Here is a 242,191-nt window from a genome sequence, read left to right as displayed (position 1 = left end):
AGGAAAGAGGAGAGCTGAAGGCAAACAGTTACAAAGAATGAGGCAAAGGAGCAGAGGGTGGAAACAAAGAGAGGAAAGCTAGGTGGGGCATGGAAAGGAGATGGACACTGGAAAACCTCCACTGTTAAAGGCCCTGTGAAGGGCCTTTTGTGGGAAGAGGCTGTGACACGGTTCTCAACTGGAAGGAGAAGACTGGAGCTTTGACAATGGGTTTGGATAAGAGATGGTTTGGAAGAACCAATTGCCCATGGCCAGATGACCCTCCAGCCAGGGCCAAATGTAGGTCTCAAGCTGGCACCCTTCCTCCTTCACGGTGATGTTTCAGAGCAGAGGCATGTAGGAGGAGAAGTCAACTTCTGAACTGCCCTGGTCATTGAGGCTCCTGGCAGCTCAGGGGTCTCAGCCTTCCCCACGTCACCAAGAGGGCACACAGACTGGGCAGGGCTGTCCACTGGCTTATGGCTCATGATTGATGACCCAAATGTCCCAAGGAAAGGATGTCCAAGTGGATGAGACCATTAAACATGAGTCAGAGTGCCTGCTCTGCCTTCTCATGAGATCAGGAGAGCTTCCCACCTTCTCTCTGCCAGGCTCCCAGGAGCCTGAGGGCCTGGGCTAGCCCCATACTCTGTCTCCTTTACCTTCTCAGAAGGCCGGGGCAGATGGTGCCTGAGGCTGAGGCAGCTGCTGTGGACTGAGCTCTCTCCTTCTCAATGAGAACAGCTTTGGCCTGAAGAGACCATGGGCCCAAGAGAGAAGCAGCTGAGGGCCCCTGACCTGAGAAGCCTCTTTTAACTGTGTAGGAAGGAAGTGCTCCATAGGCCTCCTGTGTGCTGGTTAGAAGGAAAGAAGGCGAGAGTGGAGGGGCAGGGTAGAGACCTGCTGGCTGGAAGCAAGGGCCTTCATTGGTGGCGACCCGGCAGCCTCCCCAGCTTCATTTGCCAAACCCAGGGGAAACCTGGAAAGCTAGGGCCAGGAGCCACGCAGCGGGTATTTCCAGCCACAGAGGAGTCCGGGGTTTAGGGCAGCCTCCACGGCAACTTTCCCAGAGCCCCTGGCTTCCCCTTCCCTAGCTCCTTCCTGTCCCCACCCTAGCAAGTGAGGAGGGAGGCCCAGGGGAAGGGAGAGAAGGCTCAGGGAGGCCTCTGTGCGGAGACCCTCAGGCTGCAGGCCTTGCCCAGCCTGCCCTTGCCTCCTGCCCCGGTCTCTCAGGACAGAGGGGACTCTGAGAGGGCTTACAGGGCTAGAGAACAGAGGGCACAGGGCAAAGGCATTGCTGAGAGCGATGGGGCCAAAAGAGAACCTTCTGCCAGCCATACTGAAGGACAGGGTGGGATGGGGGAGCGGAGCCTGAGTTGAAAGTAAAGGTTCAGGCACCCCCTCAGTCCTCCATCTTGGACTAGTTTCTCTACCCCAAGGATTTTCTTCCTTCTCATCCACTCATCCTCTGCCCTGACTGTGCTAGCCTCCACTGTCCTCTGTTCTTGTCCCCTCCCCAGCATACAGCTCACCTGTCCCTGAAACCTCTCTTCTCTGTAAACTCTGACAGGTGGGAAGCTCTCTCCAGCCCCACCTGCCTGCTCAGCCTTCACTCCCCTCTTCTGGCTCTGGCCTCCCTTTAGCATCCAGGCCCAGCACTGCACCTGGCCCCTCCATGTCTCTGGGTCCTTGCGTGCACTTCACCTTCCTCCGCTGAACAACCCATCTCCTGGAAGAAACTCTGACCTGTCCTCATTTCTCCACACAACCTCTGATCTCTGATCCCAGCTGCCACCCAGGACTTGAAGCAAGTAAGAGATAGCGGATGGGGTCACACTTCTCCCTCTCTGCGGCCCCAGAACCTGGGAGTGGGGATTACTCAGATGGGCCATGGTCCCCTGCAGCCTCCCTGGGAGGAAGGGTCAGGGCAGAACCAGGAAGTGCTGTGCTTCAGTACTCTCATGCACAGAGAAAGAAACCGGGGACACGTGCCAGTTCTGTGAATAGCTAGCTGCCTGAGCAGGCAGGTTACTGTTCCCTGAGGAAGGCTGAGGAGGAATCTGACTGCCATGGTCAAGTAGGTGATGGGTCTTAAGCAGAGAATGGTGACCAGCTGTCTCCTTCTTCCACCACAGTCAGAATGAGAGGAAATGGGCTTCAGTTGTGGCAGGAAGGATTTAGGTTAGACATATGGGAGAACTTCCTGTGACAGTGTCTACACTATGTATTCCATTTGTTAATCCAAGTTGAACTCTCCCCTGGAGTTGATTAGAATTGCATGTTGATGCTTGCTAATGAGTAACTTGCCTTGCCTGTGATTAGCAAAGAACCTCCCACCCAGAGGATTCTCCTTAGGTCTAGACCGTCCCCAAGGAAGAAATCCAGAGAGGCCTGAGAGGCACCAGGACCTGGGCCTCCTCTCAGCCCCGAGGGGTTTTTGGGCAGTGTTAGGCCACTGTGAGTCCTGATCACTTTGCCTCTCCTGCCCCCAGCCCTCTGGTTACTGCTCTCAGAACAAGCCCTGCGGAGCTGTCAAGCCAACGCTAACTTTGCAGCAAAGGGACAGGCTTAATTTAAGGTCTGGGAGCTCACAGAGAATTTCCAGAGCAAAAATGAATACTCAGGGTTTCCAACACCAGGGGCTTCAGCAACAGCCCCAGCTGTCTCTGTAAGTTTAGAAACAGACAGGCTTCAACCCGGTTTTGTGCCCATTCACCCCACTCTCATGAGTGCTGTTCGGGCATCATGAACATTCCCATTGCTGGTGTCATTCTGCCACTGAGATCCCTGTGTTGCCCTGTGGCCGTGGCCAACTCCCCCGTCTCTTGCTTCCCCTCCTCTCCTAAGAGGTTTGATCCCTTACCCCCATTACCAGAACCCTTCTCCAGGTAAGAAGGAAGCTGGGGAGACCTGGGGTGAGTCTATCAAACTGCCATCAGAAGAAGAGAATACAGTCAAAAGATGCATTCCATTTGGGGCATGGCTCTGTGCACCCCCATGGTTAGTTTTCCTGGGTCAGGGCCTGTGTGTGTGGCCACATGCATATCCAGAGTTTGATCCCTTAGTCAACCAGTTGTGAATGAGGTCGACCATGTGCCTAGCACTGGGCTAAGGTCAGTGAGGCCAAAAGGAACATCCGATTCAGCTCCTAATGGGACATGGAGGTAAAATCGAGGGTCATGAAAAGGAATGTGATGATCTGCAGAGCCCGGGTTCAGAGAGGGATGCGGGAGGCTTTGTGGGGAGTGAGGGGAAGGCACTGGACCTGGAGGAAAGAGCAGAACTTAGAAAAAGAGAAGAGACGGCATTCCTGCCAGGCGGAATGGAGAGAGGAAAAGGATCAGAGTGGAAATGAAGTAGGTATAGCTGGAGCAGACTTTGCATGTGCAGGGCTGGACGTGAGGTTAGACAGGTAGGGTATGGAGACCCATCAGACAGATGAATTCGGACTTGATCGATGGGCTTTAGGGAACCTGTGGGTTCTTGAGCCGAGGAGGGTGTTCAGCCGCCATCTGGCAGTGGGGTGCAGGGTGGTCTGGAGCAGAGAGGTACAGAGGGAGGGCCAGAGGCAACTAGGAGCCTTCTGCATCTGTGGCTGGTGGCCAGGTATACACCAAAGCCTGGGTCCTGTCCTTGAGATGGCTGGGCACCTGAGAATGCCAGACCCCTGAGGACCTGCTGGGACAGGCCCCACATTTTCCTTGCCAGCAGCCACTCTCTTCTTCCACCCCTGGCTTTCCAGATAGAGCCCTGCAAACACGACCAGCCTCAGGGCTTCCCTGGCTCCTATACTGAGAGTGGGGGCTGCTTTGGCCATACCTCTCTCCACACCCCTCCCCCCCGCCCCGCCACGTTCCTACTCTTTCCCTCAGAGTCTTGGGGCCCTGCCTAGCAGCCTGGCTGGAAGAGGATAAAGGATTGCATCAGGCCTAGGTTCATCCAACCTCGGGCCTGAAGCCCACAAAGGGAATCCAGAGGTGTCTCAAGGGAATGAGCTGGGGTCTTAACACCTAGAAACTCAGGGTGAGGTGAGCGCTCAAGGGCACCTAGACCAACCCCATATTCTATAGCCAAGGGCTTGAATACCTCCGGAGATAGGACCCTCCCTCCCTCTTCTGGCTGTTGCCTGCTCTTTAGATGGTTCTGGGTGTGAAAAGTGCATTCACTTCTTGATCCAAAAGTCCTGCTGTGGCCAGTGTGGGCTGGTGGTGTGGGAGAGCTCTGTTTGGGCCTTGCCGAGGGGCTTCTGAATTGGCACCGCTAGAGGGAGGGTCCACCAGCCTCTCGGGTCTGGGGTGGCTTGCTGGGTCCTGCGGGCCCCCCTGCTACGCCTGTTGGGTGCCCTCGGCGGGGGCAGTTTAAGCGTGAGAAGCGCCGGTCAGTTCCCAGCTCAGCCCAGGGGGTGGGGCAGCAAGGGCGAGGCCAGCCCCGTCATCCCTTCTCAGCCTCACCGGGGCGGCCAGGCCAGGGTCAGCCTGTCTCACAGGCCGGCCCTCCCCAGGCTGAGATCATCGCCCTCCGGCCTCCATGGCAGCCCCCACCCCCAGCTGAGCTCACTGCCCTGGCCCGCTGGGGGACATTGTTGTCTCCTGCGCCCCTCCCCCGGGCTCAATGAGCTGTTTGTTGGCATGTCCGGCGCGGGCAAGGGGAGGGCGGGCACAGGGCGCCCGCACACAATGGGGATTCCGTCCATTCTGAGGTGGCTGCGGGAACCAGGCTGGCTTTGTCCCTGGGACCCTCATTCCCACCATTTAGCGGAGCCGGAACTCCAGGCGGAAGGCCCCGTATAAGAACAACAATGTTGTCACCCCGTCTGTGGGGGAGGGCGCTGCAGGCCCGGCCTCCTGGGGCCCAGGGGACCCACAGTTCGGGGCAGCCTGAGGGGCACCTAGGACAGGTCCTAGAGCCTAGGCTGTGACTCACATCTAAGGGAGACTCAGGAGGCAGACGCCCCCCACCCACACCGGCCCCACTGGTCCGTCTGCAGCCCCCGGCAAGTGTGGAAGGGGGTTCCCTGGCATCCCTAGCTGTTCTCAGCTCCTTCACGTGCAAAGATGAGCCCTAAGGTGCAGAGGGGGTGAATGCACCCGGTAAGCCCCGTTTGGGTGGTGTGCTGTAGAGGGGCTGAGTTCGGGGCAGCCTGACCCACAGGCCTTTCTGCATGCATCTTGGGCAAAGGCCTTTGCTCAAAGCTGGGCTCAGGCCCGTTTCTGAGCCTCTAGCCCGGCCAGCCTGCCCCTTCGGAAGTGGCGCTGGCCACTCAGACAACAAGTGTTTATTTTCCAGGGTGAGGGGGGAACAGGACGTCACGGCGTTTCCCTCCTGCCTGGTGCTGCAGTGGTTCTCACAGTCTGGGCACTGGTGACATCACCAGCCTTTCTTCCTCAGCCCTGGCCTCCTTGCCTCCCCCTCCCCCCAATCACATGCTCTGGCGGGGCTACACAGTTCTGAAGCTCCTGCTTCCGCTGCGGGCACTTCTGAGCAGGTCCTCTTGGAGGGCATGAGTGCGGCCGGGAAGTACTGGACCAGCCCCTCTCACTGCCCTTGGCATTCAGGCCAAGCCTAGGGATAGCCCCTCTGTGCTCGCCCTCACCAGAGCGCTTGGTGTCCCACCCGGCACGCTCCTAGAGCGATGCTGGCCCTTTAAGGGTCTTGGGAAGCCAGAACAACAGGAAATCCAAACGGCCTCATTAGGCAGCTCGGAGCTCAGCACAGTAATTAGTGCCCTGAAAACAAAACAAGGAAAAGCAGGTGGTGGTGCTCCCCCCCAATCTCGGCTGCCCCCAGCGTGGCCTGTTAGTACCCAAAGCCAGGCAGCTGGGACTGGAGCCCCTCCCTTCTAAGTCCCCTCACCCCAAGCTCCTGAAGCCTGCTGCCCACTGCCCAGGCCAGGGGTCAGATCCTTAGCTTCTGGGGAGCAGGCAGTGGCTTCTCGGCCAACCGTTTCCCCCTGGGGAGAATGAAGCCCCAGGGACAAGCAATGGGGCTTCCCCTCTCGCGTAGCCAGGTGGCCACTTGTCCACAGCATCCTCCACCTGTTTGGAAAATGCTGTGATGAAGGCTGGGAGCTGGGATGGTCTCTTCCAGAGGGAAAGGGGAGACCCCTGGGAATCCCAGGCCAAGAAGGCCCCCTTAGGAGAAGGGAGAAGCCTGCTCTGTGGTCCTACCTCTCAGGATCTCTGGTGATTCTCCAGGTGGGCAAGACACCTTGCGCAGAGGGACTGGTAACCCACTGGCCCTCTGGACAGACCTTGGGGACCTGCGAGCCCCTCAGTTGGTAAAAACCTGGCCAGGAACAAACAAGAACCCTAGTGAGTTCTCTTCAGCCAGGCCACAGGCCCCAGCTCATTCTACCCTCCACTGTCCCCCATTTTATGCAACTGGAATGCCATCTTATCCCTGACCCCTGAGATATCTCCTTTTATGTGTACTGCCAGGGGAGGGACATACTGTGCTCCACTTAAGAAACAAATATTCATTCAACAGACATTTCTGGAGTGTCCAAAATACTCCGTGCACTGTGCTGGTGGGGAATTCCTGAGAAAGTTTCAAGGAATTCAAATGGCACTACCTTGTGATAGCTCATTACAGTCCTTCCCTCTGTATTGAGAAGGCCTTTGAGGGGAGGGACTGTGGCTCCTGCGTGTACGTATCCCCCTATAGACACAGCACGTAGGAGACTGGAACATGCTTATGAACAATCAAAAATGAACCAGGAAAATTAAAAAAAAAAAGAACCAGGAATAGTCTGACTTCAGAGTAAGCCTGTGTAAGCTCAGTATGTGGCATGGCACAGCAGCAGCACTCTGGCGGGGCGCCCCCAGCCTTTGGGGAAAGCCACAAAGGCTCAGAGCCTAGATCTCCCTGAGGACCCTAAGTTTTGTACAGAGCAAGGGCTAAGGGCATTGTGGGGGAAGGAATCTCGTGTCCTGCTGAGAACAAAGCTGGAGATGACCCTGGGATGTGGGGAGGAGCTGCACTGGGCTTGCCTGGGCTACCGGCTGTGCGGAGTGGGGGATGCTGAGCGGGAGAGCTGGGCAGGTTGAGTGTGGACCGTGGCCAGCCTATGGCCAGTGAATGGAGCTGTAATTAAGCTGTGGGTAGGTTTCTGGTCACACACTTATTGGCTGAGAACAAAGGCCCCAAGCGTCATTGCCCAGGGGGAAGAAGAAGGAGCAGAGGGAGGGGGTGGGCTAACCCAGAACCTGCTATTGGGCTGGGCAGCTGGCCTCCAGCTGGTCAGGGAACTCTGCAGGCACCTCTGGACGCCACTGGCTAGGTGGTAAATTCTGAGGGGCTCCAATCTGAAACTGAGAGGCCAGTGCTGTTGCTAGAGGCGAAGGGGACCAGCCAGCAAGTGACCAAAGGGTCACAGGTTCATGGAGCGGGGGGTTCTCAAGAATCCCCCGCTCCATGAAGCACACAAGAATCACTTGAGCAGGGACTTCCCTGGTGATCCAGTGGGTAAGACTCCGCGCTCCCAATGCAGGGGGCCCGGGTTCGATCCCTGGTCAGGGAACTAGATCCCACAGGCCACAACTAAGGGTTCGTATGCCGCAACTAAAAAATGATCCCACATGCCACAACGAAGATCCCACGTGCTGCAACTAAGACCCGGCGCAGCCAAAATAAATAAATAAATATTAAAAAAAACAAACAAACAGAGAATCACCTGAGCAGCTCCCTAGAGATTCTGATATAATTGGTCTGGGATCAGGCCTAGGAGGCACTGGTATTTTCCAAAAGCCTCTAAGTGACCCAGTGTGCAGTCAGAGTCAGAACTACTGCTCGCTGGGAGCACGCCCCTCCCCAGAGCCCATAGTGCTCAGAGGCCACACCCACTGGATCAAGTGGTGCAGGTGCCCTGGGCCGAGAGGGAAATGGGCAACAGAGTCCCCTAGGCCTGGGGATGGGGCCTTCGGAGAAGTCCTCCCCTTCTTGAAACCCCCCACCCCCAATGGAAAGTTACCCAGGGAAGCAGCTGTGGGCAGACAAGGCAAGAATACTGGGAGAGGCGCACCCATGGGGTGCCCGTGGCCTCTCCAGGCGCCCAGGAAGGGACCCTCCTGCCTCATCCCAAGCCCCCCAGATGGGAGGGACAGCACCCAGGAGAACAGGCTGGGGACTGGGAGGGAAGAGGGGTAGACTCAGATCACCTGAGCTGATGGGGCCTGATCCCATTTAGGGACGTGCAGCGGTCCTGAATCATTTCCCGGATATAGCTCAACAGCCCAGACTTCAAGGTTTTGGGGGGGAAATCTTTTTTCCAAGTTCCTCGATCTGTCATCCCCCTCCCCCGCCGGCCGGATAGGCCTGGACCAGTGTCCTCTCTCAGCTCCCCCTCAGCCTCCCAGCTCAGGCTTCTCCACTGAGCTCCCTGGACATTGTTTCCCGCCTCAGGAAGTCTCTGATGCCCTGCGCTGGATTTTGTTTTCCTTGTTATCGGGACAACTAATATTTTTTCCTGTGCGGAAAAAAAAGAGATTTTCCCAAGCAGATTACAGCTGTCAGTGAGGGGGGAGGGGGCTGGAGGTTGAGCCCTCCCTTCACCCTCCCTCTCTGCCACCCTTACAGGGCTGGGCTTTTGAATGAAGGAGGAAGCGCTGGCCCCAGAGCCACCCAGGCCAGTTGGAGCCAGTGACAACTCTGGCCTTGGCAGAAAAGTCAGGCCCCTATCCTCTGCCTGAGGGGCCCCTGCTCCCTGCTAAGAGGGCTGATCCACATATGTGGCTGGGCCACATATCCAAGGGCAGGGAGAGGGTCCTGGGCTTGCCTTCCCTCTAGTGGGGTAGAAAGGGCAGGCCACCCCTCAACTGCAAGGGGGCAGGTTCTGTCTGAATGGCACAGCCCAGGCGCACATGCACGTGTATGCACACACAACACACACACACACACACACACACATCCTGGGTCTCTGCATTCTTCCTTGATAAACACTCACTTTCTACATCAGGTGCTGTGGTTCTAGGGACAGGCTGCCTGGGCCTTTGGGGTGGGGAGCTGCAGCATAACCACGGCTGCAGCAATAGGGTCTTACCTAAGATGACCAAGTTTCTTTTCTTTCTTTCTTTCTTTCTTTCCTTTCTTTCTTTCTTTTTTTTTTTTTTTTAATTTTTTTGAAGCCAGTCAATTGCTTCTTTTATTTATTTATTTATTATTTGGCTGTACCGGGTCTTCGTTGCAACATACGGGGTCTTCGTCACCCCGTGAAGGATCTTCAGTTGCAGCAGGCAGGATCTCTACTTGCAGCATGCAAACTCTTAGTTATGGCATGTGGGATCGATCTAGTTCCCTGAACAGGGATCGAACCCAGACCCCCTGCACTGGGAGCGCAGGGTCTTAGCCACTGGACCACCAGGGAAGTCCCCAAGTTTCTTTTAAAGTTCACAACAGCAGCAAATAGAAGGGCTTCGGCTGTGAGTTACTCTATTGTCTGTGGTTTGCAAATGTATTAAGAAAACTAGCCCCCCTGCCCTGTACCCTCCTGCAAAGTGGATGGTGAGCTCTGAGAGGGACTCTCCTACCTTCACCTCTCAGTGTGGTGGGCTCTTCAGTGGGCTGCCTGCAGGAGTGAGCAAGGCCATCTGTCTGGGGGCTGGAGGAAATAGGAGAATTTCAATTTAGATTCATTGTTTATCTAAAAGGTAAACTGAACTTTAATAATATTTGATATGTGTTTTGACTATAGTGTCTAATCTATACATAAATATTCATATTCAAAAAAGTTTGGAGACCACCACCCCGGGAGATCAGTGAGGGCTTTATAACCTATCAGAAGCCTGTTTCAGATTGGGTGCTGGGCGAGGGAAGGGAGCTATGGAGGAGGGGCTGGTGAGCTCTGGATGCAGAACCACTTGGGCCCGGTCAGACTCCCAGATGTCACCAGCAGCGTGGACTTTCTGGGCCATCACTACCCCTGTGGCCTCCCTTCTCCCTGCCCACCCTCTCGGGCCTGCCTATGTCCCAGTTGGGTTCTAGGACCTTTGGCTGCCATGCTTCCCACAAGGGAGAGGGTGGTCCTGTGTGCTGCTCCCCTCACCCCAGGCTGGCTGAAGTGCGGCTGGGGTCCCTGCAGCTGCCCTGTATGCTGTGTCACCCCCAGGAGAAAAGTCCCTGGCGGGAGGCGGCCCTCTGCCGGGAGGCTGTTTCCTCAACCGGCCAAGGTAAGAAGTGGGGGATTTCCAGCCCTGTCCACGGGGCTGACTTAGTGCTGGGGGCTCCTCTCCTTTCTCATGCAGCCCATGCCCGGGTGAGGACAGAAACTCCAGAGTTAGGCCCAGTTGTAGCGAAAGGGGTGTGAGGGTAGCAGAGTCAGCTAAGCCCACAAGCCTCCCCAGCTGCTACTCCCTGATCCGGAAGGAGCCAAGCCCAAGGCGGAACCCCAGGACAGCACCTGGGACCAACAGAGACCCAGTCTTGGAAGACCCCGACAGGCATCTTGGTGGGGAGTAGGGCCTGGAAATCCAGAGCCACTCTTACTCATGGGCCTGTGGGGAATGACTCAAATCAATGAATGCCCCTGCCTAACCCTAGCCTTTCCTGGTTCTGGTGGTAAGGGGAGTGGCAGGTCTGAATCTCACCCTCTAAGGCTCCGCTAACTGGCCGGTACTTCCAGAGGTGCTAGAGAGTCGAAGGACCCAATGTGAGCCCCTCGGGAGCTGGGAGCCAGGAGCCTCATGTCCCGGACAGCTTGCCCTGAAAGCTTGATCCCCAGGAAAGGGGAGCCATACCCTAACAGCATTCCCTGTCTTCCTGCACTGTGGTCAGCTGGGCAAGGAGGGTGGGTGTGATCCTGGGGGCTGTTTGGAGAGAGAATTAAGACAGTTGTGGCGACCTGGTGATGGTGGTACACACAGATGCCCCAACTCCAGTGTTGGCTCACTTAGGCCCAAGTAATGGCTTAGGAAACAGCTAGACTCTTCCTCCACTTTCATGAAGATTCTCCTGTGCCTCAGACACTTGTGAGTTTCATTTCATTACCTGGTTTGTATGTGTTTGCTGTGTGCATACATTCACATGCTTGCAGGCTAGCGTGATTGAGGCGTGTGAGGCGGCGGACTCACGCAAGGTCCCTGAGCATGAGAGCATCTGAGAGGTGAAATAATAAATCCAGCCACCATCAGTGCAGGGCAGCAACATGCCATGATAAGGTACATGCATTATCACCAATCTACACAGCAACCAATCCTCTGAGGAAGGTGTTATAATCTCCAGTTTACAAATCGATAAACGGAGTGAAATTTAGAGACGTTAAATGACCAGCCTGAAGTCACACAGTGAGCAAATCCAGGCAAGGATTTGAACCCAGGTCAGTCCAAGGCCAAGCCAGAGGTCTCTCTACCAGGCTCTCTCAGCATGGTCCTCCTCAATTACGCTTTATCTGCTCCTCGTCTCTGAGGCTCTGGCTGCCCTAGTCTGAGGCGACAGGCTCTTCCCCTCCCTCCCTCCCCTCCAGTCAAGGTGGCAAAGCAGAGCCTGTTGAAGGCTGTATGGAGCCCAGACGCTGTGCCCAGACCTTCACACATCAAACCAGTGCCCAGTTCAGAGAGGGTCCGGCTGGCCCTGGGCGGGATCAGCTAGGGCAGAGCTGGGACAGCTGTTTACAGTAAACAGAAAGCTCCCGAGGAAGGAAGGAGGGGAGGGGCTGGGGTTGCCATGGAGACAGGGAAGAGCAGCAGGGCCTCGGCCCTGATCCACAGCTACTGGTAACACATCCCTGCCCCTTCTAGAGCTGGAGGAGGCCCGAGGAAGGTCCAGACAGGCAGCCTAAGCAGGAGAGGCAGGGGCAGATTGGGCCTCAGAGCAGTGCCTGCTGAGAACACATTCCCATCTCATTATGTATGTCTACTTATTGTTAACAATAACAACTACTGTTTATTGAGCTTTTTGTTTACAGCATGCCTGACACTAGGCCCTTGAGAGTATGTTTTCTTATTTAACTCTAAAACCGGGAGATAGGCAGAATAATCATCTCTAATTTATAGATGAGGAAATTGAGGTTCAGAAAGATTAAGCCATTTGTCAAGGTCACACAGCTTGTAAGTGACAGAGCAAAATTTTTGGATCAAAAACTCTTTTACCAAGGCAGATAGGAGATGAGCTAGCAGGTGAAGGTCTGAGCCGCTCAGCTCGTGGGGAAACTGAGTCCCCTGGGTACCAAGGGGACTTTCCCAGGCTTCTAGCGTTAGTCAAAGAGATTGCTGGGGACAGAACCCGTGTGTTCCAGCCATAACCACTAGACCACACGGCTTCTCCATGGCTTGAGCTGGGAAGGTCCAAAGAGAAACTCCCTTTCCAGCCCCAGCCTGGATCCTAGACTCTCCCGCAGCTAACAGGCTGCCCCTGAGGAGGTCAGGACGAGCCAGGGTGCTGCGGGGGATGCTGGGGGCTTTCTGCCCACACATATGGTTTCCAGATTCCAGGGGATGAAAAGGAGGCCATTGGGGGCGGAAATGGGGGATGTGCGATGACAAATTTAGACTGATTGCTTAAAAAAAAAAAAAAAAAGGCCGAGAAACACTAAAAAATAAAAGCAAAAAGTCCACTAGAAAAACTAAAGGGAATTATTTGATTGCGCAGCCGAGAGCCGTGAGGCGCAGCATGGTTTAATGGGGAACAGTATCAAGGGCTCTTCTGACTTTGCTCAGAGGATGGCGGCAGAGGAGGGGCTCTGTCTGCTGTTGCTGGCTTCACCCCCTGGACTTTGGGACAGGGATAAAGTTGGGCACGGCACCTGGGTGGATGTCTGGAGTTCAGGAGCACCTGTTGGGGGGCTCTCCTATAAGGCTTGGGCCCTTTGGACTCCAAGGATCCTGCTGGCTTGTGGCCAAGGGTCCCCACGGGCTCACAGAGGGAGCTGCCCTAGGGGAGGCTCCAGCTGGTCTGTACTGAGAGCATGTGAAAAGATGAGCTGTAAGGTGGGGGACTGGGGTGTCTCTGAGTTCCAGCCTTAAAGGGAAATGGCCAGGAACAGAAGGTAAAAGGGAGGACAGCTGCCTGGAATTCTGGCCTGCAGCAGGCCCAAAGGGTCAAAGGTCAAGGGGGGGACAAGGGGGACTTCCTGAGGCTCTCAGGGGAGTGCCAGCCAGCCAGGCTGTTGTGCAAGCTCTGGGCTGGACCATAAGGGCAGGCTGGCAGAGGAGCCACGCCTGGCCCAGTCCCCTCAGCCTCTCCTAACTGTCCCCTGGAGCTGGAGTAGTGCCCTCTCTCCTCCAGGAAACCAGGACCCTGTCCCCCAAGGTAGCACCCCTGTCCCACCTCAGTGGCCTCATTCTATATGCCTGAGTGCTTCCTCTCTCATACTCATCCTGAACCTCTCTTCCCCAGAACGACCATCTTTTGAGAAACCAGAAAAACCTTCTCAAGTAAGCCTCTTTCTTTCAATTCCACTCTGATTTCCCACGAGGAGATCAGACGGGTTTGTGAGGAGAGAACCGTGATAGGGCTCACAGGGTCCCAGCCCTAAAGGAACAGTCACAGAGTAAAGTGGAGGAGAAGCAAGCCATCAGGGATGTGTGGGTGCCAGGCCCCGGGCTAACCACAGATGTGCTGCACTGCTCTCCCTAGACTTCATGCGAGCCTCTCAAGGTCTGCTGTGTTTATTCACATTTTACAGATGAAGAAATGGAGGTTCTGAGGGTGTGATTAAACTGACAGCTGGTAAATGACAGAGCAGAGACTGCTCTTTCCAGATCACCTCCCTGTCCCTCAGCTCAACCCACTTGACTGGAGATGGAAAGCAAGCACAACGAAGGGTCTAGGACCGTGTCTGGCTCCCAGGGGACGTGGGATCATTGCTGACCGATGCTGAATCTCATGGAGAAGGGACCGGATCCTGGATGGAGCCTCACGTCAGCCACAAATTTCTCTTCAGCATCTGTAAAATCAGGAGGTAGGATCAGCAGCTCAGTGGTTTTCAAACTTGGTTCGTGGGCATCCTGGCATCTCATAGAAATTGGGATGGAGGAGGAAATGACAGTGAATAAGGTGATCCCCGCCCCCTGCCAGCCCAGCTCCCACCAGGGATGCTCAGCATATCAATTTCAGGTATCAGACATCCACAAGGGATGTTTTTATTTGAATAAAGGTCCCACAGCACTCTATGGCCTCGATCTGAGGTCTCTGCAGCTCTGACCTTCTGGGAGCTGTGATCTAGGCAGTTTCAGGTCCTGGGCTGGGGAGAGAAGCCAGAGGATCTGGTGAGAGAAATGGAGCAGACCATGTCTGGGGTCCTAACCCTGCGGAAGGAAGCAGGTCAAGGTCAGAGCCATGAGACCACGCCTCGGCAGAGGAGGTGAGCTGGAGATACACAGCACCTGCCTCTCCACCTGGGAAACACAAATAGACCTTTGGCCACGGCAGCCTGGAAACCAGAAGTAGCACCCACCTTCCTGGGGGCCAAACCAATGCCCCTTTCTCCTTTTCTGCCAGGCCTGCCCGGGCTTGTTCTCAGTGGACATCGGTTGCTGGTCACCGACCTAGGGCCACCCTAACCTCCCGTGACCTCATGGCTCCTACTGCTCAGCTCAAGGGCTACTTCAAGTTGAAAGCTGAGAAAAGGCAAAGCTGCTCAGGGAGAGGAAAGCACCCAATAGGGGGCATTCAGCGAGCAGGGGCTAATCCCCTTGAAAGAAGAACCCTACTTTGTGCCCCTTTTATGGCCCATCCCTAGCCAAAGTTTGTCCCTCTGCCTCACTTTGCCCTTTTGGAAGCTGGGCATAAGAATGGTGTCCCTCTCCTGGTGGCTTCAGCATGTATAGCTCCCTGAATATCGTCATCTCCATGGTCCAGGTGGAGGAGAAAGCTGAAGGTGGCCCAAGGACTAGAACCATCTAGCATCCTCCTTCTGTCCTACTGCCCATCCCGGGCCTGCCTCTGACCACCATTCACCCTCAACCTGCTGCAGGGCCCAGCCTTGCTCCACGTAAGCAAAGCTGCCAGCAGGGTCCTTTGTGGGGCTGCTCCCCCTGTGGCACTCCCTAGGGGCCCCACCATGGGGCAACAGATGGACCTATGGTCTCTACAGAACAATGGTGGGGGAGGGGCCCTGGCATCGCCTGCCCCAAACAGGAAGTGCTGCATGAGCTTCAAAGAACTGGCAGGGCCAAGGGGCTGAGTGGCTGGAGCCACTGCCAGGACTGGCGGCTGCCTGAAGAGATGCCTGCCAGCCTCGGGATGCCCAGCCTTCAGTGGGGGTGGGGCTGCAGTGGCAAGGGCAGCTGGGTTTTGGGCAGAGGATGCTTTGCGCCCTCAGTGCAGCAGCCTCTGACCTGGAAGCAGGCTGAGGGAAGGGGGCTCCGACACAAGGCTGTTTCCCGGCTCTGCTGCCACCCGCCAGCGGGACTGCAGGTTCTTTCCCAGGCCACAGTGGGTCTGGCCCTCCAGCAAGTAACCGTGAGGGGCAGGGCTGGCAACAAGCCTGCCGCCCACTCCCTGCCTCCTGCTCCCAGCTGCTCTGCTCAGAGCCTTTTCCTCTCCACTTCCTGTTCACACAGGGGGGGGCGGGAAGTGGAGGGAGGAAGTTGGGGGGAGGCGTGTAGGGGGGACCCATTGAATAAAAGGAATTAACCGTTTCCCTCCTCTGACCTCTGGGAATTTCCGCCTGTGAAAGTGTCTCGAAGAATCTGCAGAGCTGGGGCAGTGGGGAGGAGGTGCGCCCCTCGTGGCCCCCTCCCCTTCTCCCTCCCCCGGTGGTAGTGGCGGGCCTGATAACTCCCTCTCGGCCCCCTAACCTTTTGTTTCCCTGGCGCCAGGGGGGCCAGCGCCAAGGGCAGCCTGGAGCCTGGAGGCCCCCTCCCAACCAATGGGGTTGGGGTGCCCGGCCTGTGACCCGAGGTCGGGGCAGGGGGACGCTGCGCAGGAGCTGCGGGAGTTGGTGGTCCTGGGGGAATGAGCTCACACCCGGGCTGGCCAGGCTCTGAGCCCCGCGCCCTCCCTGCCAGGGTTGGTGCCTTTGGCCAGTCTGCCTTGGGGACAGGAGAAGGGCGGCGAGCGGGTCACTCGGGCCTCAGACGTAGGGCGGGCACACCCTCCGGGGGCCACTCCCCCCTGGAGCGGAGGAAAGGAGACTGTGAGTTCAGGAAACCAGTAGACAGCGCCCCCTAGTGCCCACCGCTGACTCGGCCAGGCGGCCCCCCAGGGCCCTCTCAAGGGCGGGCCTCAGGAAGCACCTGCTCTCCAGGACCAGTGGCCGCCCTGCATCTCCCCCAGGTGGCTTCCTTGTTTACAGGCCTCCTGCCCTGATCCCAGCGTCACTGCCTGTGGCCACTCCTCCTATTTCCAGTGACCGCTCCAGGAGCAGCTCATTCATCTTGGCCCCTACCCATGTAGCTGCTCCCCCACCCCACCCCCTCCTGGCCCTCCCCCAGGCTTAGGGCCAAGGCCCAGAGGGCCGTCTCTCTCCCCTCCACTCCAGGCCTTGCTTGGTTTCCAGGGATCTAAGAGCTGTGGCTTCCCGTTGCCCTGACTCAACGGAACCCCATTCTGTCAGTGCCAGAGAAGACTGGGGCCTTTTTCCAGGAAAGAGGAAGCAGCCTAGGACCAGATGGGCAGGCTTAAGAGAGGACAGAAGGGGCAGGGGTGTCCCAAGCTGTCTTAGCCAAGTCCTCTGGGAGGAGGGAGCAATAGGGCAGTGTCTGTTTAACTAACATGTATTAGGCACCCATTATGTGCAAAGACAGAAGCCCCAAGCTGTTTCAAGTAAGCAAGTGACCATGCCAGTGGTGGGCCAAGGTTTATACCTAGTTCTCACTGACAGTGAGGAATACGACCCTGAGCCCACTACTGGGCATGTCTAGGTGTGAGGGGAGCCTTAGGCCACATGGGGAGCAGGAGCCCTCCAAATCTTCCTGGAACGGGGGAAATGGAACAGGATTAGGATGCCCTCTACTCACCCAGCGGGACCCTACCCCCCATTTGCTTCCACTCTGGCTTCTGGGGCAAGATGGGGAGTCTGAGGCTCATCAAAGATGGGCAGCTTCTGGCCCTATCCCTTGGCAGGGGCCATGAAGAGACCCCGTTGTTCTAGTGGCTGGAAAAGAATAAGCAGGGCAAGATTCTCCCAGGGCTGCAGGAGATAAAAGTCTTGGAAGAGGATTAGGCTGCAGGGGCAAGAGAGACGCCTGCAGTCACTAGCTAGGTGACCTGACCCCAGCCTGATTCCAGGAACACTCACTTTTTATTTTGTTTCAGTCTGGGCGGCTGATAGACCACACCCATAAACCTGGGCAGTGGACTGTGAACACCAGTCCATGGAGCAAAGGGTGCTCAGCTGATATCACGGGAAGGCCCTGCTTCAGGACTCCCTAGGGCTTAGCCTCGAGCCACAACTAAAGAACTGTAAGCTGGGGGGATGGGCAGGTCAAAGGAGATAGATGGGGAGAAAACATATCTGCCAAATGCCATGGATGGTGGCAGTGGTAGTCTCGCCTCCATGTTGGACCTCAACATTATGGTTAAGGGACTTCCCTGGCGGTCCAGTGATTAAGACTATGTGCTTCCAATGCAGGGGGCACAGGTTTGATTCCTGGTGGAGGAACTAAGATCCCGCATGCCACGCAGCTTGGCCAAAAAAAAATCATGGTTTAATGCCAGACAGTCGTAGGGCAGTATCAAAACTGGGCAGAAGTTGAGAAGGCAGGGATGCAGGCTGGCAAAGGGAGGGGCAAGCAAAATCTAGCATGCGTAAGGGCCAGTGGAGGGAGGAAGAACGAGGGGCTTAGATTTATGGTTAGGCAGTGGAGATTACCAGAAAACTCTTGGGAACAACTACGGAGGGAATAGACCTAGGAAGCACCAGTGGAGAAAGTGACTTGAGAAATCAGCGCCCCCTGCTGCCTGAGTGTGGAGGGTTCTGTGGGGAGCAACACCACCTGCTGGCCAAAGGGAAGAACAGTCCCTGCTCCTAGGTGGGCCCTAATTACCAACAGAAGCCTGGAGTCAGAACGGATACAGTGGAAGGCAAAGAAGTGAGCAGAAAATGGCAAAATCATCCTGTCACATCTCCAGGAAAAGGAGCAAGGGCCAAGGCTTGAACATGCAGGGCCCTGGCAGCTTCCCCGTGACACCCTAGCCCCTCTTGGAGATCACTCACACACCACTCTGCCCAGCATCAACACAAAGCCATCAACTCCACAGTCACCAGTGCAGACAGTTTAATGCTCTCCACCCCATCAGCAACTCCCACTGTCCTCCGTGAGGCCCTCTGCCCCAGGGTACCCCTCACACTGGAGCCCCAGACAGTGTGCACAAGAGCATGCCCACCATCAGCACCACCTTTCCCCCCACCCCATGCCCAGGACTTGGAGGGGTTGTCTTTTCACCTGTGGGACCTAGAAGCCGACAGAAGAGAGGGCTTCTGAGGGAGAAGAGCCACAGAGTGAAAAGGAATAATGGTAGGTAGTGCTCCAGAAAGAGAACATGATGTGTGTGAGGAGGGAAAAGGAAGAAAGAGCTGTTAGGCGCAGGGGGAATGGTAATGGGGTCAGAATTCTGACTTCTCCAGGCTAAGGCCCTCCGTTGGGAAGCAGGCTGACGGCCTAGCAAAACAGCAGCTCTAAGGCAGCCCTGAAGAACAGCACGGGCAGCTGGCAGAATGCACTCGTAGCTCACCCCTCGAGGACAACAGCTATGATTCTGCTCCCCCCACCACAGTCCCAGCCCAGCAGCCTCCAGGAGACCAAGGACAGATGATGCTGTGGCCTTCCCAAGAAGGGACAGCCCCCAACCGCCTGCCCGCCTATCGGGGTTGACACATTCCTACAACCAACTGAGGTGCTCCTCCTCGTAGCGCTGGGGGTCGATGAAGGGCCGGTCAATAGAGCGGATCATCAGCTCCCCACAGTACACGCACTCAGCGGCCACCAGTTCATCCAGGTCAGCCTTGAGCTGTTCCCGGCTGGGCCCCCCGGTGGCAGCGCCCCCCTCGGCCTCCTTAGCCCGGGCAGAGCCCTTGGCAGGGGGTGGAGCAGCGCCCAGCTTTCGCTGTAGCTCCTCGAGCCGAGCCTGCTTGTAGGCCGGCAGGCCAGGCCGCACGGCCTGCAGCAGGCAGTCAGCGTGGAACATGTGGCCACAGAGGAAGAGGTAAAAAGGGCGGTTGAGCAGGGGGAAGTCGCAGGTGGCACATTTGTCCTGGGGCTCCACGGTGCCATAGCGGCCCCGCAGCTCCTGCAGGTCTCGCCGGATGCGCTGGGCGCTGGCTGTGGCCTCTTCCATCTCCCGCTGCAGCTCTTGGATGTGGTGGTTGTAAGCCTTCAGCGAGCTGCAGATCGCCTCCTTGAAGTGGTCGATGGTGACGAAGTCAGGGAAGAAAGGCAGCACGTCCTCGATCTTGAGCAGGGGGCAGCTGGCCAGGCAGGCCATGGCCGTCTGCACATCCTCCTCCTCCTGCACCACATGCCGAGCAATCTTCAGCCACAGCTTCTTGCGTAGCTCCTCATCTTCCTCGGGCAGGTCAGCACACTGCTTGGCCAGGTCCACGTCCACCTGTGGGGAGGCTGAGAGCGTTAGGGTCAGGTCCCACTCAGGACAGGGTCTGTGGGAAAGACAGAGGCCCAGCACTCCAGGCAACAAGTGAGACGGGGCTCCTCGGGGCTGGGAAGGAACCTGTCTCAGTAATGGGCCTGCCTCTGTCAGAGCTACACAAACGCTACTTATGATGGTGGGCCTGCAATTTTAGTGAATTTACAAATCACCTGGGGAGCACATCCAAAATACAGATTTCTGGGCCCCCCCCCACAGACATTTTGATTCAGTAAGTCCTGGGTTCAGACCCAGGAATTCCTATTTTTTTTTGGCCTCGTTGCGTGGCTTGCGGGATCTTAGTTCCCCAACCAGGGATCAAACCCACGCCCTTCGTAGTGAAAGTGCAGAGTTCTAACCACTGGACCACCAGGGAATTCCCTCGAATTTTATTTATTTATTTTTTGCGGTACGCGGGCCTCTCACTGTTGTGGCCTCTCCCACTGTGGAGCACAGGCTCCGGACGCGCAGGCTCAGCGGCCATGGCTCACGGGCCCAGCCGCTCCGCGGCATGTGGGATCTTCCCAGACCGGGGCATGAACCCATGTCCCCTGCATCGGCAGGCAGACTCTCAACCACTGCGCCACCAGGGAAGCACCCCCTCGAATTTTAAATAGCACTTCACACGATCCTACGCAGGTGACAATTCATGATTTGAGCAATGCAACTCAGCACTTTCCCCTTCTGCAATTGTGGCTAGCAGGTATGCAGAATTTACCTGTGAGGGAAGTACTATAACATCATCCCCATTTTGTGTCTGAATAATCTGACGCAAAGAGAGGTTCAGAAACCAGCCTGAGGTCACACAGCTTAGTAAGAGGCAGAACCAGAATTCAAACCCTGACTTGAGTCTGTGTTCTTAACCTCTATACTACAGTTGCTATCTGGGAGAGAAGCCAGCACCCCCTAGCCACAGTGTCCCTCTGACCCTGCAGCACCTGAAGCTACTGCTCTCCAGGCCCCTCTCCTGGACAGGGTCAAGGCTCATTGGCTCACCTGCAGGGCCAGGTCCACAGCCTCCTCATACAGCTCCAGGACCTTGTAGACATGGACGCAAGCATGGTGGTGGCCATGCTCAGCACAGAGCCGCAGCGCGTACTTGAGGTCATAATGTACCCGGTGTGGGCTGGCCCCAGCCTGCTCGAGGTAGGCCAGCAGCGAGGCTGGCTGGCCTCGGGCATAGAGCGACAGCAGGTAATTGTGAATGGCCTGCTCAGTCTCGCCCAGTACATTCACGCAGAACTCCATGTAGCGGATGGCCTGGCTCACCTGCTGGGCCTCGCCACCCTGGCTATAGTTCACCAGGGCAGGGATGAGCTGCCGGGCATCCAGCCGGCTGCCCAGCTCAATCCAGGCGTCCACCAGCTGGCGAGGGATGTGACGGATGAGGATGGGTGAGAACTTGTAGAAGAGCTGGGGGTCACGGTGGCGGGCCAGCACAGCCAGGGCCTCCTCGTAGGCCTCATGCTGGCAGTGGTATGCCACCACGCGCTCGTAGTCCTGCATGATCACAGCGAAGTATACCATGTGCTCTGTGTCCCCGTGGCTGGCAAGCAGCTCGTGGATGGAGGCCCGGCTGGCGAAGAGCCACTCCTTGTGGCGGGGGCTGCTTAGGAAGGCGCGGAAACGCTCCCGGGTTTCCCGGTAGAGGTTCAGGGCCTCAGGGTCACCCTGCAGGGCCCCGAGTCGGCTCAGGTAGAGCTCCGTCAGCCAGGCGGTAAGCAGCGTGGCCTGGGTGCGCTCAGCAGGCTTCAAACTGGCCAGTTTTCGCTGCAGGAACTCGGCCAGCGCCTCCTCCTGGTGGGCCTCCAAGAACTTGAGGGCAATCTCCTCAAAGTAGCTCTGAGTCAGGGCGTAGCAGCGGGCACTCTCCAGGTAACGATGCTGGCGGAAGCAGAAGTCGGCCTCCCGGGCCAGGACCGTGTCCAGGCAGTCAGGCCGCTCTCGACAATACTCTTTGGCCAGGTCGAAGCGGTTCATGTCCAGGTAGGTGCGCCAGACATCCCGGGCCTCCCGCTGTACCTGGTAGCGGAAGACGGCCCGCTCGGTGTGGGCCCACAGGTGGCCTGTGGAGGAGTCCTTCACCATGTGCTTCAGCGGCCCAAACTTCTCCAGGAAGTGGTCCCGCAGCACCACCTGCCCCGTCAGCGTGCACACCGCCTCCACCCGGTCCGCCAGCAGCAGCAGGAAGTGGAACTGGGTCAGGACGATGGCCAGGGGTGGGCTGGCCCCAGGACCCACCCCCTCTGGGTACTCCCAGACCCGCTCCTCGCTCAGCAGGGAGTCGGGACGCCCGCAGTCCAACGAGCCATACAACACGCCATCCCCCATCATCCAAGCGAAGGCCCGGGGCGCAGAGCGCAACTTGGGGGTGTAGAAGGCCAACTCACTGTAGCCCAGACTGCTGGGGAACTCACGGAATGGGGGTGGGTGGTCAGTGTAGGCAGCAAAGAGCCCTGAGAAGCCCTGGGCCTCAGCTCCCTCGGCTGCTCGGCCTATGAACTGGAAGAGGCGCTGCCGAGTGGTGGCGATGACAAACCCACGCCCTTCAGGGCCCCGCTCCGCCTCGAGGGAGCACACAGGTGCTGGGCCCCCTTCTTCGTTTAGCACATACAACGGACGGAAGTAGAGATCCGGGGCAGGGCCGAAAAGCCCACCCTCGCTGGCCGAGAGCTCTGCTTCAAAGATCTGACCTTGGGCAGTGCCGACCAGGATGGGGCCTGTGCTGCTCTCAGTACCCAGGGCCTTGTTCCAGCCCACACTCTCCACCAGCTGCCCCTTCCAGCGTGCCAGGGGCCGAACTTTCTGTCCATTACGGTTCACGTAGAGGACCTCAGTGCTGCTCAGAGCAATCAGCAGGTGAGAGCCTGGAGTGGGGGAGAGCATGGCACCCTAGAGGATGCTATTCCCACCCTCAGATCCCACCCACCCAGGCAGTGACCTACCCTCAACATCCCCCACCCCCTACTCCCCATCTCAGAACTCTACCACCACTTACCAGTAGGGTCCAGGAACATCTTGTGAACTTTGGCATCATCCTTGCGCCCCAGCTCCATGTGGTTGGGTTCATTTGCTTTGCCTAAGTCAATGCTGTTGGGACAAGAGTCACAGCCTCACTCCAGAGAAGGGCAGATCCTTCTGTTGAATCACAGACCTCTTTATAATCTGATGAAAGGCACAGCCTTTCTTCCCTGAAATCTACATAGACACACAAAATTCTGACTACAATCCCAAGGGAACTCTGAAACACATGTGGGGTCCTCCTTAAGAACGCTCAGCTCTGAGAACACCCCCACTTCATTCTGAGAAGTCACTAAGCAGAAGTCTTTTCCTTCTGCTCAACATACCTCCAGTGCATCTAGGAAGATAGGCAGGGGTATCCCAGAATGCCGGGGTAAAAAGGGAACAACAAATAGTAGCTAATGGTTACTGAGCACTTTCTATATACCAAGCACCATGCCAAGAGCTTGAGCTAGTATGACCTCAATTAACCTTCACAATAACCTTGAGGAGTGCTCCCTTAAGATTATTTCCTATTTAAGGTATTTCCTTATGAAATTCTTTTCAAATTATATGCTCATTCTAACTAAAGAATCAATACAACAGTGTATGAAGAAAAAGTTAATGATTTTCTTCCCAAACTCCTATTACTCCCAATGGAAAAAACTGATGTTAACATCTTTCTCCATGTTCATAATATAAACAAGCTTATTTTATCAGTTTTTACAAAAATGTTTTCACATTGTATATATGTGTGTGTATGCATATTAATTTATAATTTGCTTTTCTCACTTAATGATATTTCATGAACATCCCACTGGGTCAACAGATACAGCTAACTCATTGTTTTAATAACTGCATAATATTCCCTTTTATGGGTGAACTATAACTTAATCGTTTTCCTATTGATGGATATGCAGCTTGGGTCCAGTTTTTCCTACCACAAATACTGCTGGAATCAACATCCTTGTATCTATACCTTTGTAAACTGGTACTTTTCTTTCTGTGGTATGTATTCCCCAAAGTGGGACTGCCAGGTCAAAGTTATAGATATTTCAGTGTTTAACAGACATTGCCAGATTATTTTTCCAAAAGACTGTGGCAATTTATACTCTTTCCAGTAATGTATGAGAGTCCATCTCTGTGTATCTTCACCAGCATCATATATTACTGTTTAAAATTTTTGCTTATCTGATAGGTTGAAAAAAATGGTCTCTTACTGTGATTTTGATTTGCATTTCCCACAGGCTGAAAATTATTTTCAGGTGTTTACTGGAAAATTTGTAGTTCCTCTTCTGTGAACTGCTTGTTTATCTTGTTTACCCTCCCTTTTCTATTGAACCGTCTTTTTTCATTTTTTTTTTTTTTTTTGGCTGCACCTCACAGCTTGCGGGATCTTAGTTCCCCAACCAGGGACTGAACCTGGGCCCCAGCAGTGAAAGCGCCAAGTCCTAACCACTGGACCACAAGGGAATTCCCTGGACTGTCTTTTTCTTATTAATTTCTAAGGGCTTTTTAAGGAACAGGAATGTAAATCTTCAGTCATATGTGGAAAAACATTATTTTCCCACCATCTTTTGTCCTGACCTGCTTCATATGTTTTATTTTTATTCTGTCATAACAGCAATCACTATGTGGTCAAATCTATCTACCTTTTCCCTTGTGGATTCTGGATTTTCTAGCTTGAGTAAGAAGGTCTCTCTTCAGCCCAAGAACATTGAAATTTATTAAATATTCTTTTAACATTCACACTATTTTTTATATTCAAATAATTATTCCACTTAGAATTCATTTTTATGATACAGAGGTTTAGCTCTGTTTCATCCCAGATGGTTATTCTGGATAGATAAACAATTTTGCTGACACCTTTGTCATATATTAGTTCCATTTACTTATACTATTTATTTCCAGTTTTATTGAGATATTTTATTTCCATTTATAGTGGATTTATTTCAGGACTCTAGACTGTTTCGCTTATCTACATGACTAACTTGTGGGTTGGTACTATCTTTAACAGATGAAGGGACGTGTTCAGAAAGACTGGGTGACTTTCCATCCCTGTTAAGTGGGAGAGCTGAGCTCAGAGTCCGGGTCTACTATGCTACTGGTTCTCTTTAGGAAGGGATAGGATATTTCCTGAACATTCCAAATCCACTGTTTAACCTGCCCAGAGTGGAAAAAAGGCCCGGTCAGTCAGTAGTTCCAAAATACCAACAATCCACTCCCTACTCCTAAACCTTTTGGGTCCTCACTTACCGGAGTAGTGTATCCTTGCCCAGGCTCATGCAGAGCTGATTGCAGGAGACGACAAGACTGGTGATACGCTCAGAAGGGGTAAAGTCAATGCGCTGCCTCGTGAAAATGGGCACTTCCTTCTCTAGCTGGGCATTCACATATCCTAGGTGAGGAGCCAAGGAAAGGTTAGCTATGGAACAGAGGGAGGAAGGGCAACATATTCCTCTCCACCTTCCCAACATATTGCTACCCCGGGACCTTGGTTAGCCAGCACTTGAATACCAATATATCAAGCAGTTTGCTAATCACCTCTACATTAGTCCTAGGCTACATTAGGGGTTCTGGGCTCTTCCCACATCTCTGAAAGCAGTGAGGGGTTGATTCTTCGAACCCTTGGGATGCTGTTACACCATGATATACCTGCTCCCAGTGGTAATGTGGTGGGCGGGGAAGGGTTGGGTGTTCTCCCTTATCAATCTTTGGCCAAGCAATCCCAGCTCAACTAAAGTAGTCTAGTTCCGCTCTCTCCCCTCCTCCTTGCCCATGCAGTAATACTCTCAGTGAGTCTCCAGAAGAATGAGGGCGGAGGGATCCTTGGGGAATCCTTCCAATCAGTTGGTTAACAAACTGCTGCAAAAACTTCCCCTCAACGCCCAGATGCACACAGCTCTAGCAAAAGCCTAAAGTACTTCATTTTCCCCTGTTCAGTGACAAAGTTCCCTCTAGGACCATCCCTCCTTCCCCTACAACATTCCCATTTCACCAGTTCTTTGCCCACTCTTTTCCTCCCACCTCCAGAAGGGGCCTGGTGGGAAAAACACTGAATCAGATGAAGCCTATTCTCATCTGAGCCTATTCTCATCTGAGCCTATTCTCAGTTTTCCCAACTGCGGCCCTGTAAGCAAGACACTTCCTTATCTGAGTTCCAGTTCCCTCTTAGAAGGACCCTAGTGGCAGGGCCTAGATCACGCGGCTGCTCTTGCTGCTCTTTCAATCTTCGATCAGCTGGGGGCCATAAGTGCCTGAGGAGAATCAAGGGCCTAGACCCAGACTGCACGTCCAGGAGGTGAACCCGAGCTCCTGGAGCCAACCCCTCCGCTCCTCTCTTGCAGATGCCAGGAGAGCTAAGAGGTGCAGCGGCGCCCTCACTTCCCTTACCCGAGTGGGGGATGCCGACGCTGGGGCAGCCGGGCTGCAAGACGGCCGAGCGGGAGAGGGAGTCCTCGTATTCATCCAGGATAGACGCCATGGTGCCCGGCCTGTGGGTCCTCCGTCTTGGGCCCAGGGATTACAACAGGGCTCCCCCCAGGGATCCCCGTCTCCCCGGATTGGAAGCTGCGACTCCCCAGCCTCGACAGGGATCTGACAGATCCTGGCAATCCGCCGCCGCCGCCGCCGACTCCTCCTCTTTAAAATCCTGAGGATCTTCTCACTCTCGCCTTATAGAGCGAGAAGACCAGGGAGCTCTCCCCCTTGAATCTGGCGCAGTACTGCACCCAACTCCCGCCCCCAGGAGACCACCGGCTCCCCCTAGCCGATCTCAGGTGATCCCAACCTCCCCCGAGCAGCTCAGCTGACTCCCGCCCCCGGGACGCGCGCCTTTAACGTCACTTCCGGGTTCTCAGAAGCCCGCGTTTGCTCCCGCAGAGAAGTCGCGAGCCCGGCCCCTGGGAGATGAGGTGAGGACTGCGGCGGGAGGGCGGGGCTGGGGTGGTGGTGGTGTGGGGGGGCTGGGCAAGGCCTATCCCGCTCTCGAGGGAAGTCGGGTGGGGGAGCGTTGCACATGTCCGAGCTGTAGACCAGCTGGGTGGTGGGCGGGCCCCGCTGAACACAGGCCCCTCTGGACCCTGCTGCAGTTCCAGGCTTTGACACCAGGAGGCAATCCCAGCTTTCTCAAACCCCCTTCCCCCACCCGCCCAGCGCAATCTACCCCCAGACAAGGAGCGGGTCCCCAGCACCTTTCAGGCCCAGGCTTCCCTCCCTCAGAAGACTGCTCAGCCTCTGTCCAGCTCCCGCTCCCACCTTTTAAAACAGCCCGTTGGGGACATCCCTGGTTGCGCAGTGGTTAAGAATCTGCCTGCCAACGCAGGGGACACAGGTTCGAGCCCTGGTCCGGCAAGATCCCACATGCCACAGAGCAACTAAGCTCATGCGCCACAACTACTGAGCCTGCGCTCTAGAGCCCGTGCTCTGCAACAAGGGAAGCCACCACAATAAGAAGCCTGCGCACTGCAGGAAGAGTAGCCCCCAATTGCGGCAACTAGAGAAAGCCTGTGCACAGCAACAAAGACCCAGTGCTGCCAAAATTTTTTAAAAATAAAATAAATAACTTTTTAAAATAAATAAATAAACAGCCCGTTGCCCTAGGTCCCCAAGAGAACCTCCCGTTCTTCAATCTAATCGCCATCATAATCCTACCTTCACAAGGCACTGGCCTCTCTTCTCCCACATCCAGGGGCCCACCAGGTCCAGAAAGTGGCAGAGCTGGTGGCTTGGCCAGCAGGAAGCCATGCTCGTGACGTGTACCCAGGAACATGGCCACAGCGCTGTGGGAGCACGCAGGAGCGGGTAAGAAATGCCTGAAAAGCCTGGCAGGAACGAGAGACAAGAGATGTTGGAGGCGGGTGGGGAATCCAGAGAGGCGGAACTGCGAGAGTTTGGGTGCAACTGCTGTTGGGTTTCTCTCTTCCACCGGCCTAGGCGACCCAGACAGCGTCTGTTCCTTTCTGGGGCCCATGGGCCTTGCTACCTTGCTAAAGTGAAGGCTCTAGGCCAGGGTCACCGGTGTCCTGGCTTTAACTGGTAGCCTGAGAGTAATGACTAAGCGCGCCTCCTGTATTCTCAAAAGCGTCCAGGTGTGCACCGTACATTGTGTGGTTATGCTTTTCTTGCCGAACTTTCCTGGTAGGCGCAGAGGACTGGACCCTCACCAGCCCTCAGAGAAGGCTCTCTGGGCCTGCAGTGGCCCCGGCCTGGTTCGTGGGCCAAAATAACTTCTCGCTGCTCCCGGGTCGGCTTCTCCTGCCCGAAACCTGCGGCCACGACGCGGCTGTACCGCCAGAGGCGCTGCGCGGCAGGCTAGGTCCCAAGAGGGAGGGTGCCCGAGCTGGGAGGTAGGGAGTTTTCCGCCTTGGGAATAGTGATCCCAGGTTGGGGGCTGCTAGTTTGTAAGGCTCCACCCCAGATCACCTGCCGGCTGCATTTAGGGAAATACAGATAGGTCCAGACAGAGGTCAAATAACCAGAAATACCTTTTCTGAGTAACCCACGATGTGCCAAGCACCACACTAAGTTCCTAATATTCATTGTTATTTCATCTTCACACTAATGCTGTGAAATAGGCACTGCCCTTTTCCACACATTATGAAACCGGCAACTGAAATTCAACATGGTGGAGCAATTTGTCCAAGGTCATGTGGCCAGGAAGTGGGGAAGCCAGGAGGCAATATTCAAATCCAAGCAGATGCTGAAGGGTTCACCACCACACTCTCCATGATGCCAGTACAAGCTGAGGGAAGGGGTATACAACGGGATCCTCAGGTCTGGACTGTGCAGAGAGAATGTCCCCCCTGCATGGAGTGGTTAGCATAGGAGGGGTGTCTCAGGGACACAGAATCCTTCCAGCCACCTCCTCACTGTCCCCAGAGTCTCCCTCTTGGTTCCACTGCTCTCTGGAATGTATGGGGTGGTGCCTAAGTGGGCCTTGCTTGCTACAGATTCAGTACATACTCTCTGTTGAGTTGATTACAGCAGTTTCCCCCCACATACTCATTATTTAATGTTAGGCTGGACTTTGGAGTAAGAGTCAGAGACCAGCCTTCTTGTTCCTGCCCAGTCACTCAGTAGCTGTGACATTGTGTGCATTTGATGCTCTTAGCTTTGGTCTCCTCATCTACAGAAATAGATATAATGATACCTAGTAGGTCTGTGTTGAAGAGTAAATGAGGTGATCTAGGTGAAAGTTCCTTGCGATAGCACAATCCAACGTAGAGCATGCGCTCGATAAACTCTAAATGTGGCTTTAATCTGACAGTGGACTCTCAAGTCCACCATCTCCATGAAGCCTCTCTGGACCACAACTTCTCCCTCATAACTGCTATGGCTTTCCTTGCATCGATCTCTACTGGCACCTAATTATGAAACATGGGCATTTTGCTTTTACATAACAGAAGCTGACTGAGGGGAATAACTCAGACATTCCTGAGCACCAGAATACAGAGATGCCTTAGGGAACTCACAGCTGGAGATACAGATCCACCAGCTCTGACCCCTCAAAACCCATGTGGTAGTTGCTATGAGACAGGTAAGGGCTGACTGCTGGGCCAGGGAGGGAGAACACTGGTGTATGAAAGCTGATGAATTTGAGTTAAGACTTGAAGTGCGTGTATGATGTCCAAGGGTAAAAAAGGGAAAGCATTAAGCAAGCCTCAAGAAAACCAAGAGCAGAGACCTGCAGATAGTGTGATGTTGCAGGTGGGTGTGGGGGGAGCTGGAGCACTGGGAGTAGGGCAGTGGGAGAAATGGGACTGGTTGAGCTACATTGTGAAAGCTATTGAATGGCCATCAGAAGGTTTTGGCTGGGGATGAAACCATCTGATGTGGGTTCTGGAAAGATGGGTGGAGGCTTGGGTGGAGTCCACATCAGAGAGGATGAGCTCTGAGGAGACATTTCTGAGGAAGGGTCACTGAGCTCAGTGTCAAGTTAAACACTGGGGGGAGGGAGGCCAGGGAGGAGGCCAGTGCAGGACTGCTCTTGAGACACCTGGCAGATGGTACAGTAACAACTTTGGGAGGAGGAGGAGCTGGGGGTGGGGTTGGGGGGGGGCAGAGGTCATATGCTTGAGCTCAGTCTGGATGGTTGCACTTGAGGCCCCTGCAGGTATTTACTCCAAGAGACCCAGCACCTGTAAGGCATTCACTAACTGTTTATTAAACAACTGCATGAATGAGCTTTCTCATGCTTCAGTTTCTAATCTGTAAAAGGAGAAAAATCTACCTTGTAGCATTGTATTATAGGATACTATGTAAGTCACTCTGTGCCTGCCTAAAGCTAGATAATGCTCAATACAAGTTAACTATAGTAGTAATTGTTGACTGAATGAAGACTTGGACCGAAAGAAATGATTTAATTGACTTAAGAGAGTAATTAGTTTGTTTTTTCTTTTCATTGAAAAACAGTCTACATTCTTTTTTTTTTTTTTTTTTTGGCTGTGCGGCATGTGGGATCTTAGTTCCCTGACCAGGGATTGAACCTGTGCCCCCGGAGTCCTAATCACTGGACCACCAGGGAATTCCCCAAAAATAGTCTACATTCTTTATTCTACTTCAGAGTATCTGAGACTGTTTCTGACTAGGAAGCCTTAGGCTGATAGTAGATCTGTTTTTTTTTATTATTATTATTGAAGTATAGTCAGTTTACAATGTTGTGTTAGTTTCAGGTTGTACAACAAAGTGATTCAGTTATACATATTTTTTTCTCAGATTCTTTTCCCATATATTGAGTAGAGTTCCCTGTGCTATATAGTAGGTCCTTGTTGTTTATCTATTTAGTACATAGTAGTGTGTATATGTTAATCCCAAATTCCTAATTTTTCCCTCCCCCCTACATTTCCCCTTTGGTAACCATATATTTGTTTTCTATGCCTGTGAATCTGTTTCTGTTTTGTAAGTAAGTTCATTTGTATCATTTTTTTAGATTCCACATATAACTGGTATCATGTGATACTTGTCTTTCTCTGATTTACGTCAACTTAGTATGATAATCTCTAGGTCCATCCATGTTGCTGCAAAGTAGTTCTTTTGTTTTTGTTTTCTTAAAAATTTATTTCTGGTTGCGTTGGGTCTTCGTTGCTATGTAGGGGCTTCCTCTAGTTGCGGCGATAGGGAGCTACACTTGGTTGCGGTGCGTGGTCTTCTCATTGCAGTGGCTTCTCTTGTTGTGGAGCACGGGCTCTAGAGCTCAGCCTCAGTAGTTGTGGCACACAGGCTTAGTTGCTCCACGGCATGTGGGATCCTCCCGGACCAGGGCTCGAACCCGTGTCCCCTGCATCGGCAGGTGGATTCTTAACCACTGCGCCACCAGGGAAGCCCAGTAATTAGTTTTTTTAAAAGAGATTTTGTTGTTGTCGTTGTTGTTGTTGAGACTTTGTTTTTTTGGAACGTTTTTACATTTATAGAAAAAGTGAGAAGATAATGGAGAGTTTCCATAAACTTCACATCGTTTCCCTTATAAACATCTTCCATTAGTATGGTACATTTGTTAAAATTCGTGAACCAAAATTGATACATTATTTTTAACTAAAGTCCATACTTCAGATTTCCTTAGTTTTTACTTAATATCTTCTTTCTGTTCCAGTATCCCATCCAGGATATGACCTTGTATTTAGTCATCATTGTCTCCTTAGGCTCCTCTTGACTGTGGCAGTTTTTCAGACTTTTCCTTGTTTTAGGTGACCTTGACCATTTTGAGGAAACTGGGTAGGTAGGATGCTCTCTATTGGAATTTGTCTGATATCTTTTTTTCATGATTAGACTGGGGTTATGGGGTTTTTGAGAGGTAAAGTACCGTTATCATCACATCATATCAAGGGTACATATCATCAACATGACTTATCACTGTTGATGTTGACCTTGATCCCCTGACTGAGGTTTGTCAGGTTTCTCCACTGTGAAGTTACTCTTCCCCTCCTTTCCAGACTGTACTCTTTGGAAGGAAGTTACTATGCACAGACGAGACTTAAGGAGTGGAGATTTACGCTCACTTGAGGGTAAAGTACAAATCATTGGGAATTCTTCTGTGTGGGAGATTTATGGATTTGTTTATAAATTTAATTTTTTATTTTAATCATATATATGATTAAATATATGTGTGTGTGTATATATATATATATAGAGAGAGAGAGAGAGAGAGAGGGAGAGCTGTAAGACTTATTAAGGAAACAGAGCAGTCCTTTGCCTCATACCCAGTTAAACTCCTCATCAGGTCTGTTCTTATCTCTCAGTGCTGATCTAAGGATATTCCCTAAATGCACCCCACCCCTCCAGACACCTGAGTATTTGGTTTTAGGTGTTTGCTCCCTCCAGACTGGCTTCTTCCCTGGTACCCCTCCCCTTGCCAGGATCAGGGCCCCTCCTGATCAGGGCCCCTCCCTCCTGATCAGGGCCCCTCCCTCAGCCCTCTGTGCTGATCACCCCACATTATGATCTCCCTGCATTACAACTACCTAGAACAACTCTCTCTCTTTCTTTCTCTCTCCCTCTCTTCTCCCCCACAACCTCTCTCTCCTCTTCCTCAATCCCCTCCTTCCCCTCCCCCCTCTTCTTCCTCCCCCTCCCACTCTTTTCCCTTCCCTCCCCCTCCCTGGGCCAACTGTGTACAGTATAAGCTCGCTGAAGGCAGTGACAGGTGACTTGCAGACCTCCTCCTGCCACAGGGCTGGCACATTGTTGGCTTCTGCTAAAATATGCTGAAAGAAAGAAGGTCCTTGGCTCACTCAGAACACCTCTTTACAACCCTTTGTAAGAGGTAAATTTCTTCTTCTTCCTGTTTGATTCCCTTCCAGATGTTTCCAAATCTACCTAAAATAGTCCCATTTCTCAAAAAGCCTTCTCCCCTCCCTGTTACTGTCATTCCTTCTCTCACTGAGTGACAAAGCCCTGCCCAAGGCATGTATAGACTCAGCCTGCCCTCTTTCTTCCCACCACCTTCCAGGGTTGTGAAGACCCCAGAGAAGCCACTGGGTGAGAGGGGATAGGACACTTTTTTCACCTCTCTAGGTGGGAAATGAAGGCATCCTCAGGTCAGTGGTCCTAAACTGGAGTTCACAGGTCCTTAGGGGTATGGAAGGCATCCTCAGGTCAGCGGTCCTCACACTGGGGTTCACAGGTCCCAAGGAGAGCACACCAAATAGTTTTAAGGGAATAAGTGTCCAGAGTTTCCCTGGGCCAAAAGTGACCATCAGGAGACGGCCCCTGGGAGCAAGGTCTTATCCACTTGGAAACCACTCCACCCCATGGTACATTGCTTCAGGGCATAAAAATCTTCCAGGAGCCCAGCAAAGAGACTACTGGAATTATTGTTGGTGTTCCCACAAAGAGAATAAAGACCAAGTGACAAGAAAACATCGAACGGTTTCTAATTCGCTAATTCGAATACGATTTGAGAACCTAATCAAACTTTAGTTAATTGAAAAAAAATTGCTAACAGGGACTTCCCTGGTGGTACAGTGGTTAAGAATCCGCCTGCCAATGCAGGGGACACGGGTTTGAGCCCTGGTCTGGGAAGATCCCACATGCCGCGGAGCAACTAAGCCCGTGTGCTACAACTGAGCCTGCACTCTAGAGCCCGCGAGCCACAACTACCGAGCCTGCGCTCTGGAGCCCGCAAGCCACAGCTACTGAAGCCCGCGAACCACAACTGCTGAAGCAGGCGCACCTAGAGTCGGTGCTCTGTAACAAGAGAAGCCACTGCAACAAGAAGCCCACGCACCGCAATGAAGAGTAGCACCCGCTAGCCACAACTAGAGAAAGCCCTGCGCGCAGCAACGAAGACCCAACACAGCCAAAATAAATAAATAAATAAAACATCACTAAAAATAATTGCTAATATTTTTGGCATATAATTTGGAAGGGAGTCAAATAATCAAGTAATATTGCTATACCAAACCTCCTTCCATTCCCGTCTAAAGATGTTTGTGAACAAGATTTCTCTGCACTTACATTAAACAAAACAAAAACGTAAGAGAATTGATGCTGAACTTTGTCGCATTCAAGCATTCTATCCATGAATGCATAAACTGATTGAAAACAAAACCAAAAGAGCCTGATGCATCTCATCAAAAAATGTATTTCTTGGGCTTCCCTGGTAGCGCAGTGGTTGAGAGTCTGCCTGCCGATGCAGGGGATGCGGGTTCGTGCCCCGGTCCGGGAAGATCCCACATGCCGCAGAGCGGCTGGGCCCGTGAGCCATGGCCGCTGAGCCTGCGCGTCTGGAGCCTGTGCTCCGCAACGGGAGAGGCCACAACAGTGAGAGGCCAGCATACGGCAAAAAAAAAAAAAAAAATGTATTTCTTGTATAATTTTACTTTATATGTGTAACTATATCAAAATGTGTAATATATTTATGTTTTGATGAGTTGAATAATTATAATGATAATTTAATTCAAAGGAAAACAATGTTAAGACTTAGAGCCTCAAAGTCACCAGATATATAACATTATAACGTTAAAAAATGTATATACTAATTATACCCAATTAGGATAAGGTACCAATAAAACTTTCAGTCATAACATACGTTACAGTAAGATTGGGAGCACTGAAAGAGAAAATAAATAACATAAACTTTCCAACTGTTAAAGGAGAGCTTGTTCACATTATTTTAAATGGATGTGTTAGAATATCAAACTCCTTTGGTATTTTAGATTCCAATGTGTATATGTAAAAGAATGAGGTCATAGTTTTATTTAAGCATTACTATTCACAGTATGCTACAAGTGGCGTTCTCTGCAGCTATGTGGTCTTAAGATGAAAAGTTTTAGTTGTCAGTACCTACAGTTTTATACACTTCTAGGGAGTCTGGGTGGGGTGCATGCTTTGGACCAGCACCACCTTTCCAGGAGCCCCTCCCAGGCTGGCAGTTGCCCTCCCCACCACCCTCCCGGGCTGTTTCTCCAGACCCCCTTCTTCTCAGGATATGGAAGCTAACTCAGCCAGATGCTGCTGAACAAGTCACCTGGCCCCTCTGAACTCCTTGTATTTCCTCAACTGTAACTGGTGAGGGTAGAACTAGACCATCTCTAACAGTCTGTAGTTCTCTGAAAGCCAAACCCTTCTCACAGTCCATTTAGAGACACCTGGGGACAGCACCCAGGGAATAATGGTTTTCAGGGCACTGCCTCCAAGCCAGTTTCTATGCTCCTTATCTATCCCTTAGTCTAGGATACATTTCAAAAGATGCCTCAGCCAGGAAGCCTTCTCTGATTATGCGAAACCCAATAAAATCTAACAACCAGCCCTCATCCTGTCTCCAACCTTTTAGATCATAAGACCTGACACTGTAAGTACTTGGGAAGTGCCTGCTGAGTTAATGCATGACTTGACACGTTAATGTGCATTTACATCATGCCATCACACTGCATATGTCTGAATAAAACTTGCCTCTGTACTCATCCACGTGGCCTCTTGCAGAAACTGTTTTCAGACTTTTAAAAGTAATGAGATTTTTACATTAAGAACAAGAGTAACAACACAACAACAACAGTAAAATCCAAACTGTTCAAAAAGACCACTAATATGTAGTGTTGTGAAGCTGTGAAGCAACTGGAACCCATTGCTGGTGGGAATATAAAGTGGTGTGATGACTCACAGCCACTTAACATGCACTGACTTTATGACCCAGCAGTTCCATACCTGGGTATTTACCTGAGAGAAAGAAAACATAGTCCACACGAAGATTTGGACACGAATGTCTATAGCAGCTTTATTCATAATAGCCCCAAACTGGAAACAACTCAAATGTCTATCAATAAGAGGGACTTCCCTGGTGGTGCAGTGGTTAAGAATCCGCCTGCCAATGCAGGGGACATGGGTTTGATCCCTGATCTGGGAAGATCCCACATGCCGCAGAGCAACTAAGCCTGTGTGCCACAACTACTGAAGCCCTCGTGCCTAGAACCCATGTCCTGCAACAAGAAAAGCCACTGCAATGAGAAGCCTGCGCACAGCAATGAAGACCCAACGCAGCCAAAAATAAATAAATAAAATAAATTTATTTTAAAAATGTCTATCAATAAGAGAATAAACAAATAGTGGTACATCCATACACTGGAATACTATTCAGCAATAAAAAAAAGAACAAACTAGCCTTACATACAAAAGCATGAATGAAACTCAAAAACGGGCTGAGTGTAAGAAGTGAGACATAAGAGAGTACACAGAGCACGTTTCTGTTTATTTGAAATTCTAAAACGCAAAAACTAAACCTTAGCAACAGAAAGCTGATCAGTGTTTGCCTAGGACCTGGCATGGGGGTGGAGGATTGGCTAGAAAGGAGCAAGAAGGAACTTTTTAGGGGAGATGGAAATGTTTTGTATATTGATTGTGGTGGTGTTGATTATGTAGGTGGATACATTGGTCAAAACTCATTAAATTATACGCTTAAAATGGGTGCATTTTAGATGTAAATGAGTTGATTGCGATATCAAATTTTAAAAAGATCTCTGCCCACGGGACTTCCCTGGTGGTCCAGTGGGTAAGACTCTGCGTTTGCAATGCAGGGGTCCTGGGTTCGATCCCTGGCTGGGGAGCTAGATCCCACATGCATGCTGCACCTAAGAGAGTCTGCATGCCGCAACTAAGAGGAATTCCACATGCCCCAACTAAGAGTCCACACACCGCAACTAAAGATCCCGCATGCCACAACTAAGACCTGGTGCAACCAAGATAGACAGAAAAATAAATAAATAAATATTTTTCAAAAAATAAAAATTAAAAAAATCAAAAAATCTCTGCCCAAATGTCAGAATGGATATTAGAGTTTATAAGACAAAAGATAATAAAACAATAGATAGCATGCTTTGTAGCCCATAATTATTCTTTTTTTTTTTTTGTATTTTTAAAAATTGAAGTATAGTTGGTTTACAATATTGGGTTAGTTTCAGGTGTACAGCAAAGTGATTCAGTTATATATTTTTTTCTTCAGATTATTTTCCATTATAGGTTATTATAAGATATTGAATATATTTCCCTGTGCTATACAGTAAACCCTTGTTGCTTATCTATTTTATGTGTAGTAGTTTGTATCTGCTAATCCCATACTCATAATTTATCCCTGCCCCCCTTCCTTTTTGGTAACTGTAAGTTTGTTTTCTGTGTCCATAAGTCTGTTTCTGTTTTGTATATAGATTCATTTGTACTATTTTTTAGATTCCACATATAAGTGATTTCATAATAATATTTGTCTTTGTCTGACTTACTTCACCAAGTATAATATTCTCTAGGTCCATCCATTTGCTGCTGCAAATGGCAATATTTCATTCTTTTTTATGGCTGAGTAATATTCCATTGTGTGTGTGTGTGCACGCGTGCGTGTGTGTGTATACATATATCATGTCTTCCTAAACCATGTCCATTGATGGTGTAGCCCATGACTCTTTTATTTTTTTCAAGATTTATTTATTTATTTATTTAGGCTGCGCTGGGTCTTAGTTGTGGCACACTTGATTTTCGTCTCGGCATGTGAACTCTTAGTTGTGGCATGCATGCAGGATCTAGTTCCCCGACCAGGGATCAAACCTGGGCCCCCTGCATTGGGAGCACAGAGTCTTACCCGCTGGACCACCAGGGAAGTCCCCATAGCCCACCATTCTTAAGGGGAGGACTGAAACGGGGGTGATGGTGGGGCGACAGACGGGGTTCTGCGATCCTGGCTCAGTCTTAGCCGTGAGGCCTTGGGCAAGTCACTTAACTTCAATGGAGACTCAGTTTCCTCACCTATAAAGATAATAACAATACCAGTGTATTAGAATGATGACTTTTTGTGTTCCCTATCTGGGTCACAGAAGAAGAAATTCCGAATCTACCTTATCTGACAAATTTGTATTGTTCAGTCTCAGGTGGAGCCATGACTTCATCTGAAAAAACTTGCCCTGTCCCAGAGGAAGATAATTATAACACTAGTGCACCCTTGCAGAGCATTCTCTCTGTACCGGCACTATTCTGAGCATTCTCCATAATTCATTTAATCCTCACAACATTCTATGAAGCAGGTACTATTTTAATCAATCCCATTTTACAGACAAGGAAACTGGGGCCCAGAAAAGACAACAGTTATTAAGGGACACAACCCGGATACCAACCCAGGTGCTTTGGCCCAGAGCCCACGCTCTTAGCCATCAAGCTATCTTGTCTCTTGTTAACAAAAGCGTAATTTGCAATAAAGGCAGGGAAAGGAAGTTGATTGAGAAATACTAGCTTTATACAAACTTAAATGTGAACAAAACCCGGTACCTTTCTATCAGCACTTTTACAAAAAATAGTGAAAGGTGATTTCATGGTGGTTTGGAAAATCCTGCTCTGTTTCTAGTTTCAATTGCTGTGGTCTTTCTGAAGAGCAGGTTGGACCTACTAACAGGAGGAAAAAGAGATCTAGTTAGGGAGACCAGCCCTCCTGGGTTTAGCACTGAAAGTTCTGTGTCCCAGGATACCCCCTAGTCCTGGTCACCCTAGGCTAGCTGTTCCCCAGTGAAATAACCCCGAAGGAAAAGAAAAGCTGTGATGTGACCTGGATTGGGCTCCTGCCTCCCTCTCCAGCTCATTTCTCACCACTCTCTTCCTTGGCCAGGCTGAGATAGTTTTAGTTCCAAAATGGACCAGACTCTTTCCCTTCTGGGCGTGATTCCTGCTGTTTCTTCAGGCTGTTTCCAAGCCCTCTTTGCCTGGTTCACACTCACTCCAAACCCAACCAGACTGATGAAGTTCAGCAGGTACACACCGATGTGGCCACACCAGTTGTTAAAATATCCACTTCCAGGACTTCCCTGGTGGTCCAGTGGTTAAGAATCTGCCTTCCAATGCAGGGGACGCAGGTTCGATCCCTGGTCGGGGAACAAAGATCCCACATGCATGTCGCAGCTAAGTTCACGTGCTCTAGAGCCCATGTGCCGCAATGATGTGGCCAAAAAAAAAAAAAAAACCACTTCCCTGAGTGTACCCCTCCCCATCACTCTTCCCCAGGAGCCAGCCACTAAAGGGTTAATATCAGGCACACTAAAGATCTTCTAAAAAGCTGCTCCAGCACAAGGACTAGCATCTCTCTGCAGCCATACCAGTTGTTAAACAATGTAAATATCATCCCTGATTAAAACTATGTAAAATGTGAATTTATATAAGCAATGCCAAGAAGAGAATTTGGATGTCATTATTAATTGAATGCTTGTTTATTGGGTCCTCTTTTTGTAAAGTTGCTAATGTTCATAATGATCATCCTCATCATCAAAGGAAAACACACACTCTAGCGTTAACCCCAGGGAGTTGAGTGGACCTCGGTGGTCTCAGGCCCCAACTTCTATTCAAGAGGAGGCTTTGGGCCAGTGGAGCCAGTCTTTGAGGAGAAGTAACTGAGGATTTGGCTGAACCCAGGGCTTGGCCATTTGGACAAGTGCTTGTGACATCAGGGAAGGTGGGGCTGCCTGCTTATCAGTCTCTTTATCATTTGGCAAATCATGCCTCCCCATTCATTTATTCATTCCACAAAGAGTTAATAAGTACTCCTAAGTGGGATGCCACTGGACTGGGGCAGTAAGAGCCAGAAGTTGTATGAGACCCTCCCTGTTCCCAGCTGCTTGAAGTATATGATATGCACACAGGAAACACATAACGTTCTCAAAGTGAGAGAAACAGACAATGAGTTTAGAGAAGGGAGGTTAATGTAGGGTAGAGCGAGGTGGGGAAAGAGGTGAGGCCTGTTTTGTTCATCCACGTGCACTCAGCACTTTCCACAGTGACTGCCCCACAGTGGGTTCGAAAAGAACCTCATGGAATGAAGGAATGAATGAGAACAAACTATTCATAATTCTGCCATTCAGAGGTAGTCATTGACATGTTGGTGCATTTCCTCTTTTTTTTCTAAATATACGACAAATATATTTTTTAATTTCAGTAACTTTGTAAAATTTATTTATTTTTGGCTGCGTTGGGTCTTCATTGCTGTGCGTGGGCTTTCTCTAGTTGTGGTGAGCAGGGACTACTCTTCGTTGCAGTGCACGGGCTTCCCATTGCCGTGGCTTCTCTTGTTGTGGAGCATGGGCTCTAGGTGCACGGGCTTCAGTAGTTGTGGCTCATGGGTTCTAGAGCGCAGGCTCAGTAGTTGTGGCACACGGGCTTAGTTGCTCCGCGGCATGTGGAATCTTCCCGGACCAGGGATTGAACCCGTGTCCCCTGCATTGGCAGGTGGATTCTTAACCACTGCACTACCAGGAAAGCCCAGTAACTTTTTTTTGGTGTAAAATAACATGTTCATTGTAGAAAAAGGAGAGAAAATGATGATAAAGCAACATAATATTAATTGCTAACATGTGTTTAGTGTTCATTATATATCAGGCTTCCCACCCAATGGCAATGACTCTCCACATTTTGGTCTATGTCCTTCATATAGGACTCTCTTTTATTCTAACTATACACTTTAAAAAAAAAATACCTGGGCTCAAACTGTTTATATAATTCTGTATCATTTAACTTTTTTTTTTTTTTTTTTGCGGTACACGGACCTCTCAGTGTTGTGGCCTCTCTCGTTGCTGAGCACAGGCTCAGCGGCCGTGGCTCACGGGCCTAGCCGCTGCTCCGCGGCATGTGGGATCTTCCCAGACCGGGGCACAAACCCGTGTCCCCTGCATCAGCAGGCGGACTCTCAACCACTGCACCACCAGGGAAGCCCTAACACTATTTTTAACATTTCCCTACATCATTGGAAGTTCTCTTAAGGATTATTTCAGTGGCTATTTATCCCATCCTGGGGGTATACTGTAATTAGAGGCTGTGGGATGCCAGCAGGGACTTGTACAGTCTATCCAATGGCAAACAGGGATTCACTATAGGTTTTTTAGTGGGAGGGTGACAGAATAAACTTGTCTTAGGAAGATTGAGTGCACTAGAAATGAGCAAAACAAAGCCAGGGAGGCAGGCAGGAGGTGATTTTTTGGGCAAGGGATGCTAAAAGGAAGAGGGGTGTCAAGTACTTCACGAAAAGGACTGAGGACAGAGGAGGATGGAGAGGAGGGAGTCCAAGTGCATTGGAAGGTTTGGAGAGTATTCGGCTCCAACTCCTTCCAATTCATTAGCTTGAGAGAATTGTGCTACGTGGTCAGAAATAAGGAAGTTAGAAGGGGAACTCTGTTAATGAAAGGAGAGGGGAGTTCTTTTACATGAACGTTTTTAGCTGGCAACTCCTGAAGGCAGTTAAAAAAAAGAAAAGAAAAAGAAAAAAATACTGGCCAGGGCTTGAGTGCAGAGTCTGGGCAGGAAAGAGTTGTCTGAGGGGGGCAGTAGCAGTTGGGATCAGGTAGATGGAGACGGGGTGGAGAGAAAGACAGGGAGAAGCAAAGGCTAAGCAAGGCTGGATGCGGGACAGTGGGCAGGGCAGGGCCAAAGCCCCAGAGGCAGCCTGATCCTAGAGACAGATGGCATGGAGGGGCTGGAGGGCTGACTAGCAAGATCCTGTTCCCCTGGCACCAGGAGGCTGACTCAGCCCAGGCCGCTGACTTTGCCGCCAACTCTCTCCCAGGACACAAGTACACCGAGTAGAGAAAAACCCAATTAATTAACTGGAAAGCCTGGTGAGTGTGCAGCCTAATTATTGTATTATCATCAGTATGTTGGTAAATAAGTAGTGTTCTTCCCAGGTTTATTGAAGTATGATGGACAAAGAAATTAAGTGTTAGATATAAAATTCTTTTTCTTGCATCCTCTTTTTATTTCAAAGCTTTCTGACCTGCCCATTGAGTCTCTGGGCTCCTTCTGAGTAGCAAGCCTGATTCGGAGGCTTTGGAGTGGAGTATGCAGAAGAAATAGAAAAAGACTACATGAGGTGCATTTCACTCACAAAGAGCCTGTGCACTGAACTTTTTGAGTAAACTCTTTCTTTTTTGTTAATCCCTTTTTCAGCAATAGGAAAATCACGGTGGTGGGGTACGGGTAGATTTCTTTTGGTTTATTCTTACTGAATTGAGGTTTTGCTGTAGGTATTCCAATGTATGCAGTAATTTTAAATAAGATATGGGCTTAACAGAAATGCCTAAGAATTTGACCATACCTGAGTGTGAACCTGTGGATTGCTGGTTCTGGGACTGTCTGCCACTTACTAGCTTCTTTGATCTTGAGGCTAGTCCCCTAACTTCTCTGGGCCCCTGTATACTCCCCCAACACCCCTCACAGACCCCAGCAATTGCACTTGGGTACCATGTGAGATAGGGCAAACTAAAGCACTTTTACAAGTCTAAAGCTCCTTACACCTTGTGTTGGACACTTTGGAAACAAAATGTTATGACTGCCGTGATTCAATGTCAGGGCCACGTTTTAGTTTAGTTTTGTTTTTCTGCTAATTAAAACTATTTTATTAATCTTACACTCTCCCTAAGCTAGCTAATTCTTTTTAACTTAGGGCTTAGGTTTTTGGGGTTTTTTTGATGCAGTTGACATACAATATTACATCAGTTTCAGATGTACTACATAGTGATTTGACATTTGCATATGTTATGAAATGATCACCATAAGTCTAGTAACCATCTGTTGCCACACAGTTATTCCAATATTATTGACCATATTCCTTTTACATCCTCATGGCTTATTTATTTTATAACTGGAGGTTCGTACCTCTTAATCCCCTCAGTATTTCACTCCCTGCCACCCTCCTCCCTTCTGGCATCTACCTGTTTGTTCTCTGTAATTACGACTCTCTTTTTATTTTATTGTTGTTATTTTTTTAAATATTTATTTATGTATTTATTTATTTGCTGCACTGGGTCTTAGCTGCGGCATGTGGGATCTAGTTCCCTGACCAGGGATCGAACCCCGGCCCCCTGCATTGGGAGTGTGGAGTCTTAGCCACTGGACCACCAGGGAAGTCCCTATTTCGTTTTGTTTTGTTTTTTAGATTCTACATATAAGTGAGGTCATACGGCATTTGTCTTTCTCTGACTTATTTCACTTAGCATAATACCCTGTAGATCCATCCATGTTGTGACAAATGGCAAGGTTTCATTTTTTTATGGCTGAGTAATATTCCTTTGTACATATATACCATATCTTTATCCATTCATCTATCATGGACACTTAGGTGGTTTCCATATCTTGGCTACTGTAAATAATGCTGCAATGAACATTGGAGTGCATGTATCTTTTCGAGTTATTGTTTTTGTTTTCTTCAGGTAAATACCCAGAAGTGAAATTGCTGGATATGGTAGTTCTATTTTTAATTTTGGGGGGAACCTCCATACTGTTTTCCATAGCGGCTGCATCAATTTACAATCCAATTGATAATTCACAAGTGTTCCCTTTTCTCCACATTCTCACCAACATTTGTTATTTGTTGTCTTTTGATGATAGCCATTCTGACAACTGTGCTTTTAATTTGTATCTCCCTTATGATGAGTGATGTTGAGCATCTTTTCTTGTGCCTGTTGGCCATCCACATGTCTTCTTCAGAAAAATGTCTATTCAGGTCCTCTGCCCATTTTTTAGTCGGGTTGTTTTGTTTTGGTTTTTTTCTTCATTGAATTGTATGAGTTCTTTGTATATTTTGGATATTAACCCCTTATCGAATATATTGTTTGCAAATATCTTCTCCCATTCAATAGGCAGTCTTTGTTTTGTTGATAGTTTCTTGCCATGAGCAAAAGCTTTTTAGTTCGATGTAGTCCCATTTGTTTATTTTTACTTTTGTTTCCCTTTCCAGGAGACAGATCCAAAAAAATATTACTAAGACCTATGTCAAGGAGCATACTGCCCATGTTTTCTTCTAGGAGTTTTATGGTTTTAGGTCTTATATTTAAGTCTTAATCCATTGTGAGTTTATTTTGTATATGGTGTGAGAAAGTAGTCCAGTTTGATTCTTTTGCGTGTAGCTGTCCAGTGTTCCCAGCAGCATTTTTGAAAAGCTTGTCTTTTCCCCATTGTATATTCTTGCCTCCTTTGTTGTAGATTGATTGTATAAGCAAGGGTTTATTTCTGGGCTCTATATACTCTTCCATTGATCTATGTGTCTGTTTTTGTTCCAGTACCATACTTTTCTTTATTAGTTTTTTTTTAATTTTTAAAATTTATTTATCATTTATTTTTGGCTGTGTTGGGTCTTTGTTGCTGCGTGTGGGCTTTCTCTAGTTGCGGCGAGTGGGGCTACTCTTTGTTGCGGTGCGCGTGCTTCTCATTGCAGTGGCTTCTCTTGTTGCGGACCACAGGCTCCAGGCACGTGGGCCTCAGTAGTTGTGGCACAGGGTCTCAGTAGTTGTGGCTCACAGGCTCCAGAGCGCAGGCTTAGTAGTTGTGGTGCACAGGCTTAGTTGCTCTACAGCATGTGGGATCTTCCTGGACCAGGGCTCCAACCCGTGTCTCCTGCATTGGCAGGTGGATTCTTAACCACTGCACCACCAGGGAAGCTCAGTTTTTTTGTTTTTTAATACACTTTATTTTGGAACAGTTTAGATTTAAAGAAAAATTGAGAAGATAGCACAGGGTTTCCCTGTATCTCACACCCAGTTTCCCCCATTATAAATATCTTACATTGTATGGTATACATTTGTCACAATTAATGAACCAGCATTGGTATATTATTATTAACTAAAGTTCATATTTTATTCAGAATTCCTTGGTTTTTACCTAATGTCCTCTTTTTCTCCCAGGATCCCACCCAGGATCCCACATTACATTTAATTGTCATGTCTCCTTAGGCTCCTCTTGGCTGTGGCAGTTTTTCAGACTTTCCTTGTCTTTGATGATCTTGACAGTTTTCAGGAGTACTGGGCCAGCATTTTGTAGAATGTCTCTCAGTTGGAACTTTTCCGATGTTTTTCTCATGATTAGGCTGGAGTTCTTCAGAGGTAAAATGTCATTCTCATCACATCACATCAAGGGTACATACTATCAACTTGACTTATCAATGTTGATCTTAATCTTGATCACCTGCTTGAGGGAGCGTTTGTCAGGATTCTCCACTGTAAAGTTATTTATTTCCCCACCCTTTTCAGACTGTCCTCTTTGCAAGGAAGTCACTATACACAGCCCACAAGATTGCTGGTTTACACTCCTCCTTGAGGGTGGAATATCTACATACATTATTTGGAATTCTTCACAGGAGATTTGGCTATTATCTTCCATTTATTTATGTATTCAATCATTTATATCAGAATAGACTAGCAGCTATTTATTTTATACTTTGGGTTATAATCCAATACTGGTTTATTTTGTTGCTCCAATTGTCCCAGATTTGGCCTTTGGAAGCTCTTTCAGTTGGCCCCTGTGTCCTCTAATTTATCTCCACCTTCCTGTTGTTTTGTTTGTTTGTTTAGCACTTCCTTACTTTCTGTGCTACAAAATGTTCCCAGGCTCCTCTTGTATATTTCCTACTCCAATCCTAAAATCAATCATTTCTCCAAGGAGAAAGTCAAGGCGTCGTTTTAGTCTTAGCAAATGTGTGTCTGACTGGAAGTTGGGACAGACAATCCGTCAGGTGGGCAGGAATAAGACTCAAGCCACTCTCGGGAGGGGACTCTCCCAGCAGCAACAGCCAGAATTACAAGCCCTTAGCTGAGAAATAGATGACTCACCAGCTCCCCAGGTTGTCTCCTCCCTCCCCCTCTTGCTGACAAGACTGTCCCTAAACCAGCTCTGACAGAACGACCTAGGTTCGAAAGTGTCCCCACCCAAGGGGCCAGTGAAGAATGGCCTGTTGCAGGCCAAGTTAGGGCTTTAACCATAGCCAGCTGATACCTCCCCCCATTTGTGTATTTGTGTATTATTTATACCCCTTCTACCTGCAGAAAGAATTAAACAGGATTACCCTCAAATTCAGGTACAATAAAACTGTTAAAGCTTGAGTAAAAGGACAAGAGTGCTGTGAAGAAGAGAGAGAGAGAGAGAGGGAGGGAGGGAGGGAGGGAGGGAGGGAGGGAGGGAGGGAGGGGGGAGGGAGGGAGGGGGGGAGAGAGAGAGAGAGAGAGAGAGAGAGAGGGAGTGTGTGTGTGTGTGTGTGTGTGTGTGTGTGTGTGTGTGTGTGTGTGTGGTGTTGGGGGGGGGGTGTGTGTTAATTTTGTCCCAGACACCTGGGCTGAGGCAACTTCCCCAGGTTCCCTGAATAACAGATTGCTAGCACCAGAAGGACTTTAAGAAATAAATATGCTTCACCTGGCATTTTATAGCTGAGATGGAGCAAGTGATTTCTCAGGAATCACACAGCTAATGAGCTGAAGAAGTAGGAATACTGGGGCACGTCTCTTGATGTCTAAGTCTTTTCAAATCCCCATTCTTGCCTCCCTTTCCAGGAGAGCAAAAAGAATAGCTTTTAGACCTCCTGGGTTATACAATGGCAAGACAACACTTTGAGGCTTCTTTCACTTGCCAGATGAATAAACTTATGTGGATGTGTCTGAGAAGTCACTGGGGGCTATAGTTAGGGGTTATTAGCATCCCCAGACACTCGGACATAGGGAATGCAGGATGTAGACATTGGGATGCAGAAGTGGATACTGGGGATCCTACCATTTCCCCACAGTCAAGCTTTAAATGGTTAAATCAGCAATGTTCTAGTTGTCCTCAACTTTTGACCAACAGTGGGGGGAAAAAAAGAAAAATAAATAAAAACCAGGGGTCCTGAGACTTTTTTCAAGAGATTTAGAGATTTTGACTTAGGGATTTTTATACTACCAACTGTTTAAGAAATTGGATTATCTCTTTTCTTTAATATTCACTGCCCTATCTGCCTCCAACACTCTCCCTTCAACAACTCATGAATGAGGTGTTTTCAATGATCTTTGTGTAGGCTGAGATCTTTGTACAGGCTTGGAATTCAGAGAAAGGATTCTGGGCCTGGTGTCACTTGGTGTGGCTGCAATAAAGAGATGAAATTAGCATCAGGCTATTTTTCACTTGCTCTCTTGGTGACCTTCTTAGGGCTACCTGGGATATCTTGTCTCTGTCTGTAAACTCCTAAGGCAAGGACAGTGGGCGGCCCAGAACAGCGTCAGCAAATAGTTAATTACTATGTGCTTTTGATGATGATGATGATGAAGATAATATTAGGAACTTTGGGGATTTAGAAAATATTCAATTGGAGGACTGTCCTTGAAGATCCTCCCCAGCTAGCTTCTCCAGCACCCTGAGTTCCTTTAGAGGAGCAGAGTGAAGGTGTTTAAAGCCTGCCTTCAGGCTGAGTCTAGAGGATGCTCTTCGGTGGAAGGGGGTCGTTACATTCCTGCCTGCTGAGTTCACGCCTGAGTTTATCTTCGGCCTCTTCATGATCTCTATATTTTAAAAAAATAATTCATTAATTAATAAACTTATTACCCAGACTTTTTTATACTCGTACAAACATGTCTAGTTTCTTGTTTTAATTTGAACAAAGGTTTAAGTTGAACATGCTGCATTATGTGTTCTGCAATTTGCTTCTTCCTCCTAACAATAAATCCTGGATATCTTTCTCTGCCAAGATACCTAGATCTGCCTCATTTGGGCGAGTCTTTGTCCTCGTACCTGTGTGATTCTCCGAGCGTCATTTTTTGGCCTGCGTCTCTTTCTCGGGGTGTGAGATTGCCTGACCTCTTGCGGTACGCTGCAGTGGGAGGTCCTAGAGGAGGCCTGGGGGGTGGGCGGGGCCCGAGGCACGCATGGGATATGCAGATGAGGTAGGCGGGGCCCCACATATACCCACGGTTAGCTGCTGGCGTGTGAGCCGGGTCTCGGCAGATTCAGTCAGAGGCAACCTACGGACCGTGCTTCACCGAGCACAGCGGAGCCTGGTACCCGGCTGTCCCGGGAGCGGGCCATGCCCCCGCGGGAGCTAAGCGAGGCCGAGTCGTCCCCGCTCCGGGCCCCGACCCCTCCGTCGCGGCGGGGCAGCGCGTCCCCAGAGCTGGGCATCAAGTGCGTGCTTGTGGGCGACGGCGCCGTGGGCAAGAGCAGCCTCATCGTCAGCTATACCTGCAATGGGTACCCCGCGCGCTACCGGCCCACAGCGCTGGACACCTTCTCCGGTAATTTCAACGGCCCCGGCGGCCGCGTGGCCGGGGGTGGGGTTGTGCACCCGGGGCTGGGGCTGGCGCTGAGGCGCCGACTGCACTGAAACCGCCGGGGAGGCTGACGGGAGCAGGCCCCGAGGTGGCGCTGGTGAGGCCTGGTGGGATCCTGGACGCTGTAACTCAGACTTTCCCCTGCTCCTCCTCTGCAGTGCAAGTCCTGGTTGACGGAGCCCCGGTGCGCATTGAGCTCTGGGACACAGCGGGACAGGTGAGAGGAGTCGGGAGCGGCCTCTGCTGGTCTGGGGTGAGGTGGGCTGGAGGCTGGGAGGACCCCAGATCCATCAGGAATGGAGAAGGCCTTGGGCCCTTAGTTACGAGGCTCAGTCTCCAACCTCAGGTGACAAGCGGATTCCCGCGTCCAGGGGCAGGGAATAAGCCTACTAATGGCCTGGCCTTTCCATCCCAGGAAGACTTTGATCGCCTTCGCTCCCTCTGCTACCCGGATACGGATGTCTTCCTGGTCTGCTTCAGCGTGGTGCAGCCCAGCTCCTTCCAAAACATCACAGAGAAATGGCTGCCAGAGATCCGCACTCACAACCCCCAGGCGCCCGTGCTGCTGGTGGGCACGCAGGCCGACCTGAGGGACGATGTCAATGTACTGATTCAGCTGGACCAGGGAGGCCGGAAAGGCCCCGTGCCTCAACCCCAGGCTCAGGGTCTGGCCGAGAAGATCCGGGCCTGCTGCTACCTGGAATGCTCTGCCTTGACGCAGAAGAACTTGAAGGAGGTGTTTGACTTGGCCATTCTCAGTGCCATTGAGCACAAAGCCCGGCTGGAGAAGAAACTGAACGCCAAAGGTGTGCGCACCCTCTCCCGCTGCCGCTGGAAGAAGTTCTTCTGCTTTGTTTGAAGAGCTGTGGCAGCAAAATGATCAGTAGGCCAATGGCCACAGACTTCTAGAACCTGGAGCACGGAGCCTTTGAGGGACCTGCTGGCAGGGCCACGTCACCCCCGTGGGACTCAGTTCCCATCTGAACACTGTGGCAACACAGCCTCCAACTGCCCACTCTTATGTGCCAGGGTGAGCCTAGGGCCTGGAGGAGGGAAGGCTCTGACTTGGATTTCTGTGGATTTCTCTGACTTGGATTTCTCAAGTACAGAGAAATCCCGGTACTTTGATTTTCATGGGATGATCCTAACAGTGTCAGCTCCCTCCAAGCAGTTTGGGATCCAATACCCAGTCTCTTCTCATGGGCCCTCAGGTCAATCTGGCTGAATTAGGACCACTCCTGGTGGTCCCCACCTGCTCCTTGGCACAGGGATGAGGAAGAGCCTGGGGAACAGCTGGGCATCTAGGAGGGCTGGAAGGCATCCGGCCCTGAACTGGAGAGAAGTTTAGGATGGATTGGGTAAGACGGAGGTCAGTGAGAGATTGAGAGGGTTCCGAAAGTAAAGGCTTGGAGCCTTGGGACTGGAGGCAGGCTGGGGAGGAGGAGGCAGACGAGAGGGCTAGGCTTGGAAGGAAGAAGAGAAAGAAGGAGAGCAGAGAAGTGGGGCAGCTGAGGAGCAAGGCTGCCACCTGGGCTGTCCTCAGCCCCCAAGGCCAGGGAGGGTAGGGCTGGTCCCTGGGAAGAGCTGGGTCTCAGTGCTCCCTAGGCACTGCCCAAACTGGCTAGGCCAGGAGTGGGGCAGGAAGTGAGAGACAAGGCCCAGCAAGAGGAGGGGGAGGAGCTGCAAATTGGAGCCTGAAGAAAGAAGGGGCTTTCTCCAAGGTCACAACCTAGAAGATAAGGCAGTGCAGAGTCTGCAAATAAAGCCTTAAGTTTCTGAAGCTGCTGTCTGTGTCATTTCCTGCAGGAGTCAGCACACTGGTCCCTCAAGGCCCAACAGTTTGGATGGAGGCAGGTTGAGTACCAAAGGAATGAGGCTAGATCGAAAGGTGCGGGCTGGACTAGATGGGACAGTGTGATGGGAACTGGACTGGGGGGGTGGGTTGGGGGCTCCCCGCTTGGGGCTTAGCTGGTTCCCAGGAAAGCTAGCGTGGGAAGCAGCCTGGAAACGGGTTTCCCCAGGTGTCAGCGCCAGAGCTGCTTTCCCATGACCTCACCAGGCGGGTGGTGCCCCTCCCCTCTCCTCCTTCCTTCTAGAGCACAGTGTTCAGCGCTGGGCTCTGGGGCAATCCTGAGCCTTCTAACCTTCCTGCTCTGATCCTTCCAACAGTCCACAGGGCCCAGGGTCTCAGGTTGGAGTGGCCCTCTGGTTCAGACCCTGAGCATGAAAGGACCCCCATATACAGCTTAAACCTCAACCACTGGCCAAACTTCTTGGACTTGAGTTGGTTGGACCCAGTCTTCAGCCTTAGCACTCAAAGTCCACATAAGGACCCAGTGAAGGTCAGGATGCCAGTTGTCAACAACTTAAATAGAAGATTGGTCCCAGAAATCCTTTGAGAGTGAGCATTCATTGGTTGAGGACTTGGAGAGGAGCAGGGATCCAGAGAACATTCCCTGGAACTGGAGCTGGAAGGAACTTTAATGGGCACATTTGTGGGGGGCGGGGCACCACTTTATTTTACCCATCAGGAAAGAGGCTCAGAGAAAAACGGTAATATCGCAAGTGAGATATTGTTACTAAGTGGCTACAAGAGCACTTTGCAAACTCCAGAGTAGGTACATGGTAAGTGTTATTCGTGTGGAGAGGTATTTCCTGGGACACCTGGAACACCTGCTAGGCAACTAATGGGCCAGGTGAGCACTCTGTCCCTGCGCAGCTCCCTCTGCAGGAAGTTGTGTATGTGAGAAACAGCATATGGTTGAGGGACAGAAACCCTAGCCAAGTGAAACCTCAAATAATCCCCAAGTTTAGTTTTACCCAAGACTGTCCAACTTCTGTCCCACCTGGGCCCACCCCCCAGAACTCCAGCCACCTGTCTCCTTTTGTCCCCTTGCCCCCTCAGGTGGAGGTGCTGAGCTGCACCATTGCAGACAGGTCTTGATGGGGGTCTCACACCCCTGCTCCGTGGCCTGCCGTTACCTCAACCCAGCCTGACACACTCCCTTCCTGGTTCAAGTTCAGGCTCTAGCATCAACCATGACCTTAGGCATTTTTTTTTCCTTCTCTGTGCCTCAGTTTCCTCATTTGCAAAATGAAACACTCAAGGCTCTGGATTAGAGGTTTTCAAACTGCTCCAAGGGGACTTAGAGGTGCCATGGGTCAGGGGAGGAAGCCTCATTAGGTGATCTTTGGGCCGCCCCACCTCCAACTACTTCCCTAATTCTCTAATGGTACCAGCACATCCATGTCATTATGTCTCCTCTCCTGCTGGGTCACTGAGCTTTATCAGCCTCGCTCCTACATCTCTGCCACTGCCACTTCCCACTCCAGTCCCCCTAGCGCTGCTTCCTTATCCTCTGGCACCTCCCTGACTCAAGACTGTTAGTACCTCTCATTGCCTGCAGTGAACTCCCAGCTTCTCATTTAAGCACTCAGGACCTCAAATCTGACACCAACCCGGACAAGGCCAGCTTGTCCCAGTGATCCCCACTCCCTGATCCCCAATAATTTTTTACTTCTGACTCCAAGTCTTTGCTTTTGCCAAATCCTCTAGAAAGTGCCCCCACCTCCCCCCACCCCCGCAATCCCCCAGATGCGCTGTTTCTCCTTTAACCATCTTCCAATCAATACTCCCCTTCTCCAGGACCTGTATTACTGTCCGCACTGCTCTCTTGGCACATTGAAGGGACACCGAATTTGGTCACTTGCTCAGGCTACATCTCTCCAGCTAAACAGAGAAAAAGTCCTACTCATGCCCATGTGCTCCCATAGGGTCTTGAGCTCAGGCAATGTTTGCTGCTGGCCATTAAGTGCCTAAGATAAAAAAGCCAAGCAGTGTGCCCTGTAGGGGATCCTGAGGATAAAGTCCATCTCCAGGTTTGTGTCACTGAGGCCTGAAGACAGCCCTAAAGAGCAATGGCTTGCTGGAAAGGCCCTCTGAGGCACGGGGGCCCAAGCCCGTGCAGAGCAAAAGGGATTTACCTCTGGTTCCAAAACCATTGTCTCATTCTGCTTCTGTTTCTCTCTATAATGTGTCCTCTCTCTACTTTTCTGGGACTGTTTTTACCTCTTTATCTCTCTTTCATTTGCCTCTTTTGCCCTGCTTTCTCTGCTCTTGAATCTAAATTTAAAGGAACATTGATTATGGTAAATGGATAAGTGTATGTTTCTTACATATTCAGTCTTACATTAGTGCTTATTAATGTAAATTATTTTTAATATCTCTGTAACCAACTCTTAGCTGATTTTTTAAAATGTCTGTTTTCTTTTTCCATAATAAATGCTTATAGAAAAATTGGAAAATCTGAAGAACTAGAAGATTGAAAATGTACTAATAGTCTTTTTTTAAATTTTATTTACTTATTTTTGGCTGCATTGGGTCTTCGTTGCTGCACGCGGGCGCAAGCTACTCTTCGTTGCAGTGCGCGGGCTTCTCATTGTGGTGGCTTCTTTTGTTGCGGAGCACGGGCTCTAGAGCGCAGTCTCGGTAGTTGTGGTGCACGGGCTTAGTTGCTCCGCAGCATGTGGGATCTTCCTGGACCAGGGCTTGAACCTGTGTCCCCTGCATTAGCAGGTGGATTATTAACCACTGCGCCACCAGGGAAGCCCAGTAATAATATTTTGATGTACTTCCTTTCAGTCTTCTCTTCTATGCATATTTTTGAAATATTTCTTGTGATTATGCTGTATATACAATTCTGTATTTGGGTTTTTTTTTTTTAAACTTTAACCGTTTTTTCATGTCATTATTAACTCTGACCAGAATCTATAACCATATATGTATGTTTGTTTCCTATTTCACCCTGACCATAATTTCTTCAATTAGATCCCCAACTGGGGGCATTTAGGTTGTTTTCCTTTAAATAGTTTTTTTCTTTTATAAATGAGACTATATCCACAGTTGATTATTTTTTCCACCATGAGTTGGTGACCATCTACAGAAAAAAATGTCCTTCATCTTTGGCCTGGAGACAGGGCCCCCATATAATCCCAAGTGGCACTTATGAGGGAACTTGAGTTTCTGTGTCTGTGTGACTCGTGGGGGGCTCTTTCTGTTGGTGCATGACTAGCAGATTGTGGGTGTTCAATAAATACTAACTGATGACAAGGTGTGTATATATGACATATTGGTTTTCATGTACATTCCTCTGTGTCCCTGTTTTTGCTCTTGTGTATTTCAAGTGGGTTTTACCTTTGTGCAAACCTCTAGATCATTCCATATATGTGCAAGTCTGTGTATCCGTGTCTGTAAATGTGGGTGTCTAGGTGAGATGTGTATAGCTCTGAACGTGTATGTCTGTGTAGCCACACAATGTCTGCCCTTAGGAGTGTGTATTGTACACAACACTATGTGTGTGTCCGGGTGTGTGAGTTGGTCTCTGTGCCTGTGGGTGCACATCTGGGTTGGACCTCGTTTCTTGGGGGCTGTATGTCTATGTGTCTGTGTGTGCCCAGATTCAGTTCTGTGTGGGTCTGTGTGAGGGGTCTCTCTCCACGTGCATCTTTGTTCTGGGCATGCGTGCTAGGCCGGTGTGTAAGTGTGTGCACACCTGAGGGAGCTGGGCCTGGCTTGCTTTCCCCCTGGGAGCAGAGTGGTGCCCAGGGCAGAGGTGACACACCCTCTGAGCTCTTCATTTTCCTGGGAACCAGCCTGGGAGAGTGAGTGAGACCGAGAGTAATCTGCGTCAGGAGCACCGGCCCCTTTTGTAACCAGCCCAGGCCCCAGGCGGGAACCAGGCTCTCACAGGTCAGACCTGCCCACTGTGCCTGACTGCCGGGAAACCCAGCTCCCAGCAGGGCTGCACTGTCAGCGCCCTCCTTGGGCCTGGGCCAAATCCTCCGGGGAGCGGAACTCAGCCGGCCGAGGAGCCACATTAGTCACGCTATGGCAACAGTAGGGAGTGACTTCCCAGGCCTGGGCAGTGCTGGCTGTCCCAGGAAACCACCGCTTTCTGTCCCTGTACGTGGCAATGCTTAGGCAGCCTGGTCTCCTCCATTATCGCCTTCCATTCTTACAACGGAACTTCAAGATGGGCCAGACAGCTCTTATTAGCTCCAAGTTTCAGATGAGGAGACTGAAGCACAGAGCCACACGACCAAGGTGAAGCAGACGGGGCTTGCACCTGGGTCCTGACCCTGGGTCCAGGCTTCTTTCTGCTGTGTCACCTGGGGGGTTCTGCCCCCTAGAAATGGATCTCTCAGAGGGCAGGGCTGGGAGGCATAGTTTACGGGACAGATTAGGTTTTCCTAGGCTTGGGAGCAGGGCAGAGGGAGACAGGGCTGGAAGTGAGGAGAGATGTTAGCATTGAACCAGGCCTGCCTTCCTAGTGGAATGTTCTCAAGGCTTCCTCCACTGAACAGATTTGTTCCCTAATTGGGATGACAATGGAATTCATTGTCAGACTCAGGATGGTTTTAAGATTGTATGCGAACTCTATTAATAACCTGGGTTTATGGTCACCCCACACATAACCCCTCTGGAAGGCAGAGCCAGTCACTGGCCTCCTTGACTGGCCAGCTCTGTGGCTTCCTTGACCCCTGCCTGCACCAATCTGCTTCTGTCCCCAGGTGTCCAGATGACTCCCTGGCCCCTTGGCAGTGAGGGGCAGCAGGGGAGCCTTGGGCGCTGTGCTGCATAGGGATTCCCTGAGGCCCCTTGAATCTGGCAGAAAAGCAAGTAGCCTGACCCAAGATTAGTTTCCCCCTCAGATCTGTATTCTCTGTGACCATGTTCCGCTGCCTCTGCCCATCTTCCATTCCCCACCCCCAGGACCCCGCACCAGTCGGGGAGCGAGCAGAGCCTGTCCTCAGAGGTCTCCCTCCTGGGATGGCGAGATCACTGTCCTGGTGAGACAGGGGACCCTCGATTCCTGAGGCTGTGTGCATTTTTCTCCCTACGGCACCATTCCACCCCTGCCCAACAGGCCGTTTGCTCTGCTGACCACCCCACCTCCCATGGGTTCTCCTTTTTTAAAAAAATATTTATTTATTTATTGGGCTGCCCCGGGTCTTAGTTGCAGCACATGGGATCTCTGTTGCCAGATGCAGGATCTTTTAGCTGCGGCACGCAGGGTCTTAGTCTTGGCATGCGGGATCTAGTCCTCTGACCAGGGATGGGACCCAGGCCCCCTGCATTGGGAGCACGGAGTCTTAACCACTGGACCATCCCTCCCACAGGTTCTCCTATTCCAGTCCTATCCCTGACTCGCAGGGCGACTTTGGGCAAATTACTGCCTTCTTCCTTGTCTGAGTTTCTCCCGGTTCTGAAGTAGGGCTAGTACTCTCTGCCCCTCCCTGGCTCCCAGGGGGCCAGCAGGGATAAGCAAGATAATAGTGGGGAACTGATTTGGAGGAAACTATCAAGAGCCAAGTGAGAGGTATCAGCGCTGACCTGTGTTTACCTGGGTGTGGACCTCGGGATCCCAGCCTCCTGAGGTTTGGGAACAGCCCTGACAGCTTCTTGGCCTGGCTCCTGGCTCCTTTGTCCCACTTCCAGACAAAAGGCAGAAACTGAACCCAAGAGTCTGGTTGTTTGGAGAAGATGAGACGTCAGAGCAAAAAGTTTGGGGCTCAGGCCTCCCAATCCACTCTGTCCCCAACCGCTGGCTGTGTGACTGTGGGCAAGTCATTGCCCCTCTCTGGGCCTCAACAGCTTGGCTCTGACAGCCTCCCCGAGCTGTGCATTCAGGGGATCCTAGAGCCTGTAACCTGTAACCATAGTTTTGGGATAGAAAGGATCTCGCCTTCTAGTCCAAGTCCTTTGCTTTTCATAGACCACTATGGGGTTTCTGGAGGCCTGGTTAACCTGAGATCATAAAGTGGTTGCAAAGAGGATCAAGCAAGAGAGGGTACGTGGGTCAGAAAAAATCCACTGGGAAGGCAACCCCAAGTGAGCTGGTGGGGCAGCAATGTACTCCTTTGTACTCCATCAGTGTTCCATTGTCACTGTACCTTCAGCCTCTCCCTCCAGGCCTGAAATGCAGCACGGGCCTCTCCTTACCCACAGCTCTCCTTCCCTTCCCCACTTCTGCAACAGTCTCCAACCCGACTCTGCCCCCTGCCCCGCTAGGTTCCTACCTGGCTCCTCAACCGTTCATGATGGTCAGCTGGCTCCTCATTCCCAGCATCCTCCTTTCCTGACCCTGGCAGGCTTTGAAACCCCTCGCCTTTGAGCCTCTCTCTTCCTGGGTCTCCCACCGCCCCTCCGACTAATCCTCTTCTGCTTCCTCTTCCTCCAAGAAGAGCCTCTGTCCTCACTTTCTGCTCTCCTCTCTGGGTCCGCTCTCTCCCTCTTCCAGTAATCTCCCCACTCCTCCGTTTCACCCTCACATGGCTCGTTCCCTTCACCAGGCCCACATGCTCACCTCCAGAGTGTCGGGGGCCTCACCAGGATGCACCCACAGCTGGGACACAGAGCTAAGTGTGTGGCCCAAAGACTACAAGACACGTGTGTTTTTGCCCTGTTCCTAGCCCTATTTTATGTTCCTTCTTTTTTTTTTAAATCTTTGTCCTACTTTATACTCAGGTTATCTCATAGTTTATAGATGCTTTTAAACTGCCTTTAAATCCCTCCCCAGTAAGGCTAGGCAAAAGCAAACAAAAACTAAGTAACCTGCAATAAAATCAATAAAACTAGCCTCCATCTGGTACCTGATGATCCCTCACCTTCTGCCTGGTTCTCCTGAAGCCACCCCCCTCCCGTCAGCCCTGTTTCTATTGGTGGCACTGCCAGGCTCCCAGGACAGAAAACCTGAAGGCCCCACTGACTCAGCTTCTCCCTCTGCATGAGCCAGTCAGTCACCAGGTCTCAGAGCTTCTCCCTTCCCCTGAGCTTAGGATGCTATCTCTCCTTTTCCAGCTCCATGGTCTCTATCCCACCTGGGAGCCTCCTCATCCGATGATCTGTTTCTTTCTGAAATAGATCTCAATACCTCTTCAAAAAACACCTTTTTCATATTACAAAAGCAATAAATATTTATTGTAGAAAATTTTTAAAATGCAGATCAGCAAAAAGAAGACAGTAAAAACCACCTGTAATTTTTTATTTTTGTTGCGGTATGTGGGCCTCTCACTGTTGTGCCCTCTCCCATTGCAGAGCACAGGCTCCAGACGGGCAGGCTCAGCGGCCATGGCTCACGGGCCCAGCCGCTCCGTGGCATGTGGGATCCTCCCGGACCGGGGCACGAACCCATATCCCCTGCATGGGCAGGCGGACTCTCAGCCACTTGCGCCACCAGAGAAGCCCAACCACCTGTAATTTTATCAACGACAAGAGAACACTGTGGACATTTGGGTAAATATCTTTCTCCAGTTTTGTGTAAAAAAAGTGGTTGTTTTTTAGCTTTGTGACAGGGGGCTTCTCAGTTTCCTTCCCAGTCTATTTTCTTGTTCTTCTTTGTTCTGGGCTCAGCTGATGGAACCCCAGGAGCTACTGCAGGTGGGGAAGGAGAGCCTGCGGGGGAGTCTGGGCCACTCCCAGGGCTGAAGCAGGCTTCCGGGTTTGGGGTTTCTAGGTGGTGCCATTGACCACAACCCTTGGAGTGGGGTGTGGGGGGAGCTGAGCAGTGCCTTCCCAGGCTTCAGTCTAGCTGCGGTGGCTGGCGGGGAAGGAAGCGGTCTTGTGCTATAGGGCAAACCACTCCTCATTCAGGGCTTTTTGTTTAAGTGGGCAGGGGTGGGTTTGGGAGAAACAACCCAGTTTTTGTCCGTGTTTGTTTGAACTGTTGGGACCAATAGGTTTTGAATAAAACTGCCTGGAGGGCCCAGGCAAGCACCTAACCTTGGGAGTGGCAGGGTGGATGGGGAGAGTTAGAGCCTGAGGCGCTCAAGAGGACCTAAGACCTAAATTGCTGCAGGAATGTGGGCCCCCATTGCCAGTCTCCCAAATTTTCACAAGAAGCTAGAGATACGGGATTTAAAAAAAATAAACTTTCCTGACTCTTTAACTGTTAGTAACTAATTAAAGAAATTAAACTACTGTTTGGGTCACAGCCCAACTGGCTGCCAGCATGCAACCTTGCCAACTAGCCTTTACTGCACATCTACTGTGTACTTCACACAGGTTACTCTCCCTGATTTACTTGGTATGGAATCCTCTTCCTTCCCCTCTCCCTGTGTTGTGACCTCTATACTCCTTAAAGCCGAGTTTGGATTACCCCTTCCCCTGTCCCTCTGTTCAAATCCCCAAGTGCCCACCAATGTGACCTCTACCCACCAGCCTCCCAGCTTTTCCTCTCAAGGCCTGAGACAAACTGAGCAGCTTGCTGGACCCCAGTCACAACAAGACCCATGATCTCCCCTGCCCAGCTTTTGCTCACTATGATTTTGCTATGCCTGGAACACCCACACCCACCTGCTCATCTCATTTTATACCTCCTTCATGAAGCTCTTTCTTAATCTCCACGGCTTGATCAGCCTCTGTTTTATTCAACAGCCATTTGTGGGATACCTTGTATGCACAAGCAGATCCTAGCACGGTTGATACTGAGATAAATAAGACCCAGTCCCCATTCCTGCCCCCGAGGAGCCTTGTCCCTATGAGGGTAGGCTTATGCTAACATGGGCCATATGTATGCAGCAGAGCTGTGAGAGAATGGAGAGGGCAGCTGTAGAAACAGCGAAGGTCACGAGGTAAGTAGGAGCCTTCCAGGGGGTACAGAGGCATTTGAGGTGGAGGCAACTGCCTGTGCAAAGAAAGGAGGCATGACAGTTCTATTTATTTAGGTTGTGCCGGGTCTTTTTTTTTTTTTAATATTTATTTATTTGGCTGCATCGGGTCTTAGTTGCAGCACGCTGGGTCTTCGTTGCCGCGCATGGGCTTCTTTCTAGTTGTGGTGCGCAGGCTCTAGAGCACTCGGGCTCAGTAGTTGCAGCACGTGGGCTCTGGAGTTGTGGCGTGCGGGGCTCTCTAGTTGTGACATGGAGGCTCCAGAGCACGCAGGCTCAGTAGTGTGGCAGGCGGGCTCTCTAGGTGTGGCATGCGGGCTCTAGAGCATGCAGGCTTAGTTGCCCCACGCATGTGGGATCTTATTTCCCCGACCAGGGATCGAACCCGGGCCCCCTGCATTGGCAGCGCGGAGTCTCACCCACTGGACCACCAGGGAAGTCCTGGGAGGCATCAAAGTTCTGAGAAAGGGAGTCATTTGGCTGGGGATGGAGCAGAGAACAGCTGGGGACATCTCAGTAGTTTGGGGACCATATTGTTTTGTTACAGTATTTGCATTCCTTCCGCCTGCACTCCAGAGTGTAAGCTGCAGAAGAACAGGCACTGCGTCTCAGCTTTTATTGCTCCACACCTGACACCTGCCTGGGACTGTGTACTCTGGACCCAACCCTTGCAGCAAAGACAGCGCCCGGCAGTGGTGAGCGCGCCTCCTAGCGGCTCCTCCGCGCTCCCACCTCCTGTCACCCAGCTGACTCAGCCCTGCCCTCCTCCCTCCCAGCAGCTCTTTCTAGGGAAGGCGCTTTGTCTGCCATCATCTCACTACATCTCCACCTCTCCCTAAGAGGAGGATGCTCCCTTTGGTCCAACAAACACTTATTAAGCTTTTATTATGTGTTGATTACTCTTCTAGGCATTGGGATACAGAATTGACCTCAGCCCGGAAGTGCTCATAGAGAACCAAGGGATAATGAAGGTTGTTCCCAGTGCTGGGGAGACCAGAAGAGGAATAGAGCCCATTTCGAGCTTTGAAGGATGGATGAGTGGCTGGCAAGGTAGGAAGCAAAAATACTGTGTCTGGGAATTCCCCGGAAGTCCAGTGGTTAGGACTCTGTGCTCTCAGTGCCAAGGGCCTAAGTCCAATCCCTAGCTGGGGAACTAAAATCCCACAAGCTGCGTGTCTCGGCCAAAAAAAAAAATACAGTGCCTGATGAAATAGGAATAGCCACAGCACCGTAACAGGACCCACCCCCTGCCATCTACTCAGTTTATTGACCTACTACCATTTACTAACGTCGTAGAGGGGGTGTGGGGTGCTGGAGACCCAGAGGTGACTTAAGATACCATCTGTGTCTCCAGGAGCCCACAACCCAGTGGGAAGACAGATAAGTAAATGGAAAGGAAAAGGGGGTGCTCTGTGCTGGGGTGCTCTGTGCTGAAGGTCCTGTTAGCAGACACAGGGATGTAGAGTAGGGAGTGCCCCCCAGCCGTGTGTATGCAGGAGGATTTCAGGAATGAGAACTCGAGTTTAGGTTGAAAGATGAGAAAGGGGGAGGTGGTCCAGGCTGAGTACAACAGGTACTAGAACACAAAGGTGTGAGAAAGTTACCCATCCAAAGGAGGACCATCGTGGCTGCTAATAAGGTTCTGCTTCTTGATCTGAGTGCTTGGCTCCTGGGTGTGTTCAGTTACAGAAATTCATTGAGGCGTGCACTTAGGACTCAAATATGGACATTCACCTAGGTTGCCCTTCAATCCTTTAAAAGTAGCTCCCAACCTCTCACACTGCCGTTTGATTTTTCTGTATAGCATTTATCACAATTTAAAAGTGTCTCTTTTGTAAGGCTAGACTCTGGAGCCATAATGTAAGGGTTTAAATCAGTCCTCCGGCACCAGCTCTAGGACCTTAGGAACTGAACTTTGCTGAGTCAGTTTCCTCACCTGTAAAATGAGGATAATAGTACCTTCATCCCAGGGTTGTGTGCTGAGGCAATCACTTGAGATATGTAAAGCACTTACATAGTACTTCCTATGTGCTTAACTTACAAAACCAAATTTCTAATGACTGGCGGTGCCTGGTACATAGGAGCTCAATAATTTGTTGAAGAAATGGGGGCTTCCCGGCCGGTCCAGCAGTTAAGACTCTGTGCCTTGACTGTAGAGGGTGCAGGTTAGATCCCCGGTCGGGGAACTAAGATTCCCACATGTCCTGTGACGCGGCCAAAAAAAAAAAAAAAAAATTTTTTTTAAAAAGAAAATGAAGAAATGCATTAAAGGGATGATTTTTTTTGGGGGGGGCACCAAGAGGCAGGTAGCTCAAACAAATGCAGGCGTGTGTGTTGGAGAGAAGCACCTCAGCTAAAGGCTCCTTCCTCCTCTGCTCCTCAGAGACTGGGGAGCAACTATACTCCGGTAAAGAAGCAGAGGCTTCTGTGGGTGGCCACATGGGACCCCTGCACCCACACCAAAGGGAGCAGAGATAAGAACCAGGGTTCAGGGGACTTCCCTGGCGGTCCAGTGTTTAGGGCTCTGTGCTTCCACTGCAGGGGGCCTGGGTTCCATACCTGGTCAGGGAACTAAGATTCCCAAATGCCGCAGAAAAAAAAGAACCAGGGTTCAAGCCTATGCACCCCCCCACCCCCCTCCCCCGTCCTCAACTACACACTGCAGGCTCAAACCCGGAAGAAACGGTGCTCTGTGGCCTCCCTAGGCCCCCTATTCCCACGGCCCTTTCTCCCCTCCCCACCCCCTGGCGGTCAGACTTGGCACATCTCCTCACCCTCAGGGGCTGGGGCTAGGACAGTTTCGGGAAGGGCGGGAAAACCTGCTAAACAGGGTGACCAAAGCCTGAACCGGTAAGACGGGGCAGTCCCATCTCCCCCTGCAGCTCTGTCCCTCTCCTGGCCCACACAGCAGAGGCAGGAGACTCACAGGACAAATCACTTTATTACACTGTGGGTGGACTGGGGCCGGTGGGAAGTAGGGGAGCAGCAGGGCCCTGGGGGGCGCCGAGGATCTGGCTGTGTGTGCCAGGCCAGGCCAGGTTGGGGCTCACTCCGTGGGGAAGGGGAAGAGGCGGCAGCGGCCAGAGAGCCACTTTCCACTCCTCCCACCCACCCGGCACGGCATTAAATAAACAGAAAGCAGCTCTGTACAACACAGAATATACAGGGACGTCCTCCCCTGCACCCCAGCCCTGGACTTTGCAGGGTGGGAGGGGCAGCTCTGGAGGACGGGAGTTGGGGCCTCCAGCCTCTGATGCGACCCCAGGCCTCTTCTCAAGGTCGTGGGATGGGGGCAGGCAGCTCTGAACAGGAAGCAAAATTCCAACTTCCTCTGAAGTCCTAGGCAGACGGGTCCAACCATGCGTGGGACTCCTGGCTCAAAGGTTTTCTGCTCCTTGCAGACCCTTGAGCTTTCTCAGGAACAAGTAGCCTGAGCTTAGCTGAGACACCTCCAAGAGGGTCTGGAGCCCTGGCCCTGGAGGCAGATAGGCCTGGGAAACAGGCTGGAGGACTCTGGTCCCAAAGTCTTCCTCAGCCCAGGCCTCTACCTTGGCAAGGAGGAAGCAGGGCCAGGTGAGAACTGGCTAGAGCCCTCTAGAGCCCCAGGCTCAGAGGGGTCGGGTTGTTTGGTAGTAGACCAGATGCTCCGTGTCCTCGGTGGTGGATACCTTGGAGCTGGTGGGGGTAGAGGGTGGGGGGTGGTGGTGGCGGTGTCTGTGGAAGCCCTTCCTCTGGTTCCTGAAGCAGCAGTAACCCAGGATGGCTACCACCACCACGATGCAGGTTCCCAGGAGCACTGCAATGGCCACCTCCACGGAGTCTGGAGGAAGAAGGAGCCGAATGAGGTGCTCCCAGGACCTGCTCAGTTCTGACGCCCACCCCAACTCTGTAAGGAAGGGTCAAGGCAAATGGATGCCGGGTGTGGACGGCCCTCGGGCATGTGAGCAGCTCGATCAGCTCTGTTGGGAGCTCGGTGAGAGGGATTCTGATGGGCTTCAGGTCTCGGCTCCAGGTTGCTCTACTTGCAGGTAGTGTGGGGGAAGGCCCGGGGTGCTGACGGCACACACACCTGGCATTCATTTTTATGCTTCTCTCCCTCGCCCCTGGCAGATACCACAATTGATCGTGGCACTCTGTCCCTTCAGCCAACCTCAGGATCCTTCTCAGCACTGGCTTAGGCCGTCACAACCAATTGTGTGAGTTGATCCTTGAGTTGATACCTACTCAGTGGTGACAGGGCAGATGGCGGCTTACCTGTGTTGGGAATGGGGCTTTCCCGCCGCAGACCAAACACATCCTTCTCTACAAAATGATCAGGGCAGGGGTCGCGGAGAGACAAGTCAATATGAAGGGTTCAAAGACACAGCTGCTCTTCAGCAGTGCCCCAGACCCAGTGCCATCCTTTCCCACCCCTACTCCGGGTGCTCTGAGGACGAGGTGTGACCAGCCCAGGCCTTGGGACAGAGCCAAATGCTCTAGCTAAGCCTTTCCCCTCCCCATCTTCCGCCCCCCACTGCCCTGCTCACTGGAGATGCCACGACAGGACTCAAGGCACTGCTCCTCCTCCTCAAAGTTGTTCTTGTTGCCATAGCAACCACCATAGGTAAAGCGGGCGCAGCGTTCAGTGAACGGGTTGTAGTACCAGCGGGGGATGCTCTCCAAGCAGAGGCCCGTGTCTGGCAGGTCCACGCAGTGGCCTGGGGGGTAAGAAGCAGGCAAAGGGGTGAGTGTCCACGTGGCCTCCCTGCCACCACCAGGCTCCACATCGTTGCTGCCCACCACCTCCTGACCCTCCTCCTCATGTTGAGGATGGCTGTGACTCAATGAGGGCCTGGGGCCCCAGAAATATCTGGCTCATCTAAAGTGTTGCAAGGAAGATAGAGGAGAGTAAGCTTAGGCCCAGAATCACCCTAGACTTGACTCATATATTTTTCAATTTTCTTTCAGCATTCCCAATTCTATCAAGGTCTTGGTTTTCTCTCTAGCACTGGATAGTCTACCTTTTAACAAAGAAGGCTAAGGGTCTGAGCCTTGGCAGACAACAATGTCCAGCTAAAATTTATTACCACGTTTTATTATACTTATTTATTTATTCTTTTAAAATAAATTTATTTATTTTTATTTTTGGCTGCGTTGGGTCTTCGTTGTTGTGCGTGGGCTTTCTCTAGTTGCGGTGAGCAGGGGCTACTCTTCGTTGCGGTGTGTGGGCTTCTCATTGCGGTGGCTTCTCTTGTTGTGGAGCATGGGCTCTAGGCGCATGGGCTCTAGAGCGCAGGCTCAGTAGTTGTGGCGCACGGGCTTAGTTGCTCCACAGCATGTGGGATCTTCCCAGACCAGGGATCGAACCCATGTCCCCTGCATTGGCAGGCAGATTCTTAACCACTGTGCCACCAGGGAAGTCCCTATTATACTTATTTTAATAGTCAGTCTCAGATCGTGGCATATAATAGTGGCTTTTCATTTACGGTAGTGATATGAAATTTCCTTTTTAATACATTAAGTTAAATCAATAACATCTCAGTGATATGTAGGCATGGCTAAATTTCTGAACGTGTTAAGAGGATGTATGATGCTTGGGAAACATAGAAGGCAAGTCCAGGACACCCCCCACCCAGCTTTCTGCCCACAGCCTGGTACACACAGCAGGCCTTTGGCCCATTGATGGGATGAGTGAGGATAGCAGTGCCAGCCCTGACCCAGGGGACCTGGGCAGGAGCTCACCTTTGTCCCTGGGGAAATGGATCTTCTGGAGTTTATCGAAGCCTCTGGTATCTGCAAAGATGAAAGATCAGAGGCGCAGACCTGACAAGGGTCTCCCAGGTGTGGGGTGAGTGGTCTGGACCTCCCCTGCTGCGCCCACCGCCCTCCATCCCCCGGGCCTCACATTTTTCACAGGTGGCCTCATCGGAGGCGTCGGGGCAGTCGGGAGTGTCATCACACTCCAGGAAGCTGTCGATGCAGCAGCCATCACTGCAGCGGAACTCGCTGGAGTGACAGGTGCCAGAGCACACTGGGTGGGGGCGGGACAGGGTGGACAGTGAGGTCAGGCTCAAGCAGCGGCCAACAGATACCAAGAGTCCATCATCTACTTGGCCCTCTCTACCCCAAGGTGGCATCATGACACAACCCCGGTTCCCTTTCCACCCCTGTCCCTTATACCCTCCTAACATAAAACGGGCAGAAGCTGATAGGAGGATCCTGGGCTACAAGGGCTGGGGCACTTGTGGGCCTTCATTCTGATGGTAGGAATGGGTTGTTGGGCCAGGGCAGTGTGGTCAGGGGCCTGGACTTGACAGAGGCTGGGGAGCTGGCAGGGGTGAGGGGAATAGGGACAGAAGCAAAGCCCACCTGGATGATGCCTTTCCACTGAGGGGCCTGGGAGAGAAAAACAGAGAAGTGAGAGGAGGCAGGGCCAGGCCCCAGCAGGGATGAGCTGATAGGGGGGCCCGGGGACGGGGGATTCCCACGCCTACCTCCCTGACCCGTGACGAGAGAACACCTACCCTGGGGGAATGTCACCTGAGCCCCAACACTGCTTCACAAAGGCCCACCTTGCACATTGCGGCAGGCGAGCTTGCACTCTTCTTCCCGAAGGTAGTTGTTCTTGTTGCCCAGACAACCTCCATAAACAAAACTCTTGCAGATCTGTTCTGTGGTGTCGTAGTACCAGCGGGGGAAGGAACCACGGCAGCGGCCCACCTTGCTGGATGCAAGGCAGTATTCTGGGGGAAGGAAAGCTGGTGAGGGAGCTCCGAGAGCCAATCAGCAGAGCCGGAGCAGGGTGCAGGGTGTGGGTGAGTCCTGGGTCTGCCTCCCCACCCCCTTCCTCACCTTCTGTCTGCTTGGGGGACAGCACAGTGACTGTGATGTTGGACGTGCTCTCTCGCTGGTCTGAACCAGCCACCGTCAGCTGGAACAGGTAGCTGCCTTCCTTGAGTCCCCACAGCTCCACCTGGTCTGGATCATTCCTCTAAACACAGGAGTGGCCATCAGGCTGGGACCGCTTGATGCCCCTGGTTGGCCCCAGGTCCTCCCAGTCAGCCCCCCTACCCCACTGCGGGGAGCCGAGGGACTTGGTATTAAATGGATCCTCAGCTTCTATCCACCCCACCCCGTCTGGAGCCGCAGTTCGGCCTACAGCCCCAGAAAGGGGGCCCTGGAGAGCTGAGGTGGGGGTCAGGGAGCCAGCCCAGCATCGCACCTCTACCCTGACGTCTGTGTCACCCTGCAGTAGGCGCCAGTCTGTGTTCTCCACACCCTTCAGCACCAGGGGTTCCTGTGGCTGTACCTTCAAGTCTGTGCCTTCCCAGGCCTTGGGGATCCGGGACCCTGGGAGGAAGGTGAGATAAGGTCAACTCTCAATGAATGGACAGGATCTCTCCTAGAGTGGGGGGCTGGTGCCTTATGGGTCACAACTAGACCAACCTAGGACTTGGCAGCCTGCCTGAGACACAGATGCGATTTCACAACTAAACCATCTTCTTGCCCTCTGTTTAGATATATCATACTTAAGACATTTTTATGTTATAAAACCAACTTTCTGAAGCAAATAACTAAACAGCATTGCCATCTGATCCCATTTAGGAAAAAAATTAAAAAATATATAGATATATATATCTATATATATCAATATACATATACAATATATATATACACTATATATATCAATATATGCACGTATATTCGGAAGGGGGACTTTTCTTGTTTTCTACAATAAGCAGGTACTTGTGCTAATTGCTTTAAAAAGCTAAGAGTAACGATACTTTTGAAAAGCCAAATAAGTCAATGAGTAAATAACACCATCACCCCTCGCCCTGCAGCCCACATCACTGCTAAGAAGCCCATCCGGACAGAGACCTTGAGCAGAGCCCTGGGCAGCACCACGTCAAGCCTTGGTGTCCCATGATGATTGGCACAGGAGCAGGATGCCTCTGCCACCTCAGACAGACTCTGCCTCCAGTTACAAGGGGGCACAAGGCAACCATACCCTCCCCCAACCAGGGTCTTCAGAGCGGGTGTGGCCCTGCTGACACCTTGAGTTTGGACTTCTGGCCTCCAGAACTGTGAGACAGTACATTTCTAGTGTCTTCAGTCACCCAGGGTGTATAACATGGCACAGCAGCCTTAGGAAATGGACACACTGCCCTTGAGGGTACTACGGTCCAGTTAGGCAGGTAAGACCCAACAACAGGAAGCAAAATGGGAGAAAGACCCAACAAGATGAAGGGCTGTGTGATACATGTACAAAAGGAGGTGGATGTTTACAGAAGGGAAAGCCCACAGCAAGCTAGAGGAAAAAGGCAAGGCTTTGTGAAGAAGGGAGAAAGGATTTTTGGATCCTTTTGTTTTTATTTGTTTGGTTGTGGGGAAGAATGTTGGTGGTGTTGATGACAGCAGAAAACATGATGAGCCAAAGCAAGGAGTCGGGAATTTGTAAGACTGGTTAGGTGGACATTGAGGAGACCAGCTGGGCTGGATAGATCCTGCCACAACTGCATTCTCGTCCCTCTTTCCAGATGAGCAAATTGACACCAGAGAGGTTAAATGACTTGCCCAGGGTCGCTCAGTTTCAAAACGGCAGAGCTGGGGTTTGAACCCTGGTCTGATTCATGCTCTCTCCAAAACATCAAAACACCATGCTGCAGGCCATATGTGCTTAGAAGTGTGATTCTTTAAATAATCTTTATAGTCTTTGGGTTTTGTTTTTGTTTTTAGCTTAGGTAATACATGTACATGATGAAATATGCAAAAAATACAAAAGGGTAGTGAGAATTAAGTCCCTGATTCTTAAACCCCCAGGTTCCTCTCTCCAGAGGCATTCTCAATTACTAGTTTGGGTGTGTGTGTATGTGTGAGTATCAAGAGAGAGTGTATAGAATATTCACAAGCATGCTAGTTCTTCATCTTGCTTTTCCCTTAATATATACTGGAAATCAGTCATAGCAATATATAAAGAACTACTTCTTCCTTTTTTTTGTTGTTGCATAGTACTTATTGTATGAATGCACCAAAATTTACAACACATTAACCAGTCCATCAGTCTAGTCTCTCTTGATGTAGGTCCTTCTTTCCTCCCTCCCTCCCTCCCTACTAAGAACTAACCCTTGCTACCTCAGGGTTTATTATTATGATTAAAACAGCACCACAGTATCCAATTATAGGATGTGTTGACAGACACTGAGCTTGTTTCCAATTCTTTGCTCTTATAAACAATGGTACAGTGACTGATTGCCTGGTAAGTTGTTTTACACAAGTTTAAGCATAGCTGCAAGATGAGTTCCTGCAAGTGGAGTCATGTTGAGGGTTATATGCATTTACATTTTGGGTGGGTATTGCCCAACTGCCCTCCACAGAGGCTCTGCAGAGGGTGACATCAAGTTTAAGAGTTCAAAGAAGAGAAGGTAGAGATAAGAACAGCTGGTAGGAGGCTGAGTCACAGAGATTCCTCTTTGATGAGGCAGAGCAAGCAGAGCCAACAGGGAACTCTCAGAGGGTGGTCCCAGAGGTGAGAAGACCAGGACACACAGTGACAGCAAAGGGATGGGAGGGGAGAACTTCCACAGAGGAACACATCCAATGGTGCAGAGGGCTACGGGAATGAGGAAAGGGAACCTCGGTTGAGGGGAAGTAAGAGACCAGGAGAGCAGGAAAGTACCTGTTTGGAACCAAGCCCCAGCCCAGTGGCTTAAGGGCCCAACAGGGGCCATCCCCAGGCCCTGAGGTGAGAGGCCAAGCCAAGGGGGCAGTGAGCTGGGAGGAGCCCATTCCTCCCTCCTTGCGTTTTTCAGAAAGTAATCAACAGTCAAAGGGGAAAGGAGACAGACTACTTGGCAGTCTACTAGCAGAAAGATAGGCTAGCCCCACTGGCCCCTAGGGTGGAAGTGGCAAGCTGAGTGGCACGGCAGATCTTGGGCCAAATCAGCAATGTCCACTCACACACAGCTGGCCCTCTCCAAGCCCCAGCCCCCAGGAGCAAGGGGCAGATGCCCTGCCCTACCACTACTCCCTTTTTCCCACCCCCAAGAGAGCAAAGGGCCAGAGTAGCAATAAAGCCAGCCCCTCCCCCAGCTGCCAGGCCTCAGGACTCTCAAGGGAAACACAGACTCCACCTTCTAAGCCACTCCTCCAACGGAAAGAGGGGGAAGGGGAGAGGAGGAAAGAGCAGGGTGCTCAGGAGGCCCCAGCAATCTGGACTGGCCTGGCCTGGCCTGGCCATAGGCAGGGAAAGGGGGAACAGATCAACCCACCCTGGGGAGGATTCTCCCCAGTAAATCAAAGGTTTTAGAAGCCCTGAGCACTTGCCCACTTTGCCTGCCTAGATCTACCCTAGCCTAGCCTCCAGGATGCCACAGTGGCTTGACCCTCTTTGTACCCTCTTTGTACTTCCAACCTCTCTAATAGGACTCAGCTGAGAATGGACTCCTTGACATGCACATGGCATCCCCCACTCCCCAAAACGCTGCGTTGCCCTGAAATGGCCTGGGGCCCATACTAAGTCCAAGGTCTACCCAGCTCCCCACAGGTCCCAGGAAATCCCCACTCCATCCTGTCTTGTGCCAACCAGGCCAGTCAGGGGGTGGGGAGGTTTCCAGATGAGGAAGGCCCCATCCAGCTCAGCTTCCTGACCAGATCCCAGAGTTTCAGGTGCTAGCCCTACAGTGAGGGGTCCTGGCAGAACAGGGAGGGCAGGCAGCTCAGGTCAATTAGAGTCATCACCACCTACACTCTGCTGCTTCCTTGTGGAACAGGCTCAGGCCCTGGCCCAGTGGGACTCAGTGGCCCAGAGACAGTGTCCCCCTCCCGGAATCTCCACCCTACCTCTCCTCAGAGATCCAGAGCTATTGGAAGAATAGGGAGAAGAGGAAAGGCTGGAGAGGAAAGTCCCTTTTCTACTTTCCAGGACTGAGATCACCCAGCTCCACTCCAATCCTGGCGCCTGGGCTCCCCAGTCTCTGGTTCTGTTGTCCACTGAGCTGTCCTGGATCAGAGACAGGTTTACCAGAAAGGTGGTCTTGTGTGAGGAACAGCACAGGACTTTTGGAGGTCCTGCCTGGGGTTGAGTCCCAGGTCTCCCATTTGTGGGCAGTGTTATCCTGGGCAAATTATTATTATTATTTTTAATCATTGTTTGTATTTACGTCATATTGATTGTAACTTTTCCTCTTTCATTTTAATTGTACTTATTTGGGCCCCCTCTCTTTTTTTTCTTGACGAGTCTGGCTAAAGATTTATCAATTTTGTTTATCTTTTCAACAAACCAGCTCTTAGTTTCATTGATCTTTTCTATTGTTTTTTGGTCTCTATTTTATTTATTTCTGCTCTGATCTTTATTATTTCCTTCCTTCTGCTAATTTTTGCCTCTGCTCTTCTTTTTCTAATTCCTTTAGGTGGAAAGTTAGACTTTCCATTTGAGACTTCTCTTGCTTCATTAGGTAGGCCTGTATTGCTATAAACTTCCTTCTTAGAACTACTTTTGCTGTGTCCCACAGATTTGGGAAAGTTGTATTCCTATTTTCATTCATCTCAAGGTATTTTTTTGATATCCTCTTTGATTTCTTCATTGACCCATTACTTTTTTTTTCGCATGTTTATTGGAGTATAATTGCTTTACAATGGTGTGTTAGTTTCTGCTTTATAACAAACTGAATCAGTTATACATATGTTCCCATACCTCTTCCCTCTTGCGTCTCCCTCCCTCCCTATCCCATCCCTCCAGGCGGTCACAAAGCACCGAGCTGATCTCCCTGTGCTATGCGGCTGCTTCCCACTAGCTATCTACCTTACATTTGGTAGTGTATATATGTCCATGCCTCTGTCCCACTTTGTCACAGCTTACCCTTCCCCCTCCCCATATCCTCAAGTCCGTTCTCTAGTAGGTCTGTGTCTTTATTCCTGTCTCACCCCTAGGTTCTTCATGACATTTTTTTTCTCTTAAATTCCATATATATGTGTTAGCATACGGTATTTGTCTTTCTCTTTCTGACATACTTCACTCTGTATGACAGACTCTAGGTCTATCCACCTCATTACAAATAGCTCAATTTCGTTTCTTTTTATGGCTGAGTAATATTCCATTGTATATATGTGCCACATCTTCTTCATCCATTTAACATGGGAGTCAGTTTCCTAATCTAAAAGTGGGATGACTACTAACACCCTTTTCAGAGGTGGTTGTCATGATGCCTAAGTGAGAGGCTGAGTGGCATAGCAATCAGCAAACTGTAGAGAGCTAACAGAGGTTATCAGAGTGACCCATCCCTGCCCCGGAGCCCCACCTGGCCAGAACAGCAGGTGGAGAGAATGGGGACTGAAGGTCTCTGGAGGGGCCCTGATCCTAGCTAACTGCTCAGTCCCAGGAGGAAAGAGAAGGAGCCTTGGGCCCGACTTTGCCCTTATTCTGGAAGTAAACAAGGTGAGCAGACAGCTTGGTTACCAGATCCTGAGCAGGGAGAGCCCTGCCTGACACACACACACACACACACACACACACACACACACACACACACACACACACACACACACACACACACACACACACACACACACACACTTCCCTACCAGATATACATACCAGTGGGCTGACTCACCCAGCAACCCTCCTCACCCCCACCCCAGAGGCTCTAGGCTACTGCGCCCTCAATACCGCCCCCTCCCCAGTTGGGTCACCCCCAGACTGCGCTTGTTCTTTAGACTCTGGGGGCCTGACAGTTTCCCCCAGACCACCAAAAAATCAGCTCGTGGGGGGAGGAGTGCAGAGAGATGCTATAACCAATCCCAAGCCCAGCAGTGGAGAAGGAACCTATCCTTCACCAGGTTCATTTGACAGGGCACCAAGGTGCCTAGGACAGTGCTCCGCCAAGGCGCCAGGCGTATCTTCTATCTATCTAGTCACCAGGTGGCCTCCAGACAGCTAACTCCCTGACTTGGCCTATTGGGGCCAGAAGTGAGAATCCGGAGAAGCTGCGTCCTCTCTCCTGTACACACATCCCAGAGCACCAACCCACTCAACATCCTCAATTCAGGAGCCAGTCTGTGCTCTAGGGTGTCAGCTCTCCCCACTCCTGTAGGCTGTCCCTTATTTACTGTTTGTACCGCCTACTTCTAAGGAGGAGTTGGGGTCGAATGGGACTCTCCTCCTAACTGCGTTCTGATGCCTCGCGCAGGACTCCATAACCAGTCCCTTCTCTGAGTTTCCCCGAATCCTGGCACCCTCGTCCTTACCTACGAAGCCCTGGGTCCGCAGCTCGAGGTAGGAGCGGTAAACCTCCCGCGTGAGGTAGTTGATGAAGCCCTTCCTGGGCGCGAACTTGCACACGAAGTTCTGCTCGTAGAGGCAGTTGATGAGGAAGCAGGAGGCGATGGCGTCCTCCCCGCCGTCGGGCTGCAACTCCACCAGCGCCAGATTGCAGTCGTTGGAGCTGCAGCAGGCGTGCACGCAGTCCCGGCCGCGGCGCACGGTGAGGGAGCGCAGGAAGGTGGCGCCGTTTCTCACCGAGGCGTCGGTGTCGAGTACGAAGGCAGGCACCCCGGGGGTAAAGCGGTCCAGGCAGTTGTCGGCCGTGAGCTGACTGGGGGGCACGGGCGGCGGCCCGGCCTCGGTGCCCAGGAGGCCGAGCGAGCAAAGGAGCCACACGGCGACCGCTGGGATGCGGGCCTGGGAGAGGCGGGCCCCGGCCATCATCCCCCCAGGGACCGTCGCCCTCCTCCCCACGGCGGTCACCTTCACAGTGTGGGCCCCTGACCTCCGAGGGTGATAGCGACCTGAGAGAGGGGAGGGGACGGAGGAGGAGACACCGGATCAGCCGGGAGACTTCAAGGTAGGCGGGCGGGCCGGGAGGAAGTTAAGGGGAGGACCGGGAAGCACCGAGCACCCCGGGAGTGGAGAGGGGCACGCGGGCCCGGTCCTCCCACGCACACTCCGGTGACCCGACAGCCCGACGGACGGCCAGACGGACGTCTAAGGAACTCACGTACCCGGACACACGCACGAGCAGAGAACAAAGGGCCAAACATGCTCAGAACCTGCTTCACCTCCTCGCTCGCTCACCTCGGCCCTGGTTACCTGCTCAGGTGAGTGGGGTGGGGCCGGGCCAGCCGATGTTCCGGTCCCGGCTTCCTGCGCGGCTCAGGCCGCAGCTTCCGCCCCGGTGCCCGGTGCGCTGGCGATCGGCCACCTCCTCCCCCTAGTTTCTGGTGAAACTGAGTCAGCGCAGCAGGGGCGGGGCGGACATTAACCCCAGCGCCGCCGGCTCCGCCCACGCCCGGTGCGCCTGTCCAGCCCCAGCTTCCGGACCGCCTATCCGCATCCACGGGATCCCCGACCCTTCTCCCTCAGCCTGGTGCCCAAAGGGGCTCAGAGGCCGGGGCGCCCTGCCCCGGGCCGCTGGATCCACCGAGTCCAGCCTCACGTGGTTCCCCGCACCCCAGAAGTACACCCGTATTCCCGGAGGCCCGGACAGGTCAGGAGGACGCTTCAGCGAAGTCAGGCACCCGAGGGTGGGTCGGGCGCTCGGGGGCGGCTACCTCCGGCCTCCCTTTCCGGTCCGGGCCGGCATTCCCAGACCGAGGCCTGAGGCGCTTGGGAAGGGGCTGGCGGAGAAGAAATGGGGGAAAGCCCTATGCAAAAGATCTCGCTGTCGTCGTCAGCCCTCGGGAAATCATTTCCATCTGTGGCAGGAAGAGATCCCAGAAACTGCGTGGCTGCACCTTTGGTAACTGGAATCCAGGATGCCTGCTCCATCGTCACCACCTTTGCCAGCTCCGAAAGCCCTCCTTTCTGTCAGAGTGAGAAACAGGAGATTTCCAGTGTCCAGGCTTCCCTGCTTGATCTGCAGTGGTTCCTTTTGGTTTGAGGCCCTTCCTCAACGTGTACTAACGTTTACATTCGGGTCACTGTCGGAGCTGAGTCCCTGTTAGCCTCCTTGGTGAGTTGATCCCTTCTCTGCAGAATTCCTTTCCTCTCTCACCAGGTGGGATGATCCTGGTCAGGAGCTGGATGCTTTCTTCCAGTGAAATAACATCCTTGGAAGCTAGAAATTCCAGCTTTCCAAAGTAGCTGAGTTAATGACCTTCACAGAGCCATGTACTCCTTGAAGCCAGGCTCATTGCATTTCCTGAGAGAAGAACTCCTCCTGAAGTCTATTCTTTAATTTTTTTATTTTTGGCTGTGTTGGGTCTTCGTTGCTGCACGCGGGCTTTCTCTAGTTGCGGCAAGCAGGGGCTACTCTTCCTTGCGTTGCGCGGGCTTCTCATTGTGGTGGCCTCTCCTGTTGCGGAGCATGGGCTCTAGGTGCGCGGGCTTCAGTAGTTGTGGCTCGCAGGCTCAGTAGTTGTGGCTCGCGGGCTTAGTTGCTCCGTGGCATGTGGGATCTTCCCAGACCAGGGCTCGAACCCGTGTCCCCTGCATTGGCAGGCGGATTCTTAACCACTGCACCACCAGGGAAGCCCCTAAAGTCCATTCTTTACAGAGCAAGATTGGTCCTATTAATGCTTTCCCCCCAAAGAGATTCCACACCTTCTCATGATGACTTAACAAACCCCAGCCCAATGGGAACGGTCTTCCTACTTTCTTATCTAGAGCAGCTTTACCTACTAGGTCCTGTAGCCAACCCTTCAATCATTTTCCTGGCTAAACTGCAACATTCCCTAGCTGCCCACATTATGAGTGTTGGGGGTGGGAATCTGAGGTCTGTCTCCCCTTCTCTGGATTTTCTGGGTTTTTCCACTGCCCCAGGCACAGTGGGGAACATTAGAGCAATGATGGTACACCAGGAATGAAGCATACGATTGTGCAGTTACTGGAAAGAAAGGATTTTGTTGAGATTTCATTCCTACCTCCTTCAATACCTTATGCATACAAGAATCCTAACACAGGAGACTGTTACCTTATGGTAATATTACTACAGATTAATCATTACTTCCATTACACCATTACACATTACTTCCATTCCATCATATACACCATTACAAAAACCTACATCCGTCAAGCCCTGACAATGCCCAAACCCTATGTATTTCCCACGCATTGCCCCATATACTCAAAACAAACCAAGAAAATAGGTACTAATTTTATTCCCCTTTTACAGATGAGCAAACAGGCTCAGACAGGTGAATGAACTTGTCAGGTCACGTGGCAGTTAGGTGGCAGAGCAGGGATTGGAGTCCAGGAAGGCCACGTCTGTTGCTTCAGCACCTAAACACTGCTTTACTGCACTTACAGTCTGACTTCAGCTGGAAATTCCACCCTCACCTCAGATTCAACTTGCCTGAAACACAAACTTTCAAGTGATGATCAGCCCCCATTTGAGATGCTTGCTGTGTGCCAGACACTCGACATCTGTGATCTCTGATTCCCACAACAGCTCTGAGAATAGTTTCTGCTTTGCAGAGAGGCTCACTAAACTCCATCAAGGTCACGCAGTGAAGAGTGGGAGGCAAGACTGTGTAGGGGTTCAGCTTGTGGGCTTCAGACTCAAGACTACTGGGTTTAACTCTTTCATCTGTCACTATCAGTTGTAGACTTTGGCAACTTATTTAGCCCCTCTGTGCCTTAGCCTCCTTGTATATGAAGTGGGGCTTCACAGGGTTAGTATGAGGGTTAAATGAGTTAATAGATACATCTGACACCTGAAAAAAGTGACAGAGCCAGAATTTTAACTCAAGTCTCTCTGACATCAAAAACTACACTTTTCTCACAACCTTATGCTGCTTCTTACGTCCAGAAGACAAAACCTACACACGAGGGGAAAAAAGACTGAGATAGTCCACCAAAGTGGTGAAAGTGATGGCATTTGAATGATGGGAATTCGAAGTGACATTTTCTTCTTCCTAGCTTAAAAATTACTTCCGACGCTTCCCTGGTGGCGCAGTGGTTGAGAGTCCGCCTGCCGATGCAGGGGACACGGGTTCGTGCCCCGGTCCGGGAGGATCCCACATGCTGCGGAGCGGCTGGGCCCGTGAGCCATGGCTGCTGATCCTGCGCGTCCGGAGCCTGTGCTCCACAACGGGAGAGGCCACAACAGTGAGAGGCCCGCGTACCGCAAAAAAAATAAATAAATAAAATAAAATTATTTCCGAGGTTTCCTTTAGTGAGCATGGAATGCTTCCTTGGTGAAGAGAAAACTACATCATCATAACCTCCACATTGATCATATTTAGCCCCAAAATGCTTCTGTCTCCATATTCTCTCCTGATCTCACTGTCCCAGTCACTTTGGAGTCCTGCCTTTTCTTTTTTAAAAAAAAATTATTTATTTTTGGCTGCGTTGAGTCTTCATTGGTGCGCGTGGGCCTTCTCTAGTTGTGGAGAGTGTGGGCTACTCTTCGTTGTGGTGCACATGCTTATTGTGGTGGCTTCTCTTGTTGCGAGTAGTTGTGGCATGTGGGCTCAGTAGTCGTGGCAGACGGGCTTAGTTGCTCTGTGGCATGTGGGATCGTCCCAGACCAGGGCTTGAACCCGTGTCTCCTGCATTAGCAGGCAGATTCTTAACCACTGTGCCACCAGGGAAGCCCCAGGGAAGAGCCAATTTTGACTCCATGTTGGATTTGTTTCTTTGAATTTAACCTTTGCTTTTCATTGTTTTTGTTATTATAATCATACATAATGGCCTGCCTTAGGGAACCCTGCCCCTGTGCCTGAATGTTAAACTAAAGTGCCTTCGTTCAGCTCACAGGGAGACAATCTGACCCTGCCCACCTGTGAATGGCTGCAAAAAAGAAATTAACACATCTCCTCCCTGATGCAGGCCACAGGAGGAGATGTTTTGCAAGATAAATGGCCTTTTTACTTTACTTCCTCACCTCCTCCCCCTCTCTGTTCTATAAAAGAAACAGGCATCCAGACCCAGATGCGATGGTTTTTTGGGGACCCTAGTCTGCCTGTTTTCCAAATAAAGTCGTATTCCTTGCCTCAACAGCTTGTCTCCTGCTTTATTGGCCTGTTGTTTGGCGAGCAGAGTGAGCTTGGACTCGGTAACACTCCAGCCCTGCCTTCATCTGTCCTTCACCTGTTCAGATCCTCAGTGACCCCCAAGACCCTCTTTAGCAGTGTGTACAGAACCAGCTGTCCTCTGGATGGATTCATAAAGTTTGGTTTGTGGAGAGGTAGAGAGCGTCAGAGGTACTGGGGACCTTAGTTAAAGCCCTTCACCTTACATATAGGAAACTGAGGTCCAGAGATTTGTCCTTGATTTGTTCAGAGACACAGAGATAGTATGTGGCAGAGGCCACCTCCAGACTTCAGGTCTCTTGAATGCCAATCTTAGGTTCTTTCTGTGATTCTGACCTGACTTTCTGCAAAGCATTTCCAGATGATATTGTTTTCTAATTGTACATTGCAGGCCCAAGGAGAGCTGTCTGGGTAAGTTATCTCTTTTGTTAGACCACGTGGCTCACTCCCTGTCTATGAACTTGGGAAAGAGAAAGCCAGGGTTTATGCTACAGGTTTCCTTCATATTTGCCATACCACCAGTACCAACCACTGACCTTAGGAGTGGGTGTTTTGGTGAGAACATTCAGTCCTTAACACCACTACTAGAAAAGAAACACTGAGTGCCTTGTCTTGGATGGTGGTCTGGTGGTTTCTGTAAGTAGGTATAATGGATTGTCTACAAAGATGGCTATCAAAGATGGTAGACAGGACCTCACCTTCCCTGTAAGTACATGCTACTCCTCCCACCAAGAGGTGACATCTATCTTTCCCCTCCCTTTGAATCCACAATTTGCTTTGACCAGTAGGACGGAGCAGAAGTGGTGCCACATGACTTTCAGGCCTCAGCCTTGTGGCTTACATTTTCCCCTCTTAGAACCAGTTGTGATGTAAAGTTTGACTACCCTGAGGAAGAGAGAGGCCACCGGAAGAGAGCAAGACCCTGGAGGATGAGAGACTGTGAAGGGAGAGAGAGGGATCTGGCTATCTCACAGTCACCTCAGCTGACTAGCTTCGTGAAGCTATCCTGCATCCTTAGCCCCAGTCGACTCGTCCCAACAGAGATTAGCTACACCTGTGAAGCCCTGCTCACGTTGCAGAATTGTGAGCAAATGTGTTTGTTTTAAGCCTTTAAATTTTGGTGTGATTTCATAAGCAGTTAGTTTAGCGGGTCCCTGGAGAAAGAGAATCAGGAATGGCATTCTTGACATAAGAGAAGCCATTTTGGGGCAAATCCCTGGCAGTGCAGTGGTTAGGATTCCGGGCTTTCACTGCCGGGGACCTCAGTTCGATCCCTGGTCGGGGAACTAAGATCCCACAAGCCGCGCTACGAGGATAAATTTTTAAAAAAAGAGAGAAGCCATTTTGTGATCTAAGCCTGGCCGCAATGCTTGCCCTCAAACAGGTCTCAGTAACAAGGATCTTGAGGGAACAAAGGAATGTCAGAACAGAGAAGGCAGTCAAACAATAGTGCAGTGATAAAGCAGAGTCCTAGTTCCTCCTCAAGGGATATATTCAATACATGATTATACGTCTTTGAGTTCAGCAGGAACTAAGGCCCCCACCCAGGTGGAGGACGGAATGATGATGTTGACCCTCCTGACTTCAATCCACCAAGACTTGGACTCTGTCAACCTTTGCCATAATTCTATGCTGAATGCTCCTCTGCTCAAGCCTCTTCATGAATATGCATGTACCCTTAGCTCAGAACTTCCAGTTTTGCTGTTCGGTGAGAGACTGCTTTGGGAAAGATCCCTGGTGTTCTCCTTACTTGCTGCAAGTAATAATGAATCCTTCCTTTTCCCAGTCTCTGGCTGGATCGTATCTGTTGGCTCAACACCCACCAAGAGGCCAACCCAGTTTTTGGGTAACTGTTTTGCGGCAATAATAACTGAAACAGAAGGATAATATATTTACAGAACAAATTTTAGTTGTAATTATCTGATGATTATAAATAAATACATTTTATAAATTTTAGTTGTAATGATCTAAATAAAAGCCTTCTAATTCCCTTGATAATGCAGAGTCAAGGATTTTTTTTTTTTAATTTATTTTTGGCTGCACTGGGCCTTCATTGCTGCGCGCTGTGCGCGGGCTTTCTCTAGTTGTGGGGAGCAGGGGCCACTCTTCGTTCCGGTGCGCAGGCTTCTCATTGCAGTGGCTTCTCTTGTTGCAGAGCACAGGCTCTAGGCGCGTGGGCTTCAGTAGTTGTGGCAGGTGGGCTCAGTAGTTGTGCCTTGTGGGCTCTAGAGCACAGGCTCAGTAGTTGTGGCGCACAGGCTTTGTTGCTCCGTGGCACGTGGGACCTTCCCGGACCAGGGCTCGAACTCGTGTCCCCTGCATTGACAGGCAGATTCCCAACCACTGTGCCACCAGGGAATCCCAAGGATTTTTGATAAGGAATTTTGGGGAAAGTAATGACCCTTGAAATACTTTTCCAGGCGAGGCTGCTGTCACCTGTTCAATCTTTATGTAAAGGAGAAAAGGCCCCTCAGATACTGTTGCAGCCCTAAAAGGGGAATTTTTTTGTTTGTTTTTGGCCACTCCTTGAGGCTTGTGGGATCTTAGTTCCCCGACCAGGGATCAAACCCAGGCTCTTGGTAGTGAAAGCACAGAGTCCTAACCACTGAACTGCCAGGGAATTCCCTCAAAAGGGAATTCTTGAAGAATTTTGCTAATGTCCAAAATGCTCATGGGACTTCCCTGGTGGTCCAGCGGTTAAGACTACTTGCTCCCAAGGCAGGGGGCCCGGGTTCGATCCCTGGTCGTGGAACTAAAATCGCACATACCGCAACTAAGCCCATGCACCACAACTAGAGAAGCCCGAGTGCTGCAACTAGCGAAGCCCATGTGCTGCAATGAAGACCCAGAGCATCAAATAAATAAATAAATTTTTAGAAAGTGAAATAGCTGCTTGGGAAATTTTTTTAAAAAATGCTCACAATATTTCAGCGTGTTTGATAGCCTCTAAATGGTCACTAATGGTCCACACCTGCTGGTATTCATGCTGTTTTGTGTGTAATCTCCTCCCCTTCAGCATGGCTGGACCTAGTGATTGGCTTCTGATGAATAGAATACAGCAAAAGTCATGGGATGTCATGTCCTAGATTAGGTTACAAAAAGACTGTGACTTGCTTTTGGCTTTCGGGTCAGAGGAGGCCAAGGTGCAACTTTCTTCAGTCGTCCCGAATCCGGGTTCATCCGACACCAGCTGCCTCCACTATGCCGCCTAAGTTCGACCCCAACGAGATCAAAGTCGTGTACCTGAGGTGCACCGGTGGGGCAGTCGGTGCCATGTCTGCCCTGGCCCCCAAGATCGGCCCCCTGGATCTGTCTCCAAAAAAAGTTGGTGATGACATCGCCAAGGCAACTGGTGATTGGAAGGGTCTGAGGATTACAGTGAAGCTGACCATTCAGAACCGACAGGCCCAGATTGAGGTGGTACCTTCTGCCTCTGCCCTGATGACCAAAGCCCTCAAGGAATCACCAAGTGAAAGGAAGAAGCAGAAAAACATTAAGTACAGTGGAAACATGACTTTTGATGAAATTGTCAACATTGCCCGACAGATGCGGCATCAGTCTTTAGCTAGAGAACTCTCTGGAACCGTTAAAGAGATCCTGGGGGCCACCCAGTCTGTGGGCTGCAGTGTTGATGGCTGCCACCCTCACGACATCATAGATGACATCACAGTGGCGTGGTGGAATGCCCAGCTAGTTAAGCACTGCAAAGAAATAATAAAGGGTTATTTGACAACCAAAAAAAAAAAAGACTGTGACTTCCATCTTGCCTACCCCCCCCCCGCCCCGCCCCTCAGTGCCCTGGCTCTTGTGGAAACCAGCTGCCATGTGGTGAGTAGCCCTCTAGAGAGCTTGCACCCTTCTGAGAATCCCTGAGCCAGAAGAGCCAGCTAAGCCACCAACTAAAACAGTGATATAATAAATGCCTACTGTTTTAAGCTGATCAATTTGGGGATAATTTGTTATGCAGCAATATAAAACTAAGATATTCGTTAACTAAAAAAATTAGGATATCAAACTATAAACAGTTTATTTGGTACAACCTTTCAGGGAGCTAATATGGCCATAACATCAAATTCCCCTACAAGTTCACACTTCCTTTGTCCTTGTAGTTCTGCCTCTAGAAAATCCGCTAAAGTGTGGGAGGGGGGAGTGGGGGTGGGAAGCATGTGTTGCTAAAAAAAGGAATAGTTACAAGGATGTTCAGAGCAGCAATATTTATAATGGCAAAAAAATTGGTAGCAATCTATATATCTAGTAGCAGGGGCTTGAGTAACTAGATCATGGAATTGCCTCTAACAGAACAGGTTGGAAACTATTAGTGAGTCTTGAAAGCAAAGTGACTTGCCGTCAGCACTTGAAAAAATAAAGGTAAGTTTTGCTTCATAAGACATTTTCACTTCGTGTTTGTATGCGTGTGTGTCATGAGGTTAAATGAATTTCTTACTCTGAGTCATGGTCTAAATTTTGAGAAACTCTACAGTGTTGAAAAAAGATGTGTATAAAATTACTTAATGACACAAAAAGTATTCAAAATATAAGTTACAAAATAGCACACATATGTTACAAAATGATCCAATTTCGTGAAAATCCAAAATAAGTAAATCTATATAAAAAGTGGAAAATACACCAAACATATCGTTTATACTTCTTATATCTATATTTTAGAATTTTCTACAATGAACATGTCTTTTTAAAAACTTTTTATTGAAGTATTGATAGTTTTTTTTTTTTAACATTTTATTTATTTGGTTGGTTGGGCTGGGTCTTAGTTGTGGCAAGGGAGCTCCTTAGTTGCGGCTCGCCAGCTTCTTAGTTATGGCATGCAAACTCTTAGTTGCGGCATGCACGTGGGAGCTATTTCCCTGACCAGGGATTGAACCTGGGCCTCCTGCACTGGGAGCATGGAGCCTTAACCAATGTGCCACCAGGGAAGTCCCGATAGGTTTTTGTTTTTTTAAAAATATTTATTTGGGGCTTCCCTGGTCGCACAATGGTTGAGAATCCGCCTGCCAATGCAGGGAACATGGGTTAGATCCCTGGTCGGGGAAGATACCACATGCTGCGGAACAACTAAGCCTGTACGCCACAACTACTGAGCCTGCATGCCGCAACTCCTGAAACCCGCGTGCCTAGAGCCCATGCTCTGCAACAAGAGAAGCCACCTCAATGAGAAGCCCGCGCACCACAACAGAGTAGCCCCTGCTCACCGCAACTAGAGAAAGCCTGCGTGCAGCAACAAAGACCCAACTCAGCCAAAAATAAATAAATAAATTAAAAAATATATATATTTATTTGGCTGCAGTAGGGTCTTCATTGTGGTGCATCGGTTCTTTGTTGTGGTGCACAGGCTTCTCTAGTTGTGGCACATGGACTCTCTAGTTGTGGCAAGTGGGTTCTAGAGTACACAGGCTTAGTTGACCCGCAGCATGTGGGATCTTAGTTGCCCGACCAGGTATTGAACCCGCAGTGTCCCCTGCATTGGAAGGTGGATTCTTAACCACTGGACCACTAGGGAAGTCCCTAAAGTATAGTTGATAGTTGATTTACAATGTTGTGTTAATTTCTGCTGTACAGCAAAGTGACTCAGTTATACACATATATACATTCTTTTTTATATTCTTTTCCATTATGGTTTATCCCAGGATATTGAATATAGTTCCCTGTGCTATACAGTGGGATCTTGTTGTTTATCCATTCTATATGTAATAGTTTGCATCTACTAACCCCAAACTCCCAGTCCATCCCTCTCCCACCCCCGCTTCCCCTTGGCAACCACAAGTCTGTTATATCTGTGAGTCTGTTTCTGTTCAACTTATTTCTTGAATAATAATGATAGTAGTTTTTAAAGTTTTCTAAATAATTATGTATTATATATCATTTTCTCAACTATGTTAAATATATATACATAGCCTGGTGGTGCAGTGGTTAAGAATCCGCCTGCCAATGCAGGGGACATGGGTTCGAGCCCTGGTCTGGGAAGATCCCACATGCCGCGGAGCAACTAAGCCCGTGAGCCACAACTACTGAGCCTGCACTCTAGAGCTCACGAGCCACAACTACTGAAGCCCGCATGCTGCAACTACTGAAGCCCGTGCTCTTAGAGCCTGTGCTCCGCAACAAGAGAAGCCACCGCAATGAGAAGCCTGTGCACCCCTGCTCACTGCAACTAGAGAAAGCCCACATGTAGCAACAAAGACCCAAAGCAGCCAAAAATAAATAAAATTGTTTTAAAAATCATTAAAAAAAAAAAGAGAGAATAGAAACTTGCCAGAATGCTAGCAGTGGTTTTGTGTGGCAGGATTATGGGAATTTTTAAATGTTTTAGAAAATTTAGAAATGTTTCTAAAATGAACATGCTTTTCTTTTATTATAAAAATTTTTAAGGACTTACCTGGTGGTCCAGTCGTTAAGACTTCTGCTGCAGGGGGCACGGGTTTGATACCTGGTGGGGGAACTAAGATCTCACATGCTGCGTGACGTGGCTGAAAAATTAAAAAACAAAAATCCTGTCTAGTTCTGATGGGGTCTGCCTGCTGCTTATTTTATCCCACCACTGGACCCAGGCCAGGCCAGGAGAGCAGGGCAGACACCCTTGCCTCTGCCCAGGCCTGCACCCTCTTTATTTCCCCACCCTGATATGACCCTGTGGTCCTGGTGGTTTTTCTTCACATCTTATCTTGAAACTTGAGTTCCCTTATCTTGGGCAAACTTACTGATGAATAGTGACACTCCGCAGGTCAATGCTGAGATGGAAGAATGCAAATAAGGAGGGTTACACTATAAATAATGAGCATAACTCATTTGTGTACCATCAAGCTTCACTGGGGCCATGTTGTGTGCTCATGCAGAATCTCACCAACCCCCAGTTTACAGATGAGGAAATATGCTCAGAGAGCCCCCATGCATGAACCTGTCTGTGTTCCTGTGTAGGCATTCATGAAGTTTGCATATTCCAATCCATTGCCAAGTTCTGTTAAATATTACCGCCTAAATAGCTCTCCAATGTGTCCACTTCTCACTATCACCAGCGCTACCTCCCCCCCGTCAAGCCCTACAGCAATGGCCTCCCAACTGACCTCCAGGACTTCTGTGCCCTCTGATCCTCTCTGTATTCAATAGCTAAGGCGATATTTTGGAAATTTAAATCTGAACTCGTCAGTCTACCCAACCACCCTTGCTTAAGATTTTGCAGTTATTCCCAACGCTCTTAGGATAGAGACAAAACTCTTTAACATGGTTGACAGGGCCCTATGTAGATACCTCCACCCTGTCTGCCTCATGGCTCGCTTTTGCTTCCCTCATCTCTTTGTTCCATCTCCATTGACCTTCTCTAGTCCCTTGTATTCACCCTCTTCCTCCTGTCACAGGGCCTTTGCATATGCTGTGCCTTCTGCCATTTCCACTCTTGCTGGCTCCTGTACCTAGTTAACTCCTACTATATCTCCTCTTACCTTTTCTTCAGATCATTAAATACAGTTGTAGTTTTACATTTATTTGATTAGTTGGTTAATGTTTGTTTATTTTTACACTAGACTGTAAGTTCCATGAAAACAGAGACTGTGTCTTTTTTGGATCACCAGTTCCCAGTACTGAGTATAATACTTGACCTACAAGAAGAGCTCATTAAATCTTTGTTAAATGAATGAGTTAATGAATGAACAAAACCCATAGACTCTTCTGATCTGGTTCCTTTTCTTGAAAGGGCTCCCAAACGCTTCAGAAGACAGAAACAGAAGAGGGAGGGAACAGCCATAACAGCCTATCACAGAATGTAACAGGTCATCAAGGTAAGAGCTGAGTCTACAGGCTGTATTTTAGAGGCCTCCCTACCCCCTTCTTATTGCCACCTTCTTCCAAAGAGGACCAGGAAGGAAGCCACTGCAGAGAAATTCCAGGGCCAGCCTTTGACGGACAGAGCCTCACCAGGAAGGCAGGGAGGATGAGAAGGCAAAGAAAGGAAGGGAAGGGATGTCTATTGAGAAGGGACTCTGTTTTGGATATCAGGCTGAATGTTTACATACATCATCTCATTTAATCCTCTCCAAAACCCCATTTTGCAGATGAGAAAACAGACTCAGGTTGTGAAACTTGAGGGTTATTAAACCAATGCAGGGCAAAGCTGGGTTTGAACTGGGGTCTGTCAGCCTTCCTCTGAAGCCTGGGCTTTTCCAGGCTACCATCTTGGCCTCCAGCCTTCAAACATCTCCCTCACCCTGTTAACTTAGGGCCTAAAATTTCATCATTAAAGACTCATCCGTTGGCCTGTGTCTAACACTGTCTTTTAGGAGTCAGTGTATGAAGTTGATACTTTGGAAACAGAAACTCAGCATCATAAAGGCAACCACTACAAGACCTAAAAAGAAATACATAAAAGAAAAAAAAATACATAAACAAAAATTAGAATGTGCAAAGGAAAGGTGATGAGAGAGCATGAGTGAGGGAGTTAAATCTCTCATCGTTCATACTGAGGAGAGAAGAGATACTGTCTAAAATGGACAAATTTATGATATTACACAAAGGGATAATGGTGATCTCAGGAGAACTAAAAGCAGAAGCTGTTGGTTGGGTTCCCTCTAGGGAGTGGAACTGGGGGGAAGAGAGACACTTTCATTTTTCATTTGTCCTGAGCTGTTCATTAAAAAAAAAAATTATAGTAGTATTCTGTTGTTGTAACCTTTCTAAAAAGTTTTGAAATTTTTGTTACAAAAGACTAAACAAACAAAAACACTCTTCCTTTATTTATTTATTTTGTAATTTATTTATTTTTGACTGCATTGTGTCTTCATTGCTGTGCGCGGGCTTCCTCTAGTTGCGGCGAGCAGCAGCTACTCTTTGTTGCAGTGTGTGGACTTATTGCAGTGGCTTCTCTTGTTGCGGAGCATGGGCTCTAGGCAAGCGAGCTTCAGTAGTTGTGACACACGGGCTCAGTAGTTGTGACATGTGGGCTTAGTTGCTCCGCGGCATGTGGGATCTTCCCAGACCAGGACTCAAACCCGTGTCCCCTGCCTTGGCAGGCGGATTCTTAACCACTGCACCACCAGGGAAGTCCAAAAACACCCTTCCTTTAGAATGCAAGTAGGCCTAGAAGTAATAGTCCTTGACACCTGGGTAAATGTTAGGTCTGCAGGGTTCCTCTGCATCAGGAAGGATGTGAGTCGGGGGAGGGTCATGTGATGATAAACATGGCTTCCTAAGCAGTTGCCCCTGGGGAATGGGCTTGGGAGACAAGCTCGCCTTTGCAAACACAGGGCCAGGGTAGTGCCTCTTCCCTCACATTCCTAAAGGCAGCTCATACTCAGACACAAGAGGATACTGACCCCATTAGGGCCAGAGATAACCACCCCTCTAATTATCCCTGAGGTGACTCTGCCATCAGCAGCACAACTCTCTGAGCAGGAGCCCTTGCCAGCCAGGGACCCCACTGTAGCAGGATCCATGTGACCGCAGCTTCTGGGGGCCCAGGTGGATCTAGGCCAGGAAAGTGGGATGCTGAGGGCTCTCAGGTGAGTATGACTCAGGTCAGAGCCCCGCACGCCTCAGGACCCAAGGGCCTCTTCCTCCTCTGGAGGCATGGCATCCTCTTGACCTTTGCTTGGTATATCACTCTGTCCCAGCAGCTGCAGAAAGGGAGCCCGGGGCACGGCTCAGGAGTGCCACTCACCAGCAGCCAGGAGCCAAAAGACTGGCATTCCCAGCACTAGACAAAGGCCTATTGATCTTTGACCCCCACCACTCCAGGAGCCTTGGCCCTCCCTCCTGCCTGCCTTCCTTTCTTCCCTGCTGGCCTCGCCCTCTGTTCTGTCTCCTCGTTCCCTGGCTCTCTTGCTCTGACTGGCAGTTTTTCCCAGCTCCTTGACCAAACCAATCCTTCCATGCTGTCTTCAAGCCCTGCCTCCTGCACATCTCCCAACCCGAACGAGGAGAATCCAAGAAAGAAGGTCCAGTGGGCTTCTGGGAGGAGGAGGACGTCATCCACAGACTCAAAGTCCCAGTCCGACCCCTCCAAAGCGTCCAGGTCCCGGAAACTCAGCCGGCTGACGGTGAAGTATGACCGGGGGCAGCTCCAGAGCTGGCTGGAGATGGAGCAGTGGGTGGACGCCCAGGTTCAGGATCTCTTCCAGGTGAGTAAGACACCACGGGCTGGGGGACCGGGAGAGAGCCTGCTCTGAGGCCTCAGGAGGAGCTGGAGGGCAGATGAGAGATGCTCCCATGGAGACAAAGTTTTTCCCCACAGGTGAATCATGGGTTTGCAGTCCTGAAATCTGCCTCCCTCTGGTCTGGGCTCTGCCTCTCACTCTCTACGTAATCTGGAGCAGGTCTTTTAACATCCCTGAGACTTAGTTTCCTAATCTATAAAACGGGGCTATCAATGCCTGTCGTATACCTTTCGTAGGACTTTTTGAGGCTCAGATGAGATAGTAGAGGAGTTATTTTTCTTTATTTTATGTCTTTATTTACTTTCAACCTCAACACACATACACGACTAGAGCAACATTGTTCATTCCTGTAGCTGTCAGCCATGTGTAGCTATTTAACTTTAAACTGATGAAAATTAAAAGTTCAGTTCCTCAGTCACACTAGCCACATTTCAAGTGCCCCATACATCCAGGTGGCTAGTGGCTACCAAGTTGCCAGCACAGATACAGAAAATTTCCATCATCTCAGAACAGATAGTGCTGGACTAGAACGTCAAAGTTATCAATAGTGAACGCTAATACCAGCGCCTGACTTAGCCTTGGCCCTGGCTCTGACTGACTCCCCTCAACCCCACCCTGGGAGAGTAGCCCTTTTTTTTTTTTACCTAGATACCTACTAATCGGGATCCTAATGTAGTAACAAATGCTGTTCCAACAACAAGAATAACATTTTGAGCACTTAACTCAGCAGTAGGCACAGTACCCAGCACCTAACTTGTGTTATTTCATTCAGCCCTCCCCACAAGTCCATTAGGTCGGTATGGTTTACCGTGGAGGAAATGGAGGCTTAGAAATGTTGAGTAACTAGCCCAAGGTCACACCACTAGGGAGCCCAGGGACCAGGAGCTGCAGCTGGGGCTCTGCCTGTAGCGCCTGAGCGTTTATTCAAGCTGCTAGTGGTTCTCCACACCTGAAGTACTTCAGTAATAATCCGATGCCCCAGCTGCATTTCAACTGAATTTCAATCTACTAGGGTGGGGCCCAGGCACTGGTCTTTTTCATAAGCTCCACTGCTGATTGTAGCGTGTGGCTGGCGAGAACCACGCATCAAGCCGGAGACCAGAGTCCTCCTTGTCCACATGCCATGGTCCTTGTTTCTCTCCTTCCTTACTCAGGTCCTGTCTTTTCTTTTGGGGGCAGCAAGGGCTTGTGATTCTTCCAGGTAAGGGCTGTGTCAGTGGTCCTGTGGTTGGGGGAGGGGAAGAGTGATGCATGTGGCCCAGGCTGTCTTCTGAGTCTCACTGTGTCATGTGTTGGTTTGGTCCAGGTGTTGACGGTGTCCCTGGCAGCATCCTGGGCCACTCGCAGAGGGGAGAGAGATGCCCTAGAACTGGGAACAGGAGAGGCAAACTTTCTTTGCCTATATGTACTCTCACCTTGCAGGACATCTCTGCTGCCCTTCAGTCCTGCCAGCACCCTCCCTCTCTGGATCAGTTTCAATTTCAGACTGTTGTGCCCTTACATAAAAAGTCTCATATCTCAGACACCTCAGGGCAAAGATCAAGGCAGGGGAAAAGCTGTAAAATAATGAACTCATAACATTGGAAAACAGGACATATGGGAGGACCGCTCCCAGGCAATGATTGTAATAAAATAACCTGGTCTACAGTTGTCATGACAATTGTCCAAAGGTGCCAGGTGGCAGTTCCTCTTCTAATCTCTGTCCTTTTCAGCAGGAAGCAGGCAAGTGGCTGGGGAAGCCTCAGGTGGCTGGTCATCTTGGGCAGAGGTTGAGGCAACCCAGTCTCCAGGCTTACCCTGCCTCAGTTATTCCTGCATAGAGCCCCTCTCCACCCACTGGGACTCCCCACCACATGCCCACCTTGGGTAGCACCACTGGGAATGGTTCCAGGAGTGGGTTGCGTCACTATTTGTTTACTTTAGTTTAGTGGAACCCAACCTTCCTTTGTTGGAGGACCCCACCTCTTCTCACTGGGTGTGCAGCCTGCTTTAGGGTCTTGTGAAAAGCCAGATCTGTGTTCAACAAAACAAACTGACTTGGGGGCCTGGAGCTCCTGTTGTCCAGAAATGGAGTGTGGATTTGGCTTCTAAGCAGGGACTTAAACACTCATGAGTTTCTCCTATTTTAAGGAGACTCTTGTTTAACAATATGCCCCCCTTTTGTTACCATCCCCTACTTCCTGTCTCCTTTACAAGGCTCCTTAAAGGATTTGTACCAACTCAGAGCCTTTACTTACTTTTTCCTTTCCTATCAGCATTCAAACCACTGGATTCTGACTTCTGTTCCCACCACTCTATTGAGACCTCTTGGCAAAGTCACCAATCACCACCTTGGGGCCAAATCTAGTGTACACATCAGCAGGGGACACTGTTGACCCCCCCAGAGTTTCCTATAGCTTACATGATAGCATGCATTTTGATGCAGCCCTTTTGAAGTGATGGCATTTTAAGAAACAATCTATTAAACTTACAACTTTAAAAATGTATTATCAGGAATTCCCTGGCGGTCCAGTGGTTAGGACTCGGAGCTTCCACTGCCATGGGCCCAGGGTCGATCCCTGGTCAGGGAACTAAGATCCTGCAAGCAGTGAGGCCAAAGGAAAAAAAAAAACAGTATATATATATGTGTGTGTGTGTGTGTGTGTGTGTGTGTATATATATATATATATATAGTCAATGAAATGTGAAACAAACATTTGTTAGCTCATCTCTGAACTTCACTCGATTACTGGTTTCTATGGCAGAGAGATCAGGAGTAAGTGGACAGAGTATGGAGTGGAGCAGAGAAAGGGGTCAAATCAGGCAGCATCTGTCAGGAAACCACCACATGTAACACAGAGTCACAATATAACCATACTTGTTCACCTCGGTCAGAGTTGTTTGATATATCTGCTCATTTTCTGAGAATTCAAAAAATACTCGAGGGAAAGAATATTTTGGATTATGATTTGAGCCCATATTCTCAATACCAGACTGCAGTGACAATCTGACTCTCAGTGATATACATACCCTGTGTTCAATATACGTATAGTTAATGTCATAAATGATATAAAATGGTTTTGGGAGCAGGACTAATCCTTTTTTAGAGGTGGAATTCTAATCATTAGTATGTATTTTTATTATTTGGCCCCAGCATCCACCTTCTGGGATTCCAGTTACATGTATGTTAGACCACTTGATATGGTCCTACAGATCACCAAAGCTCTATGCTGTTCTTTTCTTTTCTACCAGTTTTTTTCTCTCCATGCTTCATTTTGGCTAGTTTCTTTTGCTATTTCCTCAAGTTTAAATGGTATTTTTTTTCTGTAGTGTCAAATATGCCGTTAATTCCATTCAGTAAAATTTTTCTTTAAAATATTTTACTTTTCATCTCTAGATGCTTCACTTTGTTCTTTCTCATGTCTTCCATTTCTCTCATTACTATGTTCATGTTTTCCTCATTTGCTAATTCCATCATCTCTGTCATATCTGATCTGCTTCTATTAATTGATTTTTTCTCCTGCTTATAGGTCACATGTCCTGCTTCTTGGCGTGATTAGTGATTTTTTTATAGATTTATTTTTAATTAATTAATTAATTAATTAATTTATTGGCTGCACTGGGTCTTCTGTTGCTTTGTGCGTGCTTTCTCTAGTTGCAGTGAGTGGGGCCTACTCTTTGTTGCGGTGTGCAGGCTTCTCATTGTGGTGGCTTCTCTTGTTGCAGAGCACAGGCTCTAGGTGTGCAGGCTTCAGTAGTTGTGGCACACGGGCTTCAGTAGTTGTGGCTTGCGGGCTCTAGAGCGCAGGCACAGTAGTTGTGACGCACGGGCCTCGTTGCTCCACAGCATGTGGGATCTTCCCGGACCAGGGATCGAACCCGTGTCCCCTGCATTGGCAGGTGGATTCTTAATCACTGCGCCACCAGGGAAGCCCTGTGACTAGTGATTTTTTTTTTTTTTTTTTTTTGCCGTGCGCGGGCCTCTCACCGTTGTGGCCTCTCCCGTTGCGGAGCACAGGCTCCAGACGCGCAGGCTCAGCGGCCATGGCTCACGGGCCCAGCCGCTCCGCGGCATGTGGGATCTTCCGGGACCGGGGCACGAACCCGCATCCCCTGCATCGGCAGGCGGACTCTCAACCACTGCGCCACCAGGGAAGCCCTGACTCGTGATTTTTGATTGGATGCTGGACATTGTGAATTTTACGTTGTTGGATTTTTTTTCTTCCTTTAGAGTGTTGGACTTTGTTCTAGGATGCAGTTTAGCTACTTGTGGTTCAGTTTGATCCTTCTGAAGCTTATTTTTAAGTTCTGTTGGGGTGAGTATAGAGTGGCCTTTAATCTAGGAAATAATTTACCCCCCAAGTAAAGCAGGGCCCTCCTGAGGTCTCTCCTGAATTCCTGTATGATCAGTGATTACTGTCCACTCTGACTGAGTGGAAATTGATTTGTGTCAGTCCTCTGTGAGGTCTGGGAAGTGTTCATCTCTGTGCCCACAGTGCCTCAGAGTACCTGGCTTTGTGAAGTTTTACCCTGTGAATGTGTATCTTGTGTTCAGCAAAGACTCAGAAGAACCCTTATGTAGATTTCTGGAGGTCTCTTTCTTCATAACTTCCTCCTCTGCAGAACTCTGGCAACTTCCAGCCACCTCAACCCCAAATTCTGGTATCTGTCATATCAATTTAGTATGACCACTGTGCTCTGCTTGGGATCTCCCTTTCATTTCGTTTCTTTCCCAGGTAGTGCTGAGTTACCTGTTATGTAAAGTCTGAAAACACTTTTCATATATTTTTGTCCGGTTTTCTAGTTACTTATGTTGAGAGAATAAATCCAGTCCCTGTTACTCCATCATCAGAAGTGTAAACATCTTGTTAACTCCTATTCAGCCTTCAGGTCTGAGATTAGAGGTCACCTCTTCCTGGAAGCCTTCCTAAACCCCAGACTTGGTTAGGTTCCCCTTACATGTGCTACCATAGTGTCTCATCAGAGTGTTTATTGCCCTGTATTATAACTGCCATTTGACTTGTCTGTATCCCTCAGGAGACTATAAGCTTTTCAAGGGCAAGATCATGTCTGTCTGTCTTTGCTGTTATGGCCCCATCACAATGCTTGGTGCATAGCATGCTCTCAATAAATATGCATTTAATGAATGAATGCTAAATCAGATGCGCTAGAAACCAAGGAAGCAAAGGGGAAAGTCTAGAGTTTAGGGTGAAAGAAGTAACTTAGAACCCTAGCACTGTTTATTTTTAAAATGGTATAGAAGGACCAAAACTGTTAACAGTGGTTACCCATTGGCAGTGGAAGGAATGAGAGGGTGAGGCATCTTTTCTCTTTCTTTCTTTTCTTTTTTTTAAAAAATATTTTTTAATTAATTAATTAATTTATGGCTGTGTTGGGTCTTTGTTGCTGTGTGTGGGCTTTCATTGCAGTGGCTTCTTTCTTCGCAGAGCACAGGCTCCAGGTGCACGGGCCGCAGTAGTTGTGGCTCGTGGGCTCTAGAGCGCAGGCTCAGTGGCCATGGCTCACGGGCCTAGCTGCTCCGTGGCACGTGGGATCTTCCCAGACTGGGGCACGAACCCGTATCCTCTGCATTGGCAGGCAGATTCTTAACCATTGAGCCACCAGGGAAGCCCTTTCTTTTCTAAATCAACTTTACGGAAGTCTAATGGCAGACAACAAGATTTGCCTGTTTTTGAAGTGTACATTTGAATGCACTTTGCCGTATATAACCACTACCCCATCAAGATATGGAACATTTCCACCATCCAAAATGTTCTTCAAAAAGCACTTACGGGGCTTCCCTGGTGGTGCAGTGGTTGAGAGTGCTCCACAATGGGAGAGGCCACAACAGTGAGAGGCCCGTGTACCGCAAAAAAAAAAAAAGAAAAAAAAAAAGCACTTACTTGTTTTTGTTTTTTTTAAACAGAGAGGGAATTTTTTTTAAAACAAGTGTATTTTATTATTTGTTATTTATTATTATTTATTTATTTGGCCATACCGTGTGGCATGTGGGATCTTAGTTTACCAACCATGGATCAAACCTGTGCGCCCTGCAATGGAAGCATGGTGTCTTAACCACTGGACTGCCAGGAAGTCCCAGCACTTACTTTAAAAAAAAAATTAATTAATTAACTTATTTTGGCTACGTTGGGTCTTTGTTGCTGCACATGGGCTTTCGCTAGTTGTGGTGAGCGGCGGCTACTCTTTGTTGTGGTGCACAGGCTTCTCACTGTGGTGGCTTCTCTTGTTGCAGAGCACAGGCTCTAGGCACGCAGGCTTCAGTAGTTGTGACGCACGGGCTCAATAGTTGTGGATCGTGGGCTCTAGAGCACAGGCTTAGTAGTTGTGGCTCACGGGCTTAGTTGCTCCGTGGCATGTGGGATCTTCCTGGACCAGGGCTCGAACCTGTGTCCCCTGCATTGGCAGGCGGATTCTTAACCATTGCATCACCAGGGATGACCCTTATTTTGGAACATTTTATAATCTGTAACAGAAACCCTGTACCCGCTAGTGGTCACACCCCATTCCCTACCACCACCACTTCCAGCATTAGGCAACCACTAATCCACTTTGTGTCTCTATAGATTTACCTATTCTGGACATTTCATACAAATTGAATCATATAATATGAAGCCTTTTGTAACTGGCTTCTTTCACTAACATGTTTTCAAGGTTAATCCATGTTGTGGCATGAATCACTACTTTGTTCCTTCTTATTGCTGAAAAATATTGTATGGCTACATCATATTTTATTTATCCATTCACCAGTTGATGGACATTTGAATATGAATAATGCTGCTGTGAACATTCATATGGACATATGTGGATGTCTGTTTTCACTTCTCTTGGGAATAGACCTAGGAGTGGAATTGTTGGGTCAGATGATAACTCTATATTTAACATTTTAAGGAACTGCCAAATTATTTTCCAAAGCATCTGTACCATTTTGCATCCCTACTAACAATGTTTATAACTATTGAAATTAAACAGATACTCTTTTTAAAGAACTCTAGACTGTTTCAGGTAGACCATAGTAGTTATTCAGTAACTGTTGAATAAAAGGATGAATGGGGTGGTTTGAGTAAGGTGAGGAGAGGAACTGAACATGGGAAATAGAGTGGGAGATGGGTGAACCCGACAGTTAACTATCACCCCAGCACCAGCTAGCCAGGCTCCTCTGAGCCCCGTGTGATTCCCAAACAGGATCAACCAACTCCTTCTGAGCCTGAGATCGACCTGGAGGCTCTCATGGAACTATCCACAGAGGAGCAGAAGACTCAGTTGGAGGTAGAATGGGGGGCCAGGCCCCGGGCCCAGGGGTTGGGGGATGGAAGCTGGGCTTGGACCAAGGGGAGCCCAAGAACCCAGGTTCTGCCTCCCCATCTGTGTGTGGAGAACCAATTCAGAGGGGAGAATTCCTGGGAGACTGACTGGGGACTCGTGACAAAGTGCTGTGGCTCAGGGACCCACTCTCTGCTTTCTTCCACCAGGCTATTCTCCAAAACTGCCCCCACCCCACAGAGGTAAGGGATGCTCTGGGGGGTAAGAGGAGGCCCAGCGGGACGGCAGCTAGCGAAGAGGAAAGCTTGGTCCTGGGTCCTTCTCCCCTTCCCTGACTCTGAAGCGATGGGGTCAGGTGGAGACTAGGGAGAGCAGTGTGGTGGGTGGGTGTGACCCCATGCCTTGATCTCACCCGTGTTTCTTTCTCAGCCTTTTATCTCTGAGCTGCTCAGTCAACTCAAGAAATTTCGGAGACTCAGTCGGCCTCAGAAATAAGCCTTGTGAGACTACCTTCATCAGCTTCAGCACTGCCAGGTCTGCCCTGAACCCCTGGATCCTGGGCTGAGAGGGAAACAGCTCCTTGGGACACAGACAAGGAACATGGAGAGTGAGGAGGGACATTTGGACACCCCTGTCTATGTGCAGTCACAGCTAATTCCTGTCAGCTGGGCTTTCTGGGAGCCAGTCATGGCTATGGCCCAGTGCTTTCCTCGGCAGCCAAGTGAATAAAACCTTGAGGAGCCCCAGCTGAATGGAGTGTGGAGCATATCTGTGCTGAGGGATGGAGGAGGGAGGGACTGAAGTGTTATACCATAAGGCCAGCATCCTGAGTCACTAGGCTGCCTCCACATACCTCACCCATCTGTCCATCTATCCATCCACCCACCCAGGGCTTGAGAATTCAAAGATAAAGGTCACAGTTCTGCGTCAGAGAAATTACCATCAAGCAAGGCCTGGAGGCCAAGCAGAAGGCACCTGGCTAAGAGACACAGCATCCTGACATCACCAATAGGAACCCAAGTGGCAAAGACCCATAGTAGAGGTAACAGGAAAAAAACCAGCTGGGTTTGGGGGCCTCAGGGAAAGCTAAACCCTCTTCCCTCACTAAATGATTCAGGAGACCTCAGGCTGAGGACTCTTTCTTGAACCAGCTCCAAGCCAGAGGCAGAAAGAGAAAAAGCAGGGGCTAAGCAGAGGGGTGTAAAGGGTATAGGCTCAGAGGCCAGGAATCAGGTCAGAAGGAAGTTGGTGGGGACAGACACTGGGTCTGAATGGCATGTGGGTTGCGACAGGAGCCCTGGAGGTGGCATCCTTTAGGAGTAAAGCAGGAAGCAGGGTATGCATTCACTGCTTGTGCATGCAGTGTTTGAGTATGGTGGGGCCTGGGGGCTAAGCTGGGCTGCCCAGAGCAGGATGCACAGTTCAGTTCAGTTCAGTAGTATGAATATTCATGCCTACTGCGTATGAGGCCACCAGGATGGGTGGGACTGTTCCTGCCTGCAGAAGCTTGCAGGATGGCTCAAGCCTTTTCCTCACTCTACAGGACTGGACTTACAGCCTATTCTGCTCTTGCCACCTCTCCAAGGCCTAGGCTCAGGGCCCACAGGGTTCTATAGATAAAAGATGCTGGGTCCAATGAATCAACATACTTTATTAAATGCTCTAAGTGCCAGTAGAGGGCCCTGGACCCTTGAGCAAGTTTCAGGACTCCTCCCTGGATTCAGGCTGGTCTTTCCCATCATGCCTCTCACTCCTAGTCCAGACTTCAATGCTGGAGGCTCCAGACTTCTGCCTTCCCTCTGGCTCCTCCAGTCATCGTCTCCAATGGAGAATCCTTCCTCCTTCCAGGGACGGAGGCTCAGGAAAGGGCGCATTCATAAGCAGTGTAGCCTGACATGTTCTCCCATCAGATGCCCTGGAGGGCACCCCAGCTTGTGTGACTCCTGTAGGATGGCCTTTCCGGGAGGACCAGGGTTCCCTCAGTGCTCTCGGCTTTTATGCTGGGGGTGGTAGGCAGATGTCTGGTGCTCTTTAAGTTCAAAGGCATCATGGCCTTCCCTGTGGAGCATAGATAGAGGTCAGGGATCACAGGTGGCCCCGCAACTCTCCCAGCCCCAAAGAACATTCCACCTGCACCCACCGGAAGCAGCGGACACAGTAGAGGTCTCCGTCACAGCTAGCACAGCGCAGGGTGGCATCCTCATTGCAGATGCAGCACCAGGGGAGCTCCTCTTCCTCAGCCTCAGGCCTGGCGGCCACAGCCTGAACCTTTGGAGACCAGGGAGGAATGGGGGACATAAGGTACCCGATGGGGTCTGGGAGGGCGGCTGGAGGAACAGTCGGCCAGGCAGGGAGGGAGGCTGTGGTGGTGGCCCGGGGGTCTGTGTCTGGGGTTTTCCTCACCTCAGGCTCTGCCCTGCAGGATTGGGCTTGGGGTCGGAGAGCTGGCTCTGCAGGGATGTTAAAGCCACTTGCCTCATCCAGGGCAGCTTCTTCAGTGAGCTGTGGACAGGGCAAAGAGGTACAGCTCCCCACTCCAGGCAGCCCCGCCAACACACAGTATTTCTGCGCTCTGTGGCCTGAGCTCTCAACCCATCTTCCTTTATGTTGTCCGTGGCTGCTGATACCCCATCTCAAGGGCCCAGGGGCAGGTCTGTGTCACAGGGGCAGGGGGGCCCAGCTAGAACAGGAGCTGCACGGTGACTAGCCATCGAGCCCCAGAGCGGAGGCAGAGTGAATGGGGTCAGGTGGGTGGTGGGGCAGTGTGGCAGGGACAGGACAAGGGGTGGTCGGGTGGGTAAGGTGGGGCCGACCTGCTGAAGGACTCTCTGGATGGCTGTCTCCTCATCCTCTTCGTCATCACTGTCTGGAAGGCGGTAGTCCTGTAGGGTCACTTGAAGAGGGAGAGACGGGAGCAGGGGAAGAGGAGTGAGGTTGAGAGCTCACCTGAGTGGCTGTACTTCTGCCCCCAGCAGAGGTTTGGTTTCCAGTGGCACGTGTTCCAGAACTGAGCAGCCTTTGCAGCCACTCTGATCAGACCCTGCCCCACCATGCTGGGCTGGAGGGCATGAACAGAAGGCTCCGTACCTGAAGGGACCCAGGGTCCCCTGCCCCCTGATGGCTGCCACTTGTTCCTCATCCACTGCTTTGCCCCAGCACCTTCCTCGTGGTTCTGGGTGGAGCTCGATAGACCCCTGGGCACAGGGACCCCCAGCCCCTGACTCAGCCTGGCAGAGAGTACAGCCACTGTGCAGTTTGGCCTGAGGGTGAGAGTGGGGAGGACTGCCCAGTGGACATGAATGAGTGGCTGCTCCCCAGCCTCTACCTCTATCGGGGTCGCGTCCCTGCAGCACGGCCAGGCGCTTGGCGAGGGCCAGGATCCGCTCCTGCCTTGTGTTCTCCTCCCGAAGTGTGACTGCTGCCTCAGCCAGCAGCCTCCTCTTCTCCTCCTCCAGGGACCAGGTGGCCTGTCCCTTGCAGCTGGTGCTCTGGGCCCCTGGGTCCCCCTGGTTGAGGTCATTCTGGATAGAGGCGGCTGGAAAGAGTGATGTATTCAGGGAGGCAGACATTTCAGGATCTCTCATCAGAAACCACTGAGCCCGTTTCTCAACGTTTTAAAAAAAAACACAGACTGGGCTTCCCTGGTGGTGCAGTGGTTGAGAGTCCGCCTGCCAATGCAGGGGACACGGGTTCGTGTCCCGGTCTGGGAAGATCCCACATGCCGCGGAGCGGCTGGGCCCATGTGCCATGGCTGCTGAGCCTGCACGTCCGGAGCCTGTGCTCCGCAACGGGAGAGGCCACAACAGTGAGAGGCCCGCATACCGAAAAAAAAAAAAAAAAAACCACAGATTATCAGCTTTTTGTTCAACAATAGCTCCTGTGGTTTATATTATAAATAAAATTAGTATTTCCTCCATTATCCCAAATGTAAAAAACTAGTAATCTTAGACATTTCTTTTTCAATTATATCCATCCCACCCACCTGATATTTTAACATGCTGCCCTTAGGGTGGGTGCCCCACGGTATGAGAATCACTGCCCAAAAGGAGCAGGATATGGGGAGGTCAAGGTCCAGCCAGGCTCTCTGCCTTACAGGCTGGAATCAGCATTTCCAGGGAGCAGCGCAGAGAGGACATGAGGGAAGCTGAGGTCTTGAACGTCACTAGGCAGGAAGAATTTTACCAGAGTGGGTGTGGCTCTGACATGGTCCCCTTTAGCTCAGAGTTTCAGAGTAAGATGTTTGAAGTCAGACAGCTTTGGGTTCAAGTCCCAGCTTTGCTACTTAATAGCTGTGTGACCTTGGTCAAGTTCCTTAAGCTCACCAGGCCTCAGTTTCCTCATTTATCAAATACGGATAATAACAGTTATTATAGGATTACTGAGGATATTCAGTGAGATTGTATCTCTAAAGCAGGGTTTCTTAATCTTGGTTCTATTGACATTTTGGACAGGATACTGGCATACCTTGTTTTATTGAGCTTCAGTTTATTGCGCTTCACAGATACTGCCTTTTGTTTTTTGTTTTTTTTTACAAATTGAAGGTTTGTGGCAGCCCTATGTTGTCAGATGATGGTTAGCAATTTTTAGCAATAAAATATTTTTAAATTAAGGTATGTACATTGTTTTTCTAAACATGCTATTGTACACTTAATAGACTACAGTATCGTGTACATAAGTTTTCCACGCACCAGGAAACCAAAAAATTTGTGTGACTCACTTTATTGCAGTGGTATTCAACTGAACCCGCAATATCTCTGAGGCATGCCTGTAATTCTTTGTTGCGGGGTTGTCCTGTGTATGTACGATGTTTAGCAGCATCCTTAGCCTCTGCTCACTAGATGCCAGTGGTACCCTATGAGTTGTGACACCCAAAAAGTCTGCAGACGTTGCCAAATGGGCCCTGGAGGGAAAATCATCCATGGTTGAGAACCACTGCTCTGAAGCTTTTGAACAGCAGTGTCCAAAAGAATTTTTTAAGATGATGGGATCATTCCATATCATGTCTGTATTTGTGCTGTCCAAGAGTGTAGCCAAGAGCCACTTGTGGCTACGGAGCACTTGAGATGTGGCTGGTACCACTGAGGAACTGACTCTTAAATTGTATTTAATTTCAGCTAAATGTCAATAGCCTCTTCCTCCTCTTTAGCATCATCATCATCGTTGTAGAGAACATTCACTAAGCATTTACTATGAGCCAGGCAGAGTCCTAAGCACTACTGGATTAGCTCATTTCCTCCTCATGACTTCCTTGTGAGGTAGGTTTTACCACACATTCCTCCATTTTACAGATGAGGAAAGTGAGACTTAGGTCAAGTAACGTGCCGAGGGTCACACAGCTAGTAAGTGGTAGAAAAGGGAATCACTGTCTGAGCCTAAAGCCCACATGCTTATCCACTAGGCCTACACTGGCTCCCACTGGAGTAAACACTCAATAAATGGTAGCCTTTGTAATGTTGACTATTCTCTGATTGATGTTCACCTCCCAGAGCGTGGGCAGCAGAGCCTCTCCCACCTGGGGAAAGAGTCGGGGGGCAGATCCCTGGGGGAGCTAGGTGGAGAAGATACCTGGGCCTCCTCGTTCCCAGCTCTCATCAATAGCCACCTCCGCTGCTAGCTCTGTCAGCAGATCCTGTGTCTGCTGGGCCTGGGTCCTGGTGTCTGGTGGCTGATGTGCCTGCTCAGAGGAGGGAACCTCAGTGGGGAGCAGCGTAGGCAGGAAGCCGCACCATAAGGCTCAGAACAGTTTTAGGTCGGGGTGGGTGCTGAGGAGTTCCCAAAGCTCAGGGAAAGGGGACAATTCCAGAGCCCATGTAATCAAGTAGGTCTGGCAGTCCCCAGCAGGACCAAGAGGCCACTCTTTCCTGCCCCACCCAATCCTGCTGCCTGTCCCTGGTTCCTTGGTCTGGCAGCAGGCCTCAGGAGCAGGAGGTACTCCTGCAAAGTATCTAAGCACACACGTATCTGGGCTTCTACTGGGTCCTCGTCCCAGGGCCTCCATCCCTTCAAAGCCACAGCACTCACCAGCTGGGGGGTCTGAGAAGGTGGAACTCTGCCCTGCAGTGAAGCAAGCCGTGCCTCCATCTCCTGGGTGGAAGGGATGGAACCCTGGGGTGCATCCCTCAGTGCAACTAGCCTGGCTTCTATCTCCGCCTGCGAGGGCACTGACTCTGCAATTGGCATAGAGAAGCCTTGTAAGATCCAGAAGAATCCTAGTCCCACGAGCCCTGAATAGTGTCTTTTCCACCCTGTCTGCCCCCACTCACTGGGCTTGTTCTCCTGGCGGAGCCGTGCTAGGCGCTCAGCAATGACTTGGTCTTGCTGGGTCAGTCCATGGCTCTGGGGAGTGTTGGGCTTCTGCTTGGCTTCCAAGGCTGCCACACGCCTGGCGGGATATGAGATAGAGGCTCTTAAAGAATGCAGAAGGGAGGGGTGAAGGCACTCACTGTTTCCCATTCAAATCATTTCTAGGCAGCTAGGGAGGCCTCCAACAGACAATTTTCTGTGACGCTTGCTCATGTCACCCTGCAGCCCAACCCAGCTGACCGACGGGAGAGTCCAGATGAGAGGGCGAGATCTGCCAAGAATCTTTTCTGGGGAAAGGACTGGTGAGCTGCTTTCTAAGCCCAAGAGGGCAGTCAGGAGCCTGAGAGGTAGATATTTTCCTGATCCTGTGCTCATTTGATCTGTAGGCTGGGAAGAGACTCCTACCCTATGGCTCCCTTGTCCTTTCCCCATCCCCATTTGTCTCTGTCCCTTCAGCACTTACTTCTTATAGTTCTGAGGTGGTGACCACTTGGAGGCATTGGCAGGAGCAGATCCTCTATAGAGAAGAAATCTGGTGTCAGAAGTCACCTGCCATCTGCCTATGAGTGTCCCCCACCCCAAACACTTCCTGGGCTGACCTCTAGACATAGAGCACAAGGCTGTGAGGCCTGGCCATCTGCCTGCTGCCATGCTTGGCTGAACCCTCGACCATATATTGGCTTCTCACCTGGTCAGAACCTCATGGCACTGCTTGCAGACTTTCTGTTGGGTGTTTCCAGCCCGGGGAACCGCTGCACTGAAGCTAAGACAGCCGGAACAGAAGGCCCGGCCACAGTTCTTACAGCCGTACTACAAGAAACATGAAGCAAGGGGTCTACCTCTCACCTGCCCCTGCAGGCTCCTCCCTGGGACTCTCCAAACACACACAGAGAGCAGACACTGGAGTTGTGACCAGCTGCTGGGAGGAGGATGAGGAGTGGGGCCCCTAAGGACTGGGGAGAGACAGGGGTGGAGGGTAAAGCGATTCCTCAGTCTCCAGTATTCTATTCAAATCTCGAAAGCTTCATGCAAAATTCCCATGCTTTCTACTCTGTCTTCAATTCCCTGACACTGGAGTGTAAAAGACAAATAGGCAAAGCCCCATGCTTCAGGTCACTGACTCTTCAAAAAGGAGAAACAGTGCAGAGCCCATGCCTTCTCTGCTCTAGCAGAGATGAAAGGAGGCTTGACTCAGAATGGGATGGTAACAGTAGCAGCCTCCATCTGTTAAGCATTTACTGTGTGCCAGGCACTAAACTCAGTACTTAACTTTCATCACCTGATTTAATCCTCACAATTTATACACACTATCTTACTTATTCCTGATGACCACCATTATTATTCCTATTTTAAACGGGATCAGAGAGGTTACACGACTTGCCCAAACCAAGGTCACCCCATGAATGACAGGAGAGCTCAAATTTGGATCCTGACCACTTTGATTCCAAAACCCAGGTTTCTGAGTGCTACATGGATCTGCTTCCCTACCTGCTATTCATTCATCCTATCTGGTTCCTATCTCCTGGTCACAACTGAGGCTGAGGAAGCCTGCAGTTTACCAGGGAAACTTGGCAGGTCTGGCCTGAGGACAAGTGAGACTTTGCCATGGTGCCCTGGGGCAGGAGAAAGGGCAGTAATCTAACTCAAGAAACCGCGGAAGGGCTTGCTGGTGACGGTTTCAGAGCAGAGAGAGCAAAGGGCATGGTGTGATGGAGAGTAGGCTGTGGAGAAGCAGGGTGGAGGGAAGGAAACAGCCGGATCCTACACTTGGCAGACAGAAAAGCCTAGATTTCCCAAAATGACAGGAGCCCAATTTACAGTTTATGGGGAACTCTCACCTCCAGGACCTCACTGGACCCTCACACCAACCCCGAAAGCGAGGGAGTGTTAGCCCCACTTTATAGAAATGGAAACTGAGGCTCAGTGACTTCATCAAAACCACACACCTGGAGAGGGCCCGTAAAAACAAGCCTGCGGACTGCAAGTCCTGTGCATTTCCCACTACTCCGCGTCCTCCCTAGCCCTCTAGCCCCCGGGGAGAGAAGACTCGCCTCCTTCTTGAAGAGGGTGAACTTGACAGCGCAGCCGTAGCACCTATTCTCCATCGTGGTTGCCGGCGCGGCGCGGCAAGGTCGGCGGAGCTGAGCTCCTGCGGCTCATATCCAGGACCCCGTGCACCCTCACCCAGCCCCGCCGTTACTCTCCACGCCCACTCGCGCGGGCCAACCAAGGCCTCCGACAGGAGAATCACTACGGTCACCTCAACCCAAGAGCACAAGCGGCGGACGCGAGGGCTGTTGGGAGTCGTAGTTCATTCACTAGTGCCCGCTTCCCTCAGAGGCAGTCAAGCCTAGTTCAGATCACGACATTTCCCAGGAGGCTAAGCGCCTTCCTCAGGCTTGGGGTCGATAGTCCCCGGGACTCCCCATACGCTTAGGCTCTTGGGAGTTGTGGTACTAATCCAGTCAGGGTTGGAACCATGGCGGTGACCAAGGAGCTCTTACAGATGGACCTGTACGCGTTATTAGGTATCGAGGAGAAGGCGACGGACAAAGAGGTGAGAACTGGGGCGAGGAGGGCCGATCCCGAGCGACCTGGCGTGCTTTCCCGTCTTGGCGCCTCGCCCGAGGCTGGCACCATCAGCTTTCCACGTTCGGCCGGGCCCTGAGTGGGGAGCGAGGGGCGGCCCGACGGCCTCAGGTGGGTTCCCAGACCTTTCCTGAATGGTCTGAGGGCCTCACGAGGAAGAAGGGGCACGAGAGGGAGGCTCCTAGCGCGGGGAACTGTACTGTGCTCTCCCCGTGACCCTTGTCTAGAAGGGGCCGCGGGTGAGTCTGTGAGACAACCCTAGCCTACTTCCTGCGCCTGCGCAGTGTCAGCCTTCGATTCCGCTTCTATCTAAACTGTGGCAGGGGAGCTTCATTGTCTCTCTCTTGCTGGCTGATTTAACTCTGCTTAGAGCCTAGGGCGGAAGAAAGGCCAGGTCTCAAGGCTCCTCCATTCCTTTTTCATACCCTCCGTGGCAGTGTGACCTATGACTCTGCCACCTCTATTTTCTTTTTACATCCCAGCCCTTTGACTCTTTTCAAGTAGCAGATGCTCAGGTGTTGCCCTCTCACCATGTGCTAGTGGGCCAAAAGCAGGAGGATCAGAAGGATAAGGCAGATGACCTAGAGTTTCACGGGAAGGCGTTGATAGATGTGTCAGGGAGTGGGACACTGATCAAGCTGTAATTAAGATTTATGTTACTTTCTCCTGGATTATGGTGGTAGCTGTAGCAGTGTAAGAAGGGGAGGCAGATAAGTCACCAGATGGAAATTAATGCCTGCAGATGCCCCTGTACCTCCAGGCTGCTCTGCTCATCGGCAGAGCTTGTGAGAAGAGGAAGCTCTGGGGCAGAAAAGCAGGGAGACCCATAGGGCCCTTGAGGAGGGATACTGTCAGCCTGTACAGAACTGTTCCCTGCAGCTGCAGCTGAAATCAGAAGTGGGCCATGGGGATGTATACACAGCACCAAAAGCATCTGTTACACCTATCTCATAAGTCTTAAATTTTCACTATTAATAATGCCTAACACCTATATAATACTTACTATGTGCTGGACACTATTCTAAGTGTTCTACATTTGTAAATTGTTTAATTAGTACTTCGTTAATAGTGAGAAGTTACTTTGGACACTTCACACCAGATCTAGCCAGTGTGTTGGAACCTCGAAGTTGAGAACTCCTGAGGAAGGCAATTAAGAGCCACTGATGTATATATTAATCAGAGAAGTGACATAATCAGATTTTTTTTTTTTTTTTTTTTTTGGTACGCGGGCCTCTCACTACTGTGGCCTCTCCCGTTGCGGAGCACAGGCTCCGGACGCACAGGCTCAGCGGCCATGGCTCACGGGCCCAGCCGCTCCGCGGCACGTGGGATCCTCCCGGACCGGGGCACGAACCCACGTCCCCCGCATAGGCAGGCGGACTCTCAACCACTGCGCCACCAGGGAAGCCCGACATAATCAGATTTTAAAGAAAATATTCAACATCAGTGTGCAGAAAGGACACAAGTAGGGGGTGGGTAGAAGAGCTGCCACTGGGGGGTCAGGTGGGGCTGTTGTCTAGGCAAGAGGCCAAGGTCTAAGCAGCACAGTGAGGTTGGGATTCAGTTTTCACTCAGGTGAGATAAGGGATAGGTGAGAAGACTTTTTTTTTAAGATTTTTAAAATATTTATTTATTTATTTTGGCTGTGTTGGGTCTTTTGAGTTGTGGTGGCACGCGAGGTCTTCGTTGAGGCATGGCGCGTGGGCTCTTTCTTTGAGGTGCGTGGGCTTTCTCTCTAGTTGTCGTGTGCGGGTTTTCTCTCTAGTTGTGGCGCGCGGGCTTTCTCTCTAGTTGTGGTGTTCAGGTTTTCTCTCTCTAGTTGTGGTGCGTGGAGTCCAGAGCGCATGGGCTCTGTAGTTGCAACTTGTTGAGGTGCGCAAGCTCAGTAGTCGTGATGTGTGGGCTTTGCTGCCCTGCGGCATATGGGATCTTAGTTCCCTGACCAGGGGTCGAACCCACGTCCCTTGCATTGGAAGGCGGATTTTTTACCACTGGACCACCAGGGAAGTCCCCTGGAATCATTCTTGATACCTCCCTATCCTCTCACTCTTGCATCTAGTCCATCACCAGGTCCTAATGAATTCACTTCTCAAATAATCTCCAAACCTGTTCATTAATCTCCATCTCCACCACCACCGCTCCAGCCCAAATGCCCATCAACTTCCATCTGAATGATTAGAGTGGCCTGCCAACTCATTTCCCTGCTTCCAGTCTATTCTATTCCACTCTGTTGCACTCCTCCAATTTGTTCTACTCACGGAAAATGGAATAATCTTGGTGCTCCTTTAAAACCCTATTGCACTTTTAATAAAACATGCAATAGAATTTCTTACCCCTTCTTACATGCTTTTCCCTCTGCCGAGAACACTCTTTCTCCCCTTCTGTTAACCTGGGTTACTTTTACTTGGCTTTCAGAACTCAGCTTAAATGGCACTTCCTCAGAGAGGCCTTGCCTATTGTACTTTCATAGCAGCCACTTCTCCTTTCCAGCACTTATATCAGTTTGCAAGCATATATTCATTTGTGTGATTATTTATCTCATGCCTTACTCCCCTCTGTACTCTTAGCTCTGAGGAGCAGGTCTGGTCCATTCACTTCTGTAGCATCCCCTTCCTGGTGACTGGCACAGAGTAGGCTCTCAATAAATATTTGTTGAATGAAGGAAGTAGCAGCTAAGAGCCCACTGGAACAACTTGGCTTGAGAATCAGGAGATCTGGGGCCTCATTCAGAGCCTGACTTTCCTCAAATGTAAAACGAGGGAGTTGGGCAAACTATGACTTCAGGGGTCAAATGGCCCATGACCTGGTTTTTAATGAGTCATGAGCCGAGAATGGTTTTTCATGTTAAAACGATTGTAAAAAAAACAACCACAACTCAACAACAAAAAACCGAATAACTCAATTAAAAAATAGGCAAAGGACTTGAATAGACATTTCTTCAAAGAACATATATAAATGACCAATAAATACATGAAAAGATGTTCAGTACCACTGGTCATTAGATAAATGCAAATGAAAACCACAGTGAGATACCACTTCATACTCATTAGGATGGCTATTAAAGAAAAACAAAAACAGAAAGTTACTAGTGTTGGTGAGGATGTGGAGAAATTAGAACCCTTGTACATTGCTTGTAGTGCAGCTGCTGTGGAAAACAGTATGACAATTCCTCAAAAAATTAAACATAGAATTACAATATGATCCAGCAATTTCACTTCTGGGTATATACCCAAAAGAAATGAACTCAAACAGATTTTTGTTTTTTATTTATTTTATTTACTTTAGGCTGTGTTGGGTCTTCATTGCTGCACACGGGCTTTCTCTAGTTGTGGAGAGCGGGGGCTACTGTTTGCTGCGGTGTGTGGACTTCTCACCGCGGTGGCTTCTCTTGTTGTGGAGCACGGGCTCTAGGCACGCAGGCTCAGTAGTTGTGGTTCGCGGGCTCTGGAGCACAGGCTCAGTAGTTGTGGCGCATGGGCTTAGTTGCTCTGCGGCATGTGGGATCTTCCCGGGCCAGGGATCAAACCTGTGTCCCCTGCATTGGCAAGCGAATTCTTAACCACTGCACCACCAGGGAAGTCCCTCAAACATATTTGTACACCCATGTTCATAGTGGCATAATTCACAGTAGCCAAAAGGTGGGAGCAGCCAAAGTGGCCATCAACAAATGAATGGTTAAACAAAATGTGATATATACATACAATGGAATATTATTCACCCTTGAAAAGGAAGGACGTTCTGACACATGCTACAATATGGATGAAACTTGAGGGTATGATGTTGAGTGAAATAAGCTAGTCACAAATGGACAAATATTATATGGTTCCTCTTGTACAAGATTCCTAAGAGTAGTCAGATTCACAAAGTAGAATGGTAGTTTCCGGGGGCAGGAGAGCGAGTGTGGAATGAGGAGTTAGTGTTTAAATGGTACAGAGTTTCAGCTTTACAAGATGAAAAAAGTCCTGGAGACTTACGGCGGTAATGGTTGCACAATATTAATGTACTTAATGTCATAAAACTATACACTTAAAAACGGTTAAAATGGTAACTTTTATGTTAATATATATTTTATTTTATATATGTTTTACAATAAAAACAACCAACCAAAACAGAATAAAAACAAAGAAGAACATATGTCACGGGAATTTAGAGAGTCAGCAAGTCCCAAAGGTAGATGTTTTTGTTCCCTATCCAGCCCTAAGGGAGACAGGTGGGGCAAGGTATCATTTTCTTGTAGGAAAGCTTTGAGTTGAGGACCCAGGTTTGGTGTGGAAGTTCTCCGGGGGAGAGGATAACGCCCCAGGAATCCAGTCTCCTCCTAGAATCTCAGGCAGTAAGCCCTAGGTTCTTATGTGCTAATGCACATGTGCCTGTGTGCGCGTATGTGCGCACACACACAGGACAGGGCCAGGCCCTAGAGCCTGCCAAGATGAAGAGTAGGTCATGGATTAATGCCACTTGCAAACCTTGAAGAGATTCTGAATTAATCTCAGGGATTATTTAGGTGACTGCAATGGCCTTCTAATCCTTTTCCTAGTTCTGTTCTTGCCCCCTTGAGCCTCTTCGCACAGCAGCCAGAGTGAGCCTTTAGATGGTAAATCAGATTGTGTTACCTCTGCTCCCAGCTCCCCAGGGACTTCTCATCAGTGTTAGAATGAAGCCTGAAGGCCCTCCCTGGCCCTTGGGGCCCTCAATGCCTCTCTTGCATGTTCCCTACCACTCTTCCCTTGCTCACCGGGCTCCAGCCACATCAGTCCTATAATTTTTTTTTAATTGTGGTGAAATATACATAACATGAAATTTTCCATTTAAACCTTTTTTTTAGTGTACAATTCAGTGGCATTAAGTACATTTACATTGATATGCAACCATCACCACTATCCATCTCCAGAACTTTTCCATCATCCCAAACTGAAGTTCCATAACTTTAAACGTTAACTCCCTGTTCTCTTCTCCCCTCAGCCCCTGGTAACTACTATTTTACCTTTCTTCTCTATGAACTTGACTATTTTATGTACCTCATACAGCATGCAAATATATAGTATTTGTTTTTTTATATCTGGCTTATTTCACTTAATGTAATGTTTTCAGGTTTCATCCATTTTGTTGAATGGATCAGAATTTCCTTCCTTTATAAGGCTGAATAATATTTCACCATATGTATATACACATTCTGTTTCTCTACTCATCTTTTGATGGACATTTGGGTTGTTTCAACCTTTTAGTTGTTGTGAATGGTGCTATTAGGAACATGAGTGTATGAATATCTGTTCGAGTCCTGCTTTCAGTTCTTTTGGGTATGTATCCCACAGTGTAATTGCTGTATCATTAAAATTCTATGTTTAATGTTTTGAGGAACTGCCATACTGCCTTCCACAGCAGCTGCACCATTGCACATTTCTACAACAAATGCTCAGTCATTCCAGTTTCTCCACATTCTTCCCACCACTTGTTATTTTCGGTGTTTTGGATAATAACCATCCTAATGGATATGAAAGAGGCCTCCAGTGATATTATTTCAAACTCACCTAACACATTACTGCTTCATGGCCTTTACATTTGCTAGTCCTTCTGTTTAGAACATCTCTTTCCTGGTAGTTGTATATCTCACTCCCACACCTTATTCAAATTTCCATTCAAGTATCACCCCCTACCCTCTCAAAGGCTTTCAGAAGTCGTACATCTAATTACTACACGTTGTATTACATGCCCATTTGCTTACCATTGGTCTCCCCCATTAGAATGTAAAAAATCCAGGAAGGAAGAGACTTACTCTTTTATGTTTACTGCTATGTCTCTAGCACCTAGAACAATGCCTGGCCCTTGATAGGTGTTCAGTCAATCCTTGTTGCATGATTGAATATGTATTATTACTTTCTTATGCAGTCATACTTTGTGGCAAAGTGAAATTACTAGACCAATCAAATATATTTACCAAAAGTAAATGTATTTAAAAGCTTTTACAAAATTGTCTTTCAGAAAAGTGGTGCCATCTTATACTCCCACTGGGTAGGCAGGAGATCACCCCATCTCTCAGCTGGCAGTTCCCATCCTGGCTCTCGAAAACAGCATGCTGTGTGCCCAGTGCCTTGTGCGCGCGCGCACACACACACACACACACACACACACACACACACACACAGAGAGCAGGTCCCACAGTTCATTAAATGAACTTTACAGTGTTCTCCCTGCCTCTTTTGTTTTTCTCTTTCTTCATCTGTGTTTTCGAGGAGGGTAGAAACATTTCCCACAAACACCATTCGATTCCACAAACTTTTAAGTGCGCCTGGTGCTAGGGATACAAATGTGAAGAGAGCAGTTCCTGGAGGGTCACCCCATCGTGTCTGTTTCCAGCCTCTCTGTCTCTTGCTTTTGTGGTCCATCATTTTGAAATGCAGAGGTCACAGTTGATAATTCTAGAAGGTGATGCTTTCTAATCAGATGGTGATTTCCTAGAGAGTGTAACTCATGTAGAAAATGACAGCTTTTATGACTAATCTTAACAAGTAAGGCCAAGAGTCGTTGTTTGTTACATCTACCGTGTGTTGAGAATGGATGGAAATCATAATACAGAGCCTTGAGCAATGTTGGGAATTTTAAATGTGCGTTTATAATCATCTTTGTACTTATCACCAGTGACAGTTAAGAAAGTGGACTTTAGAGGCAGACTGCCTGGATATTGGCTCCATGACTTACCTAGTTTGTGACCTTGAGCAAATATTTAACCTCTGTGTGCCTTGGCTTCCATGTCTGCGAAATGGGAATGGTGGCAGTCCCTCTTCGCCGGCCTTGTTATGAGGCTCAGTCCAGGCAAAACACTTGGCAAGGCACTTGGCACAGACTCACTACAAGTTCCCTCATGCTGTTATCATTGTTGCTCCACCTTCCTTACACTGTAAGTGCTAATGTCCAATGCACATGTCCCAAACTCATGTCTAAGTTTACCCTCCACTCCTCACACCTTCTCACTCATTCCAGTCCTGATAGACCAGTGCTGATTCACCTCACACTACACCAGTGATTCTCGACCAAGGCAGTGGTCAGGGTAGAAAGGCGGTGGGGCATCAGGTAGAACAAAATTGAGGATCAGCAGAGTTCACTATTCAGTTCAAATCTACAAATGAATGGAGTATGTCACCATGGACAAGGGACTGTGTAGGCATGGTGGGACTTCAGAGCTGAAGAAGACATCACTTCTGCTTTCTGACAGCTCACACAATATAGTAAAGAATGAATTCTGAGGTAGAGTGAAAGAGGTGGAATAAAAGTATATAAGGAAAATGCTGTCAGAATAAAGAGGAAGACAAGATTCATATGATTGGCAGGATCATGGACAACTTCCCCTGAGGAGGTGTTTTTGTGCAAGACCTTGAGAAGAGAAAAGAATATATCACAGCAGGGTTAAAAGGGATCATCATGGTCATTTACTCTCTTCATTTTATAGACAGGAGCATGGAGATCCAAAGAGGCTATGGAACTTGCTGAGATCACCCAGTGAGTGAGTGTTGGGTCAGACTGGAGCCCCAGTTTAATATTCCTTCCACTGCTCTGCAGTTGACACATGAATTTCTCTCCTGTCTATAGCAGCCTTGCCTTTCATTTGAAGCCCTTTGAAGGGTACATAACTCACTGTATCTTGGCAGGTATTACTTGGTGAAGCTTGAAAATGCATTTTGATCAACTGTTTGAAGACTGAAGGTTTTTTTTTTGTTTTGTTTTTGAAGACTGAAGTTTTAAATGTATTTACCAGGAAAACTACCGTGGAAACTTAATATTCACCTTTTCAGTTTATATTTTATTATTGCTTTAAGGAAAAGGCTGTTTTACCTGTTTGCTAGCTAATAACTTTATTTATTTTTTAAAGGGAACTTTATTTTTATTTATTTATTTAATTTATTTTTGGCTGCGTTGCGTCTCTGTTGCTGTGCGGGCTTTCTCTAGTTGTGGCCAGTGGGGGCTGCTCTTCGTTGCGGTGCGTGGGCTTCTCACTGGAGTGGCTTCTCTTGTTGCAGAGCGCAAGCTCTAGGCATGCGGACTTCAGTAGTTGTGGCTTGTGGGCTCTAGAGCGCAGGCTCTAGCGCAGTAGTTGTGGTGCATAGGCTTAGTTGCTGCGCGGCATGTTGTATCTTCCCGGACCGGGGCACGAACCCGTGTCCCCTGCGTCGGCAGGCGGACTCTCAACCACTGCGCCACCAGCGAAGCCCGGCAGGAGGATTCTTAACCACTGTGCTGCCACCAGGGAAGCCCTAATACCTTTATTTAAATCACTTATTTCTGTTATACCCTAGAATGTGATACATTGACATTGTTTCTTACAGATTTAAAAGGAATAAGTTTTTGGGCTTCCCTGGTGGTGCAGTGGTTGAGAGTCCGCGTGCTGATGCGGGGGACGCGGGTTCGTGCCCCGGTCCGGGAAGATCCCACACGCCAAAGAGTGGCTGGGCCCGTGAGCCATGGCCGCTGAGCCTATGCTCCGCAACGGGAGAGGCCACAACAGTGAGAGGCCCTCGTACAGCAAAAAAAAAAAGAGAATAAGTTTTTGAGGACAGAGAAGGACTTGAAGGAATGGCATGAAGGGGTAGAAGTCAAAGTGCCTGGCATGACAAGGAATAGGACATTGCCTAGGGTCTGTTGAGGGTGTGGCAGGAGTTGAATCTGAAAAATGTGGTATCTCTGGGCCTCTAGGCCCTAGGGTGGTTGGACTTGATTCTGTGGGCATCTGGGGGCCATTTCTGGATTTGAGGTGAGCCTGACTCAGTCCACTGTCTCCAATGGGAGCCTTTCTCAAAGCCTCTTACCTCCAGACCAGGCACTGAGGCCTCAGGGTTGGGCAGTGAGCCTGGTTTCACTTGACAGCTGTCGTTCATTCACCAAGGGCCTGACCAGCGCTGGGTGGGACCAGGAGCCAGGCCTCCAAGTCCTCTCTGTACCTCTCTGATGGTTAACTCATTCCTGGGTTTGTCTGTCTGGCTGAAAGTCTGAATTTTTGAAGTTCCTTGGCTGCCTGTTAAGTCAAAAGGAATGATTCATTTGTGTTTGTAAGCTGTAAGCTATTCATTAGTATTCAAGATAATACCTCATATTTACATGACACCAAAGTGCTTTCACATAAATTATCTCATTTGATGTGATCTTCAAAGCCTGTGAGGACTTCCTTGGTGGTGCAGTGGTTAAGAATCCTCCTACCAGTGCAGGGCACAAGGGTTCGAGCCCGGTCCGGGAAGATCCCACATGCCACGGAGCAGCTAAGCCCGGGCACCACAGCTACTGAGCTGGCACTCTAGAGCCTGCTCGCCACAACTACTGAGCCTGCGTGCTGCAACTACTGAAGCCCATGCACCTAGAGCCTGTGCTCTGCAGCAAGAGAAGCCACCGCAATGAGAAGCCCACGCACTGCAACGAAGAGTAGCCCCCGCTCACCACAGCTAGAGAAAGGCCACATGCAGCAACAAAGACCCATCCCAGCCAAAAATAAATAAATAAATAAAATATTAAAAAAAAAAAAAAGAATACATAAGAATCTAGGGCTTCTCTGGTGGCGCAGTGGTTGAGAGTCCGCCTGCCGATGCAGGCGACACGGGTTCGTGCCCCAGTCCGGGCAGATCCCACATGCCGCGGAGCGGCTGGGCCCGTGAGCCATGGCTGCTGAGCCTGCGCGTCTGGAGCCTATGCTCCGCAACGGGAGAGGCCACAACAATGAGAGGCCTGCGTACCGCAAAAAAAAAAAAAAAAAAAAAATCTGTAACTTTAAAAAAAAAAAAAAAACAAGAGTTTGGGGCTTCCCTGGTGGCGCAGTGGTTAAGAATCCGCCTGCCAATGCAGGGGACACGGGTTCCAGCCCTGGTCCGGGAAGATCCCACATGCTGTGAAGCAGCTAAGTCCATGTGCCACAACTACTGAGCCTGCGCTCTAGAGCCTGTGAGCCACAACTACTGACCCCGTGTGCCACAACTACTGAAGCCCACGCACCTAGAGCCCGTGCTCCGCAGCAATAGCAGCCACCACAGTGAGAAGCCCACGCACCACAACAAAGAGTAGACCCCGCTCGCCGCAACTAAAGAAAGCCTGTGCGCAGCAACGAAGACCCAGCACAGCCAAAAATAAATAAATTAATTTTAAAAAAAACAAGAGTGTGAGGTACACGAGGACTATTAGCTCCAATTTATAGATGAGAAGACTGACACTGACAGAGTTTGATTTGCCCAGCATAAGGTGGCTAGTAAATGCAGAGCGCCTGCCCAAACCTGCATTTTCTACTCCTATTTCAGAGCTGTTTTCCATGACTCACACCTCAGGAGCAATTAGGGTAACAAGATATGGGTCTGCGGGCCCCAGAAAGCCTTGTGTTCCCATCTGTGACACTGATAGAGATTTGACTCCGTGGGTAAAGCTGCACGACCTGGGTGAGCTCAAAGGGTATTAAGCCGACCCGGACAACTTGAGGAAGTATGTTAAAATTTGTGTTAAAACTACCACAGTGGAGTTTTCATTTCAGCTAAGGTAGAATTCAAAATATTCTCCATTTGCATAGCTGCTTTCCCTATTTTTGCTGTTCCTGAATACTGTTATTTGGTTATTATTTTTCTTTAAATTGACTCACTTGTTTTTACTAATATAATTTGTTTATAAAGGAAACCAGTGTGTTAAGGGGAAAAAAGAATGAGATGTAGGGAGTACCAGGGCCCAGAGAGAAAGAGTTCTGCACCTGGGCAGAGGAGAGTGGCTTTGGGGGTAGGGACCCAGGTCTCCAGGGGTTAAGAGTGACAGCAGGCTGTGGGGAGAGGTGAGGGGCCGCCAGACCCAGGGTATCTGACAGATCTGAGGGGTGGGAATCTCCAACCTGATAGAAGAATGCAGGTGAGGATTTTGGAGTCTGAGCATGATGTAAGCCTGCTTAGGGTAAGGGTGGGAGGGAGAGGCGGGGCCTGAGAGAAGGGGGCATGGGGGAGGAGGAGGGCTGTAGACTGTGCGCCAGGTGGATAGCTGGCTTGGGGAAGTGGGCTGAGAAGGAGGGCAGGGAAGGGGTTGAGGCCCAGGAAGGGATACTGGGAGTGCTAAAGGGGGACCCAGAGGTGAGAGCCCGAGGGGTACGAGGACCAGAAGAGTGACCTCAGGGATGGGCTGGGGATCCAGATCCTTTAGGGTGCATAGGGGCAACATATGGGGAGAAGCAGCCCAGGCCCTGTGCATGGTCTCAGTTGGTTCAGGCTGCACAGGTCACTGTCCTGAGTCTGGACTGTGGGCCGTGGTTAGCAGACTACAAGAGATATTGGTGTGAGGTCTGGGTGTCCCCAGCATCTCGTTACCACCAGCAGGCCCACATTTTGGGAATGTTGAACTAAGGGTGCTGGTCTGAGGGGTGGCTGGCACCCTGCTTGCTCAGAGCCTTTGGAGCAGTCTGATTTCCGCAGGAATTTGGGAATTTCTATGTAGTGCTGTTGCAGTGTGGACCACAGGCTGTAAGGAATGAAAGTGGACAATCTTTTAGGCAGAGGGGACTTCCAGGTAAGTGCCTAGAGCTCTGTGGTTTACTTCCTGCCTATGACATCAGGCAGTCACATAACCTCTGGTGTTGTGGCTAGTACAGGGTTGGGGAACTGTCTGCCTCCCCCAGGCTTAGGGAACTGTCTGCCTCCCCCAGGCTTAGGGAGAAATTACTGCCCAGGCCTAGATTACTGACTGTTCCCATTCCTGGAACTGGGCCTGTAATGGCTTCCTAGCTGATTGACTGGCATGGTTTGTTCATTCAGTACCTGTTGTCACATAGAGTGACCTCCCTGTGTGCCCTCCGTATCTGAGTCTGACCTACGAGTCTGGCTTTTGAGAACTGGGCTTAATTACTTGTACTGCTTACTTGGCTCCAAGTTTTATTATAAGAAAGGATAGCAGCCTTTTAAAAAATAATGATCTCTTCTATGTAGGGCACTTTTCTTTTAAGTTTAATGATGGCTATTTTATATTTATTGGACCCCTTAGTGCTTGGCTTTTTTGTGTGAGTCAGGAGTTCATTCCTTATAAGAGGTGAAACTGAAGGCAGGTGGATTGTCAGAGGCCCTGTTGTGTGCCTGGCGCCAAGCAGTGGAGATGGCGGGAGAGCCAGCTCCAGGCTCCTTTCCCTGCTCTGGGCTCAGGTTGCTGTGAGTGGCGAAATCAGTTATGGAGCTCCGGGAAGGGCTGAGTGGGTGGCTGCTAATTCATGACTCATTATTCCCCTCTGTGATGTGGGCTCTGGGGGGATAACATTTAGTTCCCACTGCAGTTCTCTTATCAGTCTGCGGTAGTGATTTCTTCCCTTTTCCAGGTTTAGTTTCTCAAAAGGAAGTGTTAGCAGGTAGAAGGGGAAATTATGAAATAGTGTGGGAAGGTCTCCTAGGGTTGGGATAGCACCCACTTCCTTCTGCTCTTCAATAGGCCTGAAGTAATTGACATAGTTGAGGCTTCCTAATTGTGTTTGGTTGAGAACAAATGGACATGTGCCCCTTTCATTCAATAGATATTTAGTGTGCCTACTGAGTACCAGGTGCTGTCCAGTGCACAGTTCTGGCCCCTGGGGATAGGCAAAACTCCCTGCCCCCTAAAGCACATTCCCTTTATTCGTAAGAACCCCCATAATTTCCTGTACCTGTATGCCCTCATTTGAGGCACAATCATAACCAGTTTTTCTGTTTTTCCAGACCATACCAGAAAAGAAACAGCAGATTATAAGCACTTCCAGAGACAGGCTGGCATCTGGCACAGTCTAGTAGAGGCTGACTGGGGAGGAGATAGAGAAACTATAAAAAGAGTAGAATTTAAGATCATTACCACCTAAGGAAGCGTAGGGAAAGCCTGACTCTGCCCTCAGTAGCATCTGAACATGTACTGTTCAGTAGTTTCTGTTCTGAATGATGATCCTGAGATATGGAAGACAAGATTAAATTCAAGTAGTATCCTAGGATGGGGAAAGGGAGTAATATTTTAGAAAGACATCAGGAGGAAGACCACACTTCTGCAAATTGGAGTTTAAAGTCCTCGTGGAGCTTATGTTCATCTGAGATCTCTGTTATTCTGGGGCTGAGCCTTGGAGACAGCCTGGTCATCTGAAAAACCATGGTCTGGGCAGGGGGCATTGGGTGAGAGGCCCCTCAACTGTCACCTAGCTCTTTTCTGTGAAGTCTCAGGAAATGCAAATGAATGTTTCCAAGTGCTAGGGAAACCCCAGGGGATTTAGGAGAAACCTATAGGTAAGGAAGGAAAACTGCAAGTGTTAAGACAATTCAGTAGCTTTTGGCACCTTCCAGTGGCTGCTTCAACCTTGCCTAGGTGTCCCAGCACTTGCAGACTCGGTTTCATAGAGGAGCTGCCAACCCGAATGCCTGGGATTAGATGGTCCTGTCTTTCTCTCACATCATTACATGTAGGGTCCTACTGTTTCTTTGTTCTTCTGAAAGTTCCTCTTCCTTCCCAACTTATCATAGTTAAGAAAAATATTGTTGCATCTTTTTGCCCTGAATCCAGCCTCTTGAGCTGCTAGCTAATAAGGTAGAATATTTCGTAATAAACAATATCGACACGGAAGCTTTTCAAAGGCCTGCTGTAGGAGAGTTGTGTTTACATGATGAGAAATTCTTCAGGCACCAGTCACTCCAGGAGGGCTGGGCAAAGCTGGGAGTCTTATTTGTAACACAAAACACCAAACTCCAGGCCAACCGGTTCAAAGTCAGAACTGGCCTTCAAGGCTAAAACCTAGCAGTGGGCTTTGCCCAGGGCAGGCTTAGCAGCTGACCATAGTAATAACTAGTGAATCAGGACAGACACACTTGGCCAGCATTCTTAGGCCAGCTGGGTTTTGGTTCATGGCCACTCTGGAAGATCTCAGGCTACTTACCCGTACCCCCTACACTTTGAATGAGAGTAGTTCAGAGCCCCTGGGGGCTAACCAAGGATAGAATTTTAGAACTGCCCCCAGCAGACCTGAAACCAGCCTTGTTGTACACCTCAAGAATTCATACTGGCCTCACCTGGGCCTGTTGTGGACCCATGTCCATCCCTGGAGTTCCTGTCAGGTTGGCATTGTCCTGGGCTGGTGTCACAATTTACCTCCCTCTCGGGAGTGGATAAACAAGAGGTTTGGACCTTATATTGAGTGCCTGGTTTTTGTTAGGTACTTCACATGGGTTATTTTCTTTAATCCTCACAACAGCCCTATGTGTATGGGATACTTCCCACACTTCGTAGTTGAAGAACCTAAGGCTGAGTGAGATCCAGTAATTTGCCCAAGGTCACACTAGTAGTATGCGGAAGATTCAAAATTTGAAAACACATGTTAGACTCCAGAGCCTTCTTTCTTTCCGTGAACCATGCTACTTCCTAGCTTAGAATAGTTGAAAGAAGCTCAACATCCCTGGTTTTTTGCTTTTTGTTTTTTTATTTTTAAAAATAAATTTATTATTTATTTTTGGCTGTGTTGGGTCTTTGTTGCTGCACACAGGCTTTCTTTAGTTGGCGCAAGCGGGGTCTACTCTTTGTTGTGGTGTACGGGCTCCTCATTTCTGTGGCATCTCTTGTTGCAGAGCACGGGCTCTAGGTGCTGGGGCTTCAGTAGTTGTGGCACGTGGGCTTCAGTAGCTGTGGCTCATGGGCCCTAGAGCACAGGCTCAGTAGTTGTGGCGCACGAGCTTAGTTGCTCCACGGCATGTGGGATCTTCCCGGACCAGGACTCGAACCCATGTCCCCTGCATTGGCAGGCGGATTCTTAACCACTGCGCCACCAGGGAAGTCCCCTGTTTTTCTAGATATGATTGACATATAACATATTAGTTTCAGGTATACAACATAATGATTCGATATGTTTGATGTATATATTGTGAAATGATGAGCATAATAAGTCTAAGTAAATTACACCCATCACTGTTCATAGTTAAAATTTGTTTTTTCTTGTGATAAGAACTTTTAAGATCTACTCTCTTAGTAACTTTCAAATAAACAGTACAGTATTAAGTGTAGTTGCCATGCTGTACATTACATCCCTATGGCTTATATATTTCATAACTGGGAGTCTGTACATTTTGACATTTTGCTCCCCCCACCCTCCCCCAACTGCCTGCCTCTAGCAACCACCAATCTGTTCTCTGTATCTATGAGTTGTTACTTGTTTGTTTGTTTTTTAGATTCCACATGTAAATAAGATCATATGATATTTGTCTTTCTCTGTCTGACTCATTTCACTCAGCATAATGCCCTCAAGTTCCATCCATATTGTCTAATGGAAAGATTTCCTTTTTTATGGCTGAATGAGTATATCTGTCTATCTGTGTGTATATGTGTGTGTGTGTGTGTATGTATATGTATAATCTCACATCTTCTTTATCCATTCACCCATCAGTAGACACTTAGGTTGTTTCCATGTCTTGGCTACTGTAAATAATGCTGCATTGAACATGGGGGTGCATTATATTTTCAAGTTAGTGTTTTCATTTCTTTTGGATAAATACCCAGAAGTGGAATTGCTGGATCATTTGGTAGTTCTGTTTTTTATTTTAAAATATTTATTTATTTATTTAGGCCATGCCGTGCGGCTTGTGGGATCTTAATTCCATGACCAGGGATCCATCCAGGCCTTTGGCAGTGAAGGTTCAGAGTTCTAACCACTGGACTGTCAGAGAATTCCCAGTAGTTCTATTTTTAATTTTTTGAGGAATCTCTATACAGTTTTTCATAGTGGCTGCACTAATAGTGCACGTGAGTTCCCTGTTCTCCACATCCTTACCAACACTTACTCTTGTCTTTTTGGTAAGGTAGTATCTTGTTGTGATTTGATTTGCATTTGCCTGATGGATAGTGATGTTGAGCACCTTTTCATGTACCTGTTGGCCATCTGTATATCTTCTTTGGAAAAATGTCTGTTCAGATCCTCTGCCCATTTATTAATCAGATTGGGTTTTTTGTTGTTTGTTTGTAGGTTGTTTTTTGTTTTGGGGGTTTTTTGTTTGTTTGCTATTGAATTGTATGAGTTCTTTCTATATTTTGGATATTAACTCCTTATCAGATATATGATTTGCAAATATTTACTCCCATTCCATAGTTTGCCTTTTCATTTTGTTGATGGTTTCCTTTGCTGTGCAGAAGCTTTTTAGTTTGATGTAGTCCCACTTGTTTATTTTTTGCATTTGTTGCTTTTGCTCTCAAATCCAAAAAAAAAAAAATCATTGCCAGGACCAATGTTACGGAGCTTACTCCCTATGTTTTCTTTTTGGAGTTTTATAATTTCCAGTCTTACTTTCAAGTCTTTAATCCATTTTGAGTTAATTTTTGTGTATGGGTAAGATAGCAATCCAGTTTCATTCTTCTGCATGTGGCAAAATGCAAAATGGGGAATGCAATTTCCCCAACACCATTTTTTATTTTTTAAAATTTTATTGGGGAAAATTTTTTTATTGGAGTATAGCTGATTTACAATGTTGTGTTAGTTTCAGGTGTACAGCAAAGTGATTCAGTTATACATATACATATATTCATTCTTCTTCAGATTCTTTACCCATGTAGGTTATTACAGAATACTGAGTAGAGTTCCCTGTGCTATACAGTAGGTCCTTGTTGGTTATCTGTTTTATATACAGCAGTGTGTGTATGTTAATCCCAAGCTCCTAATTTATCCCTCCCCTCCCCGCAACACCATTTATTGAAGAGACTGTTCTTTTCCCATTGCATATTCTTGGCCTTTTTGTCCTTTCCCCATTACATAGTCTTGGCTCCTTTGTTGTAAATTAATTGACTGTATATGTGGGTTTATTTCTGGGCTGTTCTGTTCCATTGATCAAGGTGTCTGTTTCTATGCCAATACCATACAGTTTTGATTACTGTAACTTCGTAAATAGTTTGAAATCAGGACATATGATGCCTCTAACTTTGTTCTTCTTTCTCAAGATTGCTTTGTCTATTTGGGGTCTTTTGTGGGTCCATACAAATTTTAGGATTTTTTTTTTCCTGTGAAAATGCCATTGGAATTTTGATAGGGATTGCATTGAATCCATAGATTGCTTTGGGTAGTAAAGACATTTAAACAATATTAATTCTTCCACACCATGAGCATGGAATATCTTTCCTCTTATTTGGTCTTCTTCAACTTCTTTAATCATTGTCTTTTTGTTTTCAGTGTACAAATCTTTCACCTCCTTGGCTAAATTTATTTTTAGGTATTTTATTCTTTTTGATGAAATTGTAAATGGGATTGTTTTCTTAATTTCTCTTTCTGATCATCCTTTGTTAGTGCCTAGAAATGCACTATGTGTATTGATTTTGTATCCTGCCACTTTACTGAATTCTTTTATTCTAACATTTTTTTTGATGGACTCTTTAGGGTTTTCTGTATATATAATATGTCATCTGCAAATAATGACAGCTTTACTTCTTCCTTTTTGATTTGGATGCCTTTTATTTCTTTTCCTTGCCTAATTGCTCTGGCTAGGACTTCCAGTACTATGGTGAATGAAAGAGGGTAGAGTAGGCATCCTTGTCTTGTTCCTGATTCTTAGAGGCAAAGCTTTCAGCTTTTCACCATGGAGCATGATATTAGCTGTGGACTTGTCATATATGGCCTTTATTAAGTTGAAGTATATTCCCTCTATACCCACTTTGTTGAGAGTTTTTATAAATGGATGTTGAATTTTGTCAAATGCCTTTCTGCATCTCTTGAGATGATCATAAGATGTCTATCTTTCATTTTGTTAATATAGTGTTTCACATTAATTGATTTGTGGATGTTGAACTATCCTTGCATCCCTAGAATAAATCCCACTTGATCATTATGTATGATCCTTTAATGTACATATTATTGTTTAATTCTGTTTGCTAATATTTTGTTGACAATTTTTGCATCAGTGTTCATTATGGGTGTTGGCCTATAATTTTCTTTTCTTGTGGCATCCTTGTCTGGTTTTGGTATCAGGGCAATAATGCTGGCCTTGCAAAGATAGTTTGGAAATGTGTCCTCCTCTTCTATTCTTTGCAAGAGTGAGAAGGATTAGTATTAATTCTTCTTTATTTTTTTTTTAACTTTTAAAAATTTATTTAAACAAAATTTTTTTAAATTTTAGGCTGTGTTCGGTCTTCATTGCTGTGCGCAGGCTTTCTTTAGTTGTGGTGAGTGGGGACTACTCTTCGTTGCAGTGTGCGGGCTTCTCATTGAGGTAGCTTCTCTTGTGGAACATGGGCTCTAGGCACACAGGCTTCAGTAGTTGTGGCATACGGGCTCAGTAGTTGTGGCTCGCAGGCTCTAGAGTGCAGGCTCAGTAGTTGTGGTGCACGGGCTTAGCTGCTCTGCGGCATGTGGCATCTTCCTGGACCAGAGATTGAATCCATGTCCCCTGCATTGGCAGGCGGATTCTTAACCACTGCGCCACCAGGGAAGTCCCTAATTCTTCTTTAAATGTTTGGTAGAATTCACCAGTGAAGCTGTCTGGTCCTGAACTTTTGTTTATTAGGAGATTTTTATTTACTGATTCAACCTCCTTACTGGCAATTGGTCTGTTCAGATTTTATGTTTCTTCATTATTCAGTCTTGGTAGGTTGTATGTTTCTGTGAATTTATCCATTTCTTCTAGGTTGTCCAATTTTTTGGCATATAATTGTTCAGAGTAGTCTCATGATCCTTTGTATTTCTATGATATCAATTATAATGGCTCATCTTTCATTTCTAATTTTATTTATTTGAGTCCTCTCTTTTTTCTTGGGGAGTCTAGCTAAAAGTTCATCTGTCTTATCTTTTCAAAAAAAAAAAGATCTTGCTTTCATTGATCTTTCTTTGAACCATTGGTTGTTTGGTAGCATGTTGTTTAATCTCCACATATTTGAATTTTCCAGTTCCCTTCTTGTAATTGATTTCTAGTTTCATGCCATTGTGGTCAGAAAAGATGCTCGATATGATTTCAGTCTTCTTAAATTTATTGACTTGTTTTGTGGCCTAATATATGATCTGTCCTGCAGAATGTTCCATGTGTGCTTAAGAAGAATGTGTATTCTGTTGCTTTTTTTTTCTTTTAATTTATTTATTTTATTTATTTATTTTTGACTGCATTGGGTCTTTGTTGCTGTGTGCAGGCTTCCTCTAGTTGCAGCGAGTGGGGGCTACTCTGTTGCGGTGCATGGGCTTCTCATTGCAGTGACTTCTCTTGTTGCACAGCACGGGCTCTAGGCATGCAGGTTTCAGTAGATGTAGCATGCAGGCTCAGTAGTTTTGGCTCACGTGCTCTAGAGTGCAGGCTCAGTAGTTGTGGCGCATGGGCTTATTTGCTCCGTGGCATGTGGGATCTTCCCGGACCAGGGCTCAATCCTGTGTCCCCTGCATTGACAGGTGGATTCTTAACCACTATGCCACCAGGGAAGCCCCTATTCTGTTGCTTTTGGGTGGAGTGTTATATGTATGTCTGTTAAGTCCATCTGAACTAATGTGTCATTTAAGGCCAATGTTTCCTTATTGATATGCTGTCTGGATGATCTATCCATTGACAAAAGAGGGGTATTAAAATCCTCTACTATCATTGTATTGCTGTCTATGCTTCCCTTTAGGTCTGTTAATATTTGCTTTATATATTTCGGTGCTACTGTGTTGCGTGCATAAATATTTACAAATGTTATATCCTCTTGATGGGTTGACTCCTTTATCATTATGTAATGACCTTCTTTGTCTCTTATTACAGTCTTTGTCTTAAAGCCCATTTTGTCTGATATAAGTATAGCTGCCTCAGCTTTTTTTGGTTTTCATTTGCATGAAATATCTTTTTCCATCCCTTCACTTTCAGTCTGTGTGTGTCCTTACATCTGAAGTGAGTCTCTCTTTTTTTTTTTTGCGGTACGCAGGCCTCTCACCGTTGTGGCCTCTCCCGCTGCGGAGCACAGGCTCCGGACGCGCAGGCTCAGTGGCCATGGCTCACGGGCCCAGCCGCTCTGCGGCATGTGGGATCCTCCCGGACCAGGGCACGAACCCGCATCCCCTGCATCGGCAGGCGGACTCCCAACCACTGCACCACCAGGGAAGCCTCTGAAGTGAGTCTCTTGTAGGCAGCATATAGAGGGGTCTTGTGGTTTGTTTGTTTGTTTTTGGCTGCATCGGATCTTAGTTGTGGCATGCAGGATCTTCATTGAGGCATGGGGGATCTTTCGTTGCAGCGTGCAGCCTTTTTGTTGTGGTGCGTGGGCTTCTCTGTAGTTGTGGCATGTGGATTTTCTCTTCTCTAGTTGTGGCGTGCAGGCTCCAGGGCAGGTGGGCTCTGTAGTTGTGGCATGCAGTTCCAGAGAGTGTGGGCTCTGTAGTGTGTGGCACGCAGGCTTTGGTTGAGGCGCATAAGCTCAGTAGTTGTGGCACTCGGGCTTAGTTGCCCGGCAGCATGTGAGATCTTAGTTCTCTGACCAGGGATTGAACCTGCGTCCCCTGCATTGTAAGGCAGATTCTTTACCACTGGACCACCTGGGAAGTCCCAGCCACTCTGTCTTTTTTTTTTTTTTTTTTGTGATACCCGGGCCTCTCACTGTTGTGGCCTCTCCCGCCTCAGAGCACAGGCTCCAGACGCGCAGGCCCAGCGGCCATGGCTCACAGGCCCAGCCGCTCCACGTCATGCGGGATCCTCCCAGACCGGGGCACGAACCCGTGTCCCCTGCATCGGCAGGCGGACTCTCAACCACTGCGCCACCAGGGAAGCCCGGCAGGCGGATTCTTAACCACTGCGCCACCAGGGAAATCCCTCATGTTTTTCTTTTTAATTAATTTTTATTGGAGTATAGTTGCTTTACAATGTTGTGTTAGTTTCTTGCTGTACAGCAAAGCGAATCAGTCATACATATACATATATCCACTCTCTTTTAGATTTCCTTCCCATTTAGGTCACCACAGAGCATTGAGTAGAGTTCCCTGTGCTACACAGTAGGTTCTCATTAGTTATTTGTTTTATACGTAGTAGTGTATATATGTCAGTCTCAATCTCCCAATTTATCCCACCCTTCCTTTCCCCACTTGGTAACCATAAGTTTATTCCCTACATCTGTGACTCTATTTCTGCTTTGCAAATAAATTAATCTCTACCATTTTTCTAGATTCCACATACAAGTGATATTATACGATATTTGTTTTTCTCTTTCTGACTTCCTTCAGTATATACAACAATCTCTAGGTCCATCCACATCTCTGCAAATGGCACTATTTCATTCCTTTTATGGCTGAGTAATATTCCATTGTGTATATGTACCACATGTTCTTTAGCCGTTCCTCTGTCGATGCACATTTAGGTTGTTTCTGTGTCCTGGCTATTGTAAATAGTGCTGCAATGAACATCGGGGTGCATGCATCCTTTCGAATTATGGTTTTCTCTGGATATATGCCTAGGAGTGGGATTGCTGGGTCATATGGTAGCTCTATTTTTAGTTTTTTAAGGAGCCTCCATATTGTTCTCCATAGTGGTTGTACCAATTTACATTCTCACCAACAGTGTAGGAGGGTTCCCTTTTCTCCACACCCTCTCCAGCATTTATTGTTTGTAGATTTTTTTATGATGGCCATTTTGACCAATGTGAGGTGATACCTCATTGTAGTTTTGATTTGCATTTCTCTAATAACTAGTGATGCTGAGCATTTTTTCATGTGTTTGTTGGCTATCTGTATGTCTTCTTTGGAGAAATGTCTATTTAGGTCTTCTGCCCGTTTTTTGATTGGGTCATTTGTTTTTTTGATATTGAGCTGCATGAGCTGTTTGTATATTTTGGAGATTAATCCCTTGTCAGTTGCTTCATTTGCAAATATTTTCTCCCATTCTGAGGGTTTTCTTTTCATTTTGTTTATTGTTTCCTTTGCTGTGCACATTTTTCTTGTTATTAACCATTTATATTCTATGAATTGTTTCTTCATGTTCTTTCTGTTTTCTTGTAGTTTGTCTTTTTCTTGCTTGTCTTTTTCTGCATGATTTCTTTGCATAGTGAAGACTGTGTTGTGTGTCATATTTCATGCACATACTTCTCTCTGTTATCATATCCCTCATCTTTTAATTTTGTCTATGATTTTTTTACTTAGAGAAATTAAAATTTTTTCATTTGTAAATTCATTCATTTTGTATAAGTATGCATGTGTGTGTGCATGCATGTGTGATTCCTTCCCTTGTTTTAATGCTTAGGAATTTCTTCCCCATCCTAAAAGCAGATTAAAAGTCCCATCATTTTCTTTCTTTACCATCATTTTCTTTCTTTAGGTTCTTTTAGTTTCTTTTTTTGTATTTAGTTTTTTTATCTATCTGGAATTATTTTGGTATAGGGTTTGAGATGAAGAGCTAAAACCTTTTTTTTTTCACTCAGTGTATTGGATTTTAGTAATACTTTTTACTATACATTGAATTTTTACATTTATTACTATTTGTTTCTTGGCCATGCTTATATGTTCCATTAATCTTGCCTTTGTGCTTTACAATAAACTTTGATTAGGTCACAGAGAACTTTGCGGTTCAAGTTCTTTGGGCTTGGAGACCCCAAATGCCTCCTCAGTCATTCATCCTGGTTCATTACTTTTGAACTCAGAAGGCTCTCCACATCTCGCCCTGCTCATATGCACTGTGGGGCTTTCCCTTCTAATTGTTCTACTCTGTGTTTTATGAATTACACATACCTTATGAATCACGTTAACTTTCTTGTACTTTCAGTATCATACCTGAGTTAACTTTAATCTTTTTCTCCTCTTCTCAGCCCAGTCTGCATTTCTTTGCCTACATGTGTGCTCTCATTCCCTAGCATTTCTTCACCCCAAGTTTGTGTGTTAAAACTTGTTGGTATGAATTTATTCTTTTCCTGGTTTTCTTCTATTACTTTTCTTTGGTTGAATTTTTTTTTTTAATTAACCAAAATATTCTTTGACAAAAACATTATTTTTATTCCCATGTTTTATTGCAACCATGTCTCTCCTTTTTCATGTCTTTTTCTGTTCTCAGTACTTATTCCTCAGTAAAGGAAAACATATTTCTTCTCTAAGCTTGTCTGGGGCTTGAAGAGAAGTTGGGCTGTTCCACATCCTCTGTCTTGAATACCCTTTCTGGCCCTGCTTGGAGAACTGTTACTCACCTTTCAGATCCAGCTCAGATATTGTCTCCTCTGTGAGGCCCTCAGGGCTAAAATTAGCCATTCTTTTCTCTTTGTTTCCATTCTTAGGGCCCTCTCTTACAGGCATCTTACAACCTCAGTGTAATTCATTGTTTTCATAGCCATCTTCCTTGCTAAGCAGTGTCCTTCCTCTTCAGTGTCAGGGAAATTCCTGATTTTCCTCTGTATCCCCAGCTCCAGCTCAGCCCCTCCATATCCTAGCTGCTCCATGAGTGGACCTGGGAGGTAGGGTAGATTCGGTGCTGTACTGAAGGGCTGTAGGAGAGCTCCCCTCCTACCCTTAGACATTCCTCTCTAAAAATGAATACCAGCCTGACCTTGACTTTCTGGCCTCACCTCTCCCCCTACTCATGAGACTGGTAAATTTTTCCAATAGGTTCTTGAAACACAGAATGTTCAACCCCTTACACCTTTAAAGGGTGATTTGGAAATGGAGGCCCAGTCAGGCCTTGAGGGAATAGGGGTCCAGGATACATCAAATTGATTGGGGCAGTTGTGTTTGGTTGTAGATGTTGGGAGTGTGGGAGGCTGGAGGGGTGGGGGTAAGATGGGGGTCCACCCAGACAGGGAGTGAGGTGACCTAGGTCCAGTTGTACTATTGCTTCAAATAAAGTTTGTTGAGACAGTTAAAGACATATGTCAAAGGAACACATTCTGGAAAGAGAATTGATAAGGAAGCAAATTAATATATGTAGAGTATTTCCCATTATTATATAATTAGTTTTTTGTTTGAACAGTTTTGTTTTCCTGTTTAAGTGAAAAAAAAAAACAATCTTCTGATATAGAACATATAAAATGAATTATAAAACACAAAACAAGGGCTTCCCTGGTGGCGCAGTGGTTGAGAGTCCGCCTGCCGATGCAGGGGACCATGGGTTCGTGCCCCGGTCCGGGAAGATCCCACGTGCCGCGGAGCGGCTGGGCCCGTGAGCCATGGCTGCTGAGCCTGCGCGTCTGGAGCCTGTGCTCCGCAACGGGAGAGGCCACAACAGTGAGGCCCGCGTACCGCAAAAAAAAAAAAAAAAAAAAAAAAAAAAAAGAGTAAAGATGACATTCCAAGTGTGAGACTATATATAAAACTATCACCTCCCCTTCCCTTATTATTATTTCTTAATAGTGAAAAAAGCTAGATTTTGTTATTGTTGTCATTTCTTTTTAATGGTGAAGACCTAAGTTGGGGTGGGAGGTGAATATAGGCGGGCAGTTGGGAAGGTTGGGGAGCAGGGAAGCACATCTACACCCTCTCTGCTCAAAGCCTGTCCTGGGAGTGGTTCCTGCTTCCTCAGGCTCAGCCAGGAGAGCTAGATGGGCTTGGTTGCCCTGCCAGGTGAAGGTGTGTTTCTAGGCGTGGCCCAGCAGGTGGCAGCACACCCCAGAGGTCCTGGGCTAGGTGGCTCCTGGCCCTCCTTAGCTCTGGAGGTGGGAGTAGAGTTAGGCACCTGCTCGCAGGCCCTCCCCTGGGGGTGCTGGCTGCTTGCCTCGAAGCCCCTTATTTAGCACACTTTGGATAGAAGTGTTTATTGGTTCCCTCTGGGAAGCCTGGGAAGCCAGTCTTCTTAGCTACTGGTAGAGGTTCTGGTCTAGAGGCTCCTCCTCCCAGGAGGTTTGAGCAGTAGGTAAGGTGTGCAGGCAGAACTGAGAGCAAGGCCTCAGGAAGCAGAGGGTAGCTTCTGGGATTTTGTGCTCTGCCTTCCCTTATGTGTGGGGAATATATAAAAGAGAATCTTGGTGGCTATGTTTGCTTATTTTTGCTAATTTTTACTAATATAAGAAATAAAACATTTTCTTTTTAATACAGAGAGGTGCAAAGATAAAAACTAAAAAAGGACCATAGCCTTGCCACCAGGATAACCCCTGTTATCAATAAAAATGATAATAAAGTAAGACGTGTTTAAGGTTTGAAAATTTGAACTACAGAAAAGTATAAAATGAGAAGTAAATGTTTCCTTCCCCTCCACTTTCAGCTTCTTTCCAAAGGAAACCACAAGTTTATGATTGCTTTGAGGAAAGAAGAGAAAACAAGGGCTGTGCACATGCCCGAGTGTCTCTAACTATTTACATTTCTTTTATTTTCTTATTTTCAACCCCAAAATGATCATTGTATATACTAAGCCTTGTTTTTTTCATGCACCATACCTTGAAGATATTTCTTTCTTTTTCTTAAGTTGAGGTATAATTGGCACATTTTGTACAACATAATGCTTTGCTATTTGTTACCATACATTGTTATGATTTTTTTTTCTTGTGATGAGGACTTGAAGATCTTTCTAGAAAGCACATACAGACTTCAGTCTATGGTAATTTTTTTAATGGGTCTCCGTTGTTGGAGATTTTGGTTGGCTCCACTTTGGGGCTAATATAAACTATGTTTTAGTGGACATCCTTGCATATTTATTTTGGCATGCTTCTACAAGTCCAAATTCCAGAGTAAGTCAAAGGGAAAGTACATTTAAATTTTTTTTTTTTATGTTACAAGACAGCAATCTTTTATTGAAACAGTTTTGTCTAAAACTATGCATGGAGAGATTAATCTCTTGTTCACAAATTAGGATAAGTCTAACATCACTATTCCAAACCAGTATTATTTACAAAAAAGAAACTTTGCTTTATCGCCAGGTTCACAGGACTAAATTTTAAACCAACTTCAGTCTAGCTTTTAAAATCTTCCTGCCATCAAATGCCCAGCAAACCTTATTAGGGTAGGGGGCAGCCTTTTGATGGCAACATTCATCATTTACCAGGAATGCAGAACCACAACTGAGCAACAACAACAAAAGATTAAATCATTCCAAACAATTCCTATTTGCTCTCCAGAAGAACGCTTTGTCTAATTCTCCCCTTCTATACAGACAGGTGGGAGAGGAACCCCACAGAGAATCATAATGTTAATTAAATTAAACTCTTCAAAAAGTGAACAAGATCATTTAATGTATATATGGATGAATTGCAGTCGATGACACTAGCAGATAATAAACTTAAACCCAGATTAACACACACCCCAACAGCTGACCAGCTCAAATAGTTACTTCTTATTTAATCTGGATCACCTGTGCAATTTTTTATTCTCTAGTTAAATACATTGCCAAAACCTTTCAAAGCATATAGGGGGCAGGCTTCTTAGAAATTCAAACAAATATTAAATAATAAAAATTGCTGGCTTATTATACAGTTTCTGACAGACTCCAATATGCTGGGTGACAGAAAGTAATTCTATCTCAGTTGCTAGTAAAAAGGTAAATCTTGTATGTACATAGAAAGACAGTATTACAAGACTATAGTGTTACCTACCAAAACAAGAATATCTAGAATGTAATTTTCAGTAAACACTTGGGACGAAGGGCAATCAGAATATAAGAGAAAGCAAAATCCACATAAATTAATTCTTAATTTGAGAAATCAATAAAATGTATACATAAATTGATAAATACTGTCTCCACAGGTCACTAATTCCAAGGACTAGTTAGTAGTTAGTTTCTAACTAAATTATTACAGGACATTCTGGTGTATTCTGTCTTCTTGTGATCAGTTTGTTCTGGCAAGACTGCAGCAAGCACTTGCCCTTGAAAACAGCTCAGCAGGAGAAGGCTCGGAGGCAATCACTTCATTTATTAACTAGCCACAAAATAAGTCCCAAGATTACAATAATCACTGACAGGACAAGCACCAGGATACAGATCTTCTTGCGAGATTTTTTCTGATAGTAAGCAGCTCGCTGTAACTGATCAGTGGCTCTTTCTACATGCACCTCTGAGCTTTCCACATTGGCTTCTATGCTGTCAATGAGATCACCTTGGTCATGGATCATCATTGCCAAATCTTTAAATATCTGATTGACATCCAAAATATCAGCCTCCAGCTGCTGAATTGCCGTTTCCCTGTCTTTAATAAGTTCCAAATCCTGTTCAGTGATGGCCACCTCATCCTCCTGGCTCTGCATCTGGTTCCACTCCTCATGGCTGTCAGATGAGACGAGTTGCTCCTCTCTTTGCCTCTCCTCCACAGAAAGACGAGATCCAGCTCTTGCTCTGGCAATAGTCTCCTTTTCCTTTTCAGATACCCTTCTCTGTACAGTCTGGAAATTGTTTAAGGCTGCAGAGAAGTCATTCATGAGACGTTCCTTCTGAAGTTTCTGCTGGCGCTGTTCTGAAGTAGATGAAGGAAGGGGCAAGGACCCTAATTCCTTCAGTAATTCATTTGTTTCCTTGGCAAGCTGATTTGTAGAGTGCTGTAACTGTTGCAGATTTTCCTGTAGCTTGCTTGAATCTTGCTTAGTTCCTAGTTGGCTCATCAAATTCTTTATCTGAGCAGCTTACAAAAACACAGATGTGTTAATAGCCTCTAAGTCTGTTAAGAAACAATAATTAAGCAAAATCTTCCAGGTGATTGCTGAGTGACTCTTTTCCTGAGTAGAAACTGAACAACTTAGTCCTTAGCAGCATGTACAAGTTATTTCTCTGGCTTGGCCGATCCTCTGGATGTTGCCGCTGCATGTCTGGATGATGCTGTTGAAGTCCCGGAGCGGGGTCCCCGAGGCCCCCGGGTTCCGGTACATATCTAAGGGACCGTAGGACATGACGAGGAGCCGAGACCGACCACATTTAAAATTTTGATGGCTAAATTTCCCTCCAGGGTAAAAGGTTGCCCTGGTTTACATTACATTACACCATGAGTGTGTGAGAGTGCCTGTTTCCAGGTGGCTATAGGGACATCTGCCCCCTGCGAGGAGCCCTCTGACATCCACAGTGGTAAGACTGGGTGCTCAGCGGAAGCAGGCCCAGCCCCTCTGCTGCAGGGCAGTGGTTAGCTCCCTCCACGGCCTTTGCCTCCACTGCAGGTCTCCTCTGTGGTTGTGAGGTGACGGTTTCAGTGTGGCAGCCTTTCTTTTAGCAATGGAGAGCACTCCCTGTTAACAATGTTTTCCTTTCCGTCCTGGGGTGAGAGAGTAAATAACCAAATCTTGACTCTTCCAGGTAAAGAAGGCATATAGGCAGAAGGCCCTCTCCTGCCACCCAGACAAAAATCCGGATAATCCCAGAGCAGGTGAGCCTCTCCTAGGCATAGGGAGAAGGAGGCCAACCCACCTGGGTGTGGTGTGAGTGCCGTGGGAGGCCAACGCACACAGCCTGGCTTTGGGCGCTGGGCCCCAAGGCTGCACTTCGCATGTTAGGAGCATCTGGTCAATTGCTGATGCACTCACCCTTCCTTGCTAGTCCATCATCTGCTGATGTCTGCTTTTCTAGCAGCCTGTGGCTTCTTTGAGGTGCTCTTTTGAGGGAGTACACCATCATCAAGTCTAACTTTACTTTTCTCCCCTCTCTTTTTTGATCCCTATGTTTAGTTGAACTCTTCCATCAGCTTTCTCAGGCCTTGGAGGTACTGACCGATGCTGCCGCCAGGGTAAGCTCATCCTTCTCTATCTAAATTACTCCACATTTATAGACCACTGTGTGCTTCATCCTCTATACTTGGCCATGCATCACAGTCCTTGCTGTCCTAGCCTGGAGACCCTGTCACCAGACTGCCTCCTGATGGTTCTAGGGCTAGCGGCAGGGCCGGGGAGGTGGCTGGGCTCTGTGTGTGTTCCCTGGCTGACTGCTCCTCTGTGTTCCTTTCTTCTGCCAGGCTGCATATGACAAGGTCAGGAAAGCCAAGAAGCAGGCAGCAGAGAGGACCCAGAAACTTGATGAGAGAAGGAAGAAAGTGAAGCTTGGTAGGTGACATCGTGGTGCTGGTAGCCTGCAGTTTCCCTGGACCGCTTTCCTGCAGCTCCCCCACCTTTCCTCCTGCAGCTTCAGTTCCAGCAACTCAGAGCTTGGCGGCCCCGGCTCTGGGCAGAACCCTGTTCTCAGGGGTGGCTCCTAAAGGACAGTCATAGGAATAATAACAGTGACTAGGTGTGCTATTAGCTAAGCGCTGTGACAGATGTTTTAGTGCCTCCTTTAATTATTACAACTATCCAAGGAGCTGGGTGTTATGAAACCCACTTTTTATAGACAAAAGAGGCTAAGGCACCAAAAGGATAAGAACTTGCTGGAGCCAGGATTTGAACCCACACAGCATGAGTACAGTCAGCGTTCTTGTTGGCCATGCCGTCCTGGAACTTTTTCATTCGTCCCAGCTCTGCACAGAGCTTTCACTCCGTGAAATCCTCTCAGAAGAATCCAAAGAGATCCAGGCGTTTGTCTTTTAAGAAACAGCTTTATTGACATATGTTTTGTATATCATATCATCCACCCATTTCAAGTGAACAATTCAGTGATTTTTAGTAAATTTACCAAATGGTGCAACTATGACTCTAAATCAATTTTAGAACATTTTCATCACCCCCATAAGATTGGTCCAAGCATGCTTTACTCGATTTTTCTCCCCTTCCTCTTGCCTGCTTCACATCCATATATTTATTATGTACATATACCATCCCAGTACATCCATCAAAAACAAACAAACCTGAAGAGTTTAGGTAAATAAAGTGAACAGAAAACAAAGTGGTGTGTCCCAGATCTGAAAGAAGCATTTGTCACAGCAGCTGGCCTGGGACAGGGCCACAAGCAGGTTTCTCTTGGAAGGTGGGAAGGCTCCAGGACCTGGGGTGATGTCCTTGCATGGTGGCTGCCATCCCTGTAGGAGCCGTTGTAGCCGGGTCCACAGTGAGGCTTGGTAAATGTGAGTTGAGGGGGGAGGTAGAAGATTCCACCGTGAGACTTCCCTGGTGGTGCGGTGGTTAAGAATCCGTCTGCCAATGCAGGGGACACGGGTTCAATCCCTAGTCCAGGAAGATCCCACATGCCGTGGAGCAACAAAGCCCGTGCGTCACAACTACTGAGCCTGCGCTCTAGAGCCCGCAAGCCACAACTACCGAAGCCCACACACCTAGAGCCCGTGCTCCGCAACATGAGAAGCCACCGCAATGAGAAGCCCGCGCACTGCAACGAAGAGTAGCCCCTGCTCGCCACAACTAGAGAATGCCTGCGCGCAGCAACGAAGACCCAATGCAGCCAAAAAAAAAAGAAGATTCTGTGGGAACTCAAGCTCAGTGGTGGGAAGAGCATCAAAGCCATGGCAAGGTCGCAGGTCAGGCTGTGGTGCCAAACCACAGGAACAGAGGCCAGGAGCTCCACCCACTGGCAGCCCTGACCCATGGCCCTGGGCTGCTGACATAAGCACCCACCCACACCTTGTTCACTGTTTGGAGAACCAGCTTAGTCAGCGTGAGCTGCTTTAACTTTTCCAGACCCCGGCCACTCAGCTGGATCCTATTCTCTTCCTTGTTAGGACTTTTCTCAATGGAAATTAATTTGGGAGCACATAGGCATTGAGGGAGGGGCCAGAGTTACTGTATAGGTTCATGCTGTGTGAGACTTTGGGGAAGCAGCCAGAGCCTGGTAGGCTGGGGCCATGTAGAAACTGCTTAGACCAGACATTGGGTCATTCAACCCTTGTTCGTAGACCTGGAGGCCCGGGAGCGGCAGGCCCAGGCCCACGGCAGCGACGAGGAGGAGGAGGAGGAGAGCCGGAGCACCGGGACACTAGAGCAAGAGGTGAGCGTCCAGGCACTGCAGCCATCTGCAGGGGGAGGAGGCTGGTGGAGCAAAGGGGTTGCTGTGGCTGGAGAGGGCATGCCATTTCCACTTTCTTCTGTGGGATCTGGGTGATCTGTCCCACCTGCAGGTTGCTGAGCCTAGCTTGCAGGTGGAATGTCCCAGGGACCTTTGCAAGGTGAGCCAACCTGGAACTGGATCTGCACAGAACTGTCACCCTCCCCAACTCCCACTCTGCAGATCAGACGCCTGCGAGAAGAGGGTTCCCGGCAGCTGGAGGAGCAGCAGAGGGTGATCCAGGAGCAGATACGCCAGGAACGGGAACAGAGGTTGAGAGGTGAGAGTCCGTCCCCCAAACCTGCCTCCCACTCTGAGGCAGCTCTTGATGCCCAGAGTGGCCACAGTGGCTGCTCAGGGAAGTTGTTCTGGAAGCTTCCACCTGCTGGAACCCCCTGGGCACCCCACTTGGACACATGCCACCTGTCTCTTCTTACCAGTTCTCTGAGGCCTATTGGATTTTCACTCTACCTGCGATCTCCTGGCCCCATTTATCTTAGTCCCAAGCAGAGCTGGCTCTATTTTGGAGCAGATCACCAGGGCGGGGCGGGGAAGGCTCTGGGGTACTTTGTTTCAGTAGAATTGTGTGGTCTATACCTCTACCTTCTGCCCCCCGTAGGTGTTCATAGCCCTTCGTTGGCAGAGTGCTGACCATGGCCTTCAGCAGGCAGCTGGGCAGCTGTCCCAAGGTGACAGCTCCTCAGGGTTGGGGTGGGATTGCCTCTACTTGCCCTACCAGGCTCCACAGCAGGGCGGGGCAAATACTGCCCTTGGTCAGGAGTGATCTTTTCTAGGTCCTTTGGCCCTGGGCTGTGTCTCCTTTGGGAGAGAGAACCTCTGATTCCATCATATTCTACCTTGCTAATTTTCCTAAATTTTCTAGGAATGGCAGAAAATCCTGAAAGCAAAGGAACCCCCAAGCTAAAGGTGAGCCCTGCGGATCTACGGGCCACCTCACACCATCTCCTCTCAGCAGAACAGATGCTTCCATGGGCACAGGTGCTTCTGGCGGGGACGCTGGATCTCTGGGAGCCACACCACTACCCACATCCCGTCCTTCCATCTTCCCACTGCCTGGGCATCAGGATGGCCTCTCAGAGCTGGCCGTGAAAGGCTGCAGCGCAGCCCTCCCTGAGGCCCTCGAAGGAGAGCATCTTATAGGGCTGGAAGCGTAGCTGTGGGTGAGCAGGCCACCTGCCTGTCTGTTTTCAAGGGGAATGCATTTGGGGGGGTGCTCCTTAGATTACCAGTACTTTGAAGGGGGGTGTCTGCTCAGACTGTAAAGCTCAGGTGCAGGGTCTGGTTCTGTTGAGAAGTCAGTGTTTAATGGTGACACCCACTGCTGTCTTTTCAGCTCAAGTGGAAGAGCAAGGAGGCCAAGTCACAAGGCGGCTATTCCAGAGATGTCCTCCTGCGGCTTTTTCAAAAGGTCTGCCCTGCTGACTTCCCCCTAACCCATCATCTCAGGCCCCACCTCAGCCCAAACCCCAGGATCTCCAGGCCTAACCTTCCTTCCCATCTCTACCTGCCTTTTTTTCTGTGTCATAGACCTTCTCCCCAGGCCACGGCCTTCCAGTCACTCATGTTGCCATGTGCCCCTTCCCTTGCCATCCTTAGAAGCAAAGGGCTTGGCTGCGTTTGTGGGGCGAGAGGAGGCTATTGTCTGGCACCAAAGCCCCATCCTCTTCACCTCCTTCAGTTGCTGAGGCAGCTGTGCGTCTCTGCTGGTCTAAATTCCCACGTCTGCCAAGCTCTCCTTTGCTGTCCTCTGCATTCCCGAAGGGCAGGGGAACCTTTCTTTCCCATCTCTGATATCCCCTTTCTGGTTGAACCTAGCAATGAGAGGTTATACCCCGGCTAAAAATGGCCTAGTGGCCTCTGGGTGGCTCAGGCTTGTCTCTGGTGTGAGCTGGGCCATCCTGAAGGCTGAGCCACGCTTACCGGGACCCCCTTATCCTCACAGTACGGAGAGGTGCTCAACCTGGTACTGTCCAGTAAGAAGGCAGGCACCGCCGTGGTGGAGTTTGCAACCATCAAGGCTGCGGTGAGTGCTATGTGGGGCTTTGGGGGCTACCGACAGCCCTGCCTTTCCAGGGGAGGAATCCAGTTCTGTAGGCCCTCTGAGCTTAGGTGTCCACACTCCCAGGGGATCTCTGGGCCAGCTCAGAGCCAAGATTTCCCAGAGCCCCTCCAGCTCCCAGGAGTAGAGGCACAGTGAGTGAAGGGATGGACAGGAGAATATTCCGGGGATGGCTTCATTTCCTGCTGCCTGGCTCCACACCCTCCACCTTCCCCTGGAAGCCAGCACGCCTCCAGGTTGGAGCCCTCGCACTGCCTTCTCCCCTTCCCCCACTCCCCAGTCAGAAAGCTCACGTGGCGCACAAGGAAGGTCAGAGCTTCAGCACACCATTGTATGAAGTTTGCTGTGCTTTGCTTGGAGGATGAGAGCGCTGGTTCTGGTTCTTTCTGTGGGGGTAGCGAGAGCCACTTTGTAGCCGACTGGAGTGATGGGACCAGGACCGGATACTGTATTTGACAGGAGCTGGCTGTCCAGAATGAAGTGGGCCTAGTCGATAACCCTCTGAAGATTTCCTGGTTGGAGGGACGGCCCCAGAGCACAATGGGCCCTAACCACCCAGGACTGTCCCAGGTAAGAAGCCAGGCCTCACGCAGCTGGGCCTGCTCAGGCTTCGGGGCGCCTCTTCCTGTTTGGGCTCTTCTCAGGGCCCTTTCCTCGCAAATCCCAGTCATCAGGAATATGGAGAGATTGGCAGGACCACCAATCCAAGCAGGAGGACTGTGATTCCTTGCTGATCCCCTTTCCTCTCTGAGTGCCAGCGGGGCCCACCCTATGCAGACCTCTTAGACCTTATTTTCCATGTTCTGGTCCCCTTTGGGGTCTCTCATCATCACCCAAAGACATTGTCCTGGCCTGCGGGTCGCTTGGTTGCAGTGTGAAGCATTTGGCGCTGAGATGACCTGGCGCTTCAGGGAAGGGGCCGGTGATGAGGGTGGCTGCTTCCTTCCCCAGCTTCCTTCCAGGTGTGTCCATGGCTGTCCCAGATGGGGACCTAATATCAAGAGGCAATATCTCCTCTTTAGAAATAACACTGACTACCCTGCCGACACTGAGGTGCTGCCTGGTGCCCGACTTGTGGTAAAGCATGCACTTGAGCTGACACACGCCCAACACCGGCTCTTAGTCCTCGCGGCTCCACTCCCATTGCCTCAGGCACCCCGCCACCACGCCCCTCACCTGACCGTGAGGATGGGGAGCTCTCTGGAGTGTGTCCCAGACCCTGGACAGAGGAGGCAAAGGACCTGGTCTGAGCTTGACTTGGGATCCTTCTTTAGAGACTGTTTCCCCACGGTTAAGGCCCAGCATTTCAGAGCCCCAGACGGCACTCCACAGGCTGTGTTACAAAGAGCTCTCTTTATCACCATCCCACGGGGGCTTTCAGTTCAGCACAGCCACACAAGAGGAGGGAAGGGGGAGGCCACAGGTTTGGGTTGTGGAGGTGCTGTGTGTCCAGGCTTCCCTTCCCCCTCTGCCACACCTGGAAAGGCCTGGGGTGTCAGAAGCTCATGCGGCCAACTGGGCTCTGCTCCAAGTCTTCTGGCCAGGCCTCAGGGTGGGGTCGTAGCCCCATTGTCAGAGGTTTTGAGCAAAGCAAAGTTCCTCAGTCCTGGTGAGGATTCTGGAGACCAGCTTGCCTCTTCATTGTGACAGCTCTGAGCTTCGTGTCTGTCCCTGATCCAGTCCTCCCTCCCATATTCCCATGGGCGCAGGAAGGAGGGAAACCTGCCACTGTTTTTTGTTGCATTTCCCAAGGGCTCCCGTCACTAATAATTCTGGGAATTCCCCACAGCCCCCTTTCGCAAGCTGTCTGTGCCTGGCATTCCCTAGAGCCTCCTTCCTTGGGCACCAGGGAGTGCTCGTGCTCCGGGCAGCTGTACTGGCACTTTGAGTCTCTCATGCCCCCTTTTCCGCTAGTGATTTGTTTGGCGTTTTTCCAGAGTTACACTGTGTATCTCTACCTGCCTCACTCTTCCTACTCTGTCAGCCCCTCCCTTCCCTCGCAGGCCCCATATGCTTCCCCCTTCCCCCCACCAGGCCCCAGGCCATGGTCTAGGCCTGTGCTGCCCAGTAGAACTTTCTCCAATGATGTTAACGTTCACTCTGCGCTGTCCAGTGTGGTAGCCGTTAGTCATATGTGGCTGTTGAGCACCTGAAACGTGGCTAGTGTGACTGAGGGCTGAATTTTTAATTGTATTTAATTTCAATTAAACAGCCACGTGCAGCTAGTGGCTACCATACTGTACAAGGTCACGCCTGTTTCATCCCTCTCCCCTTAGGTCTCCCACTTTCCTCTCCAGCCTGGATTGGACCACTTTTGCCCTGACCTGTCCTGTAACCTCGTTCTGTTGACAGTGGCTTCAGAGGGAGCTGGCGCAGGGCACCCATCTGTCGTGCCCAGTCTGCACGTCCTCTGCTCCTGGACTCACCCCTTATGCCTCCCTCCCTCTCTGCTGGCCTCTGCCTGGTCCCTGTGGTTGCAGGTGTGGCCTCCCTTTCCCAGCCTAGCTAGCTGCCTTCAGGGCTCCTGCCAGCAGGTGCCCCCCTCACATTTCCAGCTTGCCTCTGTACCTCTGTCCCTCCACTCTGGGGTGACTCAGAGAACTGTTCAGGACCCAGAGGGAAGGCAGCGACCTGGATTCCTATCCCTACCTTAATCCACGACTGTCCCCTCCTTCTCTGGGTCCCCAGGTTTCTGGCTCTTTCACCCACCTCTGCCCACCCTCCCCCCATTCAGAAGCTGGGCTCACTGGGAAATTGCTCCCTCAGCATCTGTAGAACTTCCTCAAGAAGCGAAATCCCTAGGTCAACTTTGAAGGAGAAGAAGGGATCACTGAGGTCTGGAGCAGGTGTCCTCTGGAAGGGGGGCGTGTCTGAAAGGTCCTCGTCGGAGTATTGGTAGAGGGCGTCCGCCAGGGAGAGCGCGGAGGGCAGGGTGGCAGAGTAGGTTGCAGTGTAGGTGGACGGGGACTGCAGGATGTTGGGGCAGCTGGAGCTTTCTCGGTAGAGGCGCGGGGGTTTGGGCGGGGCCAGCAGGGTGGCCCGGGGCTGCTCGTCCCCCCACAGTGGCAGGCGCCGGCCATCTGGCCTCCCTCGCAGCTCCCGGACGACCTCCCGGTTGCTGTACTCCTCGTGGTCCCCTCCAGCCGTGCTGGCCTGGCTGAGCACGCTGCCCTGTCGCCGCAGCCTCCGCGGCCGCCGCAGGCTCAGCCGCTTGAAGAAGGAGGCGCTGCGGAAGGAGCCTTTCCGCCAGATCTCCATGGGGCCCCAGGGAGCCAGCAGACAAGCCTGGAACCTCAGAAGCCCGGTTCAAGGGCAGCTGGGGGCCCTCTGGTCCCGCTGGAGCAGTGAACAGCGAGAATCAGGGAGGCAGCCTTCGCTGGCAGAAGCAGAGGCCTCCGGGTTTCTGCTCAGCAGGGACCTTCGTACGCGTGTCCAGGAGAGCCGAAAAAGCTGAGCGTTCCTGGTGACGGGAGGTTCCCAGAGGGACAGGAGTGGCCTGGTTACTTGATAGGGCAGTGGAAAAACCCCAGGAGGAAGAAACAGCACTCCACTCCGTGGAGCCGGAGCGAGGGCAGCTGCGGCGCGACCCGGGGTGGCTCCTGGCCCTGCGGGGGCTGGTCTCTCCGCCGCTGGCTCCCAGACTGATCAGTGGCTTGGCTGTTTGTGCCAGTGTGTGGCGGTGGAGACGTGTTGTTGTCTTCGGCTGACTCAGTCAGGTGGGAGGCTGGTCTCGTGCTCTGAGGTAATTGCAGCTTCCGCAGGCAGGGATTGGGGCCGCGGCAACGCCCCGGGGCACCGGGGAGCCTAACATTCCTCTGGGGACCGTCTGGGGCAGCCCTGCTTTGTGTGTCACCACGCTGCCGCCTCTTCCTCCACAGCCCAACGCCCTGCGCCCTTGCGGGCAGGCCTGGCCCCCCAGCCCCCGTGGGTGTGGGGTGAGGACCTCCGGGAGGTGGGAGCTAATTGAAAGGCAGGTGTGTGGAATGACTGCTGGGGAAGGAAGAGGCCTGTCGCTGGTGTGAGTGACCGGCCCTCATTAGCAGAGCCTGCAGGGATGGGGGGAAGGAAGGAGGCAGAGGGTGTGTTAACGGGAAGCAGCCCTGTGCCTATAAAGGGCTGGCTCCTCCCAGGGCCAGGCTCGGGGCGTGCCGAGGGTGACTTCAAGTTTTCTCAGCAGAGCAGCATTACCTTGGGCGGGGGGGGGGGGGGGGGGGGGGGGGGGGGGGGGAATTGCCCTCCCCTTGGCCTGACAGCAAGCCTGGCTGCTCCATTTCCTCAGCCTTCCTCGATTTTCCCAGATAGCCTCAGGGCAGGAAAGGACATTTGAGAGCCAGTGTCCTGCCTTCCTGGGGGGCTGCCTGGGCCTCATTTGGGGTCCTGCCTCTGGGGAAGGGGCTGGGTCAAAGCTAGGAGGTGGGCCTGGCTGGGAGGGCAATTCTCCTAGGAACTGCGGAGGCCTGGGAGGAAGGAGGCATGGGGCTGTCGGGAAGGGCAGGGGGATCTGGGCTGGGTAACACTTCCTGGTTCTGTACACCCCTGACTCCAAACCAGTTGGCCAGGGCCTGGCATCTTAACCCCAGCCACTCCCTTCTAATTCCCCGGGTCACTGACCACCGAACTTTTTTCCTGGCCTGTTCCAAGAAGGTGCATCAGCTCGGGGTACTGCGAAGCAGGTCTCAGCAGCTCTCTACTGTGCAGCCCCCCTGGCCTGGCTCCCTTCTGTGCCAACTCTGGTGGGCTTCATACTTCTTCATGCAGCTTCAGCTGCACAGAGGGAGGAAGTGATTTAAGTGCCACTGCAGACCTTATCAGGGCATGGTGTTGGCGGCTCAGGGCTCTCCTGTAGAGCTGCCTCTCCACCCCACAGCCTTGGCCCACTGAGGTGGTCATTTATTATTCTTTTGATTATGAAAATATTGCACCGTTCAGTCCCCCACACTGTGCGGGCAAGATCATAAAAGAAAAAGCCACGGGCCCTGCCCTCCAGGAGCCCTAGTGTGTATTTTTAGGAGGCAAGCTGGCCTCATGCTTGTTTCTCTCTCCTTCTAGGGTGGGGCTGAGTGAGGCTGTGTCTAGGGTAGGGCTCCCTGTGCATCCTCAGCAGGAGCCAGACCACAGGGAGGGTGGGCAGCTGGGAGGGGTCAATGCTCTCACCTCCACCTGGCAGAGTGGAGTGGATTTCTGTGCCTCTGACAACCCCCCTTCACTGGTAACTTGTGAGAAGCAGAAGCCATGGGGTGGAGGAAATGAAGGGATGAGGGCCTGGCTAGAGCATGAGGAAGTGATTCACCTGAGCTGACTGTAGATTTGAAGGGCCTGGGAAAGGGGAGGTGGGGCGGGGTGATAGCTGCTTGAGATGGGCTGAAGGGGAGCCAGCTGAGAAGCTGGCCTGGGGCCAAAGGCCTGCTTGCTCTGAAGGAACATGGGTGAGTTGGGATTGCAGGATGTTCCAGGGTCCTTCCCTTCCTGGGCATCCTCCCTCCTTGACTCTTGGCGGCGGCTCTGCCTAGGCCCTGTCCTCCGAGTCTGGAATCCGTGGGGCTGTGCCCTGACGCCTCCGTGTCCTCCCTCTGTCCCCCCAGGGTTCCGTGCGGTCTGAGAGGGACTATGAGAGCCTCGTCATGATGCGCATGCGCCAGGCAGCTGAGAGGCAGCAGCTGATCGCCCAGATGCAGCAGGAGGACCAGGCTGGGCAGCCCACGTAGCCTCCTGCCTTCAGCCCTCCCATCCCACAGCCCTTTTCTTAAACGTCACCAATAAACTTTTTTTTTTTTTTTTTAGAGTCTACCTCTATTGCATACATAGGTGTAGGGTGTGGGCCTGCCCAAGTGTGGCCTTGGTTTCTGGGTTCTGCCTCGGAGGGCTCCACCCAGGCCTGGCTCTCCCTCCCAGGGAGGCGCTCCACACGGTGAGAGTCAGTGGCCAGCAGAGCAGAGGAGCAGCCACTCATCACAGCCCTTTACTGGCTTGGACTAGCTACGCAGGACCCACACGCCCAGTCCTGGAGCCATGCTCCGCAGGGGCACCCAGCTCCCTGCCAGGGGCAGCCTGGCTCTTGCCAGCTCCTCAGCCTGCCACAGAACACGGCCTCCTCCAGGGCCCGTGCCAGGCCTGAAGCTGGAGGGGCAGCTGGGGGCACCAGGCCCAGAGGCCCTGCCCCCCCCACTGGCTGAGGCAGGTTTCAGAGAAGGCCGTTCATTGCCCAGTGGTGCTGGGCCGAGGAAAATGACGACTTGGGAAGAATGGGCAGGGCGGTGAGTGAGGCAGGGTCCTGGGGTCGGGGCCCATGGCAACCACTCCAGAGAAGGGGTGACTGCAGCTCATCAGCATGGGAGGGTCACTCCTTGTGCAGGCACCACACCAACGTCTGGCCCACCCCTGTCATGCTCAGCACATGGAAGCCTCTGCGCTCCAGCTTGTCAAGGACTATTCGAGGAGGGTCATTGACGTAGTACTCACAACTGCGAAGAGAAGGAGGGTGGCGTGAGGGGGTACACAGCACAGCCCGTACCAAGCTAGTATCTGCTGCAGACTAGGCCTGGTCAGGAGTACTCCTAACAGGGACTGACGTTTGCTGGGTGCCTTCTGGGTGCCGGGCTGAGTACACATTCCCTGCCCCTCATCTACTAAGCTCTTTGCATCATCTCATTTATTCCTCCCAACAACCTAAGGAAGGTACTGTTATTGTTCCCATTTTATAAGTGAGAAAAGAGAGGAGTAAAGCAGCTTTCCCGATGTCATCCAGAGAGTAGAACCGGCATGAGTCTGACAACAGCTCCATGTGCCCTAGGCCACTGCCCATTCAGCAGGAGCGGCCTGCTCTCCCTGGGACCCTCCCCCAGGCCTCTGCCCTCTTGCTGCCTGGCTGTCCTGTAGTCGTGGAGCAATAAGTTGGGCCCCCAAGAGCTCCTGGCTCTGAGTGCCACTCCCTAGGATGGAGAATGCCTGGTTTCCCTTCTTTCAGAGTTAATTAATTCTGAAGGGCCATCAAGTAGATAAAGGGCTGAAGCCCCAGGCTGGGCATCTGAGAGACAAAAGCCTTATGGCAAAGGGATGGCGTTGGCTTCTGCCCTCCAACCCTGACCAGGGGGCTACGGCCAGCTCGCCTCCTCTTTCCCTTCTTCTAACTGGGGTGCACTCTGGTGACCCTTCTCAGGAGTTTGAGCCTGTGTAGCCAGAGTTCTCCCTGCTTATGGCAGGAAGGGGTGAAGGGCAGAAAAGGAAGCATGAATCACTGTTTAGACTTGGGGCTGGTGTGAAGGATGCCAAGGGAAGTGGCTAAGTCCCCAGGCAGCAGCTGAACTGGAAGCAGGACCCAGGCTCCCTTCTCCCTGTTTCTAGGGCTGAGCTTTGTTACTTAGCCATCTCTTCAAGACAGAAGCCTTTCTCTGTGCTTGTCTTTGCCTTGATGGGATCCAGTTTAGAGATGAGAGGGCAGGGCAAGGAGCAGTCCACTTGCAGAGTCCTGTACTCAGGGAACCAGACTCTGTCCTGGGACTTTGTCCAGGGGCCCCCTTGTGAAGGGAGGGCCAGTGGGAAAGCTCTCAGAGAAAGCCTACAGAGGACAGATCCCCAGGATGCAGGCAGAGGGGTCCTGAGGCTAGGCAGTGGCATTGTCCTGTTGTGTAAAAGGAACAGAGACAGGTCTAGGGGCTGGCAAGGAGAAGATCCTTAGGAATGCTACTACTTACAAATTGTTTCCCAGGACACTTCTTTTTGAGGCCCCCAGATGCCGCATCAGTTCTGGATCGGAGTGCTCATCGCCCACCATGGTGGGGCCCACCTCCTGCAAGGTAAGTCACAGTGGCTGCTTGGCTGGCTGCCAGGTAGAGGTGAGCTGTCTCGCCTCTCCTTCCTCCCCCGCCTGCTGGCTCTGAGCCCGCTTCAGTTAAAGACTGGAGGGAGAGGAAAGGAATCTTGGGGGCTAAACACAAGCTGGGAAGGGGTGGAGTCCATCAGTGATCAGGCTGAGTCATGTGGGGCCTCCCTGCACCCTCTAGGCCGGGCTGGGCAATGCCCAACTACTGGGACCTTCACGCCAGGCACCACCACCTATATCTGTGTATCAGAATAACCTGGAGAACAGAGAAATGAGAACATGTCCACACAAAAACTTGCACACAAATGTTCACAGTAGCATTATTCATAATAACCAGAAAGTGGAAACAACCTAAATGTTTGTCAACTGATCAGTGGATAAATAAAATGTGGTATAGCCATTCAATGGAATTTTATTTGACAATAAAAAGGAACGAGTATTGATGTGTGCTACAATATGGATGAACCTTGAAAACATCACGTAAGTGAAAGAGGCCAAAGACCACATATTACAATGAAAAGTAGACGGGTGGTTACCTAGGGCTGAGGGGCCCGGGGGAAATGAGTGACTGCTAAGGACAGGGTATGAGTACAGGGTTTGTTTTTACGGTGATAGAAATGTTCTAAAATTGCCTATGGTGATGGATGCACAACTCTGAGCAAGCTAAAAAACAAAAACAAAAACCCCATCACCATTGAATTGTACACTTTGGTGAATTCTGTCGTGATATGTGTAATATATCAATGAAACTTATTTTTTTAAGTTGCTTGAGGAGCACTGAATTCCCAAGCCTCAGGCTTCCAGAGTGCTTCCGGAGGTCTGGGAAGGGGTCCAGGAGTCTACATTTTAACAACTGCACAGCTGACTGGTTCTTAAACCACTGCCCTGTGGCACTGCCGAGACCTCCCCTGCCCAGTGGTGAGCCCATCTGTTATTTCCTGCATCCCAAGGGAGCTGTGTACCCTCTGATGGATCACCCAATCACTGGGGAGTGGGAAGGGGCAGAGGAGCATCCTGCTACCCAGGTTGGGAACCCGGTCATATTATTCTGAAGCCAGATGGGGACTCATGGAGCAACCAGCACCTTCTTTTTGCAGAGGAAACTGCGCCCAGGGAAAGGGGCGTGGTTTCTGACTGTTGAATGGTGTTCTCCCATCTCTAACCCCATGGGCTGTCTCGGGTTCTTTCTTCTCTTCCTTTTCTAAGGTCTCAGGAGAGCTCTTCCTGGAAGTGCCTAAGGGTGTAGCTAGTGGGCCACTCGGCACAGGGGTCTTGGCGTCTTAGCACATCCTTTAACAAACCTCTCTCCCTCAGGTTAGGCCACTCCCACTCCCCACTCCCTGGCAGAGTGGCTCTGTGTGGGGCAGTGGGTGCTGCACATGTGAGACCAGGACTTCCTGGGTCCCTCCCGAAGGCTCCCGACCTCCCGCAGGCAGGTAGGACCGGAGCCACAGGCGCCCGGAGCTCGCTGGGTGGTGGGGACGCACTCACCTGGCCCCCTTCGCGGCGCTGGAGTCGCCGGGCTGCCAGAGCTCTCTGAGTCCCTGGATCCAGGCTAAGTCCAAGACCCAGCCTCCCTCCCGGCCGCCCAGGGGGGCGTGTTCCGGGCGGCTTCCGGGTCCGGCCACGCGCGGGCGTCGCCCGGGAGGGAGGCGCCGAGATGCGGTCTGCAGCGCCCCCTGACCCCTGACCCGGGCCGAACGCCAACTCCCAGGGATGGCCAGCGGGTACTCACCATGCGGATCTGGGTGCTGATGAGCAGGTAGGGCATGGTGAGCGCGTCCCGGTCAGGATCTCTCCCTAGACTTTGGGCCCGGCGCAGACGCCAGCCCCTCGAGCTCCGGGATTGCGACCGGCCACCTGGAGTCCAGTTACTCCTGCTCTGGCCTCCGGCTGCGCCAATCCAGCAGCTCCTGGCCCGTTACTGCCTCGGCCGGCCAATCAGAAGCTGGCGCCCGTGACACGCCCCGGAGCTCGAAGATTCGAGACCCGCCCCCAGCGCTAGGGCAGCGCCCTGAGACCCTTGGTTTCCGCCGACGCTTCCGCGGGTAGTCCGGAGGCGAAGCGGTATCTGTGTTGGGCGCGGGGGAGGGCGGGGTGTCGCTCCCCCAGCCCCGGACCGGAGACCGGGGTGGCCCGCCGGGCTCTGCCGGCTGCGGCGGGCCGTGGCGCCCTGCGCGCGTGTTGACTTTGCGCCCTGTTACTGCAACACCTTTGATAACTGGTTCCAAAGTCCTCCTGGTCCCCGCCCCCTCCCCTGGGAAGCAGAGCAGGGTGCAAACGGCTACCCCACTGAGGCCTCCCAAGCTCCTGCCCACCCCACCCGCGGAAGACCTCTAAAATGTTTAGCGGATCCCCACTTCCCGGCCCCAAGACACGTTCTCCAGAGATTACTTCAGCGCGCGGGAGACAGGCAGGGGACCCCTCGGGTGCACTGCGCTTTCCCGCCTTCCCGACCGTAATTCCTAGTACAGCGGCGGAACCGTGCATTTCTGTGGCCTTGTAGGTAAATCTGTAAAGGAACTGAGCGCTTGGCTGAGTGCCAGGCCTGGAGAGACTTAAACCAACGGAATCTGGCCGTCGGTTCAGAGAGTTTCCGGCGAAGCTGGAGAGACTCAGCGCACGTGTAAGAGCTCATAAGGCAACACCTGGGGGCCAAAGAAACTTCTGCGCACCAGCCACCAAAGAGAGTGCAGCGAGTTCACCTCCACGCGTCTACGCCTTCATCTGAATGTATCAAAGTCTGACAACTGAACATTCTTTATCTGCCTTGCTGTGATTGGTTCTTTAAAAAGAAAGCAAGACAGTGGGATGAATTGGGAGACTGGGATTGACATACATACATTAATATGTATAAAATAGATAACTAACAAGAACCTGCTATTTAGCACAGGGAACTTCAATGTACAGTAGAAACTAACACAACATTGTAAAACAACTATACCCCAATAAAAAAATAAAATACTTGGAGCTTGTAACCTTCCCTCCCAGGCTCTTGAAAAATCTTCACTTCACTGAAGGGTACGCTCTGTGCCTCCAGCACTTTGACCCATGTGGAGAAAGGTATAAGGGAAATAGGAAGTTGTAATCCTAAAGGATCCTTACTGGTCTAATTTATTTTTCTGTACTCTCTATACCTATCCTCAACCTCCAGGACTAACAGTTTAGCTAGAGAGATAAGACATGTTCAAGATTAACAAACGATTTGTTAAACTGACAAACGATTAATGCCGAGGACATATAAAGAACTCTTACAAATTAGGGAGAAAAAGATAAATCAATAGAAGAAACATGGGCAAATGACTCAAATAGGCACTTTTCAAAAGAGAGAGTGGAGATGGCCAATAAACTTATAACATGATGTTCAATATCATTAGAGATCCCAGAAATGCATATTAAACCAGTGAGATACTGCTTTACAGGTTTGCAAAAAATAAAAATGTGTAAGCATCATGTATTGGTGAAGATGTCTAACAATTGAAATATTACTGTTGGGATTGCAAATTGTTATGACTGATACAATCACCTTGGAAAACAATTCGGCATCGTCTAGTAAAGCTTAAGACATGCATCACTGTGACCCACCAAACCTCTCCTAGATAAACCTAGGAGAACTCACTGACCGCATCAGGATACACATACAAGAATATTAAAAAAAAGAATATTCATAATAGCACTGTTTGTAACTAGCAAAAAACTGGAAACAGACTTTATGGCCAACAAAAGTGGAGTTTGTGGTTGATTCATACAATGGAAACTATAGCAACGAAAATGCTGAATGAAAAAGCAAATCTTGGAAAAATACAGAATAATTCTATTTACCTAAAGCTCACAAACATGCAAAATTAAACAGTATATGGTTCGGAGATAAAGACATGCGTGGTCAGATTAAAAAGAAAAGGAAATGATAAATGTAATATTCAGGGGAGTGGTTACCTCTGAGAAAAGGGAAAGGGATGGAGTGGAGACAGACATGCAGGGTTTTGGGGTTTTTTTGATTGGAGTATCATTGCTTTACAATGTTGTGTTAGTTTCTGCTGCACAGTGAAGTGAATCAGCCATACGCATACACACATCCCCTCCCTCTTGGACCTCCCTCCCCCCACATCCCACCCAAGTAGACCATCACAGAGCACCGAGCTGAGCTGCCTCTGCTATACAGCAGGTTCCCACTAGCTATCTATTTTACACATGGTAGTGTATTTATGTCAAACCTAATCTTCCAATTCATCCCACCCTCCCCTTCCCCACCCGCCGTGTCCACACGTCCGTTCTCTACGTCTGCCTTTCTATTCCTGCTCTGTAAATAGGTGCGTCTGTACCATTTTCCTAGATTCCACATATATGCGTTAATATATATTTGTTTTTCTCTTTCTGACTTACTTCACTCTGTATGACAGACTCTAGGTCCACCCACATCTCTACAAATGACTCAATTTCATTTCTTTCTATGCCTGAGTAGTATTCCATTATATATATGTACCACATCTTCTTTATCCATTCATCTGTCAATGGACACTTACGTTGCTTCCATGTCCTGGCTATTGTAAATAGAGCTCCAATGAACATTGGGGTGCATGTATCTTTTTGAATTATGGTTTTCTCAGGGTATATGCCCAGTAGTGGGATTGCTGGGTCATATGGTAGTTCTATTTTTAGTTTTTTAAGGAACCTCCATACTGTTCTCCACAGTGGCTGTAACAATTTATATTCCTACCAACAGTGTAAGAGGGTTCCCTTTTCTCCACACCCTCTCCAGCATTTATTGTTTGTAGGGTTTTTTTTTCATAAATGAGTTTTTTTATTCAAACAATATAATTGCTTAAACAGAAAACTCAAGATAAACTCAATGTACAAGAATACAGGTACAAAAATTACAGAATTATTTATAATAGCAAAAAGACATTTAGAAACAACTTATATAATACTCAAAAGGTATTTGCTAACTACAATCATAATAAACTCACTCATTAGACAATTATACATTATTGAAAATTAAATATGGATGCTTTTCGTAATCTTGAGCAAAAAAATAAATAAGTTGCTGAAGAATCCAGATAGTATGCTCCCGTGTATATAAAATGGAAAAATATGAAAATTGACATGTTTTTTGTTGATATGTACATGTGTAATAAACTTATGAATGGTAACATAAAAAACAAAATTCAGGGCAGTGGTTACATCTCGGAGGGGGTATAGAGAGTAAGGATGGTGAGATCATGGAAGGTTACCCAGGGACCTTAAATAGTACTGGTACTGTTTTGTTTGTTTGTTTGTTTTGTGGTACGCGGGCCTCTCACTGTTGTGGCCTCTCCCACTGCAGAGCACAGACTCCAGACGCGCAGGCTCAGCAGCCATGGCTCACGGGCCCAGCCGCTCCGCGGCATGTGGGATCTTCCCAGACCGGGACACGAACCCCTGTTCCCTGCATCGGCAGGCGGACTCTCAACCACTGCGCCACCAGGGAAGCCCAACACAGGTTTTTATTATATTTTTATGGCACCATTTTATGTTTGGAATAGTTCATAAGAGAGCCTTCCCTACAATTCCGGCCTTTTTGGTGAGATTTACAAGGGCTGCAAATATTCTCACGCTCTGGGTGTCTTCTTAGTTGATCTTATCCACATCTCTTCCCCAAATCTCTTTGGCAAGTGTCCTCAAATCTTGTGCATCTCAAGTCTCTGATCATTTGAGCAGAATAGACATTAGGTACAGTCTGTGATTTGGTGTCAATTAATACAATGGACCATGCCTCCTTTCTTTCTCATGCCATCCCGTGATTCCAGGACCCTTGTATTCTGGTAAGGGAGAAACAAAATATAAATTTGTTTTGGATTCAGAGCTTAAACATTATTTTGTAGGACAGCACTCCAAACTCTAAAAGTCATTTCCCTGCTGTTTCCTAAATTGGGTCTTCAGTTGTCCAGTTTATCATTCATTTTATAAGAGCAGCTGCTTCTGTGTTATAGGCCAGTGAATTCCATAGGCAACGGTCCATGTTTCACTTTTTTAGGAAGAGATTTAGCCATTGTTTTGGAGTGCATTATTGGGCATTAAAGTAATTTGTAAATTTGCGGACAGGCAGGGATATCATATGCAAATTCAGAATAAAGTTCATGCCTGTGTAGGTGTCGCAGCCTCACAATGATGGAAGGAAGCCACAAATAGTCATCCTTCTCCACATAGCTGGCTGGTTTGCAGTACCAGGGAAGATACACAGTATTGGGCTCTGCTGTTGGCAGTTTGGGCCCTCAGGAGTTGTATTAACCAGATCATGTTGGTTGGGGGAAGTCCATGTGATTCAGCCCATGAATGACCTTCATCTTATGCATTAGATTCTCTTTGTTCATGAACCCATTGCACAAGCAGCAGATGGTTAGGGATATTCTCAACATCTGTAGAATGGGCCATTCTGTCCATTTGATTATTGAGATTCCTCTGCTCTGAATAACCTTTGGTGAGACTTTGCATGGGATAGATTTCATCTTCCACCCCTGTGCCCATTCTGAGAGGTCTATTTGCATAGCTCTTCTGCAGAAATCCTTGTCATCAATCATCTAATCTTATTCTTTTGAAATTCCTGAGCATCAGGCAATGCCCATGAATCTTGTTTGTAGATTTTTTGATGATGGCCATTTGGACTGGTATGAGGTGATACCTCACTATAGTTTTGATTTGTATTTCTCTAATAATTAGTGTTGTTGAGCATATTTTCATGTGCCTCTTGGCCATCTGTATATCTTCTTTGCTGAACTGTCTATTGAGGTCTTCTGCCCATTTTTTGATTAGGTTGTTCGTTTTTTTGATATTAAGCTGCATGAGCTGTTTATATATTTTGGAGATTAATCCTTTCTCTTGCTTCATTTGCAAATATTTTCTCCCATTCTGTGGGTTGTCTATTCGTCTTGTTTATGGTTTCCTTTGCTGTGCAAAAGCCTTTAAGTTTCATTAGGTCCCATTTGTTTATTTATTTTTTGTATTTTCATTACTCTAGGAGGTGGGTCATAAAAGATTTTGCTGTGATTTTTGTCAAAGAGTGTTTTTCCTGTGTTTTCCTCTAAGAGTTTTATGGTGTCTGGTCTCACATTTGGTCTTTTTAAAAATTTTTATTTATTTATTTATTTTTAGCTGCATTGGGTCTTTGTTGCTGCATGCGGGCTTTCTCTAGTTGCAGCGAGTAAGGGCTACTCTTCATTGCGGTGCACGGGCTTCTCACTGCAGTGGTTTCTCTTGCTATGGAGCACGGGCTCTAGGCGTGCAGGCTTCAGTAGTTGTGGCTCGGCGGCTCCAGAGTGCAGGCTCAACAGTTGTGGCGCATGCGCCCAGTTGCTCTGCGGCATGTGGGATCTTTCCGGACCAGGGATTGAACTTGTGTCCCCTGCATTGGCAGGTGGATTCTCAACGACTGCGCCACCAGGGAAGTCCCTACATTTAGGTCTTTAATCCATTTTTTTTCCCCCCCTGTACGCGGGCCTCTCACTGTTGTGGCCTCTCCCGCTGCGGAGCACAGGCTCTGGACGTGTAGGCTCAGCGGCCATGGCTCATGGGCCCAGCTGCTCCGCGGCATGTGGGATCCTCCCAGACCGGGGCACGAACCTGTGTCCCCTGCATCGGCAGGCGGACTCTCAACCACTGCGCCACCAGGGAAGCCCCTTTAATCCATTTTGAGTTTATTTTTGTGTATGGTGTTAGGTAGTGTTCTAATTTCATTATTTTACATGTAGTTGCCCAGTTTTCCCAGCACCATTTATTGAAGAGACTGTCTTGTCTTCATTGTATATTCTTGCCTCCTTTGTCATAGATTAGGTGACCATAGGTACGTGCGTTTATCTCTGGGCTTTCTCTCCTGTACCGTTGATTTATATTTCTGTTTTTGTGCCAGTACCATATTGTCTTGATTACTGTAGCTTTGTAGTATAGTCTGAAGTCAGGGAGCCTGATTCATCCAGCTTCGTTTTTCTTTCGCTAGATTGCTTTGGCTATTCGGGGTCTTTTGTGTTTCCATACAAATTGTATAATTTTTTGTTCTAATTCTGTGAAAAATGCCATTGGTAATTTGATAGGGATTGCATTGAACTTGTAGATTGCTTTGGGTAGTATAGTCATTTTCATAATATTGGTCCTTCCAATCCAGGAACATGGTATCTCTCCATCTGTTTCTGTCATCTTTGATTTCTTTCATCAGTGTTTTATAGTTTTCTGAGTACAGGTCTTTTGCCTCCTTAGGTAGATTTATTCCTAGGTATTTCATTCTTTTTGTTGTGCTGGTAAATGGGATTGTTTCCTTAATTTCTCTTTCTGATCTTTGGTTGTTAATGTATAGGAATGCAAGAGATTTCTGTGCATTAATTTTGTATCCTGCAACCTTACCCAATTCATTGATTAGTTCTAGTAGTTTTCTGGCAGTATCTTTAGGATTTTCTATGTATGGTATCATGTCATCTGCAAACAGTGAGTTTTACTTTTTCTATCCCAATATGTATTCCTTTTATTTCTTTTTCTTCTCTGATTGCCATGGCTAGGACTTCCAATACTATGTTGAATAATAGTGGCGAGAGTGGACATTCTTGTCTTGTTCCTGATCTTAGAGGAAATGCCTTCAGTTTTTCACCATTGAGAATGATGTTTGCTGTGGGTTTGTTGTATGTGGCCTTTATTATGTTGAGGTAGGTTCCCTCTATGCCCACTTTCTGGAGGGTTTTTATTGTAAATTGGTGTTGAATTTTGTCAAAAGCTTTTTCTGCATCTATTGAGATGATCATATGGTTTTTATTCTTTTTAAAATTATTTATTTATTTATTTATGGCTGCATTGGGTTATCGTTGCTGCAGGTGGGCTTTCTCTAGTTGTGGCGAGCGTGGGCTCCTCTTCGTTGTGGTGCGTGGGCTTCTCTCACTGAGGTGGCTTCTCTTGTTGTGGAGCACAGGCTCTAGGTGCGCAGGCCTCAGTAGTTGTGGCGCACAGTCTCAGAAGTTGCAGAGTCGCTGGCTCTAGAGCACAGGTGTCACTGGCTCTAGAGCACAGGCTCAGTAGTTGTAGCGCACAGGCTTAGTTGCTCCACAGCAACTAATGTGGGGTCTTCCCAGACCAGGGCTCGAACCCGTGTCCCCTGCATTGGCAGGTGGACTCCAAACCACTGCGCCACCAGGGAAGCCCCTGGTTTTTATTCTTTAATTTGTGAATATGGTAAACAGACCAATCACAGGTAATGAAATTGAAACTATAATTAAACATCTTCCAGCAAACAAAAGTCCAGGACCAGATGGCTTCACAGGCGAATTCTATCGAAATTTAGAGAAGAGTTAACACCTATCCTTCTCAAACTCTTCCAAAAAATTGCAGAGGGAGGAACACTCCCAAACTCGTTCTGCAAGGCCACCATCACCCTGATACCAAAACCAGACAAAGGTATCACAAAAAAAGAAAATTACAGAGGAATATCACTGATGAACATAGACACAAAAATCCTCAACAAAATAGTAGCAAACAGAATCCAACAACACATTAAAAAGATCATACACCATGATCAAGTGGGATTTATCCCAGGGATGCAAGGATTCTTCAATATACACAAAACAACAAACGCAGAGTTCTTAAAAGACAAAAATGATGTTCTCTTTCTTACACTAGGACGGGCGTGCAAAGGGTTATAAATGTACTCAATTTTTATACATGTATTATAAGTATTATTTTGTAGCCATTAAATATTTTATAAGAACAATTTTTTTTAACATCTTTATTGGAGTATAATTGCTTTACAATGGTATGTTAGTTTCAGCTTCACAACAAAATGAATCAGTTATATATATACACATATTCCCATATCTCTTCCCGCTTGCGTCTCCCTCCCTCCCACTCTCCCTATCCCACCCCTCCAGGCGGTCACAAAGCACCGAGCTGATCTCCCTGTGCTATGCGGCTGCTTCCCACTAGCTATCTACCTTACGTTTGGTAGTGTATATATGTCCATGCCTCTTTATCGCTTTGTCACCGTTTACCCTTCCCCCTCCCCATAGCCTCAAGTCCGTTCTCTAGTAAGTCTGTGTCTTTATTCCTGTTTCACCCCTAGGTTTTTCATGACATTTTTTTTTTTTTAAATTCCATATATATGTGTTAGCATACGGTATTTGTCTCTCTCTTTCTGACTTACTTCACTCTGTATGACAGACTCTAGGTCTATCCACCTCATTACAAATAGCTCAATTTCATCTCTTTTTATGGCTCAGTAATATTCCATTGTATATATGTGCCACATCTTCTTTATCCATTCATCCGATGATGGACACTTAGGTTGTTTCCATCTCTGGGCTATTGTAAATAGAGCTGCAATGAACATTTTGGTACATGACTCTTTTTGAATTATGGTTTTCTCAGGGTATATGCCCAGTAGTGGGATTGCTGGGTCATATGGTAGTTCTATTTGTAGCTTTTTAAGGAACCTCCATACTGTTCTCCATAGTGGCTGTATCAATTTACATTCCCACCAACAGTGTAAGAGGGTTCCCTTTTCTCCACACCCTCTCCAGCATTTATTGTTTCTAGATTTTTTGATGATGGCCATTCTGACTGGTGTGAGATGATATCTCATTGTAGTTTTGATTTGCATATCTCTAATGATTAGTGATGTTGAGCATTCTTTCATGTGTTTGTTGGCACTCTGTATATCTTCTTTGGAGAAATGTCTATTTAGGTCTTCTGCCCATTTTTGGATTGGGTTGTTTGTTTTTCTGTTATTAAGCTGCATGAGCTGCTTATAAATTTTGGAGATTAATCCTTTGTCAGTTGCTTCATTTGCAAATATTTTCTCCCATTCTGAGGGTTGTCTTTTGGTCTTCTTTATGGTTTCCTTTGCTGCACAAAAGCTTTTAAGTTTCATTAGGTCCCATTTGTTTACTTTTGTTTTTATTTCCATTTCTCTAGGAGGTGGGTCAAAAAGGACCTTGCTGTGATTTATGTCATAGAGTGTTCTGCCTATGTTTTCCTCTAAGAGTTTGATAGTTTCAAGAACAATTTTTTTTTTTTTAAGTGTCAAGCGTATTAGAGGTTAGACACAAGAGGTAAGGCCACCATCCCAAGGCATATGTCGCCTCTCTTGAAAGAACTAGGTACATAAGGCTCTCGTGTTTTGGGCAGAGAGCAGGACAGGGGTTTGGGGTCTGCTCTACTCTCTTCTCTCAGGCTGGCCGTTGAGGGGTGGGGATGAGACAGGAGGGCAGTGCCTATCTCAGACTGCCAGGGATTTATTACATTTGAAAACTGGTCTGCAGATGCAGCATAAGATAGAGCGCTCCATCCAGAATCACCCAGCCCACGGCTGATTCCCCTGGCAGACGCATGCACACTGGATAACATCTCTAATATCCAGGAGGAAATGAATTCCCCTACTTGGTTTTCCCATCTGGCCTCGCCCCTTGCGACAATGAGTTTATCTGGCAGATCTCCCTTCCCTGTAAAAAGAGGAGAAATTGTTCTTCTACAACTCAGCTTTCATTATGAAAATGAAACTGTGTCCACAGTGTTAATGGAGGTTTGTGACTAGCAGAAATTCTTCAGCCCGTTTTACAGAACAACAGATAAGGAACAGCTTGTTAAAAACCCCTCTGCTTGTAAACTACCTTCACAGATTAAGCTACCTTTAATTTGTTTTTTTACCCTGTTTAATTTCATACCCTCCAGGCATCGCATAGCCTGGGTAATATATCACAAGACTCCTTAACCACCCCTACAGATAACACTTCTGAAGTATGGGTCGCTATAGTAACAGGGGCTTAATTTGTTTTTTCAGAACTTTGAATCAGCTCTTGGTCAGTTCAATCTGGCTAAGGCTGGTTGGGACCACTGACCCTAAAGCTGGGCCCTCACAGGTGTCCAATGAACAACCTTTTGACATAAGAAGGCCAAAAGTCCACTCTCAGATCACACTAAGCCCCTCCATTTTTGAACATGCATCCCATGAAGAAGCATATAATCCAGATACGCCTGCGCAAAACACCATTTACCTCACCTTTCCCTACCTCTAATCACCTTTCCCCATGCCTAAGTCTACACTACTTCTTTATCCCATAAATAGCTCAAACCTTCAGAGAGGCGGATCTGAGATTTGTTCTCCCGTCTCCTGGCTTGGCTGCCTTGTGAATAAATTATTTTTCTGCCGCAAACCTCTGTGTCTCAGCATTTGGCTTGCCACACGTTGCACAAACAAACCTGGTTTGAGCTATTTATGGGATAAAGAAGTAGTTGTAAAGCATTGTCAGTGTGGCAGGGGCTGGATATTGGTCGTTCTTTATTTTCTTCTTTTCTCCATTCAACTTTTATGGATGGCTTTTGCATTAGAGCTCTGCTAGGCATAGGGGATGAATCAGGCATGAACTCTATCCTGGAAGAGTGAGCAGCCCAGTGGGGTAGACAGACTAGAAAGCAAATAATCATGGAACCAAGTGTAATAGAGGTAAACAAGCCTCAAGAGCAAAGAAAGATAAAAAGATTAATTCCACTAAGATGGTGGTCTGGGAAAGTTTCCCAGAGGAAACGGGTTTTTATTCCCTCTAAAGTAAAGTTAATATTTTTTCTTATTAGAAAAGAAATACATGCTTATTTCAGAAAAATGAGGAAAAATATGGAAAAGATATTAAAAACATTCCTTTCTCACCACCAAGACAACATAGTTAATCTCTTAGTGTATCACAAGAGGTACTAATCAAACTGAGTCCTTAAAAATGAGTAGCAGGTATTGGTGAAGTTCTGTTCCTTAGGCAGTGGGATGGGTACCTCATTGCTTTTCACTGATTCATTGCAAGGTACCTATGCATCAAATGTACTCTTTTTTATTATTAATTAATTAATTAAATTTTGGCTGTGTTGGGTCTTCATTGCTCCGTGTGAGCTTTCTCTAGTTGAGGTGAGCGGGGGCTACTCTTCGTTGCAGTGCACGGGCTTCTCATTGCGGTGGCTTCTCTTGTTGCAGAGCACGGGCTGTAGGCACGCGGGCTTCAGTAGTTGTGGCACGCGGGCTTAGTTGCTCTGTGGTATGTGGGATCTTAGTTCCCTGACCAGGGCTTGAACCCATGTCCCCTGCATTGGCAGGTGGATTCTTTTTTTTTTTTTTTTTTTGCGGTATGCGGGCCTCTCACTGTTGTGGCCTCTCCCGTTGCGGAGCACAGGCTCCGGACGCGCAGGCTCAGCGGCCATGGCTCACGGGCCCAGCCGCTCCGCGGCATGTGGGATCTTCCCGGACCGGGGCACGAACCCCTGTCCCCTGCATCAGCAGGCGGACTCTCAACCACTGCGCCACCAGGGAAGCCCTGGCGGGTGGATTCTTAACCATTGCGCCACCAGGGAAGTCCTCAAGTGTCTCTTAAATGTGTAAAATATCTCACAATTAAAAAGTGAATAAATAATATCTAGTAAAGGATTTGGGAAGGACTGGTCTAGATATTTCAGCTCCCACTAAACTAATATTTAACTTTTAAGGAAAGCTGATGATAAAATTGGAACCATAGTGCACAAAATCATGTCTTTTTAGTTTCTAAAATTACAAGTTGCATAAAATCACAGGAGTAAAATAGAATTATAGAAGGAACTATGGGCCACAGGTAGTAGAAAAAAATGATTAACTCAGATTAAAAACAAAGAAAAAAACCTGAAATGGTATCTGAACCAATTTAAGCAATCAGAGATAAACCCAAGTTTCAGCCTCAGCCAAATGTTAAAAAATGTTATCATTAGAGGAATGAATTTTATTTACATTCTGGAAATAAAAGTTTTTTATAACCCTGTCCTTGATTAATGTTAAAACGACAATGTAAGGTTTAAGATTTTTTTTTTAATGATGGGGTGTGCATCTACAATAGAAATTTTTAGGTTTCAACTGGCAGAAGCTGGCCCTGGGGACTCAGGGACCTCTTGTGGATAACCAACAATTTATCAGTTCTAATCTGAAATGCCAGTCACTATTGTCTAGTGCTTAGTAAATGGTTTGGGTAAAAATGCATAAACAAATTAAGCTGAAATCAAACCAAGTCTGAGTTATGACCCAGTGTTAAGGAAAGGTGGGAGGGGGGTCGCGTTTTCCAGGTAGAGAAAGGGTCATTCTAGGCAGAAAGCAGCAGTCGAAAAGCTAGAAAGGGTGAATACGCGGAGCATATTCCGGGAACACTAAGTAATCTGGTGTAAATGGAGGGAAATGGAACCTCAGCTGGCCAGACCGTGGGGGTTACTGCTCTAGCACCCGGCCCAAGGGGGTCTCCCAGCTTTCCCCCTCTTCCCGGCTTCTAAACCATTCTAGGATCCCCTTTCCTACTCTCTGCAGGTTTCTCCCCGCTGGCAGAGCCCGTGGCCCCGCCCCCTGAAAAAACCCTGCGCCGGAGGCGGAGCCTCGGTGACCTTCTCACCCCACCTTCCTATAGGCGCGCAGGGCTGACGGTCGGCACCGTTTGATGACGTCACGGTCATTGACAGCGCGAAGCGGCGGCCGCTGCGGCAGTAGTGAGCGGCGGGGTAGGAGTGTGAGTTGAGCTCCTGACAGGCCAGGGGGCCTTCAAATGGCGCGGCGGGGAGGCCAGGGCTTTGCAGCCAGGGCGGCGGGTTTGTGGTCTGCAGTGCCGTGAGGCTGGGGGAGGAGTTTGGAGGCCCAGCAACCTGACTCCGGAATCAGGGTTAGGGGGCGTGTTGGAGGGGAGGCTGCGTCCGGGCCGGCTGAACCGCGCGGTAGCCAGGTCCGGGGCTAGCAGAAACCTTAGGGTCGGGACTAGGGTGAGGGTGGTGGGTGTCCAGGGTCTGGGCAAGATTATCTCCAGGGGTTCAGCCTTGGAGGTGGGTGGACCACGCTCACGAATGTCTCCTCCTCCCTCGCCCGCTTGCTCTCGGTGGCTCACGCGGGCTGCAGGTGCAGCATGTCTAGTCTGGGGGCCTTGGGTGGCACCCGCGCCGGGCTAGGACTGTTGCTGGGCACCGCCGCGGGCCTTGGATTCCTATGTGCCCTTTACAGCCAGCGGTGGAAACGGGGCCAGAGCCAGAGCCAGCCCAGCTCCCTGGACTACATACAGACTTCAGAGCCTGGACGCCAGGGTAGGAGACGGTCCCTTGAGGCCGGCCTCATTGACTGCTGAGGGGTGGGCCTGGGGTCGGGGCTGCCTTTAGCAGAATCTGTGGGACAGGACAACGGAGGAAGGAATAGGAGGGTGGGTGCGAGGCCCGAGAGTTTCACGTTTGGGGAAAGTTTATTGAAAAGGAAAAGCAGTCTTCCTCTTCTGTCGTCTTTCTCCTGTAATCGCAGGAAAGTATACTGCGAAAAGGCTTAGCTTTCACGTTTAGTTCTGGCCACAGGAGTGCTATATATATATTAAAGGCACTTGATTAGTGTGGGTGAGCTGTTTAATAAGTAGAGGAAAAGTCCAAAAGAAGGTAAAAGGAAAAACTAGTCTTGTAGGAATTAAAATTTTTTGAGGCTTATGTATTAAATTAGGTGTTAAATTTTGCAGGCACCTTGGAGACTACCTAGGCCAAGTTTTAAAAATCCTTCTTATAAGTCGATATTGAAAAAGATTGTGTAACTTTCCCGAGGCTGTCACAGAGCAAGCAAGTGGCAGCTGCGCTGCTTGCTCTCCTGAGTGGCCTGGTCACCTGTTCCTGTGGACTTTCCACAGCATGGGGCTGGGAGTGCACTTACTGCAATTGAAGCTGAATATGGCTGGGAGCCAGCCACGGCTGAAATGGGTAGTGCTTTCGGTTTTGTAAAAACTTTCCTTAACTAATTGGAGCAAAGCATCTAGGGCTGGTTCAAACCACTCCCAGGTGTGTGTGATAGAGGAGCATTTCAAATCATCTCGCCCTGTGTTAATTGGGAACAAGTGTTTCCTCTGATTACCAAATGCCAGATAGTTTGGAAAAGTTCGTTTTTGAAGTCTTCAGAGAGTTGTCACCTTAGATTGCAATCATTTGTCAGCATTTTATAGCACTAGGTAGTAACCTAGTGTTGCAAATGTGCTTGTCCTTCCTTTCTTTTCCTTGTATTTCGTTTGTTTGTAATTTCTTAGCTATAGTGTTTCTTCTGCTGAGGTTGGGAGAAAGTGGCCACATTCCCAGGGATCTTTCTTGCTTTACCTACTGGAACACTGTTGGGTGTGTATTGTAATCTGGCCTAGATTGTTACTAGATTTCCTTTAACAGCTTTATGCTTGCTTGGACTGTGGGTCCTGCCTTACTGGTTTCTTCTCTGTTTTTACATTTTCCAGTCCACTTGCCTTAGGTAGCTGTCAGTTTTCTAGCATTTACTGTTAGCATTTACCTAGAGCTCAATTCAGGGCTCGGCAATGGTGTTTTTCCAATGGGGTTTGGGTGGGCTTTTCCCAGTGTACCTTTTCTCTCAGTAACTGCCCCTTTTCTCCTTGCCCCTCTCTGATGATACTAAATGAAGCTCTTGAGAGGAGCTCAGAGTTTTCTTTGCCATTCTTTGTAAAATGAAAGATCAGAGTTTGAGTGAGCTCAATTTTAATTTTGCTGTGGGTTAGTATTGACTGCCTGGGATTTGGGCATGAAATATAGTCAGATAAAGGGTTTTCTTTTACTCTATCAGGACAGCTGTCCTTCCTTCTGGATACCACACTCTTGTGAGCATTTTACATGATCTGCCATGGTATGCAGTACTGCTGAAGGGCCCTGGTGTGGAAGATTTTTGGAACAGGGGGCTCTTGTTTGGAGGTTGGGACCTTGATTTTTTTCTGGATCATTACCTGGGACTCGTGAACATATGCTCTCTGAGCCTCAAAGATCTTTGTAAATTGAACTCCAGTGAGAAACAAAGTGTTTCTGAATTCTGGGTGGGAGATCGTTTCCTCACTCTCATGGGCATCAATGTCTCCTCTCCTCCTTCCTGCAGTGAGGCTGTTGCGGCCAGCTCCAGGTGAGGCTGGTGATGCTGCGGTGCTGCCGAGCCTTCCACGAGAAGGGCAGGAGGAGGTGCTGGGCCGTCTGGAGTTTGTGCTGACCAGCCTGCTGGCGCTGCGTGGGGAGGTGGAGGAGCTGAGGCGCAGCCTGCAGGGGCTTGCTGGGCAGATTGTGGGCGAGGTCCGGTAAGTAATGCAGCCTCCTTTTCTGCCTTGTCCCCCGCTCCCCAGCTTTTCCCTGTCCCTACAGCTTTTCAGCCTTTGCTGTCCGTCTCAGGACGAAGCCAGTTTTATAGCTTCTCACCTAATTGGCAGGGAAGCCATGTGCTTGATGCCTTGCCTTGCACAAGTTCTTGCTGCTTTTGGGCCCTCATGGTCTGTTGTAGCAGCTGAAATGCTTTGTTCTGACTCAACTGGTCTGCCGTGCAGGCTGGGGCCAGCGAGCTGCCCTGCTTGCTCTCCTGAGGGTAGAGACCCAGGATTTTCTCTGCTTGTAGCTCTTTAATGAGCAGCAGTAGTAAGAGGCTCCCTCATGGTGAGGGGAAAGGCAGGCTGGATGGGGCCCAATGGCACCTTCTAGAAACGAGCCTGCTTTTCAGATCCCACCTGGAAGAGAACCAGAAAGTGGCCCGGCGGCGAAGGTTCCCATTTGCCCGGGAGAGGAGTGACTCCACCGGCTCCAGCTCTGTCTACTTCACGGCCACCTCGGGAGCCACGTTCACAGATGCTGAGAGCGAAGGCGGGTGAGTCTTCTCTCCTGGAGACAGCTGTGGCTTCAGCCAGGTTACGTTTTGTAAAAGTAATGTTTATAATGGAAAATTCACACCAAGCTGCTGTAAATAATTTTTGGAACAAGGTAAGGGTATAAATAAATGAAATACAGAACAGTTGAAATAAGAAAAACCATCCACCAAAAACAAAAATACCACTTCTTACCTAAAAAAGGAAAACCATCCACCTTATGTCATCCAGACAAGTTGAAATGTTAACAGTGGTTAGTGCTTGCATCTGTTATTTTCCTCCAAGTAGGTTTGTTTTTTATGTAGTTATTATATCTTTTACTTTCGTTTTCCTGTAACATTGGTTGGCCATTTCCCTGTGTTACCACAAGGACTTTGTAAGCTTTGTCTTAAGACTGCTTCCTTCACTGAGTAGCTGGGCCAGGTCTACAGAGCTCTGTAAGCACTAAGCATTCTCCCTCCCTCAGGAAGTTCTCTTCCCATGGGAGAGGCCTGCTCATGCATCTTTGCCATCTTCACAGGTGGGCGGTGACTCACCTGAGTAATTGGTGGCCCAGCAGGTCTGACCATAGGCCTTACTGTGTGTGAGACAGGGCCGCAGGCAGGAGTCTGGTGGACAACCCCCAAACTTGGGCAGGCAAAGGGCTTTTTGATTTTAAACCACTAATGCCATTTTGAAACTTTGGTCCCAAGGATGGAGTCTGAATAAACATCTTTGTTGGGGTGCCCAATGCTGTAGGTGGCAGCATCTGCCCTTCTCTGCTGTGAGGTCCAGTCATCCAGGTGGCCTATGTGAGGTCTAGAGGCTGGTCTCTCCTTGGTGGCCTCTGATGACCTTTCTTCCTCCTCAAGGAAGAGCCTGGCGAAGTGAACAGTCAAGCCTTCTGTCAGGTCAGAATGACTGGTTTAGCTAAAAACATGCACACGGAAACTAAAAGCTAAAACCAGCCATTCAGGATGATCTTCGCAGCATGTCCCTCTTCAGCTGAAAACACTTTATAGTATTAACTACTGTTTATCCTTCCTCTGTAACAGACACTGTGCAATGCACTTCAGAGGTATTTCCTCATTTAATCCTCACAAGGTTCCTGTGAAGTAGGTGATGTTCTTTGCCCTGTTTCTCAGACAGAGACTTGAGGCTTAGCGAGGTTTGATGCATGCTTTCCCAGGGTTATACAGCTCCTAAGCACAGGCTCAGCCAGGCTCATCTGCCTTCTGAGGCATGGCTTGGTCGTCAGGGCACAGAAGGGCCTTCACAAGAAGACATGTCGCCTGCAGTCCCGGGCAGGTCTTCCCATTGATTAAGAGCTGCCTCAGGGGCTTCCCTGGTGGGACAGTGGTTAAGAATCCGCCTGCCAATGCAGGGGACACAGGTTCAATCCCTGTTCTGGGAAGATCCCACATGCCACGGAGCAACTAAGCCCGTGCGCCACAACTACTGAGACTGCGCTCTAGAGCCTGTGAGCCATAACTACTGAAGCCCGCGTGCCTAGAGCCCATGCTCCACAGCGAGAGAAGCCACCATAATGAGAAGCCTGTGCACCGCAACAAAGAGTAGCCCCCGCTCGCCACAACTAGAGAAAGCCCACACATAGCAACGAAGACCCAATGCAGCCAAAAATAAATAAATAAATAAATTTATTTAAAAGACAAAAAGAGCTGCCACGGCTCACTGCCCAGGGAAGACCTGTCCAGAGCAGTACGGTCTGTTCAGTACATCTTCTTCAGAAGTTTCAGCCTTGTTTTCTTGTTTGAACCATTATATTCTCCTGCCTCCTTATCTGGTTTTCTAAGAAAATTAAGAGTAGTATTTCTCTCTTTTTCCATGTCACTGCCATTGAGCATCTGTGCTGAATTTAACTATTGCTCAGGTGCCTCTTGAAATAAGTGAGGTCTTGGTAAAAAGCTTTGGTCCTCCATTCATGACTGCTGTTGCCTGGGTTGTCTGATCCCTATTATCTGTATTCTCAAGGGCTCAAAGAAGTAGCCCTTTTCTATTCAATTTACCTAGTACTTCTGGGCTGAAACATGCTTCCAGAGGGCTGTGTTAGGGGGGGCAAAAATGAAATTAAAATTTGACACATTTGGGAACTTCCCTGGTGGTGCAGTGGTTAAGAATCTGCCTGCCAACGTAGGGGATATGGGTTTGAGCCCTGGTCCGGGAAGATCCCACATGCCGTGGAGCAACTAAGCTACTGAGCCTGCACTCTAGAGCCCGCAAGCCACAACTACTGAGCCTGTGTGCCACAACTACTGAAGCCCGTGTGCCTAGAGCCTATGCTCCACAATAAGAGAAGCCACCAGAGTGAAAAGCTGCGCATCACAACAAAGAGTAGCCCCCGCTCGCTGCAACTAGGAAAAGCCCCCGTGCATCAACTAAGACCCAACACAGCCATAAATAAATAAGTTAATTAAAAAAAATAAAAATGGACACATCTGGATTGAAAAGAAAGGACAAAATAGTTGATAGCGGGCCCTGAGACTTAAGGAGCATCTCTATGCGACCCAAGGAAGCCGATCACTTGCCATTTGAACTTTATAACAGCATAGAACAGAAGGAGAGGTCACAGCTCTGCCCAAGACCAGGATACTAGAACTCAAACCCCTTAGTGATGATCTTTAGTAATTGTACAAACTTCTGGGGGTAGTGAGAGCCAGAGTGATTAACCAGGGAAGCGTGCAGGTGCTTCACAGCTTGGGATGCTCACTGGGGCTCCCAAGGCCCTAAAGGGCAGGACTGGTGTGAGAGGAAGGGTGTCTTTCTTCATTACAGCTCTAGCAGGCTCAGCCCCATGATCGACCCTAAGGCATGTGGAAGCCGATGGTCGTGCGTGGTTCAAGACTCTGGTTTAGCTGGCTGCTATCTGGAGCAGTGGCCATGGTGAATCATTCATTTTGCCATGGTCATGGTCCAGGGGGAATTCTGGGAGGAGACCAGAATTCTGGAATGACTGGTCTGGAATGACTTTAAACATGTGGGCCCTGGGGAAGGAGAGCTTTTTTGAGGGATGAAAGAATAAGATGATTGATGGGCTACTCTACTCCACTGAAAGCTGTGTTCCCTCTTTCTTCCAAATAAATAGCAACTTTGAGCTCCCAGGGGATCAACTGAATGTGGTAGAGTCAGAATCACTGGGTGGGTCCGTGAGCTTGCTCTCAGAGCATTGTTCCAAACACAGCTTTAGTTCCCTCCCTGTCAAAACCTAATTTGCCCTACAGCTCCTCTGGCAAGCCTTCCCAGGCATCCCAGCCAAGAGCAACGGCCTGCAACCTCATTGCCACTCCTTCTTGGGCCTTTATCACCTCATTCTGCTAGGTCTTATCTTCCCCCACCACTGAGAGTCTCTTAGGGTCAGGGCCCAGGCCTGGTTGTCTTTGAATGCCTCAGCTCAGCACCTCTAATGGGGCTTAGGAGTTGAAAGAAAGAAAAGTAATTGCCAGGAGGGGGTGCGTCTATAACCGAGTTCTTGATCACTGACCTGGGGGCTCTCCTCAAGGAGTAGAGGTGACCTCCTTGCTTCAAGGGAGCCTTGGGTCCTCGCCCTGCTGTGGGAACAGTGTGTCCTCCTGAGTGCACAGGTCCAAAGGGCCTTTTCAAAGGTCTCTGCAGTCTTTGACTCATCTCAAAAGCTGCCGGGCATGTTAAACAAAAGGGCCACCCCTTTTTCTCTGGTGGATTTCTCCAGAGGCTGGGTTGGTGGTCCAAGAAATGTGAGAGAATGCTGTGAATGTCGAGACAGCAGCCCTTGAGCTCTGGCATGTGAAAACTCTCTTTTGGAAGAGATGGGGCTGGAAGCCCATGGAAGTCCAGGTGGCCGATGTCTGTATTCACTCAACAAGTGTTTGCCAGCCCGCTGCATGTAAGGCAGCAGGGCTGCAGATTAGTGAGGCAGAGCTCCTTGAAGTGGGGCTGAGGTGCAATAAAAGGTCTCCTCGCCACGCTGGCCTCGCTAGAGCCTCCCTGTCTCACAGGGCTCTACCAGCTCTCACTCTGGGTGGCAGCAAGGCCCCTCCTGACCTCTCCTTTTCCTTGTCCAAGTGAGCTTCCTGGCCATTAGGACCCAGCAGGATCACAGCATTGCAGGACCTTCCTCTTAGCCTAGCTCCCTGGAGAGACTATGCTGATGCCTGTGCTCCAGCAGGGATGAGAGCAGGGGTCCCTCCCTGGGAGATTCCTGATCTGACAAGGTAGCCTTCAGCTGAACAGGGAATGGGGTCTCCTTTTTGCAGTGGGAGATGATGGGACTCAAGCTCGCACCCCCCAAAAAATCCATTTACTCATTTTACCTTTGGGCCTGGCTGGGCTGAGTAGGGGCACTGGTAGATGCTGATTTGGCTGATTTGACTTTCTCGTTTGGGGCAGGTTATTGTCTAAGCCTAGGAATTGGTAGCGAGTTTCTCTAGGCTGTCTCTGTGGTCTTGCTCATCATCACCCAGGTTGGTTGTGAAATCTGCTACCACTTTTCCTTGTCCCTTTAATTTCTAAAGTTTTTACTGCAAATTGCTAGAGGGGAGAGATACTTGGATAACCTCTTAAAAAGCAAGGTTAGGAAGGTTACAGGTTACCTACAAGTACCTCAAAAGTTGCTGTAATAGATGTAACTGGAGCCCCTTTGTTAAATGAGTCTGAAAGCTCCTCTATAAAGAAACAGCATGGGGCTTCCCTGGTGGCGCAGTGGTTGAGAGTCCGCCTGCCGATGCAGGGGACACGGGTTCGTGTCCCGGTCCAGGAGGATCCCACATGCTGCGGAGCGGCTGGGCCCGTGAGCCATGGCCGCTGAGCCTGCGCGTCCGGAGCCTGTGCTCCGCAATGGGAGAGGCCACAACAGTGAGAGGCCCGCGTACCACAAAAAAAAAAAACCAAAAAACAGCATGCGTGGATTGGGCATCAAGTCTGGTTTCTCACCTGCTGCCTTCTGGAGCCGGCCCCCTCGTCATCTCTGGCTTTCTGGATGAGGAAGACAGCACTTCGGCCCGCAGCATTCAGCCCCTGACCTTAGGCTGTCTTGTATTGACTTTATTCGTACATGTCTCTCCTTCAGGTCTGATCGCTCCAGTCATAGGGGTCCTACCCCTTTCATTCCAGGACAGAGAAAGGCTTATCTTTAAGTGACTCAAAGATCTTCCTTGTGCCTTGGAACCTTCTGGCTTTGATGGAATTTGCTTCTCCTTCACTCAGTCTGGAGGGCTCTTTGGTATCTGGTTGTGACCCCTGGAAGCCTTATCTTCTGCTCTACTCAGTTTTTGTCTGATTCATTTGGCAATTAGGGAACACACCATAATCAGCTGCTGGTGGAGGCCAAGATCCAAGAGAAACTTGGCTTCCTCTTCACTGGCTGCATCAGGGTTGGGCTCCCTAGGAGACATCTGGCTCATAGCGGCCCCACAGACACCTTCCCAAGGGATTGTTCGCATCTTTCTCCTTTCCTGCTTCCAGCTGCAAAAGGGCCCCTCCCCAGCCCCGGCAACTTCCCAGGGTTTTCAAGGGCTACTCCTGTTGTGGTTTAGGTTTGGTTGCTGACTTGGGACAGAGGTATGCACTGAATTGAGAAAGAAAATGTGGGTATCTGTGGCCGCCCATGGCCGCAGAGACTGGCACCCACCCATGTTGGTTCTGGCAGGTGCATTTGGCTGATAAAGCAAAAATGATTGACAGACCCTTAGCCTGGTGAGCCATCTAGCTCAGGAGATCAGCTCCACCTACATCTTAAGGTTGTTTTTTTTTTTAACATCTTTATTGGGGTATAATTGCTTTACAATGGTGTGTTAGTTTCTGCTTTATAACAAAGTGAATCAGTTATACATATACATATGTTCCCATATCTCTTCCCTCTTGCATCTCCCTCCCTCCCACCGTCCCTATCCCACCCCTCCAGGCGGTCACAAAGCACCGAGCTGATCTCCCTGTGCTATGCGGCTGCTTCCCACTAGCTATCTACCTTACGTTTGGTAGTGTATATATGTCATGTCTCTCTCTCGCTTTGTCACAGCTCACCCTTCCCCCTCCCCATATCCTCAAGTCTGTTCTCTAGTAGGTCTGTGGCTTTATTCCTGTCTTACCCCTAGGTTCTTCATGACATTTTTTCTCTTAAATTCCATATATATGTGTTAGCATATGGTATTTGTCTTTCTCTTTCTGACTTACTTCACTCTGTATGACAGACTCTAGGTCTATCCACCTCATTACAAATAGCTCAATTTCGTTTCTTTTTATGGCTGAGTAATATTCCATTGTATATATGTGCCACATCTTCTTTATCTATTCATCTGAAGATGGGCACTTAGGTTGTTTCCATCTCCGGGCTATTGTAAATAGAGCTGCAATGAACATTTTGGTACATGACTCTTTTTGAATTATGGTTTTCTCAGGGTATATGCCCAGTAGTGGGATTGCTGGGTCGTATGGTAGTTCTATTTGTAGTTTTTTAAAGAACCTCCATACTGTTCTCCATAGTGGCTGTACCAATTCACATTCCCACCAGCAATGCAAGAGTGTTCCCTTTTCTCCACACCCTCTCCAGCATTTATTGTTTCTAGATTTTTTGATGATGGCCATTCTGACTGGTGTGAGATGATATCTCATTGTAGTTTTGATTTGCATTTCTCTAATGATTAATGATGTTGAGCATTCTTTCATGTGTTTGTTGGCAGTCTGTGTATCTTCTTTGGAGAAATGTCTCTTTAGGTCTTCTGCCCATTTTTGGATTGGGTTGTTTGTTTTTTTGTTATTGAGCTGCATGAGCTGCTTGTAAATTTTGGAAATTAATCCTTTGTCAGTTGCTTCATTTGCAATATTTTCTCCCATTCTGAGGGTTGTCTTTTGGTCTTGTTTATGGTTTCCTTTGCTGTGCAAAAGCTTTGAAGTTTCATTAGGTCCCATTTATTTTTGTTTTTATTTCCATTTCTCTAGGAGGTGGGTCATAAAGGATCTTGCTGTGATTTATGTCATAGAGTGTCCTGCCTATGTTTTCCTCTAAGAGTTTGATAGTTTCTGGCCTTATATTTAGGTCTTTAAACCATTTTGAGCTTACTTTTGTGTATGGTATTAGGGAGTGATCTAATCTCATACTTTTACATGTACCTGTCCAGTTTTCTCAGCACCACTTATTGAAGAGGCTGTCCTTTCTCCACTGTACATTCCTGCCTCCTTTATCAAAGATAAGGTGACCATATGTGCGTGGGTTTATCTCTGGGCTTTCTACTGTTCCATTGATCTATGTTTCTGTTTTTGTGTCAGTACCATACTGTCTTGATTACTGTAGCTTTGTAGTATAGTCTGAAGTCAGGGAGCCTGATTCCTCCAGCTCCGTTTTTCATTCTCACGATTGCTTTGGCTATTCGGGGTCTTTTATGTTTCCATACAAATTGTGAAATTTTTTGTTCTAGTTCTGTGAAAAATGCCAGTGGTAGTTTGATAGGGATTGCATTGAATCTGTAGATTGCTTTGGGTAGTAGAGTCATTTTCACAATGTTGATTCTTCCAATCCAAGAACATGGTATATCTCTCCATCTATTTGTATCATCTTTAATTTCTTTCATCAGTGTCTTATAATTTTCTGCATACAGATCTTTTGTCTCCTTAGGTAGGTTTATTCCTAGATATTTTATTCTTTCTGTTGCAATGGTAAATGGGAGTGTTTTCTTGATTTCACTTTCAGATTTTTCATCATTAGTGTATAGGAATGCCAGAGATTTCTGTGCATTAATTTTGTATCCTGCAACTTTACCATATTCATTGATTAGCTCTAGTAGTTTTCTGGTAGCATCTTTAGGATTCTCTATGTATAGTATCATGTCATCTGGAAACAGTGACAGCTTTACTTCTTCTTTTCCGATTTGGATTCCTTTTATTTCCTTTTCTTCTCTGATTGCTGTGGCTAAAACTTCCAAAACTATGTTGAATAAGAGTGGTGAGAATGGGCAACCTTGTCTTGTTCCTGATCTTAGTGGAAATGCTTTCAGTTTTTCACCATTGAGGATGATGTTGGCTGTGGGTTTGTCATATATGGCCTTTATTATGTTGAGGGAAGTTTCCTCTGTGCCTACTTTCTGCAGGGTTTTTATCATAAATGGGTGTTGAATTTTGTCAAAAGCTTTCTCTGCATCTATTGAGATGATCATATGGTTTTTCTCCTTCAATTTGTTATTATGGTTTATCACATTGATTTGCGTATATTGAAGAATCCTTGCATTCCTGGAATAAACCCCACTTGATCATGGTGTATGATCCTTTTAATGTGCTGTTGGATTCTGTTTGCTAGTATTTTGTTGAGGATTTTTGCATCTATGTTCATCAGTGATATTGGCCTGTAGTTTTCTTTCTTTGTGACATCCTTGTCTGGTTTTGGTATCAAGGTGATGGTGGCCTCGTAGAATGAATTTGGGAGTGTTCTTCCCTCTGCTATATTTTGGAAGAGTTTGAGAAGGATAGGTGTTAGCTCTTCTCTAAATGTTTGATAGAATTCGCCTGTGAAGCCATCTGGTCCTGGGCTTTTGCTTGTTGGAAGATTTTTAATCACAGTTTCAATTTCAGTGCTTGTGATTGGTCTGTTCATATTTTCTGTTTCTTCCTGATTCAGTCTTGGCAGGTTGTGCCTTTCTAAGAATTTGTCCATTTCTTCCAGGTTGTCCATTTTATTGACATAGAGTTGCTTGTAGTAATCTCTCATGATCTTTTGTATTTCTGCAGTGTCAGTTGTTACTTCTCCGTTTTCATTTCTAATTCTATTGATTTGAGTCTTCTCCCTTTTTTTCTTGATGAGTCTGGCTAATGGTTTATCAATTTTGTTTATCCTTTCAAAGAACCAGCTTTTAGTTTTATTGATCTTTGCTATCGTTTCCTTCATTTCTTTTTCATTTATTTCTGATCTGATTTTTATGATTTCTTTCCTTCTGCTAACTTTCGGGTTTTTTTGTTCTTCTTTCTCTAATTGCTTTAGGTGCAAGGTTAGGTTGTTTATTCGAGATGTTTCCTGTTTCTTAAGGTAGGATTGTATTGCTATAAACTTCCCTCTTAGAACTGCTTTTGCTGCATCCCATAGATTTTGAGTCGTCGTGTCTCCATTGTCATTTGTTTCTAGGTATTTTTTGATTTCCTCTTTGATTTCTTCAGTGATCACTTCGTTATTAAGTAGTGTATTGTTTAGCCTCCATGTGTTTGTATTTTTTACAGATCTTTTCCTGTAATTGATATCGAGTCTCATAGCGTTGTGGTCAGAAAAGATACTTGATACAATTTCAATTTTCTTAAATTTACCAAGGCTTGATTTGTGACCCAAGATATGATCTATCCTGGAGAATGTTCCATGAGCACTTGAGAAAAATGTGTATTCTGTTGTTTTTGGATGGAATGTCCTATAAATATCAATTAAGTCCATCTCGTTTAATGTATCATTTAAAGCTTGTGTTTCCTTATTTATTTTCATTTTGGATGATCTGTCCATTGGTGAAAGTGGGGTGTTAAAGTCCCCTACTATGAATGTGTTACTGTCGATTTCCCCTTTTATGGCTGTCGGTATTTGCCTTATGTATCGAGGTGCTCCTATGTTGCGTGCATAAATATTTACAATTGTTATATCTTCTTCTTGGATCGATCCCTTGATCATTCTGTAGTGTCCTTCTTTGTCTCTTCTAATAGTCTTTGTTTTAAAGTCTATTTTGTCTGATATGAGAATTGCTACTCCAGCTTTCTTTTGGTTTCCATTTGCATGAAATACCTTTTTCCATCCCCTTACTTTCAGTCTGTATGTGTCTCTAGGTCTGAAGTGGGTCTCTTGTAGACAGCAAATATATGCGTCTTGTTTTTGTATCCATCCAGCCAATCTGTGTCTTTTGGTGGGAGCATTTAGTCCATTTACATTTAAGGTAATTATTGATATGTCTGTTCCCATTCCCATTTTCTTAATTGTTTTGGGTTTGTTATTGTAGGTCTTTTCCTTCTTTTGTGTTTCTTGCCTAGAGAAGTTCCTTTAGCAGTTGTTGTAGAGCTGGTTTGGTGGTGCTGAACTCTCTCAGCTTTTGCTTGTCTGTAAAGGTTTTAATTTCTCCATCAAATCTGAATGAGATCCTTGCTGGGTAGAGTAATCTTGGTTGCAGGTTTTTCTCCTTCAACACTTTAAATATGTCCTGCCACTCCCTTCTGGCTTGCAGAGTTTCTGCTGAAAGATCAGCTGTTAACCTTATGGGGATTCCCTTGTGTGTTATTTGTTGTTTTTCCATTGCTGCTTTAAATATGTTTTCTTTGTATTTAATTTTTGACAGTTTGATTAATATGTGTCTTGGCGTATTTCTCCTTGGATTTATCCTGTATGGGACTCTCTGTGCTTCCTGGACTTGATTAACTATTTCCTTTCCCATATTAGGGAAGTTTTCAACTATAATCTCTTCAAATATTTTCTCAGTCCCTTTCTTTTTCTCTTCTTCTTCTGGAACCCCTATAATTCGAATGTTGCTGCGTTTAATGTTGTCCCAGAGGTCTCTGAGACTGTCCTCAGTTCTTTTCATTCTTTTTTCTTTATTCTGCTCTGCAGTAGTTATTTCCACTATTTTATCTTCCAGGTCACTTATCCGTTCTTCTGCCTCAGTTATTCTGCTATTGATCCCATCTAGAGTATTTTTCATTTCATTTATTGTGTTGTTCATCATTGTTTGTTTCATCTTTAGTTCTTCTAGGTCCTTGTTAACTGATTCTTGCATTTTGTCTATTCTATTTCCAAGATTTTGGATCATCTTTACTATCATTCTGAATTCTTTTTCAAGTAGACTGCCTATTTCCTCTTCATTTGTTAGGCCTGGTGGGTTTTTATCTTGCTCCTTCATCTGCTGTGTGTTTTTCTGTCTTCTCATTTTGCTTATCTTACTGTGTTTGGGGTCTCCTTTTTGCAGGCTGAATGTTCGTAGTTCCTGTTGTTTTTTTGTGTCTGTCCCCAGTGGCTAAGGTTGGTTCAGTGGGTTGTGTAGGCTTCCTGGTGGAGGGGAGTAGTGCCTGTGTTCTGGTGGATGAGGCTGGATCTTGTCTTTCTGGTGGGCAGGTCCACGTCTGGTGGTGTGTTTTGGGGTGTCTGTAGACTTATTATGATTTTGGGCAGCCTCTCTGCTAATGGGTGGGGTTGTGTTCCTGTCTTGCTAGTTGTTTGGCATAGGATGTCCAGCACTGTAGCTTGCTGGTCGTTGAGTGAAGCTGGGTGCTGGCATTGAGATGGAGATCTCTGGGAGATTTTCGCTGTTTGATATTATGTGCAGCTGGGAGGCCTCTTGTGGACCAGTGTCCTGAAGTTGGCTCTCCCAGCTCAAAGGCACAGCACTGACTCCTGGCTGCAGCACCAAGAGCCTTTCATCCACAGGGCTCCTTAATTTGGGATGATTCATTGTCTATTCATGTATTCCACAGATGCAGGGTACATCAAGTTGATTGTGGAGCTTTAATCCGCTGCTTCTGAGGCTGCTGGGAGAGATTTCCCTTTCTCTTCTTTGTTCTCACAGTTCCCAGGGGCTCAGCTTTGGATTTGGCCCCGCCTGTGCGTGTAGGTCGCCGGAGGGCGTCTGTTCTTTGCTCAGACAGGACGGGGTTAAAGGAGCCGCTGATTCGGAGGCTCTGGCTCACTCAGGCCGGGGGGGTAGGGAGGGTCACGGAGTGTGGGGCGGGCCTGCAGCGGCAGAGGCCGGCGTGACGTTGCTAGCCTGAGGGGCGCCGTGCGTTCTCCCGGGGGAGTTGTCCCTGGATCTCAGGACCCTGGCAGTGGCGGGCTGCACAGGCTTCCCGGAAGGGGGTGTGGATAGTGACCTGTGTTCGCACACAGGCTTCTTGGTGGCGGCAGCAGCGGCCTTAGCGTCTCATGTCTGTCTCTGGGCTCCGCACTTTTAGCCGCGGCTCGCGCCCGTCTCTGGAGCTCTCTTAAGCAGCGTTCTTAATCCCCTCTCCTCGTGCACCAGGAAACAAAGAGGGAAGAAAAAGTCTCTTGCCTCTTCGGCAGGTCCAGACTTTTCCCCGGACTCCCTCCCGGCTAGCCGCGGTGCACCAACGCCCTGCAGGCTGTGTTCACGCCGCCAACCTCAGTCCTCTCCCGGCGCTCCGACAGAAGCCGGAGCCTCAGCTCCCAGCCCCGCCCACCCCGGCGGGCGAGCAGACAAGCCTCTCGGCTGGTGAGTGCTGGTCGGCCGATCCTCTGCGCTGGAATCTCTCCGCTTTGTCCTCCGCACCCCTGTTGCTGTGCTCTCCTCCGCGGCTCCCAAGCTCCCCCACTCCGCCACCCGAAGTCTCCGCCCGTGAAGGGGCTTCCTAGTGTGTGGACACTTTTCCTCCTTCACAGCTCTCTCCCACTGGTGCAGGACCCGTCCCTATCCTTTTGTCTCTGTTTAGTTTTTTCTTTTGCCCTAACCAGGTACGTGGGGGGTTCCTTGCCTTTTGGGAGGTCTGAGGTCTTCTGCCAGCGTTTAGTGTGTGCTCCTTAGGAGTTGTTCCACGCGTAGATGTATTTCTGGTGTATCTGTGGGGAGGAAGGTGATCTCCGCGTCTTACTCTTCCACCATCTTCCCGGAAGTCCAGTATTTGCCTTATATATTGAGGTGCTCCTATGTTGGGTGTATAAATATTTACAATTGTTATATCTTCTTCTTGGATCGATCCCTTGATCATTCGGTAGTGTCCTTCTTTGTCTCTTGTAATAGTCTTTATTTTAAAGTCTATTTTGTCTGATATGAGAATTGCTACTCCAGTAGCAATTCTCCAATTTCTTTTGGTTTCCATTAGCATGGGATATCTTTTTCCATCCCCTTACTTTCAGTCTGTGTGTGTCTCTAGGTCTGAAGTGGGTCTCTTGTAGACAGCATATATATGGGTCTTATTTTTGTATCCATTCAGCCAATCTGTGTCTTTTCGTGGGAGCATTTAGTCCATTTACATTTAAGGTAATTATCGATATGTATGTTCCTATTCCCATTTTCTAAATTGTTTTGAGTTCGTTATTGTAGGTCTTTTCCTTCTCTTGTGTTTCTTGCCTAGAGAAGTTCCTTTAGCATTTGTTGTAAAGCTGGTTTGGTGGTGCTGAACTCTCTCAACTTTTGCTTGTCTGTAAAGGTTTTAATTTCTCCATCAAATCTGAATGAGATCCTTGCTGGGTAGAGTAATCTTGGTTGCAGGTTTTTCTCCTTCAACACTTTAAATATGTCCTGCCACTCCCTTCTGGCTTGCAGAGTTTCTGCTGAAAGATCAGCTGTTAACCTTATGGGGATTCCCTTGTGTGTTATTTGTTGTTTTTCCATTGCTGCTTTTAATATGCTTTCTTTGTATTTAATTTTTGAAAGTTTGATTAATATGTGTCTTGGCATATTTCTCCTTGGATTTATCCTGTATGAGACTCTCTGTGCTTCCTGGACTTGATTAACTATTTCCTTTCCCATATTAGGGAAGTTTTCAACTATAATCTCTTCTAGTATTTTTCAGTCCCTTTCTTTTTCTCTTCTTCTGGAACCCCTATAATTCGAATGTTGGTGTGTTTAATGTTGTCCCAGATGTCTCAGAGACTGTCCTCAGTTCTTTTCATTCTTTTCTCTTTATTCTGCTCTGCAGTAGTTATTTCCACTATTTTATCTTCCAGGTCACTTATCCGTTCTTCTGTCTCAGTTATTCTGCTCTTGATCCCATCTAGAGTATTTTTCATTTCATTTATTGTGTTGTTCATTGTTGTTTGTTTCATCTTTAGTTCTTCTAGGTCCTTGTTACATGTTTCTTGCATTTTGTCTATTCTATTTCCAAGATTTTGGATCATCTTTACTATCATTCTGAATTCTTTTTCAAGTAGACTGTCTATTTCCTCTTCATTTGTTAGGTCTGGTGGGTTTTTATCTTGCTCCTTCATCTGCTGTGTGTTTTTCTGTCTTCTCATTTTGCTTATCTTACTGTGTTTGGGGTCTCCTTTTTGCAGGCTGCAGGTTCGTAGTTCCCGTTGTTTTTGGTGTCTGTCCCCAGTGGCTAAGGTTGGTTCAGTGGGTTGTGTAGGCTTCCTGGTGGAGGGGACTAGTGCTTGTGTTCTGATGGATGAGGCTGGATCTTGTCTGTCTGGTGGGCAGGTCCACGTCTGGTGGTGTGTTTTGGGGTGTCTGTGGACTTATTATTTTAGACATCCTCTCTGCTAATGGGTGGTGTTGTGTTCCTGTTTTGCTAGTTGTTTGGCATAGGGTGTCCAGCACTGTAGCTTGCTGGTCGTTGAGTGAAGTTGGGTGCTGGCGTTAAGATGGAGATCTCTGGGAGATTTTCGCCATTTGATATTAGGTGGAGCTGGAAGGTCTCTTGTGGACCAGTGTCCTGCGGCGGCAGAGGCCGGCGTGACGTGGCACAAGCCTGAGGCGCACCGTGCGTTCTCCCGGGGAAGTTGTCCCTGGATCCCGGGACCCTGGCAGTGGCGGGCTGCACAGGCTCCCGGAAGGGGGGTGTGTATAGTGACCTGTGCTCGCACACAGGCTTCTTGGCGGTGGCAGCAGCAGGCTTAGCGTCTCCTGCCCATCTCTGGGGTCCGAGCCTTTAGCTGTGGCTCGTGCCCGTCCCTGGAGCTCCTTTAAGCAGCGCTGTTAATCCCCTCTCCTCGTGCACCAGGAAACAAAGAGGGAAGAAAAAGTCTCTTGCCTCTTCGGCAGCTCCAGACCTTTTCCTGGACTCCCTCCCGGCTAGCCGTGGTGCACTAACCCCTGCAGGCTGTGTTCACGCCGCCAACCCCAGTCCTCTCCCTGCGCTCTGACCAAAGCCCGAGCCTCAGCTCGCAGCCCCGCCCGCCCTGGCGGGTGAGCAGACAAGCCTCTCGGGCTGGTGAGTGCCGGTCGGCACCGATCCTCTGTGCGGGAATCCCTCCGCTTTGACCTCGGCACCCCTGTTGCTGCGCTCTCTTCCGCGGCTGCGAAGCTCCCCCTCGCCAGCCACCCGCAGTCTCCGCCTGCGAAGGGGCTTCCTAGTGTGTGGAAACCTTTCCTCCTTCACAGCTCCCTCCCACAGGTGCAGGTCCCGTCCCTATTCTTTTGTCTCTGTTTTTTCTTTTTTTTCTTTTGCCCTACCCAGGTAGGTGGGGAGTTTCTTGCCTTTTGGGAGGTCTGAGGTCTTCTGCCAGCATTCAGTAGGTGTTCTGTAGGAGTTGTCCCACGTGTAGATGTATTTCTGGTGTATCTGTGGGGAGGAAGGTGATCTCCACGTCTTACTCTTCTGCCATCTTCCCCTTGTTCCACCATCTTAAGGTTTTTTTTTTTTTTTTTTTTTTTGTGGTACACGGGCCTCTCACTGTTGTGGCCTCTCCCGTTGCGCAGCACAGGCTCCGGACGCGCAGGCCCAGCGGCCATGGTTCACGGGCCTAGCCGCTCCGCAGCATGTGGGATCTTCCCGGACCGGGCACGAACCCGTGTCCCCTGCATCGGCAGGCGGACTCTCAACCACTGTGCCACCAGGGAAGCCCCATCTTAAGGTTTTTTATCTTAAACTTTTATTTCTTTATTTATAAGAAGAATACATGCTCAGTAAAGCAATCATATCTAATACTGAAGTATAGGGGGAAAAATTAATTCCTTGACCCTGCGAGATCTACTGCCATTTTGGTACGTACCTTTCTAGGCTTTCTCTTTTTGTCTGTTTTCTGGCAGACTTGGTGGTAGCTAAGCAGGGGATTCTCATACTGGCCTCTGACTGTCACAGGGCCCCAGCCCATACCTCCCATAGGAAGCTTTCTCTCAAGGACTAATTCCTGCCCCTAAGTGGAGGGGAACGGTTCTTAGTTGGTGCTTTGGACAACAGTGCCGTGGAGAGTGCCTCTTTGTGGGTGGAGGCAAGACCCCAGGGATCTGAGGCTAAGGAATCCCTCCCTTGACCTTGTCACTTACATTTCTCTGCCACAGTTACACAACAGCCAACGCTGAGTCTGACTATGAGCGGGACTCTGAAAGGGAGAGTGATGACGACGGGGAAGATGAAGTGAGCTGTGAGACCGTGAAGATGGGGAGAAAGGATTCTCTGGACCTGGAGGTGGCTTCAGGCCCGGCGCCTGAAGCCCTGGAGGCTGGTGGCTCCCCTGGCCCAGAAGATGTGCTGGCCCTCCTGCAGCAGGCAGACGAGCTGCGCCAGGGCAGTGAGCAGGGCAAGCGGGAGGGCTTGCAGCTGCTGCTCAACAACAAGCTGGCGGTGAGGCTCCAACTGCCTGTCTGTCCTCCATCCCCCACTAACCCCCCACAAATGTGTCACTGACCCTGCGAGGTGACATGGGAAGGGAAGTGAGGGTGAGGTGGCTAGGTCTGCATCTGCACCCAGGGTTGTACATCCTCTTCCTGGGAGGCTGAGCGCCGGCCCTGTGTGCTGCCTGCCCCAGAGCTGCTTTCTCTGCCAGCCCCAGGGCAGTCGGCTGCCTCCTGTAGAGCTACTGCAGAAGAGCTCCTCCTCTCACCTTAAAGAGAAATGTGGAAAGAACTAGAATGTTTTTCCCTCTTTTATTTCCCTTGAGGCAGAGCCACAGCTGCCTACCCCATTTAAAGTTTTCATCACAAGTGGCAAGTGTTAGGTCACTAGGTCACTCAACCACAATTCCCTTCTCAGGTTCACTGCCAGAATTTATGCTCACCTGGCTATAAATGCCCCCAAAGTTAGAATTTCCTTTTTCTTGGGCATTTTCACAAATTTTTCATTGTTAGCAAGATTTCTCTGTTGTGCCTCATTACATGTTGGAATTGACCTTTCTTCCTCACAGTATTAAAAGGCCAGAATGCCCTCACTCTGTGGGTTGTGCTATCTGTTGACTAGGGATAATGTCGTCAGCTAACTGCAGGTGAGAGGTCACGTGGGGTGGCCTGATGTCAGTGTGCACAACACACTCAAAGGTAGGGTGTGGGGAGAAGGTCGAGCCCCAGCTCTCTGCAGCTGAGGAAGGGAGCCTCATCCCTCTGTTTGGTTTGCAGCATGGAAGCCAGCAGGACTTTCTCTGGCGCCTGGCCCGGGCCTACAGTGACATGTGTGAGCTTGCTGAGGAGGCGGGTGAGAAGAGGTCCTATGCCCTAAGTGGTAAGTGCTGACAGGTTCCTGGTGGGAAGGCCACTGACTGACTCTGAGGGTGGAGCCAGCCCATCAGCTTGGGGCCCAGGGGAGCCACCAAGACACACGCTGTCGGTACAGCTGGGGCTCTACTACTCTTTGGGACAGACTGGCTCCCAGAGACCCCTGCTTCCTCCTGGAGACAGAGAGCAACCTCTGCTTCTCTGCATGGCATGGTGCTTGAGTCACACGGGTATACACGACTTTAGGAGTACAGTTGAACCTTGAACAACAGCGGTTTGAGCAGCACACGTCCACTTACATGTGGATTTTTTTTCAATCCACAATCCATGGTTGGTTGGCCCCAACTATAAACTACATGTGGATTTCTGACTGGGCAGAAGGCCGGTGCCCTGAACCCCCACGTTGTCCAAGGCCAATTGTAGTTGTATCATATTAGCACAGTTCTTTGTTCTCATTCCTCAACTACAAAAGGCACAACCTTTCTTAATCTGAGGAGGTTTTTTTTGCTGTTGCTTAGGAATCTGGTTTCAGTTATGGAGCCTGTGGGGCAGGTGTTTAAGAATGAGTGGAGTATGTTTGGTGAATGCCCAGAAGGAGCAGTTTGGGAGGATACTGCTAGGTTAGAAGTCCCTGGGGTCTACTTAGCAACTCTGTTGTCAAAATCTGTACCTGGGGGTGTAGGGTACATCTGACTTGTGCCAGGTTCAAGGCCTGTCCTTCTCTGTCATGAGGTCATTGAGAACCCTGGGACTTTAAAAATAGAGACTGGTTTTATGGGGAAGGTGATGTGTCCTGCCTACCTACACACCCTTTGAGTCAGGCACCATCAGTGGACTTCCAGATCTTGTGGTTCAGTTATCCAAAGTTAAGTTAACTGCTTTCCCACTTTTATAAGTACAGTCCTGCAAACATTGAATCTTTGATAATGTAGAGTGACAGTACCTCAAGATCATTATTCTAAACAGTTATAGAATTCTGCCAATATAGAAAGGTCAATTGAGTTGAATGTTTGATATAGATCTTCAAAAAAGTCCCTGGAGGGGCTTCCCTGGTGGTGCAGTGGTTGAGAGTCCTGCTGATGCAGGGGACACAGCTTGCTTCTTTCTTTTCAAAACAGTTTCTGCTTCCCCTCTTAAATTTCAGGTGAGGATTCTGATCAGCCTTTGGGGCTGCTTTTTGCACTCTTGGTAGCAACAACCACCTTTCCTTTCCCTTTTGATCATCTCTGTGTACTAACAGCCAACATGAACCCTACAGGTGGAGGTGGGGCAGTGATTAGAGGAGCAGCGAAGCCCACACTGGTCTGGTCTGGCTTCCTGAGTATAGCACCTTGGACAAATCTGTTCCTCCTGGAGGTCAGAGGACTATGCAGTATCTTTGAAGACTGCTCTGGGATTCTAGCTTTTTAGGACCAACCTTGCTGGACCTAAAGTTCTTCATTTTGTTCTTTCTCTAGAAGCTGGACCACCAGGAGGCAGCGGGAACTGGTTTGCCTCATTCTTCACCGTTATTTTCCTAGTGAGATAGTGCTTTGAAGGGGGCGGAGAGAAGTCCCCTAAGAGAAAATGTCCCTCAGTGGTGGAGCCGTATGGTTCTGCTTGGATAGGGGAATGTAGGGTTCTCATCTGCTCTCTTTAAATGTATTTGTTGCATATACAAAATTATACCATGATTACTATCACTTAAACATGAGGAAACATTTCAGAATAGCCAGCCTATCACCTCAACCCATTACTTTTGTTCTCTGTCTTCCAAGCCCTCACCATTTAAAAAATTTTATTAATTTTAAATTTTATTATAGTTGACTTACAATGTTTCAGATGTACAGCAAAGTGATTCAGTTATACATATATATACTTTTTCAGTTTCTTTTCCATTATAGTTTATTACAAGATATTGAATATAGTTCCCTGTGCTATACAGTAGGTCCTTGTTTGCTTAATATGTAGTAGTCTGTATCTGTTAGTCTCAAATTCCAAATTTATCCCTCCCCCCTTCTTTCCCCTTTGGTAACCAGTTTGTTTTCTATATGAGTCTGTTTCTGTTTTGTAAATAAGTTTATTTGTACCTTTTTTTAAAAATTTTTTAATTCATTTATTTATTGGCTGCATTGGGTCTTTGTTGCTGCGTGTGGGCTTTCTCTAGTTGCAGCAAGTGGGGGCCACTCTTCGTTGCGGTGCAGGGGCTTCTCATTGCGGCAGCTTCTCTTGTTGTGGAGCACAGGCTCTAGGTGTGTGGGCTCCAGTAGTTGTGTCACACAGGCTCAGTAGTTGTGGTGCATTGGCTCAGCTGCTCTGCGGCATGTGGGATCTTCCCGGACCAGGGCTCGAACCCGTGTTCCTTGAATTGGCAGGTGGATTCCCAACCACTGTGCCACCAGGGAAGTCCCTATTTGTATCATTTTTTTACATTCCGCATATAAGTGATATTGTATTTGTCTTCCTCTTACTTCATTTAGTATGATAATCTCTAGGTCTATTCATGTTGCTACAGGTGGCATTATTTCATTCTTTTTTTTTATGGAAGCCCTCTCTGTTCTAATCAGATTTCCCATTTTGCAGTGTTCTCTTTTCCTGTGTGTAGGCGTGATGGTCCTCATCTGAAGGGCTCCAGCTCCTTGACATTCTAGGGGACCCTTGTCAAGAGCCTACATGTGTTTAGGCCTTGATTTCTGTTAGTTTGGGTGCCTGGAAAACTTGGGGAAGAACTACATGAAACTCATCTTTGGTCAGATCCCAGTCCATTTGGCTCTGGTGAGGAGTTCTGGCCTAGGGCCATGATTAATGTTCCTAGATCATGGATCCTTTTGAGAATTTGTTTTTAATGTTTATTTGTTTGGCTGCACTGGGTCTTCATTGCTGCACACAGGCTTTCTCTAGTTGCGGCGAGCGGGGGCTACTCTTTGTTGTGGTGCACGGGCCCTAGGTGCGCAGGCTTCAGTAGTTGTGGCACATGGGCTTAGTTGCTCCAAGGCATGTGGGATCTTAGTTCCCCGACCAGGGCTCGAACCCGTGTCCCCTGCATTGGCAAGCGGATTCTTAACAACTGCGCTACCAGGGAAGTCCCCCTCTTGAGAATTTGATCAAAGCTGTGGACCCTCTCCTCAATAAAATGCACATATACCTAAAATTATATACAACTTCAGTCGGATTCATGGACACCTTGAAGCCTATCCAGACCCCAAATCAAAAACTCTCCAGGGTAACGGTCTATGGGGACAGTTTCTGATTGCTTTTGAGTCCTTTTATATTTGAAATGCTTCAAGCGTATCAGGTAGGTATTATAAAAATAAGGGAGCTGGGGCAGCTGACGATGGATAGGGAGAACAAGGTGAAGCAGAAGTCATCCCTGAAAAGCTATTTGCAGCTCTTCATTCTGCTCAAGTGCATAAGTATTTACAAGTCCCGTTCGGGTGGGGGTTGGTGAGAGCTAAAGCAGTCATTCTTCCCACAGCCTTTCCCGTGGAAGGGTGCATGGGAGCCCTTGTCAACTCTGGATCACCTCTGTCTTACAGGAAAAGAAGCAGCGGAGGCCGCTCTGGAGAAGGGGAATGAGAATGCTGAGTGTCACCAGTGGTAATAACACCCCGCAGGGTCCCAGGAAGAGCCAGCATGGGTTAGAGTGGAGGGCCCTTTTGTTTCTCTGCCCTGTGGCCAAAGAGGCATTTGCCAGAGGCACCAGGAGAGGGAGCTCTGGCCTTTACTTTCATATGTCCCATCCTTCCCCAAGCTAGGGACCCAGGGGAGTTTGCTTTGGGAAGTGCCTTGGGGATGAGGCAAGGGGGAATAGTTTTTCTTTCTGGTGAAGCTTGGAGAAACGAGTAGCTTTGTTAGTCACCCCTGGCTACAAAACTTGTGGGTTCTTGGCTCCTCAGAGAGGCTGGGACGTTGGCAGTTCTCCTCTCCCACACAAGCTCTTCATTCCCATAGCTGCGATCCCTGGCTGGTGGTGGACTTTGGCTTCTTGGCTTCTTCGCTTGGCTCGCGTGAGGAAAAGTAGATGTGAGCTCACCCCCAGGAAGTTCAGCAGTCACTAATATTACAAAACCATCAGCCCTGTCTGTGGTCTGACATGAGGCAAAGTTCTGCCTACCCATGTGGGTCAGGGCCAACCTGTGTCCTGGGGGCGTGGTTCCAGCGCCTCAGTTTTAGTGAAAATGTTCCTTTTCCACCTCCCTGCTTCCCATAACCCTGGCCTCAGACTGTGAGCTGGGAGAGGCTGTTTCTCTATCTGTTGCTGAAACTTTGTCTCTGCAGCGCCTCTTCTCAGACGCCAGGTCATTGTTTCTTGGGTGTCACGGGTGCTGTTTCCCTGTGGGCTCTCTTGGGGCTCCTGGGGTCCCAAGGATGGAAATTGACCTCATACTTTCTTAGCTTTTCCTGGGGAACAGCTGTTTGAACTAAACTGGAAATGAGCCTCTGGAAGTATCCGATACAAATACCCCCAGATATTTAGTGAGTACACAAAAAAGCAACTTGGGCCTTTAGACACTCATTTGTCAACTGTGCTTCTAGAAAGAATGCAGAGGGGATGGGGGTAATATCTTCTGCCTTTGTTTCTGAAGGCAGAAGATAGGAAGCTGGCTGTCTTTGTTCTCCTGGGAGGGAGGATGTAGAGGAGAGGGCTGAAATCGGAGGCCTTTTCTTCCTCCTCTGCTTCTGTTGGTTCCCAAGCTAACATTAGAAATTCCTAGAGAATCCCATTCACAAACAGCTTCCCAATGATATACCTGTATACTTCCAAGGCTAATGAGACCTTCTTCTTCAATGTCTGCTCAGGAGACAAAAAGCAGTGTACTCAGGTCTCTTATACTTTGATGCTGATTTTTAGATACCTGCTTAAGTGTTTATGATAGCTATGGCTATACTCATTATGAGGGGAAATTTGGACTGAGACCTTGCCTAAATATTAAGTATAAGAGAGCTTTAATGTGGAAGACCCACCTTTTTTGTACCTAGGGTACTTTGGAGAATTGTAAGCCTACCACTGTATCTGCTAAAGAATATGAATTGGGACCACAAGTCTGTGAAAAGAGGAATTAAGTACAGATGGAAATGATATTTTCATCTCTGGATAAGGATGCAGGCACAGTGCAATTGCCCGTGGGTGGGAATCCCAGTACTGGCAGGGACGGTACTCAGTCCTTGTCCCTGAGCTTGCTGCTGCTTCCCCCTAGGTATGCAGTGCTTTGTGGTCAGCTGGCTGAGCATGAGGGCATCCAGAGGCGTATCCAGAGTGGCTTTAGCTTCAAGGTGAGGAAAGGCTTCTCCTCCTTCCCTGGTGCTGGTCTAGTCCAGATTCCCTGCTGCATCCTAGCTCCTTGCAAAGGTGTTCCTGCAGCCTCTGTGACTTGCCTCTGTTCCCTTATATTTATATTTTCTCCTCAGGAGCATGTGGACAAAGCCATTGCTCTCAAGCCAGAAAACCCCATGGCATACTTTCTCCTTGGCAGGTGGTGCTACCAGGTAAGCTAAATTTCAGGGCTTGACATAAGGGCCCTAACTAACTGTCCTGAGACACTGATCACCTTTACAAGGAAGAGCAGTGTCCTCAGCCTGGTCTGGCTTATGTGTTATTTCTTCTAAGTGGTCACGTTAGTGGTGATTAGACCCGGTCCTATTTGGCCCTGTTTGCTTTCAGTACAGAACATTCAATGTTCCTAAAGATACTTAAGTTTTTAGTCACACCTTGATCTCTTGGTGGCAGGTCTCTCACCTAAGCTGGCTAGAAAAAAAAACTGCGACAGCCTTGTGTGAAAGCCCTCTCGGTGCCACTGTGGAGGACGCCCTCCAGAGCTTCCTAAAGGTATTGGGGAAGGAAGGGAAGGGTGGACAGCAGCCAGAAAGGCCAGAGTGACCTTATTTTTCCTAAGGACATTATTGGAAGGGGTTTTAAGTAGAGGGCAGTTTTATGTGTGCCTGTTCTATGGGAAAATCAGAACCATCAGAAAAGCTTATAAAAAATATAGATTCACTGAATCAATCTCCAGGTTGGGGACTGGAACTCTCTAATAAACTTTAGCCTGACTTGGACTTTGGAACACCTTACTGAAATGTGTTCTCCCTTCTCCAGGCTGAAGAACTACAGCCAGGATTTTCCAAAGCAGGAAGGATATATATTTCCAAGGTAAACTCACCTGCCTGTTTCAACATAGATGAAAGTATGTGTGTTGATATTTCTAGGAACTCCTGAGGGCACACATATTCATCCCCTTCTAGTCTCCTGGTGGCATTTCTCCCAGGTTTTCACTGTTGTGTCTTCTCAGTGCTACAGAGAACTAGGGAAAAACCCTGAAGCTAAACGGTGGATGAAGTTGGCCCTGGAGCTGCCAAATGTCACTAAAGAGGTAATACTTAAGACCTTTACTAACACAGGGATCCTTCACTGAGTCATTATGTGACCCTTTCAGGAAAGAATATCTTCCCTTGAGGTCTTATTTCCTCCTTTTGCATGTGTGCTGTTTCATATACATCTCCCCTAGGGGAGGAGACAGATTTCGTAGGTTCCAGGCTCTTCTGGGAAAGTAGGAAAAAGACTATGATAACAGCTTAGCAAGGAAGCAAAGGGCCCATTCTCAGGTACCAATGGTTTTGGAAATGTTGGCTTAGATTTTGAGTCCTAGTCTTATTCTCTTGTCTCCCTAGGATTCAGCTTTCCAGAAGGACCTGGAAGAATTGGAAGTAATTTTAGGAGAATAATCACATTTCAATGGCCTTCATGACTCGAGGGGGAAAAAAATCAAGTCTTTTTTCTCTTAGATTCTGCTTAGATCAGGCAAGACTGGTTAAGGGAGTGTCCTGACTCCTAGGTCTGACTGCTACCTGCCACCATTCCCCAACTTCTTCTTATTGTCTACTGGTTAACTTATTCTAATCCGTTACCTAATCTGAAATTGGGGAAGTACTTGAGGCCTGGGTTTCTGTTACTCTCTCCGTAAAGTGAATTCTTGAAAAACCAAGACTAGTGTGGGTAGAGCACTGAAGGCTGTCTTCCAACTGCTGGTGAGGTGGATGAAACTCCAAAGAGCTATAGGAACAAAACATAGAACTTCTACTCTCTAATCTTTTTCACTGATTACTATTCAACACCAAAGTATATAGTCCTAAAATCACACCCTAACCTACCCGGATAAAAGGTCGGAGAGTCCATGGGTATCGCCTCTTCTCAACCTATCATGTGGATTGTAACTGTATTCCTGGGCCGAGGGGCTGGACCACTTGACTTCCAGAGTTCTGGCAGCTTTTGAACGACAGCAGTGCATAAGGCTTATGAGACTGTGAAAATGATGATGTGAGGAGCTGCCTAGAATATATTTTGGTACAAACCTGAAATAAACCAAATTTAACTAGACGTGATTATAATCCCCTTTCTATGTTTGCTATAGCTCCTTATTCTTGCTTCACACTTCCATAACTGTTTTCTACTATGAGACTATTGCAGACAAGTAGAAAAACAGTACCAAATAGTTTAGAATGAGCTCTCTGGTTAATAATACTTCCAGAGAAAATTTTAGTTAAATATAAAACATAAGAAGAGCTTATTTTTAGCCTAACAAGGCCTAGTCCAACTAAGCAGGTGTTCCCTGACCCTCTCAGGGCCAATAGCACAAAGCCTAATCCCATCTGAAAAGAAAATCCTCCCTACAAGAAAAATTGAGAAGTTTTTAGGTCAAGGTCACTTAAATACTTTATAGGACTAAAAGATGGAGATGCTTTTATTTAAGAACCAAGCTTCCATTCCAGAATCTGTTACTGTGGCTTTATTATTTCATCCCAGGTTTGTTCTGTAATGTAGAAACAAAAGAAGGCCTAGGAGGTACTCTGTTCTATAAAGTCACGGAACAGAACTGTTTTTAAAACAAAGTTGCATTAAATTTTATCTTCCTATCTCCCTACATATAGTAGGATCAACACTGGCAACAGCAGAGATTTGCACTGCCTCTCCTAATACTAGCCGAGAAGCCCTTTGAAATTGGAAGAGTTGGTTAGAACCCATCCTGGGTAGAAGTTTGAAGGGGAAGGAGTATCTCAAACCCCTGAAGTAGAATAATCTGGGCAAGAACCAGCCCTATACAATACAAAACTTAAAGAATAAAAACAAAGGCCACAGGAAAGCCATGGTGTAGCCATCTTGTGAGATCTTCTATTAGGTTAAAGGTTAAAGGAGTATAAAATGAATCATCTGAATGTGGGACTTCCCTTTTAAATTTTCAATTTTAAAGCAATAGAAACTGATCACCCTACCCAGAGCCAAAACTATATTATGAAGGCCCTATCCTGAAATATTCAGCTTGTACCAGAATAACTCCTACAAGCAGCACATTCACTACAAATAACTACTTTATTAGCAGTCCCACATTGAATCTACTTACTTGAAGAGCTTCCGAAATGTTTAAGATTCCGGAACTATCTTGAATTGCTCTTAGCATTAAAAAAGAGTAGATGGTGAAGGGCTGGTAGCCCAGCAGGCCTATTCAATAACCCTTATCTAAAAAAACATTCTTATATAAGCTAATTCAGACACACAAACTTTACCTGCTTCTGATTTAAGAGTTTTACTGGCAGAGAAAAAAAAAAAACCTGTGAGGAGACCCACTCCCTTTGCCACATAGCTCAGGCATATTTTTCCCCAACATTATTCAGACAGTGAGAGAAGCCAGGTCTCTCCAGTTTTAGTTCTCTTAGAGACATAAGATTGGCCAATAGCCGTTAGTCCTGAGTCAACCCCAAGGCACTATGATGTCAAAGGTACTTCATACCTACACCCCCAAACCAAAGAATTCACATAGAGATTAATATACTAGAAGGAATAAACATTTCAGATCAGCTTGTGACTACTGACCTGTCTCGTGTTTACACCGTAAGAAAAGCCGATATAATAGCTGTTTTCCTGGAAGCCTTTTCCTGGCAGTCACAACAGGAAGAGGCCTGTGAAGAACCTCAGGGAGCAGTCCTCTCCATTAGGCTGCAGCACTTAAGGTTTATCACAGGAAAAAACCCAACGATTCAGTCCTTGGCATCTCCTACTCCATCCGCATTGATGGCAAACATAGCTTCAGCTTCAGGAAGACAAGGAGAGTCATAGATTTTGCAGATTCTGGTTTCCCCTCTTCCTTTTCTCAGGTACAGTCTGGGACAAAGACACAGACCAAAGCACCAAAGTTATTATAATTAAAAAATTCTATTCCTGGGCTTCCCTGGTGGCACAGTGGTTGAGAATCTGCCTGCTAACGCAGGGGACACGGGTTCGAGCCCTGGTCTGGGAAGATCCCACATGCCGCGGAGCAGCTAGGCCCGTGAGCCACAACTACTGAGCCTGCGCGTCTGGAGCCTGTGCTCCACAATAAGAGAGGCCACAATAGTGAGAGGCCCGTGCACCGCGATGAAGAGTGGCCCCCGCTTGCCACAACTAGAGAAAGCCCTTGCACAGAAATGAAGACCCAACACAGCAAAAATAAATAAAAGAAGGCTCAACATTAAAAAAAAAAAATTATATTCCTGACTATTTATAGTAGATCTAAAAATTTTTTAGACATATATACTTCCTAGAAGGACTTTGGGGATCTTTCTGTATTCCTTAGGGCAGGGGTCCCCAACCCCCGGGCCGTGGACCAGTACTGGTCCGCAGCCTGTTAGGAACTGGGCCGCACAGCAGGAGGTGAGCAGAGGGTGAGTGAGCGAAGCTTCATCTGCCGCTCCCCATCGCTTGCATTACCGCCTGAACCGTCCATCCTGGCCACCCCCCGCACTACCCCCACCCCGTGGAAAAATCGTCTTCCACAGAACTGGTCCCTGGTGCCAAAAAGGTTGGGGACCACTGCCTTAGGGCACTTGCAATCCAGAGGAATGCATTTCTGCTCACCCCTGCCCCCCAGTGGATTTCCCATATTGAAACCTTTTAAAAAATAATGAGATATCAATTGCTCATATTTATTCTTCCACATATGAGAGCTTTTAATTCCTTTATGAACTAAAAGCCAAACACCTGTTCTAACCAGAGCATGACAATTAGGTTAAGCAAGGGCTCCCGTGTCTAATTACACAACAGCAGCAGTTAACAAGGTTCAAATGGAAATGTTATCTTCATGTCTATTGCACAGTTAATATGACATTCCATGATGAAGCCATCTCTCCCATCACTTTACCTTGTTGTTGAGGCATGAGCAATGATATTTCCTCCAATAGGTTTTTTAGGATCTGCAGCAAACATGGCTGCTCCATCCACTTGGGCTACCACCTGGTTGGTGATTACCACTGCTACACCAAACTGACAGGGAAAGGATAAATGTCATTTTTTTGTGGTCAGACATTCCAAGAGACTTACTGCTTATCCCCCATAAAGCAATGAATGACTGAAGTCTCTATATCTAACTGATAACTTGATGATACCAGGCCCTGGTATCCTGGCCTCCCAGCAAGGCTACTAGAATTCATGGCCCCTGAAAGTAGGCATTCTCTGTCCCTACCCACAACTTACCTCATCAGCAAGTCGCAGAAGCATCCGCAGAAACCTGGCCAAGTGCATCTGCCTGGCGGAAAGCTCACCTCGACCCGAATAGTCTGTTCTGTAGAGGGCGGTGGCACTGTCTACAATTAGCAGTGCATACCTACAGGGAACATGGATTCTCTGAAGCCTGTTTCTAGCCCATGTCATATTCTGCTCTTTCCCATTACCCTGAAATTTTATAGTTATATATTATTTATTTATACAGCATCCATTTCTGAATAACCCTTTAACAAAGTAAAAAATTCCAACAAGTTCAGGTGGATTATAGCTTCATATTTTAAAAGCGACTTGACCTAAACGACAAAGAGTAGCAAAATAGGAACTAAAACTTAAATCTCCCCATATCTAATTCAAGCTACTATCAAATTGGCCGCATGTACAAGATTCAGGGTAAGGGCTCTGGGAACATATTCAGTATCTTCTATTGCCCACATACCTGGACTCTACCATCATGGCTGACGCTTGATAAAGGAGCTGGGTCTGGTGGTCTGTGTTGAACCCTCGAGCATATGCTACATTATCCAGGACGTCACTGCCAGAGAGGCCATATCTAGAAGAAAGAACATTTTGAGGCTGCACACAGAACTAAGGCAGATGAGAAATTCATCTCTAACAACGAAATTACCTGGATGGGTAGGTAAGAAATGATAGTAAGAAGGCTAAAGAATATAATTCCCTTTCTATTAGGAAGCCCAGGGAAACTATAAAGAGATGACAGCAACTGCTTTAGAGTAGATCTACCTGGCAGGACTTCAGAATAAATCAAATTTATTTTTTGAGGACTCCTGAACTAGAATGAGAAATTTCCAAATATAAGGAAACAATGGTCTCCTGGAAAAACAAAGGGCAGCATGACAGAATTGGGACTGAAACAAAAACAATGAATCAATCAAAGATCAATTAAAAACATACATAAACTGCTGTTGTATAGGAATAAAACCTTCTAAGCTCAAAAACCTTCTAAGGACTCAAAACTGTAAGAGGTTTAAGAGAAGTAAGTATATTTCATCTATTCTCCCCTTTTTTCTTGCTAGTAACTAGTTACAGTTATGGAATATGTGACATGTATCTAGTATGGTTAAGTAAGTGATACCTTAATTCATCTTATACCTCAATAATGATTTTTCTTCCCTTTGCATTTAAAAATACTTCCTATTTTCTTAGAACAATCTATATTTTCTCACCTTTGTAACTGCTTCCTAAGACATGAATACTCAAGGTGGTCCAAGTAAGACAACTTCTCATTAAATGTATGCTAATGGGACCCCATTTCTTCAAAGGTAGTTTGATTTATCCATCTATCAAGACAACTAAATACCCGCACTTTTATAAAAGCTTCCCTGCACCTCTCAAATAGACGTGATTCTCCCTCTTCTGCACTTACAGAAAACTTGATTTAGGCTTTTCTATGGCACTTGTGAGGAGCTACCTGCCATTCTTTTACTAGACAACAAATTCCCTGAGGGAAAAGACTAGGCCTTTCCAACTAGCACATTTTTTTTTATACCTAGTACATTCTGAATAAATTTTGCTGAATACAGCTATTATCTATAACCCAAACCAAAAGAGAATTATATATCATCACTTTAACTCAAGTAATATTTTCACATTAATGTTACCTAAAATCATTATAGTCTAAAAGTATAATACTGACTCCCTTATGTAACAGTTCAAAAGATAATCTGTTTAAACAAAATCAGTGTGCTATAATTCCTTGAGAACCAAAAACTTCTATGCTTAAGATTTTATCAGCCTTTAAAAAGTAGTCTATTCTATGTAGATTCTGATCATTACAAAAGCATACACTGTGTCAAACCTATTTTTCTGAGACTTAGCTTTAGTAAATAGTTTTCCTCTCATTTTTCCTACCCAAAAGAATAGAAAAACAAAAGAATGTTCTAGCACTTGAAATAACACTGCAATAAGCTGAACCACAATATCAGGAGATCCCACTCTATCCAACTGAATTTTCCACATCTTATGATGAATTGATTCATCATATTAGGCACATGCAGTCTTTGCACTTTCCTGGACATTTCACCAGCTATTCTTCACCATTATCAACATGAATGGAAGTATAGCTCTTGTATTAAGTGGATTGATGATGATGAATTTGTTGAGTCTGGGCATGGAGATAAGAAAATGAAATGAAGATAGAGTTTTACCTTGGGATCCTGACCAAATGGGAATAAGGAGATAAAATTTTCTTTATTTAAATCATAACTATAAGACAGAAAAAAAGACTGAAGAGGCCTAAGTACTGTACTGCACAAGTCTTCTAGTCTTGCCTCAAGAAACACTGATATAATCTACTATCAGGAACGGAGATTACCTTTTGCTGTCAGAATATGGAAGATTTACTAGAAAAACGAAGAGTCATCCTGGCTTTTCTCTCAACAGAGTTCACAAAGACGACTATGGGGATCTCTGTGCTTACATTCCTGATGCAGCACATAGAACTTTCAATTCCCACAACTTGGAAAAAGTTGGTTGGAAATAAGCAACTTCTCTTAGTGTTTCCAGAACTTCCTAAGGATAAGAATACTCTGTTAAAAAAATTAAATTCCGGGCTTCCCTGGTGGCGCAGTGGTTGAGAGTCTGCCTGCCGATGCAGGGGACACGGGTTTGTGCCCCGGTCTGGGAAGATCCCACATGCTGCGGAGCGGCTAGGCCCGTGAGCCATGGCCGCTAAGCCTGCACGTCTGGAGCCTGTGCTCCGCAACGGGAGAGGCCACAACAGCGAGGGGCCCGCGTACCACACACACACAAAAAAAAATCCTAGGTCTAAACCAGACTTAATGAATCACAATGCTCAGGGAAGAGTTGTGATAATTTGCATATTTAACAAACACCTGGCACATGAAAAGATGCTCAATATCACTAATCACAAGGGAAATGCAAACTGAAACCACAGTGAGCTATATTACCTCACACCTGCCAGAATGGCTATTTTCAAAAAGAAAACAAATAGGACTTCCCTGGTGGCCCAGTGGTTAAGAGTCTGCCTGCCAATGCAGGGGACACCGGTTCGAGCCCTGGTCCGGGAAAACCCCACATGCCGCGGAGCAACTAAGCCCGTGTGCCGCAACTACTGAGCCCACAAGCCACAACTGCTGAAGCCCGCGCACCTAGAGCCCGTGCTCGGCAACAAGAGAAGCCACCGCAATGAGAAGCCCATGCACCGCAGAGAAGAGTAGCCCCCCATGCGCCGCAACTAGAGAAAGCCCGCACGCAGCAACGAAGACCCAACGCAGTCAAAAACAAAAAGACACCTGAAGTGATTTTTTTTTAAATTTTTTAAATTTTTGGCTCGTGGCATGCAGGATCTTAGTTCCCCGACCAGGGATTGAACTCATGCCCCCTACGTGGAAGCACGAAGTCCTAACCACTGGACTGCCAGGGAATTCCCGCTACAGATTTTCTTTCTGGAAATTTCATATAAATGGAACCATATGTGGTCTTTTATGTCTAGCTTCTATCATTTAGCATGTTTTTTGAGGGTCATTCATGCTGTAACAAGTATCAGTACTTCATTCCTTTTAATTGTTGAATAGCGGTCTATTGTATGGATCAACCAGATTTTATTCGTTCATCAGTGGATGGACAATTGGGTTGTTTCCAGGTTTTGGCCACTATAACAATACTATAAACATCCACAAACAAGTCTCTGTGTGGACATGTTTTCATATCTCTTGGGTACATAACCAGAGTGAAATTGCTGGGCTATATGACAAATTTATGTTTAACTGCCACATTGTTCTTTTCCAAAGTGACTGCACAATTTTACATTCTCACCAGCAATGTATTAGGGTTCCAGTTTCTTCACATCCTCCCTGACACTTGTTACTTTTTCATTACAGCCATCCTAGTGGTGGTATCTCACTGTGGTTTTAATTTGCATTTCTTCTTGAATAATAATGTTGAGCATCTCTGCATGTGCTTATTGGCTGTTTTACATCTGCTTCGGAGAAATGTCTATACAAGTCCTTTCCCATTTCTTTTTTTTTTTTTTTTTGTGGTACATGGCCTCTCACTGTTGTGGCCTCTCCCGTTGCGGAGCACAGGCTCCGGCCGCGCAGGCCCAGTGGCCATGGCTCACGGGCCTAGCCGCTCCGCGGCATGTGGGATCCTCCCAAACCGGGGCACGAACCCGCGTCCCCTGCATCGGCAGGCGGACTCTCAACCACTGCGCCACCAGGGAAGCCCTGCCCATTTCTTAATTGGGGTGTCTTTCTGCTGGGTTGTGAGAGTTCTTTATATATTCTTGATACTAGAACCTTATCAGATATATGATTTGCAAATATTTTCTCACATTCTTTGGGTTGTCTTTTTATTTTCTTGATAGTGCTCTTTGAAGCACAGAAGTTTCAAATTTTGATAAATGAAAACTGACTCTGTATTATCGTTTTTTTCTTTCATAGACTATGCTTTCTTGTGTTGTATCTAAGAAATCTCTGCCTACTTCAAGGTCACAAAGATTTTCTTCTTTTTTTTCCTAAAAGTTTTATAATTTTAGCTAAATATAGGACTATCATTCTTTAAATATATATATACATATACATATATATAGTAAACATACATAACATAAAATTTACCATTTTAATCTTTTTAAAGTGTACAGTCCAATGGCAGGAAGCACATTCCCGTTGTTGTGCAACCATCACTACCATCCATGTCCAGAATTTTTTCACCATCCCAAACTGAAACTCTGTACCCATTAAACAATAATCCCCCATTCTCCTCACCCCTGCCCCTAGCAACCACCATTCCACTTTCTGTCTTTATGAATTTGACTGCTCTAAGTACCTCATATAGGAGGAATCATACATTTGTCCTTTTGCAACTGGCTTATTTCACTTAGCATAATGTTTTCAAGGTTCATCCATGTTGTAGCATACCGTAAGCATTTCCTTACATTTTGAGAATAATTTTCCATTGTATGTATAGAGGACATTTAGTTTATCCATTCAACTGTTGATGGATACTTGGGTTGTTTCTACCTTTTGACTACTGTGAACAGGGCTGCCATGAATACTGGTGTGTAACTGAGTCCCTGCTTTCAATTCTTTTGAGTATATACTCAGAAGTGGAATTCCTGAATCATATTGTAATTCTATGTTTAATTTTCTGAGGAATCACCAGAATGGTATCCATTTTTAGTTAACTTTCATGTATAGTGTAAGGTAAGGTGGATATCCAACTACATTAGCACCATTTATTGAAAAGACTATTATTTCCTCCACTAAATTGTCTTTCACCTTTGTCAAAAATCAAGTGACTATAAGTGAAACAGTTTATTTCTTTTTTTCTTATAAATTTATTTATTTGGCTGTGTTGGGTCTTCATTGCTGAACAAGGGCTTTCTCTAGTTGCAGTGAGTGGGGGCTACTCTTCGTTGTGGTGCACTGGCTTCTCATTGCGGGGGCTTCTCCTGTTGCGGAGCACAGGCTCTAGGTGCATGGGCTTCAGTAGTTGTGGCACGCAGACTCAGTAGTTGTGGCTCATGGGCTCTAGAGCGCAGGCTCAGTGGTTGTGGTGCATGGGCTTAGTTGCTCCGTGGCACGTATCTTCCTGGACCAGGGATCGAAACCGTGTCCCCTGCATTGGCAGGCGGATTCTCAACCACTGCGCCACCAGGGAAGTCCCCAAACAGTTTATTTCTGAACTCTCAATTCTGTTCCATTGATCCATATGTCTCTCCTTATGGCAGCACCACACTGTCTTGATTACTGTTGTTTATAGTAAGTTTTAAAATTGGGAAGACTGAGACCTCCAATTCTGTTCTTTTTTTCCTCCCAAGAATGTTTTGGCTATTCTGGGTCCTTGACATTTCCATATTAATTTATAATCACCTTGTCATTTTCAGCAAAAATGTCTTGGTGAATTTCAATAGGCATTGTGCTGAATTTATAGATCAATTTGAGGGGAGGTGTTTTTTTTTTTGGTTTTTTTTTTTTTTTTGCTGCACCTCGGCTTGCAGGATCTCAGTTCCCCGACCAGGGACTGAACCTGGACCACAGCAGTGAAAGCCCAGAATCCTAACTACTAGGCAACCAGGGAACTCCCTTACCATTTTAATAATATTGCATCTTCCAATCCATGAATGTGGAATGTTTCTCTATGCAGATCTTCAATTTCTCTCAGCAATGTTAGTTTTCAGTGTACTAGTCCTTTTTTTAAAAAAAAATATATTTATTTTGGCTATACCGGGTCTTAGTTGTGGCATGCAAGATCTAGTTCCCCGACCAGGGATCGAACCCAGGCCCCCTGTGCTGGGAGCACGGGGTCTTACCCACTGGACCAACAGGGAAGTCCCTAGTGTACAAGTCTTGAACTTCTGGTTAAGTTTATTACTAAGTATTTTATTCTTTTAGACACTATTGTGAATGGAATTATTTTCTTAATTCTTGAATTGTTCATTTACAGTATACAGAAGTACAATGGATTTTTCATATTAAGATTGCATCCTGCAACAAACTAATTTAGTTCTAGCAGTTTTTTGTGTGTAGTTTCCTAAGGATTCTCTACATACAGTATCATATCATTGGTGAATAAAGATATTTTACATCTTCCATTCCAATCTGGATGCCTTTTATTTCATTTTCTTGCCTGACTGCACTGGCTAGGATCTACAGTACAATGTGGAACATAAGTAGTGAGAGTGGAGATCCTTGTCTTATTTCCAATCTTACAGAGAAAATATTCAGATTTTTACCATTAAAATGATGCTAGCTGTAGGTTTTTTGTAGATGCTCTTTATCAGGGCATCTGATAAATGTTCTATCCATTATTGAAAGTGAGGCATTAGGCCCCAGTGAGCTTGAATTGTCTATTTCACCCTTCAATTATATCAATTTGTGTTTCACATATCTTGGGGCTCTATTAGGTTTCTATATGTTTACATTTGTTATATCTTCCCCATGAACTGACCTTTTAGTTCTAAAACGTTCCTCTTTGCCTCTACTGATTTTTTTTGTCTTAAAGTCTATTTTGTCTGATATTAGTACAACCACTCCAGCCCTCTTATGGTTACTTTTGCATGCAATATCTTTTTTCCATCCTTTTAGTTTCAACCTATTTGTGTCTTTGAATCTAAGTGGTTCTCTGGAAGGCAGCATATAGTTGGATCTTGTTTTTTATCCAGTCTGACAGCAACTCATAGATTTTTGACTAAAGGAGCATGTTCTTCTCTAAGGAAGGTTATTCTTTTGAAACACACATATGACTTTGGGATACAGAGCAATAAGAGAGAAGAAGAGACACCCTTCAGCCAGACTAGCCCTGGCAATCACTACAGTGACATATGGAGCCATATTTCTCTCACCTGATCCAGTAACCTACCTCTCAGCCACTGCTAGCAGCCGTTCTGGCCTAAAGGTACCCTCGGTGTCAATGTACATGGCCTTTCCTTCACCTCCACCTCGGTCAATGGGAAGCTAGAGAGAAAAAGAACAGTGGAAATGACACTGTACTTCTAATATAACTGACCAACTTCCTCATGATAGGTCTATAATTCCTCCCACGCCCAGTAAAGCAAAAGGAAAAAACACTTTAAAGTGACAATCAGAGGTAGGGAGGAGGCATTCACTTCTGATAGAAATACAGTTAGTAGTAGATATGAGGCTCATTGTGTCCCATAACACGTGAGGCTAGAGTCTAGCCAGAGTTGGAGTGCTTGGAAATATAGACCAAAGTAGGTGACAAAATTCTTAAAAAAAAAAAAAAAAACTTCTAATTTTTTTTTTTTTAATTCTATGACTATACCAACACACGACCGATCAATTCTCTCAAGACAACAAACATTTGGAAGATCATTTACTTAGCTTTAATAAGTAAGAGACCCTGATCCAATACCCAATTAATATTAGCATATGCAGACCACACTTACACTTCACTTTATTGAGCAGAGTTCATTCCTTAGGGTTGCTAAAGGAGACTGGAAATACCCCAGGGGCATCCCTAGCACGTCTACAGTACGAGCAAGAAAGAATAAAAAGATGTTTGCTCCAATTGTACACACAGATGTTAAAAATGAACAAAAGCAGAAAAGGAAGAATACAAAGAGTTTTAAAAAAGGAAAGAAAATGGAGGAATGACATGAAAACTAAACTTAGGGAAATCTGTTTCAGGCTACCTATCCCACACCAGACACCCTGAGTTCTACAGATTTTAAGTGAATGTTGCTAAAGTGTATTTTCCACCCTTGAAATCTACTTTGGAGCCTAATACACCTTTAAATTCTGAGGAAAATCCCTCAGGACAGTTTACATTAAGTGCCTGGTAGCACCAAAATTTTCTTTTCCTATTTCTGAGAAAATGTATTTTTTCAAAATTACAAAAGTACTACATGCTTGTATTAAAAATTCAAACAATATAGAAAAAAGTAAAAAACTGGAAGTTCTTTTTTATCACTCCCATCTCCCACAGGAGTCCTCTTCCAGATCACTTTCTATACATTTTCATACAAACACTTTTTATGTGATTCTGCCACTTGCTATGTGAACCTGAGAATATTAATTCTCAGTTTCTACATTTTCTGTAAAATGTAGATAAAATCTCCCTATGGCACTGTTTTGAAGATTAGATAATTCATGTAAACTGTTTAGCACAGTGCCTGACATACAGAATGTACTTGGAAGACTTGATATCCTTCACCTCTTAGGGCACTGATTTTAGCGTATACTCAATTACAGAAGGCGTTGTTAATTTGGAAAGGGGGAAATGATTACGCTATCATTATGCAGGTTGGCAGATAAATCTTTCAAATCTTAGGAATCCATGAAAGGAGCAAAGGATATGTATATAACAAAAGAGGGTCTTGATAGAGGAAATGTTTAAAACCACTGGCCAAGAGGACAGAAAGCAGAAGCTGCCTTTTTGGGGGGAGGAGAAAATCTTCACATTCAGGGGGCTAAGTCCCCAGGAATTAAGATGAAGTTCTCCCTTCTCTCACTTTCTTGTATCTTTAGTGCTAGCATGCGAGGGAGTTCTTTTCCAGCTAAATAGACCTCCTTGGGAGAAGGGAGGCCATGAGTGGCTGGCATGGCATTGGTAGGCCGACTGACAGCAGAGAAGTGGACATGGTCCCAGGGTATTGCTGGGCAAGTCACAAGGGGATGGACTATATGCTCTGCACCCCACTGCATTTTGTCTCCTCCACCTCACCCTCCCAGTGCCACTTCAGCCATCTTGTGTTACTGGGCTGGGACACCACCAAAGTAGCTATTTTTAATACCTGCTTAGTACCATAATTTAACTCTTCTTCCTATTTTGTAGTGATGCAAGTTGTTTTGAACTTTCACCATTTTATAATGCTATGGTGTAGATTCTTTACACATTTATTCTTGACTATATGTGAAAAGTTCTGTAAGACATATTTTCTGTCAAGGGCACGTGCATTTAAAATTGATACTTATGTTAAACTGTGTTCTCAGAATTTTAAAATTATACTAGAACTTTGAACAAGCATGGGCTATTCATTTTTGTAACCTAAGTATGGCTCCCAACTTTATGTAACTTCACTATTAGACAGAGATCTAATATATAGTGGGGTTTTGCTTAAGTTGAGAAAACCTGAAAAAATGTGAGGTGATAACGTTTAGATTTAAATAGTAATCTAACACCCTCTCTATACCTCTGGTTCCAGCTCTTAGGCTGGTGACATGTAATCCTTTCTATTATTAATGAATTAGAATTGTTTTTCTCTGAAAAAAATATCAAAGATCCGTAGTTATTCAGCCAACTGTGAATGTTCAGTTATTTTTATAGAGAGGATATATTTTAGAATTTTCCTTCAGTTTATTAATAGGCATTATCTGACAACTTAATAAACATTTCCAATATAGGAGTCTGTTTGTACAACTTAAGAGCATCAGTGTGATAGGCTGAGTTGCCATGGCAACTATATTGTGTAATGTACTTGAAATATTTATTCCACATGAATCCCTGTCAAAACAACATGGGGTGGGGGGGGCTTCCCTGGTGGTGCAGTGGTTAAGAATCCACCTGCCAACGCAGGGGACACGGGTTCAAGCCCTGGTCCGGGAAGATCCCACATGCCATGGAGCAACTAAGCCCATGCGCCACAACTACTGAGCCTGCGCTCTACAGCCTGCGAGCCACAACTACTGAAGCCTGCACCTAGAGCCCGTGCTCCACAACAAGAGAAGCCACCACAGTGAGAAGCCCGCACACTGCAATGAAGAGTAGCCCCCGCTCAACACAACTAGAGAAAGCCTGCACGCAGCAACGAAGACCCAATGCAGCCAAAAATAAAATAAATATAACAATTAAAAAAAATAAGATTAAAAAGACCCAAAACAACATGGGGAAATCATTTCTATTTAAAAAGGTCACATATCATGTCAAATGACCCATGTCTGGGTGATATTTTAAACACTCCTATTTCCCTTTAGCTAACAATTTTCTAATGGTGCTTTGGGCAATAAGCTATAGCTTCTACAGCTTACTATACCACTCTTCCTCTTCTCATTGCTTCCCCTCTTATCCTAAAAGTTCTCCTATCCCCCTAACTCTTTTTCTACTAGGAGTTATGTATGAGATGGAGCCAACATGGCTTAGGTCTACTTGATACTGGAATCCTAACGTGGCTGTCATATGGTGACATTTTAGTTGCAATGAAAAGATCAGTAGAGCAACTGAGGAGAGAAACACAATTAAGATGATAAGTGAGAAAGGAAAATGATGAGAAAAACAGAAGACCATGAAGTTGGGCCTCTAGCTATTAGATAAACATTTATTCATGAAGAAGCAAAATATTTTCCTATCTCAAGAAATGGCGGGACTTCCCTAGTGGTCCAGTGGGTAAGACTCCGCACTCCCAATGCAAGGAGCCCAGCTTCGATCCCTGGTCAGGGAACTAGATCCTGCATGCATGCTGCAACTAAGAGTTCACATGCCGCAACTACGACCTGGTGCAGCCTAAATACATAAATAAATAAATACTGAAAGAAAGAAATGGCATTCACCACTTCAAGACAGAAGTATTGACTGATGGACATATCTGTAACATGAAAAAATGAGGAGACAGATTTTCTTGGGTAACTTCAGAAAATCAGTCTCATAATATTAGCCTCTGCACATATATGTGTTTCACTAAAATGTGAACCCTACCCAAGACACAGGATCCTAACAAAATCCATATTTTTTTTTATGGCACATACCATCTTTAACTATAGCACTGCATTACAATGATGTAATAAACATTTTTTATAAAGTGCTATTTAAATACAGAACTATGAAGGATAGTTCATAACTTGTTTTATAAGGGAAAAAAAACACAAAAGAGAACAATTTATATTTGATTTTTAAATTTATAAATGAGTTCCAACAATGACTGTTATTTTGTTGAGATGATAAGAATTCACACTGAATGGAAACATACTAGGAAGCCCCCTCTGTCATAATGATAAAAGGAGGCAGAGGGCTTCCCTGATGGTGCAGTAGTTGAGAGTCCGCCTGCCAATGCAGGGGACACAGGTTTGTGCCCCGGTCCGGGAAGATCCCACATACCGCAGAGCGGCTGGGCCCATGAGCCATGGCCGCTGAGCCTGCGTGTCCGGAGCCTGTGCTCCGCAACAGGAGAGGTCACAACAGTGAGAGGCCCGCATATCACACACACACAAAAAAAAACCAAAAAAAAAAAAAAAAAAAACTAAAAGGAGGCAGATTTCCTTTCAGTTATTCTCCAACTCCATCAGTAAGTTTGCCCATGGGAGAAGTGAGTATAATCTATCTAGATTCAAATACAGATAGTCCCCAACTTAACTATGGCTCGACTTACAATCTTTCAACTTTACTATGGTGCAACAGTGATACAAATTCAGTAGAAACCATACTTCAAAATTTAAATTTCCATCTTTTCCCAGGCTAGCAATATGCTGTACGATACTTTCATGATGCTGGGCAGCAGCAGTGTGCTGTGCTCCCAGTCAGCTGCCTGAGCCAAAGGGTAAACAGCTGGTACACTTACAACCATTCTGTTTTTCACTTTCAGTGTAGTATTCAATAAACTACATATGAGATATTCAATACTTTATAAAAAAAATAGGCTTTGTATTAGATGATTTTGCCCAACTGTAGGCTTATGTAAGTGCTCTGAGCATGTTTAAGGTAGGCTGGGCTAAGTTACAATGTTCAGTAGGTTAGGTGTATTAAATGCATTTGTGACCTATGACTTTCAACTTACGATGGGCTTATCAGGATGTTACCTCATCGTATATCAAGGAAGATCTGTAATACCATTTTGTTCAAAACATCTCAAACCCACCACCTCTAATTTTGAACTCATCTTTCCATAAAACTGTCTCTCTCTCCAAAATCCTTTTTAGAGTTTACCAAAGTAATACATTGTTGGGCTGAGGGGTATTTTTTATTGTCATTTGTAGCAATATGGATGGACCTGGAGATTATCATACTAAGTGAAATAAGTCAGAAAGAGAAAGACATACCATATGATATCACTTACATGTGGAACCTAAAATATGACACAAATGAACCTATCTACGAAACAGAAATAGACTCAAAGACGTAGAGAACCAACTTCTGGTTGCTGGAGGTGGGGGGCGATGGAGGGGTGGGGGGGGGAGATAGATTGGGAGTTTAGGATTAGCAGATGCAAGCTATTATATATAGAATGGATAAACAACAAGGTCCTATTGTATAGCACAGGGAACTACATTCAGTACCCTGTGATAGGAACTTCCCTGGTGGCCCAGTGGTAAAGAATCCACCTTCCAATGAAGGGGACATGGGTTCGATCCCTGGTCAGGGAACTAAGATCCCACATGCCGCGGGGCAACTAAGCCCGCCTGCCACAACTACTGAGCTGGTGTGCCTCAATGAGAGAGCCCATGTGCCACAAACTACAGAACCCATGTGCGCCCTGGAGCCCATGCGCCGTAACGAAAGATCCCGCATGCCTCAATGAAGAGATCCCGTGTGCCACAACTAAGACCCGACACAGCCAAAAAGAAAAAAAGAAAAAGAAAATAAAAATTAATAATAAATAAATAAATATTTAAAAAAAGAATATCCTGTGATAAACCATAATGGAAAAGAATATGAAAAAGAATGTATATATTAGTATAACTGAATCACTTTGCTATACAGCAGAAATTAACAAAACACTGTAAATCAACTATACTTCATAAAATCAATTTTTAAAAAAAGGTAGGTGGGTTTTGTAGTTTTGATGTGAAGAACAGGTTAGGTCATTTGGCTAAGAGTGAGGGTTGAGGAGAAGCATGAAGGTTTGAGAAGAAAGGACAAAGTATGAGATAACTGTCCTACCGAGTGGGAAAAAGTCTGCCTGAATTCAACCTTTTTCAGAGGAGAAATTCAGTAGGTCTGCCAAGCAGTATCAAATGTTAACTTAAAGTCTGTCATCTTGAATTTAAAGTGATGCCAATCACCTTTATGTTAGGATTTTTCTCCAGTATGATCAGCTACTTGGGAACAGGCACTGAAAAGACAGATAGGGTTTACCTAGGAATGGCATCTCTTCAGATGGGGGATGTAAATCTGAGGGTATCTGTAAAGGAATGACTTTAATGAAGAATCATTTAATGATGAATCATACAATATAAACTAGTGAAGAGGGCAGGTGAAGCCAGGGGAGGCCTAGTGGTTGGTAAGAAAGTAGGTGAAATTAATAATCTGAAAGTTTCTACGCTATGGAAGTTTTGCAGTAGCAGTCTATCTTCTAACTAGCTATAGTATTCTTTTTTTTTTCTTTTTTGGCCGAGCCACGTGGCATGCAGGATCTTAGTTCCCCAACCAGGAATTGAACCTTGCAGTGGAAGCACAGAGTCTTAACCACTGGATGGCCCAGGAAGTTCCCCTAGCTATAGCATTCCTGAAAACAGTGAAAGTGCATTTTTTGCCCATGCTAACAGATGCTTGCTAATAACAGGAATCAACACATTCTTGGTGATCTGATTAGAGTCCCAACAGCTCACCTGGCATGTTACAGCCAACGTATGACAGATCTGGGTCTTCCCAGTTCGGAATTCTCCAAACATCTCTGTGATGGATCCAGTCTCAATTCCTCCTAATAGAAGAGCAATAAGAAACACCTCTTAGCACAATACAAATATTTAGAAACAATAGTCATAGAAATGTCCTAGGGGAACACTTTCCTGGTGGCGCAATGGTCAAGAATCCACCTGCCAGTGCAGGGGACATGGGTTTGAGCCTGGTCCGGGAAGATCCCACATGCTGCAGAGCAACTAAGCCCGTGCACCACAACTACTAAACCTGAACTCTAGAGCCCACAAGCCACAACTACTGAGGCTGTGTGCCACAACTACTGAAACCCATGTGCCTAGAGCGGATACTCTGCAACGAGAAGCCACCGCAATGAGAAGCCCACGTACTGCAATGAAGAGTAGCCCCCACTCACTGCAACTAGAGAAAGCCCACACACAGCAATGAAGACCCAATGCGGCCAAAAATAAATAAACTTATATTTATAAAAAAAAGAAATGTCCTAGAAGCTCATCAGAAAGATGTTTACATAATTTAGAACCCCAATTTTCAACAAGCAGTAATTTTAAAAATACTTTTTATTTTGGAATAATTCTAGATTCATAGAAAATTTCAAAGAAATGTACAGAGAGGGCCTGTGAATTCTTCACCCAGCCTCCCTCAATGTTAACGTTTTACATAACTATAATACAGTATCAATATCAGAAAACTGATATGGATACAATCCACAGAGCTTATTCAGATTTCTCCAGGTATATATGCACTCATTTGTGTGTGTGTAGTTCTATGCAATTTTATCACATCTGTAGCTTCATTTCACTATCACCACAAATCAATATACAGAACTATGCCATCACAAGTCAATAAGCAGTCATTTCAAAAAATAAATTATAAATAATATCTAATGTTTACCAAATGTCTCTTGTGTATCTGGCATTGTGCTATGTATTTATATATATATCAATTCATTTAATTCCAATAACTTATAAGGTAGGAAGTCTTTTTTTTAATAAATTTATTTATTTATGGCTGTATTGGGTCTTCGTTGCTACGCACGGGCTTTCTCTAGTTGTGGTGAGCGGGAGCTACTCTTCGTCGTGGTGCACGGGCTTCTCATTGCAGTGGCTTCTCTTGTTGTGGAGCACGGGATCTAGGCGTGTGGGCTCAGTAGTTGTGGCTCGTGGGCTCTAGAGCGCAGGCTCAGTAGTTGTGGCCCATGGGCTTAGTTGCTCTGCGGCATGTGGGATCTTCCTGGACCAGGGTTTGAACCCATGTCTGCTGCATTGGCAGGCGGATTCTTAACCACTGCGCCACCAGGGAAGTCCCGGTAGGAAGTCTTTTTGTCCTCATTATGAACATAAGAAAACCGAGGCGTAGACCACAATAAGTAGTCTGCACCATGTAATACAGCCAGTAAATGCTGAGCGGGGAACAGGAGAGAAAGCAAATGCTCAAATTTGAGTGTGATTCCTGAACCCATGCTATTTTGTGCCCTAAAAAAAAAAGGAAACTTGAATGATCGAATATTTGGGGAAGCAACAAGGACCAAATCTAACTCTGCAAAAATTTAAGACAGCAGTGCTTTCAAAAGTTCAAAACCTTTACAGCTTTCCATAAAGTCCTGAAGATTAGTGTGCACTACAATGTATTGATACTACAAAGTAGTATTCAAGCATGGAGTGTTTTAACCAGTCATCAGATTTTCTACCTTGTGGTAGATAAAAGGTTATAATTATTCTTTAGGCAGAGGGAGCTTACTCTCAGAATGTAATATTAAATGGAGATTAAATTATTTAATTGGCAGATAATTTTAGTATTTTTTAAGTACCACCCTCCAGCAGTCTTCCTTCTTCAATGTGAATACTTCTCTTTATTTCTTAATTCTATCTAACACATAAACCCGACCCAAATATTTTATTTAGTTATATTCTATAACCTGGATGCTTTGCTAACCGCAGTTCACAGCACAGGATAAGGGATTACTATACCTTGAAGTAGTTTGTCAAGCTCTTTGGAGCCGGTAGTAATCTGTATGATCTCAGACCGCCTTTGGTGGAACTCAGTTGCAGTGGTGAAACCCATTGGAACTAATTTAGCTGCCTCAGTCTGGGGAAAAATAAGAAATGCCAAATCGATGAAATACGCTTAGTAAAAACCAGGCATACAGTGGGAAGAGATAACATCTAACAAGATTTCCAGAATGATCTCTCTTTAAAAAGTTATCAGGCTTCTCTGGTGGTGCAGTGGTTAAGGATCCGCCTGCCAATGCAGGGGACACGGGTTCAAGTCCTGATCTGGGAAGATCCCACATGCTGTGGAGCAACTAAGCCTGTGCGCCACAACTACTGAGCCTGCGCTCTAGAGCCTGCAAGCCACAACTACTGAGCCTACGAGCCACAACTGCTGAAGCCCGGGCGACTAGAGCCCATGCTCCACAACAAGAGGAGCCACTGCAATGAGAAGCCCACGCACTACAATGAAGAGTAGCCCCCGCTTGCCGCAACTAGAGGAGGGCTGTGCACAGCAACGAAGACCCAATGCAGCCAAAAATAAATAAATAAATTTATAAAAAATAATAAATAAATGCATTCACAAATACATGGAAATTAAACATTACATTCCTAAATAACCAATGAATCAAAGAAATCACAAGGGAATTTAGTAAATTCATTGAGATGAATGAAAATGAAAACAAAACATACCAAAACGTATGGGATGCAGCAAAAGCAGTGCTTAAGGGAGATTTATAGCTGTAAATGCCTATATTAGAGAGATCTTAAATCAATAACGTAACCTTCCCACCTTAAGTTACTGAAGAAAGAGCAAACTAAACATAAAGCAAGAAGGAAGAAGATAAAATTTGAGTAGAAACTAGTAAAATAGAGAATAGAAATACAATAGAGAAAAATCATCGAAACCTGAAGTTGGTTCCTTGAAAAAATAAGCAAAATTGATTTAAAAAGACTCAAATCACTAAAATCAGAAATGAAAGAGGGGACATTACTACCAACATTACAAAAATAAATATATGCCAACAGATAACTTATAAGAAATACAGAAATCCCTAGAAAGACACAAACTATCAAAACTCACTTAAGTAGAAAAAGAATCCAAGTCCAGGCCCCAAATAATTAGCTGAGCTTGAATCTAAATTCAGTAAAATAAATTGTTTGAGTTGGAAGGAAGGAAGGGAGGGAGGGAGGGAGGGAGGGAGGGAGGGAGGGAGGAGAAAATCTGGATAGATCTATAGCAAGTAGAGATTAAACCTGTAATTTAAAAACTTTCCACAAAGGGAGAAAACCAATAAATAGCTGAATTGTGGGTTTGCATTATTCTCTAAACTTCTCTATATGCTTAATACTTCACTTGAAAACTCCTTACAATGTTTATATTATAGTTATTGCAGAACCAAATGGTGTGCTAGAAATACAATTCTTTCACTAAGCTTCCAATGTTAACAACCGATGTCTCTCAAAGGTTTCTGTCAAATTCAAATGAATTCTTTTTTATATGCCGCTAGTTTCAAAATCATGCTCCATTTTACCTTGATTTTATATCTGAGGAATATCTTTCTCTAGTACTCTCTGACTTTATCATTTCTCAAATTTTTCAACCTCTCAATCTTACTATGTATTCTGCTAATCCTTTTCCCCCCTGAAGGTATCCTTTTCTTCTGCAAATGGGGCTATCTGCTCTCCAGGCTATCTACTGTCCTGGGCTTTCCTTCACCGACTATTTGAGTTGGAGTCTCTCCAACCTAGATCCTATGTTTCCTGCCCTCATTTTAGTAAAGTATATCCTCAAGTAACTTCCTAAGAAAGAATAGGATGAGAGAAAAATGTTCTGAATTCTTGTATTTCTGAAAATGTTGTATTCTGCTCTAACACTGGGTGAATAATATTGCTACAAATAGAATTCTAGGTTTAAAATTATTTACCCTCAGAATTTTGAAGGCACTATTCTACTAGCTTCTACCATCCAGATTTCTAATAAGAAATGTGCTATCTTTTTGATTTTTGTTCCTTTAGAGGTCACTTACATTTTTCTCTCTGAAATCTTTCAGAATCTTCTCCTTATAATTGGTATACTGAAAATTTCACACTGAGGAGTCTAGGTGTGCATCTTTGACACTCTGTGGGGCCTTAGACTTCTGCTTCCCTTTAGCTCTGGGAAATCTTGTATTATTTCTTTGAGAATTTTCTTTCCTTCTTTATTCCTATAACTTTTACTAATCTTCAGGAAGAATGAAAATTAGAAAATAAAAATACTAAAGAGAGGGGATAAGAACTATAAACCAATATTTAACTCTAGTTAATATATGCTAAAATATTTAGGGGGAAGTGTACTGACATCTACAACTGTCTTCGAAAAGCATAAAAAAAATCCCAGATGGACTGATGGCTGGATAGAGAGATAAATAAGTATATTAAAATGTTAATAGCAGTGTCTAGGTGGTGGATAAATAAGTGTTCATTGTAACATTCTTTCAACTTCCCAGTAAGTTCAAAAATTTTAATCAAAAATGTGAAGGAAAAAAACCAAACTCATAGGAGATGTTTTCCCTTCTTGTCATTTTAAGCTCGACATTTTCTAGTCTATGAGCTCTTAAAGGAACAGATTATAACCAAAGTGAAATTTGAAGTAAAAACCATGCCAACTGCCTAATCTGGCAGAACTTGACTTCTATTATTTTGTTTATATAAGCTTGCTTTCATCTGTCTTAAATCTGTAGGAGTTTTCAATGTCTGACAAGGAGTTTTTTATGTCTGACAAGGCATAAGCAAAGGTCAGGATCTGTTCAGTCACAAAAACAGATGCCCAGAAATCAACAACATATAGACTTTAGGGACACCTACTGGCTTAATATCACAATCTTTCAAAGAGGTATTAGGTATTCAGAATTTTTACTTATTCAATTAAGTTACCACTTCAACAAATTTATTTATTTGAGCAATCCAATAAATGACAACTTCATACTTCATGGATGGCAACATCTTTAAGGGTTTAAATTAAGAATTACTTATAATTTTTGAGCCCACTGAATTAATACTATAAAATAACAGTGCTTAAAAATTCAAAGCTCACGGCTTCCCTGGTGGTGCAGTGGTTGAGAGTCCACCTGCAGATGCAGGGGACACGGGTTCGTGCCCCGGTACGGGAAGATCCCACATGCCGCGAAGTGGCTGGGCCCGTAAGCCATGGCCACTGAGCCTGCGCGTCCGGAGCCTGGGCTCCGCAACGGGAGAGGCCACAGCAGTGAGAGGCCCGCGTACCACAAAAAAAAAAAAAAAAAAAAAAAAAGCTCTTAGTATAATACACAATAAAACAGAATTTACTGGGTTGTATATATATTATTATATGAGATATTAAATAAATCTCAGATATTGTCCATCTGACTAGGTTATGTGGCAGAACTACATGTACTGAAGCTGTAGGATGCATTTTTTGAAGATTCTTTAACGTGTGAAGATTATTTTTCATAGAAAATTCTGTATAACAATAGTCAACACAAACTATAAATATATAATTTTATAAATTAAATACTTGCTTTGCACTACAGAAAACTCCAAGAGTAAAGATAAACTCTGTAACAACATACAAGCGTACTTCATTTTATTGCCCTTCATTTTATTGTGCTTCACAGATACTGCGTTTTACAAATTGAAGGTTTGTGGCAACCCTGTGTTGAGCAAGTCTATATGCACCATTTTTCCAAAAGCATTTGCTCTCTTCATGTCTCTGTGTCACATTTTGGTAATTCTCACAGTGTTTCAAACTTTTTCATTATTATTACATTTATTACAATTATTATTACATATTACATTTGTAATGGTGATCTGTGGTCAGTGGTCTTTGATGTTACTATAATTGTTTTGGGCTGCCAAAAACCACGCCTATATAAGACTGAACTTAATTGATAAATGTTTTGTGTGTTCTGACTGCTCCACCCACTGGCAATTCCCCCATCTCTCCCTCTCCTCAGGCCTCCCTATTCCTTGAGACACAACAATATTGAAATTAGGCCAATTAATAACCCTACAGTGGCCTCTAAGTGAAGTTAGAGGAGGAAAGGAGTGACGTTGCACATCTCTCACTTTAAATAAAAAACTAGAAATGATTAAGCTTGGTGAGGAAGGCATGTCGAAAGCTGAAATAGGCCGAAAGCGAGGCATCTTGTGCCAAACTGTTAGCCAAGTTGTGAATGCAAAGGAAGTTCTTGCAGGAAATTAAAAGTGCTACTCCAGTGAACACATGAATGGTAAGAAAGAGAAACAGCGTTACTGCTGACATGGAAAAATTTTTAGTAGTTTGGGTAGAAGATCAAAACAGCCACAACATTCCCTTTAGCCAAAGCCTAATCCAGAGCAAGGCCCTACTCCCTTCAACTCAGTGAAGGCTGAGGGAGGTGAGGAAGCCGCAGAAGAGAAGTGTGAAGCTAGCAGAGGTTGGTTCATAAGGTTTAAGGAAAGAAGCCATCTCCATAACATTCAAGAGCAAGGTGAAGCAGCAAGTGCTGACGTAGAAGCTGCAGCAAGTTATCCACAAGATCTAGCTAAGATAATGAATGAATCTGGCTACCCTAAACAACAGACTTTCAATGTAGACGAAATGGTCTTACATTAGAAGAAGCCATTGAGGACTTTCATAGCTACAGAAGAGAAGTCAATGCCTGGCTTCAAAGTTTCAATGGACCAGTTGACTCTCATTTTAGGGGCTAATGCCACTGGTGACTTTAAGTTGAAGCCAATGTTCATTTACCATTCTGAAAATCCTAGGGCCCTTAAGAATTATGCTAAATATATTCTGCTTGTGCTCTATAAATGCAATGACAAAGTCTGGATGATGGCACATCGGTTTACAACATGGTTTACTGAATATCTTAAACCCACTTTGAGACCTACTGCTTAGAAAAAAGATTCCTTTCAAATTTTATTGCTCATTGACAAGGTACCAGGTCACCCAAGAGCTCTGATGGAGATGTACAATGAGATTTAATGTTGTTTTCATGCCTGCTAACACAACATTCATTCTGCACCCTGCGGATCAAGGAGTAATTTCACCTTTCAAGTCTTACTATTTAAGAAATACACCTTGTAAGGCTATAGTAGCCATAGATAGTGATTCCTCTGATGGATCTGGGCAGTCAGCTGAAAACCTTTTGAAAAGGATTCGCTATTCTAGATGCCATTATGAATATTCGTTTAAAAAAAAAGTATATATATAAACAACAACAACATTCGTGGTTCATGGGAAAAGATCAAAATATCATTAAACAGAAGTCTCGAAGAAGTTGATTCTTACCCTCATGGTGACTCTAACAGGTTCAAGACTTCAACAGAGGAAGTAAATACAGATGTGGTGGAAAAAACAAGTGAGACAGGCTGGGACCTGGGACCCTTTGCTGCAGTGCTGCAATGCTTGCACCTGGACACACCTCTCCTTGAGCAACAAAATACAAAGAAACTGTATGGGACAAAAAATAACTGTCTGCATGCGCAATTAGGGCAAATTATGGACAAAACATACAAAGAGACCAAAAAACCCAACTGTCACTTTTGAAGAGCCTGGAGCAAAAGGAAGGTACTGCCATGCGCCCTACACGAAACACGGACTAAGGGATGGGCAAACCACCTAAGCCACCCCTCCAGCCAGACGCCTGGACACACCCCTACCCTCACCCCACGTAAAGAACAAGCTCACCCCCACTCAGGGAGCGAGCAAGCAAAGGAGCCTGTTGTTTGTTCTCGCTCCCCCCTGCTGCAGCAGGGGCCCCAATAAAGCCTTGCCTGAATTTCTTGTCTGGCCTCTGATCAATTTCCATTGATTAAGAAGGCCAAGAACCCTGGTCGGTAACAAAAGAATGAGAAGTAGAGCTTGAAGGTGTGTGGCTGAAATGCTGCAGTGTCATGATAAAACTTTCATGGATGAGGAGTTTCTTCTTATGGATAAACAAAGAGAGGTTTCTTAAGATAGAATCTACTCCTGGTAAAGATGCTGTGAAGACCCTGGTGAAACGACAACAAAAGATTTAGAACATGACATAAACTTGGTTGATAAAGCAGTGCCAGGGTCTGAGAGGATTGATTACCAATTTTGGAAAAATTTCTACGTGGGTAAAATGCTATCAAATAGCACTGCATATTACAGAGAAATCATTCATGAAAGGAAGAGTCAATCTACGTGGCAAACTTCACTGTTGTCTTGTTTTAAGAAACTGCTGCAGCCCCCCCAGCCTTCAGCAACCACCACCCAGATCAGTCAGCAGCCACTGACATGGAGGCAAGACCCTCACCAGCAAAAAGACTACAAATCACTGAAGGCTCAGATGATGGTTAGCATTTTCTAGTAATGAAGTATTTTTAAATTAAGGTATGTACATTGTTTTTGTAGACATAATACTATTGTATACTTAATGACTACAGAACAGTATAAACACAACTTACATGCACTGGGAAACAACAAAATTTGTGGCACTTTACTGCAATATTTGCTCTATTATGGTGGTCTGGAACCTAACCTGCTATTATCTCCAAGGTATAGCCTGTAAATACCAAAGGATAAGTGCATAAAATAAAATGTAATCACAGGGTATGAATGCTAAAGGAATATATGAAGCAAGAAAAATGAATAGTAGCTGTAAGACTTTGGAGGGAAATGAGAAAGGATCACAGTATATCAGGATGAAAATAATTGGATTCTAGTCTTAGTTCTGTGATTAACTGCATGACTTTGGATAAATAATTGAATCACTGTGCCTAAGTTTCCTTATCTGTAAGACAGAGATAATACTGGTCCTGTCTTTCCCAGTGTCATTATGAAGGCTAAGTGAGAATACTGTATATATGAAAGGGATGGGATTTCAAAGTTAAAGTGCTATAAGGGAACTCTACTCGATATTCTATAATAACCTATATGGAAAAAGAATATGAAAAAGAGTGGATATATGTATATGAATCACTTAGCTGTACACCTGAAACACAACACTGTAAATCAACTATACGTCAATGTAAAGTAAAAATTCAATTAAAAAAAAGTTTAAAAAAGTTAAAGTGCTATATAATATAAAGGGTTATTAAGTTACTACCTCATTTAGGTTAAGCCAGTGAAATCACTTTTATGTCATTTATTTAGGTTAAAAAAAACAAGCGTATAATTCATAATCACATTTTTCCTTATTATTAAAGAATCTTGCTTATGACTAGTTGACTAACAGATTATACACCCTGAGAGCCTAATTAACATGACTTTAATATTCAAGCAATAAAAGCAGCTTTTCTATTTAAATTAATACATGTTTATCATAGAAACTGTAGAAACTTCAGAAAATTGAGGCAAAAATAAAAACTGCTCACATTCTCACCATCCAGAAACAATGTTAATATTTTAGTGTATCTATCCCCAGTGTATGTGCTATACATATATAAAAACACACATTTTTTAAAAAAAACATATATGCACACAAACATGTTTTGTTAACCTGCTTTCTTATATCAGTAATATTTTCCTATGTCAACGGATATTCTTTGAAACTATTTTTTGTGGCTGCATACTAATGAGTGTATTTCTAAGGCATGAAATCATAATATCCAGAACTATAAGGTACATACCACTCACTGCTGGTGGGAGTGCAAACTGGTAGTCAACTTAGCAATATTTATGTCATAACCTGTGATACTGCAATTCCCTAAGAAAAATCCCAACTTATGCAAGGAGGCACATACAAAGATAATCATCTGGTAATGCAGTCACTTCTGGAAAGGGGAAGAGGGTGACAAAGGAGGGGTGGAAGGAGGAAGACCGCAGCCTTTCACTGTACACCCTTTCATACCACTACTGCCTCCCTCGGTCACACAAACAGTACTTACCAGAATTTTATCAGCTTTGGCTTCACTAATCCCCTTAATATTTATTAGCTCCTTCTTTGGTGCATAGGCAACAGCCTCCACAGTATGGAATCCAGCTTCTTCCAATTTCTTCACATCATTGGCATGTATGCCACATTGCTGCAAGTGAAGAAAATTGTGGATAAATTTAAGCTTCGATTCCCTCATCTGTCTAATGTGGTTATTTGTCCTACCTACTTCACAGAGCTCTTTTTAACTGTGATATTATACACAAAAGCTTTGAAAAGTATGACCTAAAATTTGAGGCATTTAATAACAAATTATCAACCTATTCATTATCAAAACCAGTGGGGTTTTTTTTGAATTTATTTTTTATACAGCAGGTTCTTATTAGTTATCTATTTTATACATATTAGTGTATATATGCCAATCCCAATCTCCCAATTCATCCCACCACCACCACCACTTTCCCCCCTTGGTGTCCATGTTTGTTCTCTACACCTGTATGACAGTCTCTAGGATCCATCCATGTCTCTACAAATGACCCAATTTCATTCCTTTTTATGGCTGAGTAATATTCCATTGTATATATGTACCACATCCTTTTAAATTAAAAAAAATTCTTTTAATTCTATCTTTGGCTGCATTGGGTCTTCATTGCTGTGCGTGGGCTTTTCTCTGGTTGCGGCGAGCGGAGGCTACTCTTCGTTGTGGTGCGCAGGCTCCTCATTGCAGTGGCTTCTCTTGTTGTGGAGCACGGGGTCTAGGCACGCAGGCTTCAGTAGTGTGGCACACGGGCTCAGTAGTTGTGGCTCGTGGACTCTAGAGGGCAGGCTCAGTTGTGATGCATGGGCTCAGTTGCTCCGTGGCATGTGGGATCTTCCCGGACCAGGGCTCGAATCCGTGTCCCCTGCATTGGCAGGCGGATTCCTAACCACTGTACCACCAGGGAAGCCCCCACATCTTCTTTATCCATTCATCTGTCGATGGGCATTTAGGGTGCTTCCATGACCTGGCTATTGTAAATAGTGCTGCAATGAACTTTGGGGTGCATGTGTCTTTTTGAATTATGGTTTTCTCTGGGTATATGCCCAGTAGTGGGATTGCTGGGTCATATGGTAATTCTATTCTTACTTTTTTAAGGAACCTCCATACTTTTCTCCATAGTGGCTTTATCAATTTACATTCCCACCAACAATGCAAGAGGGTTCCCTTTTCTCCACACCCTCTCCAGCATTTGTTGTTTGTAGATTTTCTGATGATGCCTATTCTCACCAGTGTGAGGTGATACCTCATTGTAGTTTTGATTTGCATTTTTCTAATAATTAGTGATGTTGAGCAGCTTTTCATGTGCTTCTTGGCCATCTGTATGTCTTCTTTGGAGAAATGTCTATTTAGGTCTTCTGCCCATTTTTGGATTGGGTTGTTTTTTTTTTTAATATTGAGCTGCATGAGCTGTTTATATATTTTAAAGATTAATCCTTTGTCCGTTGATTCGTTTGCAAATATTTTCTCCCATTTTGAGGGTTGTCTTTTCATCTTGTTTGTAGCTTCTTTTGCTTTGCAAAAGCTTTTAAGTTTCATTAGGTCCCATTTGTTGTTTTTATTTCCATTACTCTAGGAGGTGGATCAAAAAAGATCTTGCTGTGATTTATGTCAGAGTGTTCTTCCTATGTTTTCCTCTAAGAGTTTTTTATACTGTCCCGTCTTATATTTAGGTCTCTAATCCATTTTGAGTTTATTTTTGTGTATGGTGTTAGGGAGTGTTCTTATTTCATTCTTTTACATGTAGCTGTCCAGTTTTCCCAGCACCACTTATTGAAGAGACTGTCTTTCCTCCACTGTATATCCTTGCCTCGTTTGTCACAGATTAGTTGACCATAGGTGCAGGGGTTTATCTCTGAGCTTTCTATCCTGTTCCATTGATCTATATTTCTGTTTTTGTGCCAGTACCATATTGTCTTGATTACTGTAGCTTTGTAGTATAGTCTGAAGTCAGGGAGTCTGATTCTTCCAGCTCTGTTTTTTTCCCTCAAGACTGCTTTGGCTATTTGGGGTCTTTTGTGTCTCCATACAAATTTTAAGATTTTTTTGTTCTAGTTCTGTAAAAAATGTCATTGGTAATTTGATAGGGATTGCATTGAATCTGTAGATTACTTTGAGTAGTATAGTCATTTTCACAATATTGATTCTTCCAATCCAAGAACATGGTATGTCTCTCAATCTGTTCGTGTCATCTTTGATTTCTTTCATCAGTGTCTTACAGTTTTCTGAGTAGAGGTCTTTTACCTCCTTAGGTAGGTTTATTCCTAGGTATTTTATTCTTTGTGTTGCAATGGTGAATGGGATTGTTTCCTTAATTTCTCTTTCTAATCTTTCATTGTTAGTGTATAGGAATGCAAGAGACTTCTGTGCATAAATTTTGTATCCTGCAACTTTACCAAATTCATTGATTAGCTCTAGTAGTTTTCTGGTGGCATCTTTAGGATTCTCTATGTATAGTATCATGTCACCTGCAAACAGTGACAGTTTTACTTCTTCTTTTCCAATTTGTATTCCTTTTATTTCTTTTTCTCCTCTGACTGCCGTGGCTAGGACTTCCAAAACTATGTTGAATAATAGTGGCAAGAGTGGACATCCTTGTCTTGTTCCTGATCTTAGAGGAAATGCTTTCAGTTTTTCACCACTGAGAATGATGTTTGCTGTGGGTTTGTCATATATGGCCTTTATTATGTTGAGGTAGGTTCCCTCTATGCCCACTTTCTGGAGAGCAAAACCAGTAGTTTTAAACTAGCACTATGTATATTAAAATAGACTCTTGTCATGAATTGGATTAAACCTGTAACTCTAAACCTTTTATGACTAGGATTCTAAATGAACTTTGAGACCCTGGGCCCTAAAAGCCCACTTTAAACATTTCCCAATGTTTTCCACATCAAGCACACATAAAAAAATATGTTTTACACTAAGCTAGGATAAACAGCTAAGACTGCCCCAGAGCTAAGGGAAGCATATCTTAGCATAACCTTTTTGTAGCACAATGACTGGAAAGCTCTGTTTTAACAATTGATAGTAAAGATGGAGAAAACTACTTTTGGTCAGGGATTTATATACCACTTCTCAAAAACAAACCACCCAAAGGCACTTCTTTCTCCCTATATACAAAGTCAGCTTTGATTTTTATTAGCCACCAAAACCATGACTTCTAGGACAGCATGAATTATTAGGGGGATGTGTATGTATCTGGGGGTCAGGGAAGGTTTGGGAGAGGGGAGAGAATAGTACCTGCCCATAGAAACCTGTCTGTTATTAATATTTAAGCAAAAAGCAATACATATGTGTGGGTGTAAGGATGCTCACTGAAACCAAAAGTTATGACTCTGAATTTTCCAATGTTTATCACAAACCCGTTTAAGTAACTTCCAGAGAGTGGAAGCTTAGGGGGCAACGGGAGGAATATGCATAAAGAGACAGAAGAATGAAGGCTTTCTCAGCTTTTTATCCTGCTTCTTTCAGCCCAAGTCAACTGCACTCACTCTGGGGCCTCTGTAAATGCACAGAAATAGTGCAAGGCCCCAGCTCTGGTGCTTGATGTTCTTGTGCAGAGTCTTGAACTCTCACAACGTAACCCCAAGCCCTTCTCTCTGCCTATGACAGCTGTCTTCCTAGTAACTTCAGCACAGATCGAGGTCAGTGGAGAGACATTGTTCCTCTCCCCTTCCTGCATAGCTGGCCCAGGCCATTGTAATTCCCTGGACAGTAATTTCATACTTAGTACAAATAGCAGAGACTCTACCATGGGATCATAGGGCTTCTTAGTTTCTGACATACAGCTCTAAGAAAGAAAAATGATAATGTAGTAGAAGAATTCTTGACAAAAAAAGAGATCTGGCCAGATGTGTTTAGCAACTGTCTTAAGCCTTTCCACAGAATCCTTGACAACCCTCCTGAAAACTCTAATTTGGATTTTGACCTTAGGTAGTAAACCAATGGTTTATGTAAAGGTTGTGATTTCTCCCAATAGGTAGAACAATCTTGTCCAGCATTATAATTCTAAAATTAGCAACCAAGCACATACCTCTAATCGAGAAATAGGTTGTGGGCCAAAGCTCTCTTCTTCCACTGAAGTATCTGCATTTGCTTCAAGCTGCATCTGCATAGCCATTACTTAGTGTTCAATACTGAAAAGTACAGATGGCCATCAGGAAGAACACTAGAGAAAGTACAGAGCTGCAAACATAGTTTTACAATAAATCTCTTTAAGAATTACTTGCTAGGCTTTTGGCTTAATCACTGACATACCCATGGCAGGAAAAAGAAAAAAAATCTCTCACCAGCCTTCTCTTCCACCTAGATAGCTGTATCAGAAAGACTTTAGGAGGAGCCAGCACTATCTTGCTTCTATAAAGTAGAACAGCTTGGACTCCCCTGGTGGTGCAGTGGTTAAGAATCCGCCTGCCAATGCAGAGGACACGGGTTCCACCCCTGGTCCGGGAACATCCCACACGCCGTGGAGCAACTAAGTCTGTCACCACAACTACTGTAGCCTGGGTGCCCTAGAGCCCGCGCGCCGCAACTACTGAAGGCCACACACCTAGAGCCCGTGCTCCGCAACAAGAGAAGCCTGCGCTCCGCACAAGAGAAGCCCGCGTGCAGCAACGAAGACCCAACGCAGCCAAAAAATAAACTTAAAAAAAAAAAAAGAGACGAACAGCTTAACTAGATCAACTATATCCCTCTGTTCCCCTGCTTTATATTCCTTAAGGATAGGGGCCAAGTCTCATTTATTTGTATACACCTCATGATACATGATAAATCTTAGGTACATCTTAGGTGTTTGGTAAATATTTGGCAAGTGAATGCAGACTTTCCAGAACTCTACTTTAAAAAAAAAAAAATCGATGAAAGGTTAAACTGTTTCAGTTCCATTGTTCCCTTCCAGAAAGCAGGGTTTTGGGGTGGTGGGACAGGAGTGAAACAAAGGTACAGAATAATTGCCATAAGCCTCCATTCCTGATAGAGAAACAATGGACTGAGATGAGAGAAGTAGCCCCACCTTAGGCAAGGACGGCTTGCAGTCACACAGTCTGCTTCTAATAGAAGTGTATGAAATTTAAAGATCACCATTTTTTTTGGGGGGGGGGCTGTGCAGCATGTGGGATCTTAGTTCCCCAATGAGGGATCGAACCTGCACTCCCTGCATTAAAATTGCGGAGTCTTAACCACTGGACCACCAGGGAAGTCCCATAAAGATCACCATTTTAATCAATTCCAGACCTCACTGAATGCACAAATGAATAAATAACATGGAATTACCTTGCTCAGTTTGAAATCTTCCATATAAATATAAGGCCTATACCAAAGTCAGATTATTTTGATAGAGTTATGACTGCTCAGGTTGAAAAGAATGAAGAACAAAAAGATTTCTATTATGAGGTATTAGTAAAAGCAAACAAGTTTTGATGGCCACAAGAATAAATGTACTTAAATCTGGACAATTTAACAAGCAAGATAAATTTAACTCAAAAGACAACAGATGGGCTTCCCCGGTGGCACAGTGGTTGAGAGTCTGCCTGCCGATGCAGGGGACATGGGTTCGTGCCCGGGTCCGGGAAGATCCCACATGCCGCGGAGAGGCTGGGCCCGTGAGCCATGGCCACTGAGCCTGCGCGTCCGGAGCCTGTGCTCCGTAATGGAGAGGCCACAACAGTGAGAGGCCCGCGTACCGCAAAAAAAAAAAAAAAAAAAAAAAAAAGACAACAGATAAGGGCTTCCCGGGTGGCACAGTGGTTAAGAATCCGCCTGCCAATGCAGTGAACACGGGTTCGAGTCCTAGTCTGGGAAGATCCCACATGCCACAGAGCAACGAAGCACGTGTGCCACAACTACTGAAGCCTGCGCACCTAGAGCCCATGCTCCGCAACGAGAAGCCACAACAGTGAGAAGCCCACGCACTACAATGAAGAGTAGCCCCCGCTCGCCACAACTAGAGAAAGGCTGTGCGCGACAACAAAGACCCAATGCAGCCAAAAATAAATAAATAAAATTAACAGGAAAAAAAAAAGAAATCTCCATTCTTAGAGACTTGACAGAAGATAACCATTTGTTCTTGATTGGTTCAGGTGTAGCTCTTAGATGGCATGTTTAGCATAATGTGAGTTTATGATAATTCCAAATATCAGAATCACCTGAATGCAGCTTAAATTTAAGTGTCTTCCTTCATAATTTATGAAAAAGATGGCTTGAACTGTATTCATATAGCAATAACCAAAAAGCAAAAGACTGAAAAACTAGACTGTATTTAAATTTAGAACTTCTATTCATCAAAAGTCACCACTGTGAGAATGAAGTCAAATGATAGTGAGGGGAGAAAATATTTACCGCATATATAACTGGTAACCAGAATACACAAAGAATTCCTTCAAATCAGCAAAACAGACAGACAACCCAATAGAAAAATAGGCAAGAGATATTTGACCAAGCACTGCATAACAGAAGATACCTAAATGGCTAATAAACATATCAACAAATGCTCAACTTCATTAATGATCAGGAAAATTAAAATTAAAACCACAAGGTAGGGCTTCCCTGGTGGCGCAGTGGTTCAGAGTCTGCCTGCCAGTACAGGGGACAAGGGTTCGAGCCCTGGTCTGGGAAGATCCCGCATGCCTCGGAGCAACTAGGCCCGTGAGCCACAACTACTAAGCCTGCGCATCTGGAGCTTGTGCTCCGCAACAAGAGAGGCCGCGATAGTGAGAGGCCCGCCCACCGCGATGAAGAGTGCCCACCCCCACCCCGCTTGCTGCAACTAGAGAAAGCCCTCGTGCAGAAACGCAGACCAAACACAGCCAAAAATAAATAAATAATTTTAAAAAAACAAACCAACAAGGTAATAGCTAAAATTTAAAAGACCGACAATACTAAGTATTAGCAAACGTGTGGAACAACTAAACACTCGTTCACTGCTGGTTTGAGTGTAAATTGGACAACTTTAGAAAACTGGTATTAAATATGGAAGGTGAAGATAGGCAAATGCTATGACCCAGGAATTTCACTACTCTGTGAAATTAACCCAGTGAAAAGCATACACGTGTGCACCAAAATGTATGCAGGAATATTCTTTCTCAGCAGCCTTTCTCATACAAGTTAAAACTAGAAACAATCCCGATATCCGCCACCGGTATAATGAATAAGGAATACAACATAGGAACAAGAAAGAACTGTTAAATGCAAAGACATTTACAAACCTGCAGACAAAATGTTGAGCAAAGGCAGACACAAATATATAGGCTTACTATATACAAAATTCAACAACGGGCAAAATTAGACAATGGTGTTAGTAGTCAACACTGTGGTTACCTCTGGGGAAAAGGGAGAGTATTAGAGAAGGGGGCACAAGGGAGGCTTCTTGGGTGCTGACAGCATTCTATTTCTTGACCTGAGTGGTGATTACACAGATATATTCATTTTGTAATGATTCATGGAGCTGTAAACACTTTTGATCTGTGCATTTTTCTATTTGTATACTACACTTCACTTCAGAAGTTTAAGAAAAAACAACAAATCTCACTAGAGATCATTCCCTAGACATCACTTGAACGGTCTTCCGCATTAAAAAACGCAAATACCTTACTGGCAACTGGAGCTGGGAACTCTGTAAGCCAAACTTTGTGTAACGGAAAGGGCACTCACCAGAATCCGGCTCTGGCTTAAGAGCTGTGACTTTTAAGTCACTACACCTCTCTGGATCTTGGGCTTCCTCGCCCACGCCCATAAAGTGGATGTTGCAAGTGAAGGCCAGTAAGGTTCCTCCCAGCTCTAGAATGCGCTTCTATTTTCGCCACAATGAGCTCCGAGGGTCGGACTAGCCCGGGCACAACCCTGCTCCGCCCCGCCCCGCCATATCCGAGTTTTTTACTTGGCATGGAGGGGCCCCTAAGCCCGCTAAGGGAGCTGGGGCCCAAGTCTGGGTCCGGGTACGGGTTCGGGTCCGGCTTACGCGGTGGGAAGGGGCCAGGTCTGCGCCTCACACTCACCTCAGCCTGCAGCGTAACTCGCCCGGGCGGGCTGCGCGCTCCGACTACAGTCCGCCGGACCCGCGCGCGCCCGACCCCGGACGGACTGCAGACCCCCTCACCTGCACCCCACTTCTCTACGCCCTTGCTCCGGCCTTCTGCACGAAACCCAGGCGACTTTCAGCTCCTAACTGCACTCCTGGGGCGCGTCTCAGCTCTCTTCAGGCCGCGGTCTCAGGCGGCAGCGCCCACTCCGTCTGCCGCCTTCGGAAATCCCGCCAAATCCTATTGGGCAGGGCCACGCCTGCGTCAACGTAACGTCTCCCCGCCCTTCTCGGGTCCGTCTCCCCGCCACTTCGGCTACTCGTGAGGCCGAGATAGGCCGAAAGAACTTGACTTCGCAGGATGTTTTGAGTTCCCCTCTTGTTTTTCTCCCTTACGACTAATTCAAAATTTGGAAGTTGCGTCCTTCTTCCCTTTACCAGATCGGGGACTACAACTCCCAAGAGGTAGTGGGCCGGTCCGAGACTACATCTCCCAATATGCACCGCGGGAGGGTGACGCAGCTTTAGCTCCTCACCACCTGTAGATAATATCTAGGCTTTTCGGAACTCTTGATCTGTTTCTTAAGCATCTAAACTGGGGTATTTGGCCCTTCAGGTTGCTTTGAACTCCAACTCAGTCAAATTCTGGAGCCAGGGGCTTTCTAGGCCCTTGTAGGTGGTGGAGCTGAGGACGCTCGAGTAGATGGATGAGGCTGGAACATAGAGCTAATGGAGGAGAGGAAGAAAGGACTGAAATATTAGTAAAGCTGTGGTACTTTATTGGAGATTTGCGGGACTCCAGAGGAAGGAGACATTGATTTTGAGAATGTAAATCTTATCGTGGTTAAAAGTTGATTACGGTTTTAAAGGTTGGGTAGGGTTTCCTGGGCGAAGAAGAGGAGATGAAAACATTAAAAGCGGATAGAGCAGCATGGGTATGGAAATTAACAGTGTGGTCAAGGAATACTGTTGTCTGATGAGGCAGGAGAAGTGCAGTAACAGGTGCTGAGACTGTTAAATTACGTTTATTTCAGGCTATGAAGAGGCTTAAGACCATTATAGAGCTTTGGCCTTTATTCTTTAGGTAATGGGGAAATCACTGAAAGTTCTTAACCTGATGAGTCATGTGCTTAGACCTGTTTTTTGTTCCCCACCACTTTATATTTGTGGAGTGCTTTAAAATTCATAAAGTTTTTATTTAATCCTCACACTGTTACCTTGTGGCATTGAAGGATAGATTTCAGGAGAGTGAGAGTAAAGACTACAAAAACTGTTAGGAAGCTCTTGCAATATTTCAGACAAGAGAGGAAGGGCTGAGCTAGAGCAGTGACAGAGAGAACAGATTCAGGAAGCATTCTGGCGGTAGAATCAACCTTAGTGGTTATAGATGATACCTGGGGATAATAGTGAACTGCCTTCCATACCAGAGATACGCACCTTCACCTCCTATTCTTCACGTACTTTCCTCCTGAGAGCACCTGCAAACCCACAGCCCCTCTTGGCTGAGTGAAGATGCATGACTTCGACCTTTCATTAAAATGGAATTCCTTTGGCTGTGTGGATGTCAAACCAGAGAAACCCCATCTGCAGAAAGATTAAGAAGTTTAGAGACTAAGAAAGTGGGAGAGAGTCATACAGAAAAAAACAGTTTTGAATTCTGACTGCTTTCCAGATCTTTCCAATTTCTCAGGGGCCCAGCAGCACTTAATGCTCTTGAGGTCCGTGAGATACCCCTATGTTCCAGTGATCTCCCATTTTTTTCTGCTTAAACAAATATGTCTTTTCGTCCAAGACAACCCACTAAGAAGTCGGAAATGAGACAAAATAGATTTCTTGATAACAGTTAAATTAGCAATCCATGAGAATATTTATAAATATGTAATTGAAAAGTTTTGAATATATCCTAAGCTACAATGTAAGTGACCTATCTGAAATCTCAAGGAGGCAACTTCTAATAAGACCAAAACTTAATCAGCAGAAATTTGATAATTCATCTCAAGAAAAAGTGATCTCATCAGTGTAGTCACCCTGGAGTACAGAAAGGGAAATCCAGAAAGGGAAACCCCATGTCACATCCAAGTGATCTATTTGAGTAGTGCAAGGACGATTCAATATTAGGAAGTCAGTTATAATTGGCTATATTAATAGGTCAAGGAGAAAAACCAAATGGTTAATTTCATCATATTGGAAAAGCATCTGTCAGGGAGGAAGAAATTTTCCTCTACCCTCCTAAGTTCTTCTGGCTGATCTAAGAATTAAATTGACGTAAGACAAGAAAATCAAACAAAATTTTAATAACATGTATAGCTGGGAGTGACCCAGGAAACATGAGTTACTCCTCAAAACAGCAGAAACCCTCACCTTAAATACTGTCTTTAGTAAGGACAAAAGAGGATGTTGAGGGTAGCGGTTTAGGACTTCAAAAGAGAGGAAGGCAATTCACAAGCAGATGGAAAAGCAAATGTTTGGCAAATAAATGTTTATTTGGCCATGCAGAGACAATGGAACACAGAGTGGACTTGTTTTAGGCAATTAGGGGGAAGGTCAAAGTTATTTCCTGACCTTGATTGGGCCTTGATTGTTTTCAACTCGAAATAACCCACAAACCAAAGAGACATTTTGGTGTGCCAAGTTTTGCTCCCCTACATATCCAATAAAATTCAACATAAATTCCTGATTAAGGGGAAAAAACGGTAAAAAGGAATTAGACATTTGCTTAACATGATCAGTAATATATAGATACAGATATCCCAGACAAGCTGCCATCATCTCTTTGCTAATGAAATGTTAGAAACACTTTCATTAAAATCAAGAACAAAATTATCTATTGCCACTATTATTTACTATTGTGCAAAAAGTGCTACTAAGTGCAATAACAAAAGAATGAAATAATAAAAGATAAAAAACAAATAATAAAAGATGCATATCTTGGAAAAGATTTACAGATATGATTATTTGCCTGGATACTTTAAGGGACAATAAGAGAGTACATTAGTGTAGCTAATTACGTATAAAAAGATCAGAGCTTTATTAAGTGCTAACAATAACTAGATAATGTAATGGAAAAAAAGATCCCATTCAAAGTAGCAACAAAACCCATAAATGTCTAGGAATAAACTTTAAGAAATGTTCAGGACCTGCACGGAGAGATCTCTAAAACTATGTTCGCAGAAGAGCTCAATGTTATAAAGTTGAAAATTCTCCCAAATCAGTGAATTCCTAATAGAAATCCCAATGGGATTTGTGGCAATCACTGTGGGTTGCCTACCCAACAGACACTGCTCTTCTTTATGGCTAAGAGAAACTAGTATGTGGAAGGATGCTCTCTAGTAAGATTTTTGGATGACTTTGTCTTCATCTGCATTCTTTTGTGTATGGTTTGAACTTTTTGTACAAATTTGTTTTGACTTTATGATGATAGTTTTAAATTGTAACAAAAATATAAAATATCTTGGAAAAAACTTAATGAGAAAAGTGTACATCAAAGGAAACTTTAAGATATTAAAGAAAGGCCTTCCTTGGTGGTGCAGTGGTTAAGAATCTGCCTGCTAATGCAGGGGACGCAGGTTCAAGCCCTGGCCAGGGAAGATCCCACATGCCGCGGAGAAACTAAGCCCGTGCGCCACAACTACTGACCCTGTACTCTAGAGCTCGTGTGCCACAACTACTGAGCCCACGTGCCACAACTACTGAAGCCTGCGCACCTAGAGCCTGTGCTCCGCAACAAGAGAAGCTGCTGCAACGAGAAGGCTGCACACCGCAACGAAGAGTAGCCCCTGCTCGCCTCAACCAGAGAAAGCCTGTGTACAGCAACAAAGACCCAACGCAGCCAAAAATAAAAAAATTTAAAAAATAAATTTAAAAAAAGATATTAAAGAAGGACACAAAACAGAAAAGCATACTATCTACTTGTAATGGAAGACTCAACATCTTTCTTTTTTAATTAATTAATTATTTGGCTGCACTGGGTCTTCATTGCTGTGCGCGGGCTTTCTCTAGTTGTGGCCAGTGGGGGCTACTCTTGGTTGCAGTGCATGGGCTTCTCATTGCCGTGGCTTCTCGTTGCGGAGCACAGGCTCTAGGCACGCAGGCTTCAGTAGTTGTGGCACACAGGCTCAGTAGTTGTGGCTCGTGGACTCTAGAGCGCAGGCTCAGTAGTTGTGGCACACAGGCTTAGTTGTTCCACTGCATGTGGGATCATCCAGGAGCAGGGCTTGAACCTGTGGCCCCTGCATTGGCAGGGGGATTCTTAACCACTGAACACCAGGGAAGTCCAAGACTCAACATCTTAAAGACAGCAGTCCTCCATTAGTTGATCTTTAATTTTAATACAACATGATCTCAGTAAAAATACCAACAAGGTTTTTATTTTGGAACTGAACAAGCTAGTTCTCACATTTATATGGTAAAATAAAAAGCAAGAAGAGCCATGAAAATCCTGAAATAAAAGGGCCTGAACTGACCAGCTATTAAAACAAATTATAAAACTACAATAATTAAAATGTACTTGTGCTAAAAAGATAGGTCAATGGCACAGACTAGTTATCCCAGTGTCATAGTTTCCTATCATTGCTAGTAACAAATTACCACAAATTTAGTGGCTTAAAACAAGAAAGATGTATTATCTTACAATTCTGGAAGTCAGAAATCCTAAATTCTGAGTTTCACTGGGCTAAAATCAAGGTGTTGGCAGAATTGTGTTCCTTCTGGAGGTCCTAGGAGAGAGTCTATTTCCTTGCTTTTTCCAAGTTTTAGAGGCACCTGCATTCTTTGCCTTGAGGCCCCTTCCTCCATCTTCAAAGCCAACAATCACTTTGACCTTGGCTTCCCTCATCACATCTCCTTCTCTGACTCTGACATCTGACTCCCTCTTATAAGGATCCTGTGATTACACTGGTCCACCCAGCTAATCCAGGATACTCTCCCCATGTCAAGATCCTTCAAAACATCTGCAAAGTCCCTACTGCCATGTAAGGTAACATTCACAGGTTTCAGGAATTAGGATGTGGACATCTTGGGACTTCCCTGACGGTCCAGTTGTTACGATTCCATGCTCCCAATGCAGTGGGCCCGGGTTCAATCCCTGGACAGGGAACTAGATCCCGCATGCCACAACTAAAAGATCCCACATGCCACAACGAAGACCCGGTGCAGCCAAATAAATAAATAATTTTTTTTAAAAAAAGGATGTGGACATCTTTGGGGGGCTATTGTTCTGCCTACCATAATCAGTTATAGATACGAATATACAGAGAAATTTAATATATGATAAAAGAGGAATTTTGAATCAGAGGGAAAAAATATAGAGGGTTTATTAAATGGTGTTGGGATAACCACATAGCCATCTGAAAAAATTAATTTTGATCCTTATCTCATACTTTATGTTAGGATAAATTTCTAAATGGATCAAAGATATAAAGTGTCAAACCATAAAAGTTCTAAGAGAAACCATGGGCCTTACAAAAGCTATAAAGGAAAATATTGAAACATTTGACTATTGTTGATGGAAAATTAATCAATATTCAGTCTAAGAAAGAAACAGAAAATTTTATTTGAGCTAAGCTGAAGATTATAACCCAGGAGACAGTCTTTCAGAAGCTCTGAGGGCTGTTCCAAAGAAGTAAAGGGGGAGGCCAGTATGTATGTGATTTTAACAAAGGGGTATGTGCAAACAAGCACACATCTTGGTAGAAGGTTACTGCTATTTGAAAGGAATGGATATCTTAGTTAATGGTGTTAGTGCTTTTCTCAGTATGGGAAGATGCAAGAAACTGGGTTCGTAAAATTTTCTCCAGAAAATATGTATCTGAGGGCCAGTTCTGCCAGTTTTCCCAGAGCAGGAAATGCCTTGTCCTGCTCTTCGCCCTGAATTCCTTTCTCGGGTGTACTGTAGGTCAGTGACTGCACTGCTAACGACTGGAATCTTATAGAACTGGATGGTGGCCAACATTCCTTTTTTTTTTTTTAATATTTATTTATTTTTGGCTGCATCGGTTCTTAGTTGTGGCACACAAGATCTTTCATTGTGGAGCGTGGGCTCTTCATTGTGGTGCACAGGCTTCTCTCTAGTTGTGGCCTGTGGGCTCCAGAGAGCATGTGGGCTCTGTAGTTGCAGCACTTGGGCTCTCTAGTTGTGGTGCGTAGGCTTTGTTGCCCTGTAGCATGTGGGATCTTAGCTCCCCGACCAGGGCTCCAACCAGCATACCCTGCATTGCAAGACAGATTCTTAACCATTGGACCACCAGGGAAGTCCCTGGCCACCATTCTTTATCTTACAAAACCCTCCCTTTGTGTCTTAATTTTGACCAAGGATGGGAGGCATTTCATGACCAATTCGTCCCACAGCGCTAGGAATACTCATTCTCAGGTCAGGCGAGGATTTCATTGATAGGCCACTCATTGTGCTGTTACTGGACTCAGCCCAAATCCTCTGGACCGCCTGTCTTACTAGTCTGTTATGGTCCAGGAAATGGCTTCTTCCTATATCTAGAGTTAACACTATTACAATCATTGCTCTTATAGACCTATATATTTGGTCAGTCGTTTCAAGTTCCCTAATCGTTATTATTTTACTGAAGACTTAGTCACACATTTGGTAGTGCAAAAAACAATAATCTTGTAAAATAGGCAGAATACAAGTAATATAGCTAGTAACATTAATAAAGTAAGTAAATATTTAAGCTAAGAATTTCCATTAGTATCTCCCAGTATCTTCCCAGGTCATCTGACCCAGTCTGTTCTGGACCAATCTCTATTCATTAAGTTCACCAAAGACATCTACACATACAATGTGGGTAGTGGTTCATCATGATCCCTTACAGGATTGAGAAAGGAATGATTTCTTCCAAGGATTATATGGCTGGTTCCAGAAAAAGAAAAATTGATCTTTATGGTTAAGCAGGTATTTCTGCTGTTGGGGAGGTCTGGTTAATACATAATACAGATGCACAATGCACACTGGAGGGGAAGGAGGAGGCCCGAAAGGGCAGAGAAAAATTTTATGTTTAAATTTTTGTCTTGCCTTAAAATATGAATTTTATTTCATCACTATATATCTTTAAATTTCTAAATGGCAAAACCCATCATAAATAAAGTCATATAAACCAACAAACAGGGGGGAAATTTGGCAACCTATATCACAAAGAGTTCTTTTATATTTGAAGACATTCTACAAGTCAATGAGAAAGATAACTCAGAAAAGTGGGCAAAGATTATCAACAATACCCAGAAAAGGACATAAAAATTTCTCTAAAGCATATATAAAGAAGCTCAACCTCATACATAATGAGAGAAATATAAATTAAAACCATACTGAGATACCACCAAAAAGTTTGGAATGTACTGTATTAGCAAGTTTGTGGCACTCATTGCTAGTAGGATTGATTTGACTATTTTAAAGGGCAATTTGGTGACATCTATTAAGGTTACAAATGCAACTAGACTTTGACCCAACAGCTCCATTTCTAGGAAAATATCCTGCAGATAAACTTACACATACGCAAAGTTTCAGCATAGTTTGCAGTAGCAAAAGGTGATAAACAACCTACATGTTTATCAATAGAGATATCGTACATCCATCCAGTGGATTATGATTTAATAAAAAGGAAAAATATGGGTTGGAACCTCTTTATGTATTGATCTGAACCTATCAAGATATGTCGTTAAGTGAAAAAGGCAAAATGAAGGACAGTGTGTATTGCTGTACTATTTGTGTAGAAAGAAGGAGAGAAGAAATATATATTTACACACTCATTCCTACTTGCATACATGTTTGCTTTTGTATTCAAGATAGCTTTGAAATGATGGACAAGAATCTGGTAACATTAGTTGTCTCCAAGAAGGGAAACTGGGTGTCTGGGGGAAGACTAAAAGAGACATGTTTACTTTCCTTTCAGTACTTTTTGAATTTTGGGCCATATTAATGTATTACCCACTCAAAAACTAAAAATAATACAGATTTAAGTCTGATTTTTAAAAATGAACACAATACAATTTTTCATTTTGGAAAAATTTTAAAGGATGGGGATACATCACCAGCAAGAATTTGGCATAGTCTAGGGAGGAAAGAAACAAAATTTGGCATCAGAAACAGTTGCAGGAAGATATACTTCCTTATGGAACAAAAGCGATTCATCAGGCTTCCCTAAAGCCTGGATGAAACCTCTCTCAGGACTATACTACCTCTAGTTACTTGGCCACCAAGCAACCCTCTTTTCATCTGCAATTTTTCAATTTGAAAAAATTAAAGCCTGGGAAGGGACTTCCCTGGTGGTCCAGTGTTTAAGACTCTGAGCTCCCAATGCAGGGGGCATGGGTTCAATCCCTGGCTGGAGAACTAGGATCCTGCATGCAGCACAGTGTGGCCAAAAAATAAATAACTAAATAAATGAATAACACAGTGGCTATGTAAATCAACCATACTTCAAAAAAGAAATAAAAATAAAAATAAATTAAAGGCTGGGAATTCCCTGGCGGTCCAGTGGTTAAGACTCCTGCATTTCCACTGCAGGGGCAGGCTTGGATCCCTGGTTGGGGAATTAAGATCTCGCATGCCGCTTGGCGGCCAAAAAAAAAAAAAAGCCTACAGAAATGTTGAAAGAACGGTGCATTTAAACACCTATGCACATGTTGCTGTATTTGTTTTCTCTGTTTCCTCTCACATGCATATATACACATACCCACACATACATATATTTTAAAAATTTTTGGCCGCACCGCACGGCATGCGGGATCTTATTTCGAAGACCAGGGATGGAACCTGCGCCCCCTACAGTGGAAGCAGGGAGTATTAACCGCTTGACTGCCAGGGAAGTCCTGCCCACATATATACTTTAAAAAAGCCATTTGAAAGTAAGTTGCAGACATGTATTTCCTAATAAGGACATTCTCCTACATAATACTATTATCACAGTCAAGAAATTTAACATTGATAAAAGAATATTATCTAATATATAGTTAATAATCAAATTTCCAAGTGTCCTCAAAATATACTTTATGAATTTTTTTTTTAAACTATAGAATTCAATCAGGGATCAGGCATTACCTTTCCAAAGGCTCTTTAGTCTCCTGTGTTCTAGGAGAATTCCCCTGCCTTTTTGTTTTGTTTTGATTTCATGACATTTTAAAAAATAATAAACTAATAAATTATTAATATTAATATTATAGATTATTAATATTAATTAAAATAAATAAATTAATAAATTAGAAAACTCAGTTAAGTAGAGTCAGGAGACCAGAAGGGGGTGCTCTCAAACCTTGCATTGATAGCAGAGCCCAGCAAAAAGCAGAAGACTCCTCTTCTTTCCTGGCAAGGACTCAGCCAACAAAAAGCCATGAACTCCTTGTTTACTGCAGCCCTCCCAGCTTCTTTTTCCTCTCTATAAATGTGTTCTCCTTCCCTTATAGTGTGGGGACTTGCATGTGGCCCACGATGGTTGCAAATCTTGAACTGCAATTCTCTGCTGATCCAGAATAAACCCACTTTTGCTGGAAAAATATCTGGCAGTGTGTTTTAGGTCAACAACATTGACACTTTTAAAGAATTAAAGCCAGTTGTCCAGAGAATCCAGATTTGGCTATTTACTTCCTCATGATTAGATTCAGGTTAAGCATTTTTTAAAAATCAGAATACTATATAGGTGATGTGTATCAAGCAATCTCATTTGTTCCTTACTAATTCAATTTCCTAGTACTCTGACAAAATGGAAAGAGTCCTTGGGCAGCAGACATGCGTTGTAAATAAAAAACACCTTTCTACAAGTATATTTCCCCAAGATTCAGCTGAATACAGTTTTGCTATGATTCCTTAAGATTCAATCAGATGTGAATTTCAATCAATGTCACAGCCATTAAACTCATAGGCATCCAGTTTTCCCATGAAAACAGCCCAGCTGAACCTTGGTTAACACACCTATGAATTTAAAATGTATGTATCCGTTTATATGAGGTACTATTGTTACCAAACCAAACTAGGGTCCACTTGCCTGCTGTGCAGCAAAGTCAATTTACTGACACTGGGGTGTGGTGAAGGAAGGAACAGTGTTTATCACAAGGCACCAAGGAAGGAGAACGGGTAACTCATGCTCAAAAGACCCAAATAGGGAAGTGTGGGTTTTTTTGTTTTTTGGCATGTGGGATCTTAGTTCCCCAACTAGGGATCGAACTCACACCCCCTGCACTGGAAGGGCAGAGTCTTAACCACTGGACCACCAGGTAAGTCCCTCAGGAAAGTGTTTCTAAAGGCAACACTTGGGGTAAGGGTTGCAGCATGCATGATCAGGTCATAGGCTTTCTTCTGACTGGTTGGTGGTAAGGTAACAAGGTGGTGTTTCAGAAATCTCAATCATCAACCTGGTTCTAATCAGTCTGGGGTCTACACACTTGTGGTCAGCACATAGTCACCATTTTCCGCCTGGGCAGGGGGCCTTAGTTTCTGCATAACAACTCAAATATATTCAACATATTGTTATCCCTTGAGGAGGAACTAGGACTCTGTTTTATCACTGAACTATTGTTTCTTGTCTGCTTTTCCTGTGCTTCTGCATTCCCCTAATTAGTAACTGCTTGAGTCTGCTGTTTGGGATTCAGAGAAGGTCTAGTCTTTTTCTACATATAAGAAATGGGGGACTCAAGGGGCTTTTGTACCTAGGAGGGCCTCACAGGGTCCTGCTCAGTTTTTTTTGTTTTGTTTTTGAGAGTTCTGAGTTTAAGTTTTATTCAGGGTCTTATTGCAGACTATAGCTTGAGAGACAGCCACTCAGTACCTCTGAGTAAACTGCTCAGAAGAGGTAGGGGAGAAGCATATATATATATATATATATATATATATATATATATGGATTTTTTTTCACACACACACACTGTATTTTATTTTTACAAGAGATAAATAGACTGACACCAAGCATTGTAAATGGATGACCACAACAAAAGCAACAATGATTGCAATTACCAAACATGAAACACACTCATACTATGTCATAACCTGCTCAGTTTTAATCCCCCCATTTCTTTGATACTCCTCAATCCTGAGGGTAACCGGGGCACGACAAAAAAGGGAACAGTTTTGGATAGAGAGGTTAATCATAAACTTGGCAGTGGAAGTCAGTTTTAGGGGGACTCAGTTTCAATCTCCACTCCTGTTTTAACTTTCCCCAAATCTTTGAGGGAATGGGGCAGTAACCACTCTGGATACTTCCTACTAAAATGGGGTGTAGTCCTGCCTCAGCTGGGGAATGGACACCAAGATGGAAATATTCCCAAGTTCCAGGTCTTGGAACCTAGTCTTGCATGATGAAGATATTAGTTCCTTGGTCCACCATTTTAGTGTAATAGTCCCAGTTAGAAGTAGGAGGAGGAGTGACGACCTGAACTTTAATAAACCTTGAAAAGTAGATCTCATTCTCTGAGGAATTCAGGAGAATAAGCCTGAAAACCAGTCTGTACCTGTTACTTCTGGGGAGACTTGTTGTAGCCAGGTAACCAGTTGCCTAATGTTATTTAAGGAGGTTTTAACTTCTGATGTGTTATTAACATACACAAAACAGGAGCTATTGGCCACTACACATGTGTCTCCTTTTTCTATTAAAATCTAATCTAAAGCAATTTTATTGTCCAGTACTACTCTGGCTAAAGAATCTAGTGTCTTCTGCTGGGAGGCTATGGCTTGAACTGTCTCATTTGTTACTATTTCCAAAATAAGAAAAAATTTAATAGTTACAAGAGGAGACCACAAGGATGGTCTCCAGCTGGCAACGGCCAGCAGACACTGCCTTGAGAACCAGTGAGTGTCCTTGACACAGTTCAGAAAATACAGCAATACAGGAATGTGTCTAAAAATCACATCCAAAAAACAAAAACAAACAAACAAAAATGAATAAAAATGGGTGACTTCCCTGATGGTCCAGTGGTTAAGACTCCCACTGCAGGGGGCACAGGTTCAATCCCTGGTTGGGGAACTAAGATCCCACATGCCATGTGGCAAGGCAAAAAAAAAAAGAATAAAAATCCACAATGGCCATCCAGCTCCACCTTGGATGCCTGAACTACAGCCACTCCATTTGGATTTTCAAATGATTCCCCTCCTTAGTGGTCAAAGCAGTTATACGATACATGTTTGATAGGTCACAAAGCAGGCGGTTCTGGTCAGCATAAAGTTCAGGTTAATTATGTATTAGCCAGAATGACTTACCCATACTTCAGTGTGAAGATTTCTTCTATCATTTCCCCTTTTGTTTGCAAATCTTTGTCTAGATCAAAATATTTGTCCTTCAGTGCCAGTAAGGTTGCTGCCTCACCCTGGTCCATCATGTCACTCAGTGCTAGGTCTCCTTTTTGTTTATACAGATATTTGCCTAGTTATCTACTTTGGGGGAAAACTAATCAGACCACAGAGAACAAGCTCAGAGGTATGCTAATGGGAAAACTTTTTATAGGCTATACATTTATCAATTATACCGAATTGTTACACAAACATTGTACATGTGCTTTTAACAGTAGACTTAAAGCAAGCAATGATACATGTCATGAGTACTTAGGCTCTGTGACAACTTCACTAGAGAATTTTCTTTCCATTCTATACATTGGGGTCACCAGTATGGTTAGAAATAAAACAATAACTTTCAATATTAATAGGCAGTTACAAACATTTGTTAAAGAGTTCGATTAAATTAGTAGGATGGGTCTTACAGGCCTAGTCCAGATTCTTGGGTCAGCTGCCTACCATTGTTGCTGTCTTCTTGTCATCCTGGTGTGGATGTTGTTTGGAGTCAGCAGTTCTTTCTATAGACCAGTCCAGTGCAGAGGCCTTTCTTAAGTGGGAAATATGAACTCAAGAGTCAGTTCCCTTCAGTTTCACTGCACATGAGCTAGTTAAGGGTACCTGGTAAGGATCCTTTTATCTAGATTGGAGACAGATGCCTAATCTCCTGGTTGCAGGTCATAGGGCATCTGATCTTCATCTAAAGATAGATTGCTGTGATAAGCTTTAGAAACAAACTTAGAGTGTATTTTTAATAATTTAATTAAACTTTACAGTTGGGAACCCTCCTACATTCAATGGGAATGTAAATTGTTACAGCCACTATGGAAAACAGTATAGCCAAATTAAGACTAATTTGTTTGCTACATAAGTCTAATTTCAATAAACTTGGCCTGATTATTTACATAAGTCTAACTGATCATAAAGGGTCTTTTCAATTAGCTGTGCTGGAACTTTTCATAAGGAATCTCAGATTGAATCTTTAAAAGGCCTCTCAAGGCCAGAAAAGCCACGTCAAGAGCTTGCCACAGATTCTGCCTATGATATCTACAGATTTGGATGAATTCCGCTCTTTTTGAAGTCACAAAATACTTGAGATTTCTGCACCTGTTGGGAGGTGACCTTCCTTGTTCACCTGACAGGCTGCTGGGAACCTAAGGGTTTCAGTTTCTGGAGGGATTAGGTAGAAAGAAAAGTGTTTCAATTCTGCTTACATAGGTATAATTTACCAAGTTGCTGTCAATCACAATTAGCTTAAGTGGAAATGTTTCCTTATATCTGGAAAACACAGATTAAAAGCCAGTAATATGTCAGACGAAAAACATAAATATTACAACCATATTCACCAGTTCACTCAGTCCTATGTAACTCATCCTTGATTGCCTCAGGCTTAAGGGGATACTGCTTTTCTCGAGGATATTGATCAGAATTCCTTAAGGTGATCCTAATCAGCTGTATGTTTTTAGCTCTTCCGACTCAACCCTGAGACCATACATCTGGGTTCACCTTCTCTAAGATATGGGCAGGTACGTTCTCAGACTTTCTTATATCCTCTCCCAGGGCTAGTAAAAGCTATTTTTCCCCACTGAGAGATATGCCTTTCCATTAGGTCAACACTTACAGAGGCTTTTAACTTTGAGAGCAGGTCCCATCCCAACAGAGGGATGGGACACTCTGGGACATATAGGAAGGAGTCCAGTAGTGTGGAGGGTCCTATTTTCATGTTAATTGTTCTAAAAATAACCTCCTAGTAAAGTTGCCTAATGCCTCTTTAATAGTACACTCCAGTGTGGACAGTCTTCCTCTCAGGGTGGTCCAGACTGAATAAGTGACTCCAGTATCTATGAAAAATTCTACTTTCTCCCCCTCTAGTTCTAAGACAACCTGGTGCTCCTTTGGGGAGGTTGGGATTATATATTATCAGGTTTATAAGGCCCTGTCAGTCTTCCTCTACTTGGGGTATCATGAGCTTTGGGATTTCTGTGGCCCTCCTGCTCTGAGGATGGTCAGGACATTCCCTTTTCAAATGCCCTTCCTTCTTATAGAAAGCACATTGATTGGGCCCCAACTTCACTGGTGGCCCCACTTTGGTCCCTCGGTGGGGGCCGGGGTTACTCACCCACATTGGTCTCTCCGATGCCCATGGCTTACCTGAGGTGAACTGGAGAGCAACAGCCAGGAGGGTGCCTGGCCTTTTCAGCTTCTTGTCCCCCTTTTCTTCCTCAGCCATATCTCGGTTGTTGAACACCCCAAAAGCAATATCTACAAGATGGGAGTTTGGGGTGTTTGGGCCCACTGCTACTTTCTGCAGCTTCCTTTGTATGTTGGGGGCACTCTGAGATATAATAAGTATTGACCACTGGGTTACTCTCAGGGGTGTGTAGATCAAGAGTTGTATACTGTTGGAGACATTTTCTAGTCCTCTCTAGGAATGCTGATGGGTTTTCAGCCTCTTGCTGAATATTTGACTTTTCCCCAATTAATGGGTCTCCGGCAAGAAGGCTTTATCCCCTTAAGTGGGAGACTGGTAATTCTCAAGCCAGGCCCTATTCACTGAAACACAGGATCCCATGTAGGGTCAATGGCAGGGACTGCTTCCGCTGCTGGTCTCCAGATCTGGTGGTTGGCTGAGTTAAGTGCTGCTTATCTGCCTCTTCCCCAGCCTTCGACAGGACACTGGTCTTCCTCAGCTCTAAGGAGGCTGAGAGGGACTGAAGATCTGCCCAATTAGAGTTATGAGTCATAAATATTCCACTCATTAAATCTATGAATCTCTCTGGATCCTCTCTCAGGCTTCTAGTATGTTCTTTCCAATTATAGAGGTCTGAGGTAGAGAAGGGGACATAGATGGTTGTAAGCCCCCCTCACCATTAGGGACCTGCCTGAGGCGGCAAACAGAAACCTCAGGTTGATAATTAGCCCCACTTCAGGTGGTTCCCCCTGAAACAGAGGGCCCAGGAGGAAGGGGCGGGCAAAAATCTTGAGAGGGAACGGTCAGGCCCTTGTTCACTTCTGCAGGAGGTGGTACACCTCCCTTCCCTTCTGACAGGGAAGGCGGAACAGGGTCAGGTGTTGGTACCCGGTAAGAGGTACCCGGTAGGGAATTCCATGGCAGTCCAGTGGTTAGGACTTGGCGCTTCCACTGCAGGGGGCACGGGTTCGATCCCTGGTCAGGGAAATAGGATCCCACAAGCCGCATGGTGGCGTGGCCAAAAGAAAAAAAAAAAGAGGTGCTGGGTAAGGGGGTGGCACAAGAGGTTGGGCCCTTCCCATGGGAAGTCCTGAATCTACAGGGCCCTCTAATATATAGGCCCTCTATGATTGGCAGAATCGGTTTCCCAATGCTTACTGGTTTTTCGCTTGCTGTCACTTTACAAAGGGCCATAAAGCACTGTACATGTGGCATCTCGACCCATTTTTCTAACCTTCTGCAGTAAAGAACTAACTATAGGATGATACTGTGATTTGGAGATCCATTCTCTGGTCATTTGTCTTGGCTTCCTAGTGAGCATTGGGGCCAGACAACGTTACAGAAGATCACTATCTGTTTCTTTGTCATGGGTTGTTACCCAAAAGATTTACAATTACTTATAATACATCTCAACGGACTATAATCGGGAACAGAAATGTTTCCCATTCTGATGTACCACAGGGAAGCAGCCATTCTCAGGGGCTGACTGATACAATTTACAGACATCAGAGTCTGCTCCTCCTGAGTCTGAAAATAGTTTCCCACCTCTCATCCTCCTGATTGAAAAACCTGGGACTTCCCTGGTGGCGCAGTGGTTAAGAATCTGCCTGCCAAGGCAGGGGACACGGGTTCGATCCCTGGTCAGGGAAGATCCCACATGCCACGGAGCAACTAAGCCTGTGCGCCACAACTACTGAGCCTGCGCTCTAGAGACTACGAGCCACAGCTACTGAGCCTACGCCCCACAACTACTGAAGCCCGCACGCCTAGAGCCCATGCTCCACAACAAGAGAAGCCACCGCAATAAGAAGCCCGGGCACCGCAATGAAGAGTAGCCCCTGCTCACCGCAACTAAAGAAAGCCCGCACGCATCAACTAGAGAAAGACCCAACGCAACCAAAACAAAAAAAGAAAGGAAAAACCTGATGTGGGGTACTTCCCTGGTGGTGCAGTGGTTAAGAATCCGCCTTCCAATGTGGGGGACACAGGTTCGAGCCCTGGTCCAGGAAGATCCCACATGCCGCGGAGCAACTAAGCCCGTGTGCCACAACTACTGAGCCTGCGCTCTAGAGCCCGCGAGCCACAACTACTGAGCCTGTGTGCCACAACTACCGAAGCCTGTGCGCCCTAGAGCCCGTGCTCCCCAACAAGAGAAGCCACCACAATGAGAAGCCCGCGCATCGCAACGAAGAGTAGCCCCCGCTCCCCGCAACTAGAGAAAGTCAGCACTCAGCAACGAAGACACAACCCAGCCAAAAATAAATAAATTTAAAAACAAACAAACAAAAAAAACTGATGTGGTTGAGTATCCGGCCCAACTGATCTCAGGTGGGAACTCCTAAGTCGTGGCAAGTTTTCTGTTGATCCCCAAAAAGCTGCGACAACAAGTTGCCCAGTCTCCAGTGTCCCAGAAACTTGATAGGGGCCCTATCCAGGTCTGCATTCCCTGAACCCAGAGGTCGCTTGTTTCTTATTAAAAAATGAACTTAACCTCCTCAAGTCACAGAAAACATGGCTTCTAAACCCAGAGGTCTCTAGTCTCCCACAGGAGGAATGCAACACCCAGAGCAGTCGGAACGAAGTTCCCACTCACAGAGGTTTCTGGCTCCTTACCAGGAAGAACACAACCTCCCAGAGTTACAGAAACCCAAGGTTTAATTTGTCCCACCTGAAACCCCAAATGCACGTTCCTGAAATTCTGCTTTAATCAAAAGTGAAATTATCCCAACACTTGCACTTAAATATAGCACCGGTTCTGAATTCTACTCACACTCTGAAGTCTGCTGGCACTGAACAAAGTTGTTCAGGTGGGCACTCCACCCACAGAGATCAGCCTGTGAGCAGTCTCTGAGCTGGTAGATACCAAGCAGACCTCTGACCGACCAAGACACCCCAAGCGGCCTGATCAGTAGCGGAGGTAAGCCCTGGAGGAGTTGCCCCCACCAACTGCTTCACCCCAGTGTGGCCGGCCATCCTAGTCCCTGATCAGGACCCACCAGCGTCGCCAGAAATTGTTACCAGACTCAATGGGTCCGTGGCTTGGGGTGCATAGCCAATGAACACGCCAAGTACTTTTGATCAAAGCAGAGGTATTTTTCACTTGTGACAAGTAAGGAGACAGGGAGATAGCTCTCAAAACACTGTCTCCCAGCACAGCAAGATCAGGGAAGTGTTAAGCTAAGGGTGCATGCATATTCATGAAAGGGTGAGTGTGATCTTTCACGTGGAGGTGGAGTTCTAGTTGAGCAGCACAACATGTTCAAACATACTTGCCTGTTAAAAAATGGTAGCAATCCCTGCCCTTGGGATGGACATTTTAGTCTTAAAATGAGGCAAAGTTTACTCTAGGTTAACAAAATCCAGGCACCTAGTTGAGTGAAGTCAAGAGACTCAGCAAAGGTCAGCGTAATCAATCCTTAAGCTCCAGTTAGTTTAGTGGTTGAGTGTTCAAGGGGGTTTAGATTCTGCAAAAACAGCTCAAGGATGTGCTTATGGCTGGTCTTTACCTTTTTTTTTTTTTTTTTTTTGCAGTACGCGGGCCTCTCACTGTTGTGGCCTCTCCCGTTGCAGAGCACAGGCTCTGGACGCGCAGGCTCAGCGGCCATGGCTCACGGGCCCAGCTACTCTGCGGCATATGGGATCTTCCCAGACCAGGGCACGAACCCGTGTCCCCTGCATCGGCAGGCGGACTCTCAACCACTGCACCACCAGGGAAGCCCTGGTCTTTACCTTTGATATGGAACTGGGAGATTTTGTGACTGATTTATTGTATCTGCTATGATTACTTCTCTTGCCCAATAATAGTTCCTGCATTCTTTGATTTTTTAAAAATAAATTTATTTATTTTATTTTATTATTTATTTTTGGCCCCATTGGGTCTTTGTTGCTCTGCGCGGGCTTTCTCTAATTGCGGCGAGCCGGGGCTACTCCTCGTTGCGGTGCGCAGGCTTCTTGTTGCGGTGGCTTCTCTTGTTGCGGAGCATGGGCTCTAGGTGCATGGGCTTTAGTAGTTGTGGCATGTGGGCTCAGTAGTTGTGGCTCGTGGGCTCTGGAGCGCAGGCTCAGTAGTTGTGGCGCACAGGCCTAGTTGCTCCATGGCATGTGGGATCTTCCGGGACCAGGGCTCAAACCCGTGTCCCCTGCAGGTTTCTTAACCACTGCACCACCATGGAAGCCCTCTTTGATCTTTTAAAATCATTAATTAGTGAGACCTGTTCTTTGTTTCACATGAAGACCTAGGAGGCCATAGTTCTCCTTCCTCTCAATCATCAGTAAAGAGAACACAAAGAGGTTTCTGAAATTCACACTCTGGTTCTTAACTTAAGCTTGTCCAGCACATGTTACAATTTCTCTTATTGCCTGGTATGGTATTCTACTTCGGCAAGGTATGACATACTCTAGTTTAACCCCAGCCCTTCCTTATTACTGTCTTGCTAACAAATCTAGCAGGGTAGAGAAAAAAATTTTCCTCCTCAGCAGTTTACACGGAAGTATATGGATACATAAACTTAACATTTTGTTAATAACCATTAAGATCTTCTGGGATGGTATATATTACACTGGATAATAGCTGCTATGAAAAAAATCTCTTGTGAATTTGGTTAGTGTGAGTCTAAATATCTTGCTGAGTTCCAGTAAAGGTAATTTGTGTACTTGCAAATCTGAGCATCAGACTGGATTTTGATGTTCTTTCCAAGGAAATGATACCATGGTGATTAAAATTTTCTACCTCATTACTTTTTTGCCCTTGTTAAATATTTCTAGTGAATTTTTTTTTTTTTTTTTTTTTTTTGTGGCTGCACCACGGCATGTGGCATCTCAGTTCCCTGACCAGGGATCCAACTCATGCCCCTGCACTGGAAGTGCAGAGTCTTAACCACTGGACCGCCAGGGAATTCCCCCTAGTGAAATATTTTAAAATGGTTGGAATATATATAGATATACATATATATATATATATATATACACACACATATATATATGTAAATATATATATATATATATATATATATATATATATATATATATATATATATATTTGTGCCACTTGGGATTTATACCATTTTCAGTCTAAACATCTTGACTTTCTTCAGCTGTGAGTGTAATTACTCTCAGCTATATAGGTCCTACCTGGGCTCAGTCTGATATGTTATTCATTGTTCATTTTCATAAACTTTGAAACTGAAGATATGAACATTTTAAGAGCAAATATATCAGTAGTGCAAATCAATCTCTTGCCCCTCAGGTATTCTTCATTTGTGGAAACACCCACCTTCAAAATTTCATCTGTTTTCCAAGTCCAATCTGTAACCTTGGGACTGAGTGCTGTTATGAAGTACAATAATGATCTCATTTTCTTATTGACCACAAAAGAAAAAAGACAAATATATGGTATATATTAATACGATATAGAAACATAATATATATTTAAAACATCATGTAGAAGAGCTAAGTGATAACAAAAATATTACTTAGAAATAAATATATACAGACTTCCCTGGCAGTCCAGTGGCTAAGACTCCGTGCTCCTAATGCAGGAGGCCTGGATTTGATCCCTGGTCAGGGAACTAGATCCCACATGTCACAACTAAGAGTTCGCATGCCGCAATTAAAAGATCCGGCATGCCACAACAAAGATCCCGCAAGCAGCAACGAAGATCCCGTGTGCTGCAACTATGACCCGGTACAGCCAAACAAACAAACAAACAAATAAATAATTTAAAAAAGGAAATATGTAGCCTTAAGTACATAGTAGAAAAGACTAAAAATTGAGCTAGATATCTACCATCGCAAGAAGTTGGAAAAAGAACAGCAAAATAAACTTAAAAATAGTAGGACAGACAAAATAAAGATATAATCAAGGATTAGTAAACTGGAAAACTGCAAAGCCAAAATTTGATCTTTTATTTTAAAATGCTAATAATCTCCTGACTAAACTTATCAAGGAAAAAAAAAGAATAAGTTCAAATGGCCAAAGTCAGGATCAATAAAAGGAACATACCCTCACATTGTAGAAAAAATAATAAGCATATATAACAGTATTATGAACTATTTTATGCCAATACATTTTAAAACCTAGATTAAATGGATGAATTCCTAGAATTCACCACACTAACGGATAAAAGTGTAAATCACAGAATCATCACGATAAATAAAATAAACTGTGATAAAACTTTAGTATCCACTCATGTTAAATTTCTTAGAAACTAAGAGTAAAAGGGAATTTTTCTTAACTGGATAAAGGGTATATCAACAGCAACAGTGACATCACAAAACCTTCAGTAAACATCACACTTAATCGTGAAACTTTAAAGCTTTACTTTGAGATAACAAGACAAAGATGCCTGCCTATCACCATCTCTAATAAACACTGTACTGGAGGTTTAATCTTGTGCATTAAGGCATGAAAAAGAAAGAAAAAGAATAATTATTGTAAAGGCAGAAATAAAACTCAGTTTCACAGATGATATGATTATGTATATAAAAAAATTGAAAAGAAATTTCATAAGCTATTAGGATTATTAAGAGTTTTAGAAAGGTGGCATTACAAAAATCAACATACAAAAATTTTATTTTATATAATAGCAAAAATAATGACATTTGAAAAAGATATCTTTTATAATAACATCAAAAAGTAACAAGAAACAAAATATATACACAATCTCTATTGGGAAACTTATAAAACTTTATCAAAAGGCTTTGACTTGAAGACTACATAAATGAAGAGACATTTATGGATTGGAGACTCAAAATTGTAAATATGCCAATTTCTCTCAAATTGGTCTATTGATTCAATGTTATCAATAAAAATCCCAACAAGTCTCCCTTTCCCCTGTGAATCTTTACAATCTGATTCTAAATTTTATGTGGAAATGCAAAAGGCTAAGACTAGCCAAGGTGATACTGAAGAAAAATAAAATGACAGGACTTTCCTTTCCAGATATTAAAACTTATCTTGAAGCTATAGTAATTAAGACAGTGTTTTATTGGCTTGGCTATAAACAAATAGGTCAGTGGAACAAAATAAAGAACCCATACTTATATGGATTCTTCATTTATGACAGAGGTATCACATGTCATTTCTCAGTAGGGAAAGAATGGTCTTTTCAATAAATGATGCTCAGACAATTGGGTATGCACTTATGGAAAAAAAAAAAAATAAACTACCTCACATCATATGTAAAACCAGCTTCAGGTTTATTAAAGATATGACTGTGAATAGAAAAATTATGAAGTTTTAGAAGATAAAATAAAGGACTATCTTCACGACTGGGTTTGGGAAATACTGATATACTTGTGAAAACAATTTGGCTTTATCTAGTAAAGCTTAAGATTCATATATCTTTTGACTTAGAAACTTCTCTCTCTAGAATGTGCCCTACACTCTAGGGCCTAGAGAAACATTTGCATCAGAAACAACTAGAATGTCTATCACTGAATTGTATGCTTATGGTTAAAATGATCAATATTATGTATTTTACCACAATAAAAACTACTGCACACCAAAAAAGTTAATTGAAAAAAGTAATTCAGGGCTTCCCTGGTGGTGCAGTGGTTGAGAGTCCACCTGCTGATGCAGGGGACACGGGTTCGTGCCCTGGTCCGGGAAGATCCCACATGCAGGGGAGTGGCTGGGCCCGTGAAGCCATGGCCGCTGAGC

General features: G+C 46.8%; 11 protein-coding genes, 1 long non-coding RNA gene, 1 other non-coding gene and 1 pseudogene across 29 annotated transcripts; 7 read left to right on the top strand and 7 right to left on the bottom strand.

Moving 5' to 3' along the window:
* Positions 1-18,116: 18,116 nt before the first annotated feature.
* On the bottom strand, positions 18,117-26,370 carry VPS18 (VPS18 core subunit of CORVET and HOPS complexes). The gene is made up of 5 exons (XM_067743479.1): positions 25,891-26,370; positions 24,754-24,895; positions 22,496-22,587; positions 20,494-22,364; positions 18,117-19,461 (listed from the first exon to the last, which is right to left on the bottom strand). The coding sequence occupies exons 1-5, from the start codon at positions 25,979-25,981 to the stop codon at positions 18,736-18,738; spliced, it is 2,922 nt and encodes a 973-aa protein (XP_067599580.1). The 5' UTR covers positions 25,982-26,370; the 3' UTR covers positions 18,117-18,735.
* Positions 26,371-35,962: 9,592 nt separating this feature from the next.
* Positions 35,963-36,035, top strand: TRNAA-UGC (transfer RNA alanine (anticodon UGC)). The gene has a single exon. It is a non-coding gene; the product is annotated as a tRNA-Ala (tRNA).
* A 9,475-nt stretch (positions 36,036-45,510) lies between these two features.
* RHOV (ras homolog family member V) lies at positions 45,511-49,281 on the top strand. The gene is made up of 3 exons (XM_067743552.1): positions 45,511-47,465; positions 47,660-47,718; positions 47,917-49,281. The coding sequence occupies exons 1-3, from the start codon at positions 47,258-47,260 to the stop codon at positions 48,358-48,360; spliced, it is 711 nt and encodes a 236-aa protein (XP_067599653.1). The 5' UTR covers positions 45,511-47,257; the 3' UTR covers positions 48,361-49,281.
* An 11,810-nt stretch (positions 49,282-61,091) lies between these two features.
* SPINT1 (serine peptidase inhibitor, Kunitz type 1) lies at positions 61,092-71,850 on the bottom strand. Of its 5 annotated transcripts, none has more exons than XM_067743493.1 (10): positions 71,391-71,850; positions 65,371-65,498; positions 65,001-65,139; positions 64,721-64,891; positions 64,518-64,544; positions 64,054-64,179; positions 63,891-63,941; positions 62,696-62,866; positions 62,424-62,471; positions 61,092-61,989 (listed from the first exon to the last, which is right to left on the bottom strand). In XM_067743493.1, the coding sequence occupies exons 1-10, from the start codon at positions 71,848-71,850 to the stop codon at positions 61,778-61,780; spliced, it is 1,533 nt and encodes a 510-aa protein (XP_067599594.1). In that variant the 3' UTR covers positions 61,092-61,777. The 5 variants fall into 5 exon arrangements, with proteins under 5 accessions (XP_067599594.1, XP_067599620.1, XP_067599612.1 ...); XM_067743519.1 differs by having other exon boundaries at positions 61,092-61,844; XM_067743511.1 differs by lacking the exon at positions 62,424-62,471.
* Positions 71,851-71,923: 73 nt separating this feature from the next.
* On the top strand, positions 71,924-94,278 carry PPP1R14D (protein phosphatase 1 regulatory inhibitor subunit 14D). Of its 6 annotated transcripts, XM_067743597.1 has the most exons (8): positions 71,924-72,239; positions 72,846-73,093; positions 83,818-83,902; positions 85,476-85,618; positions 86,002-86,236; positions 93,455-93,538; positions 93,742-93,774; positions 93,962-94,278. In XM_067743597.1, the coding sequence occupies exons 4-8, from the start codon at positions 85,602-85,604 to the stop codon at positions 94,025-94,027; spliced, it is 435 nt and encodes a 144-aa protein (XP_067599698.1). In that variant the 5' UTR covers positions 71,924-72,239; positions 72,846-73,093; positions 83,818-83,902; positions 85,476-85,601; the 3' UTR covers positions 94,028-94,278. The 6 variants fall into 6 exon arrangements, 4 of the variants coding, with proteins under 4 accessions (XP_067599698.1, XP_067599690.1, XP_067599679.1 ...); XM_067743589.1 differs by lacking the exon at positions 93,962-94,278 and having other exon boundaries at positions 93,742-93,955; XR_010944892.1 differs by lacking the exon at positions 85,476-85,618 and having other exon boundaries at positions 86,002-93,538; positions 93,962-93,994.
* Positions 76,985-79,813, top strand: LOC137227530 (large ribosomal subunit protein uL11-like; annotated as a pseudogene).
* An 885-nt stretch (positions 94,279-95,163) lies between the features above and the next one.
* Positions 95,164-102,072, bottom strand: ZFYVE19 (zinc finger FYVE-type containing 19). Its single transcript, XM_067743330.1, has 11 exons — positions 101,887-102,072; positions 100,524-100,645; positions 100,299-100,352; positions 99,796-99,914; positions 99,554-99,699; positions 99,098-99,206; positions 96,858-97,067; positions 96,346-96,425; positions 95,936-96,034; positions 95,673-95,800; positions 95,164-95,590 (listed from the first exon to the last, which is right to left on the bottom strand). Exons 1-11 carry the CDS (start codon positions 101,938-101,940, stop codon positions 95,512-95,514), a joined length of 1,200 nt encoding a protein of 399 aa, XP_067599431.1. The 5' UTR covers positions 101,941-102,072; the 3' UTR covers positions 95,164-95,511.
* Positions 102,073-102,228: 156 nt separating this feature from the next.
* On the top strand, positions 102,229-140,986 carry DNAJC17 (DnaJ heat shock protein family (Hsp40) member C17). 2 transcript variants are annotated; one of them, XM_067743394.1, is made up of 11 exons: positions 102,229-102,392; positions 130,504-130,573; positions 130,872-130,930; positions 131,156-131,243; positions 132,980-133,071; positions 133,312-133,408; positions 134,012-134,127; positions 134,483-134,557; positions 135,092-135,172; positions 135,668-135,778; positions 140,791-140,986. In XM_067743394.1, exons 1-11 carry the CDS (start codon positions 102,315-102,317, stop codon positions 140,911-140,913), a joined length of 990 nt encoding a protein of 329 aa, XP_067599495.1. In that variant the 5' UTR covers positions 102,229-102,314; the 3' UTR covers positions 140,914-140,986. The 2 variants fall into 2 exon arrangements, with proteins under 2 accessions (XP_067599495.1, XP_067599505.1); XM_067743404.1 differs by having other exon boundaries at positions 102,233-102,392; positions 134,012-134,055.
* LOC137227490 (uncharacterized) lies at positions 109,927-112,456 on the top strand. Its single transcript, XR_010944869.1, has 2 exons — positions 109,927-110,122; positions 110,156-112,456. It is a non-coding gene; the product is annotated as an uncharacterized lncRNA (long non-coding RNA).
* LOC137227486 (syntaxin-12-like) lies at positions 128,548-130,121 on the bottom strand. Its single transcript, XM_067743445.1, has 2 exons — positions 129,977-130,121; positions 128,548-129,841 (listed from the first exon to the last, which is right to left on the bottom strand). The coding sequence occupies exons 1-2, from the start codon at positions 130,104-130,106 to the stop codon at positions 129,135-129,137; spliced, it is 837 nt and encodes a 278-aa protein (XP_067599546.1). The 5' UTR covers positions 130,107-130,121; the 3' UTR covers positions 128,548-129,134.
* On the bottom strand, positions 131,712-139,417 carry C1H15orf62 (chromosome 1 C15orf62 homolog). Its single transcript, XM_067743419.1, has one exon. The coding sequence runs from the start codon at positions 138,464-138,466 to the stop codon at positions 137,939-137,941; it is 528 nt and encodes a 175-aa protein (XP_067599520.1). The 5' UTR covers positions 138,467-139,417; the 3' UTR covers positions 131,712-137,938.
* Positions 140,987-141,007: 21 nt separating the features above from the next.
* Positions 141,008-144,930, bottom strand: GCHFR (GTP cyclohydrolase I feedback regulator). The gene is made up of 3 exons (XM_067743434.1): positions 144,763-144,930; positions 142,900-142,994; positions 141,008-141,669 (listed from the first exon to the last, which is right to left on the bottom strand). Exons 1-3 carry the CDS (start codon positions 144,796-144,798, stop codon positions 141,546-141,548), a joined length of 255 nt encoding a protein of 84 aa, XP_067599535.1. The 5' UTR covers positions 144,799-144,930; the 3' UTR covers positions 141,008-141,545.
* Positions 144,567-185,017, top strand: RMDN3 (regulator of microtubule dynamics 3). 3 transcript variants are annotated; one of them, XM_067743306.1, is made up of 14 exons: positions 144,567-144,789; positions 157,336-157,531; positions 157,912-158,093; positions 159,904-160,096; positions 160,510-160,653; positions 176,521-176,803; positions 177,571-177,673; positions 181,182-181,242; positions 182,844-182,919; positions 183,055-183,132; positions 183,374-183,472; positions 183,740-183,793; positions 183,933-184,013; positions 184,312-185,017. In XM_067743306.1, exons 3-14 carry the CDS (start codon positions 157,919-157,921, stop codon positions 184,363-184,365), a joined length of 1,401 nt encoding a protein of 466 aa, XP_067599407.1. In that variant the 5' UTR covers positions 144,567-144,789; positions 157,336-157,531; positions 157,912-157,918; the 3' UTR covers positions 184,366-185,017. The 3 variants fall into 3 exon arrangements, with proteins under 3 accessions (XP_067599407.1, XP_067599401.1, XP_067599417.1); XM_067743300.1 differs by lacking the exon at positions 144,567-144,789 and adding an exon at positions 148,378-148,506; XM_067743316.1 differs by lacking the exons at positions 144,567-144,789; positions 157,336-157,531 and adding an exon at positions 157,541-157,681.
* A 394-nt stretch (positions 185,018-185,411) lies between these two features.
* Positions 185,412-220,466, bottom strand: RAD51 (RAD51 recombinase). Of its 5 annotated transcripts, none has more exons than XM_067743361.1 (11): positions 220,062-220,466; positions 219,273-219,386; positions 216,104-216,206; positions 212,047-212,184; positions 204,169-204,286; positions 202,153-202,244; positions 195,515-195,609; positions 188,610-188,723; positions 188,144-188,273; positions 187,812-187,933; positions 185,412-186,796 (listed from the first exon to the last, which is right to left on the bottom strand). In XM_067743361.1, the coding sequence occupies exons 3-11, from the start codon at positions 216,188-216,190 to the stop codon at positions 186,673-186,675; spliced, it is 1,020 nt and encodes a 339-aa protein (XP_067599462.1). In that variant the 5' UTR covers positions 216,191-216,206; positions 219,273-219,386; positions 220,062-220,466; the 3' UTR covers positions 185,412-186,672. The 5 variants fall into 5 exon arrangements, with proteins under 5 accessions (XP_067599462.1, XP_067599481.1, XP_067599445.1 ...); XM_067743380.1 differs by having other exon boundaries at positions 220,163-220,466; XM_067743344.1 differs by lacking the exon at positions 219,273-219,386 and having other exon boundaries at positions 220,062-220,465.
* Between the last annotated feature and the right edge of the window lie 21,725 nt (positions 220,467-242,191).

This window comes from Pseudorca crassidens, chromosome 1, assembly GCF_039906515.1.
Source record: "Pseudorca crassidens isolate mPseCra1 chromosome 1, mPseCra1.hap1, whole genome shotgun sequence".
NCBI lineage: Eukaryota > Metazoa > Chordata > Mammalia > Artiodactyla > Delphinidae > Pseudorca > Pseudorca crassidens.
The sequence above is the reverse complement of the archived record's forward strand: the minus strand, read 5'-3'. Positions and strand labels throughout refer to the sequence as shown.

Coding starts and splice junctions, on each gene's coding strand:
- VPS18 (XM_067743479.1), bottom strand. CDS start 25,981: ATGGCGTCTATCCTGGATGAATACGAGGACTCCCTCTCCCGCTCGGCC. Junction 22,588..24,753: donor GGCAAGGATACACTACTCCG/GTAAGTGAGGAC, acceptor TTGTCCCAACAG/CATTGACTTAGGCAAAGCAA. Junction 19,462..20,493: donor CTGTGGACCTGGCCCTGCAG/GTGAGCCAATGA, acceptor GCCTCCCCACAG/GTGGACGTGGACCTGGCCAA.
- RHOV (XM_067743552.1), top strand. CDS start 47,258: ATGCCCCCGCGGGAGCTAAGCGAGGCCGAGTCGTCCCCGCTCCGGGCC. Junction 47,466..47,659: donor AGCGCTGGACACCTTCTCCG/GTAATTTCAACG, acceptor CCTCCTCTGCAG/TGCAAGTCCTGGTTGACGGA. Junction 47,719..47,916: donor TCTGGGACACAGCGGGACAG/GTGAGAGGAGTC, acceptor TTTCCATCCCAG/GAAGACTTTGATCGCCTTCG.
- SPINT1 (XM_067743493.1), bottom strand. CDS start 71,850: ATGATGGCCGGGGCCCGCCTCTCCCAGGCCCGCATCCCAGCGGTCGCC. Junction 64,892..65,000: donor GTCCCCCAAGCAGACAGAAG/GTGAGGAAGGGG, acceptor TCCTTCCCCCAG/AATACTGCCTTGCATCCAGC. Junction 64,180..64,517: donor AGTGGAAAGGCATCATCCAG/GTGGGCTTTGCT, acceptor GCCCCCACCCAG/TGTGCTCTGGCACCTGTCAC.
- PPP1R14D (XM_067743578.1), top strand. CDS start 85,988: ATGCTGTCTTCAAGCCCTGCCTCCTGCACATCTCCCAACCCGAACGAG. Junction 86,237..87,426: donor AGGTTCAGGATCTCTTCCAG/GTGAGTAAGACA, acceptor TTCCTTACTCAG/GTCCTGTCTTTTCTTTTGGG. Junction 93,775..93,961: donor ACTGCCCCCACCCCACAGAG/GTAAGGGATGCT, acceptor TTTCTTTCTCAG/CCTTTTATCTCTGAGCTGCT.
- ZFYVE19 (XM_067743330.1), bottom strand. CDS start 101,940: ATGGAGAATAGGTGCTACGGCTGCGCTGTCAAGTTCACCCTCTTCAAG. Junction 100,646..101,886: donor TCACCCTCTTCAAGAAGGAG/GCGAGTCTTCTC, acceptor TGTTTCTTGTAG/TACGGCTGTAAGAACTGTGG. Junction 99,915..100,298: donor CCACCTCAGAACTATAAGAA/GTAAGTGCTGAA, acceptor ATATCCCGCCAG/GCGTGTGGCAGCCTTGGAAG.
- DNAJC17 (XM_067743394.1), top strand. CDS start 102,315: ATGGCGGTGACCAAGGAGCTCTTACAGATGGACCTGTACGCGTTATTA. Junction 130,931..131,155: donor TGACCGATGCTGCCGCCAGG/GTAAGCTCATCC, acceptor TTCTTCTGCCAG/GCTGCATATGACAAGGTCAG. Junction 133,072..133,311: donor CCGGGACACTAGAGCAAGAG/GTGAGCGTCCAG, acceptor CCCACTCTGCAG/ATCAGACGCCTGCGAGAAGA.
- LOC137227486 (XM_067743445.1), bottom strand. CDS start 130,106: ATGTCCTACGGTCCCTTAGATATGTACCGGAACCCGGGGGCCTCGGGG. Junction 129,842..129,976: donor CCAAGCCAGAGAAATAACTT/GTACATGCTGCT, acceptor TGTTTTTGTAAG/CTGCTCAGATAAAGAATTTG.
- C1H15orf62 (XM_067743419.1), bottom strand. CDS start 138,466: ATGGAGATCTGGCGGAAAGGCTCCTTCCGCAGCGCCTCCTTCTTCAAG.
- GCHFR (XM_067743434.1), bottom strand. CDS start 144,798: ATGCCCTACCTGCTCATCAGCACCCAGATCCGCATG. Junction 142,995..144,762: donor TCAGCACCCAGATCCGCATG/GTGAGTACCCGC, acceptor CTTACCTTGCAG/GAGGTGGGCCCCACCATGGT. Junction 141,670..142,899: donor AGTGTCCTGGGAAACAATTT/GTAAGTAGTAGC, acceptor TTCTCTTCGCAG/TTGTGAGTACTACGTCAATG.
- RMDN3 (XM_067743306.1), top strand. CDS start 157,919: ATGTCTAGTCTGGGGGCCTTGGGTGGCACCCGCGCCGGGCTAGGACTG. Junction 183,473..183,739: donor CCCTCCAGAGCTTCCTAAAG/GTATTGGGGAAG, acceptor TCCCTTCTCCAG/GCTGAAGAACTACAGCCAGG. Junction 183,794..183,932: donor GAAGGATATATATTTCCAAG/GTAAACTCACCT, acceptor GTGTCTTCTCAG/TGCTACAGAGAACTAGGGAA.
- RAD51 (XM_067743361.1), bottom strand. CDS start 216,190: ATGGCTATGCAGATGCAGCTTGAAGCAAATGCAGATACTTCAGTGGAA. Junction 195,610..202,152: donor CGTTGGCTGTAACATGCCAG/GTGAGCTGTTGG, acceptor TTTTCTCTCTAG/CTTCCCATTGACCGAGGTGG. Junction 188,274..188,609: donor GCCATGATGGTAGAGTCCAG/GTATGTGGGCAA, acceptor TGTTCCCTGTAG/GTATGCACTGCTAATTGTAG.